This window comes from Microchirus variegatus, assembly GCF_963457635.1.
Source record: "Microchirus variegatus genome assembly, chromosome: 1".
Lineage (NCBI taxonomy): Eukaryota > Metazoa > Chordata > Actinopteri > Pleuronectiformes > Soleidae > Microchirus > Microchirus variegatus.
In genome coordinates, this window is record NC_139802.1 from 706,175 (window position 1) to 940,000 (window position 233,826).

The 233,826-nt window shown below is 39.5% G+C and overlaps 15 protein-coding genes across 18 annotated transcripts; 7 read left to right on the forward strand and 8 right to left on the reverse strand.

Moving 5' to 3' along the window:
- Window positions 1-12,251: 12,251 nt before the first annotated feature.
- tnfrsf1a (tumor necrosis factor receptor superfamily, member 1a) lies at window positions 12,252-21,025 on the forward strand. The gene is made up of 10 exons (XM_083894069.1): window positions 12,252-12,374; window positions 14,727-14,825; window positions 14,920-15,025; window positions 16,052-16,177; window positions 16,302-16,457; window positions 16,564-16,642; window positions 17,589-17,638; window positions 18,582-18,760; window positions 18,844-18,964; window positions 19,104-21,025. The coding sequence occupies exons 2-10, from the start codon at window positions 14,763-14,765 to the stop codon at window positions 19,457-19,459; spliced, it is 1,236 nt and encodes a 411-aa protein (XP_083750195.1). The 5' UTR covers window positions 12,252-12,374; window positions 14,727-14,762; the 3' UTR covers window positions 19,460-21,025.
- A 15,717-nt stretch (window positions 21,026-36,742) lies between these two features.
- On the reverse strand, window positions 36,743-44,579 carry lag3 (lymphocyte activating 3; the record flags this gene model as incomplete). The annotated part of the gene is made up of 8 exons (XM_083894081.1): window positions 36,743-36,838; window positions 37,178-37,299; window positions 37,403-37,660; window positions 37,743-38,060; window positions 38,154-38,399; window positions 38,530-38,750; window positions 38,868-38,982; window positions 44,564-44,579. 8 exons carry the CDS (start codon window positions 44,577-44,579, stop codon window positions 36,743-36,745), a joined length of 1,392 nt encoding a protein of 463 aa, XP_083750207.1.
- A 17-nt stretch (window positions 44,580-44,596) lies between these two features.
- mrpl51 (mitochondrial ribosomal protein L51) lies at window positions 44,597-46,849 on the forward strand. Its single transcript, XM_083892248.1, has 4 exons — window positions 44,597-44,746; window positions 44,933-45,035; window positions 46,021-46,128; window positions 46,458-46,849. The coding sequence occupies exons 2-4, from the start codon at window positions 44,945-44,947 to the stop codon at window positions 46,652-46,654; spliced, it is 396 nt and encodes a 131-aa protein (XP_083748374.1). The 5' UTR covers window positions 44,597-44,746; window positions 44,933-44,944; the 3' UTR covers window positions 46,655-46,849.
- A 2,558-nt stretch (window positions 46,850-49,407) lies between these two features.
- On the forward strand, window positions 49,408-50,866 carry LOC310931018 (vesicle-associated membrane protein 3-like; the record flags this gene model as incomplete). The annotated part of the gene is made up of 4 exons (XM_083894092.1): window positions 49,408-49,412; window positions 49,577-49,724; window positions 50,307-50,465; window positions 50,771-50,866. 4 exons carry the CDS (start codon window positions 49,408-49,410, stop codon window positions 50,864-50,866), a joined length of 408 nt encoding a protein of 135 aa, XP_083750218.1.
- A 3,337-nt stretch (window positions 50,867-54,203) lies between these two features.
- tapbpl (TAP binding protein like) lies at window positions 54,204-62,513 on the reverse strand (the record flags this gene model as incomplete). Its single annotated transcript, XM_083886194.1, has 8 exons — window positions 54,204-54,338; window positions 55,951-56,176; window positions 57,677-57,780; window positions 57,871-58,038; window positions 58,130-58,330; window positions 59,458-59,730; window positions 59,822-60,028; window positions 62,465-62,513. 8 exons carry the CDS (start codon window positions 62,511-62,513, stop codon window positions 54,271-54,273), a joined length of 1,296 nt encoding a protein of 431 aa, XP_083742320.1. The 3' UTR covers window positions 54,204-54,270.
- Window positions 62,514-64,333: 1,820 nt separating this feature from the next.
- LOC310931028 (complement C1r subcomponent-like) lies at window positions 64,334-65,632 on the reverse strand (the record flags this gene model as incomplete). The annotated part of the gene is made up of 4 exons (XM_083894103.1): window positions 64,334-64,703; window positions 64,811-65,022; window positions 65,107-65,315; window positions 65,578-65,632. 4 exons carry the CDS (start codon window positions 65,630-65,632, stop codon window positions 64,334-64,336), a joined length of 846 nt encoding a protein of 281 aa, XP_083750229.1.
- Window positions 65,633-95,280: 29,648 nt separating this feature from the next.
- On the reverse strand, window positions 95,281-102,621 carry LOC310926502 (calcium-dependent serine proteinase-like). The gene is made up of 11 exons (XM_083888646.1): window positions 102,582-102,621; window positions 102,243-102,441; window positions 101,975-102,155; window positions 100,890-101,012; window positions 99,972-100,165; window positions 99,003-99,153; window positions 98,799-98,914; window positions 97,300-97,381; window positions 97,047-97,181; window positions 96,329-96,403; window positions 95,281-96,222 (listed from the first exon to the last, which is right to left on the reverse strand). Exons 1-11 carry the CDS (start codon window positions 102,593-102,595, stop codon window positions 95,414-95,416), a joined length of 2,079 nt encoding a protein of 692 aa, XP_083744772.1. The 5' UTR covers window positions 102,596-102,621; the 3' UTR covers window positions 95,281-95,413.
- An 852-nt stretch (window positions 102,622-103,473) lies between these two features.
- Window positions 103,474-114,236, forward strand: LOC310931038 (tumor necrosis factor receptor superfamily member 5; the record flags this gene model as incomplete). Its single annotated transcript, XM_083894115.1, has 8 exons — window positions 103,474-103,537; window positions 103,715-103,840; window positions 106,244-106,390; window positions 106,498-106,591; window positions 106,827-106,900; window positions 108,606-108,731; window positions 112,750-112,893; window positions 114,067-114,236. The coding sequence occupies 8 exons, from the start codon at window positions 103,474-103,476 to the stop codon at window positions 114,234-114,236; spliced, it is 945 nt and encodes a 314-aa protein (XP_083750241.1).
- Window positions 114,237-116,324: 2,088 nt separating this feature from the next.
- rbp5 (retinol binding protein 1a, cellular) lies at window positions 116,325-121,912 on the reverse strand. The gene is made up of 4 exons (XM_083897590.1): window positions 121,755-121,912; window positions 120,275-120,459; window positions 118,551-118,652; window positions 116,325-116,440 (listed from the first exon to the last, which is right to left on the reverse strand). Exons 1-4 carry the CDS (start codon window positions 121,828-121,830, stop codon window positions 116,387-116,389), a joined length of 417 nt encoding a protein of 138 aa, XP_083753716.1. The 5' UTR covers window positions 121,831-121,912; the 3' UTR covers window positions 116,325-116,386.
- A 4,093-nt stretch (window positions 121,913-126,005) lies between these two features.
- ptpn6 (protein tyrosine phosphatase non-receptor type 6) lies at window positions 126,006-143,662 on the reverse strand. Its single transcript, XM_083901066.1, has 15 exons — window positions 143,525-143,662; window positions 141,334-141,456; window positions 139,776-139,970; window positions 137,412-137,595; window positions 135,856-135,972; window positions 135,628-135,750; window positions 134,538-134,634; window positions 134,365-134,444; window positions 134,092-134,238; window positions 132,464-132,595; window positions 132,100-132,254; window positions 130,353-130,420; window positions 130,120-130,271; window positions 128,362-128,426; window positions 126,006-126,230 (listed from the first exon to the last, which is right to left on the reverse strand). The coding sequence occupies exons 1-15, from the start codon at window positions 143,530-143,532 to the stop codon at window positions 126,137-126,139; spliced, it is 1,740 nt and encodes a 579-aa protein (XP_083757192.1). The 5' UTR covers window positions 143,533-143,662; the 3' UTR covers window positions 126,006-126,136.
- A 5,212-nt stretch (window positions 143,663-148,874) lies between these two features.
- Window positions 148,875-171,792, reverse strand: chd4b (chromodomain helicase DNA binding protein 4b). Of its 3 annotated transcripts, none has more exons than XM_083899316.1 (41): window positions 171,605-171,792; window positions 171,096-171,255; window positions 170,431-170,561; window positions 168,089-168,343; window positions 167,860-167,975; window positions 167,653-167,752; window positions 167,351-167,555; window positions 166,925-167,046; window positions 166,673-166,796; window positions 166,338-166,510; window positions 165,475-165,720; window positions 164,969-165,172; window positions 164,619-164,830; window positions 164,080-164,211; window positions 163,908-164,007; window positions 163,505-163,696; window positions 162,827-163,027; window positions 162,521-162,658; window positions 162,253-162,374; window positions 161,976-162,149; window positions 161,738-161,879; window positions 161,377-161,626; window positions 161,146-161,270; window positions 160,965-161,057; window positions 160,735-160,876; window positions 160,455-160,624; window positions 160,051-160,240; window positions 158,493-158,579; window positions 157,457-157,548; window positions 156,215-156,348; window positions 155,925-156,069; window positions 155,680-155,836; window positions 154,869-154,954; window positions 154,533-154,776; window positions 154,398-154,454; window positions 154,112-154,282; window positions 153,906-154,014; window positions 152,669-152,801; window positions 152,381-152,576; window positions 149,980-150,170; window positions 148,875-149,265 (listed from the first exon to the last, which is right to left on the reverse strand). In XM_083899316.1, the coding sequence occupies exons 2-41, from the start codon at window positions 171,157-171,159 to the stop codon at window positions 149,140-149,142; spliced, it is 6,051 nt and encodes a 2,016-aa protein (XP_083755442.1). In that variant the 5' UTR covers window positions 171,160-171,255; window positions 171,605-171,792; the 3' UTR covers window positions 148,875-149,139. The 3 variants fall into 3 exon arrangements, with proteins under 3 accessions (XP_083755442.1, XP_083755443.1, XP_083755441.1); XM_083899317.1 differs by having other exon boundaries at window positions 160,063-160,240; window positions 170,431-170,564; XM_083899315.1 differs by having other exon boundaries at window positions 170,431-170,564.
- A 10,580-nt stretch (window positions 171,793-182,372) lies between these two features.
- Window positions 182,373-186,744, forward strand: wnt4b (wingless-type MMTV integration site family, member 4b; the record flags this gene model as incomplete). Its single annotated transcript, XM_083900574.1, has 8 exons — window positions 182,373-182,461; window positions 182,809-182,962; window positions 183,089-183,173; window positions 183,267-183,398; window positions 183,961-184,103; window positions 184,921-185,061; window positions 185,158-185,320; window positions 186,575-186,744. 8 exons carry the CDS (start codon window positions 182,373-182,375, stop codon window positions 186,742-186,744), a joined length of 1,077 nt encoding a protein of 358 aa, XP_083756700.1.
- A 2,521-nt stretch (window positions 186,745-189,265) lies between these two features.
- cdc42l (cell division cycle 42, like) lies at window positions 189,266-195,676 on the reverse strand. The gene is made up of 6 exons (XM_083887525.1): window positions 195,637-195,676; window positions 193,418-193,522; window positions 193,233-193,305; window positions 193,010-193,119; window positions 192,206-192,403; window positions 189,266-190,254 (listed from the first exon to the last, which is right to left on the reverse strand). The coding sequence occupies exons 2-6, from the start codon at window positions 193,520-193,522 to the stop codon at window positions 190,165-190,167; spliced, it is 576 nt and encodes a 191-aa protein (XP_083743651.1). The 5' UTR covers window positions 195,637-195,676; the 3' UTR covers window positions 189,266-190,164.
- A 1,243-nt stretch (window positions 195,677-196,919) lies between these two features.
- On the forward strand, window positions 196,920-212,408 carry mlf2 (myeloid leukemia factor 2). 2 transcript variants are annotated; one of them, XM_083893148.1, is made up of 19 exons: window positions 196,920-197,204; window positions 199,214-199,322; window positions 199,412-199,447; window positions 200,208-200,261; window positions 200,378-200,506; window positions 200,779-200,938; window positions 201,065-201,278; window positions 205,662-205,747; window positions 205,927-206,022; window positions 206,145-206,203; window positions 206,297-206,366; window positions 206,481-206,614; window positions 207,318-207,540; window positions 207,632-207,829; window positions 208,533-208,609; window positions 209,939-210,063; window positions 210,922-211,030; window positions 211,894-211,952; window positions 212,122-212,408. In XM_083893148.1, exons 1-19 carry the CDS (start codon window positions 197,161-197,163, stop codon window positions 212,189-212,191), a joined length of 2,052 nt encoding a protein of 683 aa, XP_083749274.1. In that variant the 5' UTR covers window positions 196,920-197,160; the 3' UTR covers window positions 212,192-212,408. The 2 variants fall into 2 exon arrangements, with proteins under 2 accessions (XP_083749274.1, XP_083749275.1); XM_083893149.1 differs by lacking the exons at window positions 196,920-197,204; window positions 199,214-199,322; window positions 199,412-199,447; ... (1 more) ...; window positions 200,378-200,506; window positions 200,779-200,938 and having other exon boundaries at window positions 201,198-201,286.
- Window positions 212,409-218,995: 6,587 nt separating this feature from the next.
- atn1 (atrophin 1) lies at window positions 218,996-229,694 on the forward strand. The gene is made up of 9 exons (XM_083893452.1): window positions 218,996-219,122; window positions 220,245-220,346; window positions 220,743-220,862; window positions 221,033-223,839; window positions 223,975-224,191; window positions 224,330-225,965; window positions 227,102-227,269; window positions 227,426-227,606; window positions 229,110-229,694. Exons 1-9 carry the CDS (start codon window positions 219,096-219,098, stop codon window positions 229,141-229,143), a joined length of 5,292 nt encoding a protein of 1,763 aa, XP_083749578.1. The 5' UTR covers window positions 218,996-219,095; the 3' UTR covers window positions 229,144-229,694.
- The last annotated feature ends 4,132 nt before the right edge of the window (window positions 229,695-233,826 follow it).

Genomic DNA, 233,826 nt, shown 5'->3' on the forward strand with positions numbered 1-233,826 from the left:
TTTTATAAAGCACCAGTAGTATACCTGATACATACTGTACAGTCTATCCTATGTTTCATTTATTTTTTTAATTAAATAGACCATCTCTCAACATTTTAAACTACCTCTCAGCACTGATAACAGGAATCCCACATAACAATTGTCTTTGTCCCTCATTTACTGTGTTGGGATCTGGTCGCCCTAATACCAGCAGAGTCACAGACCAGACATAAAGACATACAGACGTCAGTAAGAACACACATTAAAAACACAACAGATGACAACAGTGCTTCTGTTGGGAAACACTTCACTATAAACAAGCATAACCGCTATCGTCCCTTTGAACGTCTGAGTAATTACCACAACACTGGGGGTTCTCGTTTGACCTGGGTTTTCTCCCCCGTCCCTCTCGAGTCACACACACACAGAGTAACGTACAGAGACGTAGAGAAACAGAGCGGTTTCACGTTTGTTTCCCACAGTCGCTCAGTAGGTTATTGTGATGTTTATCTGCCTTTTACAGAAGTGTTACATGTCCAGAACAGACATTACACACACGTGCATCCAGGAAACTTAGAGCTGTGAGGTTCAGACACAGGCGGATTGGCACAGGATGTAGTTCAGCAGCTAACAAATATTCATTTATATTTGAAAAGTTACATATTACAGCTTTAAAGGTGCATTATGTAATAAATCTAAAGCAACTGGCCATAAAATCCTCCTAATATGTCACAGAGACTCAGGAATAATGTTCATATAACAAACTGAACTCACCAACAACAACAGTACAGACTAAATATTTCAGTCAGTCAGTAGATTCTCAACTGCAGAGCAACCACGGGTTGCCAGTTACGTCAGAAAACGAAACCTAAAAGACCTCTGTATTTTGAATTTGAATGTAGTAACAGTTTTTGGCCACATTCTTACATATGGCACCTTTAACCAATGTTTAGGCAACAATGAGGTAATGATTGCAGTCCCTGGTCTTCATATTTTTCAACCACCAGAGAAGTGATTCTTAATCCTGGTTCTCAGGACCCACTGCCCTGCATGTTTCAGATGTTGCCCTGCTCCACAACACACCTGATTCAAATGGTGAACAAGCTCTGCAGAAGCCTGATAACGACCCGTTCATTTGAATCAGGTGGGTTGGAGCAGGGAAACATGGAAAACATGGAGGACAGTGTGTCCTGAGGACCAGGATTGAGTAAAACACTAAACCAGAGGACGTGTGGAGGTTGCTGTTCCTTTCTATCATGGTGTTTAGTCTAGTTTAGGTCACCAGTGATGTGAAAACCCAGAGGAACGTTGTTGGAACTGTTGTCTCTCTCCACATCTGTACAAGTGGATGATATTGCACACTGACAGTTTTCCTCAAGTCCACGACAATCTTGAATCTACCAGTTTTTTCGCCCTCACATTTAATGAGATGTTGCTGCTGCACAGCCAGTTGCTCAGCCTCGTCTCTGTAATAAGAGTCATTTGTGATCCCACCACTGGCATTTAATCTGCTATATGTATGATGTGGTTGGAGCTGGATCTGTACACCAGCAACGGGCACTTTTAGATGTTTAAAATAAACTTAAATGTTACTTTTCTTTGTATATAATTTTCTTTGTATACTGTTATTGGTTAAGTTTTTTCTACAGCTGCTAAACAGTGATGGTAGTTGTGATAAACTTGGTATATTTTGTTATTACATTTGTGAAAGGTGCCATATGTAAGAATGTGGCCAAAAACAGTTACTACATCCAAAGTCAAAATACCGAGGTCTTTTAGGTTTCGTTTTCTGACGTAACTGGCAACCCGTGGTTGCTCGGCAGCAAAGACTCTACTGACTGCAATGATTGTTAGACGGCGGTAGGTGGCGCCACATGCCAAAACATAATTTCAAAACATAAACATGATTTGCAGTCTGCAAAATATTTTTTTTAATGCAAATATTTTGTCTGTACTGTTGTTGTTGGTGAGTTCAGTTTGTTATATGAACATTATTCCTGAGTCTCTGTGACATATTAGGAGGATTTTATCATTTATTACATAATGCACCTTTAAATATACAATTATGACCAAGCAGAACATTGTGAATGTAATGCTGCAGCTGTCCCTGTGTTCCCCACTCTCTGAAAAGAGTACATTTATATGAAATGGTGGTATCATACCTGTAGTGGATGGCGGGAGTGTGGTGGTGGTTGGAATGGGCAAACACTGTGTGCATTGTTGATCTCTGCATCTGTATCCAGCTTTACACCTGCACACTGCGTTATGTGTGCTGCTACAGCGCGACTTGTATTCCATGTTTGCTGCAGAGACAAAGCAAAAACAAATGACAAGTGTCATTCAAAAATAAAAGCCGAGTCATGAGTCTGAGTCTGAGTGTGCGTCTTCACATGAATTTAGAAAAAGGTGAAATGACTCATGCGTTGGGCAGGGCAGGTCTAGATTTAAGTCACAAGGCGGTTACATCGTCACTTCTGGAACCGCCTCTTTAGTTTATCAGTAAAAACAGCGTTTCATGCTTCATTGCAGGACTACTTTAATGTGTCTCACAGGTTAGCCCAAACAATTCTAATTATTTGCAAATGTGCTAAAATAAGGCAATGGTTTCATGGCACTTTATACCAGAGCCGTTTCTTGCTATATGCGGACTATGCAGCTGCATAGGGCCCCACAGCCACCAGGGGGCCCCCAAACTGCAAGTTCAGACTCATATTTTATTATATTTTTGAGACTTAAAAGTACCTGTCTTTATTTTCATGTATTGGATGCATTCATTATGCATATATTTGCAAAGCATGTAAGTGTTTGTGGGGTAATCAGAAATAGTTAGGAATCTCTACCTCGAGTTTGAAGAAAATAGGGGCCCCCATATCTCGCATAGGGCCCCCAAACAGCTAGAAATGGCCCTGCTTTATACGTATAAATGTGGTTAGATTGTGTACACTTATAGATTTTGGAGATTAGAGGTCACAGTTACGGCCTCTAAAACTAAGTTTTCATCTTCATTATTTTATTTATTTTTTGTCATTTTTTATTCCCAAATTCCTAATTTTCCAGTAATTTTGGAGCATTTTTATATGGTCCCCTCATGATGCTTTTCTTTCATTTTGTCAGACAGTTTAAAATAAAAGAACACTACTCAAATGTGTCATGTTTTGATATATTTTGATGACAAGTACTTTTTATTGGGTGTTTTTATTATCTCTGGTAAAAATCACCCGGCGTTAGTGATGGTGTTTTGAATTTGAGTGATAGTGTTCTAGGGTTAATTCATGTCATTTCATTGTCAGGGTTTGAGAGTGTGGCTTCTTTACCCTCTGTTGTCGACCAACTGAGGAAAAAGTGTTGTTAGATTGTAAGATAAATGTATGAAATGTTGTGTGGGTTAAATCATAAGTTCCACAGCTTTAATTAGAATAAACCCCCTCATGTCATGTGTGTGTGTGTGTGTGTGTGTGTGGGAGTAATAGCTTTTTGACATGTTCCTGCAGATTCAAAATAATTCAGCTTTAAAGAGGTTTAAATTGAGACAATAATGAGTTATTCATGCACGTTCTGCACTTTCTGCATTCTGGGTTGAAATAAATTAGATAAAGTGACAATAGTAAAATATTCATGCACCCAAAAATAGAGACTGAGAGTTTGTGTGTTCTCTCTTTTGTGATTTCCACAATGACATTAAAAAAAATAGAATAACAGGCTGTTTCCTCACTTAAGAATAAGCCTGAGTAATAACAGATGACATTTGAGTCTGAAGATCTTTCCGATGTTTACCACTTTTCTGTGTTTTTTTTCTTTTTTTCCACCAGCCTGATGATGGTCTACTTTTTCAAACACCTCCACCTTCATCATTGGTGGGCTCCACTGCTGCTGCTGCTGCTGCTGCTGCTGCTGCTGCTGCTGCTGCCAGATGTAGAGACTCAGCCTAACTCTGAACTGACACCCTTCCACCCTCTTTCATCTCTCTCTAACTGTGTCCCACCATCAGACATAGAACGGGAAATCCCCGACCTTTGGTTTCATGGGCAAACTTCTCTGAAGTCATAATGTGTACAAACACAGAGATGAGTAACAGCCTGCCTTCAAAAAGGTCTGTTTGCTGTAACTGGTCAAGATTTGTGTCCATGCACATCAAAGAGAAATTTGGCATTTTACCGACAGTTGTCAGTTTGTTTTGAAGATCGGTGACCCTTTCTTTTTTGTCTCTTTATCCACAAGTGAGATGCAAGACAGACTTAAAATACTTGTTCTCTGTGCATTGGATGATAATCTTGTCAAAGAGCCAATTGGCAGCTTTAAGGATTTGAATATTTGTTAATCTCTGTGACCAGTAAACATCACAGCTGTCCCTGTGGTGCATCCAAAACTGTCCAAAAGTAACGCTGTTCACCCAGATCAGGTCTCAAATATACCTTATAATACAAAACAAAAGCAGAATTAGCGGAATTACTCACATTTCTTGCAGCTTTGGCACATTTTGCAGTTCATGTCCACATTGTAGGAATCACTGTACAGACCCTCTGTGCAAGAGTCACACGTAGTGTCACAATCGTCGTCTGGACGCCGAACCATATGTTGACCTGGAACATACAGAGTCATACAGCAGGACTGTGAGATATGTAAAAGGAGGAGCGTGAGGGAAAAACATTATTCGGCCTTTTCTAAAGTTATCAGCTCTCAGAAAATAAATCACCTTTAAGCAGTGTGCGAAATACCCATTAATAATCGGGGGGGTCACCACCCCCAGGTGCCACCCTGCAGTATTGGCTATATTCCCTGTCAGGTGTGGGCTTGTGTGTGGGGCCTTTTCCACAGCGCCATTTGGAAAGCAATGAATTAATACATTAAAAATACACAATTAGAAATAAAATAATTGACATTTCGTGTGGTTAAAAAGGATAAGAAAGCATGCAAATTGTATTATGTATGTAGATCATATATGTAAAACTGAAATTCAAAAACCTTTAGGAAAAAAACATGCTTTCCAATTACACTGTAACATGTTTAGACCCCCCTCAAATGTTGCATTTGAGGCTTTGAATGTTATTCAGGGAGGTCTAACCCCCCAGACCCCCCTGTATTTCGCACAGTGCCTTTAAGTATCCTAACTCTGGGACTCACAGACAGACTGACAGAGGACGCCTGACTGTTAACATACTTGTTTATGTTCGGCATCGTCTCAGTTCTCCTCAGATCTGAGCTGCTTCCAATAAAGCCTTGTTCAACTTAACTCATCTCTGAACTCCAGAAAACTCTGTCCTTGGTCGACTCACCAAATAATCAAATCTCCGCAACAAGGAGAAAATAAAAATAAATAAATCACTGTACCTGGTTTACACTTGTTACAGCAAAACTTGGCTTCCTCCACCGGCCAGGCATATTCTCTCTCACTGCACTGTAGAGAGTGTATAGAAGTAAGACTGCACAGGAGACTAAAAGCAACACAACACAGTAGCTGCATCTAAAGGGAAAAACAAGAAGAAGAAGAAGAAGAAGAAGAAGAAGAAGAAGAGGGAGGAATCCATTCATGAATACAAAGTATTTACAACTCAGAGTTCTGACCTACAGCTATGGCTGAACTTGTCTGTTTTTAGTACTTACAGTGGACGAGAAGCTGAGCCAAGATGTAACCTGAGACCCTCTGAGAAGGAGACTGAGCAGGGGACAGAAGAGAGTCACAGGATTATTCATAAAATGTAAGTGGTGACTCAATATGAAAGTCTAACATTTTTTGTGTCTTTGCTCTTTTGCTCTCTCTCTCTCTCTCTCACCTTGCCTCCGTCTCTACTGCGACCCCCTGCCTCAGTCAGTGCACAAAAATATCACATCCTCCAACTGACACTTCTTTATTAAGTGTTATTTTCCCCATAAACACATTCTCTCTCATTTCATACTAAATCAATCTTTTGGCTCCAAGCCCGTCTAATCTTTTTTTTTTTTCATCTTTTGAGCAGCTGCATAATCAAATAGCAAACACCACTCATTTAACTTCACAACATCGAGGAGCTCTTACAGAAAGCTGTTGAGTTGATGAACATCATTCCAAGAAATAACATTGCACTGACGAGCTGATGTGAATCTCTATGACACAGAGGAGCGAGCAGCGAAAGGCTTTCATCTCACGATACTAAATTCACACACAAAACCTCATTGAAAAGTGACATTAGTCACAGCGTGTGTGGACGGATTAAATTGTAAAATATAACGTGAGAACAAGGAGGCATCTTAGAAGGTACACACAGGATGGTGCAGTGTGTTTGCTTACACTTTTACTGATGTTTACTTGTTTTCTATCAGACTTTATTTCATACAGAGCAATGCAAAGTGCTGCATAGAATTTAAAAAAAGCCGTACAGTTAAGAAAAGCTGTCTAATAAAGCTAATACAATGGTATACTGATAAGGTACAAATACTCTAAAGTATAAGAATACATAAATGAAGTGTTGGACGGCAGATATAAGAAACACTATTTAGTAGAATTAAATTCAATTATAAGGCAGACTGAATGGGAGAATAAATAATATAATTTAAGATAATATAAATGATGAACTGTCCAGGGTGTGAGGCCGTCTATCACTTTATGTTGGCTAAGGGCCAATTCCAATTCCTATCTTAACCCTTAATCTGAACTAACCCTCAAAACCAAGTGTTGAGGGTTATTTTGTCACTTAGAAATGGGACACCCCTTAAATGCAGATACGTCTTCGGACTGTAGGGGGCAGAATAACGCGAAAGCTGCGTCCAGTCTGTCAACTCCAAAAAAGAAGAAGAAGAAGAAGAACACATTTACGTCAGGATTATTTATTCTGATCCGTTTGTCAGTCAAGTTATTAGGTTGTCAGTTAGTTATAAGATGATACTCATACAAATATTCAGCTGACAGTTACCACACACCACGACTTATTGAAAAGTAAACCACACCGGCCGACTATTGACAAAAGATGGTAAAATAAAAATAAATGTTACGCAACAATGACGTCAGTAATCCATAATATGGGCCTAAACTAAGATAATACAATGGTTTTCATCATTTTTATATCTCTATTAACAAAGAAAATACTTCATTTGTATCGTACTCGTTTTGCTGCTTTCGGCGCCATCTTTGTTATGTCAAAACACGCAATGCATTCTGGGTAGCCCTTGCTCCCAAGGGTGGTCTCGGAAAATCTCAATATTGAGGGCGATACAGCCCTTAAACTTGACCCTCAACTTAATTTTTCTGAGAATCAGGACAGAACTTGGACTAGAGGGAGCGCACATTTTTGAGATTGAGGGTTAAGTAAGGAATTGGAATTCACCCTTAGATTGACACAGCACCCCCGCAGCGCTCATGATAAAGTGGTCAAAGTCGAATGGATAATATAAATGATACCAAACTGTTTTGTTCAGACAAGTGATATGTGATGCTGGACATAAAGAGATTATTATTATCATTCATTACATTTCTAGAGTGCTTTTCTAGACACCCAAAGCACTTTACAAATGACCTATTATTAATTAACACATTCTCACTGGTGGTGGTGTAACCACAGTCTGGAGCAGACTGATGGAAGCGTGGCTGCCAATGTGCACCAAACGTCCCCTACGACCACCACCATCATTCATACATTCATTCATGTTTTCTCGAACTGTGGGAGGAAGCCGGAGAACCCGGAGAAATTCCACACACACACACAGGGAGAACATGCAAACTCCTTGCAGAAAGGCTCTTGTTCCAACTGGGTCTTAAAGTTGTTCCAACCAGGGTTTGAACCCAGGAACTCTGGTCTTCTTGCTGCAAAGGCGAGAGTGCTAACACCAACATATCATGTTCATGTTGTGCTGAGAAAAGACTTCTCTTCCAGTTTAAACTTTGAATGGTTTGAGTTAATAAACCATAAACAAATTAGCATCTTTGTGCAGGTCTTCCCCGAAATACAATGACTAATTTCTTTAAATGAGCTCCAGCGTCTCCTCTGCATCGTCTCAGACTGAACATGAGGACTGAGAGGGTGACGTGAGACCACTCAGGCGCCAACAACATGTCAAGCGTGAAAATAAAGCCTTTACAGTAGCCTCTTAAAGGGGCTGCCACTGAGTCGACTCTCTACAAACAGCACCACTGAAAACACAGTACAGCGATGACTGGACAAGAGATGACTGAGCACCAAAAATCATCTGAGCCGAGAAACTCAGATCATGCTTATCTCGAGGTTTCGCTTTCACTGTTGCTTGACCGTAAGGATACGTTAAAGCTAGTGTGATTATGAAGAATTCTTTACCAGGAACATGTTGGTGTTATTACAGTGAAGAACACAGACGACACACAGAAGACGTTTAAAGCAGAACGTGTGCACAGAGCACACAGTTAGAGCTGTGGCAGTTCAGTCCTGAAATACTGTGTGAAACTGTGCACGAGTACTTTTTTTTCTTTGCTCACGGGAAGGATGTGGTTTTTCTGAGGAAGTATTTGTCTTGCTTTGCTGACTGAGCGCCGTCATGTACTGTACCAGAATAATCGTGTGAGGCGACACACACTACTAATCCGTATCCTTTTTGTTAAAAATTTGAATGATCATAAATAATCTTTAAACCAGGGCTCTCAAACTCAAATGACCCGGGGGCCAATGTGCATCTGTTGTGGTCAAGAGGGGGCCGGCCTAGAGAACAAAAAGTGGGGGGAAAAAAGCAACTGTTCACGATACTGCATCATGATATCACATGTATACTTAAAGGTCCATTATGTAATAAATGATAAAATCCTCCTAATATGTCACAGAGACTCAGGAATAATGTTCATATAACAAACTGAACTCACCAACAACAACAGTACAGACAAAATATTTGCATTAAAAAATATATTTTGCAGACTGTAAATCATGTTTATGTTTTGAAATCATGTTTTGGCATGTGGCGCCACCTACCTAATCATTGCAGTCAGTAGAGTCTCAGCTGCTGAGAAACCATGGGTTGCCAGTTACGTCAGAAAACGAAACCTAAAAGACCTCGGTATTTTGAATTTGAATGTAGTGACGGTTTTTGGCCACATTCTTACATATGGCACCTTTGATAATACTATTTATGATGCAAAATTAATGTATTAATATCAAAAACAGACATTTATTTTAAATGACATAAATAATAGTGTGGACAACTGTAATTAAAATTCATTCCAGGAGCCGTTTCGGCCACTGTCATTCGTGGCTCGGGCCCTAACAAGTGTATTTATATATGTAACTGAATGTTGTATATGATACATTTAATAATGTGATAATTATGACCAAATGTCTTATTAATACTGTTATAATAAACATTGCTAGCAAACATATATATTATTCTATCACCTCGTTGGCAGCTGTGCCTCAGCTACACACTGTGTTTAATAGACGGTGATGTCGTGAGTCATGTTTTCATTATAACATGATATTAAGTGGGGGGGGGGGGGGCCGCATGTGGCCCCAGGGCTGTCAGTTTGAGACCCCTGCTTTAAACTGTGTAAACAAATCACACTCCTCTTCCCTACAAAACACTCAAGCCAAGTCATGTGACCCACTGACTCCACTTCATATCAGATATTTTCAGTTCTTACATGTAGTAAAAAAGTGTTTTGTTCTGTCCATATTAATATCTGATATGATGTTGGGTCAGTGGGTCAGAGAAAAATAAAGAACATTAAAGTTTAAACAAAGATAAACTAAAAATACTCATAAATTGTCGGCCACACGATTGGCACAGTGGTTATCGCTCTTGCCTTTGCAGCAAGAAGACCTGGTTTTGAGCCCCGGTTGGAAAAAAAGGGGTTTTCTCCAGGTTCTCCGGCTTCTTCCCACAATCCAAAAACATGCAGATTTTGGGAATTAGGTGAATTCTCTAAATTGACCCTAGGTGTGAAAGTGAGAGTGAGTGGTTGTTTGTCTCTATACGTGGTTCTGCGATGGACTGGCAAACTGTCCAGAGTGTGACCCCACCATAGACCCTCTGGTGGAGGATAAAGCCGTAGATAATTGACGGCAATTTGGGCGAGTGATGCATCAATTTGAGGTTGTAATACAATTTGCCATTGGTTTGGAATCAGTGTATCACATGAGCGTGATTACCTCGGCCAAGGAGGTTATATTTTCACCAGAGTTTGTTTGTTTGTTTGTTTGTTAGCAACATAACTCAGAAATGGAAAAGGAAATGTCTGCAGTGGGACCAGGAACATGTGATTACATTTTGGGGGCGTGATCCGTAGACGCTATCACTGGTTACAACACTCGCTGTCTGACCCAGGGGCATCGGCAGGGTGTATCAAGGTGGAGGTCTGCGCTCTCCGAGTGCTTTTCCAGTTAAAAGTAATGTCATTGTTTTCTCATAGAGGTTTTTTTTATTGATGGTCAATTTAGTAAAAACCATGTGATAAAGAGTGAATTATGTCTGTCAAAATATCCAAGGAAAAAACGAACTTATCAGGACTACTACATCAATTAAGTTAAATTGAATCTCGCAGAACGAAAGAATATGGATGTAAAGTTAGTTATGTAAATGAGGGCAGTGTTTGGATATGGACAAAGTTAGTTTGGCATAAACACTGTGAACAGTGGTCAGGTTAAGGCAGTGATTCCCAAACTTAGTAATGGAGGAGGTTAGGCTTTGGGTACATGCTGTCCAATGGAATGTAAGTCAGTGCGTGAGAGTCCTCACAAGAATAGCAGTGCAAACATGTGTGTTATTATCTTCATAATCTATTTACAGTGAGTCACTCTGCTGACTGGCATTTAATCTCTCACTCTGTGAGTGTGTGTGTGTACAGTGGTGTTTTGTTGCCTTTATGGTTTTGTCAGGACCAGCTGACAAAGCTCTTAGGGCTCAAAGTCTGCTCCTAATTAGGCCAAACCTCATTTTCTGAAGAATTGGCTGAAGTAAGTCACTTCCCTTCACCATAGTCATAAACCTTAACCAGAATCAGAATCCGTTGGCTTTGGTTAGGCTGTCCAAATGAATGGAAGCTAATTAAAGTGTATTATTAGGATGTGGATTAGGTTTATAATACAGTGAGTGTGAGTCAGGCGCGTAGCCACATCAGGGCCAACGTGGGCCAGTGCTAATATGATTGACAGCTGGTCCACCCTATAAGACGTGCAGCATTAACTTGAATTGAATGGTGAGAGATTACGCATCACATGCATATTGTGCCAAAAAAAATGCCATTAATCATCTAATATGTGATGAAATCAAATGTTTAATTTTGGGACAAATACTGCCTAATAATAGGGGGGTGGGGAAAGTCACCTTTAAAGTTATTGTGCGTATTTGCTTAATTCAAGCCTGGATGTAGCCTATTTGTTTGCCATTAATTGTCTGATATGTGATGAAATCGTGTGTTGTTTAAAGCTCACATAGAGTGGTCCTGTTGCACATATATGTTAGTTATGGAGGTCTACTTACATACATTAACTTGTTTTTATGCTCAAAAACCTCTTAGTTGCTGTAAACGAGCCGATAGAAATCTCTCCTTACTGACGCTCTCCTCAGCCGCGATATTTCAGACTGAAATCTCACACCCAGAAGACAGACTGTTGTGATTGGCCAATAACCGGAAGTGACATATTCAGCACACCCGCTCTCAGAAGCACAGCTCCCCCCTCTGGAACGGTGGATGCACTGCTCCTCATTATCAAAACATTGTTTTAACAGTGTTTAAAAATAGCTTCTTCACGACTCCCCGCCTCAGTCCCTTTGACGACCTTTGACCCAGAGTCAGACCCAGAGTCAGAAGACACTGTCGCTCGTGAAACACCTCCACAACGGACGTTATTCTTCTTCTGTGGTTCAATGTACGCAACCGGATGTGCCCGGACTAGTGCCCGGAGCAGGAGGATCTGCTGTTCAGGAGAAATGCTGTTTACGTAACCGGACCGGGTTTTTTCAGAGATCTCACTGAGTCCGAGATTACAATAAAACACAGTGTTCTCAGCAGTGACTGAACTGTTTGTGTTGACTATAATGTGATTTTTTTGCAAAGTAAAAAAAAAAGACTAAAAATAATGGCCCACCTGACTTCGCAAAAGTCCACCCTATTGAAAAACCCTGGCTACGCCACTGGTGTGAGTGAGTCACTGTGTGGATGTCTTCATTCTCAGACTGCTGTGCGTGTGCGCGCGCGCGCGTGTGTGTGTGTGTGCGCGCGCCTTGGTGCCAAAAGCCAACATGTCTCGCTCGCAATTCCTTGAAACGGGCGCGTGAGACACTCGTTTCCAGTTTGTGACGCCTCCTCCTCCTCCTCCTCCTCCTCCTCCTTCTTTCGTCCTCAGTCGAGAGGGTCGACAAACTGTGGAGCTGCGCTTTCAATGAACACATCGATAGGATTTTATAACAAACACTTTTAGCGCTTGATAAGTGGATTTACTGCAGTGACAGAGCGTCTAAAGCCGCAGGTGAGTGACGGTAAACGCGTGACTGTGCGCAGATCAGAGGAGATTCATATCAGGCTGAGTGAGTCTGTGGCGCTGGAGGTGGAATGCGGTGCGTTTCTGCGGAGCTAAACCGAAACCAGTGAGATAAAAACTGACTGTAAAGTCGACTGACTGTACATTATGGTCATTGTGAATGCGTCAAATGTGAATCTCACGAAGCTTGTTAAACTCTCAGAGTTTACAGGGAAGTGAAGCTGCCAAACTAGTGGCCAACAAATATGTGGGAGTTGTTCTGCTTGATTAATGTCTGTGTGAACGCTTTTCCCGTAACATTACCGTGTATTTACACTGGCTTCCTGTTGTCTTTAAACACTTCAGCTCAAGTTTGTTTACAGTGTAAACAACATTGATGTTATTGTCTCATAACATTTTACTGGAAGTAAACAAAAATGTTTTATTATTGTTCTGAACTCTCATAGTTTTGAAAACAGGGGTCTCAAACTGGCGGCCCTGGGGCCACATGCGGCCCCCCCACTAAATATCATGTTATAATGAAAACATGGCCCACGACCTCACTGTCTATTAAACACAGTGTGTAGCTGAGGCACAGCTGTTAGTGAGGTGGTAGAATATAATATATGTTTTTTATAACAGTAATAATAAGACATTTGGTCATAATTATTAAATGTATCATATACAACATTCAGTTACATATATAAATAAACTTGTTAGGGCCCGAGCCACGAATGGCAGTGGCCCCTAAACAGCCCCTGGTACGAATTTTAATTACAGTTGTCCACACTATTATTTATGTCATTTAAAATAAATGCCGGTTTTTGACATTAATACATTAATTTTGCATCATAAAAGGTATTATTAAGTATACGTGTGATATCATGATGCAATATTGTAAAACAGTTGAACTTTTTGTTCTCTATGCTGCCCCCTCTTGACCACAATAGATGCGCATTGGCCCCCTGGTCTAAATTAAGGTTAAATTAAAGGTAAAGGTGTCACGTTTATACGGTTAGATATACATCGTTTGTATGTAGTGCAATGTTTTTCAAGTGAGTCCCTCAGATTATGCCACATATCAGCAGTTGCGTAGTTATTTATTTATTTAAAGTCTTTCCAGCAGGTTTGCTGTGATTTACAATTACTAACCCAAGAGCAGGTTAAACATTTAAGCCAAGAGAAATGATCAAAGATGATATAACATCACCAAAGCACAGCATTTCCCACAATGCATAGCGATTGCGTTACCCGCAAAGTGACGGCACCGCCACTAGATCACAGTGTATCATGGTATATGCATCATGCGACGAGTGAAATAAGTAATAAATACAGAAAGTTATTTAACAATATGTTACAGAGTAGTTACCTTTATTTTACATTATATTTGGTTACATTTAGTTACATTTATCCTGTATGACAGTTACATCTGACCCTTTGAGGGTAACATGATGCTGATGTGGCCCTCAGTGAAAATGAGTTTGACACCCCTGCCCTAGAATAACTCTTTTTTTCAGGAAGTGTGGGAAACACTGTGTCTGGAAAACCCAGCTCCCATTAACTTAGTGGAAAACTAAGCTTAGAACTAATCGTGAAAAAACACACCTCGATATACGACCAAGTTTTTATGATAAGTATAGTTATATTAAAGCTAATATATTCTCTGGTTTCCTCCCTCCTGAATTATATATGAAAACAAAGGCTTTTACTTTGAAAGGGTGTGCAATATCATCCTGAATATTTTTGATTGCAACGTCACTAAACTGTTTCTCCTCCTCCCACTGCCCAGTCCTCATGTGGAGGATAAAGCGGTAAAAGATGGATAATGGATAAAGAATAATTCAGACTAAACTTTTACCTTGTTTTGCTAAATGATCATTATTTTCCCAGACCACCTTAAATGACCCTGCTTTCAGTTGTCGTCTAATAGAAGAACTGTATCAGCTCAGTTTAATGTGAAGTTAGGGTTGAAGATGTTGTTCCATTAAAATGAATAAGTTAAGATTAATCCTGTCACTTTATTCTACCTTGTAGCTAAATAATAATGCATTTTTCCCGTCCACCTGAAATGGTTTATTGTAACTCTGAGGTTTCACAAGATGGTAGAATTAAAGTGAAGACGAGCACACACACACTCCAGCTTTGCAGAGTTTCATTTTAGCTGCTCATATGTTGAAGAAACCACAACCGAAACTCGGGCCCCTTCCCCATTCTCATCACTCACGTTTACCCACAGGCTGCCGAAAATATAATCATAGAATAGAATAGAAATGATGAATAAACACTAATGTAAATATCAATTATTATCAACATTAACTTCCTGTGAATATTACTGAACGTTACCTGTTGTTTGACCTGCAGATGGCCTCGCATGGACTGAGTTAACCCTGCAAGACGATGGAGGGAGCTGGAATAAAGTGGAATAAAAAAGCCCCCGTGGGCACAACACTACTCCTCATGGTGAGACAGTGCTTGTGCTTCACTTAATATTTTTAAGATTTTTCATGTAAACATGCAAGATGCACTATAAACTTTGGTTGATTTATTTTTGCAGTGTCTGTTCGTCGCGTTGGCTTTGTCCCAAACTGAAAAAGTGCACACGTGTCAACCTGGCGACTACAGAACAGAACAGGGGATTTGTTGCGACAAATGTCGTCCAGGTACACAAGCTTAATTCTTCAGTGTGTGTGTGTGTGTGTGTGTGTGTGTGTGTGTGTGTGTGTGTGTGTGTGTGTGTGTGTGTGTGAGGGGCACTTCTTACATTGCTCAATGTTTTATCTTTGCTGTATTTATTTGTCCCTTACTTGACATTACTTGCAGTTTTATCTGTGCTGTATTTGTATTTATTTTAAAATAAACTGCGGGACTGCAGATGTAAATGAGCCTAAAGCCCAATTTATACTCCTGCGTAAAGTGCTCTGCGTAGGTTACGCAGACTCCTCTGCGTCGACGGAGAACCTGTCGTAGAGCCTCTGCGTCATCTGCACAAAATATGTTTTAAGTGTCCGTCACTCCGTCAAGGGACAACGGAGACGGCAAGAGCTGCGATTGGTCCTCAGGACAGGCTGAGCTAAAGCTGCTCTGTGTCGGCTCACAGTGAGCACCGAGCGTCCACAGACGCGGAGCTGATCCCCGCCGACAACGTCGCTGCCAAACTATAAATACGTCATATCTAAACACACACAGCACATGTTTAGACTCTAAATGGCTAATTTCTCGCCTCAAATTATCTTAAAACTGCGTTCCGGGACACAGAAAAGTGAGAAACGGCCACTGTTTACAACAACAACAGTCTTTCTCTCTCGGACGCCATTGCTCACTGTAGCCAGAAGCACAACAACCTTGCGCAGCGACCCCTACTGATCGGGCGGGAAATTGCAGCTCGTATCCGTCACCACGACGCAGAAGTATGAAGGCTCGAGTCGTCTCCGTGGTGACGCAGACGGATAACGCATTACGCAGTCGGAGAAGTATAATGTGGCCTTAAGGCTAACTCTGGTGCAATGCATCAAATGGCGACATTTATGTTTTAATTGCACATGGTCCCTTTCAAATAAAATTCAATCAATCAATCAATCAATCAATCAATCAAGCAGTGGTTTCTCAAAACTGAAAGGACCCACACATGTTGACATTGTCTCACACTATTAGATCAGTTCTTCTGATGTGACATTCATGTTTTCCAGGTAATAAGCTTGTAGAAAAGTGCCGTGCTACAGGTCAGAGAAGTAACTGCACACAATGTCCTAATGAACAGTTCATGGACCAGTTTAACTACTCCCCCAACTGCTGGCAATGCCGACGCTGCAAAGGTAAACGATCGCAATCTTTTTGTCTGACTCAGTTTCACCTTCTCCATTTATCAGTGTTGAAGTTAATGCGGTTTGTTTTGTCCAATCTTCTTCTTTCTTGTCAACCTTTTTTTTTATTTTACAGCATCAAAGCACGAATATGAGGTGTCGCCATGTACTCCAGTCAAAAACACTGAGTGTCAGTGTGAGGATGGCTATTACAAATCCAAAATAGACTCCGGAACGTACGACTGTCGCAGTTGTTCAAAATGTGGATCTGATGAAAAGGAAATACAAAGATGTGAGTGTTCAGACAAGTCCGTGTGCATCATCATCACCGATGTAGAAGCTCGTCTTCTTTTAGTTTGTCAGCTGTGTCGTTTAAATGATTCTTATTTTTTGCATAGGCACTGTGGAGAAAAACACTGTTTGTGAGTGTAAGGAGGATTACTACAGAGTCAAAAACAAGTGTGAACCATGCAAAATGTGAGTAATAACTATACTGAATTCTCTGTGAGCTTTTGGTGCGTACACTGTGTTCACGTTGTGCTGTTTAGTACGGTTTTATTTTTAAGCCATTGTTGGGGAAGTTAGTTTGTTGAATCGAAACTTGCTGTGCACTTCCAAATTTGGTCAATGTTTTTCCATTAGCGTTTCAGAAGAGGGAAGAATAAGGAACTAACACTGGGTTAGTAACATTTGTTTAATATTTGGACCCCTGGGGATGGACTCCCTATTTCACAGAGGGACAAAGATGCCTTTGGTGATCCTATGGTACATGGCTATATCATTAGCTAATTTGCTATACATTGCAGCTTTCTGTGGAATTAAAAAAGGGTTGTGGTGGTAGAAGTTTTTATAATCACATAGAGAAAGAATTAAGTGCTTAAGAAAGGAAAAGTGTTTGTTTCAGTGACTGGTGTAAGACAAATGAAGAAAAGGGACCAAATAAATGAATCCCACAGTCTTCAGTCTACATAGTCGAGATATATTTTGGGTGCACAAAAAAATTTGTGGAATTATTTTCCGGAATTTTACATCAAATTTATTAAATAACTCATACATACAATTCATTCAATTCATTCAATTCATGATCCATTTATCATATACATACATAGAAAATCTATATTTCTTGAAATTTGAAATTACCCATTCAAAATAATGTGTGTTACAGTCTGTTTCCTCCTGTCCAGATATTTTATCATCTTTACAAAGTGGGGAAACACTCGTTTAGTTTTGTCACTCAATATTAGTAATAGTGACAGATTATCACAAGAGTCCCCTGTGCATGAAACTGTGCCGTCAGCATTAACACGCTCGGCCTCATTGGCTCCTGTATGAAACATGTCTCGTCCTTCATAGCAATCACTTCCTCTTAGGGTGAAGCCTCTTCCTCATCAGTGTTGTGAAACATTCTCTCTGTCCTCCACAGTTGCTCCCCTGAGTGCAAACATCGCTGTGCAACGACTGCAAATACAAAAGGTGAGCGCTCGTGTCAGATACACGATTAACGGAATAGCTTTAATCGTGTATCTGTTCTCAAGCTCTTTATGTGTCTGTGCAGAGGTCAAACACTTGCTTCAAGAGATACATCACACTTCAGAGTAGAGGTTGACACAGCTAATATAAATGCTATTATCATCATCCTCATAAGTATTGTCTTTATCAATGTGCTGGGCTTATTATCTTTTTACCAGATAAAATATATCATTGCTTAACTTAAAGGTGCATTATGTAATAAACATAAAATCCTCCTAATATGTCACAGAGACTCAGGAATAATGTTCATATAACAAACTGAACTCACCAACAACAACAGTACAGACAAAATATTTGCATTAAAAAAAAAAATTTGCAGACTGCAAATCATGTTTATGTTTTGAAATCATGTTTTGGCATGTGGCGCCACCTACCGCCGTCTACCAATCATTGCAGTCAGTAGAGTCTCAGCTGCCGAGCAACCACGGGTTGCCAGTTACGTCAGAAAAGGAAACCTAAAAGACCTCGGTATTTTGAATTTGAATGTAGTAACTGTTTTTGGCCACATTCTTACATATGGCACCTTTATTTAGAATAGAATAGATTCTACTCTATTAAATAAACATTTATTGGGCAACAGTTATAACCTTTGTGTCCTATTTTATCGATGTGTTGTACATAAGTGAGAAGCACAAGTGCTTTAGGGCGTGTCCAACTCTGCATTTGCTGGTTACACACCACAAAGTCTCAGTGCAAAGTGAGGCACAGAGGTGTTGTATTTAGTGTTATGTTGCTTAACAATTTTGACCAAAGCTGGTGTAAAATTGAACATGACAAACCCTGGAAAATGTGTTTTTTAAATGTGCCTTTGCTGTTTTATAATAAAAAGAAATAATGTATACTTTTTTTTAACATGTGTCCATCTCCATATGTTTGAATTCTCAAGAAGATCCCGATGATGGAAAAGAGTTTCTGATCAGCATAATTGCTGGAGTTACAGCTTTGGCAGTGGTTTTGTTGGTGGTGGTGTTTTTTATCACCCACGTGGCCACAAAACGGTTTACCAAGAAGAAGCTGTTAAAAGCATCCACCCAAGCATCCGATTTCTCTCCAGACTCTTCTGAGGTACGCTGCTCTGACTGACTGTGTGGTCTTGTTTTCTCTCCCTCTTCCTTCTGCAGTCGTTTTATTCTAATTTTAATTCTTAGCAGGTTCTGATCAGATGTGAGGAACATTTCAAAAACAACAGTGTCCAAGCTGTGCCGGAAAGCCTTGTGAGTGAACAGCAGCAGTCCAACCTGCCTGACTGTGTCCCTCTGGAGATCAAGAGTGAGTATATTTGATACTGTACACAGCAGCACACGCTCCTCTGTGTGCTATCGCAAACACACAGAAGACTCATTGTTCTTACTCCCTTCTTTCCCCCCCCACCTCATCACACTGCCCCTCTTCTCTCCCCCGGCTGCAGTTGCTGACCTGATCTACACAGTGCTGGATCTAGTTCCCGTGCTGCAGGTGAAGCAGCTGGTGCGCATGCTTGGCGTGAAGGACACAGAGATCGAGCAGGCGGAGCTGGATTACCGACCGTGCCGCGAGGCTCACTACCAGATGTTGCGGGTGTGGGCAGAGAGAGGCTCTCGTGCAGGTGGTGGACGGGGTGGAATGCTCTACATGCCGTTGTTGCAGGAGTTGCTGGACAAATTGAAAATGATGCTTCTGATAGGGGCGGTCGAGGAGCTAGAGACAAAGTACGGCATTCACCAATGCACTAACCCGAGCCAAGTGGAACTAAACGCTTATGAAACCAAGTATTGTCCGCTTTAAGAGGCACACTGCATAACACAGGACAGTCTCAAAGCGTAACAAAGACATGGTGCTAAAACCACAGCAGCAGTTTTACAAAGTGAACCAGCATCACAGAGTGCTCTACCTCTCACACCCTTCATCTGCTCACAAGACCAGGTCAAACTACTGAGAGAGGCAGACGTTCAGGGAGGCAGAGCCACAGGAAGCTGGTCTTTGCACAGTTCAATTCTGCTGCACCCTTTGCAAAGAGCTTTCAAGAATGTATGTACATATGTACTTAATATCTGGGGGGGGTGAAGGTAAATGGAATAGTTTTGACATTTTTATGAAATATACTTGTACCTTTCTAGAGCTAGATGAGAAGGTTTGATACCAAAATGTGAGAGTTATTTTAGTTTTTATATTTTATAGCTGCTGTCAGTGAATTACTTAAAGGTGCCATATGTAAGAATGTGGCCAAAAACGGTTACTACATTCAAATTCAAAATGAACATTATTCCTGAGTCTCTGTGACATATTAGGGGGATTTTATGGCCAGTTGCTTTAGATTTATTACATAATGCACCTTTAACATTCCCTCTGGTAAAAAACAAACAAACAAACAAACATTTAATCCCAGTTTAAATGGGTTTTTCACCAGTACAAAAGTGTTCAATCCTAGGTCAAAGTGGTGGAAAAAATACTCCATTTTAAAAATCCTCAGCTATTCTCACTCATTTTAGTCATCAAATGCATTTATGAAGTGACGGTAACAACAGAGCGGACGTTTGCCTAAAGACAACACATCACTGACAGCAGCTTTATATCAGTGACCGTGTGAATATTTCTTTTCTTTCTTTCTTTTTTTAATCTAAATAAATCAAAGCATTTTTAAGACGTTAGTATCATATAATATATCTTTGGAAATAGAGAGGATTATAATCTTTATGATTTGATACTGGTTTGTTCAGTTTATTAAGTACATTCATTGTTGAGTGCAATTTGTACTGTATCATATTTTCCTATGGCTTTATCGGTTTTCTTTTTATTCAGACGCAAACCATTATGTCGTCTAAGCCAGTTAAGCTACTCGCATTTCAATGTTGAAGTCATTGCAGGACGACCTGATGGCTGAATGGTTAGGGAGCAAAGCAGACGGACACAAAGGCACTGACAGTGTCCTCAGTCTACTTCATTTTCTTCGAGAGAAAATAAAATACCAAAGAAAACCATCTTTGCCAAAGTTAACATTACAGGTATGATCACAAACCTTCTTTTCATTTGTGTCTGTAGCAGAAGGAAGTGAAAAATCTACCATTGATTTTTTCAGATCTGTTCATGTTCAGTACTTCCTGGTTCTACTGACAAAAGGGAAGACAAAAAAAAAAAAAAAGGAACCAGACCCCTGCCACATTTTTATAAACTTCACACCCTCATTAGCATTCTTCAAACCATCTATACGAGCATTATTCATTACTGTGGAAAAACAGGACACGCCTTGTCTCTGTCTGTCTTTGCCAAGCTATTTTTTTTTTTTAAGACCTGTCCCAGCCTGCACATTCAGATATGAATCAGTCACTGTGTTGTGGACTGGAGACTTTTTCAAAGCACTTTTATCTTGTATCATACTTTATAAGACAGACATGATTGAGTGAACGACTGTGGACAACTTTAAATAATAATAATAATAATAATAAAAGAAAATCATTTGTATGTGTGTCTCTGAATTGCACTATTAACAGACTGTAAACATGAATGAAATGTAAATGACGATGTGCACTAACAGTTATATTTAAACACTTCTGTACATTCCGATGTGAAGCCTTTGACAATAATCCAATGTAAACTCTTATCTTCTGCAGATTCCGCTGCCATTTCCCTTTAATCCTCTGTTCTGCATTTCTTTTACCATGCAATCAAACACCACACTCTCATGGTCGATTTGCTCTATTGTTTTCTAAAGAGCAGAATCAACTGCAGCTTGGTTGTATAAAAACACAACAAGGCCTGAGTTTTTAAAGTGATTTCCTTCAGAGTGACCAATAATAATCCCAAATTGACCTGTGAAATAACAACATATCAGCCTCAAAGAGATCAGTCATGGCGCCTGCTCCACCATAAGCACTTTCAACTGCGACACATTAACCAGCCCCAAGCACTGATTTGTTGGCTGCAGAATCCAGTTGTTCTCGTCGGGCCAGTTGCAGAGGGAAGGGGTGCAGGTGAAAGCCAGAGAGGGAGGGAACCACGAAGGTAAAGAGAGAGAGAGGAGGAGAAAGCTAACAGAAACCGAAGATGACTCGGTGAAACGCAATGGATTCAACCAAGCTCAGGTAAATCGCACATTATTATCTATAATAAAGTCAATCCGGTGGTGTGAGAATGTACAGGAGCTTCCATCAACTTCCACCTTAAAGCTTTTGTGGACTTTTCTTTGGCATTTGATTTGTTTGTTTTACTGAAGCTAAAAAAACAACTAAAATGCTTTTCCCTTTTTTCCTGAAAAGGCCCAAATCAAATGTAATTGTTTTCCAGACATGTGTCGTGTGTGTTATTGTGGTTTAGAGACAGCAAATGTAAACACACGTATGACACTGTGATGAAAGCACTTGGGTCAGTCTTGTGATGTTTGACATGTAGTATGAACAGATCAGTGCGGTGTTCCTGGCTGCAGTTTGTTTACTTGAGTCAGCTTTTTTAGTCAAACTAGACTAAACCCTGCAAATGTGATCCTGAATGCCTCAGCACTGCTTCAAATCCTGCCTTTTTCTGTCAGGCAGCAACACCGTCGAGTCAGCAGTATGAAAACAGCATTTCTTTACAACGACTGCGGCCGCAGATCGTGACACATCTCACCGAGACACAGTAGCTTCCGAAGAACGGAGATACAATCTTCATTGTAACATAAAACTAGAGTAGTGAAGTGAGGTCTGTGGGACCCAACAACCTCAGATAAGAGCTGGAGTAACGTTGTGGTCTCTGTGTATGTGTGTAACTGGAGATGCAGCCATGTGAAACTATCAGTGTCCTGTTCAATGAGTGGGATGGTCTGAAACATGCAACACTGTCAGTCAGGTCACCTGACTCACTGCTGCTGTTTACTTTACTTACTTATCTATACTTTTGAAAATCATTTGCGTATGTGTTACAAGATATTTCACTTTTTGTGGTATTTCATTATTGGGAATGCCAGTTTTTTTTTTTTTTTTTAAATGATCAATAAGGATTTGTGCTATATTCACTATTTATAAGTTCTTATCCTAACACAGCTGTGTTTACACTGGGTCAAAACAGTTACACAAATCAAAGCATGATAGAAAATTAAGACTACATTTATTTCAAGATCGCGCTTGTGATTAAAATTAAACAGGAAGTCAATGCGTTCTCACCATTGTGGACCTATATTCACTCTGTGAGGCCTGATAAAGGGTCTGGTGTGGTCTTCTACTGCTGTAGTCCATCTGTTTAAAGGTTGTATGCGTTGTGCGTTCAGAGACGGTATTCTGAATACCTTAGTTATTACTAAGTGGTTATTTGAATATTTGTCAGGTCATCGTTGAGCATGTAAACACGAGACGGTTGTGTGACGCTCAGTTTGAACTTCAGCAGATCATCTTAACCATGTCTACGTGCTTAAATGAGATGCTGCCGTGTGAATGGTTGATTAGATTTTTGTCAATGAGTAATTGGTGTAGTTTGATAAGTGGCAGATGTGTGTTTGTACTGTATATACTGTACAGTGAATATATACTGTATTTTGTTACATAATACACTATATATGGTTGGATTCTTTCTAGTTTTGAAATATAGAACCTGCAAAATGCAGGCTTTGTTTTCAGGGTCAGTCTTCATCAGCTTAAATACAGACATTTTTATTAAAGATGTATAAAGCTTTAGCCCTGATAAGGAAATCTTAGTAAACCCCTTAAATCAGGGATGTCAAACTCATTTTCACTGAGGGCCACATCAGCATAATGGTTACCCTCAAAGGGCCAGATGTAACTGTCATATAGAATAAATGTAACCAAATATAAAGTAAAATAAAGGTAACTACTCGCCATGCATTGTGGGAAATGTAGTTTATGGTCAATGCACGGCTTAAAGCAGCATAGACCTATTTTAACACAGATTTTTAAGACCAATTAATCACTCGCGGGCCACTTAAATGACCTGGCGAGCCACATCTGGCCCCCGGGCCTTGAGTTTGACACATGTGATATACATCGTTTGTATGTAGTGCAATGTTTTTCAAGTGAGTCCCTCAGATTATGCCATATATCAGCTGTTGCGTAGTTATTTATTGTGTATTTATTTATTTAAAGTCTTTCCAGCAGGTTTGCTGTGATTTACAATTACTACCCAAGAGCACATAAAATATTTTAAGCCAAGAGAAATGATCAAAGATAATATAATAATCACCAAAACACAGCATTAGCATTACAACACTGCTGCTTTTGATTCCCTAGAACACACACGTGTCAAACTTAACGCCCGGGGGCCAGATGGGCCGTATAAAATGACCTGGTGGGCCACATCTGGTCCCCGGGCCTTAAGTTTGACACGTGTGCCTTAAATAAATAAGAGGGCACACACTCCACGTCCTTCAATTGTGATCAAGCCTCCCTTCATGTTTGTCTTGAAAAGCCTTTTGTGAGGAAAACATCACCTCACACGCCTTATTTTGGCAAAGATTAACCTTGTGTGTGTGTGTGTGTGTGTGTGTGTGTGTGTGTGTGTGTGTGTGTTTCTCCTCAGCTTTTCCTCAAAATCACTGCATGTAAACAGTGGTGGAGGAAATGAGTCACAGACGGAGGACGGGTCAGTGCTGTGGGGGGACAGCGTGGACTGGGAGAGGCAGAGGGACAGTGAAGGCAGAGAGGCGGATGTCGTCGATGTGACGACACCAACTGCAGAGATAAACCTTCACCACAAGGGGTCAGCAGACAAACAGAAGTTCAGTACACTGGGCTATCAGGCAAGTCATTACTAAGTTATTACATATATTGTGGATTATGTTCCACAAAAAGCATTTGATGAGCCTGAGAAGATCTTTTGCTCAAACACGTTTCTTTAAACTGGTATATTATGCTGTGACAGTTCATTACACAAATCCTCTGCCTTTAACACTGTAAACAGGTTTTGTATATATTGTATTATATTTATTTGTTCTGTTGTATAATTCGTTGTTTGTTTGTTCCAGTTTCATTGCTATATTGTATTATTGTTGTTTAAAGGTGCATTATGTAATAAATGATAAAATCCTCCTAATATGTCACAGAGACTCAGGAATAATGTTCATATAACAAACTGAACTCACCAACAACAACAGTACAGACTAAATATTTCGTTTCAAAAAAATATTTTGCAGACTGCAAATCATGTTTATGTTTTGAAATCATGTTTTGGCATGTGGCGCCACCTACCGCCGTCTATCAATCATTGCAGTCAGTAGAGTCTCAGCTGCCGAGCAACCACGGGTTGCCAGTTACGGCAGAAAACAAAACCTAAAAGACCTCGGTATTTTGAATTTGAATGTCGTAACCGTTTTTGTCCACATTCTTACATATGGCACCTTTTACTGTGCTGTAAGGTGGGTTTTTAGAAAGGTGCACATCAATAAATGGGTAGTTATTATTATTTTTGCTAATGAAAACTAAATACCTCAAAGCAAATTTTTTAACTTTGCAAAAGTTTTTACTTAACTATGAAAAATGAAAACAATAAAATGTCATTGTTTTGGCACAAATCAACGTTTTTCCCAGCATATTTCTATGGTTTGTCTCAGATTGTCAAAGTGTTAAGGAAATAACATATACTGAGACATAGATATATATATTTACAGAGGCTTTTGACATGTGATTCACTGAAAATGTACAAATGTCTGACTTTCCAGAGGAGGACCAAACAAAAGGTTGTGACTGACTTTGCAACAGTGAGTAAAGGAACATCTGCAGGAACCAGACCTCGAGCGGCGCTGAGGCAGGTCCTGTTCAGTCAGGGAGTGTCTGACAAGAACCCAGCGTCTGAGGTATTAACTCGTGTCTCATGCTGACATGTTTGGAAACAGATACAGACTTGCTCTCGAACCCTGTCCGCCCACTCCAATAACTGAAAACAACTGCACTGCTTTGGCGGCATATATTTTTTCTTCAGACGTTCAGATGTTATGACCTCAAACGGCTGATTCATCTGTCCTTCTCTCTGTCTTGTTCCGACTCCTCAGGAGCGAGGTCAGCTGGACGTGTTGAAGCGTGAGCTGGAGACCTTCGCTGTGCCAGTCAGCCTGAAGTGGAAATGGAAGGAGGAAAGTCAAGGAACAACACTGGAAAACAACTGGACGGATATAGTGCATTCTCATTCAGTATGGCTCCTTTTCTTATGAACAAAGTGCAAAAGCATAAAAAGAAAGACTGAATTGAAGTAGGAGGTTCCCTTTGTATTTGAAGGCTGATGCAGCGTATTCCTTTGTGTGTTAGAACTCTTGTACTCTTGTTCCAAACCTGTTCTGCTCTGGCACACATACACACACACATCCCTTCACTGAAACTATACTCTGGTTTGAATAATGGTTCTTGAAACCAGAGTGTTTGTTCAAAGAATGTGTTCAACACTGGTCGACAAGTTCAAGCCCATTTGTGAGACAATTCTTCAAGATTGCAAACAGACAATCTGACAAATTGAGACACTTTTTCTGGTTCATAGATTCTGTCAACAGTGAGGAAAAAGAAAGCCAAAATGTCATCATATTACTTTACAAAAGTCCACTGTGTTCGACATAGTGACATTTGACTGGTGCAACTTCCGATGGTAACAAATGCAGAAGTCCTGCAATCGCCCCATAGAATTATATATTCATAGATACCATATTGACTGTGTATAGAAGAGGACCATTAGAGCCATGAAAAAGCCAGAAGTTTCAATGAGAAAAAAAAGTCAGATTTCATTTTTTTTTTTTCATCTTTTTTTTTTTTTACATGTGGCCTTAATCCTATTCCATAGTTGTGTTGGCCCATTCAATTTTCAATTTGTACATTTTATTTTTAAATTAATGTTTCAACTTTTGTAAAAAAAAAAAAAAATTGAATGTTTCAACTTTTGTCATTTTTTAAATTAATGTTTCAACTTTTGTAAAAAAAAAAAAATCAAAAAAAAAATCAAAAATTGAATGTTTCAACTTTTGTAAAAAAAAAAAAAAAAAATTGTTTTTTTTTTTTTTGAATCTTTCAACTTTTGTCAATTTTCCCCCAAAAATGTTATGTTTCAACTTTCGCCAATTTTTTTTTTCAAAAATGTAATGTTTCATCTGAATCAGGTGTTTTTGGAGCAGGGTAACATCTAAAACATGGCAGGACAGTGTTCCCTGAGGACCAGGGTTGGGAAACACTGCACTAACTAATTGAAATGTTTTTTTTACTCCATGACAGAAACTATAAATTAATTATAGAGAATGTATATCATAACATACCTTGGTAAATGTAGACATTTAAAAGCAGTGTCGTGTACAGCCTCAAGTATCACAATAGTGATACTCTTCAGGGGTCAATATGGCATTTACATATATATGTCTATGCTAACTAACAGGAAACTACGGTGGCCTTGACATACCAAATAATATGTTTTTATTTCTTTGAATAGTAAGCTTCTGCTTCAAAGAAACACACACTGGTTAGCGTTTCCAAAGAAAATCCTTTGCCTAAAATACTTGTGAATGAACTAATTCACACACTTATACATGCATACTTATGGGAAGTGTGTTTAAATGTAGTGATTGTCTTCTTACTTTGCTTTTCCCCCACTCTTCCTCTCTGTCCCTTCTCATAATCAGACTATGTCTAAGATGCAGAGACACCAGCAGGAGGCGCTGTGGGAGTTTGTTCACACTGAACTCACCTACATCAACAAGCTAATCATCATCAAAGACGTAATATGCTGCTCATCTCCATCTGCTGCCAGATTCACATTCATATAAAGAGACGTGTAACAGAGCTGTGGTTTTTCCTCTCACAGTTGGTGATCGCGGCTCTCGTCAACCTGCATCTGCATGGATTTCTCCTGGAGGTCAGTGTGCAGAGAGCGCTCAGCCTCCCTCGTCTAACACTGAAAACACATCTACAGACCTATTTTCCACTGTTCTGCATACCACTGACACAGATCACCTGCCACACACACAGAAACATCCGCTCAAGCTGATACAGAACACAACAGACGAGCGCAAATGGAAAATGTAGCACAGCCAACACATTTCCACTGAGACGATGGAAAATAACACAGCAGGGGAGTTTAAACTTTAACACTTTGAGTTCAGTTTTTAATGATGATTATCTTTGTTTTGACTCCCTCTTGTGACAGGTGAGGACTGAGCAGCTTTTCTCCAACGTCTCCTCCATTCTCAGTGCACACCAGCTGCTGTGGCAGGACGTCATCTATCCTATGTTACAGGACGTACGCAGGACAGGCAAACCCTTTGACCCCATGAGGTTAGAGGCCGGTTGTCTGCAGGTAACAGATCACTGTTTAATGCACTAAACACTGAAGTGTGTTTTTCTGCCCGTCAGTAAAGCAAAACAACACATTATCCATACACATTATCTCGGGCTGGACAATCATTCAATAACTATATATATGTTTCTTAAAATTTAAAGGCACCATATGTAAGAATGTGGCCAAAAACGGTTATTACACTCAGATTCAAAATACCAAGGTTTTTTAGGTTGCCAGTTACAGACGTACTGTAACTGGCAGCCCGTGGTTGCTCGGCAGCTGAGACTCTACTGACTGCAATGATTGGTAGACGGTGGTAGGTGGCGCCACATGTCAAAACATTATTTCAAAACATAAACATGATTTGCAGTCTGCAAAATATTTTTTTAATGCGAATATTTTGTCTGTACTGTTGTTGTTGGTGAGTTCAGTTTGTTATATGAACATTATTCCTGAGTCTCTGTGACATATTAGGAGGATTTTATCATTTATTACATAATGCACCTTTAATGACAACGTTCTTGTGACAGTAAAATACATGATTCAGCATGTACATTCAGTAAAATTGTAATGATGTTTTCTCTTTGTGTCTCAGTTCCATGAGCGTTTTCCCTCCTATCGCCACTACTGTTGGGAGGAGGAAAACAATCTTGAATTCACGCGCAGGCAGATGGCGAACAACCCACACTTCCTCACGTATGTTCAGGTACAGTGAGGCAGCGTCAAACACGTTTAACTCACGGTTAAACTTCACAAACTGGCATACGAACCTGAATGGAAGTCAATGCAATGACTAAGTGCTCTGTTATTGGTGGCTCTGTGTGGTTGGTGATGTTTTCATAACACTGTGGGTGACTTGTTTGTCTGTTTCCTAGTCATGAACAGAAACAATAGTATTAGAATGCTTTGTCCGTCATCTGAAAACAAGCTTTGTCAAGCAATACTATCAGACTTGACTGAGGGAGCATTTGTGTGTATGCACTGGCAGCAGCATTAGTGGGCGGGGACAGCATTTTTCTCATCGAACTCCTATACAACCGGGTTTTTGAGCCCTTAAACTTTCCGTGGGTGCTTCTTTGTGTTTTCAGTCATACTCCCTTCAACCTGTCTTGCTTTACTAAGCCATCAGATTTTATGTAAAACAAATCACTTCCTGGCTGTCGCTAAGCAACTCTAGACCTCATCAACTCTGACAATAGTTCAAATGTAACATGACGTGTTTGTTTTTTAAACTTTACATACTGCATTTTTTTAAGCAGACGCCTACTATTTACTGTACTTCGGGTTTGTCAACATGAGTGGGAGGTGATACGTCGTTGTTGAACGCTAAAAGATTTTACCTGGAAATAATTACTCGGAGGGTGTTGAAGGGTCTGAATCGTATGAAACAATAACATCTTACTCACCCCGAGGTTTATATATTTCGAGATTTTGAGATACATCATACATCATACTCTGTTTTCCCACCAATGGACATAAGAATATGTTTTTCAAAGTTACATTTTCCAGCGAATAAGATAAGATAAGATAGTCCTTTATTCGTCCCGCAGTGGGGAAATTTCCAGTGTTACAACAGCAAGACAATAAAGATAAGGATAATAAATAATAAACACGCATTACCAAAAAGAAATAGAATATACAAAGTACAATATATAAAGATGTTAACACTGACTATAAAAATAGGTTTAAAAATAGAATGTAGAATGTACATTACAACCGGTCTGCAGAATATACACAGTATGCACATGGTATTTACAGTGTAAGGAAAGAAGGCTGAGCTATTAAATAAGGATATTAAATAAGGATATGGATATTGCATAATATTGCATTGAATAATAGCATAAGTCTTCACATAATACACTGTATTATTTAGAATTCATGAAGCTGCTTGTTTTTGTCCCAGTGGGTGGAGACTCATCCTCAGTGTGACCGCATGCGTCTCGGGGACATGCAGGCAAAACCTCATCAGAGGGTCACAAAGTATCCACTGCTGCTCAAAGCCGTGCTCAGAAACACCCAAGACCCTCATGTGCAGCGCGTCCTCAGAAGCATGGTGAGGATGTGAGACGCTGACACAGAACCATGACGCCCGTTTGTTTGTCGCTCTACACAGCAACATAGTCACCGCTGGCACTCGGAAAAGCTAACTTTCTACTCCTCAGCTGTCCAGCGTCAACAGTTTCTTGGATAGCATCAATGACTACCTGAGGCTTAAAGATGAGGAGCTCGCTCTGTCCATCTCTGCTCAGAGGGTGGAGGGATATGAGGTGGAGGGAATAAGTGAAGAAATCGATAAGGTAACATTTATATGAGATTAAAAGTGTATCCAATCCACTTTATGTTTATAAAGCACGAGTTTAAACAAACAAACTGTTACCAAAGTGCTGCACAATAGGTAAAACAAAGATAAAAATAAAAACTGAAATGAAATAGAAAGATAAAATCGAAAATGTGACACAACAAAACAAATACAGAACACATAAAAAACACATAAAAACACATAAAAACATAAAACACATCAAATCAATGCTCTACGTAGTGTTAAAAGCCAAAGAAAAGAGGTGGGTTTTAAGAAGAATTTTAAAATGGGACAAAGAAGTGGCCTGTATGATCTTAGAGACAAGATGTTTGTCTGATTTATACCCATGATGCATTTCCTTGACAGCATGTCAGAGAGATCTGCCAGTTTGACCTCACGTGTCCCATCAGAGGAGTGGGTCACAGCGTGGTTCGTAGGCTGCTCCTGGAGGAGAACTTAAAGATTCGTGACAGAAAGGACAACAAGGTAATCAGAGTCCATGGACTCACAGTATATTTGAGTACAGCCTTTCCATAATTTGTTTCCACTCGCTTGTGTCTCCTTGCACTTCCGCTGCAGCTCGAGGTGGTGGCTCTACTTTTCTCTGACGTTCTTCTGATGACTAAAGTCCAGAAGAAGGGAGAGCGACTGAAGGTGGTTCGTCCTCCTCTGGCCCTGGACAAGACGTCTTGCATCGCACTGAAAGATGGCTGTGAGTGAGAGCATTATTTTGTTGTGGACACTGAGGCTTGTGGACTTTCCGTGCGTCGATCTGATGATCATCTTCTCTCCTCTTCTCTCAGGTTCGTTTCTCCTCGTGGAGATAGGTGAGCTCAGGAGTGTTATGAATGTCTACATATTTGCAGCCGGCACCTCGGAGAGCTGCAACACGTGGGTCTCGACCATCCACCAGGCCAAGGTAGAAAACAATATTTCTGACCAAAGAGTGGACTTGCAGCTACATGTTAGTTAGTTAGTTAGTTAGTGAGTTGGTCAGTTGGTCAGTTGGATGGATTGAATTGGGTTCAGTCACTCTTAAAATATCTCCTCAGTATTGGATGGAGCAACGTAACATTTAGATATCTGGATATCTAGATATGCAAGTCCCGATCAGGATGAATCACCCTTAATAACAGTTTAAATTATTCTCATGCTTAAACAGTTCTTATAATATTAATTAATATTCTACTTGTTTCCTAGTCGTGAACAGAAACGATATTATTTGAATGCTTTGTCCGTCATCTGAAAACGGGCTTTGTCAAGCAATACTATCAGACTTGACTGAGGGAGCATTAATTGCGTATGCACTGGCAGCAGCATTAGTGGGCGGGGACAGCATTTTTCTCATAGAACTGCTGAACGACCGGGTTTTTGATCCCTCAAACTTTCCGTGGGTGCTTCTTTGTGTTTTCAGTCATACTTCAACCTACATCTTGCTTTACTAAGCCATCAGATTTTATGTAAAACAAATCACTTCCTGTGTGCAGCGTGGGAATGTCACTTAGCAACTCAAGAACTCTGACAATAGTTGAAATGTAGCATGACGTGTGTTTGTTTTTAAACTTTACATACTGCATTTTTAAGGAGACGCCTACTATTTACTGTACTTTGGGTTTGTCAACATGAGTGGGAGGTGATACGTCATCGTTGGATGGAGCAACTTAACATTTAGATATCTGGAGATCTAGATATGCACGTCCCAATCAGGATGAATCATCCTTACTAATAGTTTAAATTATTCTCATGCTTAACAGGTACAACAGGTCTTTCATAGACGTGTAAAGGGAAAGCTCTTTCTTTATCCCCATCACTTCCATAGCAACAATAAACATTGCTGGAATCTTGAGAACTTGACTCTGAATACTTAGGGCCAATTCCAATTCCGATCTTAACCCTTAATCTTAACTAACCCTCAAAACCAAGTGTTGAGGGTTATTTTGTCACTTAGAAATGGGACACCCCTTAAATGCAGATACGTCTTCAGACTGTAGGGGGCAGAATAACGCCAAAGCTGCGTCCAGTCTGTCAACTCCAAAAAAGAAGAAGAAGAAGAACACATTTACGTCAGGATTATTTATTCTGATCCGTTTGTCAGTCAAGTTATTAGGTTGTCAGTTAGTTATAAGATGATACTCATACAAATATTCAGCTGACAGTTACCACACACCACGACTTATTGAAAAGTAAACCATAGCAAACCATCGCTTGTCCGCACCGGCCGACTATTGACAAAAGATCGCAAAATAAAAATAAATGTAACGCAACAATGACGTCAGTAATCCATAATATGGGCCTAAACTAAGATAATACAATGGTTTTCATAATTTTTATATCTCTATTAACAAAGAAAACACTTCATTTGTAGCGTACTCGTTTTGCTGCTTTCGGCGCCATCTTTGTTATGTGAAAACACGCAAAGCATTCTGGGTAGCCCTTGCTCCCAAGGGTGGTCCTCGGAAAATCTCAATATTGAGGGCGATACAGCCCTTAAACTTGGCCTCAACTTAATTTTTCTGAGAATCGGGACAGCACTTGCACTAGAGGGAGAACATTTTTGAGATTGAGGGTTAAGCAAGGAATTGGAATTCACCCTTAGTCTTGTTATGTGAAACAGTATTACACACAAATAACAAATACATTGTTGATTTATTTATCTTCTTATCTCTATGTTTCATTGTCAGGTATCTCTGACAAACATGAGAAAGATGGAGAGCAACAAACAACTGGAGAACTGGAAAATCCAGCAAGAGACCAAACCTGCGAAAGAAGCCCAGACGGATGATGTGGAGACAAAAGAGCATTTTGAGGATGGACTTTCTGAGGACTTTAATATGCCACTGTCATTAAACGGGACGGCGCCACCTAAAGACGCGGAGGCACAGTACCATACTGCAGAAGATGTGATCACTAACAACAGCGAATTAGCTTTTTGGCAGTCCCAGCACAGTGACGGTAAAAATATGTCAGTACGTAAGATCGTTCATGGTCAACAACAAGCGTTCAAAGAATATGAATGGATAGAAATGGGAGTGAGGGGTTATGGAGGGGGGAACTACGCAATGGAAGAAGAGCCAATGGTTGAGTCTCACATAATACAAGAGCAAAGCATGACCTTTAACCGGAGCGCACAATTTAGCCCTACTCTGGATCTTTTTAATCCTAGCACTGCCGAAGATCCAAGATCAAACACAATTGGGAGACCACACCATTTTTTACTAGTCGGATTACCAGATGTGGACTACCCAACCGATGAAGATAGCACTTTAACGTTTCCTTACCAACCAACAACGCCACAGAAAGAATGGCGAGGTCCTGAGTTTCAAAGAGCACCAGGAGAAGGAGGACTTTTAAGAAAAGGACATTCTCAGTCTGTGAATGAAGACATCAGGAGAAGGTCCACCTACAGTCAGTCTGCAGACATGAAAGCATCTTCCGAGGCTTGGGGGGCTTCAACAGATTTGAAGTCACCTCGGTTACGAAGGAGGAGGCCGGTCAGCGTCCACCAGGGTCTCTTCACCCAGACGTCCAGGCAGCATGCTAAAGGCTGGACTGCTGCAAGCAACTCGTCCTCTAACTCTGACTCTGACTACCGCCTCAAAAACAAGAGAAACTCTCTTCCTTCTGGCCAGAATACAGATTCACACCGCGTCCTCAAGCTTGGATCCCTAAAACCAAACCAAGGCATGTTTTGGCACAAGCATGATAGAGACTCATCGGATCAAGTGACATTTTCTGAGTCTGAGCTGCCTAATCTGAACACACAGAACAAAATGAAGACCCAAAGGAGCGCTTCCATTCCTAATATTATGATTGAGGCGGGGCATGGACTTCGCCTGCACTCCAGCAGCCTTTACACTTTACCCCAAGAGCAAGATATGTCTTTTACTAACCCCTCTCGTCTGGAGGGTCTTCTGCAGAGAGCCAAAGTGAGAGTGAGGGATCGCGATGGATTGAAACCGGGGCGAAATGTGAAAAAGACGAATTCGAGGCCATATCGTCCTCCCTCCCCCTCGTTTTCCAACACACCTTCACCCTCGCCCAGTGAGGGAGACCGTGACACAGAATGGGAGGAGGAGGAGGTGGAGCTGATGAGACACAGGGCGCTCACAGTGAGTCAAGGGTGGAAAGAGCAGCTGGTAGATGGAGATGAGCACGAGAGTAGAAACAGGTTCGTACGACAAAAAAGTACTCTATTCACTATGAGTTATGTTTAAATGACTAACACACACATTACTTATTATTTATTTGGACCTCCATTAGCTGTCACTAAAGTAGCACATAACAAATCAACAAATACAGTTAGGTGAAAAGAAACAGAAAAGAATGAAAAAGAATGGATAGTGATTTGTACTTATGTAAAGGTGCAACAAATACATTTTATGTATGTATGAACTCGAAATATTTAAATTGGACAAAACAGTCTATATCTGACGATTTCCTTTCACTCTTATTATATATATGATGTTATTTAGCTTACAGCTCAGTTTTTTTTAGATTGACCCCACTGTCAACTCTCTCCAGAGCAACTTTTCATAGATTTTACATCATATGACAAACATTGTGCATCTCTTTCTTCAAAGGAAATACTGATGCATACTCTGGAATTGACTGGTTTTCTGTAATTGACCTTTAAGTCGTCCAACTGTCTACTGAAATTGATTCAATCAGACAGAGCGAATGACATGAATATGAGGTTTTATTACTGACGAAGCCCCTTAAATCCCAGGAAGTGATATTCCTTTTTTTTTTGTGCACATAAGATGGATTTTATAATCCAAATCAAGGATTTAGCACATGGGTGCAAAACTAAAGTGACAGTGACAAGACTGTCGGGGGCTCTGAATAAGTGTTACAGATGCAAATGTGGACTGAAGCAGAAAGAAAACGACATATTCAAAAAGGCAGTAGCAGGATAATAGTTAGGAAATGACAGCAGTAATGAACTGAGAGTGTGCATGAGTGAGAGGTGATGAAGTGGAAAGGAACGCTCTGGCTGGTTAAACCATTCAGGCTCCTGCAGAAACAGGCACAAGATGGAGGCCATAAAACAAGGCCATTGATTAAAGTACATGAAAGATAAGGCAATGAAAATCAAACAAGTTAAACTCACATTCTGGTAGTGCTGCACATAAACCCTCGTAAATATGTCACATCGTACCTTTTACATTTGCTAAAATGAATTTGATGTTTTAAAATTTGACATAAGAGACATTACATTTCTTTTATTGAGTGTACCGTGTATCCCATTATGTAAATTGGCTAATAAGAGTATTATTTAGATAGTCCTAATCAATGACATCAAGTACAAGTGAAAGTTCTGGTCTAAAAATGTATGCAAGTTAAAGTTATAAAAAGTAACTTTACTCAGAGTTAAAGTTACTTAGTTACTTTTTTTTAAACAAGGTTTGGGTTCTTTTCGGGTTTCGTGCAAAAAGGACAAAGGGACACAAATCTCACATTAACTGTTTTTATTTAAAGGCAAACCTTTACAAATTAAAAGTGCTGACAAAACAACACTTTTGTCTGCACTTTGTCATAATGTATCAAAATCCATCAAATCAACTTTAACTTTCTCACTCAGGGACCTTAAATAATGCCAGTTCACCTGGCGTGAATTTATTTATTTAAAATTCAGGCCAACATTTTGTGCGTGATTGAAAATGTAGCAAAGTACAAGTACACAAAAAACCTACTCAATTATAGTAACACACGTAAATGTAATTCATTACTTTCCACCTCTGATTATGACATTTTATATTTTCTAATTAGATTCTATAATCTAAACCATAAAGGCACGTGAAATAACTTTTCTTTCTCTTTCTCTCAGTGTTGCCTTTTCAGAAGGTGTAAATGTGGACTGGCCAGGCTGGTGCTTTGATGATGAAGAAGTCATGGACCATTTACAACCGAGAGATGAAGGACTTCTGGAAGACATCACCCGTTCGTTGTCCTTTTTTGACTTTCACCACTTCCCAGAGCACGAAGAGGGCAAGTGTAGTCAGGTGTAGCTCTGACACTGAACTGTGCTGCACACACACAATCTGACATCACGGAATGCAACGCGCCACATTTTTGGCTTATCATGAAAATGGAGTCGATAGTTTTAGTCTGAGAGTTGCAGCTCAGTCCACTCTTCGTTGACACATTCCTTTACAGACGGTGTGATCGTTGTACAAACCTGTAGTTAATGTATAATAATGAGATTTTTTTTTACCTACAGTACATACAGAAATTTGTGTAATGTATTTTTTTATATAATTAATTTATATCAAGAACAATTTGAACCTGATTTTATATAACGTAACAAATAAAAAACAGATGTATTTTTCTGTTAAAATGCACTTTATGTACAAAGCAGTCTGTTTTCACAGTGTATATACAAGCAAAATACAATCTTTGCAATTAAAACAGCTGAAACGGCAGCAATATATACTTAACATACAACATTTCAGCTACATTTTTATTATACAATAACTGTGCAAACAAAAGCTTCCCAACGTGTATGAAGAAGACAGACTTTTTCCTTTGTCTTTAATGTGTTTTTACTGTTTCACTTGGTTTCTTTCTCTCACTTCGCGCTCATTGGCGATGGTGTGAACAATCGTCTCCAGCGCTGGGTATGGAAAGACTCTCTTCCTCTGTAGAGAGTTAAAACAAATATTGAAAAAAAATCACACAATTATGAATATATGAACATATATATATATATATATATACATATATATATATATATATTCTCTGCAAAACAAGATAAATGTTAGTAACCACATGTCACAAGTGCATCAGTGCAGCAAATGAAAAGTTTTAACAGCAGCATTTAGATTTAAGGACATCCTTTTTTATAACTTTTTAATTAAAATGTGGACGTGGATGATTCTCCACAGACATAGTGTTTTTTCCTTATTTCAGGATTTTGCATGGAAAACTGAAATAATTCAGTAAAACCTTGAGTTTTTGAATGAAGCTCAGATATTTACCCTTCGGTGGTTCTTGTACATTTGAGCCAGAATCAGCAGCAGAAAAAGTAAGAGCAAACTGAGTCCGACCAGAGCGGCGGTGTTATGTGAAAATCCTGTGGATTCTTGTCCACTCAAACCACCTGTAGACAGAAACAAGGGAAAAAAAGGTCAGATAAAGACACAATAGGACGTTTTATGCGGAAATCAATCCGGCGTTTTTGTGTCGTCGTGTCTTCCGCTTACTCATCGTTTGAACTTGGTAGGTTATGTTTCCCAGAATGCCTTGTTTGCCCGAGAAGCGACACGTCCACGCGCCCCTGTTCTCCTCTGACGCCAGGCTGATACTCAGCGTCTTCCCCGTCTGAATGGACCCGACTGACCGCGTGCCGTTGACGTCGTGGGTCACGTGAACCCATTCGTATTCGGTGACGTCCTTGTCGTCGGACATTTGGCAGGTCAGAGTCACGAAGCCTTTTCTCTTTGATGGAACGCTGCTGTCAACTGAAACCACACAACAATAACAATGTACTAAACAATCGCAAAGCAATATATCAGATGTAACTTTGAAACCGCGTCAGCTTACTTTTAGCGATGACCAGTTGCATGTCCCGAGTCAGCTTTTGTCCCTGTATGGTCCCAGAGCATCTGTACTTGCCCTCGTCCTTTAAACCAACCTCTTTCAAAGTGGTGGATGTATCCCAAGGAGGCTGAGAGGACGGTGAGGATGGAGAAAGGGAGGGCAGCAGGAGACTGGGAGCCGGTTTAAAAAGAGACCCAGGCAGCAGTTTGTCCCACGCTGGTGAGGATGGAGTCATCCCCGCGGAGAAGACGCATGGCAGTGTGACTGAAGAGCCCACAGCAGCATACACCTTAGTGTTGTCACTGGGTGGTTGGACGATTCCTGAAATGGACACAAAGGAAATATTTTCAGAACATCTGCATAGAAAGATAACGATGCGCAGTGTGACGACGATTTTTCTCCGACAACTCTCACCTCTCACTGACAGGGTTGTTGATGCTCGCCCTTCTTTGCCCTTGAAGCTCACCACACACGTCCAGTTTCCTGACAGCCTCGCAGCCAACGTTTCCGTCACGGTCCAGTCCGAGACGGCCGCGGTCTCTGACAAAAATGGACTGTCGTTCAACATCCACCGCACAGAGGCCCCGTAAGGCCGAGGCGTCACATCACAAGTGACTGAAACGTCCCTGCCCAGTATGGGCTCGGACGGAGAGCTGGACACTGTGACGGAGGATGACATTCATGTCATTGGTATTAAATAAGATTCATGGAATTTGATGTATAATTAAGGTACAATAGTATATTGACCATATTTCTTTTGGGCTAAATATCTCTGCTTAGTGTCTTTTACCTGTGATGATTCTGAGCATGACCAGGGTTTCAGTGACCCATCCTCCGACCTCCACGCTGCAGGAGTAAACTCCTCCATCGTCCTGCCGCACATTGTTAATCAGCAGGCTGTAGTCGCCTCGTACAAACTGGGGGTGAGGGCATTGTACGCGTTGGATCCCATTCTTTGTCCAGCTAGAACCAAAGTGCTGCAGTCCACTCTTTAGCTTTCTCCAAACTGTGCTACGGTAGGAAGTGTAGGAGTACAGCGTCATCAGCATATCAACAAAGTGTTGTTATGAATGTAGAGGGATTTGAAGACAAAACAATAATGACAAGTGAGGGAAAAATGTGTCTTACCCTTTGTTAGCTTTACTCCAAATGATGGTAGAGGGAGTATCGTCTGTAGATTGACACGGGAGCACAGCTGGAGCGCCTGCTTCAGCAAACACCTCTGTGACTTCACACTGAGCTCCTGAGTAAGAGACATTCACTTCAGAGAGTCTGCAAAAACAAATCTACTTTTTTTTTATTATTACTAATTAAGATGGTTTAAAGTAAAATAAAAAAATATTTACCTGTCATTAGAAAAGTAACGTAAACAAAGGTGAAACACACCAACAACATCATTTTGCTTTTCAAATAAATACACAAATTTCCTCGGTAACCTCTTTCACTAAGACGTGTTTTCTCTCCACTTCCTGAAAGTCTTTCTCTTTGCTTATCTATCTTCTCTGTGCTTGATGTGATTTTCTGAGTCGGGCTGATGAGTCTATATATGAGCGCGTGGGTGCTGACGTGGGCAGAGTGATTCCTCTGCTGATCATGTGACAAAGCAGACTTTGATGTGGTCTGACATTGACAGCCTGGAAACTGTAAGACTGAGACAAACAGGGAGACCCACTTCCTCCCACGGATTCTCTCTCCTTCATTATGTTTTCTTACACATAACAATATGCCATTTATTATTTATTCATTTTAATTTTATTGAATTTTATTTATTTAATTATTTGCAAAGTACAAGCTACAGTACACTGTCATGTTCAGTGTACTCTACGTGAATGGCAGCATCATTTAGACTTGAGTGAAAGTTTTTGTACCAACTAAACACAAGTATACTTTTAATTATATCATTTTGTTTTTGTATGGCTGCTACCTTTGCCAGGTCTTCTCTGTAATATAGATGTCTAATCACGATGGAAAGTCCTGGTTAAATAAAGGTAAATTAATGTGCAAAATTGTGAGATTCTGACGCTGCAATAATGTTGCTTGTTTACAAAATAAGGTCTGTGTCATTCAGGGAAGCTCTGGTTGTTGCTGTGAAACTGAGACAAACACAAGTGCAATGATAAAACCACCGTTATTCCATCATCCCGGTAGTGACGGCACTTGTGTTTACAACCGCGCAGTTAACTCATACTTCTCACCATCATCATCACCATTATCATCACCATCACTGTTATGGGAACAAGGTCATTTAGTGTCTTGGTTGGATGGATACACATGAAAGTGAATCATCACCTCCATTCTCGCTTCTTTGTTTTCCTTGTCGTCAGTTCTTGTATCACTGCCACTAAAGTAGAAACAGGCCAACACTGACAGAACAACTCTTATCAAACACATTGTATTACAACAATATCTGCTGTGGTTCATTGAAACACCTTAACACTGACGGGAACAAGTGACTTTTTATGCACGATCATGAACATGTAACCTTGTATGAAATGTCATGTCTGTCTGTCTGTCTATCTATCTATCTATCTATCTATCTATCTATCTATCTATCTATCTATCTATCTATCTATCTATCTATCTATCTATCTATCTATCTATCTATCTATCTATCAATCTATCATTCTATCTATCTATCTATCTATCTATCTATCTATCTATCTATCTATCTATCTATCTATCTATCTATCTATCTATCTATCTATCTATCTATCTATCTATCTATCTACAATGTTAGAAATGTTCCTGTAAAAAAAGTAAAGAACTGGCAGCTGGGTTGCCATTATGTTTCTGTAATATTAACATCTTTTTACTGTTACTGGAATTTACAGTTTTGTACTGTAAATAAAAAATACAGTGTAAACTGATATTTAAAATTACATTCACTGTATTTTACATTTAAATGACTATTTATCTTATTTGTACATTTCAATAATCTATTGAAAAAATATGATTGCACACAGTTAAAGGCACTTTTGTTAAGAAACACATGTTACATGTCATTGACTTTAGGTTGGATGATTTTCTGAATTTCAAAAAATCGTTCAAATTATTCCTTTAGAGGTTTGCAAATATTTTCAACGTATCCTTGTTCAGGGCGATGCCGACTATTATGATGGTAACTTTCAAGTCATTCCGAGATACTTTTTGTTTTTGAGACTAAAGTCAGTTCACTGTCAAAGTGCATCAGGGCAAATGGATCATTTACTGAATTTCAAAAATTCATTAAAATTATTCCTTTATACTGTAGAAATTCTGATCTATCTATCTATCTATCTATCTATCTATCTATCTATCTATCTATCTATCTATCTATCTATCTATCTATCTATCTATCTATCTATCTATCTATCTATCTATCTATCTATCTATCTATCTATCTATCTATCTATCTATCTATCTATCTATCTATCTATCTATCTATCTATCTATCTATCTATGTCTGTCTGTATTTATGTCTTTCTATCTATCTATCTATCTATCTATCTATCTATCTATCTATCTATCTATCTATCTATCTATCTATCTATCTATCTATCTATCTATCTATCTATCTATCTATCTATCTATCTATCTATCTATCTATCTATCTATCTATGTGTCTGTCTGTATGTATGTCTTTCTATCTATCTATCTATCTATCTATCTATCTATCTATCTATCTATCTATCTATCTATCTATCTATCTATCTATCTATCTATCTATCTATCTATCTATCTATCTATCTATCTATCTATCTATCTATCTATCTATGTGTCTGTCTGTATGTATGTCTTTCTATCTATCTATCTATCTATCTATCTATCTATCTATCTATCTATCTATCTATCTATCTATCTATCTATCTATCTATCTATCTATCTATCTATCTATCTATCTATCTATCTATCTATCTATCTATCTATCTATCTATCTATCTGTAGACAGACAGACAGATAGCATCACCTGAGAGTGTGTGGGTGAAAACCTCAGATCTGTTTTTCTTCATCTTCCTTGGTATCAGCCATGTGACTGCTGCTGTGACTGACAGTACAATATGAATCTTTTCATCTCCTCTTCCATCCACTCTTCCCCCTCACGTCAAACACGTTCGGTCTTCACATTTAAATATCTAGTCCTGTAATTGTTTTGGTTTGTGGCTTCGTCTTGGTGTAATGTTGAAAACAAAGCTGACAGAAGAGGGGAGGTGAAGACTCGGGGGGTCAGTGAAGTGGTCTTTCCTACAGCTGATATTTAGTCACTACCACTGTATCTGAATATGATGTGAAGGGACTGTGGGGAAAATGCCCCTCATATGGAAACAATTAAACTCTCAGCTTAAAGGGATGCGATGAATAAGTAAGTAAGTAAAAAGAAGAAAAAAAAGGAGGGGGTGGAAAATAGTCAAATTTCTTCTGTAGAAATTTCATCAAATGACTCGTTTCTTCCTGTGCTAAGATCTCACAGATTTACCTCTGCTCGTGTCAGTGAGCAGAGCAGAGGAAAGACACTTCTCTCATTCAGAACAAGCATTTTCTGAGTTATTATAACCACGGCTGTGGTTGGTTGTCAATAAATGATATGAAGATGGCACGGTAATCTGTTGTGAATGTGTAGGTGATGATAAGCTATGTTCCACTCAGTTTTACTGGCAGAGGAAGCAGAGCGCTGAAACATTTTTAAATTTCTCATGTCAGCATTTTGTCCAGCGCCGCACTGAGACACCAATATACGACACAGGATCTGAGATGCAGAGCTCAAGTGTCATCAGATAAACACTTTGGCAAAAGGGGGTTTATTCTAAAAGAAAAAAGTAGATTTTAACACATTAATGGACTTTGTCCCTGACTACTTTGTATTGGTTGATTTTCATAACCCTGTGCACAAGTCAAAAGTTATGTAAAAATGAGCTGTGCAGCCACGTCCTACACACTTACAGTAAAGACACCGACCTTTCTCTGCACAGACGATGTCAGGTGTTATATGTTTGAATTGTTTAAATTTCCACAAGCCCATCAACGTCTTAGCAAGAACGAAATAAAGACAACGATTTGTGCAGCAGTTGTTTCTTTGAAAATGACAAATATTCCACCCAGTTCTTTTCAACAGTAAGAATGAAAGTAACCGATTGCGTCTCTTCCTCAGTGTGTGTGTGTGTGCGTGTGTTCAAGTTTGTGTGTGTGTGTGTGTGTGTGTGTGTGTGTGTGTGTGTGTGTGTGTGTGTGTGTGTGTGTGTGTGTGTGTGTGTGTGTGTGTGTGTGTGTGTGTGTGTGTGTGTGTGTGTGTGTGTGTGTGTGTGTGTGTGTGTGTGTGTGTGTGTGTGTGTGTGTGTGAGAGACTACAATGACGTTAGAAGTATTCAAACACAAGTACAAATACAACTAGGGCTAAATATAGTAGAAATATTCCCCTATAACATCATCTCATGGACATTACTGTCATTTCCATTAAGTATATGATGATCAGCAATTTCATGCTTTCAGATCAAACTCTTTTTGATCTTTTCTTTTTGCTGACACTGCTTCAGATTGAGCTGCACGACAGTGTGTGTGTACACTGATGCACAGTGAACTGACTGGATCCTTCCTCTGTTTCTATTATATAATATTACAGTAAATAAACACAATAGATAGACTTAAAAGCATGCAGTGATTTGAATGTGTCAGGGTGGTTATTGCAAAGGGGATAAAGGTTTTGTTTTAGATGGTCTCATGGTCCAGTGGGATTTTATAGCATCTGCTATATGGAAGGAGTGATGGAGGAGGTGAGATGGGTCGTCTGCAGTGAACCAATAGCCTGATTAACTGTAAGGGAGAGTTCAGTTTTGTGTTAAATGGTGCTGTGCCAGGATGAAGCGTTGATAAACCAGAGCTGACGTGTGTCTGATGACATTCAATTCCTCAGTTGTCTAAGCAGATTGTAAACATGATGCGTAAAAGACAGGCAGGCGTCAATCTGTGTTCCCAGATATTTAAAAACGGGCACCGGCTCTGGTGGATTGACTGTTTTGAAGAATCTACAGTCCCTCTGGGGTTATACAGTCGAAGTTTGACAAGTCTATAGTTGGTTTTCATCTGAACCTGGTCTAATGTGGTCTAAAAAGCAGGGAAATGTTCTTTTTTTAGTAGGTTAAATGTTTCACAAGTCAGAAAGAGTGTGTTGAAGACTCTAAAGCAGTGCTGTTCATTTACAAATTCAGTTGGGCCACATTTTCAAACTGAGATTTTAGGCTGGCTCAGACATTTTCTGCAGCCAGTAAACCGCAGCTGATGACAAATTTAAAACCACTACACAAATGCATGTAAGGCACACGAAAAAGTGCTACACCTGAACAGAATCTGGGGTACTATCAATAATGTTTTTTCCACTTTGAATTAAAACTATTTTGGTCTGTCCCTTAAATGTGCATGATAGCAAAAAATAAACCACTGTATATGTATGTATATGCACAGTATAGTTATTACAATAGTTCTTTAAAATCTTTAAAATAAAAAAAAACCCATAAATGAGTTTGTGAGCATAATATTAGCAACAGTAACTCTTTGAAATAAGATAAATATTTGTCACATATGATCCATGTATGTCTCAAAGTATTTAACAGAATACAAAAGAGCTCCATCAATGAAACTATGGAAAAAACACAAACTGTGTGTGCGTGTGTGTGTGTGTGTGCGTGTGCGTGCGTGCGTGCGTGCGTGTGTGCGTGTGTGTGTGTGTGTGTGTGTGTGTGTGTGTGTACCAGTGTACCGAGAAACTACCGAGTCAACGCATTTGTAATCTGCTGCTTCAACGCAGCTCGCGCCCTCTGCTGGATGAAACGTTCACGACTTGTTCAATTCTGTACCGGTGACGCTATGCATTGTGGGATACACCACAAGATGGATGCGGCCACTGGTAGCATGTCGCAGCCTCAGTAAATGTAATTTTAAAACGCTCCGTGTTTGTATGAGGTTACACTTATTCACATGCTGGTGGTCTTAACAAAGAGGCAACATTGTCGCGAGGTTGTTGACTGACGTGGAAACAGGTAATTGTTATTATATACTTGTACTCTGACATCACTCTGTGCTAGCTAATGCTAAAGCTAAGGGTCAGTGTGGAGGAGTTAAAGAGTAAAAACCTGGCTATCTAACGCTTCAAACACCATCAGTAACAGTCGTGTTTCATTAGTTATGAGAATACAGTTAACTGTTCTGTTGACGTTTTATCACAGAAAGGGTCGGACATGTCTGCTGTGGGAGGTTTGCTGAGAGCCGGAGCGTCTTTCTGTCGGAATGCTGCGAGCCTGTTGCAGTCAGCGAGGACAGTGTCCACTGGTGAGGCCTGAAACTACACACTCCTTCATTGCATTAGTGTTTTGCTCGTTCAGTTCATGTTTCAGATCAGTGGTGGAAGAAGTCAAAGTTATTGTTCTTGCAATTCATAGTCAAATGTGTTATTTTCCCCGATATACGGCTTCAATCAATGCATCAGAAAGTGTGGGACGTTGCCTCCTGGTGGACCTAGGATATATTGCAGGCTCTAGAATTGTTCCTATATTTATTAAATTCAAAGCACATATCATTGTCTTATTAAATCTGCCTCCTGTGTAGAGCTGCAACTAACCATTATTTTCGTGACCGATTAATCTGTAGATTATTTTCTCGATTAATCGTTTGATTCATAAAATGTCAGAAAATGTTAAATAAACAATGATCAGTGTTTGTCAAAGCTGGAAATTATGATGTTTTCTTGTTTAGTTCACAAACCAAAATGATTCAGTTTTAATGATTTTTTTGTCATGTGGAGCAAAGAAACCAAGAAAATATTCACATTTAAGAAGCTAAAACAATCAGGAATCTTGTTTTAATCATGAAAAAAGCTTCAAACCGATTGTTGGTGATTAATTTATTAATCGTTTCAGCTCTAACCCTGTGCAAACTCTACTTTACTCAGCCTATTTACACCACTGTATTTTAACGTAGGCGGTAATATTTTCTCAGCTTGTGATGGTATACAAAGTTTGAGAAGATATTATGTGTGCTGGGGAAGAAATACCACAGTTAAATGCCAATAAAATATGGTGTCTGAATATACAGTATGTTGTTTAGTTGTTAATACAACATGGATCTTCTTAGCTATGCCCTAAATTGTATTTTTTTTTTTCATGATTTATATGATGATTATTAATTGGGAAACATATTGTTGTTTCAATGTCATCTGTTTAATTCTGTGTTTGCTAATGTCAAAATCTTAGCATTGGTTTTAAATGTTAATTTATTGTTTTCTTAAGTCTGACTTGAAACGTTGTGTTGTTTTCAGGTTCTTGCTGCCTCATCAGGATGCACGCCATCCCTCAGCCTAAGGTTGTGGACAGGTGGACAGAGAAGAGGAGCATGTTTGGAGTTTATGATAACATCGGCATATTAGGTAAGTGTCCTGAACATGATTCACTTCATTAGAGATGGAAAATATCTCCTTATCAAGTTAAACTGACCATACCAGCCTATTATTAAAAACTATTTGGTATGTAGTCTTAGGGACTGAGCTGTGGAAGTGGTTAAATGATATGAAGAACAAAAGACATGATATGAAAGTTTGTGCTAGTTCTGGTTTTGAGTTACTAAAAGACTAAAAACGCTGTGTATACTCTTATCAGAACTGCAGCAACTGTAATTATACAATTAAATATATAGGTCTTTATTCTATTCTCAGCTTCGTCTGTTTGTAAAGTAATACTCTTATTGTTGTGCCTGCAGGAGATTTTAAAGCTCATCCCAAAGACATTATCAAGGCCCCCTGCTGGTTGAAGGGCTTCAGAGGTAATGAACTGCAGCGACTACTTCGGAAGAGGAAGTTGGTGGGAGAAAGAATGATGACTCTGGACAGACACAACATGGAGAAGAGGATTAATTTCCTCTACAGACGCTTCAATCGCACTGGCAAACATCGCTAACACCAGAGACTGTTTGAGTCTTAGCTTAGTAATCGTCTCACTGTATATTGAAGGTGTTTTTTTGTTATTTACTGTTTATTATTCAAACACATATTGGTTGTCTTTGAACCTGTTATGATCTCAAGATAATGAATGTCTTGACAAACAAATGATAGGATATAAAAGCCTGAAAATACTTTATTAAAACAGATTGGAAAATAAGCCTTCTTAGTTGTTGTTTTTTGTTTTGTTTTGAAGTATTTTTTTGTTAATTGTTAATACTAAAAACAAAAGTTTAGGCTAAAGACTATAAACTACAGTATAAAACCAATCAAAGTGTACACAGGTTTTCATGATGTACACAATGAGGGTATTGGCACTAATATGTTGTAACAGGCTCCAGTCGTCTGGGAAGACTTTAAATACGTGTATTTATACCACACTGTGTGCACAGAGACAGTGATGAATTGAAAAACAAAATTTTTAGATCAAATCACTGTCTTAAACAGCTGGAAAAGTGTATGTATGATGTGTAACAAGGGTTGTGAGATATTTACTTAACATGGAAAAAAATAGTATTTTGCAGCTCATATGTATATTACACCTTTGCCAAGAGGTTAATATATATATATGTATATATATGTTTTGACAATGGGGGGGATGTATGTTAGGGCCAATTCAGGAAAGGTTAGGTTTTGTTGGTGATCTGAGATCAGTTTTTTGTTTTCTAAAGCGGCAAAGGGTCTGTGTTACTGTTAAGTTGGGTCAAAATCCAGATCTTGTTTTTCAGTGTCTTATAATGGTTTAACTAACACTGGTCTGTGGAGGCCACATCTGTCCTGGGTGTTTATGTCCGAGACTCGTGCACCTGTTCCCAGTGACCACTGTGTTTCCTGTTACTTCTGTGAAGATGGTGAACATCAAAATGCTAAATGTATATATGTATTCAAGGGCAGCAGCAGAAATTAAACAGAGAGCTGTGATCCAGGAGGAGGAAGAGGAGGAAGAGGAGGAGGAGGAGGAGGAGGAGGAGGGGGCTGGGAGAATCCCAGGCCAGGGGAGGAAACAGTCGAGTCAACACTGTATAGGCATCATGCACTGTACCGCAGTGTCGTCCTGCCGCCCCATCTACTCTGAGAGCTGCAGTACTGCGAAGTGTGAGGAGAGAGAGAGAGAGGGAAGGAGGGGGGAGGAGGAGGAGGAGGGTACCGCACCGTCGATACGAGTCCAAGTGTAGGAAGCAGGAGGAGAGACGCATTATTGCAGTAGCCTACAGTGCCACAACACTTTGCGCGGACGGAACGCGCACAGAGAGAGAGAGAAAGAGGAGGAAGGGGTTAAAGAAATCGGCTGAATTTCATGACTGGACTTTTTTCATTCACTCTCCTCATTTAAAAAAACAAAACAAAAAACAATTTCACGCAGTTTTCCCAGCAGCTTCAGACGCTTCTGACCGAGCAGCCGCGTGTCTGTGAGGACGCATCATCATCATCATCATCATCAGCATCAGCAGGAGCATCGAGCTGCAGGAACCTGAGGTGGATTAGTGACTCTCCTCCTCCTCCTCCTCCTCCTCCTCCTCCTCCAGCTCATCGTCCGCACAGTATTGCGGCACTTTGCCACAGAGGAACCCGCTCTGCTCCACTGCGCCAACAACAACAACCTCCATTTTCCTTTTTTTCTCCATCAAACCCTGGACTTTGGAGTCACAGCCCACAAACCCAGTGTCTTTGCTCGCCTCTGTGATCTTTCTTCTCTCTTTTTTCCCTGTCGTGGTGGTACTTCAGACCCTCCCTCTCTCCATCTCCTCCCTCTCCTCCCTCCCTCCGCTGCCCGTGCGTCACTTCTAACAGCTGCATAGAAGATGTGAGTATTAATGCGGCTTTTCTGCTGCGCTTTTTCCTCCTTTACCTTCCACACAATAACAAACGCAGCGTCTGTAATCTGGAGCTGCACACACACACACACACACACACACGTTTATAAAAGAATGTTTGGTGTTTTCAGTCTGAACTGAACTGGTTTCTCTCTGTGAGCTTGAGTGGTTTTGCTGACGCAAGTGAAATTCACATCGTCACTAAATAATGAATTGTAGAGTTGGCTGTTTTCTGTCTTAAATGTTAAAACTTGAAATCATCTCGTTACACAATATTTCCCTTTTAATGTTTTCTCTTAATTGTGATTTTTACGTTTATTCTCTCTTTTAATTATCTTGTCCCTTTGCCGTTGACTTTTCTGCTGTTTTAAAACACTTTCAGTATTCGTTTATATTTGAAACCTTTTAAATATGGTGTTATAATACATAATATTATGGATTATGGATTATTTTCCCAGCTGCTTGATGATGAGGAACATTAATGTCAGTTGGTCTGATCTGATCTTTGATTCATCATCTGTAAATGTAGATTTATTTCTTGGCCTCCAGGTCTGACTGATTTGTCTGACACTGACCTGCAGCTGAGTCAGTGCTGATCCTGAGCTGCTCAGCTTTGTGTCCCCTGTTCTGTTCATGTTCCTCTTCCCTCTGCTGGTTTAACCCTTTCCTCTTTTACTGCAAATCACTTTCCATCCTCAACTTCTCTCTTTCTCCATCACCGTACAACCCAACACCCTGAAAATCCCTAAACTATCTGTATTCTTTATCTTAAATCAGTCCATCTTGTGTCCTAGATTTGTTCCCCTTCCATTTTAATCTCATTTTAAACCCTAACCATTTACTTTCACCCGTTCTCTTTTATTTCCCCCATTCCTCACTCTACATCTTTCTTCTGCACATGCAGTTTTTCTTCTTTTTTGCTGCATCTAACTGGATCCATGTTCTGCTTCAGATGATATGCATATGGACATAAAAACTTGTCTACCTGCCTTAAACATCTATTCGTCATCAGCTTATTGAACTGTATTGTTATATTTCCTCCTCCTCCTCCACCTGCTTCTTCTCAGGTCTGCCCCAGATGCTGCTGCCGCAGCCGGAGCCCCCGGTGCTCCTGGAGCCCCTGGCGCAGATGGAGCCCCAGCTGGCCCCCCTCCAGGCCCACCCAACACCTCCAGCAACCGCAGGCTACAGCAGACTCAGGCCCAAGTGGAGGAGGTGAGAAACAAAAAAAGCCAGACCGAGTGTAAAATACTGTACGTTACTGCTGGTCTTGTGTTTTTTTTTTTCTGACCAGCCTCTGCTATAAACAGCAAATGGACTCAGACTACTTATTTATTCATGCGTGTAGTTTACAGAACACTATCTTCAGGAAACTCCCTTAAAGGTGCATTATGTAATAAATGATAAAATCCTCCTAATATGTCACAGAGACTCAGGAATAATGTTCATATAACAAACTGAACTCACCAACAACAACAGTACAGACAAAATATTTGCATTAAAAAGTATATTTTGCAGACTGCAAATCATGTTTATGTTTTGAAATCATGTTTTGGCATGTGGCGCCACCTACCGCCGTCTACCAGTCATTGCAGTCAGTAGAGTCTCAGCTGCTGAGCAACCACGGATTTCCAGTTACGTCAGAAAAAGAAACCTCAAAGACCTCTGTATTTTGAATTTGAATGTAGTAACTGTTTTTGGCCACATTCTTACATATGGCACCTTTAACTGTGTTATGGTTCCTGTCATCTCACGTCCACACCACTCCTTTCTCCTCCTCATCACCGTGGGCTATAGGTGGTGGATATCATGCGGGTGAACGTGGACAAGGTTTTGGAAAGGGATCAGAAGCTCTCAGAGCTGGATGACAGAGCGGATGCTCTCCAAGCCGGAGCCTCTCAGTTCGAGAGCTGTGCAGCAAAGCTAAAGAACAAGTACTGGTGGAAGAACTGCAAGGTAGGTACATTAGTGAGGCTCCATTACACACACACACACACTGAAATCAACTCATCATGTATTCACATTATGTCTGTTAGTATCCACTGTTGTGTATATAATGTGAATTTACTGCAACATAGGGTTCAAATTAAGAGTAAACGTGCTGTGGAGGAGTGAGTTCAAACTACAGACTGAGAAATATTTACAGACATTTAAATACAGAAGCAGAGCCAGACTCTTTCTCTGGTGTCCTCTTTTGTTTTGTAGTCACATGATGTTACTGTAAATAGATGTCCCATTATCCTGTCTTTGTCTTCTTTCAGATGATGATCATGATGGGCATCATTGGAGTCATCGTGGTTGGAATAATATTCTGTGAGTACAGTGGATACACTTCTGTCCTCGTGTTGGTTGACTGAGTGTTTATGAATATATAACTTTATTTAAAAGGTGGAAGGAATTGTAATTACATGTTGGACTTTCTTGCATTATGCATTTTATCTTAATGATGAAATTTACATATACTAATGCATATAAATGTCATCTTACTGGTTGAAAATCTCAGCCTTTATCAGCTGGGTCCACCTGTGGCCCTCGTGTGAAGGATAAAGTGGTAGAAAATGGATGGATGAATGGCTGAGAGAGAGATATACGATTATTGTTAATGTTACAGCATCATTATTACACATTGACTTTCCTCCACATTTGCCATTTTACATACAAAAAAGGCTTCTACAGCTATTTATAATATGATGGCATCTAGTGTGCTGCTCATTTTACAGGAAATGAAAAACACATATATTGTTGTTATCTTATGAAAGGCTGCCAGCAGGTATAAGGCAGCATAATATAGTTTAATTTCTTCTCAAACATGGCCACATATGTCTTGCCTTCTGCTCTGATTCTTAAAGGTGCATTATGTAATAAATCATAAAATCCTCCTAATATGTCACAGAGACTCAGGAATAATGTTCATATAACAAACTGAACTCACCAACAACAACAGTACAGACAAAATATTTGCATTTAAAAAATATTTTGCAGACTGTAAATCATGTTTTGGCATGTGGCGCCACCTACCGCCGTCTACCAATCATTGCAGTCAGTAGAGTCTCAGCTGCCGAGCAACCACGGGTTGCCAGTTACGTCAGAAAACGAAACCTAAAAGACCTCGGTATTTTGAATTTGAATGTAGTAACTGTTTTTGGCCACATTCTTACATATGGCACCTTTAATTTAATTTAAGACTTCTTGTGACCAAGTTGACCTATTCTTGAAACCTGTAAACACATTATGAGTTTAGTTTTAAGTGACCTAATCTCAGACTAACGACTTCCTCTCTTCATCCACAGTATACTTCTTCTACTGAACTCAGCCCATCCGTTTAGATGGGCGTGGACTTAAGAACGATACAAGAGGGAAGAGGGAAAAGAAGAATGCAACTCCTCCCCCTTTTATCTGTCCTCTCCTCCCTCTTTTCACAGTCTTCCATATCAAAACCATCTTGCACTTAAACATGACTTCAGTGTTTGTAGGTGTCTCTGCTTTGTTTGTCCTCCGTTTCCACCTCCCTTCTTTTTGCTTTCTTCCACTGGTTTTGACGTGAAGTCACACTCGCTCTCTCCTGCCTCTGCACCTCATGTGTTATTGAAGGTCGCAGCTGGCAGAGAGAAAGGAGAGGAAGAAAAGGAACGAGGGAGAGAGAGAGAGAGAGAGAATCTCTGTGATGGGAAAGTCCAATGAACGGAGCTATGGGGGGGGGGGAATGTTCAACATACAGAGGGTGAACGTGTGCAGCGAGATTGAACCAGTCCTTTCTACACCCGATACACCAAAGCTTGTTCATGTTAACGTTTTTTGAAAGTCCCGCATTTGTAAATTGATACTGACGCGACAAAACTAACGCACACTTGGTCTCACCACTGCTGCCATCAGTTCTGCTTATTAACACAAGGTCATGTTAGATTAAGATTATGCTCAATTTTGTTGTACGCGTAAGTATTTGTGATCCGAAAACACAGTAGCATAGAGCTTTTTCATATAGAAGTTTAGCTGATAATAGGCTTTTATTAGTGACACTTTCAATTACGTTCCCGCCTCACATTTTCTCTTGCGTAGCTTCTTATTTCTCCAGTGTTTAGTATAAGTGAAGTAGATGAAGTTTGTTTTGTTTTTTTTAAAAAAAAAGAAGAATTCAGGGAAAGATGTAGTTAAAGCATAGAGACATTTTTTTTCCTGTCTAAATGAGTGAAACATTTCCGGACCGATGAGAAGTTATTGACAAAGTAGTTCTTTAGCGATGGTCGATTTTGTACTGGGGGGGTTTCAGGAGGTGGTACGGTCAGTAGCAGACAAGCAGCCACTAATGTGACAATCTACTGCACACATGAAGTGACCGCTCCGACCCAGAGGAAGGTTCTCTCAACTCTGACTTCCACCGAGTCAAAGCCATAGACAGATGAGTGTGTCACGTCACATTTCAAACAGGTACAAATGTCTGCTTCGTTCAAGGGAAAAAGTGTTTGATTGTTTGTGGTTTAAGTCGACTTGATCTTAAAAAAAAAAAAAAAAAATGATAGAAAAATCGGAGCCATTTATTCCCTCAAACCCCGATCACATGAAAACAGACTCACCTTCAGTCCAGTCACGGCCTAAATGAGGCGTTTGTTTCTAACTTGCATGGCAAACGGTGTCCATAGTTTGACCTTTTTGTGTGACCTGTGTATCTGCCATCTCTGAATCTAACTGCCGACTGTACATTTGTTTTTTTGTTAGTGGTATTAAGGACCTATGTATGTTTTCAGATCTGATAATTACTGCTTATGCAATGCAATGATGCTGAAGAGTTTGCCAAGACGTAAAAAATTTACTTGCTTTAAGAAAAACAAAACAATATTCAGAGACTGAAATCATCTACTACTATTGTGACCTGTTAAAAAACATGTAGTATTGTAAAAGTACGACCATAGCGCACATCTGTCAGACTATGCTCCTGAATGTGTTTATCAATTCTTTCAGGTTTTAGGGAGTTGTTGGAGAAAAAGAATAGCAATTTATTTTCTCTCTTTTCTGACTGATTTGGAGAGTGGATACGATTGTGAAAATATGAAGAAACTTATGCATTTATGTATAATTGTAGCAGTTTTCCAGAATTATCAGAATCAGTTAATTGCCTCATCAGATATGAAAATGTGAGATTTACAACCTAAAAATGCAGTAAGAAATGCAAAAAAAAATAAATGCATGCTTACCACGTTTGCTGATGCCAATAAAGAAATCATCAACAAAACTCATGATGATTCATCGCTATTTTATATACTTTTTTTTCATTATTGAACCAGTATAGACGTGGTTATTTTCTACATAATGTGTACTGCTGTCAATATACATCAAATTATACTATACATATATCAAATATTAATGTTCAGATACAATAATGAGAAAGAATAGTACCAGTACCAATAAACATGTGTATTATTTTTCCCACAGCAATGTACAAGTTTATCAGAGGCCAAATACAGGTCCAAAAAAAACGATTACATATTTGTTAAAGAAATGCAGTTTCCACAACAAATACTGTACATTAGACAAATGTACACAGCACATTAAACTAGACATTAAAATACAATTATCTACAGAGTATTCTCCCAAAATGCAAGTGTTCATTCAGCAGAAATCTGAACGTTTTATCAGAATGACTTTTATTATTGACTTATTGTAAATACTGAAGAATAACTTAAAGACTCACAAATGACACAAAGGAAGAGTTCAAGTTGAAGTCAGGGTAATCTACCAGAAGAAAAAAAAAAATCCTCTTTTCATATTATTTCATAACCTGGTAGAAGAAAATGACCGTGATGATCAGGAAACCCAGAACCCAGCGATAGGAATCTGCAGAGAGAAAGACGACTGTTAACATTAGGCTCAAGACAGAAATGAGAGTTAAAATAAATGTACTGCAAATCCACTGTGTATTAGAATTTGCTCAAATATTATATTTAGAGATTTCTAAATGTTGACATACACTAAGACTCTCTGCAGCATAACACACTAACCCCTGTTTACATCTGTGTTGTTTAAACTGCAGCTGTTTGGCTTAGATTAGAATGAAGACTGTTTTTTCAGAAACACCCCAGTTTTTGTATGGATATGACTATGAATGAAATGTGTGTATTTTTGCCAGGGCAGCAGCAGTGACCTGTCCACCTGCCTTGGCCCAGCAGCTGGTTTCTGCATGAAAATAACTTGAATAAGGCGAGTAAACACAAATGATCCAAGAACACAACATGACAAATCACTTTCCACCACATAGCATTGGCTGGTATATTTTCTTAGGGCCAATTCCAATTCCTATCTTAACCCTCAAGCTCAACCCTTAATCTTAACTGGCCCTCAAAACCAAGTGTTGAGGGTTATTTTGTCACTTAGAAATGGGACACCTCTTAAATGCAGATACGTCTTCAGACTGTAGGGGGCAGAATAACGCCAAAGCTGCGTCCAGTCTGTCAACTCCAAAGAAGAAGAAGAAGAAGAACACATTTACGTCAGGATTATTTATTCTGATCCGTTTGTCAGTCAAGTTATTAGGTTGTCAGTTAGTTATAAGATGATACTCATACAAATATTCAGCTGACAGTTACCACACACCACGACTTATTGAAAAGTAAACCATAGCAAACCATCGTAAAATATGTTGCGCAATAAATGTTACGCAACAATGACGTCAGTAATCCATAATATGGGCCTAAACTAAGATAATTTTTATATCCCTATTAACAAAGAAAATACTTCATTTGTATCGTACTCGTTTCGCTGCTTTCAGCGCCATCTTTGTTATGTCAAAACACGCAATGCATTCTGGGTAACCCTTGATCCCAAGGGTGGTCTCAATTTTTCTGAGAATCAGGACAGAACTTGAGATTGAGGGTTAAGCAAGGAATTGGAATTCACCCTTTACTTTTAGATGAATGAAGGACACTGTTTTCCTCAAGTTTTCCAGTCCATATTCAAAGATCTCGTTACATTTACATTTAGTGAAGATTGTGTTTTTAAAAAGACAATGCAGAGGTTATACCTCGTTAGAAAAAAAAATAAAATTCTAACTTTGAGTTAAGCCAGAAAATTCTGGAGAAGATGAACAAGCATTTGTTGGAGAGCACTGCATGTTTAGTTTAGAGTAAGGTGTCTGTGCAGACTGTGCAGAGTGGTCAATACTGCAAGCCAAATCCTAGGAAAACCACAGACGCAGCAAAGTGACAAGTTTGCTGAGAATCAGACAGAAGACATTTGGTTTTCCATGATTCACAAAAAAAATGTGTCTGCAAGAAATTGCAGTGCAGTTAAATCATTAAATATTAAATTATGGAGCTGGGTTTTGTTGGTCATAGTTGAATTCCAAGCTCTTTAAGTTTTACTGTCCTTCTTTTTGAATAGTTATTTGTATTATATATAAACCTCACCACAAATAAAGACAACAAACAAACAAACAGCCAAACATAATTACCTGGTTGTGGACTTTGCACCACCACGCTCACAGAGAGTGGAGTGTCCAGGGCTGGGTGAGACACCGTGCAAGTGATTTTGGTGTCCGGGGAGACAGTGGGAGGCACATCGATGTGAGACGACAGGGAGAACGTACCATCAGCGTGCTGTCGATGGCTGGAAAGAGAGCCCTGATTTGGAAAGACGATGTGCTCTGTGTCGGTAGGAGAGAGATAAAACCATTCCATCTGAAAGGCAGAAGGAAACAGACAGTTAAGATCAATCACTGTCTACGGCTTTTATCCTCCACTGTCCCAGCTGGACACGTCTTCAGTCCACGACAGGGCAAACCCAACAGAGACAAACAACCAGTCACTCTCAAGTTCACGCCTGCAGTCAATTTGAAGCGTCCGATGAACCTCTGCATGTTTTTGGACTGTGGGATGTAACCAGAGACCTGGTGAACACACCCACACACACACAGAGGGAGAACATGCAAACTCCACACAGTTAAGACCAGTTCACTATAAATGAGCAGAGGCGCAGCTTGGGAACAGGCAGGGCAGGCAACCGCTTGGGGCCCCGAGCCCATAGGGGGCCCCCAACACTCTGAGCCTGAGGGCTGTTTTTACTGAAATGTGCAGTGAGCAGCCGCCTCCCCGTCCCCCTTAAACAACAATGACATGTCAGTAGTAAACCTCCCTAAAGGGGCCCCACCTCACTTTAACCTGTGTGAAGTTATCGTTCTGCAAGTTGGAAAATGAAGAGGATTATTTACAGTGTAATGCATATCTTTTTTACTTAGTTTATATATGTCTTTTCAGTTATTTACAGTATTTTTATTGTTTTATAATGTGGGTTCTTTACAGTTTAATGTATTTTTTTATATAAGTTTATATAGTTTTTAAAAGCTATTTACAGTATTTTATTGTTCTTTACATTTATATTTTCACATACTTTTTAATGACAAGGTTTTTCCATGTTATTTCATTCATTTTGAAAAAGATTTTTTTGAACACTGGTGATGAAAACTGGTTGAAAAGGCCCCCTGGGAATTTTTGCTTAGGGCCCCTACAGACTCTAGAATCGCCTCTGTAAACGAGTAACTCAATTAAATATCGTGGCCTTGGACAATCTGTAAATGATGACGTGTGCTCAGAGCTCATTTACTGTGTCATTTCTATATGTAATATATTCTGCTGGATCAAAAACCAATAATGACAATAACAAACTGAAGTCCCATGATAAAGCCTCCAGAATCACCATTTGACCATTTGCAACTGAAGTTCAGAAGCGTCACCTGCAGCCTGGCTCCTATTGGACAATACCAGCTGTCAATCAATTTTTGGGGACTGCAACTCACCGGACTCATCTCATCAGACGAGCACAGACACAGACCTGAGACAATCTCTCTGGCTCTAAAACACTGATATAATTGTCTAATTCTCTTTTTCACTTTCCTTTTTTTTAGGGTACTTTGAAGTACAAAGAACTGAAGTACAGTTGTTTGGTAAGAAGATCTGCTCTGTGAGGTTGGTATGAATATATTGAACATTTATGTCAAAATCCTGAAAATCCAAAATGTTTAAGATTTGTAGTGTTAGTTGTCAATACTTTTATAATCCATTCAGGACTTCAAATGAAAACATGACAAACTGAAGTTTACACTGATGTTATGTCTTTCTTTGGTGATGGTGAAAAGTGATAATATACAGTATAAGACCTCATCTAAATACATAGTTACAGACCTGAGCATCCAGGGGATAGTAATTCCTGCAGTGACAGCTCAGCGTCTGAGAGGATTCTGTCTTCAAAACCAGCTTCTCCTCTGAGAGCGAGACACTGGGTGGTTCTGTAAACAATAACAAACAGAGGATTGTTTTTTCAAAAGTCCTGTTGTAGACGCTCTGGGTTTGAGAGATCAGATTGTTGCACCACTTACGATGAACATGGAGTTTAATGACTTGCTGTGCGTGGAAAGGGCCCAAAGTGACGGTGCAGATGTACGTCCCCTCATCGATAACCTTCAGCTTGTTCAGAGTCACAGAGACATTACCCTCACTAACAACCTGTGTGGCATCCATGCTCAAGTCTCTCCTGTCTGAATACACTGAAAACCCACATGTTCAGTGAACGACATGTTTGGTTCATAAAGACGTCGTTGTTCGTTTCTGACCATGCACGGGATCTACAGCACTTACCCACTGTGTTTCCATCTGCATCATCCATCCTTGTCCTCATTTCAAACACCCTGCGGCCCTTTCCTCTGTGCTGCAGTCGCCATTCAATGCTCACTTCCTGCATTAACAGTATTTCGTGCTGCCTGAAGCCACAGTTGAGGAGGACGTCGCCTCTCAGAGGCGCAGATACAGACGTAACGTGGGAAAACACCACGAATATCACTGGAGGACGGGAAACAGAAACAGCAGCAGAGACACTGTGATGAGATGATGATGTTATCGCCAACCCAAAAAAAAGCCCAGGAATTGAAAAGATTCAGTGAAATGATTCATGTATATAATATATTAAAGCTCCAAAGTATAAGAACATAAGCAGACTGCAACAAACTGAGCACTCCCCTCTCTCCCCTGCCTACTATGGTGGCCTTTATGGTATGGTGGCCATACCAGACAGGATGTAAGCACTTTTTTACTCTCTCCACAATCCCTGCTATTTCCTCCTTTTTTATTTTAAGTTTCTGGTTAATGAAGCCAGAACTAATCTCTGTTTTCGTAGTGAGCTTCAAAAAGCATCAGTGTACCAGTGTACCTGCCCTTGCTTAAAGCAGTGTTTCCCAACCCTGGTCCTAGGGAACACTGCCCTGCCATGTTTTAGATGTTGCCCTGTTTTATAATAATTTAATGTTTCAACTTTTGTTAAAGAAAAAAAAAAAAAAAAAAAAATCTAAAAGTTTTAACTTTTGTCATTTAATTAAAAAAAGAAGTTATATTTCAATTTTTAAAAAAAGAAAGAAAAATGTTTCAACTTTTGACCAACAAAATAAAAAAAATGTAATGTTTCAACATTTGTCAAAAACAATGTAATGGTTTAACTTTTGTCAAAAAAAAGAGTAAAAATGTAACGTTTCAACTTTTGATTTTTTTTAAAAAAAATGATGTTTCAACTTTTGACAATTAAAAAAAAAATAAATAATAATGTTTCAACTTTTGTAAAAAAAAATCTAAAATGCTGTTTTAACTTTTGTCATTTAAAAAAAAAGTTAGATTTCAATTTTTTTTCCAAAAAATAAATGTTTCAACTTTTGACAATTTTTTTTTTTTTTTTTTTTAATGTTTCAACTTTTGTTGTTTTGTTGAATGTTGTTCAAAAATGTAATGTTTCATCTGAATCAGGTGTTTTTGGAGCAGGGCAACATCTAAAACATGGCAGGGCAGAGTTCCCTGAGGACCAGGGTTGGGAAACACTGGCTTAATGTACATAAAAGAATAATAAAATAAACTCCATAGAATATACAACATTTCTGCCAGTCAACCTTCCTGAATGTTACAAACTGGATCTTTAAACTCACCCTCAGACAGCAGTGTGCCTGACTGGCTGAGTGGCAGACCCAGCTTGGGTTGCATCAGCGTTGTGTGGTTCTTCTCCATCACCAAGGTCTGCAGAATCAACGAAGTGCTGAACTGAACTCCTTCAACATCCAGTGACACCATGAAGAAGGCTGGAGAGGAACTTCCCTGTGATCCGGAGTGCGGAGTGTAATGGCTTATTTCACACACCACCTCCTGATCATTGCAGTCAGCATGGAGCAACACGTCTATATTGGGGATCTCAACTGACGACACTGCTGCGGAGGAGGAAACGAGAGGTTCAACACAGTTTGTCTTCATATCTCAACCAACTTTACTACGACTGAAGAAGGCGGGGGGGGCGACCTTTGGCCTCGAACAGGATGAGGTCTGGATCGGGGACTGAGGGTGGGACAAACGGAGTGAGTGTTTCCAGCGATTCGTCGAGGTTCACTGCCACATCGCGGAAGACGAGAGTCGCTGGAGACCGTGTGAAGGCAGGGCCCATTCTTCCCATTCCAGTGCCCTCCTCCACCAGGTTGCACGACACCACCACGTCTGCGACTCCAGCAGCTGAGAAACAAGGGGAGGAAAGGTAGAGATTCATTCTAGAGATTTCTTTAAACACACACACACACACACACACTAGTTTAATCTTCATGACAAACTGCCTATTGCAAGGCTATTCAACTTAAGGCCCGGGGGCCAGATCAGGCCCTTCAAGCAATTTGGACCAGCCCACGGCCCATTAACACATAAATAATGAATGTATTATTAAAGAGCCAATAAAACCGTAGCTTCACCTATTTCTGGCACTTTGTGATACTTTGTGACACTTTGCGACACGTTGCGTCCCTTTTTGGCAAATACTAGTACAGCTGTTATTGTTGGCAGTCTATGTATGTACCAGAATATTTTGCACTATGAGTTAACTGTAGCAATTGTACCTGAATATTATTGGTACTGTTACTTATATTCTACAAAACTAGAATATTGTGGCCATTGCACCTTAATGTTGTTTATATTGTTACCTCTAATTTTCTAAGAGCCAATTGTGACTGTTATATCCAAATGTTGTTGTAACTGTGACCTTTTTGCACTATACGCAAATTATATTGTACCTGAATGTTGGTGGTTTTGTTACTTACCTTTTTTTAGCACAATACTAGCATCCATTTCAATAAATAAGTGCTAAATAATTTAACACATTTTGTATCTATTTGTATCCGTTTACTGCACATACACAAAATAGTAGTACAGGGGTTGACCGGCCCTGACCTATTGTATATATGTAACCTGCATTCCATATGTGCTTATTCATTGATTAGTTGTTTGGTTCATAAAATGTAAACTGTGAAAAATGTAGCCTTATGTTTTGCTATCTTTAAAGGTCCAGTGGTGAGATTACAACGAAAGGACGACTCCTCCTTTCGCCCATCAAGTGCATCAGAGAACTACGGTGGCCCTCGCAAACCTGTAAGTATGCTTTTCTTTGTTAGTGTCGTAGGATTTCACTTCAAAACACAAAGCCTCGCTCAAAGAATATACAAAAGGCTTATTCTCAAAATAAATGATTTTATTTTTAACCAATTATAGAAACTTATTGATGGCGATTACATTAAATGTGAATGACGTGTCAATGTAACATACTGCACCTTTAAAGCTGAAAAATCAGGGTAAAGAAACACTCAAAGCCATGGATTATCACAGTCAGACCAAGGCATTTGTGAACTAAGCGCCTGTTTAGGGCCTCGTTCTGAGAGCATTTCATTTAGTTTGTGCATAACAGTGAGTCTTCAGCACATTTACATGTGTGTTCAGACAAAGGTTCTTATCTTGTTTCAGTTTCTTCTTATCTTATTTAATACTGTATTTTGTATTATAGTTCATTTTTGTAGCTCTGTTGCACTTTTGCACATTGCATTATATATATTTTTTTAATCAAAACCAGTGAAGTCATTGTCATGGTAACTAAAACTGCACTGGTTATTGTTTTAGTTATTTTTGATTGGGCTGACACCACATTCACCTCTTAGTGTTGTGCCATTTTGAATACAAAAATAAATCAAGGGTGCATAAGTTAGCAGGAGGTTTGATATTCGCTGGATATTCGTTTCGATAGACATTTTCTCAATCAACAAATAGACATTTTCTCAATCTGATTGCTGTAGTAGTTGACAATGGTAGACAGCTACTTACTACAGGTGAAGTTGTGTTGATATCTGCCATTATTGTGAAACAGTATGAAATTAAATATTTAAAATATTAACCAAAAATCAACAAATAGACATTTTCCCGTTCTGATTGCTGTAGTAGTTGCCAATGGTAGACGGCTACTTACTACAGAGAAAGTGCTGTTGTTAAATATTTAATTTCATACTGTTTCACAATAATTGCAGAAAGGGACGGACACTAGCTTTTGGGCAGCTGTGGCCTAGTGGTTAGGGCTTCAAGCTTGAGAGCGGAGGGTAACCAGTTCGAACCCCGACCTGTCCGCAGCTGAAGTGCCCTTGAGCAAAGCACCTGACCCCCTCACTGCTCCCCGAGCGCCGCTGAATGCAGGCAGCTCACTCCTCTGGGTTAGCATGTACTTCACTGTGTGCTGTGTGTGTTCACTAATAAAGGAACAAAACTTCACCTGTAGTAAATAGCTGTCTACCATTGGTATTGGGAAAATGTCTATTTGTTGATTGAGAAAATGTCTTTCGAAAACGAATATCCAGTGAATATCAAACCTCCTGCTAACTTGTGCACCCTAATAAATCAACACACGACCATTTTAGTTTCCATTTTAGTTTCCATTTTAGAATTCTCCCAGAAGCATCATGCAATCACTTCTTTATTATTGTTTATACTTGCTGGATTATCAAAATAGCTTATGCTTAATTTAGTAATCATTGATTGTAGATTATACTTAGTCTTCAGACAAACATAACATGTTGTATTCTGGCTAAAAGATCAAGTAGTAGAAGGTGTATTATCTGAGACTCTATTTATTAATATTCTTACCACAAACGCAGGTCAGGAAGAATCCAAACAAAATGACTTCAATCATCATCGTGAAGTCTGATTCCGTTGTTTCAGCTCAAAGAACATCAAAAATAAATCAAGTGAACAGAGACGCTTTTGCTTTCGCTTTTGCTTCTGCAGCAACAACAGACTGCGTCAAAAAGTCTTCTTTATCCTGAATAACAGCAGCAGCACAGTCATAGATAAAATAAAGTCAAACAGACAAATTGTGATGTAGAAGAGGACATGTGTCCAACATTGTGTGCGTGTGTGTGTGTGCGCGCGGAGGGGGAACACACGCAGCAACAAAAGTGAAAGTAAGAATCGGGCTCGTCCAATCACAGAGCAGCATGGGCCGCGTCATCAGTCACTATGGAAAAACTGAAAATATTAAAGCAAACCAATCAGGCAGCACTTTACAGTTAAGGTTATGTATGGAGAACCACAGGAGTCACAGAAATAAGAATAAACGTATTGATAACAATAATAATAATACTAATAATAATAATAATAATAATAATAATAATAATAATCAAACCATTAATAAAACAAATATGCTTAAACACCAAAGTAATTATAAACTTTACAGATGAAACTTGAATCCATCCATAAATTCTTAAAGGTGCCATATGTAAGAATGTGGCCAAAAACGGTTGCTACATTCAAATTGAGACTCTACTGACTGCAATGATTGGTAGACGGCGGTACACCTACCGCGCCACATGCCAAAACATGATTTCAAAACATAAACATGATTTGCAGTCTGCAAAATATATTTTTTTAATGCAAATATTTTGTCTGTACTGTTGTTGTTGGTGAGTTCAGTTTGTTATATGAACATTATTCCTGAGTCTCTGTGACATATTAGGAGGATTTTATCATTTATTACATAATGCACCTTTAACATTGAAAAAGACTGTTGGTCAAAATCTTAAAAAGCATGTGACACAGAGTAAATATTGTTTCCTCAAATCTCGAGAGAATTCCACAAATCTTTGCCGTATTTTACTTTTCTTGACGTCAGTTCAACTGTTCTCATGACCTCATTTATCCGATCCTTCTTGAAGAAGATAAATATATTATAAAGAATAGTATAGTATGGAAACCCATTTCTTCCAATTACATAAAAAAATATATAGCCTAGCCTTTGTAGGCGAGATATTTTTATTATTAAAGGTGCATTATGTAATAAATCATAAAATCCTCCTAATATGTCACAGAGACTCAGGAATAATGTTCATATAACAAACTGAACTCACCAACAACAACAGTACAGACAAAATATTTGCATTATAAAAATATTTTGCAGACTGCAAATCATGTTTATGTTTTGAAATCATGTTTTGGCATGTGGCGCCACCTACCACCGTCTACCAATCATTGCAGTCAGTAGAGTCTCAGCTGCCGACAACCACGGGTTGTCAGTTACGTCAGAAAACGAAACCTAAAAGACCTTGTGAATTTTGAATTTGAATGTAGTAACTGTTTGTGGCCACAATCTTACATATGGCACCTAGCTCATAATAATGAGATACTAAGTCATAATTCCGAAATAGTATCTATTTTTTAGGATAGCATCTCATATTATCTCAAAATGATGACTTAACTATGACTTGTGTGTGTATCATTGTTTTCATGTGATATTAATAAACAGGCTTCCATGGTATAGTGTTGTGATGATCTCAGATGTTGAAAATGTTATTTATTGAACAGCCGATAACATTTATTAATACAGGCACGTTGTCTGAATTCAGTGCAGTTTGGCTTTAAAGTGAAGGATTGCACGACAGACAAGAAACTGCATTTGGATTTGTTCCACTTTGTCACATTTTATTTTCATCATTTTCTTGTCAGGTTGTAACTAATTGCTCAGTTGTCCTGCATGGTTTTTTGGACCCAGTCCACATAGTTTGCAACTTTGGTATAAACCCCATATTTTCCATCCTTTCCACACTCAATCCCCCAGCTGACGATGCCTGCAGCCCAGAACTGATTGTTTTCCCTGATGGCGTAGGCACTTCCACTGTCACCTTGGCAAGAGTCCTTCTTACCGTCAGGAAGTCCAGCACAAAACATGTTATCTGTCAGGTGCGGCACGAGAACATTGCCTTGCTGCTTAATCTTAGCAAATGCTTGACTGCACACCTGCTGATCCACCACAGGTATGTGCACATACTTCAGCTTATTTGTTAAAATCTGTTTGCTGCCTTCATCTGTAACACCAAAGCCTGACACCATTCTGAAAAAGACACAACGGACAATTATGAGAGAGCAGATCAAGTAAGAAATAAATAATAATTGACATTGTATTATAACCAAAAAAGTGAGTATAGTATTTTTTTTTACCCCACTGTGCCAGAATGATATGCAGCATCCTGTGCTGGCAAACATAGAGGCATTATGGACGCTCTGAATGTGACCGGTTCTTGCAGTTTGATCAAAGCAATATCATTGTTGAAGTGGAGGCTGTCGGAGTTGTTGTATCCGGGGTGAATGTGGACTGAGGCAGCAGACAATGAGGCCGGCAAGATTTGAACATCGTTACGTCCCATGTAAATCTGGAAATCAACAACAAAGGTGGAAATTAATGTCAATCCAAAGCATGTTGTGTGTGGACATGGGGCGTGTATTGGTGCACTTACATTTACAGAGTCAGTCGGTGGTGGCTCTCCATGTTGTATTAAAACGTGAGCTGCAGTCATGATCCAGCGGTCTGCGATCACCATACCACCTCCTCGTCCATTTACATTCACTAACACTTGCCAGGGGATGGTGTCGGCTGGAGCCAAACTGCCTCCAATGATCCTCTGATAGCTACTTCCTGAGAGGCCTCGAGTTGGCCGACCACAAACTGGATTTAATTCAGAGATGTACACATGTGAAAGGAAGCAGTGTTGTAATGTAACAAAGTACACATACAAAAAAAATCAATGCATCTGTACTATTATTTATTTATATTTCTAACAACTTTCACTCCACTACATTTCCTCTAAATATCTTTAACTCATTACTACCAAATAAACTCAGAAGAAGAGTTGGTATTATGGACATGTAGAGTAGCAGAGTCAGGAATCGAACCCAAAACCTTGTAGTGGAAAGACAAATCACCCTACCACTGAGCCGCCAGTAGCCAGTGATATCATAAAACTTGACTTCAACTTCTACCATAGTCATTTTCTGGTAACATACTTGTATATTTTTATTTTTTTATTTTAGCTACTTTATACAAGACTGAAAGGAAGTTTGACACACAAACAATCTCCTCTTGTATCAATATTAGGTTCTACAGGTTATTATTCAGAATTGAAAAGTGATACCTGGTAGGCAAGTTGGTAGGACATGAATATTATTGTCAGATCTCCACTTCCTGTCTGCATCACAGGTGTAGTTAACTGATGAGCAGTGGGAACAGAACAAATATATTTAAAAAAATAAAATTGACAAGAAGGTACTAAATGAGGACCATCACATCATTTATATTAGACCATAACAACACATTAACTTAATAATAATCTTTATTCATAAAACTGGTAACACTTCACAAAAAAATCCCTTAATTAATGTTAGTTTGTAAATTATTAAGCATTAAATAACTGTTTAATAACATGTTAACAATAATTATTATGTATTACTTACCAATAGTTTAGATGTTAGTTAATGCATTAATCAGCAGTGAATTAATGTTTGCTACTCAACGTTAGTTGTAAAATAAATTAATTAAATGTAAATGATTAATTAAATGAATACAAGTTTAATATTGTAATTAGTTATCATTTTGTATGCATTACTCGGCATTAATTAACATGTTCTTTCATATATTAGTAAGCCATAAATAATGTCTCTAGTAATCACTTGCTAATGGTGTTTATTTCGAATGAAAAAGCATGTAACAGCTAACTAATGCATCTACTACTACTAAAAAAATGTCATACTATAGAATGCCGTCCAACATGTGACAAAAATATCATACTTCAGTATGTCGCCCAAAAATTTGACAAAAAAATCATACTTTAGTATGTCGTCCAAAATTTGACAAAAAAGTCATACTTTAGTATGTCGTCCAAAATTTGACAAAAACGACATACTATACTATGTCGTTCAAAATGTGACCATTTTTTGAAAAATAAAATTGGTCCAAAACTTGACAAAAACGACATACAAACAAACTGTATGTCCAAATTGTCCAAAATCTGACAATTTTTTTGAAAATCATTTTTCTGGTCCAAAACTTGACAAAAACTTCATACTATACTATGTAGTACGTCTTACTATACTATGTCGTCCAAAATGTGACCATTTTTTGAAAAATAAAATTGGTCCAAAATTTGACAAAAACGACATACTATACTATGTCGTCCAAAATCTGACAATTTTTTGAAAAAACATTTTTTGGTCCAAAACTTGACAAAAACGTCATACTATACTATGTAGTACGTCATACTATACTATGTCATCCAAAATGTGACCATTTTTAAAAAAAACAACATTTGGTCCAAAATTTGACAAAAACGACATACTATACTATGTCGTCCAAAATGTGACCATTTTTTGAAAAATAAAATTGGTCCAAAATTTGACAAAAACGACATACTATACTATGTTGTCCAAAATCTGACAATTTTTTTGAAAATCATTTTTCTGGTCCAAAACTTGACAAAAATGTCATACTATACTATGTAGTATGTCTTACTATACTATGTCGTCCAAAATGTGAACATTTTTTTAAAAATAAAATTGGTCCAAAATTTGACAAAAACGACATACTATACTATGTCGTCCAAAATCTGACAATTTTTTGAAAAAAAAATTTGGTCCAAAATTTGACAAAAACGACATACTATACTATGTCGTCCAAAATCTGACAATTTTTTTGAAAATCATTTTTTTGGTCCAAAACTTGACAAAAACGTCATACTATACTATGTCGTCCAAAATGTGACCATTTTTTGAAAAATAAAATTGGTCCAAAATTTGACAAAAACGACATACTATACTATGTTGTCCAAAATCTGACAATTTTTTTGAAAATCATTTTTCTGGTCCAAAACTTGACAAAAATGTCATACTATACTATGTAGTATGTCTTACTATACTATGTCGTCCAAAATGTGACCATTTTTTGAAAAATAAAATTGGTCCAAAATTTGACAAAAACGACATACTATACTATGTCGTCCAAAATCTGACAATTTTTTGAAAAAACGTTTTTTGGTCCAAAATTTGACAAAAACGACATACTATACGATGTTGTCCAAAATCTGACAATTTTTTTGAAAATCATTTTTCTGGTCCAAAACTTGACAAAAATGTCATACTATACTATGTAGTACGTCTTACTATAGTAAGTATACTATGTCGTCCAAAATGTGACCATTTTTTGAAAAAAAAGATTTGGTCCAAAATTTGACAAAAACGACATACTATACTATGTCGTCCAAAATCGGACAATTTTTTTGAAAATCATTTTTTTGGTCCAAAACTTGACAAAAACGTCATACTATACTATGTCGTCCAAAATGTGACCATTTTTTTAAAAATAAAATTGGTCCAAAATTTGACAAAAACGACATACTATACTATGTTGTCCAAAATCTGACAATTTTTTTGAAAATCATTTTTCTGGTCCAAAACTTGACAAAAATGTCATACTATACTATGTAGTATGTCTTACTATACTATGTCGTCCAAAATGTGAACATTTTTTTAAAAATAAAATTGGTCCAAAATTTGACAAAAACGACATACTATACTATGTCGTCCAAAATCTGACAATTTTTTGAAAAAAAACATTTGGTCCAAAATTTGACAAAAACGACATACTATACTATGTCGTCCAAAATCTGACAATTTTTTTGAAAATCATTTTTCTGGTCCAAAACTTGACAAAAATGTCACACTATACTATGTAGTACGTCTTACTATGCTATGTCGTCCAAAATGTGACCATTTAAAAAAAAAAAACATTTGGTCCAAAATTTGACAAAAACGACATACTATACTATGTCGTCCAAAATGTGACCATTTTTTGAAAAATAAAATTGGTCCAAAATTTGACAAAAACGACATACTATACTATGTTGTCCAAAATCTGACAATTTTTTTGAAAATCATTTTTCTGGTCCAAACCTTGACAAAAATGTGATACTATACTATGTAGTATGTCTTACTATACTATGTCGTCCAAAATGTGACCATTTTTTGAAAAATAAAATTGGTCCAAAATTTGACAAAAACGACATACTATACTATGTCGTCCAAAATCTGACAATTTTTTGAAAAAACGTTTTTTGGTCCAAAACTTGACAAAAACGACATACTATACTATGTCGTCCAAAATCTGACAATTTTTTTGAAAATCATTTTTCTGGTCCAAAACTTGACAAAAATGTCATACTATACTATGTAGTACGTCTTACTATACTATGTCGTCCAAAATGTGACCATTTTTTGAAAAATAAAATTGGTCCAAAATTTGACAAAAACGACATACTATACTATGTCGTCCAAAATCTGACAATTTTTTGAAAAAACCTTTTTTGGTCCAAAACTTGACAAAAACGACATACTATACTATGTCGTCCAAAATGTGACCATTTTTTTAAAAATAAAATTTGGTCCAAAATTTGACAAAAACGACAAACTATACTATGTCGTCCAAAATCTGACAATTTTTTGAAAAAACGTTTTTTGGTCCAAAACTTGACAAAAACGTCATACTATACTATGTCGTCCAAAATGTGACCATTTTTTGAAAAATAAAATTGGTCCAAAATTTGACAAAAACGACATACTATACTATGTTGTCCAAAATCTGACAATTTTTTTGAAAATCATTTTTCTGGTCCAAAACTTGACAAAAATGTCATACTATACTATGTAGTATGTCTTACTATACTATGTCGTCCAAAATGTGACCATTTTTTGAAAAATAAAATTGGTCCAAAATTTGACAAAAACGACATACTATACTATGTCGTCCAAAATCTGACAATTTTTTGAAAAAACGTTTTTTGGTCCAAAACTTGACAAAAACGACATACTATACTATGTCGTCCAAAATCTGACAATTTTTTTGAAAATCATTTTTCTGGTCCAAAACTTGACAAAAATGTCATACTATACTATGTAGTATGTCTTACTATACTATGTCGTCCAAAATGTGACCATTTTTTGAAAAATAAAATTGGTCCAAAATTTGACAAAAACGACATACTATACTATGTCGTCCAAAATCTGACAATTTTTTGAAAAAACGTTTTTTGGTCCAAAACTTGACAAAAACGACATACTATACTATGTCGTCCAAAATGTGACCATTTTTTTAAAAATAAAATTGGTCCAAAATTTGACAAAAACGACATACTATACTATGTCGTCCAAAATCTGACAATTTTTTGAAAAAAGAATTTGGTCCAAAATTTGACAAAAACGACATACTATACTATGTCGTCCAAAATCTGACAATTTTTTTGAAAATCATTTTTTTGGTCCAAAACTTGACAAAAACGTCATACTATACTATGTCGTCCAAAATGTGACCATTTTTTGAAAAATAAAATTGGTCCAAAATTTGACAAAAACGACATACTATACTATGTTGTCCAAAATCTGACAATTTTTTTGAAAATCATTTTTCTGGTCCAAAACTTGACAAAAATGTCATACTATACTATGTAGTATGTCTTACTATACTATGTCGTCCAAAATGTGACCATTTTTTGAAAAGTAAAATTGGTTCAAAATTTGACAAAAACGACATACTATACTATGTCGTCCAAAATCTGACAATTTTTTGAAAAAACGTTTTTTGGTCCAAAACTTGACAAAAATGTCATACTATACTATGTAGTACGTCTTACTATAATAAGTATACTATGTCGTCCAAAATGTGACCATTTTTTGAAAAAAAAATTTGGTCCAAAATTTGACAAAAACGACATACTATACCATGTCGTCCAAAATCGGACAATTTTTTTGAAAATCATTTTTTTGGTCCAAAACTTGACAAAAACGTCATACTATACTATGTCGTCCAAAATGTGACCATTTTTTGAAAAATAAAATTGGTCCAAAATTTTACAAAAACGACATGCTATACTATGTTGTCCAAAATCTGACAATTTTTTAGAAAATCATTTTTCTGGTCCAAAACCTGACAAAAATGTCATACTATACTATGTAGTATGTCTTACTATACTATGTCGTCCAAAATGTGACCATTTTTTGAAAAATAAAATTGGTCCAAAATTTGACAAGAACGACAAGTGTCAGTGTCCACTGTGACTTGCAATAACGGCCAAACTAAATGAATGTATCGTTCTTTACAGCCCTGCGCTGCTGGACGACACGCCCTGACTGATGCCCACCTGCGCGAGGAAGCGAACAGACGCGCAGCGGAACAGGAGGAAGACGAAGAGGAACTGTACAATAATGAACTTGTTGTAGAGGCTGGCGCGAGTGATGAGGAGATTACAGGGAGAGATGAAGAGGAGGATGAAACTGATTAGGAGGATTTTTATGGTTTGCACTGTTTGTGCAAATGTTTACAATGCACTACCGGGATGTTTGCTACGTTTTTGTTAATTTAGCCTGAATTACCGGTATTTGTTGTTGGTGTTCTGTATGCATACCATATGTTATGGTAACTGTACTTTTTCAATAAACAAACCTAGTATTTTATAGGTTCAAATCATTCTACTAGTAGTCCGTTTTGCTAAATTAGAATTAGAGGCCTGCCTCTAATTCTGGCCTCCTTCCAATAAAGGCCTGGGCCGCGAGGCGCTCGGGTAAAATAAAGGCCCGGGCCTATATTAGAGGATTTACGGTATACTATGTCGTCCAAAATGTGACCATTTTTTTGAAAAAAAAGATTTGTTCCAAAATTTGACAAAAACGACATACTATACTATGTCGTCCAAAATCTGACAATTTTTTGAAAAACGTTTTTTTGGTCCAAAACATGAGAAAAACGTAGTACTATACGATGTAGTACGTCCTACTATACTATGTCGTCCATAATGTGACCATTTTTGGAAGAAAAAAAATTGGTCCAAAATTTGACAAAAACGACATACTATACTATGTCGTCCAAAATCTGAAAAAAAAATTTAAAACCTTTTTTTGGTCCAAAACATGACAAAAACGTAGTACTATACTATGTAGTACGTCATACTATACTATGTCTTCCAAAATGTGACCATATTTGGAAGAAAAAAAATTGGTCAAAAATTTGACATACTATACTATGTCGTCCAAAATCTGAACATTTTTTTGAAAAACGTTTTTTTGGTCCAAAACATGAGAAAAACGTAGTACTATACTATGTAGTACGTCCTACTATACTATGTCGTCCATAATGTGACCATTTTTGGAAGAAAAAAAATTGGTCCAAAATTTGACAAAAACGACATACTATACTATGTCGTCCAAAATCTGAACATTTAAAAAAAAAAAACGTTTTTTTGGTCCAAAACAGGACAAAAACATAGTACTATACTATGTAGTACGTCCTACTATACTATGTCGTCCATAATGTGACCATTTTTGGAAGAAAAAAAATTGGTCCAAAATTTGACAAAAACGACATACTATACTATGTCGTCCAAAATCTGAACATTTTTTTGAAAAACGTTTTTTTGGTCCAAAACATGAGAAAAACGTAGTACTATACTATGTAGTACGTCCTACTATACTATGTCGTCCATAATGTGACAATTTTTGGAAGAAAAAAATTTGGTCCAAAATTTGCCAAAAACGACATACTATACTATGTAGTACGTCTTACTATACTATGTCGTCCAAAATGTGAAAATTTTTTGAAAAAAAGAATTTGGTCCAAAATTTGACAAAAACGACATACTATACTATGTCGTCCAAAATCTGACAATTTTTTTGAAAATCATTTTCTGGTCCAAAACTTGACAAAAACGTCTCACTATACTATGTAGTACGTCTTACTATACTATGTCGTCCAAAATGTGACCATTTTTTGAAAGAAAAACACTGGTCCAAAATTTGACAAAAACGACATACTATACTATGTCGTCCAAAATCTGACAATTTTTTGAAAAACGTTTTTTTGGTCCAAAACAGGACAAAAACATAGTACTATACTATGTAGTACGTCCTACTATACTATGTCGTCCATAATGTGACCATTTTTGGAAGAAAAAAAATTGGTCCAAAATTTGACAAAAAAACGACATACTATACTATGTCGTCCAAAATCTGAACATTTTTTTGAAAAACGTTTTTTTGGTCCAAAACATGACAAAAACGTCATACTATACTATGTAGTACGTCATACTATACTATGTCTTCCAAAATGTGACCATTTTTTGAAAGAAAAAAACTGGTCCAAAATTTGACAAAAACGACATACTATACTATGTCGTCCAAAATCTGACAATTTTTTGAAAAACGTATTTTTGGTCAAAAACATGAGAAAAACGTAGTACTATACTATGTAGTACGTCCTACTATACTATGTCGTCCATAATGTGACCATTTTTGGAAGAAAAAAAATTGGTCCAAAATTTGACAAATACGACATACTATACTATGTCGTCCAAAATCTGAACATCTTTAAAAAAAAACGTTTTTTTGGTCCAAAACAGGACAAAAACATAGTACTATACTATGTAGTACGTCCTACTATACTATGTCGTCCATAATGTGACCATTTTTGGAAGAAAAAAAAATTGGTCCAAAATTTGACAAAAACGACACACTATACTATGTCGTCCAAAATCTGAACATTTTTTTGAAAAACGTTTTTTGGGTCCAAAACATGACAAAAACGTCATACTATACTATGTAGTACGTCTTACTATACTATGTCGTCCAAAATGTGACCATTTTTTGAAAGAAAAAAACTGGTCCAAAATTTGACAAAAACGACATACTATACTATGTCGTCCAAAATCTGACAATTTTTTGAAAAACGTTTTTTTGGTCCAAAACATGAGAAAAACGTAGTACTATACTATGTAGTACGTCCTACTATACTATGTCGTCCATAATGTGACCATTTTTGGAAGAAAAAAAATTGGTCCAAAATTTGACAAAAACGACATACTATACTATGTCGTCCAAAATCTGAACATTTTTTTGAAAAACGTTTTTTGGGTCCAAAACATGACAAAAACGTCATACTATACTATGTAGTACGTCTTACTATACTATGTCGTCCAAAATGTGACCATTTTTTGAAAGAAAAAAACTGGTCCAAAATTTGACAAAAACGACATACTATACTATGTCGTCCAAAATCTGACAATTTTTTGAAAAACGTTTTTTTGGTCCAAAACATGAGAAAAACGTAGTACTATACTATGTAGTACGTCCTACTATACTATGTCGTCCATAATGTGACCATTTTTGGAAGAAAAAAAATTGGTCCAAAATTTGACAAAAACGACATACTATACTATGTCGTCCAAAATCTGAACATTTTAAAAAAAAAACGTTTTTTTGGTCCAAAACATGACAAAAACATAGTACTATACTATGTAGTACGTCCTACTATACTATGTCGTCCATAATGTGAGCATTTTTGGAAGAAAAAAAATTGGTCCAAAATTTGACAAAAACGACATACTATACTATGTCGTCCAAAATCTGAACATTTTTTTGAAACACCGTTTTTTGGTCCAAAACTTGACAAAAACGTCATACTATACTATGTAGTACGTCTTACTATACTATGTCGTCCAAAATCTGACCATTTTTTGAAAGAAAAAAACTGGTCCAAAATTTGACAAAAACGACATACTATACTATGTCGTCCAAAATCTGACAATTTTTTGAAAAACGTATTTTTGGTCAAAAACATGAGAAAAACGTAGTACTATACTATGTAGTACGTCCTACTATACTATGTCGTCCATAATGTGACCATTTTTGGAAGAAAAAAAATTGGTCCAAAATTTGACAAAAACGACATACTATACTATGTCGTCCAAAATCTGAACATTTTTAAAAAAAAACGTTTTTTTGGTCCAAAACAGGACAAAAACATAGTACTATACTATGTAGTACGTCCTACTATACTATGTCGTCCATAATGTGACCATTTTTGGAAGAAAAAAAAATTGGTCCAAAATTTGACAAAAACGACATACTATACTATGTCGTCCAAAATCTGAACATTTTTTTGAAAAACGTTTTTTTGGTCCAAAACATGACAAAAACGTCATACTATACTATGTAGTACGTCTTACTATACTATGTCGTCCAAAATGTGACCATTTTTTGAAAGAAAAAAACTGGTCCAAAATTTGACAAAAACGACATACTATACTATGTCGTCCAAAATCTGACAATTTTTTGAAAAACGTTTTTTTGGTCCAAAACATGAGAAAAACGTAGTACTATACTATGTAGTACGTCCTACTATACTATGTCGTCCATAATGTGACCATTTTTGGAAGAAAAAAAATTGGTCCAAAATTTGACAAAAACGACATACTATACTATGTCGTCCAAAATCTGAACATTTTAAAAAAAAAAACGTTTTTTTGGTCCAAAACATGACAAAAACATAGTACTATACTATGTAGTACGTCCTACTATACTATGTCGTCCATAATGTGAGCATTTTTGGAAGAAAAAAAATTGGTCCAAAATTTGACAAAAACGACATACTATACTATGTCGTCCAAAATCTGAACATTTTTTTGAAACACCGTTTTTTGGTCCAAAACTTGACAAAAACGTCATACTATACTATGTAGTACGTCTTACTATACTATGTCGTCCAAAATGTGACCATTTTTTGAAAGAAAAAAACTGGTCCAAAATTTGACAAAAACGACATACTATACTATGTCGTCCAAAATCTGACAATTTTTTGAAAAACGTTTTTTTGGTCCAAAACATGAGAAAAACGTAGTACTATACTATGTAGTACGTCCTACTATACTATGTCGTCCATAATGTGACCATTTTTGGAAGAAAAAAAATTGGTCCAAAATTTGACAAAAACGACATACTATACTATGTCGTCCAAAATCTGAACATTTTAAAAAAAAAAACGTTTTTTTGGTCCAAAACAGGACAAAAACATAGTACTATACTATGTAGTACGTCCTACTATACTATGTCGTCCATAATGTGACCATTTTTGGAAGAAAAAAAATTGGTCCAAAATTTGACAAAAACGACATACTATACTATGTCGTCCAAAATCTGAACATTTTTTTGAAAAACGTTTTTTTGGTCCAAAACATGACAAAAACGTAGTACTATACTATGTAGTACGTCCTACTATACTATGTCGTCCATAATGTGACCATTTTTGGAAGAAAAAAATTTGGTCCAAAATTTGACAAAAACGACATACTATACTATGTCGTCCAAAATCTGACAGTTTTTTTGAAAATCATTTTCTGGTCCAAAACTTGACAAAAACGTCATACTATACTATGTAGTACGTCTTACTATACTATGTCGTCCATAATGTGACCATTTTTGGAAGAAAAAAAATTGGTCCAAAATTTGACAAAAACGACATACTATACTATGTCGTCCAAAATCTGAACATTTTTTTGAAAAACGTTTTTTTGGTCCAAAACATGACAAAAACGTCATACTATACTATGTAGTACGTCTTACTATACTATGTCGTCCAAAATGTGACCATTTTTTGAAAGAAAAAAACTGGTCCAAAATTTGACAAAAACGACATACTATACTATGTCGTCCATAATGTGACCATTTTTGGAAGAAAAAAAATTGGTCCAAAATTTGACAAAAACGACATACTATACTATGTCGTCCAAAATCTGAACATTTTAAAAAAAAATCGTTTTTTTGGTCCAAAACAGGACAAAAACATAGTACTATACTATGTAGTACGTCCTACTATACTATGTCGTCCATAATGTGACCATTTTTGGAAGAAAAAAAATTGGTCCAAAATTTGACAAAAACGACATACTATACTATGTCGTCCAAAATCTGAACATTTTTTTGAAAACGTTTTTTTGGTCCAAAACATGACAAAAACGTAGTACTATACTATGTAGTACGTCATACTATACTATGTCTTCCAAAATGTGACCATGTTTGGAAGAAAAAAAATTGGTCAAAAATTTGACAAAAACGACATACTATACTATGTCGTCCAAAATCTGAATTTTTTTTTGAAAAACCGTTTTTTGGTCCAAAACTTGACAAAAACGTCATACTATACTATGTAGTACGTCTTACTATACTATGTCGTCCAAAATCTGACCATTTTTTGAAAAAAAAATTTGGTCCAAAATTTGACAAAAATGACATACTATACTATGTCGTCCAAAATCTGACAATTTTTTTGAAAATCATTTTCTGGTCCAAAACTTGACAAAAACGTCATACTATACTATGTAGTACGTCTTACTATACTATGTTGTCCAAAATGTGAACATTTTTTGAAAATAAAATTTGGTCCAAAATTTGACAAAAACGACATACTATATACTGTCGTCCAAAATCTGACAATTTTTTGAAAAAAAAATTTGGTCCAAAATTTGACAAAAACGACATACTATACTATGTCGTCCAAAATCTGACAATTTTTTTGAAAATCATTTTTCTGGTCCAAAACTTGACAAAAATGTCATACTATACTATGTAGTACGTCTTACTATACTATGTCGTCCAAAATGTGACCATTTTTTTGAAAATCATTTTTCTGGTCCAAAACTTGACAAAAACGTCATACTATACTATGTAGTACGTCTGACCATTTTTTGAAAAAAAAATTTGGTCCAAAATTTTACAAAAACGACATACTATACTATCTCGTCCAAAATCTGACAATTTCTTTGAAAAACCTTTTTTTGGTCCAAAACTTGACAAAAACGTCATACTATACTATGTAGTACGTCTTACTATACTATGTCGTCCAAAATCTGACCATTTTTTGAAAAAAAAATTTGGTCCAAAATTTGACAAAAACGACATACTATACTATGTCGTCCATAATGTGACCATTTTTGGAAGAAAAAAAATTGGTCCAAAATTTGACAAAAACGACATACTATACTATGTCGTCCAAAATCTGAACATTTTTTTGAAAACGTTTTTTTGGTCCAAAACATGACAAAAACGTAGTACTATACTATGTAGTACGTCATACTATACTATGTCTTCCAAAATGTGACCATATTTGGAAGAAAAAAAATTGGTCAAAAATTTGACAAAAACGACATACTATACTATGTCGTCCAAAATCTGAACATTTTTTTGAAAAACGTTTTTTTGGTCCAAAACATGACAAAAACGTCATACTATACTATGTAGTACGTCTTACTATACTATGTCGTCCAAAATGTGACCATTTTTTGAAAGAAAAAAACTGGTCCAAAATTTGACAAAAACGACATACTATACTATGTCGTCCAAAATCTGACAATTTTTTGAAAAACGTTTTTTTGGTCCAAAACATGAGAAAAACGTAGTACTATACTATGTAGTACGTCCTACTATACTATGTCGTCCATAATGTGACCATTTTTGGAAGAAAAAAAATTGGTCCAAAATTTGACAAAAACGACATACTATACTATGTCGTCCAAAATCTGAACATTTTTTTGAAAACGTTTTTTTGGTCCAAAACATGACAAAAACGTAGTACTATACTATGTAGTACGTCATACTATACTATGTCTTCCAAAATGTGACCATATTTGGAAGAAAAAAAATTGGTCAAAAATTTGACAAAAACGACATACTATACTATGTCGTCCAAAATCTGAACATTTTTTTGAAAAACCTTTTTTTGGTCCAAAACATGACAAAAACGTCATACTATACTATGTAGTACGTCTTACTATACTATGTCGTCCAAAATGTGACCATTTTTTGAAAGAAAAAAACTGGTCCAAAATTTGACAAAAACGACATACTATACTATGTCGTCCAAAATCTGACAATTTTTTGAAAAACGTTTTTTTGGTCCAAAACATGAGAAAAACGTAGTACTATACTATGTAGTACGTCCTACTATACTATGTCGTCCATAATGTGACCATTTTTGGAAGAAAAAAAATTGGTCCAAAATTTGACAAAAACGACATACTATACTATGTCGTCCAAAATCTGAACATTTTTTTGAAAAACGTTTTTTTGGTCCAAAACATGACAAAAACGTCATACTATACTATGTAGTACGTCTTACTATACTATGTCGTCCAAAATGTGACCATTTTTTGAAAGAAAAAAACTGGTCCAAAATTTGACAAAAACGACATACTATACTATGTCGTCCATAATGTGACCATTTTTGGAAGAAAAAAAATTGGTCCAAAATTTGACAAAAACGACATACTATACTATGTCGTCCAAAATCTGACCATTTTTTTGAAAAACCTTTTTTTGGTCCAAAACTTGACAAAAATGTCATACTATACTATGTAGTACGTCTTACTATACTATGTCGTCCAAAATGTGACCATTTTTTGAAAAAAAAGATTTGGTCCAAAATTTGACAAAAACGACATACTATACTATGTAGTACGTCTTACTATACTATGTCGTCCAAAATGTGACCATTTTTTTTTAAATCATTTTTCTGGTCCAAAACTTGACAAAAATGTCATACTATACTATGTAGTACGTCTTACTATACTATGTCGTCCAAAATGTGACCATTTTTTGAAGAAAAAATTTGGTCCAAAATTTGACAAAAACGACATACTATACTATGTCGTCCAAAATCTGACAATTTTTTTGAAAAACCGTTTTTTGGTCCAAAACTTGACAAAAACGTCATACTATACTATGTAGTACGTCTTACTATACTATGTCGTCCAAAATGTGACAATTTTTTGAAAAAAAGATTTGGTCCAAAATTTGACAAAAACGACATACTATACTATGTCGTCCAAAATCTGACCATTTTTTTGAAAAACCTTTTTTTGGTCCAAAACTTGACAAAAATGTCATACTATACTATGTAGTACGTCTTACTATACTATGTCGTCCAAAATGTGACCATTTTTTTGAAAAACCTTTTTTTGGTCCAAAACTTGACAAAAATGTCATACTATACTATGTAGTACGTCTTACTATACTATGTCGTCCAAAATGTGACCATTTTTTTTTAAATCATTTTTCTGGTCCAAAACTTGACAAAAATGTCATACTATACTATGTAGTACGTCTTACTATACTATGTCGTCCAAAATGTGACCATTTTTTGAAGAAAAAATTTGGTCCAAAATTTGACAAAAACGACATACTATACTATGTCGTCCAAAATCTGACAATTTTTTTGAAAAACCGTTTTTTGGTCCAAAACTTGACAAAAACGTCATACTATACTATGTAGTACGTCTTACTATACTATGTCGTCCAAAATGTGAAAATTTTTTGAAAAAAAGAATTTGGTCCAAAATTTGACAAAAACGACATACTATACTATGTAGTACGTCATACTATACTATGTCATCCAAAATGTGACAATTTTTTGAAAAAAAAATTTGGTCCAAAATTTGACAAAAACGACATACTATACTATGTCGTCCAAAATCTGACCATTTTTTTGAAAATCTTTTTTCTGGTCCAAAACTTGACAAAAATGTCATACTATACTATGTAGTACGTCTTACTATACTATGTCGTCCAAAATGTGACAATTTTTTGAAAAAAAAATTTGGTCCAAAATTTGACAAAAACGACATACTATACTATGTCGTCCAAAATCTGACCATTTTTTTGAAAAACCTTTTTTTGGTCCAAAACTTGACAAAAACGTCATACTATACTATGTAGTACGTCTTACTATACTATGTCGTCCAAAATGTGACAATTTTTTGAAAAAAAAATTTGGTCCAAAATTTGACAAAAACGACATACTATACTATGTCGTCCAAAATCTGACCATTTTTTTGAAAAACCTTTTTTTGGTCCAAAACTTGACAAAAACGACATACTATACTATGTCGTCCAAAATCTGACAGTTTTTTTGAAAATCATTTTCTGGTCCAAAACTTGACAAAAACGTCATACTATACTATGTAGTACGTCTTACTATACTATGTCGTCCAAAATGTGACCATTTTTTGAAAGAAAAAAACTGGTCCAAAATTTGACAAAAACGACATACTATACTATGTCGTCCAAAATCTGACAATTTTTTTGAAAATCATTTTCTGGTCCAAAACTTGACAAAAACGTCATACTATACTATGTAGTACGTCTTACTATACTATGTCGTCCAAAATGTGACCATTTTTTGAAAAAAATAAATTGGTCCAAAATTTGACAAAAACGACATACTATACTATGTCGTCCAAAATCTGACAATTTTTTTGAAAATCATTTTTCTGGGCCAAAACTTGACAAAAATGTCATACTATACTATGTAGTACGTCTTACTATACTATGTCGTCCAAAATGTGACCATTTTTTGAAAAAAAAATTTGGTCCAAAATTTGACAAAAACGACATACTATACTATGTCGTCCAAAATCTGAACATTTTTTTGAAAAACCGTTTTTTGGTCCAAAACTTGACAAAAACGTCATACTATACTATGTAGTACGTCTTACTATACTATGTCGTCCAAAATGAGACAATTTTTTGAAAAAAAGAATTTGGTCCAAAATTTGACAAAAACGACATACTATACTATGTCGTCCAAAATCTGACAATTTTTTTGAAAAACCGTTTTTTGGTCCAAAACTTGACAAAAACGTCATACTATACTATGTAGTACGTCTTACTATACTATGTCGTCCAAAATGAGACAATTTTTTGAAAAAAAGAATTTGGTCCAAAATTTGACAAAAACGACATACTATACTATGTCGTCCAAAATCTGACAATTTTTTTGAAAAACCTTTTTTTGGTCCAAAACTTGACAAAAATGTCATACTATACTATGTAGTACGTCTTACTATACTATGTCGTCCAAAATGTGACAATTTTTTGAAAAAAAGATTTGGTCCAAAATTTGACAAAAACGACATACTATACTATGTCGTCCAAAATCTGACCATTTTTTTGAAAAACCTTTTTTTGGTCCAAAACTTGACAAAAATGTCATACTATACTATGTAGTACGTCTTACTATACTATGTCGTCCAAAATGTGACCATTTTTTGAAAAAAAAGATTTGGTCCAAAATTTGACAAAAACGACATACTATACTATGTAGTACGTCTTACTATACTATGTCGTCCAAAATGTGACCATTTTTTTTTAAATCATTTTTCTGGTCCAAAACTTGACAAAAATGTCATACTATACTATGTAGTACGTCTTACTATACTATGTCGTCCAAAATGTGACCATTTTTTGAAGAAAAAATTTGGTCCAAAATTTGACAAAAACGACATACTATACTATGTCGTCCAAAATCTGACAATTTTTTTGAAAAACCGTTTTTTGGTCCAAAACTTGACAAAAACGTCATACTATACTATGTAGTACGTCTTACTATACTATGTCGTCCAAAATGTGAAAATTTTTTGAAAAAAAGAATTTGGTCCAAAATTTGACAAAAACGACATACTATATATTATGTCGTCCAAAATCTGACAATTTTTTTGGAAATCATTTTTCTGGTCCAAAACTTGACAAAAATGTCATACTATACTATGTAGTACGTCATACTATACTATGTCGTCCGAAATCTGACCATTTTTTGAAAAAAAAAACTGGTCCAAAATTTGACAAAAACGACATACTATACTATGTCGTCCAAAATCTGACAATTTTTTTGAAAATCATTTTCTGGTCCAAAACTTGACAAAAACGTCATACTATACTATGTAGTACGTCTTACTATACTATGTCGTCCAAAATGTGACCATTTTTTGAAAAAAAAATTGGTCCAAAATTTGACAAAAACGACATACTTTACTATGTCGTCCAAAATCTGACAATTTTTTTGAAAATCATTTTTCTGGGCCAAAACTTGACAAAAATGTCATACTATACTATGTAGTATGTCTTACTATACTATGTCGTTGTTAATAGGTAGTTTGTCGAGGGTCTTAAGGGTAGGCAGAAATGTCTTCAGTGATGATTTTTATTTGTATCATCACCAGATGTTGATCAACCAGCGCACATTGTTTAGAAAAAAATCAATAAAAAAAAAAGAAAAACTCTAGAAAGGAAATACTGAATAAATAAAATAAACAAAAAACTAGGACTATATTCAGTCAAAGTAAATAGAGCACTTGGCGCAGCAAGGCTTTACTAAGGTATAACCACAATACCTTTTTAGTGATATAGGGACTAGCGAATCTGGCATCACTTCCATTCCCTCTGAGAGCCCCCTCCAAATGAAGCTCTGCTGTATTTATCCCCTTAGGAAACCCACCCTTAATTGGTACCTACCACTAGGTTTCAGACAGCCAGGGGTGTTTACATTACATTTTGCAAATGCACACTTAATTCAGTTAAAATGGTACCGGATCACTATAAACTACACATTAGGTCTAATATATAACCTCACTGCGTGTACACATATCATAACATACAGAGTACATGGTTAAACAACACTTATTGATTTAATGCTGACGCAAGTGCGTCATTCGCGAACGCGCCCGTCCATATAGCCCTCCCGTGTCGGGAGCACGCTTTCTAGACGCACACGGAAATACTCGGTGAAAGCGACGGTAAGAAGTTTAAACTTAACACCTAAACAGTTATGATTCTTTAATTAGGACAATACGTTGAGGCTCCGCGGTTTACGCTGCAATTATTATCTTTCTACTAAACTACCAAACTATGTTTTGCCGCGAGTGAGTGAAATGACAATGAATGAATGAAATGCGTGTGAATGCGTGGGAGAATGTTTGGTGTGCTTCAACGTCATGTATGCATCCATCAGTTAACCGCACCCAAACTAAACCTAATGCCTAACACAGTCAACAACGATACATGTTAACGGTGTGAACACATGCACCTTGTGAATGCAAATCCCTTGTTTATCTATTGAGGGATCGTTAGTGCGGCCATTATACGGACGCGTGAGGACGCGCTATAGCCGCGGCGTCACAGTCGTCCAAAATGTGACCATTTTTTGAAAAATAAAATTGGTCCAAAATTTGACAAAAACGACATACTATACTATGTCGTCCAAAATCTGACAATTTTTAAAAAAAAAAATTTTTGGTCCAAAACTTGACAAAAACATCATACTATACTATGTAGTACGTCTTACTATACTATGTTGTCCAAAATGTGAACATTTTTTGAAAATAAAATTTGGTCCAAAATTTGACAAAAAACGACATACTATATACTATGTCGTCCAAAATCTGACCATTTTTTTGAAAATCATTTTTTTTGAAAATCATAGTATGACAAAAATGTCATACTATACTATGTAGTATGTCTTACTATACTATGTCGTCCGAAATCTGACCATTTTTTGAAAAAAAAATTTGGTCCAAAATTTGACAAAAACGACATACTATACTATGTCGTCCAAAATCTGACAATTTTTTTGAAAACTATTTTTTGGTCCAAAACTTGACAAAAACGTCATACTATACTATGTAGTACGTCTTAATATACTATGTCATCCAAAATGTGACAATTTTTTGAAAAAAAGATTTGGTCCAAAATTTGTCTTTGACTACTTTACTATGTCTTCGACCAAAATGTCTTCCTACACTATTTTATCCAAGATCAGACCATTTAAAAAAAAAAATGTGACCAAAACGTCATCCTATACCAGGGGTCGCGTTAACCGAAAAATCTGAGGGCCATCTGTCATTTTGATAGATTGCAATTTACACCCCTGACCACTTGGTGGCGAAGAGCATATTAAAGTAATTGGCTCTCGTAGAAGAAGAAAGGTAGAAAAGAGGAAAAATAATCACAGCAGTTGAGTGTCGGAAGTTTCTTTAAAAAGCCCAATAACGATGTTGATAAAAGAGGTGAAAAAAGAGGGATAGATGCAGATGAAGATGAAGGACAAACTCAGCCCTTGGCCTCGGCGGAGCGAGGAAGCGGCAGCAAGGAGGTGAGGCAAGAGTACAGAGTTCAGTGGGAGCGGGAGTTCTCATGGCTGAGGACGGAGGATGGAAAAATCCGGGTGGTGCTGACAGCGCGTTAAAGAGCTATGGACAGGAGGCTTTTGAGCGTCTGTGACTCGCTCATATTTCACTATTCATTGTTCATGTAGCTACTGGGACCACAGTCAGATGTTTTTGTTACTGCATGGAAAAGTTACATATTCTTCATATTCTGCTTGATGTGTGTATCCACGGTGTGGATTATTTGTTCAGCTTTTTTGGACTGAATATTAATTAAAAATGAATTAAAATTAAATGCAATTGAATATTTATTATCATTTAAAAAATTAGTGACCGGTAAAAAAAGCTTATGACAGGATTTTTATGACCCTGTCAGTCAAAATGACAGACAACAAAAAAGTCTAGCGCAACCTCTGTACTATACTATGTCGTGATGTCATACTATACTGTGTCGTCCAAAGTTTAACATATTTTTTTGACTGTTTTCATTAAATCTTTAACTCAAGAAGTTCAGGTCACTGCAGGATTTGAACTCACAACCTCACGCACATGAGTCTTACTCTTACAGCAGAAGCTATTGTGACAGAGCTGTGGAAATACTCTTTCTTGGTGTTTTTCTTGGTGTGAACTTGACTTCATTGTAAGATCAGAACTTCTAACCTCAGAGATACAAGTCATCTTCTGCCGGACTGAGACACTTGTCTTCATGCTTGCTGTTTGATCCTTCATCACTTTTTTCATGTGAACCTCTGTCGCTGAAGATGGTGCAGTGGACAAGGACGTTGCATTACGGCTCAAGACATCGTGGGTTCAAATCCCGCTGCAGGTATGTGTCTATGAATATGTGTGTGTCTGTCTGTCTGGGTTTCAAAAACAACAAAACAAAACCAAAAACCTTCAAAAACAAACAAAACAACTTCCAAAAACCAAACTAAAACTCTCCGTTGCGTCGCGTGCGGTCCTGTGTTTGCGTCATTTCAATTTCAACAAGGATTTCAACTTCATCGACGACTCTGCGATCCTGGGAGGAAAGAGCTAGCCCTGGAAAGGCTTGAAAAAGCCTCAAAGGAGCTAGCTGGCATTTTTTGTTGATTTATGTCTTAGAAAATATTTTAAAATCAGAACAGTTCAGGTTTTTGATGTGTGATTGTAAGAGATTCTGAAACAAACTCAACACTGTAGTGCAGTGTAAACGTCATACAGTATGTCGTCCAAAATTTGACTAAAAAGTCATACTATACTATGTCGTCCAAAATTCGACTAAAAAGTCATACTATAGTATGTCGTCCAAAATTCGACTAAAAAGTCATACTATAGTATAGCGTCCAAAATTCGACTAAAAAGTCATACTATAGCATGTCGTCCAAAATTCGACTAAAAAGTCATACTATAGTATAGCGTCCAAAATTTGACTAAAAAGTCATACTATAGTATGTCGTCCAAAATTCGACTAAAAAGTCATACTATAGCATGTCGTCCAAAATTCGACTAAAAAGTCATACTATAGTATGTCGTCCAAAATTCGACTAAAAAGTCATACTATAGCATGTCGTCCAAAATTCGACTAAAAAGTCATACTATAGTATGTCGTCCAAAATTCGACTAAAAAGTCATACTATAGCATGTCGTCCAAAATTCGACTAAAAAGTCATACTATAGTATAGCGTCCAAAATTTGACTAAAAAGTCATACTATAGTATGTCGTCCAAAATTCGACTAAAAAGTCATACTATAGCATGTCGTCCAAAATTCGACTAAAAAGTCATACTATAGTATGTCGTCCAAAATTCGACTAAAAAGTCATACTATAGCATGTCGTCCAAAATTCGACTAAAAAGTCATACTATAGTATAGCGTCCAAAATTTGACTAAAAAGTCATACTATAGTATGTCGTCCAAAATTCGACTAAAAAGTCATACTATAGCATGTCGTCCAAAATTCGACTAAAAAGTCATACTATAGTATGTCGTCCAAAATTCGACTAAAAAGTCATACTATAGCATGTCGTCCAAAATTCGACTAAAAAGTCATACTATAGCATGTCGTCCAAAATTCGACTAAAAAGTCATACTATAGTATAGCGTCCAAAATTTGACTAAAAAGTCATACTATAGTATGTCGTCCAAAATTCGACTAAAAAGTCATACTATAGCATGTCGTCCAAAATTCGACTAAAAAGTCATACTATAGTATGTCGTCCAAAATTCGACTAAAAAGTCATACTATAGCATGTCGTCCAAAATTCGACTAAAAAGTCATACTATAGTATGTCGTCCAAAATTCGACTAAAAAGTCATACTATAGCATGTCGTCCAAAATTCGACTAAAAAGTCATACTATAGTATGTCGTCCAAAATTCGACTAAAAAGTCATACTATAGCATGTCGTCCAAATTTTGACTAAAAAGTCATACTATAGTATGTCGTCCAAAATTTGACTAAAAAGTCATACTATAGTATGTCGTCCAAAATTTGAATAAAAAGTCATACTATAGTATGTCGTCCAAAATTCGACTAAAAAGTCATACTATAATAAGTCGTCCAAAATTCGACTAAAAAGTCATACTATAGCATGTCGTCCAAAATTTGACTAAAAAGTCATACTTTACTATGTCGTCCAAGATTTGACTAAAAAGTCATCCTCTAGTATGTCGTCCAAAACTTGACCAAAAAGTCATATTTAAGTATGTCGTCCAGAATTTGACAAAAAAAGTCATACTTTAGTATGTCGTCCAAAAGTCTCAAACAGTCATGGTTTAATATGTCGTCCAAAATGTCAAATAAAAACAAAATGTGTCACACTGGTAATGAGCCCCCATGGCCTAATGGTTAAGGCACTGGCCTCCTAATCCAGGGATTGTGACAAAAGTCATAGTTTAGTAAGTAACCATGTTTCCAAGCCTCTAGTCATGGACTCAAGTCATGTAAATATCTCACCATGTTCACGTCCCAGAGGAGTATAAAACGGTTCATCACAGCTGTACTGAACGACAGATTGGTACTGATTCTCAGAGCCGGACAGAAAATTCACCTCTCCGTTCAGCAAGGATTCTGGTTTTCCGCAATCAATGACTGCAGAAAAATAAAACAAGGACATGTCAAGTACACGTCGTTGTTATGTTGAGACATGTTTTATGTTTTGCCGGCGATTAAAGGTGACATACTGTGACACTCTGGCAGAGGGAGGTGCCAGTGTCCGTTACTTTGGCACATGGTCGAGAAACTCTCAATCTCCTGATCATCCTGAAAGAAGAAGAATGAGGGGAAATGTGGAGAGTATTTTCATTTACAATGACAAATATCAACAGTCATTGGTCATACTAAGGCTCAAAAGTGAATTGCGTAACTTTTAAATGTAAACAAATGTTTGTGTGTTCCTAACTTACTGCTTGTCCAACATCAACCTGTGGTTAAATGATAATTATTTACAAGTGAGAAAAAATAAACTCTAATGGTTTAGTCCTTTAGCGTCTTCTGTCCAGCTCTATGTGTGGAACCAAACTCTCTGGACTATTGTAATTGTCTAAATAAGAAGGTGCTTGACCGCATTCAGGTCGTCCAGAATTCTGCTGCAATTACAGTCATTACAGTTGCTTAATATCAGACTCAACAAGTACAGAAAGAGCACACAAGTTAAAAAATGTAAATATAAAGAAGAGCAACAAATAGAGAAATAAAGATTAAAATTAAATAAATTAGTACAAAGCCCTTGTTTAAAACAAGAATGACAAAAATGTACATTGTGTACAGCAAGGCTATTCAACTTAAGGCCCAGGGGCCAGATCAGGCCCTTCAAGCAATTTGGACCGGCCCACGGCCCATTAACACATAAATAATGAATGTATTATTAAAAAGCCAATAAAACCATAGCTATTTCTGGCACTTTGGAACACTTTGTGAATTTTAGGCAGTCTATGTATGTACCAGAATATTTTGCACTAAGAGCCAACTGTAGCAATTGTACCTGAATATTATTGGTACTGTTACTTATATTTCTGCAAAAATAGCCTTTTGTGGCCATTGCACCTTAATGTTGTTTATATTGTTACCTCTAATTTTTTAAGAGCCTTATCCAAATGTTGTTGGTACTGTAACTGTGACCTTTTAGCACTATACGCAAATTGTATTGTACCTGAATGTTGGTGGTTTTGTTACTTACCGTTTTAGCACAAAACTAGCAGCTATTTCAATAAATAAGTGCTAAATAATTAATAACATTTTGTATCTATTTGTATCCATTTACTGTACATGCAACACAAAATAGTAGTACAGGGGTTGACCGGCCCACTGGCTGGACAGCCTTCTGAAAAGCTGGCCCTCCAGAAATGTTAGTTGAATAGCTCTGATTTACAGGATAGACATTATCAACATGATAATTAATGAATTGACCTCTACAGATGGGAGTTCTAAAGTCTAAAGGCCACAGGCAGGAATGATTTCCTGTGCTGTTCACAGTGTCTCCATATGTGGTCCAGGGTGTACCAAACCCCCACCCACAGACATTAAAAACATGGATGGATGTTTTTAATGTCTGTATTTTATGTATTTTACTTGTGCCTTGTGGAGCACTTTGTGATTCCACATCCATGAAAGGTGTTATATAAATAAACCGCACTTACTTAAATGTACATGGAACATGGAGAGGATTTCAACAGATGAAATGTTTACAAACCATTTATGAACTGAACTTTTAAATACCATTGCTCTGTGTAATAAGAAAAAAACAGAAAAGTCTGATCTGACCGTCATCAGCTTGTATCCTTGATCACAGCGCACGTAGATGTAGTCTCTGTAGAAATATGCAGGCAGGTTGGGTGTGACCCTCCCTTTGTCTATACTGCCAGGAAATGGACACTGCACTCCTGAAAGTGCCACAGAGACGCAACAACACAAGTGATGAATTAACTATCACTATTCAGAACATCTTGGACAATGGCCATGATGTTCTGTCAGTGACACCTGGAAAAAAACCTCCAATGGTTCATTTACACAGCAGCCATTTTGATATGATTCAGCAGGAACAGCACGGGTGTTACTGATCACACCCATGATGGATGTGTGACAGTGAACCTGCAGGCACCATGGAACTGAGGGAGCTAAATGGAACTCAGCCATCTCTCATTTGAGGATTTTACACCTGTGCGTTTGCTACTGTGATCTTTCAAAATGGCTCCAGTGCAAAGTGCTCATTGTAGTGTATTAGGGTGAATTCCAATTCCTCGCTTAACCCTCAATCTTAACCCTCAATCTCAAAAATGTGCAAGTTCTGTCCCGATTCTCAGAAAAATTAAGTTGAGGCCAAGTTTAAGGGCTGTATCGCCCTCAATATTGAGATTTTCTGAGACCACCCTTGGGAGCAAGGGCTACCCAGAATGCATTGCGTGTTTTCACATAACAAAGATGGTCCCGAAAGCAGTGAAACGAGTACGATACAAATGAAGTATTTTCTTTGTTAATAGAGATATAAAAATGATCTTAGTTTAGGTCCATATTATGGATTACTGACGTCATTGTTGCCTAACATTTATTTTTTTTTAAATTTATTTTGTCAATAGTCGGCCGGTGCGGACAAGCGATGGTTTGCTATCGTTTACTTTGGTAAACATGATATTTGTATGAGTATCATCTTATAACTAACTGACAACCTAATAACTTGACTGACAAACGGATCAGAATAAATAATCCTGACGTAAATGTGTTTTTCTTCTTTTTTGGAGTTGACAGACTGGACGCAGCTTTCACGTTATTCTGCCCCCTGCAGTCTGAAGACGTATCTGCATTTAAGGGGTGTCCCATTTCTAAGTGACAAAATAACCCTCAACACTTGGTTTTGAGGGCCAGTTAAGATTAAGGGTTGAGCTTGAGGGTTAAGATAGGAATTGGAATTGGCCCTTAGTGCTCATTGGCTTGTTTCCACTGTGGTTGCTCTGCTTCTCACTGTGTGTGCTGTAGTCCAGGCTCCAGCCTCTGCTCATGCCGTCGTCATCAGTGTGATAGTCCAGCGTCACAGTGTTGGAGTTTGTGACGATCACGCCTGGACTCTTTGTTCCACACAGCTTTATGGAGTCTCTGTCTGGGACAGTCAGCTTTTAAGAAGAGAGATTAGTGCTTTATTTACTGTTTAACATGTCATTGTTTTCATCATCATGTTTATAAAAATATATATATGGCAGTGCTTCCCAAAGTGTGGGTCATGGCCCTCTGGTGGGCCTTTGAAGTAAAGCAGGTTGGATTTACCATTTACTATTTGTTATCACTTTTCTGGCTTTTCAGTTACAAACAATTAAAATATTTTTTCCTCAACTTTAAAGGTGCATTATGTAATAAATCATAAAATCCTCCTAATATGTCACAGAGACTCAGGAATAATGTTCATATAACAAACTGAACTCACCAACAACAACAGTACAGACAAAATATTTGCATTAAAAAATATATTTTGCAGACTGTAAATCATGTTTATGTTTTGAAATCATGTTTTGGCATGTGGCGCCACCTACCGCCGTCTACCAATCATTGCAGTCAGTAGAGTCTCAGCTGCAGAGCAACCACGGGTTGCCAGTTATGTCAGAAAACGAAACCTAAAAGACCTCGGTATTTTTAATTTGAATGTAGTAACTGTTTTTGGCCACATTCTTACATATGGCACCTTTAAACTCACTTATTATTACTATTAAAAAAAATGTTATGTGTTTACTTCAATGTTGTCCCGTATTGTTTTTAGTATTTACAAATCTGATGAGGGAAGTTGTTTCACATTAAACCACTGAACTTTGGGAAGCTCTCATATATCATATATCTGCTTCTTATTACTTGCAGCCAGTGGTAGAAACAGACTAGCCCTTGCTCAGTTTCCACACTCTCGATTTGGAAGTTGTCGGAAAAGTTGAGCGAGACGATGAAGCCAGATTCTACAGAAATGATGTACTGACAGGAAATAGCATGTGGAGGGGAGACAGGGTATCCAGGACTAAACAAGGTTCCTTCTGCTTCATTAAAAACGCCACCGACACAGGATACTGTAAAAGAAGAAGGGAAGGGTTTAATCATCATCATCTAAATGTATTATTATTCATCCTCTCAACTGTGTCCTTCAATCTGCTGACAGTATGATGATACTGTAGGAGACACATGTAGGAAATCTGTAGTACTGAAGAGTTGAATGACCATTAAGCATGTCATCATCTGCACACTTTAGGTCAACAATTTATTTCATTATTTATTATTATTATTATTATTATTATTATTATTATTATTTCATTCATATTCATTTAATTTATCAGGCTAAACATTATATTAGTTTAGCCTGATAAATTAACGTTTGATAGCAGCAAAGCTGTTTTCATCGAAATAAACTCTCAAATATTGAATTAAACAATTCAACGAAAGCCCAAACTGTCACATTTCAATATAAATGTTCTCGTGTATCCCAATGTAAACGTGACCAAACTGGTATAGTTGAAGATTTGAACTGTGACAATAAATAATGTAGATGAAAGAGCATTGATTTCAAGGTTAATTAATACATTGAGTCAGTAGTTTAATACATTATTGTTTTTGAAGGTTTACTATAATTAATATAATGTTTAATATACTATTATTTAAAGGTGCCATATGTAAGAAAAAACGGTTACTACATTCAAATTCGAAATACTGAGGTCTTTTAGGTTTCGTTTTCTGACGTAACTGGCAACCCGTGGTTGCTCGGCAGCTGAGACTCTACTGACTGCAATGATTGGTAGACGGCGGCAGGTGGCGCCACATGCCAAAACATGATTTCAAAACATAAACATGATTTGCAGTCTGCAAAATATATTTTTTAATGCAAATATTTTGTCTGAACTGTTGTTGTTGGTGAGTTCAGTTTGTTATATGAACATTATTCCTGAGTCTCTGTGACATATTAGGAGGATTTGATGGCCAGTTGCTTTAGATTTGCTACATAATGCACCTTTAAATATATAAACTATTATTAAAAGTCAAATGTTTGCGTGAGTACAAATATATTTATGTACGATTATATTGTTGAATTCAAGATTCATGCATCAATCGTTCAAACATGCACGCTTGTCTGTGAATGAGGCCTTACTGCATCACATTTTCGTATATTACTTTTTAGTATGAGCACGCAAACTGTATATGGAGGAAATGTATGTGGATGTAATACACACATGTACAGGTGCGCTGGTCTGAGTGAAGTTTGTAACCATGGTGACAGGCGCAGAGGAATGAGCCCAAAGTGTTCAGGCAGATCTGAGCGCAGAGTGGACCTGAGTTATCTCCAGGTGTGACAGCAGAACACTCGTCTATGTCTGGGGATGAGATCATTATTATTAATATGAGAAAGAAGAACAAATGACTGGAAGGTCGACAGAAGGAGAAATACCTATTTACCTATTGCTTGGTAGTAAGCAGAGAAGCCCACATTGTTCATGCGTTCTGGGTTGTTGTTGTCCGTCTTGAAGATGAGGGTGAGTCTGTTGCCTGGAGCCAGCATGGGCTGGTTGCCGGGATGGTTTCCATCAGCAGAATTCTCAGTGCCACAAAATCTCCCCAGGACTGTTTCACCATAGAGAACCTAAGGGAGAGCAGTGGATTTAAACTCCTCATCAGGATGAAGACAATCTCTTGTGTGTATCTGATCCCAGTCTTGAAGAAACCACTCATTTGAGCTCTGATGTATTTTCACAACTTATTCGTAATGGATACATATTTTTTTTATCATTATTGTTATAAGACAACTATATTAAATCTTATATCATCAGAGCTATATCCTATGTTTTAAAGGCAGTGTGTCATTTAACCCTAGAACACCATTGCTGGGTGGTTTTCACCTAAGCAAATAAATGTATGTGATTTTCATGAAAAGTTTTCATCTTCATTATTTTTCTTTTTTTTCAGAAATGTTTATGTCTAATTTTTATGGAGCCCCTGAAGTGACATGAGAAAAAGAAATGACGAAAAAAATAAGAATAAATTTGAAATCTCGAGTTTCAAAGTCGAGATCATGAGTTTCCCAAAAAAAAAAAAATATATATATTTTTCAACATTTTTTGGAAACTCGATATCTCGACTTTCCAAAAAAACACAAATTTTTTTAGAAATTTTTTTTTCATCAATTTTTGGAAACTCGAGATCTCGACTTTGAAACTCAAGATCTTGAGTTTCTTTTTTTCAAATAAAATTTGATTTTTTTTTTTTTTTTTTAATTTTGATTTTTTTCAGATTTTTTTGGGAAACTCGAGATCTCAACTTTGAAACTCGAGATTTAAATTTTATTTTATTTTTTCATATATATTTTTTTTTTTCTCATGGGGGGGCTCTGTAAATTTTCCAGTAATTTTGGAGCATTTTTATATGGTCCCCTCTTTTTCTTTCATTTCGTTAGACATGACACAGTTTAGAATAAAAGATCACTACTCAAATGTGTCATGTATTGTCATGTTTTGATATATTTTGATGACAAGTACTTTTTATTGGGTGTATTATCTCGGGTAAAAATCACCCAAAATTAGTGATGGTGTTTTAAATTTGAGCGATAGTATTCTAAGGTTAAATCAAGGCACAGGACATCAAAAATGTAATTATGTGTATAATTATTAATAGATAAAGTGAGCAGTTTCTTCACATTTAAGCTTGAGTCAAGTTTGACAGCCTTATCTATCAAACAATACCACATTTTTGTTTTTGAAACATTGCTTGAGACAAAACGTGGCTCTGACTGTGAGTGAGTCGTAGTAGCAGCCCGCAGACGCTTCGACGTCCATGTGTGTGAAGGTCAGTTGGATCTGGTAACCCTCAGGTACGCTGAGGTCCCACCGCTGCTCCAGGTTGGGAGGGTAAGCCTGGGGATACGCAGGAGACTGGAGCTCACCGTACATCAGAGGCTTAGAGGGGGGCAGCAGCAGCCGGCACTCACACACTGACCCTAACAGAAACCTAAACAGGAGTTTGATCTGTTTATCAGTTTGTGGTCATCTGAGCTGCTGGTTCAAAGGTGAAGCAAACAAGAAAGGACAAACACAGTCAACGCAACTGTGGCGGCCACATCACATCACCGAGGCTTTAAATGCGTCAATGCCTTTGTGAGACATTCACTTTTACTAAAAAAACAGCTATATTGATAATAATAATGAGGTAAAGAAATTACACAACACAATAAAATATGTTATTAATCATGAAATAAAAGATGACATACACCAGACATCTTGGAGTCAAGACATGAATTCATAACAAAACGATTTGTTTTTGTGAAAATGTTAAAAATGAACTCACAGGACGACACAGAAAGTCCTCTCCATCTCTGCATCAAACATCTCTCTGTGATCTGATCAGCTGTTAAAGGAGCAAATGTCTCACATTCGGGTGAAACATTCATGTCAAACCAGTTTGTTGTTTCATGTGTGGAGCAACACACTGCGTTGATGCCAGTAATGTGTCTTGTTTGTCTTGGCAAAATCGACTTGACTTTGAATTGTAGACAGAAAAGCAAGATATAATGTGGGTAAGGTTCTTTTCTGACCAGAATTATAATAAAGTGCAATATAAAATATAGATGTAAAGAACGGTCCCGATTTATTGCTCCTTTTCTTTGAAAGTTTTTAGATTAGATTTCTCAAATGTTGCTCATTCATTCACTACCTTGATTCCACCAGCAGAGGGAGTCACTCGTGCGTCCTCAAAGACACATGTATGTCTGTCAATGATTTATCACACCAGTGAATGGAGACCCTGAGAGAAAGATTTTGCATCAATCCCAAAAACAATAAAAAAATAAACATACTCTGCAGATGTTTTTCCAAAAGTCCTTTAATGCAAAAGTGAAGTATGAAATCAGAATGTGTTATTGTCATTTTGTGAATACAGAATCTTTATTTTCATAATCATTGATGGTTTTTAAGTCCAACACTGAAATGTACTCAGGATTTGTAGCAAAGCATTTTTTTTTCCTGCGTCTTTCCCCATTCTACGAGTTTTCCACCGCATCGATCGTCTCCTTAATCCAGTCGACATAATTCTCAACTTTGACATAATAACCCTTGTAATTCTTCAGTTTACACGGGGCTCCCCAGGACACAATGCCAGTAATGTAATAGGGCCCTTCTCCTGCTGACACCCTCGGTGAAACAAACGCACCTCCACTGTCCTGCAGACAGCTGTCCTTCCCCATTGCTCCTGCACAGAACATGTTTGCAGTGAATTGCATGCGGCTGTCAGCTTTATCGTTGTGGGGCGTGTTCTGACACTCGTTCTGGTCCGAATAGACCGAGATGTGAGCGTATCTCAGCAAGGCAGATGTGACAAACATATTGTTCCGGACGTCTGTTCTCCCCCAGCCTGAAATTGTCCCTAGGTCGCCTTCGCCTAACCTTGTGTTTACCCCTGGCAAACATATGGGGACGAGGTTTGGGCCAAACGTCACCCTGGAAGACAATCTGATAAGTGCAATATCATGGTTATAATTGGTGCGAAAACCACTGTCTCTGATGTACTCGGGATGAATTATAATCCTCTCACTGTCCATGACGACTACACCAGACAATATATTTGACGTCAGTCTTCCATCTACCACTCCACCATACAGCCGCAAAGAGGCTCCTGCTAAATTCTCCACTACATGAGCTGCAGTGACAGCCCATCGATCATTAATCAGTGTTGCTGCTCCTCTATTTGGCTCTTTTATCAAAAGTGCCCATGGGATTTCTCCCAACTTGGAAACGACACCTCCCATAATCCTGCCTGCGCTCGGTTGGACTGTTTCAGGCTTCCCACACACTGAAATACACAAACAACATCACTCGTTTAAAAAACGCCAAAGCAAACACATCCAACTTACGATGACTGATATTGAAAAAAAAAAAAAATGCATTTGAAGTCATACCTGGAACGCATGTGGGCATCTTTGATGCTCCAGCAGCTGATATCCATTCACCACTGGCACTGCAAGTGTATGAGTCTGAAAGATTGAAGAAAGTGTAATAGAGGATTTAAAGGTGCCATATGTAAGAATGTGGCCAAAAACAGTTACTACATTCAAATTCAAAATTTGAATTTGAATGAAACCTAAAAATTTGAGGTCTTTTAGGTTTCGTTTTCTGACATAACTGGCAACCCGTGGTTGCTCGGCAGCTGAGACTCTTCTGACTGCAATGATTGGTAGACTGTGGTAGGTGGCGCCACATGCCAAAACATGATTTCAAAACATAAACATGATTTGCAGTCTGCAAAATATTTTTTTAAATGCAAATATTTTGTCTGTACTGTTGTTGTTGGTGAGTTCAGTTTGTTATATGAACATTATTCCTGAGTCTCTGTGACATATTAGGAGGATTTTATGATTTATTACATAATGCACCTTTAAATATACAAAGAAAAGACACAAAAAGGACATAAATCAGTAATTAGACATTGCATAGTGCAAGTTAGAAAATGAGTGGGAATATGTTTTCCCTTAGTAGTTCCCTTTCCCTCTTTCACTCACTCAATACACTACTAATACTTACATACATCATCATCCCTCCTTTAATACAGTATACAATGTGTGCCATATAAACATGAAATAATCAATACACATTTACAGTACATGAAAGTGTTATTACCATCTCCTTCCAGTGTGTAGTACTTAGAGCTGCAGTTAAACTCGATCCTGTCTTGATACTGAGTGTACAAGTTGTCCGACTCCACCAGCTGAAGGATGCCATCATCAGGGATGATAGGAGGACCGCAGTTCACAGCTTCATGTGAGGAGAATATGTGGAATTATGAAAGAAAGAGAATAAAAGAAAATGAGACAAACTCCAAGGATGAATGAGAAATTGTTAGGAAAAACAAATGGGTGAGCATTGTACTCACGATCACACGGGTAATTAGGGGTCCACACGCCTGTACTATGGCATGTTGCCTCATACTGTGTTGGCAGGCTCAAGATGTTTTGCTATTTAGCAAAAAGAAGAACAGAGCTGGTTTAAAGGTGATATATAAAAGAAGTGCATAATATTAAGACATAAAATGACCATGATGTGTCATTAGAGATTGAGGAAAACAAGTTCAAATATATCACTATCACTGATAACAATCAGTAATCAGTGATAACAAGCACAATAACAAAATACATTTTCATTTAAAGGTGCCATATGTAAGAATGTGGTCAAAAACAGTTACTACATTCAAATTCTAAATACCGAGGTCTTTTAGGTTTCGTTTTCTGACGTAGCTGGCAACCCGTGGTTGCTCGGCAGGTGAGACTCTACTGACTGCAATGATTGGTAGACGGCGGTAGGTGGCGCCACATGCCAAAACATGATTTCAAAACATAAACATGATTTGCAGTCTGCAAAAAAAATGTATGCAAATATTTAGTCTGTACTGTTGTTGTTGGTGAGTTCAGTTTGTTATATGAACATTATTCCTGAGTCTCTGTGACATATTAGGAGGATTTTATGGCCAGTTGATTTAGATTTATTACATAATGCACCTTTAAACAAGTGAACTGTGTTTTGGTCTGTTGACACCCAGTTCCAGCCACCCAATACCACAGCTTGCAGCACAGAGTAGCTGCTAAGATGATTAGCAAGTACTGAATAATCCAGGACATAAAAAGCCTTGGTGCTCCTCTCAAAAACATCTTGGCCCAGGGGAGAAGTGTCAGCAGCGCTGACGCTAAATACACCACTACTCCTCTTCTCAGTGTTGACATTTTCTTGCTAAATGTTGGACATAACGCATGTTTTCAGGACTTATTACAATTATTATCTACATTTCGGCATATTTCAGTTTGATTCTTGTGTTGGACAATGCGCTCATTACTCTTCGAGTGAAGACACTCAGTGACGGAGAGTCTCACTATTCTCGGCTCAGCTGGCTTGGAACCTCGCAAGAAAGTACGATGTACCAGGTACTATCACTAATGGAAAAGCCAAGTTGTGCCGTGCCAAATAGAGCCGTGCTGGGACTGTGTAGTGGAAAAGCGCCACATGACAGGCTGGACACTTTTCTCCCAGAAAGGGAAACCACTTCAGCCAAGACTGACTCTCTTGCCCTTTCTCTCAGTGGATATTTAATGTATATAATATGGATGGTTATTTAAATTGCTTCAATGTTGACAAAAATAAAACAGATGTTGAGACAGAATTATGTATGTACTCTATATGTGTGTGCATTGACACAGTCTTTATGTGTTGGTAGTGGAACTGTACTGTATATCTTGGTAGAAGTGTGTTTGTTGGACTATCTCTCCACCATGCCCCTGCAGTGTTTTTGCTCAGGATCACTGTTGTACACACTTCACATATATCTTTAAACATTTTCACTAAATATACAACTAATAAGATTTAGTTTCACTGAACACTCACGGTATTGACAACATAACCAGGATCACACGTCACTGTCACTGTTTGACCAGACTGATGTTGTGCTTTCAGAGGAGCTGCAGTAGAGTGTGAGGTTACCACCGCTTGACAGACCTTGGCTGAAATGAACATGAGAAAGAGAAATAATTTGCACTGAGTTTGATTATAAATAAATACTCCTTTCATACTGTGCGGCAGAGACTTTACGTCTGGTCTTGAAATCTAAAGTGAAGCCGTTGTTGGTGCCGAAGCCGTCAGTGGTGAATGTGATGATCACATGGTGTGAGTGAGTAAGGAGTGGTGATGGAGGAGGTTTGTCACCACAGAACGGTCCCAGAGTCTCAGAGCCTGTCTCAATCTGGAAACAAAACATACATATTCAACTTTGTTTATCTGACCACTGATAGGGGGGAGGGGGGGGGGGGGGGGATCCACCATTTAAAAATGGATGACAAAGAAAACAACATTTCTGATGGATATGAGTAGACATTAGAGAGATTTTGTGTACAGCAACACACTGGACAGAAGCTTTTTGGAGACAAAGAGACGAGCAGTCTGGAAATAATATATGTATGAATATATATATGTATATACTGGGAAATCCTGTCTATAAGAAATGTGCACAGTTTTCTTTTCTTTGGCAAAACAATGGCCCCAACTTTAAAGCCAAAGCTGCTCAGAAAAAGGGTTTAAAACATCAAAGATGTTCTGACATTGCTGCAGAAAGAGTTTCAGTGTCTAGATGTGCAAAAATTTAGAGAATGTACCCAGCACCACTAGCTAGTGTGCTGTGCGCACGCCGCGGTGTGTTACAGTTTAACATAGCAGCGGAGAAAACTTAATGAAAGCCGAATTGCAAGTTCAACCATTTTGTGGCTCCAATTTTCCTTCATGTCTTTTGTACTTTTTAGCCAGTATGGATTTGAAATGGGTCTTAAATTGTATTCATTATGGTCTTAAAAAAGTCTTAAAAAGTCTTAAATTTGACTTGTTGAAACCTGCAGAGACCCTGAAACAGTCAGAAAAGGATGAAAGATATGCCAAAACAATTGCAGTCAAATCCACAGTTTGAACATGTTGATGTGAACTTCCTCTCTGTTTGCTGCTCTGTCAAAGCTTCTGCAGCAACACGCCTTCATGTGGCGTTTACAGTATGTCGTCTGACTCAACACCCACCCTCAGTACGTCTATGCATTGACCGTCAGGGCTTTGCTCCACATCAAACACATCAGAGAAGTGCAGCTCCAGCTGCAGGTGAGCCTCCACAGACAGTTTGTACTGACAGTTGCTGTTCTGTGCGTACGAGCCAGGCCACGACGGACTGGATATCAGGCCTTTTTTCACTCCTGACAGATCCTCGCTACAGCTCACTGTGAGGAGGGACGGAAGGGAACTGTTAACACCATCATCTAAAGCAGAGGTCTCAAACAAAACCACATGCGGCCCCCCACTTATTACCATGTAATAATGAAAACATGGCCCACGACCTCACCGTCTTTTAAACACAGTGTGTAGCTGAGGCACAGCTGCCAACGAGGTGATAGAATATAATATATGTTTGCTATTATCCCATTATTAAATGTATCATATACAACATTAAATTACATATATAAATACACTTGTTAGGGCCCGAGCCACGAATGGCAGCGGCCGAAACGGCTCCTGGTATGAATTGTCCAGTTGTCCACACTATTATTTATGTAATTTAAAATAAATGTCTGTTTTTGATATTAATACATTACTTTTGCATCATAAATAGGGTTATGAAGTATACGTGTGATATCATGATGCAATATTGTGAACAGTTGTTTTTCCCCCCGCTTGTTGTTCTCTAAGCCCATTGGCCTCCAGGTCATTTGAGTTTCAGAGCCCTGATCTAAAGCATGACACATTCACCCGCTTTCTTAATCCCTCTCTTCTTCATCCATCCCACCCTCCACCCCCCTCACTCCTGCACCTTCCTCTATTTATTCCATTCTCACTTCATGTTTCGTTCTCGTTCCATCCTTCTTCACGTCTCTCTTCCTGTTTTCTTTGTTTGTCCGATAACCCTTAACAACATCAGCGATGATAATAACAATAATATCTCTGTACCAGTGCAAGTGTGGTCGTCTGCGCTCAGGTAGTAACCATGGTGACAGGAGCATTGGTATCCTCCGATGAAGTTGTGACAGAACTGGCTGCATTTGTTTTCTGGGTCCTCACATTCGTCAAAGTCTAAACAGAACAGAGCAAATAAATCAGCATAATACAACATTCATGTGTCGTATAACCAACATCCAGTAATTACACGACTGTGTATAGACAGCAAATGTTTTTATTTCATTTATTTTTTATTTGTTTTATGTTTCGGCGTATCACTTTTTTAATGTTAACTGACACAGGTCATATTATTTATTGTAGACATTCACTTTAATCATGTGTAATAAAACAGATATAATTATATAATTGTATGATCATAAAGCATTACATTATTTACTTTGTTGTCTGAGGTAAACAGGAATTAGTTCTTTCAGCAGAATTGAAACTAAAAGTCTGCATTTTAAGGGAGCGTGCTATGGATCATTCATTTGTAAAAACAATGTCACAGTGAAATTCATGTATTCTGGTCATGTAACGTTTTAGGTGGTTTTTGGGAAAACTCTGTTAGAGAACTGTCAAATATTTGTGGCATCTCTGTTAATAAAAATCTATTCGTTTTATTACTTGGAAAACTTCCAGAAAACATTAGGAAGAATGTATGTATATTTGTTTTTAATAATAAGAGTAGCATTAATTCAAAAAAATTACAAGAAATTGGTTAAATGTGAACATTTAAGTAATCCCAAATGGAAGGATCTTGTAAATGAGATATAAACGTAATGGAAAAAATAACTATGAGAATTATAAATCAAGTTTATTTTTGAAAAAAGATGTAATTGTAATAAAAGTAAATATCTCTAATGATTTGTAAAATATGTTTCTCATAGATATTACATATATGTTTGTGTTTGTTGTTATGTTACCTAGTGCATATATTTCTGAAAATGTATCCTCTGATTGAAACCTGTAATTTTTTGAATTATTATTATTATTTTTATTTTTTTCCCTCCGTTGTCTGTCTGAAGAAAAAGATAATAAAAAAAAAAATAATAATAATTATCAGTCTGACGCTCACTGTGTTATATTCTGTGTCTCACCTTGCTCACTGTAAAAGCCTCTGAAGCCAGTGAACCTCCTGCTGTTTGAGAAGTCTGAGTGGAAAGAAAGCGTGAGGCAGCCGCCCGGGGTGGAGCTCAGCAGTGGATTCACTGTGGACTGAAGCTCCTCAAAGTCCATTTTTCCACACAGACTAGCAATTAATTTTCCATTTGAAAAGACCTAGAAAAAGAGATGAAATCTGTTAAATTGCAGAGGTGAACGATGATGATGAGAGAACTTTTTTTTTTAAGCCATTTTAACTCTTACCTTCACTGCATCGTTTTCACAGTGCTGACTGTCCTCCACGTCCAGGTGGATGAGCTTGATGGCGAGGATGTGGCCTTTGCCTGCACACCTGCTCCAGTTCACACTGTCGTGGGGTGAGTATCCCCTGGGATACCCCGGAGACTCCACCCATCCCAGCAGCATGGAGTAAGTCGAGCAGGGGAGCAGAACCAGCACAAGACTGCAGAGACGTTTGCAGGTTGAGACGTTTTGGGGAGTGAAGTCGAGAGAACAGCATCGGTTTGAAAATACATTTACAGTAAAATAGGTACAATGACATCTAATGCCTGTTTTATCTCAAAATGCAATTTCTACACCCACCTTAATCCTAACATAGTGATCCGATCAAATCTCTTCTTAAATAAAGAACCTCAACCCCTCTCCTTCCCTTTTTGTATTAATCTACTTTCTGTGTCTCACTGTTGCCTTCCTGTTCCCCCAATAATTTGCACTCATAAGCATAAATATATCTATTCGTAGATCAGTGTTTTGTAAAGAAGGAGGGACCTGACATGATAGCCCAAAAATAAAAAAAGAGCTACCAACTGATTTTAGCTCAGCAACATTCACGTCCACAGTGGAACGAAGGGTCAGATGAAACAATGGAGAGATGGAGTGAAAGGAAAAGGGTGTGTTGAAGAGAGGAAATGTCTCATTGTGCTGCTTAGCGTTGTGCAGTCAGGGTTCCAAAAAGTCATCAGTCATACACACACACACACACACACACACACACACACACACACACACACACACACACACACACACACACACAGGTTGTCTCACAGTGAGAAGGCAAAGACAGGAAGGAAATGAGGAGAGAGAGAGAGCGAGAGAGAGAGAGATGATGGGGGAAAACAGCAGATGAGGGTCACTGGGGTTTTCCATTGTGTAGGATCAGAAAAAGACATGAGAAGTTAAGACAGAGACGTAAAGAAGGGGAAACACATGCATTCAGAGACAGATCAGACAGCAGAAAGAGAAAGAGTGTGAGAGAGTGTGAGAGAGAGAGAGAGAGAGAGAGAGAGGGGGGGGGCAGATGATCACGAGAGCTGAGAGGATTAACATCAGTGAAACTGAAGCAGAGGAAGATTTCACGATAAGTGACGCTTTTGGAGCTAAGATATCAGAGCAGGTTTAGGTAACGCAGTGTGTGAACGTGTAGATATTTAACTCCCGGGACGTGGAATCAACGAATGGGCTTCACATGGCCAAGATGAACTGCTCAAACGAGGACATGTACTCTAAAGATGGAACATGCTGCAAACGCTGTCCTGCAGGTCAGTGCACATCCTTTTATTTCCTCTTTAGAGGATGAAATATGTTACAGGTTTTTGTGTGTTTTGTGTGTCTGGTCTGTAAAGATCTCCACCTTCCCTGCATATACGTTGTGTATTAGCTTTACCTGATATATAATTCTTCTCTAAATCTATTTATTTTTTTATTTTTTTTATCAGGAAAGTATGTGCGCAGTGACTGTGACGGCTCGAAGCCGACCCAGTGTGAGAATTGTGGACAAGGGTTTTACACAGCCACGGGAAATTATTTGAAACAGTGCAACCTCTGCAGTGTGTGCAGTTCCGGTAAGTCGCACACATTCACACACAAGCTTTTTCTGTCACAAAACAAAAAGGCTGTACCTTCTCCTTCCCGTCTGCGTCCGTTGTTTTATAGTTAAAAACAAAAATGGTGTAAGATGTGAACTTATTATTCCAGTTAAAGCCGCAGAGCATAAAGTTCAATGACTTTCTCCCCGGGGTTTGGTCTTTGTGAACAGAAAAGATAGATGTAACAGTGTTTGTTTGCTGTGTCCTTCATTTGAAAACAACCTCTGTCAAGCAAAACTATCAGCAGGGGCGGGCGGGGGAACAAGAAGCATTTAACCTGTAAAACTCTTCCTGACCTGACTGGGTTTTTTTGGAGCAGAATTCAGAACTGTGTTTTCAGTCATACTCAAACCTGTTTTGAATCACTTTACTCGCGCAACGTGGCTGTTGCCTCCGTCTCTCTTAAATAAAGCAGTTACTTCCTGTGTGCAGCGCAGGAATCGTCGCCCTCTGACACACGATCTAAACACAGAGAGACAGACACAGACATTTAATATTATAAGGTTACACATTTCTAGCCCTTTATTAGTAAATATTAAGCACGTATTAACACCTTATGTTGGAAAAATCTTAATTCCTGTCGTAATAGAGGTAGAATAAGGTTATGTAGAATAAGGTGTTAATATACGTGCTTAATGATTACTAATAAAGGGCTCGTATGCTACTTATATAAGTTAGTAAGCACCTAGTTAAATGGTGAGTAAAGTGTTCCCTAATATAAGTTTTACCCAGTTCTAAAGCAGTGACAGAACCTATATTTTTGAGCTTTTATCAGTGTGTCCTAATATTATTTCTCACAGGACGGAGTGCATTTTACTGCATTGAGTGCATTATTATTCCTTTTCACTTGTTGCAATGTAACAAAATACCAATACTGGTAACGCTTTCTTTTACAGTCCCCTAATTACCTGGTATTTAGCTGGTAAATTCATGGTAACACTAAAGTGTTGCTAGGTAATTACCAAGGGTAATAAGATCAGTAAATACAGTGAAACCGTTGCCAAAATACTGGGTAATGCACGGTAATGTACTCGGTAAGTAAAGTAAAACTGTACTGTAAAAGAAAGCCAAGCTTGTTTCCATGTAATTACACACATTTTTAGGGTTAGGTTTGTTAGATTACCCCTTGGGTAAATAGCTAGTAATTAGGGGACTGTAGGTACCTGCTTATTACCAGTTTATAACCCAATAATACACTTACATTTACCATAGTTTTGCCATAGTTTAGCTGTACATACCTTCTTATTAACAGCAGTAATAACACGCTATAATTAACTATATAGTTACCAGGTAAATGCCCAGTATTTTGGCAACAGTTTCACTGTATTTACTTTCTTATTACCCTTGGTAATTACCTAGTAACACTTTGGTGTTACCATGAATTTACCAGGTAAATACCTGGTAATTAGGGGACTGTAAAAGAAAGCGTTACCCAAATACTTTGTTACTGTACTTGAGTACAAAAACTCACGTATCTGTACTTTACTTTGTTGTTTATATTTCTAGCAACATTTACTTTTACTCCACATCTCGAACTATCTTTGTTACAAATAAAATCAGAAGAAGAAGAAGAGTTATTATGGTCTGTATTTATATAGAGCTTTTCTAGAACGATGAGCTGCTCAAAGACACACATATATACTAGCAGAGCCAGGGATTTAACCCACAACCTTCCACACCTTTGATACTTAAGTTAAGACTTTTACTGAGGTAAAATTATTCAAAAATGATTTCAACTTCTACCAGTTATTTTCTGCTAACAAACTTGTACTTTTACTCAAGTATCTCTTTTAGGTACTTTATGTAAACCATATACAGTGTGTACTGTCCTTAAAGGTGCCATATGTAAGAATGTGGCCAAAAACAGTTACTACGTTCAAATTCAAAACACGAGGTCTTTTAGGTTTGGTTTTCTGACGTAACTGGCAACCCGTGGTTGCTCGGCAGCTGAGACTCTACCGACTGCAATGATTGGTAGATGGCGGTAGGTGGCGCCACATGCCAAAACATGATTTCAAAACAAATTCAAATTTTTTTTATGCAAATATTTTGTCTGTACTGTTGTTGTTGGTGAGTTCAGTTTGTTATATGAACATTATTCCTGAGTCTCTGTGACATATTAGGAGGATTTTATGATTTATTACATAATGCACCTTTAACTCCCCAGTTCAGATGGGACGAATGATGAGAGCCTGTCAGCAACTTCAAGCTGCATATTACTGTAACACCCAGCATTTAAGATGTTTGCTCATCAATCCCTGACATGTCAGTGTAAACATATTATTTGTGAGGAGTGATTAAGTCGAGTGCGCCAAAAACTAAACTAAAATTTGTATCTTGATTCAGAACCTCTTCATTATTTGTCTTTGATTCTTTCAGAAAACAATGAGAGGGTAGCAGAACACTGTACGGCTACGAGAAACACAGTGTGTGAGTGTGAGCCTGGTTTCTACTGCAGTAATGACCAGTGTGACCACTGCCAGCCAGTGACTCAGTGTCCTGCGGGTGAAGGAGTGAAGTTTCGAGGTAGGTTTTTCCTTTACAACCCGCAAAATACAGCAGAAAAATCCAGCCTCGATTCACGTATTCACGAATTCAGAAGAAATCACACCACATCTGGTTTCTTCTTGCAGCCACTCGCACCAACGACACAGTTTGTGCTCCATGTGAAGGGGGGAGCTACAGCAACGTAACAGATTTCCTGTCACCCTGTAAATCACACACCAGGTATGACAACGGCTCCACATTTACTGTTACTCTCACACTGAGGGAGGATGTCAGAGTACGTCATGTACTCATGTACGTCATGTACATCAACTGTGGTTGAGTCAGACATTAGGCACCGACTCACACAACAAAAATGCAGTCGACTAAATCCAACGTCGTGCACATGCGCAGACAGTTTTTTCTGAGGCATTTGGGTTTAACACACACACTACTTTTGTTTTGTATCTCTTTTCAGATGTGATGACATGGGGAAAAAGACGAAAATTGCAGGAACCCATAAAGCCGACAGCGTCTGTGACCATTTACATCGTAGGTCCACTCTTTTGACTTCATACTGTTGAGTCTTCACACACTGTAGGTCTGCTTCTCACTTCTTCAAATCTTTTAGCTGTAAATAGAGAATAAAGTTCAAAGACTTTCCTTGTTGTTAATGTTATTATTCTGCCCGGGTTTGGTCTTTGTGAACAGAAAAGATAGATGTAACAGTGTTTGTTTGCTGTGTCCTTCATTTGAAAACAAGCTCTGTCAAGCAAAACTATCAGACCTGACAGAGCAGCAAACAAACTCAAGTTACTGTATTGAATACTTTTTTTGTGTATTTTGCATTTTTTAAGTACAATTTAAAATCTGGATTTTGTATTTTACTTGAGTACGTATTGACTCAAGTATTGTACTTAGTTACTTTATAAATCCTATCCGTTACTGAGTAAAAAAAAAAAAATCAGCACAATGAAAACCTACAGGGGGAAAATATACACCAGAACCAGACAATGATGATGTGATTATCACCAGCACTGACGCGTGAACAAAGAGGGCGTAATATCCTGTTTTTCAAGAATTTCTGACCCCTTGTCATATTTCTACGACCCTCACACCACGTTATTGGCAGAGAAAGTGGAGGTAAAAAAAAAAAATCTGACTGATCAGTGGTCAGTGGTCTTTGATGGTGACACTACAAGGAAAAGTTAATTTTCATGTCAACACAAAGTAAGAAGCAAAAATAAATGAAGGTAAAGTATCATGGTGCATTAAGTGTGTTCAACTATTAATGTATCCACTCTCAGGCTCTTGAGGATATGATTACAGAAATGACTGTAACACGTTGTCTCTGTTGGGTAAAGACGGCGTTTACTTCAGGTTAATTTTGCATTCATGATCAAGATTTTCAGATTTAGTCTAACTCTTCTACTAAAAAAACATGTTATCAAACATGCAAACAGTTACCCTGGATATAAGATCAGAAACTTTAAACATTAAAGTTTTGTTAGCGTTCAATCCAATGATACTGACTTAATGACTAACACTGATATTACTGGTCGGAAATGAACCTGAGACACTTTTTCTTTTTAAATCTGGAAACAAAACTTAAAGCGATTTCAACCACAGAAAAAGAAAAGGATGACATTTTAACTGAGTTCCAGTAAAGAACACACAATCAAATGTCATCCTTCATTAAGTGATGCAGCTACAACTCATGAACAAACAGTAACAATAATATATATAAAAACAATACAACATAATATATACATATATATATATATGAAACTACTACTAATAATAAATAAATATACTTTACGTATAGTACGGTCACAACGTGGAAAACAGAATGTTATTATTCTGGTATTAATTCTGTAATATGGAGGTGATATTATTGTAATAGGGTAAGTTAGCATTAGTTCAAATACAGTGTCCAGCTTGGTCATAACAATGTAATATTACAGTTATATACCACGTAAATAGCTAAGTAATAAGAATTACATTCACATGAATGAAAATTGATCATAACCATATTATGAAGTTAAATGCATCCTCACACACGTCAAATATTTGATATACACTGTTTTTTCACATCTGTTATTTATGAGAGTTTTAAAGACTCATTCACACCTTTTTTTGTGCTTCTAATCAGCATCTGCTTCTTGAGGTGACAATATTATAAATGAGAGCATTATTTAGTAATCACTCACTTCCTCTCTAAAGTACTGTGTGTGTGTGTGTGTGTGTGTTTCTGAAGAATCTGTGCCCTCAGGTTGTTCGTGGATGTTGCCCGCAGGCTTGTGGTCAGGTCTAGTGTTGACCGCACTCGTCTTGCTCGCTGTCCTCATCTTCTGGAGGGCAAAACGAAAATGGTGCAGAACAGGTGAGTGTGTACAGTGTGTCGTACGTGTGCCTGTGTTTTTAATCACTATATTACACACATTTGTGTTTAAAGCAAAGAGATTAAGCGTCTGCCGACGTGGAGGAAGCATAGTGGCGGAATCTGTGAGAATCTTCATCTCTCATATCTGTCTTTGCCCTCCCACTGTTTCCTTTACGCTTCTTTTACAGACTAGCAGACTTTAAAAAACTATGATTCAAGTTTGCCTGATTTTCATATATTAATTAAAAAGTTATTAACATGAAATATACTTTATTTTATTTTAGGACATAATCAGAATATTTATCACCATTATAACAAACGCAGGTTAAACTAGGAGCCGTGTAACGTGATGTAAGACAGTGATCATGACAAACTGAATGGAGAAACCACATCCTGTGCATATTCAGTCTGACATAATGTGACGCACACTTCACAGGCAGATCACTCATACTGAGAAACCAGGTGTGCGTACACGCCGAGCACAGTCACATAAATGATCGTTTTTGGCTGACGTGCTGTAATTGACTGTATTTCCACTGAACGATGAGCCAACTCTGGAATTTACACAGGAAACGTAATTATTAAAGGTGCCGTATGTAAGAATGTGGCCAAAAACAGTTACTACATTCAAATTCAAAATTCACAAGGTCTTTTAGGTTTCGTTTTCTGACGTAACTGGCAACCCGTGGTTGCTCAGCAGCTGAGACTCTGCTGACTGCAATGATTGGTAGACGGCGGTAGGTGGCGCCACATGCCAAAACATGATTTCAAAACATAAACATGATTTGCAGTCTGCAAAATATTTTTTTTTATGCAAATATTTTGTCTGTACTGTTGTTGTTGGTGAGTTCAGTTTGTTATATGAACATTATTCCTGAGTCTCTGTGACATATTAGGAGGATTTTATCATTTATTACATAATGCACCTTTAAGAAAAGGTGCATGAAGAGAAGTTAGTTTTCCTTTCAGTGTTTCAGATTAAACATCGTCACTTTAGTTAAATGATTATGTTCATTATATTTATTATATATATTTTAGTCAGATAATGTCACACTCACATCACAGCTGTGTGCTGTCGAAATATTTTGGCATAATTTCACTCTCATTTAACAAGAGAAACAATGACTTTAACTGGCAACTAAATAAAAAAGTACTTTAACACTTGGTCATTTGCCGGAATAATACACAACTCCTTATATGGACATCCTGGGTGTGTGTTTATAGGTCACATATTCTGGCTTTATTTCTTTATTTCTTATGTGTTGTTGAGTTAAAGTTATGATTCAACTTACATTGCATTGTTAGTGGTGATATAAAGTAGTCATAATTGTGCAGAAGTCACAAAATAGAACGTTTTTATTTGAGTTTTGTTCATAGAAACGAGTCAAGTGAACTGTGACTTATTTCCAAACTTCACAAATTCAATCCGATTTGAAACACTTTTAGTACTATTTGCTCAGGTGTGTTTATAGAGTTGGTGAAAATTAAACATTTATTTCATAAGATTGTTTTAGGTTGTGCTGGAAAAAAAGGGATATAACACATTATAGTGCACATTGTTATAACCCCTGTATATACTGTATTTTTATGTCACAGGTGTGTAACTGTATGTTAGTATTGAGTGATATAACATTGAGTTATGAAACTCATAATAATGGTTTGTGTGAACCCTTTATGTAAATAGAGTGAAAACAGACTTTCACCTTTTCATTGAAACATATTTGCACATTTGAGATCCTTTTTCTATAAGCAGGAATGAGTCTGTGTAATGTTTCATATATTTAAATTTGAGCATTGTAGGATATAATTTCTTTTTTTTAAATGTGTGTGTCTTCAGCTCTGCATATGTGTCACAGACAGAGGTTTAGTGTGTGTGGGAGTCCATTGTTGTTGTGTTTGCTGTTTGAATCCGTCTGTGTGGGCTCTCAGACGCAGTCTAATCGCTTGTTGCTTCCTGGACATGATGTCAATTGTGACATCGGACAAACCACAGCAAGGCAGCATAATGAGTTCAATACTAGTTCAGGTGTAGTTCAAGTGGAGGTGTGATTTAGTGGTGTGTTATTAAAAGGTCTTTACTTGTGGCCCCTGAGGTTCGGAGGTTTGCAGTCCAGAAAGTCTCTCGTCTTAGTTTCATTCTGATATCGACACAGAAATGAAACGTAGAAAAAAAGGAAGTATATTGAGACACGTCTGCTGTTCTCATGAATGAGTGGCTTTGTGTCTTGTGCTGTGGAGGTGGATCGGCGCGTTTATTGTAAAAGGTTCGATGAGTTTCTCTGCCCTAGAAACTTGACCCCATTGGAATCTGTTGTGACTTGTGTCGAGTCAAATCTGAAAACTGCAAACTGCAAACAGAACTTTGATGTCAGCAGATGAGTCACTGATACGCAAAAGACACACATTCAGAGACACAAGTCGGTCTGAGCAGCGGAACATGTGGATTTTACAGGTTTAGTTTTCTACTTTTAGTCTGAATTTGAAGCCTGTGATGTCACAGAATGGAATCAGAATGGTGTGTTGGTGATGTGGAGCTGTGTGACACCTGCAGACCAACTATAAGTGCACTGATGGCATATGTTGGTCATATGCATCTTGTGTTTAAAGGTCCCATATTATGCAAAATCAACTTTTTAATCATTTAAAGCTCACATAGAGTGGTCCTGTTGCACATATATGTTAGTTATGGAGGTCTACTTACATACATTAACTTGTTTTTATGGTCAAAAACCTCCTAGTTGCTGTAAACGAGCCGATAGAAATCTCTCCTTACTGACGCTCTCCTCAGCTGTGGTGTTTTAGACATAAATCTCACACCCAGAAGACAGACTGTGTTGTGATTGGCCAGCCAGCGTAAAGCCTTCCCAACTGTCTTGTGATTGGCCAATACCCAGAAGTGACATATTCAGCACACCAGCTCTCAGAAGCACAGCTCCCCCCTCTGGAACGGTGGATGCACTGCTCCTCATTATCAAAACATTGTTTTAACAGTGTTTAAAAATAGCTTCTTCACGACTCCCCGCCTCAGTCCCTTTGACGACCTTTGACCCAGAGTCAGACCCAGAGTCAGAAGACACTGTCGCTCGTGAAACACCTCCACAACAGACGTTATTCTTCTTCTTTGGTTCAATGTACGCAACCGGATGTGCCCGGACTAGTGCCCGGAGCAGGAGGATCTGCTGTTCAGGAGAAATGCTGTTTACGTAACCGGACCGGGTTTTTTCAGAGATCTCTCTGAGCCTGAGATTACAATAAAACACAGCGTTCTCAGCAGTGACTGAACTGTTTGTTTAGAACCTTCAGGGCTTCATAAACAAGGTAATGATGCAGATACACACTAAAAAACAGCGTTAATTGGAACTTCCGGTCTAGGTCCGCTTTAAATCCTTATATTTGGGACTCTGGAGGCCCGATGTCACCAGAGTGTGAAAAAAGATGACTCACTCATGTTTTTGTGGTCTTCCTCAGTCTAAGTACAGGAGATGAAACATGCGATGTTGACTTCTGCGCTCACTGGGACGTCACAATGCGCTAAATTCCTAGAATTGTTGTCTCGCGGAGCTCCGATTTGTCCCTAAATAACGCAAGAGTGCTGGCGAGGGCAACGGTATATTCCCGGTAAAACCAGGAGTCCGTGAAAAGTTCCATTCTTGGCTCCACAGTGCAGCACAGAGTTCTACACAAACTTCCAGCCTCAGAGGATTTATCTGTCCAGTGGATACATGTTATGAGGGCAATGTGCCTGCTAGAGCCTCAAAATGATCACTTTTCCGAATACTAACTGCTGTTAGCTCCCAGTAGCAGGGCTGTCTTGTTCAGGGTGATTGAACTGCTGTGGTGCTTCATCCTTATGGTATTTTGACCAAAGCATGTCACAGACATGTTCATTATGACACCAGGGAACTAGGTTAACTTGAAGAAATATGGTATAATCTGGGACCTTTAACTATTTTTCATGACACTGCTATAGAATGACAGGTAGAGATTTTGACCGTTTGCTGTGTTTTCTGTGTTGCAGCCAGGACGAGTGTTCCTGTGCCTCTGATAAAGGTGGTTCCCACAGCAATGGTCACGTCACTGCCTTATCCGTCCACTGAGCTCAACAACTACTGCCAAGAGAGTTGCATCGTGAAGGACTGCAAGTTACCACTTTTCCACCCAGGTGAGAAACACAAATACATCAGATTTTTTGTTTTAATGTTGTTGTTTTTGTATTTCTGGGGGGTTTTATTTGGACTAAAGCTCAAATGACGTGGGGTCCAGTGAGCATATGTCTGGTCATGATGAGGGAGCTGGTCACAGTTTTTGAAAAATAGGGATGGGAGCTTAACCCTTAGTGCACACATGGCACATATCAGTGCCACGGGAATAATACACAACTCCTTATATGGACATCCTGGGGTATGTGTTTACATCTTCAGGCACACATCTACCTGTGTGTTCTTGTCCAGTCAAAGTTAATGATAAATTTTATATTGCATTTTCTTTTTGAAAAATTTCTGTGACGTATTTAAAAATTTCTAAAAATTAAATCCTTTTTTTTTTTTTTTTTATTGAAGTACTTTTTGCTCAGGTGTGTTTTATATAGTTGGTGAAAATAAAAATAATATATTTTTTTCGTCAGATTGTGCTGAAAAAAGGATTAAGGGTTAAAATCACATCACAATATTCCATCATTAACAATAGTCATGATAATTTTCACAGAATCTCAAAACAAAAGTGTTTGTTATGACCTGGAACGACACATATTTCACAAAAATTCAAAACGACAACTTTATTTAACCAAATTTACGATGCAAAATTAAATGGAATCAAAAATGAACTAAATGGCATGTGGACAACTGTCATTAAAACACAAAACAAGCTCATGTATATCACTCTACGTGAAATGTAATACATTTAAAATTGTGATGCCTAATGTATTGTATTTATTTATGAAAATCTACCCTGTAGATTAATAGTGAAGACATCAAAATTATGAAGGGACACATATGGAAATTATGTAGAAAACAAAAATTGTAAAAGAAATGTTGTATATCTTCCAAATCACCTTTTAACTCGATGACAGTGCACTCTTGATATTCTCTCTCACTCTGTGTGTGTGTATATAATCTCTATACACACACACACAACACAGCACTCAGTCTTTCCTTTAATTTAATTTCTATGTCACCATGATAAGTGTCTGTCTCCCACGTCCTTAAAGGCTTTTGCCTCCATTATGATTGTAATACATCAGGACCTCGTGACGTGCAAATGCTGTTCCACACAAGAGTGGAGTCACATTACTGTGAAACATGGTCACACTGACTATTGATTTCATTAACCTCCTCAGACGGTGACACAATCAGCTGCGACGGGGACAGTAATCTTCCTGTAACACCACCCAAGGCCTCGGTTTCATTTCCTCAATCCTATCACAACGGTGAAAGTGGCGGATATCGAAGCAGCAGCTTCCTCAGAACACACTCTGAGCCACAGGAGGACGAGTGGTGTGGGACATAAAAGAAAAGAAAGAGAAAGACAAACTAATGTTGACAGAAGAGCACACTGAGGAAGTGGAGAGGCAGCTTTTTCTACTTTTTTTGAACAGGCCTCTCACTTTCCTGAGAGGTGGTTAAAGGTGGCTAATTGTCGCCACCTGCAGGATTATTATGAGAACTTCATCTGGGATGATGTGACGTTATTGTGTAGCATTTACAAAGAAGCAATGGGCTAAAAGTCCTAGCATCGACCATATGAACAGACCTGAGATGCTAATGTGTAGTTGTATAATAGGAGCTTCACAAGTTTTTTTTATGATATCTATATTTCTATATGTCCAAACTGATATGTTGTTCTGGTGTAAACTGTAAGTCACAAGTTACACATTTCATTTTATTTTTTTAATTTAATACTTTAAAATTTTTCTTTGTTCAAAGGAGACAGATTGTGTCATTTTAATAACTTAACGGTTAGGATTTTTTTTTTATTATCATTTAATGAGATCATATGGGCCTTTTCCACTATGGTCCCGGCTCGCCTCGTCTTGGTTTGCCACAGCACAGCACAGTTTAGGTTGGTTTTCCATTCCATAAACTAGAAAAGCACTCGGAGAGCACAGACCTACGCCAAGGCAGCTCACCCCCCACCCTGTGGACTTTGAAAACCAGTGACAGCGCCTACGAATCATGCCCAAAATGTAAGTTCCGTTGCGGACATTTCCTGAAAGACAGACAGACAAACTAACAAACTCTGGTGAAAACAAATCCTCCTTGGCGGAGGTAAAAAAATACCTACTCAACGTGGGCGGAGTCATCACTGCAAAGTTGCCTCAAACTGCAGGGACTTTGTTTTACATGCGACACACATACTAGTGACTAGTAAAGCAGCTGTTTTCAGTGTAACTGAATCATTAGAATCAGTTCATTAAAACTATTTGTTCATTACTTTCTACACTACTTATGAGTCACTGGACTGATACACAGCGGCAGGGTTTGTGATGCCGCTTGTCAGTCACGATCAGCAGTGCTGTCCCTGAACACACCAGACTCCTCTGTTAAAGGTGCATTATGTAATAAATCATAAAATCCTCCTAATATGTCACAGAGACTCAGGAATAATGTTCATATAACAAACTGAACTCATCAACAACAACAGTACAGACTAAATATTTGCATTAAAAAAAATATTTTGCAGACTGCAAATCATGTTTATGTTTTGAAATCATGTTTTGGCATGTGGCGCCACCTACCACCGTCTACCAATCATTGCAGTCAGTAGAGTCTCAGCTGCCGAGCAACCACGCGTTGCCAGTTACGTCAGAAAACGAAACCTAAAAGACCTCGGTATTTTGAATTTGAATGTAGTAACTGTTTTTGGCCACATTCTTACATATGGCACCTTTAAATACTAAGATTTTAGACTGGTAGTTGTTGGAGATTAACCCACGTTTTTAGCATTGTTTAGTCTTTTTAACTAATGATACAGTTCAGCTTGATTCTTGTGTCAGACCTCTCTTCCCGTGATGCCACTCTGACCAATCAGTGGCTGTTAGTCTGATGATGTCACACATAGTACCTACTACTGCTTGTAACCTCGCAAGTGTTTAAAAAAAAGTAGCTGGTACTATGCTAGTGGAAACACAACTTAACTGTGCCAAGGTGAGGCGAGGTGAGCCGGTGGAAACATTTTTTTTTATTTTTTTTTAACAGAATCTAATTTAACTTATATTGTTCCAGATTCAGGTCAGCTAATGTACATTAAAAATGTTGGGATGCCAAATAACTCATCTTCTTTTTTAAGAAGACACTGTAATGGAATTTCTTGTATTTATATATTTTTTCAAAAAGGTTTACATATGCAGCCACAATAAAACACACACACACACATACACAACTACAAGTGTAACATAACGTGATGTATTAAAGATGAACCAATTGACAGAAGGCAGATTTGTTTATAACTTTGTAATTCAGATAAAAAAGTCAGTGTTGGGAATGTTTACATGAGTCCTTCAGGCTCTCGTCTGCTCTCGGTGTCATCACACAGAAAGGATAAACATGTACATAACGTTATTTTTCACAGTTATGGAAATGATTAAAAAAATATGGTCGGATATAGATACACTTTAAAAACAAGACCTCCACCACTACTACTACCACCATGTTTTGACTTTATTCAGCCTTCTTGAAAACTTGCTTGGCAGTCACTCCTTGAACGCTCATCTCCTGCAGAGAGACAAACACCACAGAGCAGAGACACATTAGCACACAGTGGGTGGGAGGAGGTGTTACAGAGGTGATCGACGATGGCACATCAAAGTAAAGCCACATGAGTGATGCATTTCAAAAGGATCACATTAAAAAAACACACCCTCCCTCCCCCTTCTCACCTTCTCCCCATCATTTGACCTTGTAATCTGTTTTCCCAGCCTTTACCTCTCACTTATCTCGTCTCACCACTCACTCCTCTGTCTTCTGTCGTCTGGCTACTTTCTTAAAAAACCCTTAAATCCACCATTTCAAAGCCGTGAGAGCTCCCCAGCACTTTCTTTTCAGATTCTCTCATAAATTGGACGCAGCATCAACGGTCCATTGTTTTTTTTGTCAAACAGACGCATGAGAAATCCTGTGACAGCTAATCTATAATCCTAAAGCCTTTTAGAGCCAAAAGGAAGCAGCCCGGGCCTCTCCATTGACTTATTGGAGCATTTTATTAAAAGGTGCATTCAGGGGCCTTGTACCTCCTTTGTCTTTGCCCTCGTTTTCCAAGTCTCTTTTTCATTCAGGCAAATCCTTTCTCTTTCAACAAAGACAGTATAGTGCAACAGTAAAGGCCACATTATACTTCTCCGACTGCGTATGCGTTATCCGTCTGCGTCACCACGGAGACGCCTCGAGCATTTATACTTCTGCGTCGTGGTGACGGACACTCGCTGCAATTTCCCGCCCGATCAGTAGGGGTCGCTGCGCAAGGTTGTTGTGCTTCTGGCTACAGTGAGCAATGGCGTCCGAGAGAGAAAGAGAGAGAAAGACTGTTGTTGTTGAAAAAGTGGCCGTTTCTCACTTTTCTGTGTCACGGAACGCAGTTTTTAGATAATTTGAGGCGAGAAATTGGCCATTTAGAGTCTAAACATGTGCTGTGTGTGTTAAGATATGACGTATTTATAGTTCGGCAGCGGCGTTATCGGCGGGGATCAGCTCCGCCTCTGTCAGGACGCCCGGAGCGCACTGAGAGCCGGCACAGAGCAGCTTAGCTCGGCCTGTCCTGAGGACCAATCGCAGCTCTTGCCGTCTCTGTAGTCCCTTGACGGAGTGACGGACACTTAAAAAATATTCCGTGCACCCGGAGACGACGCAGAGGCTCTTCGACAGGTTCTGCGTCGACGCAGAGGACTCTGCGTAGCTACGCAGAGCACTTTACGCAGGAGTATAAATTGGGCTTAAGGCAACAAAGTAACTTCCAAACCATGTCTTGTTCTCACGCATGATCTCCCTCATTTAGCATATCAAATCAAATTCTTTTCATGGGCCAATTCCAATTCCTATCTTAACCCTCAATCTCAACCCTTAATCTTTACTGGTCCTCAAAACCAAGTGTTGAGGGTTATTTTGTCACTTAGAAATGGGACACCCCTTAAATGCAGACACGTCTTCAGACTGTAGGGGGCAGAACAACGCGAAAGCTGCGTCCAGTCTGTCAACTCCAAAAAAGAAGAAGAAGAAGAAGAACACATTTACGTCAGGATTATTTATTCTGATCCGTTTGTCAGTCAAGTTATTAGGTTGTCAGTTAGTTATAAGATGATACTCATACAAATATTCAGCTGACAGTTACCACACACCACGACTTATTGAAAAGTAAACCATAGCAAACCATGGCTATTGACAAAAGATGGTAATATAAAAATAAATGTTACGCAACAATGACGTCAGTAATCCATAATATGGGCCTAAACTAAGATAATACAATGGTTTTCATCATTTTTATATCTCTATTAACAAAGAAAATACTACATTTGTAGCGTACTCGTTTCGCTGCTTTCGGCGCCATCTTTGTTATGTCAAAACACGCAATGCATTCTGGGTAGCCCTTGCTCCCAAGGGTGGTCTTGGAAAATCTCAATATTGAGGGCGGTACAGCCCTTAAACTTGTCCCTCAACTTAATTTTTCTGAGAATCAGGACAGAACTTGCACTAGAGGAAGCATTTTTGAGATTGAGGGTTAAGCAAGGAATTGGAATTCACCCTTAGCATCAAATTCAGCATCTTATCCCTTTCCTTTCCTGTCCTTTCCCCCCCGCTCACTTCCCTATCTTACATCTTGTTCCATCCTTACCAGATACAGTTTGTCTTCCTCCAGCCAGTGAATCCAGCCTCGGCCTTCTTTCTCCCCTCGCTGCACACAAACCAGTTTGTCTCCATCCCAGCTTACTGTGGTCTGCATGAGAACAGAGGAGGGGACGAAAAGGAAAGTAGGCAATAATACGTTAAGGATGCAAGTGTTTGGAAAACAGTGAGGAAAAGCAGAAGGGATGTTGTGAGCAATTAGTATGTAAAGAAGCGCACACATTCAATCACAAAGTGCCTTTGTGTGATGTACAAAAGGACTGACGAGCATCAGCTCCTTCTCCATTTAGCCGCTTCCTTTTTGCTATTTTTTCCCCCCTAAATTTAGACGAACTGCAGGTTCTGATTCGAGCACTTTCTAAATCAATTTGAAGAACCTTTATCTTCTTTAAATGTCTTGCTTTCAGTTTCACACACACACACACACACACACACACACACACACACACACACACACCGCTCACTATAGAAGGCAAAAGGTTGGGATTTAACAGCAGATGGTGGTTACAACACAACATCCCAGCAGGAGGTTGAATTTGCTCACACAGTCTAAATAAAACAACAAAAACAACAACAACAAATTGTGTAACAGGGAAGTGACACCACATATTCACTGTGACATCCAGGCCATAAACTTTCTCCCCCAAAAAATATTTACGAATAATAAGAATAAAAATAACACAGGGTATATGCAGGTATCCTGAAGTTGATTTCAATAGCACAACCATACAAACAGGGCCGGCCCAAGCCTCCATGGGGCCCTAAGCAAAATGTGATTTTGGTGCCCTCTGTTACTGCCAATAATAATGATTATTGATCATTCACACACCTACTATACTAAAGCTATTCTATTATTCTAATCTGTCACGAATACGCTTGTAAAACTAAATGTGAGAACTTGACACCAGATTTTACTTACAGAAAAATCTTTCAATCAATATTTGGCAAAATCAGCAACTCCCCCTACTGGCGACACAGAGAATCATAATACATAAAACCAAACGGTTTATAAATAAAATATTAAGATATTAAGGTCTGATAATGTAAAAATGTGCACAATCTTTGGGGGGGATTCAAAATACACTCCTGTAATACAAAGATTTGACTTTAAATGTAAAAAACACAGCATTAAATAAAATAAACAAACAAATACTTCAACAATAATGCAAATCAACAGAGGCACCTGGAACAAGGTCATAAAAATGGTTTATAAATAAAATATAAAGTTAAATAATCACCTCTGACAACTATGTAAAGACTGTGAAAAAGCTTTGGTAAAAATGAGGAGAAAAATTCTAAATAAACTACAGCAATCCAAACTTTTATTTTTATTTTTTGAGTTAATTGCTCTTCGGGGCCCTCTAGTGGTCACAGGACCCAAAGGCCAGGTTTATTAAAATAAACAACAAAGTTATTTAAGTTTAACAAACGCGGGGAGGAAAATAAATACAATCATGCATACTTATTTGCAGTCAAACTCTATTGACAAAATGTAATAGATAGATACTTTATTGATCCCCAAGGGGAAATTCAAATACTCTATGTAATACCTCATGAAACCATTATTAACACCTTTTAATACCTTTAAGGGCCTTGATTTTCCCAAATTGATTCCCAAACTTTTAAGACCCCGTGGACACGCTGTAATAGAACATATCAAGACACATCAAAATCACTTTTTTTTGCTCATTTTTTGGCTCATGCCACACGAACCTGACATTTGCGTCCATCAACAGGCCCAAGGTCTTCAGTAAACTCTTCACCGATAGTGAACCCCATGTTGAAACACTTAAAAGGCGTGACGGTGTTGATCTGCATGACACCTGTGGCCACGTCGTGGACGATCTCTTTGGTCGGCTTCAAGAGACAAACTATCTTTCTCAGAGCAAAGTTAATGTCTAAAAGGAGAGAGAGAGAGAGAATGTGACACAGGCCTATGTGACTGTGCTGTTGTCATCATTTCATCACAGGGATGGTTTTGTTTATGAATACACTCAGGACATTTCAGGCAAAAACACGTGATCAGGGCTCAGGGGTCTCAAACTCAAATGACCTTGGGGCCACTGAACATTTATCCAGGCCAGAAGGGAACTGGTCACATAAAAAAACCTATTCAGTCGGAGGGTGGGAGCGATAATATGAGCTTAAAATTACATCAGGTAATTCCAGTCATGATTGTCTACATAAAAGTGTCCGTGTTCATATGGAGCAACATATAGTTCACAATAATAATGTGTTTATTTATGATGCATGGACTGCTATGCCAGCACTTTTACAGTATGCAGCAAGCAAAAGAATGTGTGTGCGCGTGTGTGTGTGTGCGTTCTTGTACTTGCGGCATACTGAGGACCAGTGAGGGTTTTTAACCAACAAAGTGAGGTCATTTTTACGGAGTGAGGACATTTTGGCCGGCCCTCACTTTGTTTATCATTAAAATCTCTTCCTTAGGTTGTAAACATGCTATACTCTGTTTTTTAACAGAGGTCCTCAATTTGGTACAAAAACCCGTTTTCCAGCCCTTTTTGCTCTGGGGCTCCACCTGCAGACATGTTATGGTACTGCACCCAGTAGTTCTTTATAGATGTCATTCATGAAGTAGATATTTGTAACTGTGTTGATTTATAAAGTGGAAATGTTGGTCCTCACTTTGTCAGCACTTTGTCAGTACCTGGTCCTCAGTATGTAGCAAGTACAAGAATGTGTGTGTGTGTGTGTGTGTGTGTTTGGGGTCATGCAAAGGACACAGAGGTTTTATTACTCTGGTGTGATGATGCAGATGAAAACGTCTTCACACCTTGAATCAGTGATTTAACATTATATCGAAACAATGGAAGACATGGAATCTAATACTGTGTGTGTGTGTGTGTGTGTGTGTGTGTGTGTGTGTGTGTGTGTGTGTGTGTGTGTGTGTGTGTGTGTGTGTGTGTGTGTGTGTGTGTGTGTGTGCCTTGTTTTAGGGTTAGACTTGGGTTCAGGGTAGAATTAGGCATTTAGTTGTGATTCTTAAAGTTAGAGTAAGTGGCTATAGAATGTATTATGTATGTGTGTGTGTGTGTGTGTGTGTGTGTGTGGGGGGGGGGGGGGGGTGCGTGCGTGTGCGTGTGTGTGATAGCGCTAACACTGTGTTTGTGTCTTATTACAGTGTGTGTTCCAACCCTGCAGCACAATTTGAAAAGAAAAAGATGGTTCTTACCCAAACACGCGAGGTATGAGTCCATGTTACTCTGCTCCAACATATGATATTTTCCGGAGTAATTTGGTTTAGACATGTTTTCTTTGTTCCTTTTCGCTGTTTTTAAAAATGCAGACTTCTTCTTCTTCTTCTTCTTCTTCTTCTTCTTCTTCTTTTTCTTCTTGTTTTTCCTCGAGCCGACTCCCACAGATGAAAGAGTTGCCGCCTCGCTTGATATCACTTTCGTAACTTTAACTTTAACACTTTCTGGACTGACTCACACACTGAAGCGTCTTCGTCTGATGCTGCAGCTAAAGAACAGTCGCTTTATGACATTAAATCCTGTGTGAACCGTAAACTGCTCTCGCTGAGTCTCACTCACACACACATGTAGAGGGAGGTTCTCTCATCTTTATTCACGCTGCTCTATAACAACAGGGAATCTGGAGCAGGGGCGGGGCTTCTGCGGTGGTGGGCGGAGCTTGTGCTATGGTAGGCGGAGCTGTGGCTCTGCATGATGGTTACACTGTTAACTGTCAGCAGCCCTGGAGATCAACACCCTGGCGTGACACATTTTTACTTTTAGTTAGTTTTTACAAATAAACGTACAACAATAATCACCGTTCAAACTAGAAAATAGAAAAAAATAGAAACCATTATTGTAAAATTATGATTTTTTAAATTTCAAAGGGGCATTATGTAATAAATCTAAAGCAACTGGCCATAAAATCCTCCTAATATGTCACAGAGACTCAGGAATAATGTTCATATAACAAACTGAACTCACCAACAACAACAGTACAGACAAAATATTTGAATTAAAGCTCACATAGAGTGGTCCTGTTGCACATATATGTTAGTTATGGAGGTCTACTTACAAACATTAACTTTTTGTGGTAAAAAACCTCTTAGTTGCTGTAAACGAGCCGATAGAAATCCTCTTTTCTGACGCTGTTCCTGAGCTGCAATATTTCAGACTCAACTCTCACCCCCAGAAGACAGAGTCTTGTGATTGGCCAATACTATCCAGCACACCAGCTCTCAGAAGCACAGCTCCCCCCTCTGGAACGGTGGATGCACTGCTCCTCATTATCAAAACATTGTTTTAACAGTGTTTAAAAATAGCTTCTTCACGACTCCCCGCCTCAGTCCCTTTGACGACCTTTGACCCAGAGTCAGACCCAGAGTCTGAAGACACTGTCGCTCGTGAAACACCTCCACAACAGACGTTATTCTTCTTCTGTGGTTCAATGTACGCAACCGGATGTGCCCGGACTAGTGCCCGGAGCAGGAGGATCTGCTGTTCAGGAGAAATGCTGTTTACGTAACCGGACCAGGTTTTTTCAGAGATCTCTCTGAGTCCGAGATTACAATAAAACACAGTGTTCTCAGCAGTGGCTGAACTGTCTGTTTAGAACCTTCAGGGCTTCATAAACAAGGTAATGACGCAGATACACACCAAAAAACAGCGTTAATTGGAAATTCAAACTTTAAAAAAAATATTTTGCAGACTGCAAATCATGTTTATGTTTTGAAATCATGTTTTGGCATGTGGCGCCACCTACCGCCGTCTACCAATCATTGCAGTCAGTAGAGTCTCAGCTGCAGAGAAACCACGGGTTATATCTGAACTACAATGACGGAGAAAACGAAACCTAAAAGACCTTGGTATTTTGAATTTGAGTGTAGTAACTGTTTTTGGCCACATTCTTACATATGTCGCCTGGTTGGTCTCCGGGGCCGTAGCTGGTTGCTACTCGACAACGGAGACGGCAAGAGCTGCGATTGGTCCTCAGGACAGGCCGAGCTAAGCTCCGCTGGGTGCGGAACCGATCACCGCCGATAACATCACTGCCAAACTATAAATACGTCATATCTTAACACACACAGCACATGTTAAGACTCTAAATGGCAAATTTCTCGCCTCAAATGATCTTAAAACTGCGTTCCAACAACAACAGTCTTTCTCTCGGACGCCATTGCTCACTGTCGACAAAAGCACAACAACCTTGCATAGCGACCCCTACTGATTTGTGCGGGAAATTACGCAGTCGGAGAAGTATAATGTGGCCTTTACCTAAAAAAAAAAACAATAAAACAGACAATAAATACTTTTAGTAATAAAATACTGTAAAAAAAAAAAAATAGAAAAACAATAAAAACTATTTAAAAAAAATTGTTTTACGATGAATTTTACAAATGGACAGTGACGGAGCCTCTATGTCATGCACACTGTAAAAAAAAAAACTGTCAGCTGTGGTTACCAGAATACACATCAAACCGTAAACATTTGCAGAGTACATTTTAAATATGTATATTTGACATTGGATTCAGGCTAAACTGAACACGTTTGTTCAGTGAAATGTACGTCCGGCAGTTTATTTAACATTGCACAAGGGCTTATTTGACTGGAAAATAAGGTTTATTACACAGCAAGAGCTTGATTCTAACTGAATTTATATGTTCATTCCACACTAAGAAGTAATTGCAGCAGTTTCAAATTACGGCTGTAACAAACCACTCCATGTGTGAGCAAATGTGATCCTGTTCAGCAAATACAGTCACATAAGTCTGTTCCTTTTTCTAACCCAATTCTAAGATTTAGTGAGTAGATGAGGCTGAACATTACCAGGAAAGCATCAGTGAACCTGGAGAGGTTCAGCACCACATCACCTTCTATAGGACAACAGAGACCTTCACTGGGGTGAAGTGAACTGCTCTTACTGTCACTGACAGTTGTAAGGACGCCCACCGAAGCATCGCCAACATCTGGTTCATCCGCATCGTCCTGAAAGGATGGAAGAGATCACACATGATAATATCCACTGAAACAAACATTTAGTTATTTGCTCATTTCAGAGCCCAAATTGTCAAACCACTAGTACAAAACGTGAATTAGCACTGTAACTTAAAAACTATCAATACCTTTTTACATATTTCCTTCATTTAAAAATGATTTTATATCTATGTTATGTTTGTAAAAGAAATATATCATATGCATTGATGTAGATTGAGTTACTTTATGTATTTTGTGTGGCAACATACAGTATATGTCTATTCAGTATAGATTTGAGGGCTGTTATTTCAGCATTATGGTTTTGTTACAGTTTTATTTTCTCAAAACAATAGAAATACATAATTTCTACATACAAATATGTGTTTCCCAACACACTCTCACATTAAAAACTACAGCTATATTTGATTTAGTTGTTCAAATAAACAACTGCATTGTATTTTCACCCACTTTCTTGATTTTACAATATTTTGGTATAAACACCAGGAGCAGGTCTTCTCTTTGAAGGCCTCCATGTTGGACTGTTACACTTTTAATGGACAAACTAAATATGGTTTGTCAGTGATTTATTGATAATTGAAGGCTACCATGGGTTCTCCTACATCAGGGGTGTCAAACTCAAATGACCAGTGGGACAATTAACGCCGAGTTTGATCGAGAGGGGGGGGGGGGGGTTCTCTAAAGAAGGAAAAAAAACAACTGTTCAATATAAGTGTTTTGTCATGGAATGATGTACATGTCACAATAAAAACAGAATAAGTGTATTAATATCAAAAACAGACGGAAACAAATGTCAAACTAAGTAAATAATAGCATGGACAACAGTAAATAAAACATGAAACAAGCTTATATATAATCTAACGTTGATTTGCATGATTTGTGATAATCACAACCAAATTATTTAAATGATAAAAAACATATTGCTTGTAAATATGTTTAGTATTATATTCGTTCTATACTCTATTTCTCCGGTTTCCTCCTTCCTGACATTAAAGGTGCCATATGTAAGAATGTGGCCAAAAACAGTTACTACATTCAAATTCAAAATTCTGAGGTCTTTTAAGTTTCGTTTTCTGACGTAACTGGCAACCCGTGGTTGCTCGGCAGCTGAGACTTTACTGACTGCAATGATTGGTAGGTGGCAGTAGGTGGCGCCACATGCCAAAACATGATTTCAAAACATAAACATGATTTGCAGTCTGCAAAATATTTTTTTTAATGTAAATATTTTGTCTGTACTGTTGTTGTTGGTGAGTTCAGTTTGTTATATGAACATTATTCCTGAGTCTCTGTGACATATTAGGAGGATTTTATCATTTATTACATAATGCACCTTTATTTTTTTTTCTCCATTTCCTGCTAAAATGTTTATGTTTGTTTAACCCTTTTCAATCCTCGCTAAGTGGCAGATCCATTAAAGAAGGAGGAGACACAATGAGACACACTTTCAGTCTTTATTTCTAACGTTCAGATGAGACTTCATTGAGTTATCTCTGGTTTTAACCCTGCAATGTTTTATTTTATTGCATTAGTTCGTCACTGAGAGACAATTCACATACTTGCATAAATATAATAACATGACACATTTTGGGAACAAAAAATAACTCTACTATTTTTTTCGCAATGAGCCGCTTTTCTTGTCTGACTTTGGCTTCTTGGTGTCCTTTCCCTTTGACAGATTTTCATAAACTTCATCTGTTTTCCTGTAAAAAAACAAACAAAAACAAAACAGAAACAGCCATTCAACACAGTGTTTTATATGAGCCAGATAACAGCGAGTGCACACAGATCAGAGCGTTAATAAACAGTCCTGCTGCATGTGGACAACTGAAGCAGAACAAACACACAGATCTTTCTTTTCAAAGTTGGCAGCTGTTCAGAGCTTCATGTGGGTCAAAGTGCAGTGTTTGCAGCTGAAGTATTCAGCGTGTGAGACATTTTTATCTCTGCTAATTGGATAATTAGAACAATTGCCACTTTATACTTGATTAACTCACAAGCCAAAAGGTCAAACAACATTATTCAGACAATACAACACAGAGGAGAGGGTTGTGTTCAATTGTCTGTGTACACTGTAAAAAAGAAAATCACATCACTTTGTTTCTGGTTGTGATCCATTTAAGCATCACTGTCATCATGAAATGTAAAATCAGTTCTGTGGCTTTGGAGGAGCTTCTCGTGCTTTTAAAGATAACACTGACGACAGAGCTAGGGTTACAGTATGTTGAGACAATAGAATCCCATCTACTTGGAGATGTCCCATACTTACTAGACAATAACATCAGGAAATCTCAGCCTCTGCTGCTTTGATTTGCCTTAAAGCCACACTGTGTATCTGTGAGTTTTGATGACTGAGTTCATATGAAGCCTCTTTTGTGTGCAAAAATTCATTGTTTTGTTTCATGCTCTTCTGTTTGGAGTGTCTGGCTCACCTTCTCGCTTTAAAGCTCACATAGAGTGGTCCTGTTGCACATATATGTTAGTTATGGAGGTCTACTTACATACATTAACTTGTTTTTATGGTCAAAAACCTCCTAGTTGCTGTAAACGAGCCGATAGAAATCTCTCTTTTCTGACGCTGTTTCCCAGTCGCGAGATTTGAGACCCTCTCGTTGTCTGAATAAACACTAGAACCTCATCTGCTGACACGGAGAAAGACGACGAGGACGACATTTGACCGGCTGAGGATACCGTAGCGCTCAGGGAAGGGAGGGGGTGAGCAGAGGAGCAGTTCGTTGTTGTAAATTTCAGCCTCTCCTCTAGATGTCACTATAAACTACTTACTTCACCTTTAATCTCATTATGGCACATAAATAATTTCTTCATGCATGGCCCTAATACTCCGTCTTAGCCCTGAGATAAAACAAATAGAAGTCCAAACGTTTTTGAATGCAGTGAGTTCTTTCAGTGCACTTCTTTTAGATTAGATTAGATTCTTTATTGTCACTGTACACACGGACATGGTGTTTTAAACAAGTCAAACTTTGGCCTGTGTCCAAACTGAAATAAACTTGTGTCATCATCCAGAATCAGTTGGTCAAATTCTCGAACAATTCTCCATTTTTTCACACATTGAGCATCAAAGCTGCTGTGAAGTCAACGGGGTGCTGATGATCCGTTGTCTTTGTTTTTATGTTTGTTTCTTAGTTGAACGCATTCGTTCATTTGTGAGACAAATGTGACACATATATTCATAATCATCTCAGCAGTTCCAATGTTGCGGTTGTTCAGTGACAACATGTTCACAGCACGACCACTGAGTGCTTTGGTTAAAGAAACACTTCAGAAACTAACTCCATCTCAACGAATCACACATTAGACGAGGACAAACAGGAGCTCGGGTCGCCTTCATGTCTCATGTTTCCTCACTGGTAATAAAAACAATGGCTGAAATTTGCCTCCATATCCATAAACACAACAAAACAGACGCATTTTGCTGATGCAAGACTCATTTTGTGGATTATGATGCCCACAGAGTGGGTGTGGTGGTGTCTAACAACCAGGGACTTGATGTTTGCACTACAGCGTCACGACCGTCTGTCTGGCTGTGGATGTGGAAATATTTCAATGGAAAGTGGAAAGTCAGTGAGATTCATGGAAGAACACAAATGTCTGTCCAAAGTTTCCTCATGCAGTTGATGAGCTGGTTTTTCTGTCAGGACTGCTGTTGAAACTTGAACTACAAAAACATTACACTATATATACGTTACTTTCCTTGACTGTAAACTCAAAACTAGGCCAGAAAGTAGGTCAGTGCTGTGAGGTTTTGGAGAGACAGTGTGAATTCATTATATAAGGGCCATCCAAGTCACATACACACACACACACACTCACTTTGAGACCTTCCTGCTCACTAGCGGGTGTTTGAGTTGCAGATTTCCATACTCAGTATCGACTTCCTGGGGAAAAGAGAAACAGAGAAGGTTCAGATATGACTGATACAGAAGAGCTGAAGCACACACATGCGCACACACCCACACCCACACACACCCACACACATTCTTGTACTTGCTGCATACTGAGGACTTGGTTGCTGACAAAGTGAGGGCCAGCATTTCCACTTTATAAATCAACACGATTACAAATATCTACTTCATGAATGACATCTACAAAAACTACTGGGTGCAGTACCATAAAAATGTCTGCAGGTGGAGCCCCAGAGCAAAAAGGGCTGGAAAACCTTTTCGATTTTTTTTTTTTTATTATTTTTGATCCAAATTTTGACAAAAACATCATACTATACTATGTCGTCAAAAAATTTTTTTTTTAATTTGACCCAACATTTTTGGTCTAAAATTTGACCCAAAAGTTTTGGTCTAAAATTTGACCCAAAAGTTTTGGGTCTAAAATTTGACCCAAAATTTTGGGTCTAAAATTTGACCCAAAATTTTGGGTCTAAAATTTGACCCAAAATTTTGGGTCTAAAATTTGACCCAAAATTTTGGGTCTAAAATTTGACAAAAACGTAATAATATATGTCGACCAACATTTGGTCCAAAATTTGAAAAAAAAAATTTCGTCCAAAATTTGACAAAAACGTCATACTATACTATGTCGTTCAAAATTAGAATTTTTTTTTTTTTTTGACAAATTGAGTATAGCATGTTATAGCAACCTGAGGAAGTGATTTCAATGAAAAGAAAGTGAGGACCGGCCAAAATGTCCTCACTCCTACTTCATGAATGACATCTACAAAAACTACTGGGTGCAGTACCATAAAAATGTCTGCAGGTGGAGCCCCAGAGCAAAAAGGGCTGGAAAACCTTTTCGATTTTTTTTTTTTATTATTTTTGATCCAAATTTTGACAAAAACATCATACTATACTATGTCGTCAAAAAATTTTTTTTTTAATTTGACCCAACATTTTTGGTCTAAAATTTGACCCAAAATTTTGGGTCTAAAATTTGACCCAAAATTTTGGGTCTAAAATTTGACCCAAAATTTTGGGTCTAAAATTTGACCCAAAATTTTGGGTCTAAAATTTGACAAAAACGTAATAATATAATATGTCGACCAACATTTGGTCCAAAATTTGAAAAAAAAATTTTCGTCCAAAATTTGACAAAAACGTCATACTATACTATGTCGTTCAAAATTAGAATTTTTTTTTTTTTTTGACAAATTGAGTATAGCATGTTATAGCAACCTGAGGAAGTGATTTCAATGAAAAGAAAGTGAGGACCGGCCAAAATGTCCTCACTCCGTAAAAATGACCTCACTTTGTTGGTTAAAAACACTCACTGGTCCTCAGTATGCTGCAAGTACAAGAACACACACACACACACAGATCACATGACTTGTCTGGTCTATGTGATGGAGTGTTTTTTTAGGCTCAGGGTCAACGTTCATCTTTCACAAGCTGCTCTCTGATAACATTTCCTCCTGCTGGTACTGAACCTCTCAGCTCTTATGTACAAATCAGCATCCACAAGTGCAAAGGCCTATTGACCTACTTTATATATATATATATATATATATATTATTTACTTTTCTTGAAACAAGTCCTTGTTATTTCATTTTAAAACACAAGAACAGATTAAATCCCACAGTGTTGGATGGTGAGACTTCCATGGAGTCTGTGTGTAGCTCACCATGGAGGCGCAGTTTGTGGCTTTGGTTGACTGTATGTACTCAGACACAGCCAGGTAGATGAACTTGTACTGGGCCTCTGTCTGCACCATACCAGAGCGCTGCTCCCTCACCATCTGGATGTATTTTGGGATGTCAATATCACAGTCCATACCTGCACGGAAATGGATGGAGTCAGTATGATGAACTAAACAAAACGTTGGTGATGATAAGATTGTTTTTTCTTTTTTTTTACCCTGAGTGTCAATGGTCTCCTGGATCATGTCAATCACCATAATTGTGCCTGTCCTTCCAATGCCAGCGCTGCACAAATTCACAGACAAAAGTCATTTTTTTAATATAAATTTGCATCCATCAAAACAAGATGCATTTAAAGGTTCAGTGAGTAAAATGTAGGAGAGTTTATTTGCAGAAATGGAATAAACCAATGATGAGTATATTTGTATATATTTGTATATATTTGTGTGCGATCGCATTTGGTAGAATAAGGCTGCCATTTTGTGCCACCAGTGTGTGTATTTCACGCTTTGAAGCAGAAGCAAATTAAAAAGAGCAGCTTTGCCCACGTTAAAGCTCACATACTCATAGAGTGGTCCCGTTGCACATATATGTTAGTTATGGAGGTCTACTTACATACATTAACTTGTTTTTATGGTCAAAATCCTCCTAGTTGCTGTAAACGAGACGATAGAATTCACTCCTTACTAACGCTGTCCTCAGCCGTGGTGTTTCAGACTGAAATCTCACACCCAGAAGACAGAGTGTGTTGTGATTGGCCAATACCCGGAAGTGACATATTCAGCACACCCGCTCTCAGAAGCACAGCTCCCCCCTCTGGAACGGTGGATGCACTGCTCCTCATTATCAAAACATTGTTTTAACAGTGTTTAAAAATAGCTTCTTCACGACTCCCCGCCTCAGTCCCTTTGACGACCTTTGACCCAGAGTCAGACCCAGAGTCAGAAGACACTGTCGCTCGTGAAACACCTCCACAACGGACGTTATTCTTCTTCTGTGGTTCAATGTACGCAACCGGATGTGCCCGGACTAGTGCCCGGAGCAGGAGGATCTGCTGTTCAGGAGAACCACTGTTTACGTAACCGGACAGGGTTTTTTCAGAGATCTCGCTGAGTCCGAGATTACAATAAAACACAACGTTCTCAGCAGTGACTGAACTGTTTGTTTAGAACCTTCAGGGCTTCATAAACAAGGTAATGACGCAGATACACACTAAAAAACAGCGTTAATTAGAACTTCCGGTCTAGGTCCACGTTACTGTAATGAAAAAAACAACAGCAGTAAAAAGGAGAAACATCAGAGAGAGTAGCAGCGGGAAGGAGTTGTGATAGAGTGTTTAAATTCTTTCTGGCATATGAAAGCCACCGTAGTTCCCTGAACACAATCTGCAGCCTAAAAATACTCGACCCAAAGGTCATGTAATCATGCAACCAACAGGTTTTAACACACAAAAAGCCTCAGTGTCCGACAAATCACACGGAAGAATTCCAAAAGGATCATTTGTAAGTTGTCTCAGTTGACTCTTTTGTTCGACTTTTAATCTTTATCCTGAAAATACGATCATTTTAATCTTTAACCTTTAACTTAACCCGAGATTATGAAAGTCTGGAAACCTTGGAGCTGTGACATTTTTTCACAGCATTACACAAATAAGGGCATCCCCCCCTTAGTTAGAGCGCATCGCACAATTAACGTGAGGATTTGGAAAAACGTCTGGTAAACATTGGGTCCAACAAATACATCATCAGCTTCATGGGAAAAGCAATAAATCATCAGATTTGACCAAGAAAAACTGCATAGCTGACGGACAGAGTGTGTGGAGGCAGATAACTCAAACAATGGCCTCTTTGTACAGCTGTCCATTTTAGTGCCCGACAGCAACAGCTTTGACAGAATAAATATCAGGTGCATTCTCCTCCATCGTTACACTGGCTCTATAATCCCTGCTCTTATCTTTTCTGTACCTGCAATGGATGATAATGGGTCCAGCATTAGAAACTTCAGCCTGTTTGACATTGACTTCAGTGAGGAAGCTGAGGACGCCACCTGGCTGCTGAGGGACCCCATGGTCAGGCCAGCTGAGGTACTGGTAGTGCCACACTTGACGAGACTGCTTTGGCTGTCAAAGACACACGAGGTGAAAGAAGAATAATCAATGAAATGTTGTGTTTGACATGAGCTACAGTACACACACACACACACACACACACACACACACACACACACACACACACACACACACACACACACACACACACACACACACACACACACACACACACACACACACACACACACACACACACAAGGTCGGTGTTTGGCTGTTACCATGTTCATGGGAGAGATTTCCAACACTCTGACTTTGAAATCAACAGCTTCTCTCTCCAACACGAAGTTCACCACGTAGTGCCCAAACTCCTTGGTGCCATGAAGGTCTGGCCAGTATGGCACACATTTATTCTGCACAAAAACACACAACGCATTTGTCCAGAGGCGATTCTAGAGTCTGTAGGGGCCCTAAGCAAAAATTCCCAGGGGGCCCTTCCTTCCAACCAGTGTTCATCACCATTATGTTATAAATAATCTGACACCAACGAACAATTTACGAGTTCAAAATATTATGGTTTTTTTTCCAAATGAATGAAATAACATGGAAAAACCTTGTAATTAAAAAGTATGTGAAAATATAAATGTAAAGAACAATAAAATACTGTAAATAGCTTTTAAAAAACTATATAAACTTAGTAAAAAAAATACATTACACTGTAAAGAACCCACATTATAAAACAATATAAATATATAGAACAATAAAATACTGTAAATAACTGAAAAAAACATATATAAACTGAGTAATAAAGATATGCATTACACTGTAAATAATCCTCTTCATTTTCCAACTTGCAGAACGATAACTTCACACAGGTTAAAGTGAGGTGGGGCCCCTTTAGGGAGGTTTACTACTGACATGTCATTGTTGTTTAAGGGGGACGGGGAGGCGGCTGCTCACTGCACATTTCAGTAAAAACAGCCGAGTGTTGGGGGGCCCCCTATCGGCTCGGGGCCCCAAGCTGTTGCCTGCCCTGCCTGTTCACAAGCTGCGCCTCTGCATTTGTCACTTGATCTGAATGCTTCCCTTACAGCACACGAGTGGCTTTTGTTCTTGTTTGTTTGTTTTAGTTATGTCATAGGTTGTTAGGTTGTTTGACTTGACTTCTCTTTTATATGATGTCAATTTGACTGATGAGATTTTTGTCCTCTCATTTGGCCAAGTCCAAACTTCACTTTTTGTAATAACACTAAGTAAATTGTGAATATATTTACATTAGTGTTGTGTGTTGTCAAGAATTTGCAAATCCTGACAAATCTATAATAGATTTTTCTTTTCAAAATAGTTTGTTTGAGGGAAAAACATTATATGCATAAATGAGTGAGAGCAGTGGAAGGAGAAGAAAGAGTCAAATGACCAAAAGTCTAATGCCAACTAGTGGTCAGAGGCTTAAAGGTGCCATATGTAAGAATGTGGCCAAAAACAGTTACTACATTCAAATTCAAAATACCGAGGTCTTTTAGGTTTCATTTTCTGACATAACTGGCAACCCGTGGTTGCTCGGCAGCTGAGACTCTACTGACTGCAATGATTGGTAGACGGCGGTAGGTGGCGCCACATGCCAAAAACATGATTTCAAAACATAAACATGATTTGCAGTCTGCAAAATATTTTTTTTAATGCAAATATTTAGTCTGTACTGTTGTTGTTGGTGAGTTCAGTTTGTTATATGAACATTATTCCTGAGTCTCTGTGACATATTAGGAGGATTTTATGATTTATTACATAATGCACCTTTAAATACAAGACAAAACTAAAGTCAGAAAAATGACTGTCAACAGCGTTTCCACATCAGTACAAGTTAAAGTTGCATCCTCATCATGTAAAAAACGCTTGTGTTGATACTGACCCGCCCCTTCTCCACTTCTCTCGTCGTCATGACGATCACATGCGTGTTCTCCTGCCAAACCATCTGCCAGAAATCATTGACAGTCGTTGCTAAACATCCCTGAGCGGCGATGTACATTTTCTGACCTCCGGACTCCCACAGGTTATTCTGCAAACAACGTCAACCAGCGAATCAACACACAGACACACACACGATTCGAGACTTAAAAGCAACAACATGAATGATAACGCAGCAGATATCAGCCACTGTTCCTCTTGTTGTGCGCATACTAACTTTGACATAGTTGGCGTTGATGTAATCGGAGCCTACGACACTAGGATCGGCGTCCTGCAGGATGACTCTGGTGTCATCGACTTGTAAACAGAGAGAAGAAGAAGAAGAGGTTTGGTCAGAATGTGGATGTTTTCATTCAGAGCGCGACGACAGCGAGAAGAGGAAAAACTCACAGGGAAGAATGTTCTTATATCTGTTTTTGCTCTTGTTTTCAAGTCGTTGTCCTTCCTCTCTGCTCTTTTTCACCTTTGCCTCCAACTTTTGCAGAGCCTAGCAGGAGAGATGACAGTTATTATTATTATTATTATTATTATTATTATTATTATTACAGTTTTATAAAGTCAGAAAAATGACTGTCAAGAGCGTTTCCACATCAGTACAAGTTAAAGTTGCATCCTCAGCATCCTTCACCTCTGCTTATCTGAGATTTCCTGCACATTTTCCTCAAATGTGCAGGAAAAACAAAACAAACTCATCTGTGTCTAAGATCTATGATCTTATGGTGCTGAGGTGAGACAGTTAGTAAATAGATGAATTAGTTGAGGAATAGGAAATAATATGGCGACATATACTTAAATAAATGTCATCATTTTAAGCAAGAAAAAAACATTATTCATATTCATTTTCATTATTTTCGTAATCGTTTAATCTGTCGATTATTTTCTCGATGAATCGATGAATCGTTTGGTCAGAAAATGTAAGAAAATGTTAAATAACGTTGATCAGTGTTGGAAATGATGATGTTCTTGAACGTCTTGTTTTGTTCACAAACCAAAGTGATTCAGTTTTAATTATTTCTTTGTGATGTGGAGCAAAGAAACCAAGAAAATATTCACTTTTAAGAAGCTAAAACAACCAGAAATTTTGTTTTAATCATGAAAAAAACTTCAAACCGATTATCGATCATCAAAATAGTTGGCAATTTATTTAGTAATCGATTAATCGTTTCAGCTCTAGTTGTGACCGTTTTCTTTTTAATCTTGTATATATTTAAGGATGAGCAATCTTTAATAGACAAGTAACTGATTGGTTAAAAAAATGAATGTTTTTCCTGTGTTTCAAGAGAACCTCACAAAAATGTTAACATATTCAAGACTTATTATATTCTACCACCACAAGATGGTAGTCTACCACCTCTGCTTTACAGCTGGACTCAGGTCAGGAAGTAAGTTTTGAGATAAACAAAAGAAATTTCGACAACCAATGTTTAAAAACAGAAACAGCGACGTAACATATAAATGATAAAATGAGGTGAAATCTTACGTCAAACTCCTCCCAGAATCCTGCCTTGCTGTTCTGTCCCTGTCCCTCCTGCTGTGTGGTCTGATTCAACTCTTCCACTCTGCTGTCGATGTCTCCTGCGTTCACTCTGGTGGAGTAATACGGCTGAGAGAGAGAGAGAGAGATGTGATAAATGAACATAAATGAATGTTGAACCTGTTGTTTATTCCTATATTGTTTGACCTGATCTACAGACGTTATCATTCGTACCTGTTTGAGATGCACCCAGTTACCGGAAATCTCCTCAATGCCCTTACGTTTGTAGAACTCCACTAGATCTGTGAGTGTGTCGAACATCTCTGAACCACCCACTGTGTATCTGTCATTCTGGACAACAAAAAAAATTAAATCTTGATGGTTGGTGATTTCTTTAAAATAATATAGTATAATATAATATATAGAGTGTGGATTAGATCTAAAATGTACACAAAATACAAATGCATAATAGAATAAGCAATAATATAATAAAACAGGAATATACAATTATAAGAGACATTATTAAGACTTGAAAGATATTTTAAATATTTAAAGGTGCATTATGTAATAAATGACAAAATCCTCCTAATATGTCACAGAGACTCAGGAATAATGTTCATATAACAAACTGAACTCACCAACAACAACAGTACAGACAAAATATTTGCATTAAAAAAAATATTTTGCAGACTGCAAATCATGTTTATGTTTTGAAATCATGTTTTGGCAACCACGGGTTGCCAGTAACGCTAGAAAACCAAACCTAAAAGAACTCTGTATTTTGAATTTGAATGTAGTAACCGTTTTTTGGCCACATTCTTACACATGGCACCTTTAATTAACGCAGTATTTCCGCTTACTCTGTAACTTTGCCGAGTAATAATCTCACATCAATCATCTGCCATCCCCAAAACAATGGCTCTCATTTAAACGAAGGAGAGAAAGGCGTTTTCTGTGAGATCAACCACGGCTAAAAATAACATGCAAAGGCCCCGATGGTGACAGAAGATCATAATCTATGAAAATGAGGTCGAGTTTGCCTGAGACGTGTTGCTGCGTCTGTCTGTCTGTCACTAGAAGCCAGTTACAGAGAGTGGACAAATATACAGAACTGTGCATTAGAGCTGTTGTTTTCGCAATACTGTTTCTCAATCTATTTACTGGAATGAAGTCAGAATCTACAGAACAGCTTCTGTAGGTTAAAGTGTTTAGTATTTATTGTGACCTAACCTTACACTTAAACAGCAGCACGCACAGGAGTGAAACCATAATTAATGTCATTGGTAAAACCTGAGTTTGTCCAACTGTGTCACGTTGAAAAGAGCTAGTTTTTTCAAAGCTTTACATACATTTTTGCACAGTTGTGTAGTTCTTGGTTTCACACCATTCACACTCAAAAAAAGTGAACTATTTTAAGAATCTGTGAACACATTTTGGAGAACTTCCAAACGGCAAACTAGTCTCCACATAAATAACCTATAACAATTTCAAAATGTGACAAAACCGGCACTCTGTTGTTGCACAACATGGGGAAATGAGACTTTAAAGCTATTTCAAAGTGCACAGCACAGCTTTGGGAATATTTCTGGTTTTTTTTGTTGTTTTTTTTATGTGCCGTGACACTAAACTGAGGTCTGACTGTGAGAGTGTTGGCCCTGCAGTGGACTGCCTTTCACCCTTTGTCAGCAGGGACTGGCACCAGCAACCCTGATGTGGAAGAGGGTCAATAATAACCAAAAAAAACTCTATATTTATACATTAGTTAACTTGCATGTGACACACACACCCACCTGGCACATGATCTTGATGTGAGAGACCCTCTTTCTACCTGCTTTGCCCTTCTCATCGGTCAGAGCAGAGAGGACAAAGTCTCCGGGTTTGGACAGTGACTCTCTGACCAGGAAGGTCCCCGGCTCGTCTCGCTCAGAGAGGAGCGTCTCTGCATTTGGGCCCGACAGGTGACCGTGGTACCACCTGGTTCAGAAAAAAAAAAAAAAAACACAGACACAGATCGTGGACACGTTTCATTTCTGAAAGTCATGAGCTCAAGGTTTGGCTGCTGCGACCTGCAAAAAGAGGCACGACGCAGACACAGTCACTCATCTACTGCTTTTTACATCGTCTGCTGCACATCTGTTGAACTGTGTGAAACCATCGTACAGAAAAAGCACAACAGCGAACCAACATGTTAAAAACAGCACATAGCGATGCTGTTATATTTATGTCCACCACTGTACTCTGTGTGTGTGTGTGTGTGTGTGTGTGTGTGTGTGTGTGTGTCGACATGTCTGCACAGTGCACACGGTGTTGTTTTGTGACTTAATTTAGGCAGAGTTTTCGATTTCTTCTTCTGAACTTCCTGTCTTGCGGTCGGAAAAATTTCTGATGACAGGTTTCTCTGGGCGAGGAGGACAAAGTATTTATAACACCACCACCAACACCACCCCTCCCCACCCCTCCCCACCCCCCCTCGCATTTTAGTAACTACTGGTAATCCCACTATCACCACCATCACCACACCTGCCTGCTCTGCTCTCTCTCTGCTCTTTTTGAACGTAGCACAGGACACTTCTTTGATTTGTTGACTGGTAAAAATCAAGGTTTATGTCCTTTACAAAATTAGAAATAAACGAGTCTCCACTTGACTTAATTACTTACTTACTTACAAGACAAACATATAGTGTCTGCAAAGTGAAGAAGGTGAAGAACAACCTGTATGACAGAATAATAACTGATGGGAGGCTGTAATGACAGTCATGTGATCTTTTTTTAAATTTTGATTCTCTTGTATTTGACCTGTGTGAGTGTAACATCTTCACTCTGTGTTAAATCTGATGTGTTGGGAAAGTGCAACATAAATAAAGTGTGACTGAAAACTGTCCAAACAGTGACCTGCTGAGGTGTGAGAGAGAGAGAGAGAGAGAGAGAGAGAGAGAGAGAGAGAGAGAGAGAGAGAGAGAGATGAGATGAGGAAGACAGAGTGAGCAAGAACATGTTGGTGTGTGTGTATGTGTGTGTGTGTGTGTGTGTGTGTGTGTGTGTGTGTGTGTGTGTGTGTGCGTGCAATAGAGGAAGACAAGTCTGGTCTGTCCATTGGTTTCAAAAAGTGTCAAAACCTTAAGTTTCCAACCGCAACTACAAAAGGGAAGTTAGACAACTGACACAGAGAAGGACGGCAGAGGGGTGGGGAGGACGGGCGAAGCCTCTCGCTTGGGTGAAGTACACAATAGCACAATCACACACTCAGACACACACACACAGGATAGAAAGTGTCCTCTTTAAACTGAGAGACATGAGCCCACTTTACTCTGCCTATAGTAGAGAAAATCGTCCTCCAACAGCAATTTGATGCGATTCTAACGTAGAAAGAGGCATAAACGGTGATAAACATCAGCTCATATGTGTGAAAATGCATTTGACAAATGAGCCAAACTGATGAAGAGGATTTTTTAAACATCAAAGGCAGTTTAGAAGGAAGAACCCAACATGCACAAAAATAAAATTTATAAAGACAGGCCACATTTTACAAAATAAAATCTGTATTCACAGACAAAATGTAAACAATCACTAACTACAATATCATGTGTGTTTATGTCTTTTTTTTTTGTTAACTGTGGGTTACTTTTGTGGTCACATTGTGTGCACATTGTACGCATTAAATGTAAATAAATGAAAGTCTGATTATGATAAATGGGTTATTAGGAAATATTCGAACAAATATTGTGCATTAATGAACATTTCCTAAGGTCATTAAAGCTGCATTTAACCACACGCTGTAGTGTGACACACACACACCATGGAAGCATTAGTGAGAGAGAAACACTACTGTCATTAAATCAAGGCGAGTGAAGGTATGAAGCCTCAACAGCCGTGACGTTCTTAGTGTCTCCACTGTGGGGGTTTGTTTTCACTGACTCACATTTTAAAGATGCTAATGACACCAAAATCATCTAAACCAAGAAGAAGAAGATGATGATGATGAAGAATCTTTTCCCCGAGAGGAAAATATTAAAACCAGGTGAAAAGTTAAAACCTACAAACTGCACTCATTATCTGGAGGAAGTAAACAACACATTGTGCACATCACATATGTTTAATACACTGAGAATGCCAGTGTGTGTGTGAGTGAGTGAGGACAGTGAACATGCACCCACCTCTCAGTGGTCGGGTCAGAGCAGTTGAGCGGGTATTTGAGCTCGATCAAGGTGCCGTCCCTGTCCTGGAGGATGCCGTTCTCTGCCGTGTAGAACTCCACCAACTCCGACAGGGTGGCAAACTTCTCCCCACCATACAGGTCGTAGTAGTCTCCTGTGTTTTGGATGCGGATGTGTGTCACCTGCTCACCCACCCTGAGGTGAAAGAGAGAGGCGTTAGGGCAAAACAACTCACCTGCAAAGAAAAAAACACAGTACTATCAATGGTTCCTTTGGCTGGAGACAAGTTCATTTCAAGGCTTTTTAATACTTATTATTCAGGATCAGAGACAACTTTACAACATAAAACATGACTTTTTCAGGTAGAATACAACAATCAGCCGACATGAAAACCGGCAACTCGCATTAACGCTGTGGCTCATCAGTGGGATATCAGTGTCCTGTCTAAACATGTAACAGTGTAATAATTATTGGAAAGCATGTTTTTTTCCTAAAGATTTTTGTAATTTCACTTTTACATATATGATCTACATGCATAATACACTTTGCATTCTTTCTTATCCTTTTTAACCAGACAAAATTATCAATTATTTTATTTCTAATTGTGTATTTTTAATGTTTTAATTCATTGCTTTCCAAATGGCGCTGTGGAAAAAGGCCCCACACACAAGCCCACATCTGACAGGGAATATAGCCGATACTGCAGGGTGGCACCTGGGGGTGGTGACACGGTATTGTGCAACAAATGGGAGATGAGATTATTAATGGGTATTTCGCACATTGGTTATGAGCACTTCCAAAATAAGTTGACATTAAAAGTTTCATCTGAAAACAAAAGAGGACACAGCTTTTGAAGTAAGTACGTCCCTGTGGAGTCAAAAAGAACTATATCAGTAATTATTATAAGTGTGGACTTGGATGTCTTGTTGTGGGTTATTCTGGACTCTGAGTTGTGCAAAGGAACCAACTCAAAAGTATGAAATACCGCCATGGTCTATTTATTTATTACAGACCTATAATCCCAAATTTATGATGAACTTTTACTTCGACTTAAACTGCAAACAACAACTTATTGGACTCAGGATTTCTGCGTGATGTAAACTCCAAGCTCATGAAAACAGATCAGCTTTCACCAAACAGCCATTCTCCTACGACGACGCGTGAAAGTCACCACTTTAACACACAGATAACTTAGAAATGTCAGCGTTTATCTGTTTGAACCACAGACTGTGATCGGTAAATACGTGACATACTGTCATACGTGAGTGTCACTTCACACACAAACATGAACCACTTTATCACATTTTATATGACTCGATTGTCATATTATTTCCTTTCAATTTATTCTTTAAAAACACGTGAATTCATTTAAGAACAAGCATCAACATTTAGAAATTCAAGGTGACGACATCAGATTATGCAAATAAATTCAAAATCAGTGAGGATAAGAAGACAGCTGTTTTTGCACTTCATATTTTTGAACAATCTGCAGTTTAATCCATGAAAGAATGCGAAATAAGATTAATCGTAATCCGTGGTGTTTTGCAGACATGGTTACCTGACAGACAGAGAGAAATCTCCCACGTTCTTCTTGCTGGGTCGAGCTAAAAAGCTGCCATGGATGCCTCGAGTTTTCAGTATAGTTTCGGCCTCCGAGCCAGTGATGTCTCTGTGAAACCACCTGCGTTCACACACACAGACATATATATATAAGTAAAAATACATAACTGCACCCAAAACACACCAAACACAAGCGTATATTAACATAAATGTAGTGAGATTTATGACATTTATGTTCACATTTACAACATTCAGCTGTTGTATATGTGTGTTTCCCCCCTGGGGGAGGAATAAAGTCATTCAATTCAGAATATTCAATATTCAAGTCTACTGTAGTGTTTCCATACAGCATCACTGTTGAAAAGGCAGATTTCACTCCCGTTCAAGCTTGTTAGAGCCTGAGCTTAACTAGCAGTTGGTTCACATTAAGCATCGATCAATAATTGATTATAAGTACACATTGAAAGAAAAAGGTATTACATTTAATTCAATTAAAAACTTTTTTAAAAGCAAGTTTACGCCAGGTATAATTCTGGACGTCTGGTCATGTGGTTTTGCCCCCATCTCTTTATATATATATATATATTTTTTTTTTTTAAACCAATTTGATGAATTGAAATTATATTCAATATAGAAACAAAATCATTCATTGCCCTCTTGAGTACATCCCCACGTGGTCATTAACCCTCACAATAAAGCTCGTGTAGAGCTGTGTTTTTCCGTGTGCCGTGGTGAAATGATCCAATTTCACCTAATTGGTCTAAAAACATTTTTTGAAAACAAATAATTAATTATCTGCAAATAATATGGATATAAATATTCAAGTCTCTTTGATAAGAATGACTAAATTGTTAATTTAGGCTACAGAGTATCATTTTTTAAACATTTTTGTTTGGTGGTGTGCCTCGTGATTTTTTCAATGAGAAAAAAGTTACCTTAAAAAAGGTTGAAAAACCCTGGTGTAGAGACATAACACACTCTGCTCTAAGCTCTTTAAGTCACTGAAACGACAACACACTGTCTTTAAGAAAGACTACGACACAATAACAGCAATCTTCACCATTAACTGTGACGTGAAGACGCTCCTTCTTGCAACACTGTGAAGCTCAGGTGATTTTCACACAAGCGAAATATTTTCGTCATTTTCATAGAGATCATACAGAATATTATTAACTGAACCAATAGAAGAATATAAACATTTTGCCCCAAGTGGAAACATACAGAAGTTTCAAAGTTACACATTATAGTTGTGGGACTAATGAATGATTATTTGTATCTTATTGTGCAAACCTGCAGCTTTCACATGAAGCTGTAATTAATGAATAAGACGATGGCAGTTTAACTGATATTAAATCATGCATGTTTTTGTTTGTTTTCCTGTGGTGGCAACATTACACAGATACATATAAAGCCTGACAATGACATGGAGTATAATGTTTGAAAGTGGTGTGTTCTGTATGTTTTAGAGCTGCAACTAACCATTATTTTCGTAATCGATTGATCTGTCGATTATTTTCTCTATTAATCGATGAATCGTTTGGTCCAGAAAATGAAAAAAACGTTGATCAGTGTTTGTCAAATCTGGAAATGATGATGTTCTTGAATGTCTTTTTTTATCCACAAACCAAAATGATTCAGTTTTAATGATTTCTTTGTTTATGAGGAGCAAAGAAACCAAGAAAATATTCACATTTAAGAAGCTAAAAACAATCAGAAATCTTGTTTTAATCATGAAAAAAACTTCAAACCGATTATCGATTATCAAAATAATTAATAATCGATTCATCGTTTCAGCTCTAGTATGTTTATTATGTACATAAACGTGTCACTGCTTTTTAATTGTGGGCTATTAGAGAAAGACTGGGAAAAACGATTATAGAAATAAAGAAGCGTCCATTCAAACTGAAGGTAACTGCGTAACAACGTCTTTCAAAGGGAAGTTTCTCAATCCACTGCTGAACTAACAGCATCGTTTGTGACACAACTTCTTGACAGAAACGGCACTCGACACATCGCACACATCACATGACACAAGAACAGAGCGCGACAAGTCCAACGCTGGACAAAGACAGACGAGGAGGAATGGAAACAGAGAAGTTGTCATCAAAAAAAAACAACAACACAACACAACACAACACAAGCAGAGTTAGAGAGTATTACAGTGAGTGTATGACGAAGGCCTGACTCACCGAACCATGTTGTCTCTTCTCTTCTTCTGGCACCAAAGAGAAGGAGAATGATTTGTGAAGTCACTTGTACATAAAGTCAAAGTAATGTTTATCTCTGATCTCGTAAAGACGCAGTCTGTTCCTCGTTACTTCCTCAGTCTACACACAGCAAAACATCATCAAGTGCTTTTACATTCTCAAGAAGAACTTTCCTTTTTTTTCTGTCTGATTCTCAAAACGAACTCCATCTCTCCGTTATCACGACACATCCACTAAACGACCCTTTAACCACCTGAACCTCCCTGCACACACTACTCTCTCTGCCTCTGACCGCTCACTGTCCCCCAGGAGAAAGCAGGTAAACACTTACTCTTCTCAGCTGCCTCTGAAAACAACTGCCACCTCTGAGACGCTGTGAGACTGTTAACGTCTCTGTCTCCTCCTCTCTGTCGTTTGCTCTCTCGCTCTCCCCTTCCTTCCTTTTTACGTCTCTTTTCATGAAATAGTGAAAGCGAGAAGGATCCTGTTTTTTTTTTGTTTTTTTTTAACAAACAGGTCCCCAAAACGCTATCAGACTGTCAGTTATTCCAAGTTGATTAGAGGAATAAAAGTAATCCAAAAAGTGCCGTTTGAGCTTCCTGTGGTTTGTCTCGTAGTCTGCTTGCAAGGCTTTCCCCCTGCACCTGCCCACCTGTCTGTTACTGCTCTACTGACTGTGTGCACTTTACTTCCAGGTGTGTTTGTGTGTCTGTCTGTCTGTGAATGTGCAACACACAAAGGTCAGAGTCACACAGCACTTCCTTATTTGCAATCCAAGTCCTCCCACCTCCATATATAACTGGAGAGTGTGCATATCTGCGCATGCATTATCTACTTTCAGTATTTCTGTGAAGTCCAGTCATTATCAGACAATAATAATATTCTGATATCACCATCACCACATGCTTTTAAAAAGCACAACGCACACTAATCCATATTTACCTAGACAGAAAACACAAGATGATCAAATGTGAAACAAACATCATCCACATTTAAAGGTGCCATATGTAAGAATGTGGCCAAAAACAGTTACTACATTCAAATTCAAAATACCGAGGTCTTTTAGGTTTAATTTTCTGACATAACTGGCAACCCGTGGTTGCTCAGCAGCTGAGACTCTACTGACTGCAATGATTGGTAGACGGCGGTAGGTGGCGCCACATGCCAAAACATGATTTCAAAACATAAACATGATTTGCAGTCTGCAAAATATTTATTTTAATGCAAATATTTTGTCTGTACTGTTGTTGTTGGTGAGTTCAGTTTGTTATATGAACATTATTCCTGAGTCTCTGTGACATATTAGGAGGATTTTATCATTTATTACATAATGCACCTTTAACTTGCAAATTGTGCTGACATTCACAGGGCGTATTTGTACTTCTAATTGTATATATGTATAAATATATATCCATGTGCATTTCATTTCATGCCTAAGACTTCTGCCCAGCACAGTATATATATATATATATATATACTCAGGTTTACTCTGACGAGGAAGATACCATGTTGCCCACACAATGTTTTTCCTTGTACTTCCAAGACTATTTCCATGTAGCTTATTCCTCTTTTGTAAGTAGCTTTGGATAAACGTGTCTGCTAAATGCTTAACTGTAAATGTAAGATTTACTCTTCGTTTGTCATGGTTTGTCATTTCCAGCTGTAACAATTTGAATTTCTCATTTTACAGCCAAAGCAGCAACACAGCAAACCACGCTCTGTTTACTGCACTATCTATCACACTATCACTTTCATTATCACTTGCCTTTTGTATGCTGCTATGTGTAATCTCTGTGTTTTAGTGTCTTCGTCGTGCTGCTCTTAATGAACTTCCTCTAGCTGGACTGATACAGTTGAATTGAATTCAAACACCACTTCTACCAGGAAACATCCCATCAATATTTTCTTGACATAGAAAGGTGTCAAGTCTCTGGAAATTACTGTCATAAAATGGCATTTACATGAAATGACATGTAACTAGTCAGAAGCATTATAGCATGAACAGTTTTGCTCGTGTCACAATATATATTGTGAATTGGATCACAGGTCCCAATATTAAAAGGTTTGGCGAACATTGTTTTACAGCACTACAGAGTTTTATGGCATTTTTCATTATTCATCATGTGGCCACACGGTTGGCGTAGTGGTTGGCCTTTAGGCCCAAAAACAAGCAGATTTGGGGATTAGTTGAATTGGTCACTCTAAATTGACCGTAGGTGTGAATGTGAGAGTGAATGGTTGTTTGGCCCTGTGATGGACTGGCGAACTGTCCAGGGTTTGACCCCGCCTATCGTCCTATGTCAGCTGAGATTGGCACAGTGCCATCCGTGACCCTCTGGTGGAGGATAAAGCAGTAGATAATGGATGGATGGAAGTTCATCATGTGCTGCTTCTATACTCATTATTATGATGGCTGCTTATCACCATCACTTCCTCTGCCCAAGACTGACCTCACAACACAGACCTGGGATCATTCACATTCACCAAAAATGTATGGCAGAAAAAACATAGTTCGTTTGTTGTTAATGTACGGAGCCCCGGAAGTGACATGAGGAAAAAAAAAAATTGAAAAAAAAGTTTTTTTTCATCATTTTTTGGAAACTCGAGATCTCGAGTTTCAAAGTAGAGATCTTGAGTTTCCAAAAAATGATGAAAAAAAAGGTACTTTTTTTTTTCCCAAAAAAATATGAAAGAAAAAAAAATAATTCATCATTTTTCGTAAACTCGAGATTTCGAGTTTCTAAAAAATTATGAAAAAAAATTTTTTTTTTGAATTTTTTGGAAACTCAAGGTCATGAGTTTCAAAGTCGAGATCTTGAGTTTCCAAAAAAAAATTCCCAAAAAGAAGTCGAGATTTAAATGTTTCTTTTTTTCCTTCATTTTTTTTTTCTCATGTCACTTCGACGGCTCCGTATTAATGTCATTGTGAGTTCCTTTAAAAAAAAAAACCATATAAACAAACAAATTTGTTCCTAGCGGCAGAAGATGCCACCTTCCCAAAAACTGCTGTAAAAACATTCCATGTTCATATTATTTTCCACTTTTAAAAGTATTCCTTGAAATGTATTTTATGGAAATGATTGTAGTTTTAGTTTTTCTGTTATTTCTCAATAAAAAAAACAATGGATTTGTGTAAACATATTGGCCTTTAAAGGGTTACAGTTTCAAAAAATATTATGAATATTTGATATGTATATTTCAGGCTGAAGTAGCTTTAAAAGACTGACTTGTTTAAAGTGGAAAGATATAAAATAACAAATATGAATATATAGGCAGGACATGAACAGGAACTCTTAAGGGTTAAATATATTTAATTTCTTGTTTTGTTCCTGTTTTTTTCTTACCATATATGTATATTTTGTCTCACTCTATCAACCTGCACAGGGACCAGATGTAAATTAGCCAGTGGCAATAATCTGGCATATTTACCTGCTCGTGCACATGGACGTGCACTGTCTGTCTGTACTAGTTGAGTAAGGAAGGAAGGAAGGGAAGAAATAAACAACACAGTAACACAGTAAAGACATACAGGTTTTGCTGAAGCACACATTGACACAGGTACAAAAACAGAAGTAACGAGATGTACATCACAGGAAGAAGTTACTTCGCCTCATAAAAATGTAAGACACTCACCGCCGAGCCATGTTTGGGTCCTTCCTCTCTGCAGGGTCAGTAGCAGAATGAATTTGTCTGTACAAGGAAGCGACAGGTCAAGTCCAATTTCTCCTTTGTGCTGATGTCCGTGAGGATACTCGGTGTCTCTCCACCTCCAAACATAATAAAACTCACAGACAGCATCAGTGTACATTCACCACAGGTTAGTAATACATTTTGGAGTAAACGTTAGTTCCTCGTGTTCTGCAGCACAGTTCTAGTCTCTGCTGCTTATCCTCCAGCTCTTTGTCATGATAAGGCATCAGGCTCCATTACCACTGCAGCTGATCCTCCCACCCTGTAATTTACTTTAATTTTCTTAATTACCCGACTATCAATGGGATAAAAATCAGCTTGTTCCTGTCGCCTTCTTCCCCAGCTCCTCCCCTCAGACCTCTTCCACACACAAGGCCTCTTTCTAATGTCACATCGCTCCTGAAAATCAGCATTTGCACTCGGGGAAAATTCAACACCAACTTTCTAGGCGTTTAGGCGAAAATACATCATGTGTCATAAAAATAGTTGGATTTTCTCGATCTGGCATCAGCTCTCAAGCAACATCAACACAGTACTTTAGTTCAACAGCATCTTTCTTTACCATGAAATGTTTAATCTATGAAAACAGCTAGCCTTCACAATCTAAACTCAGCATTTGCTTATACACATTTGCAGTTATGTGCACATACAAAAAGACCTCTCCTGTAGGGGACATTATGATTAAGGTTGTTTTTTTTAATATTTGAGCTATCAGGGTGATCCTAAAAGGTCATGGGGTCACCATCAGTAGGACTTATCCCCACGTGACAATGAACAAATAGACAAAAACACTTGGTTGTTACCTTTGAAAGGCTAAAAATAAAAATACTGTCATTTCACATTCCAACTGTTTCTTTGTTTTGCATTTGCAGGAGCAGCTTGACACTGACTGAACACCCACTTTTCTCCTCTTCTTCTTTCTATTCTAGGGGGAAAGATACATTATGTGTGTGCTACGTCTTTTACCTGGAAACCAGCTCAATACTCGGTCAAGAAATACTATCAGACCTGACTGAGGGAGCGTTACCGTTTATACAGCAGCAGAGACAAAAAGCTTTTATTCTGTCAAACTGCTAAACGACTGAGTTTTTGGAACAGTAGAAAAATGAACTTTCTGTAGACACACCATACTCCAACCTGTCTCGCTTTACTATCACATTGATGAGTTTGTCATGAGATCTAAATACCACGATACAGAGAAACACAGAGACATGTGACGCTAAGAGGTTTTCATCAGCATTGTGTGAATTAATTTGGCAATGATCTGAATATAACAGACATTTGTGTATATTAAATTGTATAAGTCTTGTCTAGACCACAAAGGGGTTAAATGCAGTGTCTGTAGCCCTTGCGGCATTGTGATAAACGCCTGTGTAACATCAGTGTGTACTTCTTTGTGATAATGTTCAGTGTCTTCTTACAGTGAGGGACGGTGTTTTCTGTCTTGAGGGCGGAGCTGACACCGACCTTTGTTTCTTTTTTCCCCCCAGACAATTGTATTTATCGACGGCTACATGGACGTGAAGAAGATTTTCACAATTGACATAAATAAAGGGTGTCGGGAACAAATGATGAACTCACCATGAATATTTTACTATACATTTTAAATGGATAAACCTTAAAAAACGGTTGACTTTTTATTGTAGTCCATAAAAACAGCAATGATAAAAACAACAAGGTGGTAACCATAATAATAATAATTACAATAATATTCAATTATGTAAACAACAGAACAAGACAAGAAATTAAATTAAGATTGCCATCGTCCTTCAAACCCTTTCAATTGAACTAAAGGTTGTGTAGCTATTGCGTGTCCATTCGTTAGGGCAGGTAAATCCCCAGGGAGCAGATCTGTGATGCAGTGAGGAATGTCAAGGTGCTGGTTAGGGTGTTAGGGTGTTAGGGTGTTAGGGTGTTAGGGCACAAAGGGCTGCAGATGAATCAGGTGACCTGACTGGACAGGTGGAGGTTTGGGATGGAGGGTGAGGACCCAGAAGGAGGTAACAGTGAGAGTTTCTCAGTGTGGGGGCACTCTGCAGTAGAGATGCACATCAGTATGCCCTGCTTCTAGATCACCACACACACACACACACACACACACACACACACACACACACACACACACACACACACACACACACTCTCTTTCAGTCTCTCCACACACACACACATAGGTGAGAACGTGAGAGTTGAAAAAAAACATTGAAATATCACAACTTTCTCCAGCTGTAAATGAGCACAATTAAATCCCTCAATGTCATTAATAATCCAAAGGTTACTACAAAGCATCAGTATACTGCAAACATGCTGCTTCCACTCCTGTCAATCCCCGTCAGCTTAATGATACACAAAGTTACATATACAAGTTTGAAACTGCTGTACAGACAGAGCAGGGCCGCTCAGTGGCGCCCCCTCTAGAACTGTCACGACGACAGTCCTCAAATCGGACGAGTTAAATCTGAATCCCAGTTGAGGAGAACGACCTGTTTTCGAGAGGAAATAGAGAGGATTCTTCTGTTCACTCCCCTCCTACGTCTACTAGTTCCAGTCTTTTCAAACCAAAGTCCAGCAGCACAGCTGATGTTCCTCTGAGTCCAGAGAGACGGATGGTAGGTGCAGAGTGAGGACGACTAGCCTGGCAGCTGTACATGATAGTCAAGGGGGAGGAGTCTGCTACATGGAGGTGAGCGCGACTGGCTTTTAGTCAATGAGTGTGAAGTATGCAGTGTGACTGGTCAGCGAGGTACCTGCATTTGCTGTGAGGTCTGTGACTGGTTCTGGGCGGGGATGTCTGGACCTCGGCTGGCCAGTCGGCTGAGGATGTTCCGCTCGGACATTTGCAGCCGAACAGCAACCGGGGGTATCCGGGCAATGGTCGCCGGGAGACGCGTGACATCAGCCTTCATGTCGCTCAACAGTTCCTCGAGCTGTTTGAGAACTGCAATTAGAACATGGAATATGTTTAGCGTTTTACCGTCTCCTAGAATACGAGGGTAAAATGTTTCCATGCTTTTTAAGATCCAGTCATCTGGACCAGAATTTGCTGTTCACAAATGACGAAGGCAACAGGATATTGATGATATTGTCAGGATGAGAAGCAGGCCACATCCATACTACTCTGTTTTCTTTTTAAAGGTGCATCCATTCTACTCTGCATACTCCTGCCACCCACACTACACCAGCAGAGAGAGGGTATAGTCCACTTAATGTCAACATTTGATCCAAACTTGACTGATTGACGACATTAATCAAGGGTTGGGGTTGTTTTTGCTGAAACAGGTTTTTGTGGGGAAATCAAAGTTGACCTTTGACCTTAATCGGGTTGTCTTTGGGGTTAAGGAAAGTTCAACAATCGTCTTATTTCTAAATTGTTAAACCTTTGGCGCGATGTCTCTGTAGATGGATGTGGTATTATTTTAGTATGGTATTATTTTCATCGTCATTATAATCATTACTGTCATTAATGTCATGGACTTGGACTCTGCCTCCACCAGAGTCCAAGTCCAAGTGAGTTTGTTTGTTTGGTTTTTAATGGAGCGCGTGTAAATTGTAAAATTGATTTGTAATTCAGCAAAAATATGTTTCTGTATTATCAGTATTTGGGCGATAGATTTAGCATCATGATCATGATCAACTTCTGCATAAAGCTGCTCTGAGAGTAATGTAAAATTGAGTATTTCTACTGGTGCTTGGATTTTGAGGATGTCAACTTGGGCGCTTTCACACCACTAGTTCGATTATTTGATCCGCACCAGGCAATACAATTGTTATTATGTAACACATGACTCCAGTGTGGTCTGCCTTCACACCAGCAAATGAACCAACATTGGCACGATTGACGTTTCATCAATGTGTTTATATCTTCCTGTAGAAAAGCGCCACTTTTACAGTTTTTGACTCACTATGGAGCAACACGTTCGCACATTGCTACTTGCTCTGATCTTCGTTTATTACATTCTCTGTATTGGCCATTTTTGGCAAAATATCCAATTTGAGACTGAGTCGCGGCTGCGTCTGGAGAACAATCTGCTGATGCACTGGAGTCGGCGAAGACGTATAGCGCGTCATTTCAGGCAGAGGAGACGCGCTATTTTCATGAATGTGACCAAGATTGCTCCAAAGACCTACAAGGTAGACTATGTCCATGGCATTTACTGCAGAATATGGTTTGGACCCGAGTTGGCGTTCTCACCAGAGTCTGACATTTGGTGCGGAATCAAGCGGACCGAGACCACCTCTTTTTATCGGTCTCGGTCCGCTTGATTTGGTGCGGACCCGAGTGCGATTGATGCTTTCACACCAACGAAAACGAAACCAACTAGAGTTTTTGGTTCAAATGGATCGTTTGGTGCGCACCAACTGCTGTTGGTGTGAAAGCGCCCTTGGACTCTGAGATTTACATTTTCACTAATTTTATAGACTACTGAGAAGACTTTCTTAGCTGGAGCCTTAAAATTGTGAACGCAGGGCGTCTCTTAAACACCACAAATAAATTACTGGGTGATAGAGGAGCTATTTTCTCTCACAAGGTTATGACAAGCTGTTTGTGTTCAAATATGAAGGCTGCTCCATATTAAACCACAGTGTTGCACCTGATGTGGTTATATGTGCAGCTATAATTGGAGCACAAAAATGGTCATATTTGTGTTAAAACATAACATCTTTACTGATACTCACTCTCTCAAACTCAAAAATGATAAGACAACAGTTAAGAAAACATATTGTAAGATAACACTGTGGAATATTTAAAGGAACACGCCTGATTTCCTGTCCCTTAATTCAATGCAGTACTGATAATACCTGCTTTTGTTATCCTTTAATTATGTGACATGTAAAGCATTGTTTGTGTTTTGAAAGTTGCTGTGTAAATGCATTATCATATTATAGTTACGACGACTAAACAGTTACTATGTTTCTGTAGTCAAGATAATGGAGGTTGTTAAAATGTGTTTTTCTCATGATTTAAATATCATTTCATCCCATCTCAGTTCCTCCTTATCTAAAACGTGCTGCCTCCTGAAAATACCTTTATTAATATGTGAATTTGTGGAGCCTTTAAATTTTTCATTATTGAGAATCATTCATATAATTTCCAGCCTCATGACACCTTCATTATACCTGCCTCTTGCATATATTCCATATGTTTACCTTTGTGCAGCACTGCATTGGCAGGTTTGTTCCCTGACATGGATTCCTTGCTGAGGTGCTGGTGGGACTCAGCGAGACACTCCACCTCACTGAAGCGAGTGTTCAGGGCCATGGAGGGGTGAGCCGGGTCTTCTGTCATGTTCAGGTAGGCTGCTCTCCGCAGCTGTTCCTCGATCACTAACGCCTGCTCCAGTAGCTTTACAGGAACGACACAGAAATGCCCAGTGAGATATAAATCCAACACATGTACAGCATGTCACAGGGAAACGTGACAACAACTCAGCTCACCTTGAACCTGCGAGCAAGAAACTTGTTCTTGATCTCAAGGAAGTTTCCTCTGCTCATCTCCCCTTTGAAAGGCTCATTGAGGATAGCAAACCTCACGTCGTTCTGTACGTCCTGCCACCGAGCGTAGCCATGACTGAGAGATGCCAGGGTTATGGGTAACAACACAGTCTCACATGGGTCATATTCTCATCCAGGGAGGGAGAGACGCTGGATGCTGTTACAGCACACTCACTTCCAATAAGTATAAGAATATTCATGAACCATTTTTCTTCAATGACTAAACAAAGCTGTGCACAATAAACACTTTTGAGCTGCATGGATCAAGAAAAATGTTTTTACTTATCACTTTGAAGGATATTCTGTAAAAAACTGGAAGACAGGTATCTCATTCTCACAGAAAACAGTATGCAGTGTGGTCTTTGTGTGTTTCATACTGCACTTATGTAATATAAAACTAGAGCTGAAACGATTAACCGATGAATTGATTATTAATCGATTACTAAATTAATTGCCAACTATTTTGATAATCGATTAGTCGGTTTGAAGCTTTTTTCATGATTAAAACAAGTTTTCTGATTGTTTTAGCTTCTTAAATGTGAATATTTTCTTGGTTTCTTTGCTCCTCATAAACAAAGAAATCATTAAAACTGAATCATTTTGGTTTGTGAACAAAACAAGACTTTCGAGAACATCATCATTTCCAGCTTTGACAAACACTGATCAAGGTTTTTTAACATTTTCTGACATTTTCTGGACAAAACAATTCATCGATTAATCGAGAAAATAATAGACAGATTGATCGATTACGAAAAATAATCGCTAGTTGCAGCTCTATATAAAACAGCAACTAATGATCATTATGATTTGGAATTAATTTAACAATGTAGTTTGATCTCAAAATTTTCTGTTCAACAGTGGCACAACAAATGTGTCATTATCACGCATGGGACTTTAACTGGGGCAACATGCACGCCACTACTTTTGTTTAGTTAAAAAACATATGTGGGTCCAGATGATCAGAAGTAGTCTGCATCCATAACTAACACATCATATCACATGACCGTTCAGGTACACAAACACAGAGAAAGCTACATTTTCATAACTCCATTTTCTGGCCTTTGAAACACCAGGTTAGTGTGGATGGCAGCTGCATCAGGAGCAGAATTTATGGGTTTTTGAAAAAAAAAAAAAAAAAAAATGTTGTAGCTTAGATCTTTCTGTCAGTTTGGAAGGATACTGTATGATGCCAGCCAGTAGCCAGTAGTCATGGCGACGGTGCCAAATCTCAAAGGTTTTCTTGGTGACAGTAGCTGCTCGCTCTTCATTCTGCCACAGAGAGTGAAGCTCTGGAGAAGAGGAAAGAGAAGTCAGATGAGTGTACTGAGTGTGTGTGTGTGTGTGTGTGTGTGTGTACGCTACATATGTGTGTGTGTGTGTGTCCACCTGTGAATCCTCCATCAGCTATGTTGAACATGAACCTCTGCTTGGTGGCTTTCTTCTTCTCTTCGCTGACGTTAACCACCGGTGCAGCTGTTCCCCCGTCTTTGGCGTTCTCTCCATTCTGCAGTTTGCCACACTCGTCTGTTTTCACACCATCCTTCTCTTCCCTTTGATCTGTTAGAAAACAGAAGAGCAACACGGTTGAAAAGTCAAGACATGCTCTCGCTATGGAAATAAATGATGGCTATGTGTTTTATATTTAATAATGTTTTTGTTAACTTGTATGTACCTTTCTTCTCTTCTGTGGATGAAGTGGTGTCCATCTTTTCATCTTTACCATTTTCAGCTGAAATGAAAAAAGAAGTTAGAATCAAAGAGAATGTAGATTTGAAAAATGTAAAAGCATTGTTATCATCCATCTCACCTTTAGACTTGTCCTCCTCTGAATCCAGTTTGCCCTCTGGACCGTTGCCCTTAACAGTACTTTTCTCCCCCATGTCCAAAGCCTGATCCTTCTCTTTTTCTTTGCCCGTGTCTTCAGCCTCCTTCTCCTTCCGTTCCTCTCCAGCTCCAGTCTCCTTCTCCTCTTTACCTGCTGCAGCGTCTGACTCTACTTCCTTCTTTTCAGGCAGAGGGGATTTTTCTGACTCATCTGGGATTTCAATTATCTTTGGGATACAAATTTAGGATGATATTAGATAAATGCAATTCTGAATAATATTCATACCAATGATACAAAATGGCTTATAGTAGATTTTACCTCTGGATCCTCTGTCTTCTTCACTCCCTTACCATCCTCTCCCTCCTTCTTTAAGTCATCTTTGTCCTCCAATTTAGACAAATCCTCTGTAAAAAATGTAGAGATTATGTTAATCCTCCCTCTGTTCTGCTTATATCAGAACGATATGGTGGTCTCAGACTCATATTTTTATGGATGTCGCCACAAGAGGGCGTCGGCCTAACCTAAATTGTCAACAGTAACTGCAATAAAAGGTATTTCAGAGGGATACTGCTTGGATTAAGATTTAAACAAAGACATAACATCATCATCATCAGCAACGCAATGCATTTAGACATGCTGAAGTTCAAACTGAGCATTAAGTTGGGTAAAGAAAGCTGATTTAAGTGACTTTGAAAGGCAGCACGGTTGTTGGTGTCAGAAAAAGCTGATCTACTTTCATGTTTATGCACAACCACCTCCAGGGTTTACAGATAATGGTCCAAACAAAAATAAAATAACCAGTGAGCAGTAATTATCTTCACAAAAATGATTGGTTAAAAATAATGGAGAGGCAACAGTAACTCAAATAAAAAAGTAATTACAACCAAGGTATGCAGACGACCATGTGTGAAAGTACAAGACATTGAATCTTGACGCAGGGTTAGCAGAACATCACACCATGTGCCACTCCTGCCACTTTTTAAGTGACCGGTGTACCCAATTAAGTGGCCGCCGACTGCATACGTGCATGTTTGTTAAAGGACACTTCAAAACAAATGTTTCTGCTTTGCAACTTAAATGAAATTGCCTTGGTGTGTAAATGTGTGCATGTGTGCATGTGTGCATGTACCTGGAACAGGAGTGTTGGGCTGTGTGTCTGCAGGTGTCCCAGTAGAGGGAGTCTTGAGGTCTTCACCTGCAGCCAAAGCTGCAGCCCTTTTGTTCTCCTCCAGTTCTGCCATCCAGGGCATTGACCACTGACCATTAACGTGCTCAAACTCCTGCACCTGTTACCAGTAAAAGAGTAATAATAATAATAAGTCACAAACACACCGTGTGAAGCATTCAATGATTTGTGCTTGGTATTCATATTACCTTTTTCCTTATGAGGGACATCACACCAATTCGTGTAAGCACATGTTGCCTTGACAGACCCTCACGTGGGACGCCGTCTGCAAAGGTCTCTGCTCCATCAGCCCCTGGTTCACAAAGGTGGCGCATGAACAGGGACACGTAAGCCCTGAAAACGTGTAAAGGAGAAGGTGAAGGCATGTACCCATATATGAATGTACACATATGACAAAGATGCATGAAGAAAATAAACTGAAAATCAAACAAAATGACAAATATAGTGAACGTATCACACTAAAATATATGCTACTCACTTGAATTCTTTCTCAGATTTCCCTCTGAGATCCCGCACCAGCCACTGGTTGGTGAAAGCGTCCTGAGGAGGCATCCCATAACGCATCACTGCATTCAGGAAAGCCTTCCGCTGCCGTGCATTGAACCCTAACACCTGAAAAGTTTTTAAGAGTACAAGATGTAAGTTGCACTACATTAAAGGAAGCAAGGTTAAACAAGAAAAATGGCAGCCCCACTCTTCTGTTTCTTGATATTTTGTGCTGGATGTTCATTTTGAAGACAATGTTCTGAGGTCTTGGGTAAAATCTTGTCTATAACTGTGATTTAAGGTCCAGTGTGTAAGAATGAATTACATATAACAGTGAGAATTGCAACTAAATCCTCCGCTCAGCCATCCCTTTCCCAAGTGCATCAACTACGGTGGCCCTTGCATACCAGAAAAGATGTTTGCACTCTTTCTCAACAATCCGTCTCTGTATGTGCAGCCATTTCTGAATTTGTGCTGCTGTAGAAACATGGTGATGTAAAATGGCAGTATTCAATTTTGTTTTAAAGCAATTACACGCTTAGACAAACATATTTTGGGGTAGTATATTCATTTCTAACAGTAAACCCTCCCAAATAGTACACACTGGACTAGGAATGGGACTTTTTTGTCGACAAAACGATCGACAATCGACACATGCGCAAAAGAATAAAATAAAATAAAAAGTTGAAGTGTCACAAACACGTACATGTTCACGACCAACGAGGTTAAGGAAGGAGTGCACGAAAAGGTGAGCCTGCTGTCCAGGCTCCGTGCGCTCTCAGATGATGGTGCACACATTGAGGAGGACGAGTCACCGGCCCGTTTTTGTAAATTGGAATAGGTGAGGGCGGGTCGGTGAGGTAACTATGGAGCTTCGGCCGATGTCCGTGGTGCTCAAAGGCTGGTTTGTAGGATGAGTATGTGGCCAGTCAAAAAGCGGCGCGGAGAGAGAGAGCTTTTTTCTTTATTTTGCCCCTCATTATCGCTGCTTTGATGGTCAACATTGGACATTAGAGGCATGTTTTTGAGCCTAAAACAAAGTAGTACACTGTAGAATAGTTTCCACCCCCGCATTGCTACTGTTGCTGCTAAAAAAATAAAATAAAATAAAAAATCATCAAAAAATCGACACGTGGACCTCGACAATCGACTCTCAAAATGTCGTGAAATTCCCATCCCTACACTGGACCATTTAGAGGAAAACAGATGACTGTGGATTTGACAGAAAACTCACCTCAATGTTTCCTCCGACCCTGGCCAACAGCGGAGGCAAAGGTTTGTCCCTGTCGTTCCTGAGCCCTTTACGGTTCGGTCTTCGGGCGTTCGCTGTAACAACATAAAAACTGTTAGCATGTTGGAAATTCAGTGCACATTGAAGGTGACAGTCAATCCAGTGAGAATTGTTGATGTGTGGTCATGTGTGCTCTTAACGTCCGACAGTTTTTCTGTGAAGATGTTCCACTTACGGCTCATCACTCTTCACTGATGCTGCTGAAGCTGTACCTCCTCACAACCTGCCCACACTTTTACATTACAAGCTTCTTCTTCAAACATTTGCAACTGACAGCAGCGTTGTGGCACACTGTACTGCATTTAATAAAACTTCATGAACAGAGCCAGAACTGAATAAACAATGTATAAAATTAGAAAAGAACATTTACAACTTATTACAAGTATAAATAAAATGCCAAATGAAAAGGTATCAACAAATACTAACACGTAAATGAACAAATTTGTTCTGAAACAATAATTAATGACACTTATTATGTATACTTAATGCACATTTCAAACTACCCTCAGTAAGAGTCAATATGAATACACATTAACGTCTTAAAATGTTGGGGAACAGCCGATTCCTTTCTTTTTTTCTTTTTCTTATTGCTTTTTTCTTTCTCTTTTCTTCCTTTTCTTTTCTCTTTATGCCTTTTCTTGCCTCTCTACGCTCTGAGCAGATGATGCAGCAACAAGTGCCGTTTCGTGAGCTGTTGTTGATGTTGTCAATGTGGATATCGTAGCTGTCGTCTGAGTCTGAATACAGACCTGCAGGGATGGTTTGAAGGATGTTAGTTGAAGGAAACAAATGGGGGCTTTAAGTGTTGAGATTCTTTATGAACTATGAATTCATAAACATGAACTTTACCTCCAAGTTGTTAGGATGAGAAGTTAAAGAGCAGCACAATGACCACATCAATGAACACAACATCTATTAACAACAGAGGAGCTTGTTTACCAAAGAAGGACACGCATCGTAAAACAGCAGTTACTGTTACCTTCTGTCCGTTCATCAAAGTCTTCGTCGCCCTCCTCTGAGGCCACAGAGTAGTCAGATTGGTTATCTGACTGATCCTCCTGCCAGTCTGAACAGAGCACAGAGAGACAGAAAAAAATTAAATAAAAATAGAAAAGCAAATCACTGCATTCAAAAAGTAAGTCTAAAGTCCTAACGGAGCTGCTTTTGTTTACGGACAGTTGCTACGTCAACATCACATTTGAGCTTATTATTCACATTTATTCGGCTTATTTCTGAAAATGAAACTGATTTTTGTTTTGAAACACACAGCTGATGATGAGCCAGATTTACTCTCCACTCTACAACAAACAAAAAGGACACTCTTAACGTGTACTTTGACTCCTTTGTCATTTGTGGTTAAAACACAAACCAGAGCTTAAAGCAAAGACTTTTCTTTTAATATTAATACTGACATTTTTATCTTGTATTGTGTGTGTTCATCAGTATGTCCAAATGTCTATCTAATTTTAGGTTAGGACACAAGCAAATAAATGACTAAATCCAATGAGTAACTGAAATACACCTCAATTTCACAGATTCAGCATTACTGCTTCTTTTTAAGAATTTATCAAAAACAATAAAAGAATGTGAACATCACTCTTGTGGCTAGCAGTGTTGCCTCACAGCAAGAAGGTCACTGGCTCAAATCCTGGTACGTTCTTCAGGGATTCCAGATTCCTCCCACGATCCAAAAACATACAGAGGTTAATTGGACACTCTAAATTGATCCTAAGTGTGAATGTGAAAATGAATGGTTGTTCATTTCTGTGTGTTTGCTCAGGGCAAAACTCATGTCGAGGATAAGGCGGTAGACAATGGGTGAGAGAGAACGTCACTCTCTCAATGTCATACATGTACTATATTATATTTGTATATGTTATAAATACCATAGATTGTTGATTCTGTTAAGTGGAAACTAAGAGTCATGTATTACTTTTAAACCATTCTCTTTTAAAAATGAATGGGACGCTCTTTGTTATCATTGTTGATAATCACTTCAGGCTACATTAACAGTTGCACTACACTGTCAGCATCTTTATCTAGTAACTTGTTGTTTGTCACAGAGTATTATCTGTAAATGAGTGGCTGTTACAGATTTGTGTTTTATTCAGCAAATCTTCCCTGGATATGTTGTGATTCTGTCATTTTTAGATGACAGAATCTTTCTATATGCTTTGTCTGAGAAAATCTTCAGAGCTGCAACAATTAATCAATTTGGAATCAACTAATTAGACGGCTAATTTTAAAGTGATTAATCCGTTTGAGTGTTTATATTTCATTTATATATTTTTCTCTGTCTTTGGTTTGTGGACAAAACATTTGGGGACTTGGTTAATTGTGAAATTAACTGGCAGATTATAAGAAATATGTTAAACTGATAATACTTTAACTGCAGCCTTAAACATATTACTATGTTACTATCCTAATTCACAAAACACCATTGCATGCACTTTCATAACACCAACAACAAACGGAGACCAACAGCACAGCACAACATTCATACACATGAAGAAGTAGCATTATATGTTGTTCTGTACCCTGTCTTATACCTCGGTCCTCCTGGGAGCCGTCATTATAGTTCACCGGTTTTCGAGTTCTTTTGCCTTTGCCCAGATTGCGGGCGAGATCCTCTTGCTGCTGCTCATAGTGGTGACGAAGCAACTTCTCCCAGTAATCAGGATCTACACTCTCCTCTTGCTTGATCACCTCCCTTTCCACCTCCTCCTCCTTAAAGAAATTAGACAGTACAGACAGTGCATGTGTACGGTATTCAAATTAAGACATTTTATGCGAGCAAAAAACTAATTAACACTGTCTGTACAGGGCTGAACAATAATGTTAGAGGAAGTTCTTGCTAATTTTCTGAATATTTTACACAATTCCGCTACAGCTTCTACAGAACCTACTCAAATTTCTGATCATTTTGTAGACAAATTCATACCTCATCCTCTTCATCTTTGACCACGTACTGGGCCACTTTAAAGGAGCTGAGGTATTCATTCATGCTTTGAATCTCAGTGTCATCTGTAGCAGACTGGTCCCTGTCGAGCAAGCGATCGATTGCATGGTCATCGTAGTGGATCACACTGCTGTCATCCTCCTTGTTATCTCCTGAAATCAAAACAAGTCAAATAAAAAAAGAGTAGAGTTCAGAATAAGGACAAGAGTCAGATTATATGTGTCCATCACTTTTGTACTGTATGTGTGTTCAATCAACTCACCCTCTCCAAGCTCATCCTTGAACAACTCCTCTGTTCCAAACTTTAAGATATCATCGAGCTCTTGCTTAGACATGGAGCCCGTCTTGGAGCCAAGACCCGGCCGCACCACCAGGTGGGTGAGCATCATCTTCTTCTTAGCCACCTGGTGGAACGAAACAGGTGAAGACAAAGAGATGAGCAGGTTCTCGTGTATTATTGTATAATTTCTTCTGGTGCTAACTGCGACAGACCTGTGTAATCCTCTCCTCCACAGAAGCTTTGGTGACAAAGCGATAGATCATCACCTTCCTGTTCTGGCCAATACGGTGAGCTCTGCTGAACGCCTACAACATAAAATGTAATTCTCACCTTTCATCCAAATAAAGGAACACCCCCACATAAACAAGGTGTTGCACGTTCGGTTCTGCGTACCTGGATGTCATTGTGGGGGTTCCAGTCAGAATCGTAAATGATGACAGTGTCAGCAGATGCGAGATTGATACCCAAACCGCCAGCTCTGGTGGAGAGGAGGAAGGCAAACTGCGGAGCACCAGGAGCTGTTGGGATGAAAATCAGAAAAATAAGCAAAGAGGATGAGATTTACAACATTGAACGTATGATATAGCAGCTGATTTTATGGAATTCAAACAGTCCATGTCTAACCGTTAAAGCGGTCAATGGCCTCCTGCCTCATGCTGCCAGTGACTCCTCCGTCGATTCTCTCATATTTGTAACCTTCATTCTCCAAGAAGTCCTCCAGCAGGTCCAGCATTTTAGTCATCTGAGAGAAGACCAGAACTCTGTGTCCTCCTTCCTTCAGCTTCCTCATCATCTTCAGGAGCAACATCAGTTTTCCTGAGGACTTGGTCAGAGCTGTGCCCTCATACATCCCATTGGGAAGTTTTGGTGCCTCCTGTAATTTGAGCAAAAATTGTTTATGAAAAAGTTTCATAATCCAGTTGCTACAACCAAACAAGGGCATTGTTCTTCTTTAACATGAATGAGTGGAAAACATGGATCATACCATGGCAGCTGCAGGAAACAGGTAGGGGTGATTGCAGCACTTCTTGAGGTCCATCACCACATTGAGCAGAGAGACTTGGTTTCCTCCTCCACGAGTGTTCAGAGCCTCAAAGTTGCGTGTTAAGATGAACTTGTAGTATTTCCTGGATTTATGAAAAAAGGAAAATGAACTCGGACTATCCAACATATTCTCCAAAATGTGATTGTTTGTTTACTACAAATCTCCTGTTATCACCTACTTCTGCATGGGGCTCAGCTCCACCCTGACTATGAGCTCCGTCTTAGAGGGCATGTGTTTGAAAACATCAGCCTTTAGCCTCCTGAGCATGTGTGGTCCCAGCATGTCGTGCAGCTTCTTAATTTGGTCCTCTTTGGCAATGTCCGCAAACTCCTCAAGAAACCCTTCCAGGTTGCTGCAGAGAAAAAGACAAACAGAAATACAAGCTGAGTCATAGAGATCTCCTACACACTGCGTATGAAAGACGAACCACATGTGCTGTAGCTCTAAGCACTGACTTGAATCTCTCGGGGGTCAGGAAGTTCAGCAAGTGGAAGAGCTCCTCCAGGTTATTCTGAAGAGGAGTGCCAGTCAGCAGCAGCTTGTGTTGCAGTGGGTAGTTGTTCAATATTCGGAAGAACTATGAACAGGCAAAAAGAAAGACACCAGAGAAACACAATGAATTAGACGATGACATAAAAATACAATCAAAAAGATACAAAAACATATAGTAGGTGTAGTGAAATGACTGTGTAAAGCAAGCTTTGTTTGTTTGTTTGTTTTTACCTTGGACTGGTTGTTCTTGAGCCTGTGTGCTTCATCCACAACCAGACAGGCCCATTCAATGGAGCCTAATACAGCCTGATCGATTGTGATCAATTCATAGGATGTCAATAGAACATGGAACTTGACCGGTGAGTCTTTCTGTGAAGCACAATAAAACAGGAAATCGTGAGTGAATATTTCTATACTGAAGCAGCATAGATATTCTAACTCTTACAGGGAACCAGTACAAACTCATTACATTATTTTATTACTGTGCATCTCAATTAGTATCATGATTCTTCTCCTTTTATTACTTATTTGTCTTACCTTCATCCTGGTAGCCTTTTTTCCACCTCGAATCGCATTTCCCTCAAAGGAAAACTCATTCTCTCTGATGACAGCTCTGCTGTCTTTGTCACCTATGTACGTCACCACATACATGTCAGGGGCCCACAACTCAAACTCTCTCTCCCAGTTAATGATGGTGGACAGAGGGGCACTGACCAGGAAGGGGCCTTTGGAGTGACCCTGTACCAGTGAGAGATGGGTGGAATTAAATTTATTTGGTAAATGAAAATACAAATAGGTAGATTTAAGGTTAGATCAACCATAAGTGTAAATTAACAACTGTATGTAACAACTTTGTCTTGCCCTGCCTTTAGGGTACAGTTCCTTACTTTGAACTCACCCCCTTTAAATGGACAGAATTACTGTGTCACATGTCTGAAACCCATCAACTAACACTAGTTGGCAGAGGAGGGCAGACTGGACAAAAAAACATGCCAAAAAAGTATTTTATTTCACGGACACATTAAAGTCTAGTCATGAACTAGGTTTACATTCAAATGCTGTGAAGCGAATATTGGGAATTAATTCATTAAGATGAGCAGTAACTGACACAAAATCCATGTCAGCAGAGACGGTAAACATTTATTTGACTCAATTGTTCCAATTACCAAAACAAATGCCAACAATGACATTTGCATAAAGAGCACAATTCCTTACCTCCTTGTACAAAGAGTAGAGAAACACAGCAGTCTGCACAGTCTTGCCTAAACCCATCTCATCAGCCAGGATAGTGTCAGTGGCCTGAGCCCAAGAAAACCTGAGCCAGTTCAAGCCCTCAAGCTGGTAAGGATGCAGAGTTCCTCCAGTGCTGTCCAGGTAGTCAGGCTGTCGGTCAAACTTAATGGTGGGCTGCGAGAAAGAAAGCAGGAGGAATATCAATGCCATGTCTGTCTGTGTTGCAGGTTACTATTTTATTCTGCCGGGTGAGTACACCTGACAGTCAACCTTCTTTTTAAAAATCAATAATCCATTAGTCTTGCAAAGAATATGCAAGGCAGGGTCTGTTTCACAGTGACCAGAAACACTTTTTTTTTTAAATTCAAACTTTCAAAATACATACGTCTACGACTGGATTAGCTGGTGGTCGCTCTGCCTTTTTGACTTTGACTGGTTTCTTCAGCTTCTTGCCAGGTCTGCCCTCGTCACCCACCATCAACTCTCTATAAGAGGAAATAGCAGTTTAGGGGAAAACACACTTATAACACTATGCCACTGACTGAGTCACTCCGTACCTGTGATTCCAGTATGTCTGTTTGTAGGGGTCATATTCCGGAATGTCCATGTCTTCACTTTCCCAGGTTGACTGGTCATAGGCAAGATCTCTCCATTTTACCAGGTAGTGTACATTGCTCTTTTTATCCACACTAACAGACAAAATACAGGATAGAGGATATTACAACAGAACAGAATCACCATGTTCACGATCACAAGTGAGTACAACTGTGCAGTTGAGATATGATAACAGTAACGTTACTAGTGTATTCCGTCTTTAAACAACTATTTTTCAACTTCATATTCTTTCCAAAATGTTTTAACAGGGCCTCTGCAGGTTTCAACAAGTCAAATTTAAGACTTTTTAAGACTTTTTTAAAGACCACAATGAATACAATTTAAGGCCCATTTCAAACCCATACTGGCAAAAAAGTACAAAAGACATGAAGGAGAATTGGAGCCACAAATCTTTGAAATTTGGCTTAGCTGAATGCCTGCTACTTCCTAATCTTCTTATTAAAATGTCATATACTTATTCTAATGAGACTGTTTGCCTTACCTGTGGTTGAGGATGCGGTGGATCATTAACCACTCCATCTTCACTCCATAACGGTAAAAATTTTCCTCCATGTGGACAAACAGAGGATCTTTGTGCTTCCTCTTGGTGCTTTTACCGTCATCACCTTCGCCTCCAAAATCCACAGGCGGTGGTTCATCCATGTCAGTCTTCCTCTGGAAGTTACGAAACATCACCTGGCAGTTCAGCTCCAACTGGGGGAGAGTGACACGGAGGTAAAGAAATATGAGTTAAAAATGTAAGGAGAGGGAACAGAAAAATGTGACACACTTGCACAAAGTCAGCTACACAAAGCTCATTCTCAACTTTGGGTGAACTCCTTGTTTTTGTACCTGTAGCTCCTGCACCCAAGAGCAGTGCCAGTAAGACATATTGCACCATTTGACAAAGAACTCCCTCTCTCTGCGTCCCACCAGTGGTGGAGGATCGGGAGCTTCAGCAGGCAGGTCAACAGGCCGGGGAACAGGTGTGGGTGCTGGTGGCTCCCCCCAGCGCCATGTCATAACCTTCTGAACTTTTCCCTTCATCGGTAGACACTGTTATGTAATGTAGAGCGGGGAGAAAAAATTAAGGATGAGATGCTTATCATTGAAAGCAATTTACCACAGATTAGAAATTCACGTTTTGATAATAACGTGAATAGTGCCATTTACAAGTATGATAGCAAAAGGAAAAAGTGTATGGCTGCGATGGTTTGGTCTATAATACTACAGGATAACTTACATACACAGCTAAAAGAGATGCTCTATATCGCAAGCAAAAGCAAGATGGAATGTGTAATTTGTGTGCACACCCACGTGAGCATGTGCACGCGCAGATGCCAGTGCAAAGCTCTCACCTTGCAGCGGGGGCAGATCCACTCTCCGTTGGGGATTTCGGGGAGAGGAGGGTTGAGGCAGTGAATGTGGTAGGAGGAGGGGCAGGTGTCACAGCAAAGTAGCTCCCCTCCATCCTTGCACACCCGGCAGTACTCAATGTGGTGGTCATCTTCCTCTTCCACCCCTTCATCCCTCCTGTCTTCCTCATCCTCCACTTCTGCCTCAGACAGTTCATCTCTGGCCTCCCACTGGATCCCCTCCTTCTCCTGGCAGGGGAATTACAGACAGGGAAGTGGTGTGTGTGCGTGTGTGTGTGTGTGCGTGCGTGTGTGTGTGCGTGTGTGTGTGCGTGCGAGAGAGGGTGGGGGTGTGTGGACAGGCAGGGAAGGTATGCGGAACGGAGTGAAAGGAAAAAGGGGAGGGGTGTGGGGGGAATTCAAGAGCACAGAGGGTGGAGGGGTCGTGCGATGTGTGCGTGTGCACATGGAGCCATAGCCGAGGGAGGGAGGGAAGGGAGGGAGGGAAGGGAAGGGAGGGAGGGAAGGAGGGAGGGAGGGAAGGGAGTGGGAGAAACAAGATGAGGAAATGGGGGATGGGGGGGGATAAGGCATGAGGTGGGGAGAGAGGATAGATGGGAACATGAGCAGTGTGGGTTTGGGGGGTGGAGGGGGGCAGAAGACAAAGAGAAGCAAAGAATGCAAAAAAAAATTGTCAAAATCCATTTCCTATTAACTCTCATGTCAGTGCAACTTTGCATGAATACACCTTGACACAACGGTATTTTCATTACAGGTGTAATTGTCGCGCGGCTGTCTCATACTCGGGTAATCAGGCCCAGCCTTAGGTAACACATACGACCACGGGGTGAGATTACTGTACTCACACAATGTGGGCAGCTCCATTTGCCCTCGGGTGCTTTCTCCATGTCAGGGTCCAGACAGACCATGTGATAAGCTCTGGGGCAGGTGTCACACAAAATGATCTCGCCTCCCTGTTGGCACACTTCACAGTAATCCTGGTGGTCCGTCTCATAGCCATCGCCATCTTCTGTCTCCACTGAGAGAGGATGTTTACACAACAGTCGCAGACAAATTAGGCATAGGGAATTTGGCACACAAAAGCAGCAATTGACCTCACCCTGGTCTTGATTTGAGCTTATTTGATAAAGCAAAACCTCCAGAGCAGGACTTATTAGTTCAGTATTATTTCTTTGCCAACCTTTTTTCTTTTTCTTTACACCCTTGGGCTTCTTCTTGGGGCGGCTGCTGCGATTCGAGCCATCGGACACAGAGAAACTGCCATCGTCAAAGTCGCTGTCGACATCAGGTTCGTCTTCATCACTCTGATAGAGCGACAGGGAGAGAACCGTGAAAACAAAAGAAATGGTTACATTAAAGTATCAACATTCTGACTGTGGTGATTCAATAAATAAAGGATTAAAAATATAAAGGGACAAAAACTGGATCTCACCGAGGAGCGCTTCCTCTTGCTGTTGAGGCCTCCTAGTTTGATCTTGAGAGGAGCCACTTTTTTAGGCTTGGGTTTTGGTGGAGGCTTCGGTGTAGGTTTCGACTTCTTGCGCGCATTAGGACCTAAGTAAACGCAAGGTTCAAACTCTGTTTCGTCAAGAAAATATACGCTAAGAAATAAGCTTATATAAATATTTAAAGCTGCAGTGCATAATGTTGGAATGGTGAAAATCACTTCCTGTGTGCAGCACAGAAATGTCTCTACACACCAGAACACAAACATTCATGTGGAGTTGATAAGCTTAATCGGCATTATGTCATTTGATCATGGTTTGAATGTCACAGACATTTATATTGACTGTTTATATTCAAAACACTACACTACAGTTAGAATTTGCACATAATTACAATCAACTTGTCACCTGACCTTTGCCCTCTTTAGTCTTGGCCTTGCGGAGTGGAGGTGCTGGAGGTGCAGCAGGTGTCGGAGCCGCAGCAGCAGGAGTTGGAGCAGTTGTTGGTGAAGTGGCGGCGCCTGTCTCTGGGCCTCCATCTGTCCCTGACACCACCATGTTCTCCACAGCTGCAGCCACATTGGCAGCTGCCAGAGCCGCATTGGCAGAGGCACAACCCTAAAGGAGGACACAGCACAGAATCAGTCAAGTACACAAGAGGACAGTGACACTCATTCATTAGTCAGATGTGTGACCATTTCCAGAACTCCAGTACCTTGAGTGGGTTGTTGGTGCTAAACTCTCTCCACTTAGCCATCATCAAAGTCATCATCTTCGAGACAGCGATCTTGGGGTTCTTCGCTGCAATTAAAGGCCTGAAGCACAAAAAGCAAGACTGTTATTATGTTGTTGTTATTATTTATTTCATACATGCATATAAATTTACTCATACTGTATACAGCTTTAAGAATAGTTATCTTACCTAACAAACTGGCTGAAGGCCTTGTAGTTGGTGAGGGAGCTGTAGTCTCCCTGAGTGAAGACATGGTCAATGTCTTTCATGCCCCAGGCCTCCAGCAGCTGAGAGGAGCTTTTAGGCTGAGACAGGAGAAGAGACGTTGAAAAGAACAACCACAGGAGGTCATTTTTGACATGTCAGACCTGAAGGAAGCAGCTATTCACTCTGCAGCCCACAATGAATTAATCTTTACCTGGCAGTCATCATCATCGTCATCATCATCGTCTGGTTCTGGGTCTTTACGTTTGCTCTTTGAACTGGACGATCCTCCTTTCTCTCCTGACACACCTCCTTTTTTCTTGTCTTTGGCAGAGCTCAACCGTTTCTTCTTTTTCCTCCCGGGGGCATAATCGCTTCCTTCACTCTCTGACCGCACACCTCCCTCGTCTACATCCCTCTCTGCTGTTTCTCTTCCAATCAGGTGCTCTGGAGAGCTGACAGGCAATTCCTACAAGACAAAGTAAGATTTTAAAGACAGTGGTGCTTTTTAACGTACCAAATGAACACAATTTTCTCATTAAAAGGAATGTGCCACTATGCTTGACTGGGGGCTGCATGAAAAGTCACAGAGCTCTGCCAGATATTCACATAGATCTGATACAATAAAGTCACTACATCTAATAATAATTACACAAGATTATCTACATCACACATGATTCTCAGCATCAGTAAAGTTTCTGGTCAATTATACTATTCTATAGAAATAATAGTTAATCCGGTAATTATTGCTTTTATCTGCAGAGGATGAGATAATTAAAACAATTCTTAGTTGCACCCTCAATAGCAGTAAATATACTTAACACCCTTTTGTGCCATATTTAGTACATACTTTATACACAGCAATTACCATCAAAGCATCTTTTTCACAGCAGGTCAGCCCCACTGTCTACTGTAAACAAAACTCACAGGTAAAACAGGACTAGCATGTTAGCTCCCCACTTGGCTGCAAAAACATCAGTCAGTCTTGGATGTTAAGCTAAGCCCTGTTGATCTGTGGACCCTTAATTTGAGCCCGATGGCTCAGAGGAGACATTGTTATTGTTTTTCCTGGCCACTGTTACGCAGGAAATGAATCAAAATCAATATTGTTATAGTTAGGTACACCACCACCACTTCATGTAAGGAAGCCAGGTTGATAGTTGCAGAAATACGTACAAAGTCTGACACGTCCACGTGTTTATTGATAGAGTTTGGTTCCTGTACTGATTCCTCCTATCCAAAGGCGATCTCTTGGCCAAATGCAATCTCTATGTGTTTCTTAAAAGTAAAGATGGACAAATGTATGTATGTAGGTTTCAGAAATGTTCTCTTTAACAATAGTTTAAATTACTATATAGGAGTGTTTTTTACATTTTAGTTAATAACACAACCATAATTGCTCAAATCCATGTAACAGAACTTCATATGGGTCAATATGTCTCAATGACACCTTTCTGAAATCTGTTCCTGATTTCAATTTAAGCCCTGCTGTTTTATCTAGTTTAAAACTGAGGACTGTATAATGACTATAATGACAGTGATTCACAGTGCATCTGTGTTAAAGCTCACATAGAGTGGTCCTGTTGCACATATATGTTAGTTATGGAGGTCTACTTACATACATTAACTTGTTTTTATGGTCAAAAACCTCCTAGTTGCTGTAAATGAGCCGATAGAAATCTCTCCTTACTGACGCTCTCCTCAGCCGCAGTGTTTCAGACTGAAATCTCACACCCAGAAGACAGAGTGTGTTGTGATTGGCCAGCCAGCGTAGAGCCTTCCCAACTGTCTTGTGATTGGCCAATACCCGGAAGTGACGTAATTAGCACACCAGCTCTCAGAATCGCAGCTCCCCCCTCTGGAACGGTGGATGCACTGCTCCTCATTATCAAAACATTGTTTTAACAGTGTTTAAAAATAGCTTCTTCACGACTCCCCGCCTCAGTCCCTTTGACGACCTTTGACCCAGAGTCAGACCCAGAGTCAGAAGACACTGTCTCTCGTGAAACACCTCCACAACGGACGTTATTCTTCTTCTGTGGTTCAATGTACGCAACCGGATGTGCCCGGACTAGTGCCCGGAGCAGGAGGATCTGCTGTTCAGGAGAAATGCTGCTGCTGAGAAAGTAGTTCATGCGATGCGAGGTTGGTTTTGTTTCAAATATTATTCTATCAACACAGATATGTACATCGATAGTCTGCCGTTACAATTGATTTACCTCAGGTACACTGTGGAGTCGCTATGAGTGTTTTTAATGCCATGCTAGCAGGTACCATTGACTTGCGCTATCCATAGCACCAGCGAACTCGGCAACTAGAAGAACTGAATGAAATTTCTTGAAAACATCTCCAGACGTCTCCATCACACCGGCTGAGTTGGAAAATAGGTCTTATGTCCAAAATTCCAAACTATCCCTTTAATAATGAAAAGGGTTGTTGGGACAAAAAATGGTCTCATATTGAAATCAATATTGTTTAAAGATAATGTTTTAAAAAGTGAACATATATAACAATTGGCATCCAGTTTATAGTGTAGAGAAAAGACAGCACACTGACCTCTCTGATGGGTCTCTGTCTCTTGCTGCTCCTGCTCTCTCCTCGGCTGCTCTTCTTGGCTTTCTTCTTCTTCTTGGACTTGGGCACTTCCTCCACGTCAGACCGAACAGCATCCTCCGGCTCGTCCTCATCTGCTTTCATTGACAGGCAGTCATTAGACAAGAGAAGCCGGGGACAGGAGCACTGCTGCAGGCCACAGGGAGGAGGAGGGGGAGGAAGGGGAGGAGGAGGAGGAGGAGGGGGGACGCGCACTGGCATGGCTTGGCAGATGTTCATGCACGCCCACACGTACACGCGCGCGCGCGCGCTCGAACGCAAGTGCACATACAGGCTAACACACATATACCGTAAAAAAGGACGAGAGCACGCGTCAAAACTTGCATTTGAAACTTTGACAGTTGTCGCCCGAACCCGAGAAAACACACACACGAGGTTCGGGGCGATAATAAAGGGTTAAACCAAAACATAACTGTAAACACTTGCTCGCCAAGTTCACGAACTAATCTGTCATGGCGAGTGACGGACGACTGGCTAGCTTGGGGGGGGGGGGCTAGCGTTAGCTTGTGCGCGGTGAAGGCGAGCTCAAGTCGCGGGGAGATGGACCTTGTTCTGCGGGGAGAGAGCGAGCGAGAGACGGGGAGGGAGAGAGGAAAAAGGGAGCTTACCGTGAAGTAGTGAGCGCTCGTCCACGGGTCCGAAGTCGTCCCTGTCATCCTCACTGGCCGACATATTCCCAGCGTTTTAATTTAATTTCTTGCTGGTCGAATTAATCCCTCGTAGACCTTGCGACTCGGTCGGCGAGGGAGGAGGGAAAATGACGTGGGACTGTTGGAGAATGGACCGGGGGTGTCCAGGCAGGAAGGGAGGGGGTGGTGGTGGTGGCGGAGAGGGGGGGGGAATAAATAATAATAAATGGTCGTCCAATAATATTTATAATACATGTGTCTGTGAGTGTGAACTCTAACAAGTTAAGAATAATTGGATTATCTGTGCATTGACAGCCTCTGTTGTTGATTTCACAGGTATTTATTTATTTATTTATTTATTTAATCTGAATGAAGCAAAGTGATCCACAGTTATTTCCAAGCCCCGAGAGGCAAAACGTGCGTCGAGTTAAAACATAATGCATAACAGAAAAGTTGACAGCCTACCTTGACACGTTAGTAAAACTTACAGTAGTGTGTAATGGTTTGGTCCCGGGTCGAGGTGAGCTCGCCCTTTTCCTCGGTGCAGGAATGAACACAAGTCAGGCTGTTATTAGTGCGGCAGTTGTTGTCAGTTAGCGCTCGTTCATTTGAACCAATGATAGGCTGAATAAAAAAAGAAGAAGAAGAAGAAGAAAGAGCCGCCAATGTGACCCAAAACACGTTGTTCCGTCCCCCCCCCACACACACACACACACACACACACAACCTCACTGACAGAGCTTAGCTAACATCTTCACAAACACACAAAGGGGGCAGACATCCCATAATAATCCCCCCCCCCTCCCACACTCACACAGGACTCTGCATAGTTACCTCGCAACGGACAGACCATAATACTCAGCCTGCCCCCACCCCCTCCCACGAGCACGCGCGCTCGCGTACACACACACACACCCGCATGCACGCACGCACACCGCCACCACTAGACATGCATGCACCAGGGCTCGCTGCATGCACACTCCTTCTCCTATCCACTAGTAGTCCCAGCCCCCCTTAGCAACCCCGTTGTCATGGTGACACCCCCTCCACCACTCCCCTAAACAGACCATAATACTCTAGCAGTAACAGCATACATCCCATAATATACAGTGCAACTCCTAAAAAAAGACAAGAAAGAAAAAAAAAAACAGTCACATGGTCTCCAGGGGAAGCAGAAGTCCAGTGGTGACAGACCATAATACTCACTCCATCAACGTCCACCTGGCAGTGAGCATGACTACTACTACAAAAAGTCACAGTGTTCACTTTAGTTCCTGTGTGATCAGATTACAGCGGTGTGTGTCTGTGTGTGTGTGTGTGTGTCATAGATGTGTGTCAAATACACTCCTGTAACAACATCCTTGTTACAGCAAGTCCTTCAAATGCAACATAGACCAACAACAGGTGCACAAGAGTGATGGAGAGTGGGCATCACAGGCAGTTACTGTACGTCCACCTCAGTTTAGCTATGAGGGGCCTTGTAGGCCATAGTTCCTTTTTTTTTTACGTCTCACATACACAATTTTATCTCACACACAGAATTTTACCTCACACATTCACAAATTTGTATACAAATTTTATAAACTGTTACTACATTCACATTCAAAATACCGAGGTCTTTTAGGTTTCGTTTACTGACATAACTGGCAACCCGTGGTTGCTCGGCAGCCGAGACTGTACTGACTGCAATGATTGGTAGACGGCGGTAGGTGGCGCCACATGCCAAAACATGATTTCAAAACATAAACATGATTTGCAGTCTGCAAAAAATATATTTTTTATAATGCAAATATTTTGTCTGTACTGTTGTTGTTGGTGAGTTCAGTTTGTTATATGAACATTATTCCTGAGTCTCTGTGACATATTAGGAGGATTTACATAATACACATTACATAATGCACCTTTAAAGGTGACGCCACTTTTGCAGTGAGGGGGCTATCACTATGGAACAGCCTCTGCAGTTTTTTTGTTTTTTTTTTAAATTAAAATAGTTTAAAAAATATGAAATTCTTTGCTCCCAAATTCCTTTTTTTTTTTTGGAGCATTTTATATCATCATGCTTTTCTTTCATTTTGTTAGACATGACACAGTTTAAAATAAAAGAACACTACTCAAATGTGTCATGTATTGTCATGTTTTGATATTTTTTGATGACAAGTACTTTTTATTGGGTGTATTTATTATCTCGGGTAAAATTCACCCAGTGTTAGTGATGGTGTTTTGAATTTGAGCGATAGTGTTCTAGGGTTTAACAAAGAAAACTAATCTAAAAACACATTTTTACAGATGAACCTGCCTCATTTAACAATCACCAAATTCTATTCTTCCTTAATGATACTGAAATGAGGAAATGAATACAGTCCTCAAGAAATGAGGTCTGTATAAGTGTATGTGTATAAGTGTATAAGTGTATAAGTGCCTCCCCCTGCTGATTACAACTGAGAGGGTATGTGCATGTAAATGTGTATATATATGTGTATAAGTCTGTAATTGAAAAGTGTAAAAAGTGAAAAGAGTGTATAATCACTTAAAAATAAAAATGATTTGGTTTTAGTAAACTCTTGTCTTTGCAGCAAGAAGTCCTGGGTTCATGAGCCTGTGTGTGTGTGTGTGTGTGTGTGTGTGTGTGTGTGTGTGTGTGTGTGTGTGTGTGTGTTCTTGTACTTGCGGCTCACTTTGTTGGTTTTTAACAAACAAAGTGAGGTCATTTTTACGGAGTGAGGACATTTTGCTGCTATAACATGCTATACTCGCTATAAAAAAAAATTCACATTTTGGTCGACATAGTATTATGACATTTTTGTCAAATTTTGGACCAAAAATTTGGTGTGAATTTTTTTTTTCAAATTTTGGACCCAATTTCTTTTTCAAATTTTGGACCAAATTTTTTTTTCAAATTTTGGACCAAAATTTTTTTTTCAAAATTTGGGGCCAAATTTTTTTGTCAATTTTTTTTTCAAATTTTGGACGATATAGTATAGTATGACGTTTTTGTCAAATTTTGGACCTAATTTTTTTTGTCAAATTTTTTTTCAAATTTTGGACGATATAGTATGAAGTTTTTGTCAAATTTTGGGCCAAAAATTTTTTGTCAAATATTTTTTAAATTTTTGGACGATATAGTATAGTATGTCGTTTTTGTCAAATTTTGGACCTAAATTTTTTCGTCACATATTTTTTCAAATTTTGGACGATATAGCATAGTATGACGTTTTTGTCAAATTTTGGACCAAAAATTTTGGGTACATTTTTTTTTCAAATTCTGGAAGACATAGTAAATATAGTATGATGTTTTTGTCAAATTTTTGACCAAAAATTTTGGGTAAATTTTTTTTTTCAAATTTTGGACGACATAGTATGGTATGACGTTTTTGTCAAATTTTGGACCAAAAATTGTTGGTCAAATTTTTTTTTAAATTTTGGTCGACATAGTATAAGTATGATGTTTTTGTAAAATTTTGGACCAAAATGTGTGTGTGTGTGTGTGTGTGCGTGTGTGTGTGTGTGTGTGTGTTCTCTGGTTTCCTCCTACAGTCCAGAAACATGCAGATACACTCGTATGTGTGAGTGTGAGAGTGGATGGACCGGTCCAGGGTGTCAGCGCCCCCCCATGACCCTCATGTGGAGCGGTAGATGGATGAATAGATGAATGAATGGTTTTAGTAAACTTAAAATAATCCTATGACATGGACTTTAGTCAAGGGCCTTGGTTATCAGAGGCCTCTATCTTATGGTTACTAACCGTGGTTCTACCTCAGCCTGAACAGACAATGGAGTACAAGATTTTTTAAAGTTTTTAAAGTCATCCTGGTCTTGGCCTGAAAATGTGACATATGAAAGATTTTACTTTTTAGGTTAAATCTGTGATGCAATAAATTACACGCAAATTGAATTTATCAAGACTCAAGGGTCATACTGTAAACCAGGGCTATTCAACTAAAATTTCCGGAGAGCCAGCTTTTCAGAAGTCTGTCCAGACAGTGGGCCGGTCAACCCCTGTACTACTATTTTGTGTTGCATGTACAGTAAACGGATATAAATAGATACAAAATGTTATAAATTATTTAGCACTTATTTATTGAAATAGCTTCTAGTTTTGCGCTAAAAAGTTAATTAACAAAACCACCAACATTCAGGTACAATACAGTTTGAGTATAGTGCTAAAAGGTCACAGTTACAGAACCACCAACATTTGGATAAGGCTCTTACTAAATTAGAGGTAACAATATAAACAACATTAAGGTGCAATGGCCACAAAAGGCTATTTTTGCAAGGACGCAAAGTATCACAAAGTGCCAGAAATAGGCAAAGCTATGGTTTTATTGGCTCTTTAATAATACATTCATTATTTATGGTTTAATGGGCCGCGGGCCGGTCCAAAGTGCTTGAAGGGCCTGATCTGGCCCCCGGGCTTTAAGTTGAATAGCCTTGCTGTAAACTGTTACATCACAGAAATAGTTCTGCTCTGTGTTGTTTTTACTTTTCTGAATTGTTTTTAATAAATAAATAGATAAATAAAAGCTCCTGCCAAACATTGTTTAAGTCCATGCAGTGTTTGTTGTTCTTTTCACTGTTTCAGTTGTGTGTGCCAGAATAATCCTGAAAAGGCCTTGTGTGAATCGGTCTAAACAGATACTTACGGTCATGTGTATTCTCTCTGAGCTGAACTTCCTTATCACACTGAATATTAGATGAGGTGGAGGTGGGGGGGGCTGTAAAGGTTGAGGCCTCCTGTCGCTGCAGAGTAATAACAGCTTCACTGAAACACATCTGCCTCACGTCAGTCATGTGACCGCCGTCCACCATCAGTTCCTCGAAGTGTGACAGCAGGTGTGCATGTGCACGACAGGTGTATCTGCAGGTGCAGGTCACATGTTAGATACTTTCACTATAATGATATTTAAAAACACAAATGACAGTTTTGTTTGAGATGAGCTGCTGCTGCTGCACACAGACACGTTTGTTTATTTAAGATGATGAAAATCCCTTGAAATATTCTCCACACTCATCTCATGATAGAATACACAAATATGTGTTTTTCCACTGGTACTAGACACTTCTCTTTGGTGCTTCAGTATACTGTAGCATCATCTAGTTCATGTTTAAAAAGATTTGAGCTTTAAAGGAGAATTTGAAGGCCACGCGTGATCATCCAGCAAAAAAGATTTACCAAAGCAGCGAGAGAAATACTCATGTACTTCTTTGTTTTACTTATTTCACACTGTCTGACAGTTTCACGCCCAGTGTGTTATATCAATATCAATATCATCTGGCGTTGGATTTTTATTGGCCATTTATGATGTTAATACCAACGGAAATTTTTAATCCTAAGACTCCAAAGATGTCTTTCATTGCATTGCCATTTTATCACTTTGTGCTTCATTAAATATACATACCAAAAAAAACCTAGTGTGACATATTTGGTATGCAAAGAATCCTTGCTGCTAGAATTTGAAAATGAGTTTTCTGGCTGCAAATCATGAGTTTGTTTTTGCTTGATGGAACTACAGGCATGTTGCGGCTTGTTTGAGACCGGCGACCGCGCATTACTTTTCATTTGACTTTAATTTCCCATGATAAGAAACGACGAGAAGGTAATGAAATTCTTCAGTGTTCAACATAAACCTCGACTTTCACGCAGAGAAAACCTTGTTGACTTGTACTCCTCTAGGGCCAGATGATTATGTATAAAACACAAGTTTATACATAAGAAATTTCTCTTTTTTTCATTAAAGCTCACATAGAGTGGTCCTGTTGCACATATATGTTAGTTATGGAGGTCTACTTACATACATTAACTTGTTTTTATGATCAAAAACCTCCTAGTTGCTGTAAACGAGCCGAGAAATCTCTCCTTACTGACGCTCTCCTCAGCCGCAGTGTTTCAGAATGAAATCTCACACCCAGAAGACAGACTGTGTTGTGATTGGCCAGCCAGCGTAGAGCCTTTCCAACTGTCTTGTGATTGGCCAATACCCGGAAGTGACATAATCAGCACACCCGCTCTCAGAAGCACAGCTCCTCCCTCTGGAACGGTGGATGCACTGCTACTCATTATCAAAACATTGTTTTAACAGTGTTTAAAAATAGCTTCTTCACGACTCCCCGCCTCAGTCCCTTTGACGACTTTGACCCAGAGTCAGACCCAGAGTCAGAAGACACTGTCGCTCGTGAAACACCTCCACAACGGACGTTATTCTTCTTCTGTGGTTCAATGTACGCAACTGGATGTGCCCGGACTAGTGCCCGGAGCAGGAGGATCTGCTGTTCAGGAGAAATGATGTTTACGTAACCAGATTGGGTTTTTTCAGAGATCTCGCTGAGTCCGAGATTACAATAAAACACAGTGTTCTCAGCAGTGACTGAACTGTTTGTTTAGAACCTTCAGGGCTTCGTAAACAAGGTAATGACGCAGATACACACTAAAAAAACAGCGTTAATTGGAACTTCCGGTCTAGGTCTGCTTTAATTGAAAGACATTTTGTTCAGAAATAAGGCCAAAGGAGTCAAGCTGCAAGCACAGAGGCCTTCCACACCAGTGGCCACTCTGCAATAGTCCCCACTGTATGGTACATGCAGATGGCATAGCAACAAAGGCCTACAGTATGTCTCCCTGTTGTCTCTTACTATCGCTTCAGTTCCCCTTACACATGCATGTATGCGCGTTCACATGCGCTCACGTGCAGCACAGTCACTCCTCCTCTCCTTCTCCCTGCATCACATTTGTGCACCTTTCTTTTCCATCTCACACGCACACTTTGCACCCCCCCCCCAACACCACCACCATCACTCCGTAATATTCATGGGTCGTCCACTCCCTCTAACACCCCCCACCTCCACCACCGCACGCACACAGCTCGCCTCCCGCTCTGCCGCCCCCCACTTCCCTGCCTGACAACACCACCGCCCGCCATCCCATAATACTCGTGCACACGCCTCGCACACATCCTCGCACAGCAGTGCATTCGGCTCTTTGTTGGCAGCGATGCCATTGCCTGAGCACTGTGAGTGTGCTCGTGCACGGCCGTCGTGTTTCTGCCTGATATGATTATTCCACGCACGCCCAGACCGCTGAGGCAGGTACAGCCCTCAACGTGGGCCAACGCAAAATGAAGGTAGGGAGCAAAGAGGTTGCGGGTCTTATTTTTGTATCTCAAAATAATGACCTTGGCTGGAGACGGAGGTCATGGAGTCCAAAGTTACCCCTGCAGCAACTCTCTCTGAATGAGGCCAATCATCATCCGGCATGGGTGGACAAAGTAAAAACCAGTTTAGTTTGCCCCCCCCCCCCCACCTCCCCACCTCAGTCTCTCAAAGTCTGCCGCCGTCTCCCTCTATAACTAAGGGAATGCAAGTCATCTCTACGTATATGTCACGCTGAAGCTTTAACAAGCAGCCCTTCACACCCTGAAACCTGGCTACAGTCAATCAGCGCCAGGCCGTTTCAGCATGATAAAATGTCCACAAAATGGGGGAAAGATAAAGATAAGAAAAAGAGGGCAAGTTATTTACGAGAGAGGGGTGAAGGGATGAGCACAACAGAGGCGCCGGACATGACAGTGTCCAGCTCGTCACCATGGCGTTGCTGTGGGAGACTGTGGAAGACGTCACTTGGAGAAACAGGGGACACAAAGGAGGAATACGACATGAGGAGGACAAAAAAAAGGAGGGAAGGAGGGAAGGAGGGAAGGAGGCCTACAAGGAACCTGTCTTTACAGATATAGACTGACCAAAGAGAGAGAGAGAGGGTGTGAGGATGACATTAGAGGTGTCAAAGAGTTCAGGTAAATACTGGACTGGGATTTAAGGTCGTAGAAAACACTGCGTCCACGCTGATTACAAAACATTAAAGATAAATGTCCATAAAAATATCATGGATAATTAAATAAAATCATACACAGTATCTCTGCCAAGACGTAAAACGCCCCCATCCCACAAGATTAAAGGGTGAAAAAGAAATCCCTTTATCCACTCCTCTAATTCAAACTGCTCCAAAAGTGAACGGGGTCTTCCCGGGGTCATGTCCTCCCCCTCTGCAAAACGTGATGCAAATCCATTCTGTAGTTTTTGAGTATTTCAGTCAAATTATACAGGCAGAAAAATAAGCTGCAGCGACTGTAGTTTGCAGATAAGACTTCCAAAGTCGGCCCAAACTCTAATTTCCCCATTTTACAAACCGGTCTCAATATTTAACAGATATATACTCAAAGAGCTGCATTTAATCTAAATGGAAAATAATACTATTTCACTTAATTGCTATAAGCAAACTGGTTTGGCAAAGTAAAAATGCGACGGCAAATGTGCTGGACTTAATGTTAATTAAGGTTTCATTGTTTTATTTCTCGACATTATAAGGTTTGACAGGTGTTCAAACTGCATGAATCAGTTTCACCTCTTGACAAATGAACCCTCAAAGTGTGTGTTGTAACTGTTTGGACAATAAGAATCTGGAGATCACGCAAATAAATTTTAAAGTCAGTTTATATCGACATTCATCGTGATAAACGTCAGATAATAGATTTGATTTAAAACTTCTACTTAAAAATAAGGCAATTAAAGCGATTGTGTTATTGAGTATAAACAATACTTGGATATCGATATTGAATCTTTGTTTTTTTGCAATTGAAGAAAATCACAATAATTATGATTAAATTGTTGTTAAATGGTACAATATAGGTGCATTTCACCAACAGCATAACATTAGGATTTAGAGGAGACACTGTAGGAGTGAATAATGCCCAGGAAAACGGAACAGAGTGCAAATGATAAAGATAATCATGCAATATATATGATAATCTGTGTTCCTATACACTACAGCACAAAGTAATAACATATTATAAGGTTTTAGATTCCCAAATATACCACAAACAGTAAGTTAGTAGTTTTTCACAAACATGCTTTGTTATTTTTTTTTGCTTTTTCCTAACCCCGGTGTAAAACACTCATCCGCCGCCTCTCTGCCCTCCTTCCCCTCTTCCCCTATCTCGTGATTTATTTGCCTCAGTTCCAATATTTGTCGCCAGTGTGTTTTCTTCCCCTTGTCTAAATGTCACCCCTTCTTCTAAGACAATATAGGGAGTGGGAGAGTGAGGGAGAACGAGAGGGCAAATGTGGGGGGAGATAGAGGAAAGGGAGGCGAGGGGTGGGGGGGGGGGGGGGGGGGGCACTTGTAAAATGAGCAAAAAGTTTGGGAAAATTAAACATTAGGTAAGACGCTCTCTCACATCCATGAACATATACGTGGAGACTGAAGTGCTGCGTCACAGGATCCTGTAGATCTTTGCTTTCACTACTGATTCAGATGATATCTTCAGTAAAAGAAACCAAAAGGTGTGTGTGTGAGTGTGTGTGTGTGTTTCCCTACATAATAAGATAATACAAACACATGCACACACACACTATCATTTAAAGGTGCCATATGTAAGAATGTGGCCAAAAACAGTTACTACATTCAAATTCAAAATACCGAGGTCTTTTAGGTTTAGTTTTCTGACGTAACTGGCAAAACATGGTTGCTCGGCAGCCGAGACTCTACTGACTGCAAAGCTTGGTAGACGGCGGTAGGTGGCGCCACATGCAAAAACATGATTTCAAAACATAAACATGATTTGCAGTCTGCAAAATATATTTTTTTAATGCAAATATTTTGTTTGTACTGTTGTTGTTGGTGAGTTCAGTTTGTTATATGAACATTATTCCTGAGTCTCTGTGACATATTAGGAGGATTTTATCATTTATTACATAATGCACCTTTAACATTGCGTCCCTCTGTCTCCAGGACAAGCTCAGACTTCAGGTCTGATGTGGAACAAACACAACAGAGTGCAGGTTTAAACAATGAAGACGTTGCGTAGTACAACTTTACTGTGTTCCTGCTCCTCCCTCGGCCTCACGTCTGTCCTCTCTCTCCCACCCTCACTCTCTACCTCCTTTATAACCCATCACTTCCATCTCTCTGCTCTCACTCATTCTTGCAGTTTCAACCCGGGAATGGACTCATTTGTTTTCCTGGGAGCAAGAGCGAGCACCTGCTGACACAGTGTTATTGGGCTTTAAAAAAAACAAACAATACAAACAAACAACAGAACTTATTCGTACTTCTGGATTTTTTGGTTAGATTTGTATTGATCTAGTCAAGTTAAATTGGAGAAGAGGACTTGTTTTTTTTTTTTTTTTACGAATAAAGGATGAGTTTTGCTTGGAGCTCATAGAACATGCGTTTGCTGTCACTGACGGCACAAGAAAAGAAACTGATGAACGACTTTTCTGATTGAACTTTGGAAAAAGTTTGCTCTCGAAAAAGGAAAAGGGAGAGTGAGCGGATACCACAGAGGTGTGAACTGGTAAGAGTCGGTGTTACCTTTGCAAAGATATTTTAACTAAAGAAAAAAGTTTTTTTTATCATAACTGTTGGTTGCATATTAAACTTAAATGACTGTACGTGCTTTCCTGTTAAGGTAAAGCTAATTGCAGCGTCTTTTCTATCACAAATCTTTTGACTGCTTTGGGTTAAGAGTCTTGCTCAGGGACACATCAGCATGGAGACCAGTAGGGGGTCGTCCCTATGTTCCCGGGGTTCTATGTTCCCCAGGTCCGATGTTCCCCATTTTTCCCAAAAAAGGTCCTATGTTCCCCACTTTGTGGAAGCCTGGGTGTGGAGCTCCAGGGTAAAGGGTTAGGGTTAGAGAGAGAGCGTGAGAGAGGGAGTTTCCGGGTTTGTTCACGACCAGCAACAGCGGGGAACATAGGACCCTTTTTCTAAAACAGGGTCCTATGTTCCCCGGTCACATACAAATCGGGAAACATAGGACCCTTTGAGTGAACATGTTGGGGAACATAGAACCCTTTCTCTAAAAAAGGGTCCTATGTTCCCCCGGTCACATACAAAGCGGGGAACATAGGACCCGGGGAACATAGATACGGACTAGTAGAGGTGGGGTTTGAACCACTGACCTAACAGTTAGAAGATAACCACCTCGACCACTAACCCACAGCCACCTGGGTTAGTGTTTTCACACTAAAATACCAAACAAGGAAGTTATTGTATGACATGTTCAGTCTTTGTGTTCGTGTGTCTATTCTGTTGACTTGTCATTTGAACAGATTATGTGGGGATCATCCCCAGACCCTGGAGCACAGATATAAGGCGGCGGCAGCAGCAGCAGCAGCAGCAGCTGAGCAGACCGCTGCACCTGTGGAGACCTGCAAAGACACCAGCCTGACGCACGGAGACGGACAGACAGACAAGACAGTCTGATGCCAACTGTCTCCACTGTCAATCTCACGGCACCACTCCTCCTCCTGTTGCTATGGGCAACCCACCCCACCATGGCAACCAACTGGCTGTAAGTCTACCGTGCGAGGGGGGAATGGCGAGAGGGAGTTTGTTTGTCATGCTGTAACTTTTAAAAGATGGTGACACGTCTCTAAATCTCTTTTCAGTCGCTCGCCTCTTTCTTTGTCTCACTCTTGGTGACCTTTTCTCTTTTCTTTCTCCTTGCCTTCACTGTGCCCTCTGTGTCTTTTTCCACCCAGTCTCGTCCTTGTTTCTGTTTTTTTTTTTTACCCCCCCTCTATTCTCCTCTTCTTTTGCTCCCTCCCTCTGTCTATTTTTTGCATCTTCCCCTTTTTCTTTTTCGCCCTCCAAACCTCCTGTGAGTCATCATGCAACTCACTCACTTTTCTGTCCCAGCTCCCTGGCGAGGCTGCCTCGCTCCAGGCCCGTGTCCGGTGCTGCCCCGTGTGCGCGGCTGAGGGGGCTGACCCCGGGGCAGGTGGGGGTGTGCAGAGCGCGGGGGGAGGTCATGGAGTCCGTGCGCAAGGCGGCCGAGATGGTCGTAGAAGAGGTACGGCCGCGTATAGTCCACGTATCCCCACAGGGTCATGACGGTTGCACTTTCATGATGTTGTTCTCATTCTGTATCAGTGTGTTGGAGCTGTTTGTCTGTTATGCATGTCACTGTCCAACTCAGTGCCAGCACCAGTTCAGGAATCGCCGCTGGAACTGCTCCACCACACCACGTGGCATCAATGTCTTTGGCAGAGTCATGAACCAAGGTACAAACTCAAAAACACCGAGCAACTCTCAGAGGCACTTTCAAATTTGTCTCTTTTTTTTTTTTCACATCCTGTGCTCTTTTTTGAATTCAGGCACTCGTGAGGCGGCCTTCGTGCATGCCTTGTCCTCAGCAGCTGTGGCGGTGGCCGTGACCAGGGCCTGCACCCGTGGGGAGCTGGAAAGGTGTGGCTGTGACAGGAAGGTCAGGGGGGTCAGTCCTGAGGGTGAGCTTTTTGATTCTGCTGCATGAAAATGTAAAAGGTGAATCCACATAGACCAACACAGAGCAAAAAGACTACAGCTCCGGTGGTGTCTGTTGTTCAAACCTGTGCTGTGATAACACTGATTAGATTGTACAATACAGTGTTAGTGCCATCCATTTTCTCCTTTAAAGGTGCATTATGTAATAAATCATAAAATCCTCCTAATATGTCACAGAGACTCAGGAATAATGTTCATATAACAAACTGAACTAATGAAAATATTTGCATTAAAAAAATATATTTTGCAGACTGCAAATCATGTTTATGTTTTGAAATCATGTTTTGGCATGTGGCGCCACCTACCGCCGTCTACCAATCATTGCAGTCAGTAGAGTCTCAGCTGCCGAGCAACCACGGGTTGCCAGTTACGTCAGAAAACGAAACCTAAAAGACCTCAGAATTTTGAATTTGAATGAAGTAACCGTTTACAGCCACATTCTTACATATGGCACCTTTAAAAACATATGAAGTGACGTGGTTCCATTATTCCACACTACACGAGTGTTTCTCTGTCACACCACAGGTTTTCAGTGGTCTGGGTGCAGTGACAACCTGTCCTACGGCGTGGCTTTCTCCCAGACATTTGTGGATGAACCAGAGCGAGCAAAGGGGCTGTCGGCAGGGCGACCGCTTATGAATCTCCATAACAACGAGGCTGGACGAAAGGTCGGCGTGGTAGCACTTTTTTTTTAACATTTAGGAGGGCTTACTGGTCAACATTGAATAAACTAGCCAGAAGTACATTTCAATATGTGTATAATTCCATCCATCCATTATCTACCGCTTTATCCTCCACCAGAGGGTCACGGGGGGTGCTGTGCCTATCTCAACTGACATAGGGCGATAGGCGGGGTCACACCCTGGACAGTTCGCCAGTCCATCACAGGGTCACGTATAGAAACAAACAACCATTTACTCACACTCTCACACCTACGGTCAATTTAGAGTGACCTAATCCCCACATTGCATTTTTTAACTGTGGGAGGAAGCCGGAGAACCAGGAGAAAACCCCCCCACACGGGGAGAACATGCAAACTCCTTGCAGAAAGGCCCTTGTCCCAACCGGGGCTCGAACCCAGGGAACCCGGGTCTTCTTGCTGCAAAAGCAAGAGTGCGAACCACTACATGAGTATACTTGTTTTTTTTTTTTTAAATAAAACTCATTTGGATTTTGTTGCCCAAGAATAAATCTTCTATACTGTGCTGCCATGTTTCTACAGCAGTCCAAAGTAGCCAGAGCTTGTGCTTTGTGTTGGCTTATTATGCAAACAAAGAAGAATAGTAGAATCCTCTCTGGTGTGCGAAGGCCACTGCAGGTGTCTGACTTGCTTGGGAATGGGAGGGGCGAGAAATCTACAGCCTCACCATTAGATGTCACACATTCTTACACACATGATCTTTGAAACTTGAAAACTTTCCATCTCTACAACTAGAGTTAGAGATATTCTGCTCCCATCACATTTAATATCCTGTCCATCCACAGGCCATCCTTCACAACATGCAGGTGGAGTGTAAGTGTCACGGTGTCTCTGGCTCATGCGAGTTGAGGACTTGCTGGAAGGTCATGCCTCCATTCAGGCGCGTCGGCGTCGTGCTCAAGGAACGCTTTGATGGAGCCACAGAGGTATCAGAATACACCCATTGTAGTTTAGAAAGTGAACAGAGAAAGAAGCCATATGTCGATGCAGACACAAGCTGACATCATCTCACACACTCTTAGGTCCGCCTGGCACGTATAGGATCCAGAACAGCCCTGCTGCCCCGTGACCCACAGGTCAAACCCCCCGCTGCCAGAGACCTTGTGTACCTTGCACCCTCTCCAGATTTCTGCCATCTCGATCCTGACAACGGTATCCCTGGGACTGCTGGTAGACGATGTAACGGTAAGATCGAAGGCAAAACTGTTCAAATTAATCTTACCGACATACTGGATCGAGACATTCTGTGTAGTTACCAAATGAATTTGCTATTTTTTTCCTTTGCATTAAACTTAAATCTGTTATGTGTGGCTTTTAAGTATAAACACATTTCCATTACATACATTAAAGGTGCATTATGTAATAAATGATAAAATCCTCCTAATATGTCACAGAGACTCAGGAATAATGTTCATATAACAAACTGAACTCACCAACAACAACAGTACAGACAAAATATTTGCATTAAAAAATATATTTTGCAGACTGCAAATCATGTTTATGTTTTGACATCATGTTTTGGCATGTGGCGCCACCTACCGCCATCTACCAATCATTGCAGTCAGTAGAGTCTCAGCTGCCGAGCAACCACGGGTTGCCAGTTACGTCAGAAAATGAAACCTAAAAGACCTCTGTATTTTGAATTTGAATGTAGTAACTGTATTTGGCCACATTCTTACATATGGCACCTTTAACACAGTAAGTCCATCAGCTCCACACAACACTTTCTGTATTCCTCACTATAGTGATGTTTATACATTAGACATTCCCACGCTGCAAGGGAACTGATTTACTTTATGTCAAGACAGACGGAGGCAACAGCAAATGCTAGTAACACCACAATGTTGCTGAAATGACAAATTTGGAGGATTGGATTATAGGAGGATATAGAAGTCTTGTAGAAAATCAAGGTTCATGAAGGTACCATATATGGTTCGAAAAGAGCATATTAGAATATGCAAGAAAAACATAAATAACGTGAAAAGGACATTATTTTAGAAGTAGATGTTTCAGATGTTTCCCTGCTCTAACACACCTGAGTTTCTGAGATATTACCATAGATGCAGGAGAAGACCCAGCTGCATTACCGTACTTTTTGCCCATGGAACTGCTTCTGAACTCTTTTTGATGTCTGCGGAATTCACTGAATATAGTCTTTTGCCCGGTAAAGGGTTAAGAAGTATGTATATGTTTTGATTCATTTCTTAAAGACAGTAAATCTCTCTTAGAAATCCTTTGTTTTCCTATTTAAAATAATATTATGTACAGAAATGGCAATAGAAAAAAAGTCAGAAATTCTCTATTATGCACAGATTTGCTCTCGTCATGATTTAGATTGTGAATACATTTTTATAAGAGGTTGCCAACATAAGCATTTTGGGCAAACTGACTCAAATCAGTTAAAGAAAGTGAAATTTTGAATTGAAACCCACCCCACAGGAACCTCTCGGCTGGCACCGGACGGCTGCGAGTTGGTGTGTTGTGGGCCGGGATACAGAGCGGGTCGGGCTGAGGTGGTGCAGCGCTGCTCCTGCAAGTTCTCCTGGTGCTGCTCGGTCCGCTGCCAGCAGTGCAAGAACACAGTCACCATTCACACCTGCAGAGTATAAGACGGCCTGAGAAAAGGTGAAACCAACCCGAGCAGGAAGACGCGAGCAAACCTCCAGACAGACACTTCTGAACGCAAGAACAAAACAAAGAAAACACAAATGTGAGATTATCTGCTGGTAGCCTCAGTTTAACTAGTTTGTTTTATTCCACTTTTGAGCAGTGGAACTGTAGAATAGCACATTTAAAGAACATATAAACAAAGAAAGAGGAAAAAGCACCAAAAGTGAGTAAGACACTCAACACTCCAAAGTCAGACAAGTGGTCTGTGGCAGACATGCAACACACACATACACATGAACACACACACACACACACACAGATACTCTTATATCACTGAACCAACAAAGCTTTTAAAGCTGAACGTAACAACAACTAACATGGAAAACGTCAACGTTCTTTTTATTTCTCCTGCAAACTATTTACTTCATATCATAGACTAGCAGGTTGTTTTCTGTATTTATGTACTTTTCTTTGTTCTGGTTTATTTATTTGTATATCTTCACTTCAGCCTCCAGCAGTGACATAACAAACAAGAATAACTTCTACTTACGTTAGCGTCCGTCTCGTGTTTTGTCACCGTCATTTCTTCCGTGTGTTCCTGACACAAACCACTTCTGTGTGGTCTGATCAAGAAAATCTAATAAATACAGTAGTTTCATCCAACGGCTGTTTGGTGAGTTTCTTATCGAACAGATGTTAATGTCAAGATTTTGTCTCACTTAAAAGTCCTGATTTAGCTGCAACATTAAAGGTCACCTGTTCAGTTTCTGGCCACTAGAGGCGCTATGACAGGGGTCTTCAACCATTTTTGTTCCTTCTCCACCCAAATAAAATGGAGCTGCCCATTTGACGACTTTTATACACATATACGTGTAAAGGCATGATAGTTTGTTGCATTTATGACATTTAAGAACTACAATAAGAAAACTTGACGTTTGATTGCTTTATACAACCTTTTATAATGTGGAGAAACAAACGTATTTACTTTGATATAAAACAGAATTATGTAGAGCTAGTCCTTCCATTGTTCGTGGAAAATATATGAAATTAAAGGTAACCCACTTTGAAATAAATAAGGCAATATTTGGATTTTATGTAGTTCCTGGTGGAGAAAACATGCCTGGCTTAAGTATGTGGATCCAAAGATGGACAAGGACTCCCAATGGCTTGATGGAATGAAAACCAACCCAAATACTTGACAAAAATTGTGTTTGGGTTGGTTTTCAAAATAACACCTGACATACACATTGGATGTGATATGGTGTTTAATTTGAAAGGAAACAAAGGAGCCACTGCAGAGGCGCTGAAGAGTCACATGTGGCTCTCGGGTCGCAGGTTAAAGATCAAACAATTGGAGCAACCTCACAGAGGACTCCAAGATGGCTGCCAGGTGGCGTCCACCTGCCATCAGGGGTTTCCCACGTCTCTGTTCCCTGCGTTGGACATTAATGAGCGTCATTTATCTCCACTATGTCTCTCGCAATGAAAACCCTTTAAGGTGTGAGGATCTTGTTCCTCATTTTACTTATTATACCTTATTTGATTTTGATGATTTGATCACTGGAGAGCAGTAATTCCAGCCTTATTTGTATCTGCGTCGCAAACACATGCACTGTGCTCTGCTCAAAGTATATACACTCCTGCCAAAGGCAAACAAAAATAAAAATAAAAGTATAAAAAGCACCAGCAAAATGGCAACAAAGAGGATATGGGTTTTTCCATGCGGAGATCATACACTTAGCTGATTGTATTTTTTTTTCCTCCATCTGATGAAATAAAACCATAAATGAACAACACTAAAGGTCTGCCTCTCCAATCTACATTTAATGACTGCTCTGTATTTTCAATAAAAATAATGTAAAAGGTGAATGTTAAACATGTCAAACAGGTCGTAATACAACTCAAATAAAACTTCTATTGTGATTTGTAATAAGTAATAATTGCCAAATGCTGATTATTTAAAATTGGCATATAACACCCTTACTGTACCATTACCTCTGGTACCCCCAAGGGAAGGGTACTGAAAAATGGAACCTACATACTGTACCGGACCGTTTCATTGTGTTGAAACAAACCTTTTGTGTGTTTCTTAAAGTAGAAGAGATCTGAATCTTGTGTCACCTCGAGACTGATGAGGACAGAAAGGCAGGAACATTGCGTTAATGAGGCACAAAGGTTTCAACAGATTGTAGGAGGGCAGAAAACACCAACAAACACCCACAAAGACTAAAACACGTTTGTGCCTTGGTAACAGAGGTGTGAGATCACCTGGGCATACGTCATCTCAAGGCAGCGTGTTAGTAATTACTCAGAATTTCATTCAGGTGGTAGAAGTTACGCACTAGAGCTTTAAATATTTTGATATTTTTCTTTATACTTTAGGAAAAATTAATTGTAGTCAACATAATGGATGCATGTGTGTTTTGGTGAAAAATACTACTTTATACTTTATAATCTGGTGCGCAGGCAATATTCTCCCACAAAGATACAAAGCAAAAGCTCCTTTACATGTCATTAAACCATTTTTATTAAAAATATCCTGTGATTACAAACACCCAGAAATTTACTATCAAATGTTATCCTCTTAATCTCAATAAAGACTAAGATCTATCAAAAAAAATCAAATAAAAATACAACTTAATGTGTTACATTATCAATTACTCAAAAGTTGGTAGTCTAGCAATAAAAAAAAATCTGGTTAAAATAAAAAGTCAAGTTTCAAAACAAATAAAAATTTTCCCAAAACAAAGTCACAGAATTAACACAGTATGAACATAAGGAGAATAAAATAGAAAGTTATCTGGTGAAGGGGAATTGTTAAGAATTCACTTTGCACTCCCACAAAACATACTGGGGTTTGGAAGAAAGTTATCATTTCAGAGAGCGACCTTTGTACGGAGTGACAATATATTTCTTGTTCTTTCGTTATTCAATCCAAAATGGTGAGAAAAGCAAGCAAACGGAGTACCATTTAACATTAAGTTGCCCCTTTAATGATCTAACAGTTCACTAAAAAACTTAACGTTAAATGTAAGCAAAGTGTTCAAAGGCAACGAAATAAAAGAATCTTTCTTTGAAAAAGAATGGAGCGACGTTGACAGGCAGGGGGGGGCCCGCCCCACCTGATTGTTTGTAGAAAGAACACTGCGTTTAAAAGAAGAAGAAGAAGAAGAAGGAGCTTTTAGGTGACACTTGCTGCATTAACTGCATGTTGAGGTTTTGCTGCCTCGTCTGCTTTCATTTTATCAAAAGGCACAATCAGTGTACACGTGTATTAGAATAAGACTCAATGGCACTGCATCTCCCTTCCTCTTTTGTTTTGTCCTTTAGTTTTTCATAATAGCCATTGATCATTCTGGTGTTCTCATTCACCACACCTTATTTCTTACACCACTATGTCTCCCAGTGTCGTTGTTCATCTATAGCAGAACACACTTTTTCTTGGATTTGGTCTCTGGAGGCTCCAAGGCTGCCAGGATGGCCTCGTCAAACACATTCTTAAGCCCTCGCTGGAAAACAAGAGTGAAGCATAAGTGAATTTGAGCCATTATGGGTTTTGGTTTGTTTTACAAATACACCGTGCAGTCACACACACTAATATTTTGTTTGATGTAACCCTCAGGCTTCAGTTGAATTCACCACCCGTTATAGACAAAAATGTCCCCTTCCAAAAAAACTGCCATAAAAATGTTACAGATTAATATTTTATTTTCTGCATAAATCTCTTAAACAACTGCCGAAAACTACCAAACACTGAAACATTTTGAGGATTTTAACCCTTTAAATGCAGTTTGATTACTTGATGTCACTGTTATTTATGTAAATAACAATCACAAACACGTTAAATGCGTTAAAGATTAGCCAAATATTTATTTTGATGTATCATTAGTACATGTGCAGCATCAGACATAAAATGTACTAACTTTAAGCCATAAAGGACAAAAATGTCCAGAATGATGCCTGAGGGTTAAGCTTGATAGTTTTATACAATGTCAAAGGATTTGTTTAATTCCTCATTTGCATTCATTGCTTGCCTTCATCTTATATTTATGAAGAGAGAGTTGGACTGCTGTGTCAAGTCTTCTCAAGCATGTATCAAACATTCTCAGTGGGGTTAAGGTCTGGACTGTGTGCTGAGCAAACCACGTGTGAAATAATGACTCGTGCTACCTGAACCACAATTCTTTCACAATTTGAACCCTGAAGAATTTTTGGCACTGTCATCTTGCAAAAAGCCAAAAAGACATGGGACCCCATTTAAACCAAACCATGTTTGTGTTACTGTTATTCCCTTTAAAAGAAAGCGGGGTACACCGGTACCTGGTGCATTGCTATTTAAATGGTTACTTCAGGAATCTGAAGAAGTGAATGCTGCTCTGATGAGAAGACGGGTCTGCTTGTGTGCAAGGTAATGATTTAGCAACATCATGAAGAAAATAATTGGTAAATTACTACCAACGCCGATTACAATAACATGACAAATATTGGCCACAGATTAAACCATTGACGCCGGGAGAGCGGCTGCGCGTTTTATTCTCTCATAGACGCCGGTAAAGCGGATACATCGACCGGGATTTATGGTTAAGACATAATTATGTTTGAAGACGACGAGGTCGGCGATAACGACGATAAATACAACCGCGCACCAGGGATGACAGTGGATTTACCTGCAGATGCCACAGCGCTGTAGGCTCTATCACAATCTCATGTGAAGCAGACTGTTACAGTCATTACATGCTGTTCTTGTTCTTCACACTCCATCAGGACTAAATCAAGTTGATATTACTTTATTTTCTTACTGTTTTCTAATTGAAAATAGTTATTCACTTTAATTTTACATTTCTGTATCTAAATAAACTAAACTAAACTAAATTGATCGCAATACTCGTGGGTTTTCAACACCCGGGTGAACACACACATTTCTTCTTCTGCTGTATCATTTGTAGCAGCGATGCAAATTCCTGCATCACTCCTACTACAGCACTATGATGCACAGTTATTTACATTCTGTTAGCAACGTCTAGTCCGTTAGCAAATAATATTTGTGGCAAACTTTACTTTTCGCAACTTGGGACAGTGCTCAATATTTGTTATTTCATCAGTCATATCAACTGAACAATCGAGTGACAGACTGACCAAAGTAAAAGATAGAAAATAGTATCATAACATTGTTATTGGTGTGTGTTTTTTTCTTCTTCCTTCGATTGTCTTGTTTCCAGCAAGTTTGTGATGTCACATTTCATACATGATGAAGGAGGGAAATAATAATAATAAAAAAAAACTATCAAAAAGAAAACCACCAACCACAGGCAATGGGAATGGTGATGTCACTTTTTAAAGTGGGTTCGAAAACCCCATTTATACTGGCTAGTGTGAAAGTTGAGTGTGATGATTTTTTTTTGTTCAAGCAAACTAGTTTTGATTACTCTTAAAAGAAATTTGGTAAAATGAGTCTCATACCTGTGTAAGAGCAGAGCACTCCACGTATTTGACAGCCCTGAGCTCACGAGCCAGTTTCTCTCCGCTCTCAGGATATAGAGGCCGCTGTTTGTTCTTTGCCAGCTTCTCAACCGTGTTGCTGTCTTCCCGCAGATCCACCTGTGTGCCCACCAACAGGAAGGGTGTGCGTGGGCAGTGGTGAGAAATCTCAGGAACCCACTAAAAAAGAAAAAGATAAACAAGTTTCGTTACTGAAAAGAATGTGTTTTTATAGCACAAAGTATAGAGATAAGTACTAAAAATCTAGTGTTAACTTACTGGTCAGATTTGTAATGTTTGCCTACTGGAAAAAGCTTGTGACTCATTACACACTTCTAGAAAACGTATACATTGAGGATAGCACTATCCTCAGCCTTTATCATGCATACAGAACTTTAATCACACAGTCAATCAACTCAAATTAAACAAAATTATAAAAAATAAAGTAATTTTTAAGCAAACATTGACACGTTTTCTCTTGAGGAGTCTTCACTTTGTGTTAAGTGGAATATGTCGTATATCTTGTGGTAGAGCTGAAGAATTTGAGGAAAATGTCTAATTGTGACAATGTTTTGACAAATATAGAGGTCTGTCCAAGTGACCAATGTTCTCTTTTAAATCATTAATAGAAACATTAAAAGACAGTAATTTCAGTATGTTTGCATTTAGACCAGTCTGTTTGCTTTTTTGTTCTGCAGTTTTGACCAAATCAAGATCATGTTTTTTCCCCAATCAGTGTAAAATAACTATTAAAACAAAAGAAGTAAAGAAAGAAAAAGAAAAAACCTTCTCTTTGACGTTTTCAAATGATGAGGGGGAGACGACAGAGAAACACACAAGGAACACATCCGTCTGTGGATAGCTGAGAGGACGCAGCCTGTCATAATCCTCCTGACCTGAGAGCAGCAGTCACAAGACAAGAAAAAGAACGGAGAAGTTTTTTGTCAGTGTCACAGTGACAGAAATGAGACATGAGAAAAAAACACAGTTTCAAGGTTGCTCATGATACCTGCTGTGTCAAAAAGGCCGAGTGTATAGGGCTCTCCCCCGATCATCACTGTCACTGCATAATTGTCAAAAACCTTTGAAAAAGAACATAAGGACAGACATCAGTTAACACCATGAGAGTGTGTGAGTTCATGCGTTAACCACGCACAGTACTTTTTAATGCGACTGAGCAGTGACTCTTCTTACCGTGGGCACATATTCTGAGGGGAACTTGTTGGTCGTGTATGAGATCAGTAAGCAGGTCTTTCCTACTGCACCGTCTCCTACCACTACACATTTTATAGTCTGCATCTGCAAGGAAATAGAGATAAAGGAAACATCACAAGTGCGTCAACTGCTGTAGACCAGACAGTTATCTAGATTCTGAGAGAGGAAGTAACACACGACAACTTTAAATGCATCGTATTGTCACGCATGGCTTGGTGCACAGCAAGTGACTTAATTCCAAATGACTGAAAGAAAAAAATATATTGTATTACATTATATTTAATATATTGCAAAGAGCATATATTTATAATCTAATCATGATTAGCTGATTTTAGCTGCACAGAAATCATAGTTTTGTAAATTATTTGGCACCAGAAAATAAATTGGCAGCCATTTTTAATATCATATAATAATAGCATGTAAAAAAATAACCAATATTTGCTCTTCCCAAATTCTCAGATTGTTTTGTTTTTGAAAGTTGGTGAATACAAATAAGAGATTTAGATTATGTCACCTTGACCTGTGGAAAAGTATAACAGTGAACTATCATTGTATTTTAAAGACCAAACACCCAAAAAATATAATCATTAGTTGTAGCTCTGTGACTACTAAGTAGTTAAATACACAGGGACTTTTTAAGGGAAGTAGGTTTTGCTAAACATACAAACACATTTTCACAACATTGAGCAGCTGAAGTCACTAAATGCTGATATTTAACTTTTGACATACATAACACATTTTGAGCTTTCAAAAAAAACCAGAATGGACTCTCATATGGCTGCTGTGCAGTAAATCACAGTCTTCACCTGTGTGAGTCTGAACATTCTCATTGAAATGAATGTGGACAAAATAAAGACTTAATGTCAAAGGGAAGGTTTTTAGATTATGCAGGTGAATGTCATGCATACCATGTATTGTTCTGTGTAATTATAACACATGAGGAGGAAAAGCACAGGTTTTTTTTGTTGGTTAAATTAAAATTAAAACATTATGGGGACTTTTCGTGTAATTTGAGACTTTACTTCACTAGGAAGTCACATTGAGATTTAAAAAGTTGTACAAATGAGACCCAGTGCAGTCAGTTAGCAGCATAATAATGCAACTGGACAACTATGTAAACAACAAAATGAGAAAAACAAAGTGCAACTGTAGATGAATAAGGTAGCAATAATTAGGCATTAAGCTATCATGGATAATTTACGCAACATAATGCAGTTTGCAGTAACTACTTCCTTAATTACTTGTTATTAATTGTTTGAAGGGGGAGGTTTGGACAGAATCATTCTAGGACCAGTGACTAGCTTATGAAAGGCTCGACTCATCTCTGAGATCATGACTTTTGACTTGTAATACAAATATGTATATGTACGTATGTATTGGGCCTTTTCTTGCTGTGATAAATCAAAATGCATGCTCTGGAGAAGGAACCGTTTTCTATAAATAGATAGTTTACCATATTCTAATACTACCATTTCCATTTGGTGGTGTTTCACAGCAACGTGAAGTTGTCAGTGATTGAGAAACAAGAGGAGTGGAGGATCTTGACATAAGTCGTTCTAGGCTTGTTATTACATGTGCGAGCAAAGGTTTATCGATGACAGTGAATCACTTCCGCATACTGTAGGTTACATACCAAGGATGTTAAAGAAAGAAGAACATGACGGCATATCTGTCCAGTGAGGTTTTGAAACAGGCCCGTACAAACACGTACGACAAATAAGTTAGTAGTTTCCGAGATAAACGCTGGTCTGAAAACAGTTTCAACTCAAACACACACATTCGCAATTAAACGAACAGTCGACACGAGCCGAGCAGCAAACGGCGAAGGGAAGGTTATTAGCACAGATTTGGAGAAGTGTTACGGTGGCTGTCAACAGACAAACCAACGTGTCAGTGATCTTACCAAGTACAATAACTACAAGCAAACATAAAACACAGAACAGAGGAGAGTTCACTGAAACAGCAGCGACACTAACGACAACTTCATTAACACACACACACTCCCATGTTAGCCAACTCCACATCGAGCTCAATGGCTGAACGAGCACCACATTAACACGGACTGACAAACCCGGTAAACAAGCCTTTCCTCCGTTCGTATGAACGTTATATGACCCGACAAACTCTTATGGTGTGTGTCCGATGTTTTAAATGAGCATAAATGATACAATTCAGCCTGTTTTTCTGAGTCTACTCACCGTTTTTCTTCTGGGGGGTTAGGCGTTGGTTACATCCGGGTTTGAGGGTTGAATTACTCTTTGCGCAGCCGCGAACAAGACGAGCGACGGCCCGTGGCCATGGATGTATTATAAGAACTGGATAGAGCACCGCCCCCTCTGCCCGTGGCCACTCTGGGTACTGCAACTGTCCACATGACACCTTGAGACATGGACATAGGCTTTTTAGGGATATATATATTTTTGATTCATGGAGTAAAGGCCTTTAAACATTTCACATATTAAAAAACAAATACATCTTTTCTGGTGAAAAGCTCAGTTGTAATGATCATGAATGCAACAGTGAATTAACACAGCACAGCGGCCATTTTAACTTGTTTTTAGTCTTGTTTTGTCCATGTTGATAATGGATTGGTTTGGTGAAAATAAACATGAAATAAGTCACAGATTAATGAAAATGAAAATTAGTTGCATCCCTGTTTAAACCAATTATTTAACTGCTGTGACCTGACAAAATGGCTGAATTGAGCCAAAGCTGTAATTGAGTATAATATAAGCAAGTAGGCTTGGCCAACATTGAGCTAAGGCTAATAGTGAGCAAATAATAAGCCTAAATTAAGCATAAAATTAAGCACAGCTTCAGGTTTTATGGCAGTTGGTAAACAACGATTTGGTTTTAGTCTAAACACAGGAACAGGTACTTTTATATTGACATTTTCAGGGATCTAATGTATGTTTACTGATATACACTGACTGAAACTAAACACACACGTAGACACATAACAAGTCTTCCAGGCCTGGCGACAAATGTTTTTTTTTTTTTTTTATGGCTAAAACATTGCTATTCTTGTTAGATTTTTTTTTCTAATTGTCGATTACATTAAGTGCACATATTTGACCTTTCTGTACAAACTAAATACTCGAAGGTGCTCCTGCATGGATGTAGGCCATGGATCATGGCCCACGTTCCTACCTGAAGAATGGAAACACCGCCCCCTGCTGGTCAAAACACACTCCTCATTTCTCTGTCCGCTTGACTCTATTTTCAGTAAATGTAACAATGTTAACCAATAAGATTTTTTTTTAGTAATTCTCTTTTTTAAGCAATTTCTCTTCTGATAAATCTGATATTTCATTAGTACAAAGGTATAATGTAATATATAATTTGTTTTTCTCTAACAAGATCATAGCTTCAAGTTTGACGGAAATACTTTATTTTGATAGCTCAAAGCTACCGGAAGTCTTGTACGAGTAGCTCTGATGCTACCTTGACAGCAGTGTTTGCTTCTCTTTGTCAGAAGACTGACTTCCGTTTTCATGTTTTCGCCAGGTTTCTGGAATTTACTATCCACTGACACATAGAGCTGTCACTGTTGGTAACGGCATAGCGAGGTCTTCGTATTATTCCGTGACGGAGCGAGTCAAAACGCCTCGTTTTTAACCTGCCCTCAGTTTTGAGCACATTCATCTGCTTCATCCTTGAAAAACGCGACTGTTTACCTTGCTAGCTGGCTAGCATCAGCCAGCTGAGTTAAATATCTCAGCATGTTTCGCTTCTTGAATGACGTTGATGACGACCCCTACATGATGTAAGTACTGGCGTTACTTAAACTGCATTTAAATACTGTTGTCTGTCGGTGTTTTACTAATCATACATGGCTGGTGTGGAAGATTTTTCTGTTTGTGCGGTGGCGTGAAGCAGGTACCTTTGACTCCAGCCAGCTGTGGTGGGGGCCTACGGTGGTCCACCATATTGGATTGACAATAACATAAAACCGCTGTCAAAGCTCAGCAGTATTTGTTGCTGCTGAGTGCAAACAGAGATCACTTGGTGCAAGAACGTTACAGTTTGCATCATGTTTGTTGTAGCTATGCTAAAGCCTTTTGTTTTGCATCTGTAATCAATGACAGCTTTATGTCATTTTATTCTTTACATAACATTTTTTGGTTTGACTGTCGATCAACTGGAACTTAACAAGATACTGTACACAGGTTTTTAAGCTATAAAGGTTTCAAAGGCCTTCTATGTAAGTCCATGAGTGATCTGTGTTTTTTGGTGTTATGTTAACCTTAAATGAACCAGTATTCACAATTGTTGGAAGACAATAAGAGTTAGCATTGCACATATTTCGATTTAAAGATCAAGATTTACCTTTGTTTTCAGGTCTTGTACTTGGGTAAGCTTCTTGGTATTTTCTTTACTTTCCTAAAGTGTACATGGTCAAGGCTATTATGAAAAATTCTGCCAGGGTCCTCCTACTTTAGAGGACTTGATTAATGTGATATACGGTATATTCATTATGGAAAAACCATATAGATCAGATTCAGGTGACTGTACATCCATTGTATTTTACCCCCGCCCCCTTTTGTTTTCTTTTTGCTCCATACACATGTTGTTGTCTTTTAATTCGTTTTTGTATGTCTCTTGCTTGTTTAAAAACAAAAGTTTGTAACTTATAACCATGTACCACAAAACATGGTTATAAGTAACTATATAGCTATGTTTGTTGTCTTTGTGCATAATGTATTTGTAACTGATCAGATGGTATGCAAAGAATGTAAACATTTAAAGCTCAATCATTTTAAACTGGGAGTTTTCAGCAGCTAAGTTAATGTGCTTAAATTTGAAACATAAAAGAAACAAAATGCAAACTCCCTCTCGAATACATCCTACTCCAGTCTTGTTTGTGCAGGTGGTTCATGCTGACTTTATTAATATCAGACTCATGCAGGAAGTCACACATTAGTATTTGCAGCTGATCATGAGCATGTCACACATGCTGTAAGCAGTTGTCTAATTGACCAATCAGAGCAGATAATGCTTTTAAAGAGGCGGGACAAGACCCAAAACTGAGTATTTCAGATAAAGGGTGAAAAAAACCACTGCAACAATGTATGGTATGAGTTACATGTTGCCTACCAATCAGGGAAAAGTTGTGCTTTGCTTTGAGTTTGAAGCCCTCTCTTGAAGGAGCCAGTGTTGGGTTAGGTTTAGTTTGGGGTTGGTCCAGGTGGTTGGTGAAGGAATACTTGTTACAGTGCTTTGTGAACAGTTAATGCAGTTAATGCCAACTATTGGCCTTCAGCTTTTGATTAAATACTCTCGCAAGGAAAGGAATGTGGCTTTGCAGTCCTTTTGTTCTTTTTTTCTCTAGATATAGGGTACTTGCACTTGTATGGCAAGTGGAAATAAATGTGCAAACCCTTCACACAACTCTCTCCTGCCTTTGTGATTAATGAATTAGAACAGTAGCTACAAGTCAAGCCCATTGGAACCTTACTACAGCTTATTACTACTTACTAAAGACTCTCAGTGGCTTTGGAATTAAGTGTACATTCACCACTGCACTCTAATTAGGTCAGAGAGTGTTTATTATGGGCTTGTGAAAACAAACCAACTCCAAAAGTATTGCATACTTTATTTAAATAACAGCATGGTAATGTGGGCACAGCGAGTTTTCTGAGACTTTGGTGCCTGAAACTGGGTGAAACTTTTGGTAGATGGAAGATGAGAATCCTCTTTTGCAAGTGATGTGTCACATCTGCATGATACATTTGATATATTTTACTTCATAAATAATATTTCCAATTTTTCCAGGGATCCCTTTGCAGCTCACAGGCAGCAGATGAGCCTGTTTGCACCCTTTGGTATGGACCCTTTTGCTCTTGCCCCTCAGATGCAACCACATCGTGTACCTCGTAGACAGGTAACATGTCAGTTTATTGTGTTCATGTTTATGTGTACAGTTCACATTATTTAAATTTGATTTTACACTTTGTTCACATTTTCTGCTAGGCTGGTCCATTGGCCCCATTTGGCATGATGGGAATGGTGAGTATTTCATTTCTTTCTTTCACAAAAGCAAAAAGTCCATTCTTGTTTCCAAAAAATACCTTAAGAATTCCAAGGACCTCTGTGAGGTTTTGGTGGTTAGTTTCATTGAATTTACAAATCTGCATTTGTTTATTGAGACCACTACTTTTGCTTTGTCACTCATAGATAAATAATTGCATTGTTTGTCAATTTGCAGGTTAAAATGTGTGTAAATGTAGTTATTTGGTTAGTTTTTTTCGGTTGTTTTAACTCTATTTTGTAAGTTCATGGCGTTTTGGGGGTGTTCAGTTCAGTTCTGATCATTTTGTTCTTCAAGGGGAAATTCAGTTTGCAGTTTACAAAAAAAACATGCAAGGACATAGAACAACATAGACATACCCAGCACAATCAAACATGACTTCAATATATTCCAATCAAAATGCAGCTTCATAAACCCTTTCACTAAAGTGCAATGAAAAGAAGTCAGTTAAGTTGGTTAATACAGCTTAACTAATTAATACAACAGTAATGTAACTAAGTGTGGTTTTATGAAGTACAGAGACGGTCACACATATGGAGCTTAAAACCATGGACATTTGCTCATGCTGGGAACATGACTGACGGCGGGGACATAGGGAATGACAGATTTTGGCCATTCAGCAGAGAGCTCAGCTAGTGAAACCTATGCCAGCTTTAGTGTATGATATCTTAAGAATCCCTTATCTGTTTGGTCTTAAGATGAGAATTTAACAAATCTCTAATCTATTTTTTTTTTCAGGGTGGCGGATTCATGGATATGTTTGGCATGATGGGAGAAATGATGGAGAATGTGGTGAGTGAACTATGTCGCACAGTTTCAAGTAAACAGAAGTCATTTCCCTCACGGCTGAAATTGCAATTTGAAAGTTGCTCTATCTCACCTTGCTGTTTGTTTTTATATTCCTCTAGGATAGAATGTCCGGTTCACCCAACTGTCAGTCCTTCTCTTCCTCAACGGTGATCTCCTACTCCTCGTCGGATGTAGGGGCTCCTAAAGTTTATCAGCAAACCAGCGCAACAAGAACAGGCCCTGGAGGGGTGAGAATAACTTTTATCATTGCTTTTAGCACAGGGAGTGCTTTTTTGGTGCAATTTAGGCAGACATGATTAGTTTCATTCTCGAACCGGGGCTTTGTTTTTTAAATCCAGGCATGACTGAGACTTTTTGACTTCACGAACACATTAAATGATCAGAATTTGCACACAGTGTAAATATCGTAGTTGTTTTACAAACATTTCAGAGTGAGATCAAGCAGAGTGCAGGGTTAACCCGATTGTTTTTGTAAAACTAAGTTGACTTTTCACCTCAGCTCCGCGAGACACGGCGGTCAATGAGGGACAGTGAGAGCGGCATGGAGCAGCTCGCCATCGGCCACCACATTGGAGAAAGAGCACACATAATGGAGCGTTCACGAAATCGGCGCACAGGAGACCGCGAAGAGCGTCAAGATTTCATTAACCTCGATGAGAGTGAGTCTTTCGGGTGATTGATCCACAGCGAAACAAAGTACAATTAAGTGCAATTACATGAGATACATGTTGTATTTGTCGCTTCTTAAACGCCCCCCCCCCCCCCCCCCCCTCCATTCCTGCTAGCTGATGCTGCATCGTTCGATGAGGAGTGGAGGAGAGAGGCAGGAAGGTATGTTCCGCCACACGCCCGTGCGCTGGAGTATGGACGGGATCGACGGGCTGGAGGTCAGCAGCTGGCTCTTACTGCCCCTCCGAGCTCGACGCCTCCACCAGGTCATCGACATGAGTCACCCAGACACCGTCAGCCCCAGCCCCAAACCCGCCCACGTTATGACTGGTGAGAAGGTAAGAAAAGTGCTGTGGGCCAAGTTGAAGTTGAGCTAGTGTAAATGCAGGCAGATTAATACATACAAAGAAATATCAGCAATACTCCTCTGATTTCATTGTCAGTTTTAAGACTGCAGTGTGTAACGTTTGGTTAAGGCCACATTATACTTCTCCGACTGAGTATGCGTTATCCGTCTGCGTCACCACGGAGACGACTCGAGCCTTCATACTTCTGCGTCGTGGTGATGGATACGCGCTGCAATTTCCCGCCCGATCAGTAGGGGTCGCTGCGCAAGGTTGTTGTACTTCAGGCTACAGTGAGCAATGGCGTCCGAGAAAGAAAGAGAGAGAAAGACTGTTGTTGTTGAAACAGTGGCCGTTTCTCACTTTTCTGTGTGACGGAACGCAGTTTTAAGATAATTTGAGGCGAGAAATTGTCCATTTAGAGTCTAAACATGTGCTGTGTGTATTAAGATATGACGTATTTATAGTTTGGCAGCAGCGTTATCGGCGGGGATCAGCTCCGCCTCTGTGGACGCTCGGTGCTCACTGTGAGCCGGCATAGAGCAGCGTTATCTCGGCCTGTCCTGAGGACCAATCGCAGCTCTTGCCGTCTCTGTTGTCCCTTGACGGAGTGACGGACACTTAAAAAATATCTCGTGCAGTCGGAGACGACGCAGAGACTCTACGACAGGCTCTGCGTAGACGCAGAGTCTCTGCGTAACCTACGCAGAGCACTTTACGCAGGAGTATAAATTGGGCTTTACACTTGCTGCTGTTATTGTACCTGGGTCATTGTGTATAGAAAGAGAATAACATTATTATCATGCTGCGTTCTTCATCCGCTTTCATTCGTTTGCATTCATCTTACTTTACGAGCACAATCGGCATTGTGTGAACTCATTTGACAATGGTTTGGAAGGTTACATACATTCGTTAATGTTACACATTTTAATAACATTAAATGTATAGTTTTAACCCTGAAAACAAGCACATCAAGTTATCAGTATTCTCACACGCGGTTTGAATGTTACATTGTGTGAGATGAGTTTGATTATAAGTATTTGAGCCCTCACTGATTTTGTAAGATCATCCACTAACAAAGGTATGAACTGTCTATAATTGTAATGGTAGGTTTATTTTAACAGGGAGAGACAGAATATCAAAAAGAACATCCAGGAAATCACATGAAAGATTTAAAGACCAGCTTTAAGTCTTATCACCTCATTCCTTGACAGATATGTATATGTAATATAAACTATATAAACTGTTCCATATTGAAACGTCTCAGTATCAAATGAAAATGAAAGTAAAAATTGGAGTTTTTACATAAAAGCAATACAATTAAATCAGCGAGTGACATCCATTTTTACCGCTCTAGTGGTTTGAAAGGAAAGAAAGGGGTATTTATTGTCATTATACAACCGAAATTGCATAAACATAATTACAAGGTCTGATGGAGGGTTGATCAGAGCCACTGTGACTGACCCGATGGTGGGAGGAAACCCACACATGCATGGGAAGAACATGCCAACTACAAACCACACAGAAAGGTCCCAGAAAGGGGAATCGAACCCAGCACCTTCTTGCTGTGAGGCAACACCGCTAAATGATTCATGATCATGTAACAGCTGCCCCATGATGAGAAAACAGAACAGAATCCTCACCTGTGTTTTCCGTCTCGCGTGATCTACTGTTTTCAGGTGACACACTTGACGAGGCGAGCAGACGGAATGATGGAGTTTAAGGAAGATTTCCCTGATGCTGTGAACCATGTTGAAGACAGAAGTTGATGCCTGCCACAACCTCCTGTCGTAAATGTTTGATATGACTGGACTGTCTATATATAAACAACGTATTACACACAACCAAGCCCTCACACACACCTAATAGTTAACATTTACAGTCGAGCTTCTTAACTGTTACATACAAAACACACACACACATAAAACGTGTTTTTGAATTGGGTAAAACTACACTCACTTTATACAGTAAATACACATTCTGACCACGGCACAAAAGTGCTAAAGATTACAGTGCATCTGCTGTACAGTCCATTTTATGTTCGTGAAGACACTAGTGTGTCAGTGAATTGAATTGTATACTGTTAACTAATTAATCTAACTAAATAAAAGTTCATTAAACATTGTTAGATAATTGCAAAATGTGTCGTCGTTGTGGTTGTGTTTGAGTGTGTACAGACTGTATACATGCTATGTTTTATTAAAAATGAATATCACAAAACATACAGAGTTAAAGGTTGAGTGTGTAGTATTTAGGGGGTTATGGATCATTTAAGGTCAACGTCCCTGTGGGTTCATGTGGTTTTCATTACATTCATACAACATTTTAAGAGATAAATCAATCAACAGATATTGAATACAGTATTTTATATTATATTTTAGTTCAATTTTTATCCATCCATCATCTACTGCTTTATTGTCACGGGGGGTGCTGTGCCTGTCTCAGCAGACATAGGGTGATAGGTGGGGTACAGCCTGGACAGTTCGCCAGTCCATTGCAGGACCACATATAGAGACAGACAACCATTCACTCACTCACACTCTCACACCTACAGTCAATTTAGAGTGACCAATTCACCGAATCCCCAAATCTGCATGTTTTTGGACTGTGGGAGGAAGCCGGAGAACCCACGCACACACTGGGAGAACATGCAAACTCTGTGCAGAAAGGCCCTCGTTAGTTAGTTTCTTATCACCTCATCACACACTGTTGTGTTTTCATTTGTTTCATCCATTTATCCAGGTACATTGTAAGCAAGACCTCTTCCAAAGAGTCTGAAACTCTGTCTCTAGAGAGGGCTTTTTGTGCTTTTATACCTGTGGGGCGGTTGTTAGGGTTACGTATGCCGTGGAGCAGAATGTTGCAGGTCTTTTTAGGGCTTTGAAAAGTGGTGCCATTCACCCTGGTGCATGTTGATGTACCATGAAAAGAGATTGTGCAGACTTTGAAGGTTTTCAGAGAACTGCTGCTCACTGAATGTGTTCTCTTTTCCAGACCATTCTCTGTAAATGGCTCGTGAGTGAGTGCACGTTGTTCTAGCAGACAAAGTCATCCATGCATTTACCCCCAACTGTATGTGCACGTATTCTGTCTCTCTTGCCTGTTCCACCATTTTTCTAGGTCATGTGACATCCAGATGGCGCAGCCAATGAATTTTTTTTTCTTTTTTTTACGACAAATCTCTCTCACAGTGGGGCCCACTGCCAGCCTCCCCCCTGTGCTCACTGTGTCTTTACTTACACCCTTGACTATTTTTAAATCCTCCTCCTCCTCCCTGCAGCATGTACTGCTCCTCACACCTGTCTACCTGTCTCCTCGTCTGCTTTGATCCTCATTACTGGAGCTCTGAAGTGTCTCGTCAAAGCAGCTCATGTGTGCGTCTGCCTCTGCTGAGATGTTTCCTCCTCGAGTGTTTTTTGATATCGTCTGCCTGTCGTCCACATCTGAGCTTTACAGATGTTCCTTTTCATTTCAGCAACCCAAACCCTTAGTTTTACAGTCGCACGATGACACTGCCTGGATTATGATGATCTGTTACCGTAGCTACTGTGCTAATGAAAAAAATAAGAGCTGGTATGAAGTCAGCAAAACAATGTTGATTTTTATCAGTTGAAACCTGGAAACACAGTACATGTTGCTCAGCATATTTTTTATTTGTCCTATAGATGTGACTTGCTTTTCTGCTTCACTCCCCTCCCCTCTTTACATCTTCCAATGACTCACACACTCCCCCTCCCCCCGGCGTGTCATGTGTTTTCACCCCCTGCACCTCCCTCCTCACCAACACCACCTCCTCTTCCATCTACCTCTCTCCACCATTATTCTCTTGCTTTCTCCACCAGGCTTCAAACACGCTGCAGGTAACATTTAAAAAGATTGATTCATTTCTCTATCCCCTCCATCACCCCGAGCCTCCTCCTTCCTCCTCCTTCCTCCTCGTCGCCCTCTGCATTTGTCTTCTCTCTGCACCGTCTTGTCTCTTCACTGGTCCATATTCTCTGTCACTGACTGAAACAGGCTTGTGGTCCGGAACAGGTTGTATAGTAGATAAATAAATAGGTATGCGTTATTATATGTATGTTTCCTTCTCTCTGTCTGAGTCTATGTGTGCATGTGAGTGACATCATGTTCCCGCGGAGCATCTTTTCCACAGCTTTCCATCCCTGCGGCTGCGTCACTAGCATCACTGTGTGGAAGAGAAGTCTTCATTTTCATATGAATGTGTTGGTGGGGGGTGGGTGAGGGGGGGGGGGGTTGCTCAAGCTCATGCCTCTCTAATTAAATGAGAATCAGTATATAGTGTGAGCAGTGAACTGTCGTGTAGAACTAATGGTTAAATAATAATGCCCCCATTTATTTTCATTTGCAGGATGTCTATTGTGAGTATTGTTGCCAGGGAGATCCTGGACTCCAGAGGAAACCCCACTGTGGAAGTAGATCTTCATACAGACAAAGGTTATATATTAAAAAAATTGCTCTTTTATCAGTTGTATTTGACAATAAATTCTGGCTCGATCGAGTCCAAACACACGTCTGTCTTTCTCTTTTTCTCCACAACCTTTCACCCCCCCCCCCCCCCCCCCCTCCTGGATACCTGTCCCTCTCCCTCCACCTGTCCATCCTCTGTTTTCCAGGTCTGTTCAGGGCTGCTGTGCCCAGCGGTGCATCCACTGGCATCTATGAGGCTCTGGAGCTCCGAGATGGAGACAAGACTCGCTACAAGGGCAAAGGTGAACACTTGAGACAAAGACGTCTACACTCTCCTCTCTGTCTTTCCTCCATCGTTATTGACTCTGTCTTTTGAAAGACTGACTGACTCCACAACACGTCTCCTTCTGTCCTGCTGTTGCAGGTGTAACTAAAGCCGTCGGTCACATCAATGACTCCCTTGGACCTGCCCTTGTCCAGTCGGTGAGCAGGAATGCACAATCTAGAGGAGAGTGTGTGGGGGGGGGGCGGGAAGATGGTTGAGATGATTTTGAACATGGCTGCTTCTCTTTTCAGGGAGTCAGTGTGATGGAGCAGGAGAAACTGGACAATATCATGATTGAAATGGACGGCACTGACAACAAATGTAAGCCTCGGTCACGCCTCGCTTACAGGAACAGGGTGTGTGTGTGTGTGACGACGTGTGTGTCTGCTCCACTGATTACTGAGTGCATGCGTGACTCATCTCTGTTTCCTTCAGCTAAGTTCGGGGCCAATGCTATTCTGGGAGTATCACTGGCCATATGCAAAGCTGGTGCTGCAGAGAAAGGTGTCCCCCTCTACCGTCACATTGCTGATCTTGCAGGAAATGGAGAGCTTGTCTTACCAGTTCCTGTGAGTCATATACAAAAGTCTTGTGCACAGATACAATCCTTACAAAAAAACGATAGCACTGTCCTACTTTTTCATGTCTGATACGATAGCGATATCAATCAAATACAGCTTTACCTTTTTATCTGAGCTGTTAATAACAATTGTCGTCAACGGCTATTTTGCTGCTGCTGGGTGCATTATGTAATAAATGATAAAATCCTCCTAATATGTCACAGAGACTCAGGAATAATGTTCATATAACAAACTGAACTCACCAACAACAACAGTACAGACAAAATATTTGCATTAAAAAAACATATTTTGCAGACTGCAAATCATGTTTATGTTTTGAAATCATGTTTTGGCATGTGGCGCCACCTACCGCCGTCTACCAATCATTGCAGTCAGTAGAGTCTCCGCTGCCGAGCAACCACGGGTTGCCAGTTACGTCTGAAAACGAAACCTAAAAGACCTCGGTATTTTGAATTTGAATGTAGTAACTGTTTTTGGCCAAATTCTTACATATGGCACCTTTAAGTTTTTTTTATTCTTCTTTTATCTTGAAACAAATCCACACAGCTGACATGATTACTGCCCTCATACATGTTCCGTGGTTCTATTTTTTAGTGAGGCATATTAAGGGTTCCTATTTCCAATCTGTGATTTTTGACCAGTATCAGTCTGATATCTGAAATGTTCATCTCTGTTTGGCCCCAAAATGCAGGCGTTTAATGTGATCAACGGGGGCTCCCATGCTGGTAACAGGCTGGCTATGCAGGAGTTCATGGTGCTTCCTGTCGGGGCCGAGTCCTTCCGTGATGCTTTGCGCGTGGGGGCCGAGCTGTACCAGACTCTGAGAGGTGTCATCAAGGAGAAGTATGGTCAGGATGCTACAAATGTGGGAGATGAGGGAGGGTTTGCACCAAATATACAGGAGAATAGTGAAGGTAAGCACAACCCTCTACTTAAAAACAATGGAGATGTTTACACATGTATATAGTATAAATGTATATATGTACTCCTGTGTCTCTGCTTCAGCCCTAGAGCTGATAAAGACAGCCATAGAGAAAGCAGGCTTCACAGACAAAGTGGTGATCGGGATGGACGTCGCCGCTTCAGAGTTTTTCATCGAGGGCAAATACGACCTGGACTTCAAGTCTCCACCTAACGCTGCCCGTAACATCAGTGGTGAAGAGCTGGCCAACATCTACCAGGGCTTTATTAACAACTATCCAGGTGTGTGTTCGTATGTGTGTTTTTGTTTTCCATATCTTAAAGGTGCATTATGTAATAAATCATAAAATCCTCCTAATATGTCACAGAGACTCAGGAATAATGTTCATATAACAAACTGAACTCACCAACAACAACAGTACAGACAAAATATTTGCATTAAAAAATATATTTTGCAGACTGCAAATCATGTTTATGTTTTGAACTCATGTTTTGGCATGTGGCGCCACCTACCGCCGTCTACCAATCATTGCAGTCAGTAGAGTCTCAGCTGCCGAGCAACCACGGGTTGCCAGTTACGTCAAAAAAACGAAACGTAAAAGACCTTGGTATTTTAAATTTGAACGTAGTAACTGTTTTTGGTCACATTCTTACATATGGCACCTCTAAGTATTTCTCTAACCACTTAGATAGAGGTAGATAAATGGAGAATCTCCACAGTCTGATCTCTGCTCCTGACACATTGCTGTGTTCAGAGGTTTTAATTATACCCTGTCGTGCACAGAAACAGGGACCTACACTTATGTGGCTGTTTACCCTGTCACTGTTGTATTTCCTGTTTAAATGTGCATGTGTGTGACATCACTCACATTAGTGCCATGTCACTGTTGTCCTGGTCATTTTGGCTCGTAGCTGGGTGTCAATTAGGGTTCATGCATTTAAACGTGTGCAGACACATGACTTGACCGCTCTCCCTTTCCTTCAGTTGTGTCTATTGAAGATCCTTTTGACCAGGATGATTGGCCTGCATGGTCACAGTTTACAGCCTCCGTGGGCATCCAGGTAAATTAAATTTCATTTCATTTCATTTCATTCAATTCAATTCAATTCAAAGAACTTTATTTTTCCTCAGAGGGCAATTCAACGGCTCATAGAGCAGTCATAAAAACATGTGAGAAACAGAAAAGAAAAACAGAAAAACGCAAAGAATAGGAGGAGCAACAGAGCAAACCGAGGCAAGAGTATGATCATCTAAGATTCACTCTAATCTGCAAACATATACGATATACGGTCAAAATACAAAAATAATAAATACAGAAACTATATAGTTAGTGGAACTGTTTATAGAGTTCAGACAAGACGTTAAAGGAGTCTGAATTATTGGCAATATGTCCTTATTATGAGTTCAGCTGCTCCTTAAAGACCTTCATTCACTAATATTATCAGTTTTATTCAGCAGAGGTTGAAATGTCCTGATTTGAAGCTACTTTTATACAATAATAAAACTGTTTTCAGTGGACTTGCTAAGCTGCTTAACGTTAGAGCTGAAACAATGAATCCATTATTAATCGATTACTAAATGAATCCTAGACTGTTTTGATAATCCATTAATCCAGAGGTGTCAAACTCATTTTCACTGAGGGCCACATCAGCATCATGGTTACCCTCAAAGGGTCAGATGTAACTGTCATACAGAATAAATGTAACTAAATGTAACCAAATATAATGTAAAATAAAGGTAACTACTCTGTAACATATTGATAAATAACTTTCTGTATTTATTACTTATTCAATTTCACTCGTCGCATGATGCATATACAATGATACACTGCGATCTTGTGGCAGTGTCGTCACTTTGCGGGTAACGCAATCGCCATGCATTGTGGGAAATGTAGTTTATGGTCGGTGCACGCCTTAAAGCAGCATAGACCTATTTTAACACAGATTTTTAAGACCAATTAATCACTCGCGGGCCACATAAAATGACGTGGCGGACCACATCTGGCCCCCGGGCCTTGAGTTTGACACGTGTGGATGAATCGGTTTGAAGCTTCTTTCATTATTAAAACAAGATTTCTGATTGTTTCAGCTTCTTAAATGTGAATATGTTCTTTGTTTCTTTGCTCCACATAACAATGAAATCATTAAAACTGAATCGTTTTGGTTTGTGGACGTTCGAGAACATCGTCGTTTCCAGGTTTGACAAACACTGACGTTGTCTTTAACATTTTCTGTCATTTTATGGACCAAACGATGAATGGATTAATCGAGAAAATAATCGACAGATTACAAAAATAATGGCTCTACTTGGCGTCCACATTCCTGAGCTCCGTGTGTAGAAATGCAAGCGTTTCTCATCTGCTTCTATAACTGTGTTGTGTTCATTTGCAGGTGGTTGGAGACGACCTGACAGTGACTAACCCGCGCAGGATACAACGAGCCGTGGAGGACAAAGCCTGCAACTGTCTGCTGCTGAAAGTCAACCAGATTGGCTCTGTCACAGAGGCCATCAAGGCGTGAGTTGGTTTTGTGTGTTTGATGCAGAAATGTGACCACACATATGTACATACATTACTGTGCAGAAGTCACCATCAGATTGGCTGTTTTAGCAACGCTTTAACAACAATAGAGGATAATTATTTCACTTTACTGGAACACATCCAGAAAATATGTATGCAGTTTTTTAACGTTTAACCCTAGAACACTATCGCTCAAACCGGGTGATTTTTACCCGAGACAATAATTACACCCAATAAAAAGTACTCAAAATATATCAAAACATGACAATACATGACCAATTTGAGTAGTATTCTTTTATTTTAAACTGTGTCATGTCTAACAAAATGAAAGAAAAAAGCTTCATGAGGGGACCAGATAAAAATGCTCCAAAATGACTGGAAAATTAGGAATTTGGGATTAAAAAAAAAAAAAAAAATGAATATGAAAATTTGGTTTTCATGATAAACACATACATTTATTTGCTCGGGTGAATTTTCACCTGGCAACTGTGTTCTAGGGTTAACCCCCCCCCCACCCCCACCCTTACACTTGAACAATAACACAGCTCTGTTCATAGAATCTTAATTAACGTTACTGGTAAATCCCGTGTTTGTCCTACTATTTCATTTAAAGAAATATCTACTGTAAAAAATGTCTATTACGGCAGGTTCATTCAAGACGTGCTTACACATACACATGTTGCATGAGTTAAATATACAGTATATAAGACCGCTAATATATAAGACCAGCTTTAAGTTGCATCACTTCATTCCAAATTCCAATGATCACAGAGTTTGACAGACAGAGCTGATGGTGGTGAACCCTGAAACTTTATTATTATATTTGTCTTCACTGCGTCTGCCTCCGTGTGTCAGGTGTAAACTGGCCCAGGAGAACGGCTGGGGAGTGATGGTGAGCCATCGCTCTGGAGAAACCGAGGACACTTTTATAGCTGACCTGGTGGTTGGTCTCTGCACTGGACAGGTAACACACGCTCACAACTGTTGTGTGTCACAACTTCTTTGTTGTGACACTTTACGTACATGAGAATATAACATTAAACTAGAGCAAACACTCAGGGAGCACAAACCACTTTGTGATCCAGTGATCCACCACCAAAATCACCAACATCTAGTCTGTTCTTCCTCAGGCTCATTTACAAGAGAGACTATGTCTTAATAAATATCACAAACACAAGAAACAGATTACAAACTCTAAATTAAAATACAATAGTGGTTTAAAGATATTTGTTTTGTCATTTTGAGTTCAGGTTATTCCAAGCAGAGGGGACAGTAAAGCTGAATGCTTGTTTCCCCATAATCCCCCAGATATTTAATCAAAATCCATACTTAACTTAACTTAACTTGAGATATGCTGCTCACAATCAGACACACAAACAATGCAGCAACACAAGCAGCTTGTGAGGAAACACTTGTGTTGTAGCTCAAGTGATACAATATAATAATCACAAGTATAAATCAAACTATGTTAAAGAAATGATTATTTAAACAATTTTAACCAAAGATCAGCTAATATCTTGCAAAAGTTTTGATGTTGATCGTCTTGAAGCTCGACTTGAGGAATACTCACTATTATTTACCATTCCTCGTCTTGTCTGTCAAGATTTCAACAAAATTGAAAATATTTGTGTAAACATTACTTAGATTTGAAATAGCACTAAGGACTAAGGAAATAACTATTTCTGTAAGGTCTTCTTTATTCCTGTCCTTGGTTGATCTGATAATACTGAATATCACAAATAATGCAGCTGTCTGTGTGAGCCATATATATATACTGTTTATATATATATATATAATTTGTATTATTATTTTTTTAACCCCTTGCAGATCAAAACTGGAGCTCCCTGTCGATCTGAACGTCTGGCCAAATACAACCAGCTCATGAGGTGGGAGGAATGTGGATGTGAAGATATTGTACAGAAACGCTGTTTTATCACTCACAGCATATTATGCAACTAAGTGCATGTCCCGTCATTCTCTGATGTGCTGTTGTCACATTTAACACATCCATCCATCTGCCTCCTTCACATCTATCTGCCTCCTCTTCCTTCTCAGGATCGAGGAGGAGCTCGGTGACCAGGCTCGCTTTGCCGGACACAACTTCCGCAACCCCAGTGCCCTTTGAGCGCCAGCGCAAGTGAAACCCGGTGTGTTATATATTTCCCCCCCCCCCCCCCGAGAGTAATGTGATAATGACAGTTTGAGCAAAGTCGTGCACTAAGACGCACGTTCAAGACTAATTAATTTTCACTGTAGCATTGTAGTTTGCAATACACTGACGATCACTGACTTTATTGATGAAAGAATCACAGTCTCGTACATGGTTTGTTTGTCTTCACGACTCACTGCAGAAAAGGTCTGATCTTTGTGCCGTCGTTTGCTTTTCCTCGTGTTGTTGTATCTCATGTGACTATCGAGCAGCTTTCTTCAAAATTGTGTCTGTTACTTTGTCCACAGTTGAGCTTAAAACACGTTGATGGATAAATGTGAACTCAAAATCAAAGCTGTCTGAATTTGATTTTTTAAAATTATTATTATTATGCTGCTGTACTGTGAGTATGTGATATTAGCCGGTACAATCATATTCTCCTACTGGATTTAGTGTTTTTCAGTAGGACATATTCTGTGCTTGACTATTCAAACCTTGCAAAATAATTCTAAACGAGTGGATCTTGCAGGAACCGAGGAGGACGACTGCAGATACTGCTTTGAACTTTTTCAAAGCACCACATTAATTCAGAAGGATTTCATCCTGCATGAATTTACTTTTCAAACATGTGGTCATCCAAAGAAAATTAAATTTAATCATGTACGACCACTAAATATATGTATCATGACCTACAATGATGTTTGTGTCTATTAAGTTTTAAATGATTAATACAGTGTATCACATGAGGAGCAGTCTGGTGAATCTAAAATAATGATCAGTATTATGTCATTGTAAATGGGTACAGCTGTTACTACTATTACTATAATTATTTTCCTCATTATTATCAGTATCTTTGTTGTTATTTATATATTATTGCATAGCGTTGTGGTGTGGTGCAAAGAAACAATACAATTGAGGACAATATAGATGAACAAACAACGGCAAATAATGCTAATAATAAATATTCAAAATGTGCCCCACAACAAAAACATGAGGCGACAACAGTGTGTTCCCCACAAAATAGAGGGGTCAATTTTGTTGTTTCAATAAAAAATAAAATAAAACTCATCTTTCGTCGACAAAAGGATTCAATAGAAGTGAATAATATAACAGGGTAAATTAACCCTTTAAGGTATGCACCAAGAAAAAAAAAACAAATGAAAAATTATTTATTTACATTTTTTATTATTTTATTTTATGTACTTATGATAATAACAACAATCAATAGTTGTTTTTTTGTTTTTTTTAAATTAGACCCTACAGTATTTCAGATACAGGCCTCTACCAAACGTCTGTTCATAATAAACCTGCTTTGCATAATTCATAAAGTACAACATTGAGAACAAGTTACATTAATTAGTGACTTAAAGTGTGGTCGACCAAATGGTTGAGTAGCACCTTAAAGGTGCCATATGTAAGAATGTGGCCAAAAACAGTTACTACATTCAAATTCAAAATACCGAGGTCTTTTTGGTTTAATTTTTTGACGTAACTGGCAACCCGCAGTTGCTCGGCAGCTGAGACTCTACTGACTGTATGATGGTAGACAATGATTGATAGACGGCAGTAGGTGGCGCCACATGCCAAAACATGATGTCAAAACATAAACATGATTTGCAGTCTGCAAAATATATTTTTTAATGCAAATATTTTGTCTGTACTGTTGTTGTTGGTGAGTTCAGTTTGTTATATGAACATTATTCCTGAGTCTCTGTGACATATTAGGAGGATTTTATCATTTATTACATAATGCACCTTTAAAGGGTTAAGAAAAACATAACGTAGCACAGGCAGAATTAAATATACATACATAAAATTATGAAATTAGTATAGTGGAAACATTTTAACCAACCATTTTCTAAAATTTTGAATCTCCTGCATGATCACTTCCGCTCGCGAGCCTCGGGCTTCACGCACACACACACCTGTGCCTGACAACGACCCAGCGGCGCGCGAGGCAGCTGCCCTCATCAATCCCCAGCTGCACGCGCTCATCGGTTACACGAGGCGTGCAGCAGAGGGAGCGCGAGCGCGACCACGGAGGAACGGACTCGATGCCCCGGCTCTGCTGCTGCTGCTGCTGCTGGTGACGATGATGATGATGATGGCGGAGGAAGGCAGGGCCTGCGCAGGCGCACTAGGCACAGTCTACGGCCCCGGGGTTGCCATGGTTACCACACAATAGGAGACGGGACAGGGGGCTACGTGAAGGAGAGAGAGGGAGAGAGAGAGAGAGAGGTGGAGGTCTGCAGAGCCGCTTGACTGGACACACAGCGCCGCAAGCTTTGCACAGACAGTCCGCTGCAAAACATGGCTTTATCTGTGACGTCACTGTTATTAAAGCTGCTGGTATAATTATATCTGTGTGTGTGTGTGTGCATGTGTGTGTGTGTGCATGTGTGTGTGTGTGTTTAATTTCACCTCGTGTTTGAAAACAAAGACATTTGTTCATATTCAGGTTTTCATCGAGAGAGAGAGAGAGAGAGAGAGAGAGAGAGAGAGAGAGAGAGAGAGAGAGAGAGAGAGAACAAACATGTGGTTCATGTAAGAGAAAAGAGAGAGAGACTCATTCTTCTTACTGTAAAGGTGACTCTGGAGAGAGAGAGAGAGAGAGAGAGACAGAGAGAGAGAGAGAGAGAGAGGGAGAGAGAGAGAGACCCTCCCTCCCTCCCTCCCTCTCCAGAGTTTGTCCCTCTCCCTGCGCCTCCTCTTCCTCCTTCTCACTGCCTCACTACTCCCTCCTTCCTCCTCCTCCTCCTCTTCCTCCCCCCCCTCTCTCTCTCTCCTTATGCAAATCACGCCCTCTCCTCTTTTCCCTTTCTCTCACCCGACGTGCATCCCTCTCTCTGTGTCTCTCCCTCCTCTGCTGGAAATTAACTGTAGGACCTGGCAGAGAGAGAGAGAGAGAGAGAGAGAGGGTGTTTATGTATGTTTTAAAGTCGTCTTAGAGGAGGAGGAGGAGGAGGAAGAGGAGGAGGAGGAGGGGGAGTATAGTCAGGGTGGGAGAGGAGAGGGGAGGGGGCTGAAAAAAGGAAAAAAAAAAAAAGGGGGGGTGAAAGGGGGTGGGGAAGAGACGAGGGTACGCATCAATTTGTACAGTCTTCAGTTGGCACCCCTGTTTTTTCCCCTGCAACGAGTGGAAAGGCATTTCTTTTCCTTATTGTTATGAGCGGATCCCGCTGCAACATGAGGCAGCAGCAGCAGCAGCAGCAGCAGCAGCAGCAGCAGCAGCAGCAGGCTGTGTTGTTGACAGACGCCCGGGCTGCGAGGTGTGTGTGTCAGCGTGCAGCAGCAGCATAAAGACACACAACAGAGCGAGAGAGAGGGAGTGGGAGCGCGCATCGCCGGATCATATAGGTAAGGAGAAAATGGATGCTGTGCATGTGGAGGCTACTGGCCACGTTTGTGTTTTCTCTCCCCTCCTGGTGTGTGTGTGTGTGTGTGTGTGTGTGTGTGTGTGGTTTTTTTCCTCCTTCTTCTTCCTCCTCCACCCTCTCCACACCTCTTCTCTTTGTGCCTTCATTATCATCACAGTCCTGCGTTATGGCAGCAAGGAGAGAAGGGGAAGGAAGGGAAGGGGAAAAAAAAAAAAAAAAAAAAAAAAAAGCGTCCCGGTGAATGAGTGTGATCGGAGTGAGAGCGCACGACGTGCGGCCACATTCCTGCAACAAGGAGGAGGAGGAGGAGGAGGAGGAGGAGAGAGGGAGGAAGAGCCGGTGCGAAATGCTATGATTCGCCATTCCATGTCATCTTTTCTTTTAAGATGTGCACAGGCATCCATTCCGTATGTGTGTGTGTGTGTGTAGCTGCTGCTGCTGAACACGACCCCCCCCCCCCCTTCCCTTCCCTTCCCTTCCCTCCCCGTCATTGTAGGTGGACTCAGTGTGTTGGACTTGGACGAGGCTGTGGCTGTGGAGCTGCTCTCCACTGCGTGTCCATCAATAACATTTCGCAGGAAGAAAGAAAGAAAGAAAGAAGAAAAGAGTGGTTGCAGGGGTGATGTAAGCAGAGCAACTGCTGCTGCTGCTGCTGCTGCTGCTGCTGCTTTGCATCACATGCAGTGTGATTTGTTGTCAATGCATGTGTGCGTGTGCTCGTGCCCCCCAGTGTGTGCAGAGGGACCTGTGATGTCAATGCAGGTGTGATTGTGTGTTGCGTGAGTTATCTGGACCACAGACTGGGCCTGTGGCTGCTGCCACCACCTGTAACTGAGATTCCTGCTGGGCACTGGTTGTTTTCGCCTCCTGTGCAATAACTTTTAGTCACGTCTATGTTAATGAGCATCGCTGTTCATGCACTGCATTGAAAAAAACAAACAAAAAAACAGGCCTATCTCTGCCTACTTTCATTATAAAGCTCATGAAAATGTGTTTTATTCTGAATGAGTCACTGCAGCATGCACTAATAATTAATACCAGCCATGTGGAGCAGATACAGTATTTACAGAAGCCACACACACACACACACACACACACACACACATATTTGCAGGCTACATACCAGAGTGTGTATATACATCAGCAATGCAACCAAATATTTTTTTCCCCTATTTTTATCCTCACTGAATATACACGAGCCATTGTTTTCGTCATAGTGGAACATAGTGGAGAGTCCACCTATGTTTTCAGGCACACCCAAGTGGATAGATGATCTCCATGTCGTGTGTTTCCCTAAAGGCCGGCTGGATAAATAAGCACAACCAGGTCGTGTGGGTTAACCACAAGTGTCTGTGGCTTTGGGCTGCTGGAGGTGAAGGTGGGAAGGAGGAGGAGGAGGTGGAGGAGGAGGAGGAGGAGGAGGGGGTGTGGCCCCATGATTGGAAGATGTTATCTGAGGTTCTCTGTCTCCTGCAGTCTGATATCCAAAATGCAGTCGAGCAAATCCACACCTTCTCCGCGCCACATGTGTTATGTGTGCGAGTGTCGGAGCTGGCGGTCACACTACAGACCTCCACAGCCGCACACTGCTCAGTTTGAACTGTTGAGCCGTACGAGTTCTGGCTGCTGTGGTGGAAAACAGAAGGAAGAGAGGAGACTGTTTTGATTGCAATGAAATGCAGTTATGCCGACACAGTGCGAAGCATGCTGGGAATTTTAGATCTCGCGTCCTAGGTGGTGTTGTTGGAAACTCAGATGCATCAGATCCATCATGTCACACATACCTGAGCTCCACAGTCTGTGCAGATAATAGGGAATAATGGGCTTATTTTTTCTGATGCTAATGCAAACTGCCTTTACTCATATCAGTTTAATACCTTTTTACCGTTATTTTTGTTTTTACTATATATATTATATTTGTGTACCATATTAACACTTGTGGGCTGGAGGCGGCTATCTTAGGTTAGCAGAACATTATCTGTAATGGTGAACTACATGGCCACACATTTGGTAGTAATGTTTTGCAGCAAGAAGACCTGAGTTCAGGACACAGTCGGATGGTTTTACAGCAAGGCTATTCAACTTAAGGCCCGGGGGCCAGAACCGGCCCTTCAAGCAATTTGGACCGGCCCGCAGCCCATTGACACATAATTAATGAATGTATTATTAAAAAAGCCTTAACAACCGTAGCTTTGCCTATTTCTGGCACTTTGCGACACGTTGCGTCCCTTTTTGGCAAATACTAGTACAGATTTGTAATTGTAGGCAGTCTATGTATGTACCAGAATATTTTGCACTATGAGCCAACTGTAGCAATTGTACCTGAATATTATTGGTACTGTTACTTATATTTCTGCAAAAATAGCCTTTTGTGGCCATTGCACCTTAATGTTGTTTATATTGTTACCTCTAATTTTGTAAGAGCCAATTGTTATACCGAATGTTGGTGGTACTGTAACTGTGACCTTTTTGCACTATATGCAAATTGAATGTTGGTGGTTTTGTTACTTACCTTTTTAGCACAAAACTAGCAGCCATTTCAATAAATAAGTGCTAAATAATTTATAACATTTTGTATCTATTTGTATCCATTTACTGTACATGCAAAACAAAATATTAGTGCAGGGGTTGACCGGCATGCAGATTTGGAGATTAGGCAAATTGGACACTCTAAATTGACTATTGGTGTGAGTGTGAGACTAGATGCTTGTTTGTCTCTATGTGGCCCCTGTGATGAACTGGCGACCCGTCCACGGTGTACCCAGCACCATGTGGATGGAGGATAAAGGGGTAGTAAATGAGTGAGTGGGTTAACTACATAGCAAGAGTTGCTAATGTCACTAAAGTGATATCCGCCATTATTTGGTGCCCTTTGTCCGACGTGCACCGTAGGTAGAACAACCTCGTTGAAGAAGTGGGTTTTGAGCTAAATTAGGTTTGATTGGCTTGTGCCAGTGCTGGAAGATATGTGTGATTTCATTGTCTGACGCCTCACAAACAAAGAATGATATCACCTATCATAATATGTGTGAGTCCTGCCTAAGTCCACATAGGTCACAGGATCACTGCATCCCTCGCTCACATTCTAGTAATAATGGTGGCCTCTCTTTACAGCCTGTGCTTAATGAACCATTTACATGACATATATGTTTTATTGACTGCATCATATTTGATGTTATTATTTAACCGATAGCCGATTCAGTGATTTAGACCAGTATCGGACAGATACTGATTCTGAATATCACATTTGGCTTATCCCAACAGATAGCAAACATCATTGCATTACCGCACACAGTACATCAGCTCAATATTTTTTTTGGAAATCACTGCATGTCTGTCAAAAGGAATTCCATGCAGATAAACCATGAATATCTTCTTTGCTTATGTTTCTTTCTCAGGTTTTGGTCGCTCTCTCAACAAACAATCCAGTCATTAAGCAACAGGAACCGGTTCAGTCCCTGCAATGGCTTGTGTTGTAAAATGGACGTTATAAAGAAGAAAAAATGAAAACAAGGACACACAAAGAATCGGTATGCACAAGGTCTAATTTCTTTTATTCTTTTTTTTTATTCTTGAGGCCACTGATGTCAGGGATTTAGTACCTGCCTAATTTGTTTTTGTGTGTAGTACACGAGGGAGTATGACTACATCATAATTAGTTCAATGTGTCATAACAACAGGGGTGACTAAGGAGTAACTTGTGTACTTGGCTGGTAGATGTACTACTGCTACTACTACTTTAAAAAAAAAAGGCATATTCCATGTTTATGTAGTACTGCAGGGTTGTTTTGTTTTTCCCTTTAAAAGGCATTTTCAATGTTTATGTTGTATTGTGGTTTAAAAAAAGGTATATTGCATGTTTATGTTGTTCTAGGGGTGGGGGGGGGGATTGATACATCACAATATTTTGCGTGTTGATATAATATCGCTTTTAAGACAGCAGGCATCACATTTTATCAACTGTTGCTTCGTTTAATCGTTAAAGGTGCAGTATGTAATAAATCATAAAATCCTCCTAATATGTCACAGAGACTCAGGAATAATGTTCATATAACAAACTGAACTCACCAACAACAACAGTACAGACAAAATATTTGCATTAAAAAAAATATTTTGCAGACTGCAAATCATGTTTATGTTTTGAAATCATGTTTTGGCATGTGGCGCCACCTACCGCTGTCTACCAGTCATTGCATTTAGTAGAGTCTCAGCTGCCGAGCAACCACGGGTTGCCAGTTACGTCAAAAAACGAAACAGACCTCAGTATTTTGAATTTGAATGTAGTAACCGTTGTTGGCCACATTCTTACATATGGCACCTTAAAACTATGTGTTGATTAGCATAAAAAATATTAATCGTTTTTTCAGTCCACTAGACGGTGCCAAGTGCTCACGAGCACTGTTGTGTGAGTGTATCGCAATATATGATTTCGCAAATATAATAGTATATTGTGATAATATCGTATCGTGGTACCTCGACCGATGTGGTACTGTGGTTTTGTCTTCTTACCTTGTTCTTATTTCCACCATCCTGTCTTGTCTTTTTCAATCTTATTTTATTCTTGCCGTTGATTCGTGCAAACCTTCTTTTGTCTTCTATGCCTTCCTTTTCAATCGACACCTCTCTCTTACACATTTTCCTGGGCTTTGCAGATGCCTATGCGCAGTGGGCGACGGCGGGGGGCAAGCGAGGAGAGAAGGGGTAGACGCCCGCACCCCAGCCCCACTCGCCCTGAACGCAATGATCGTCAGACGGTTAGAGCCTCACTCTTTTGTCTCTTATTCTCTCCTGTCGTCTTCAACTTAAGTTTATGTGTGTGCATGCGAGTATGAGGGTCATTACCAATAAAGAACTGTCTCTGTGTATTGAATTTTCTGTGTGCTGTCAGACTATGAGTCATCATGATTGCTACACACCTTTGCAGTGTCAGTATTGTTCGGTATTGTGGTTTATGTCTTACTGCTTTCAAATCTTTGCTGTTTCAAGTTTGACACTGGTGCTTTACATGTGTGTGTTTGCCTATGTGTGTGTGTGTGTGTGTGCATGAATGCATGTGAGTGTGAAAGTGTGGCCTTGTTCTAAAAACAGACATAGACCTATTAGCTATTCAAAAGCATCACCACTGAATCTTAAGTCTTGTGTTGTTTTAGCAAAGAGGTGCTGTTGAGGAATTGGCTGGAAATCGCTTCAGTCGCAGATCACAAGGGCATGATTCATCAGAGAGTGAGGGGGAGGAACTTGTGTCTCCTCCAAAGAGGCAGAAAGTTCAGGTTTGTCTTACATTTCATCAACCTGTTACGTAAAGTCCGGCTGTAAAGCTTTGATTCAGCTATATCACTCAGAAGATATGTATTTTTGCTTCTACACACACACAAAGTAGAACTATGCTCTGAAAAAATGTCCAATTTGACCTCATCCACACATGATCTTTTCTTGTTAGGATTCAGTCTCTACTCCAAACCCTCCAGCGTCAACACACTCGACTGACAACTCGACTCCTTCTACTGTCCCGCCTCCAACCTCGGTTGCCAGCCAGTCCCGTGAGAGTGACAATGAAGACGGCCAATCCCAGGGCAGCAGGAGTTCAGTAGTAGGGAGCCTGGCCAACAGCAGCAGCAGTCTGAGCAGTGGGAGGGACATAGACCAAGACAATCGCTCCTCGTCCCCGAGTCTCTCTGCTTCCCCTCTCGGTAGCCTCGACTCTGATTCCGACGGCCCGGACTCACCAAAGCAAGGAGAGAGAGAACGAGAGAAAGGCAAGGAAGGAGGTGCAGGGAAGGTGGGCGTAGAGGACAGAAGAGCACTACGAGAGGGGAGAGGGGAGGACTCCTGTGGAGATGGAGAAAAGAGAGATCTGGATGCAAGAATTGAAGACTGTCCCTCTCTTAAGTCCCCCTCTACTCCATGTTCTTCCTCTGGTCTCACTCCCTCCCTTCGCGGAGCAGGGGATTCGTCAAATGACAGCAATAGTGGGAGAAAGTCCTATTTCTCTCTGGACTCCAAATTGATGTGTAAAGTTGAATATGGTGGAGCAGCGGGCGTCGATGGCGGTCTTAGCGGCAACCGAATGAATTCCAAAGCCAGCGCACAGTGTGTGACCAAGGCGACTATCTCGGGAGGAGATTTCTCCCATAATAGCCCCAACATTCCACACTCCTTGCCTCCTCCTCTGCCACCTCCACCTGCTCTGAAGCCGTTAGAGCTTGGGGGACAAAACCTGTCTGCTGAGGTTAAGATAGAAAAAGCAGACAAACTCTTGGACAAGGCTCAGTCCACTCCTCCTTCACTGCTACCACAGACCGGCCCTCAGCCACAGTCCCAGCATCAGACCCAGACCTCCACCAACCCTCACCACTATAGCTCCACCGGCTGGCAGGGCGGCACAGCAACTGGTTGCCAGGGGAACTGGGGCTACACCCGTTACCCTAGCAACCACCATCCACACCAACCACACCACCAGCCCCCGGTGCAGCAGCAGCAACTTCCCTCTGTTTACAATCCTCCATCCTCTCGCCACTCCTCCTCCCATCCCTCTTACCTCCCCCATCCTCATCCTCACCCTCACAGGGAGTACCTTCCCAGGTACGCTGGAGGGGGAGGGGACAGAGAGAGGGGGACTGCAGGAGAGAGGGAGAGGGGAGTGAGGGGGGAGTGTGGGGGGAGGGAGATGAACAGGGAGTTCTCTGCTCCCATTGGCAACAACAGCAACAACAGTAGTGGGGGTAGCAGTAATAGTGTGTGTGGTGGAGTGGGTGGGCCCAACAACATCCAAGGAAGGGAGTTTGGGGGTGTGTCAGTGGGTCAGAACCGGGAGTTCCAAAGTTCTGGCAGAGAAGGACCTAACTTAGGTCCTGAAAGAAGAGACTTTGGTCCAGCTTTCAGAGACAGGGAGAGAGAACGTGAAGGAGGAAGAGAGTTTCCTCTTCCAAACCAAAATCAGAATAGAGACTTTGGCCCCAATGGAGCTGGAGGGGGGCATCCCAGAGACAAAGATGGGGGTAGATGGGGTGAGTTTGGGGGTCAGACAAGAGAAGTTATAGGCAGCAGTAACCCAAACAACAGCTCCATCTCCCAAGGAAATCCTCCAAGTTCAACTAGCGGGCTACCTGTCGCGCCCATGCTAAATCGAGACCCACCTGCCTCACCCCAAAACAACCCCAGCCACCCCCCTCATTCCTCTTTGCCTCTACATCCTCACCCACATCCCCAAAACTCATCCAACCGAGATTTCCCCTCTCCCATTGATCAGGCTCAAACCCCTTCTTCTGGAGCAGAGCACTTCCACAGAGAGTACACTCCCACTGGTGGAAAAGAATTTTCCGCTGGAGCACCTGCTTCGGCTGGCACAAACCGAGAGTACCTTAGCTCTCCTGGGGTGACTCCAAACCTAGGGCGAGAGTATTCAGGGCCTGGTGGAACCCAACACCCACATACACCTCACCCCCACTATCAGTCTGGAACTAGGGACAGAGAAAGAGACTCAAACCTCCGAGAGTCTGCTTTGTACCAAAATCGTGGAGGCCCAAACCAACCTCCTGCACTTTCTCCTTCCTCCTCTTCCAGCCATCATGTACACCCTCCAAATGCCCCTTATCCCCCACCACCACCACCTCAGCCTACTCTAGTCCCACCTCAAACCTCTCACGCCCAGCCTCCCCCATCAGCTATGGCACCCAGTGTACGTCCCCAACACTACCAGTCCTCCAACCAGACTCCTCCAACACCTCATTCTCCCTTACCCAGCCCATCCACCAATCAGATGGGAGGCTTCTCGTCTTTTCCTCCTGGCTCCTCCTCTGCGCCCAACATGCCAGTCGTGTCATCCAGCTGTTCACCTGGATGTCGCCCCTCCCCTTTCCATGGCACTTTGAACAGCCACCCTCCATTCAGTGGAACATACCACTCTAACGGCAACGGTGGCAATAACATGGCCAACAGCAATAGCAACATTGGTGCAGCGAGTGGCGGCAGTACCCAATCACAGACACTCTCCCCTCAAAATGCATTGAAAGGACCTCCACCTCTTAGTAACTCCGCCAACAACAACAGTGTCTCGACCCCTGCCTCCAGTTCTTCACTCCCCGGTGGAGATGGACAGTCCGATTCAGTCCTGCCTTCCACAACTGTCATCAAGGAAGAACCAATTGAAGAGAGGGAAGAGAATGAAAGCCCGCCACCGATGTTAAGAAGCCCGTCTCCTGAACCCAAACCTGTCGACATCCCTATCCACGCCAGTCAGTCAGCACGGTAAAGTCAAACAGACATTATCATCACCATAATTGAGATAGGCAGAAGATTACTGTCTGACTGTGATGACCATTATTATGATGGTGATACGACCCATGATGGTTGTAATAATGATGTACTACTTGATGTTTCTAGGTTTCACAAGGTCCTTGACCGTGGAAGTGGGAACTCCTGTGCTCGCAGTGATGTCCTCTTTGTCCCGTTGGATGGCTCCAAGCTGTGGAAGAAGAGGAACGAGATGATCGAAAGGGCTCGGAGGGAGGTGGAACAACGGGCTAGAGACCTCCGAGAAAAGGAGAGGGAAAGAGAAAGGGAACGTGAGCGTGAGAGGGAACTGGACAGACATCTACAGGTGAGCACATTTGAGTGTGATCATTATGTCGCATGTCATATTTCATGGATTTGATGTAAAATAATTGATCTCTTTGCTGGGAGGGGAGTAACAATCTGGGCAGATGTAATTTACTGTCCACTCCCATTGTCTCTGCAGCAACAGAAGGATGTCAACGCCGCTGGAGTTCGCCAGGGTTCCTCGCTCTTCTTTCCCTCCTCGTCCTCTATCATGATAGACCCTTCCTCTTCCTCCCCAGGCAACCCTGTCTCCCATCCTCCTCATCCCCAGCATCATCATCCACATCCACATGCTCACCTTTCTCCAGCGCACCATCTTCACCCCGGCCTCTCTCACTCAATCCCCCACTCTATCCTCCTGCCTTCCATGGGTGGGGCTCCAACTGTGGTTGGAGGTCCACAGGGAGCCCTTGGAATAGGCTTAGGAGGTCCATACCTGGGTCCAGACACCCCAGCACTGAGAACGCTGAGCGAGTACGCCCGCCCTCACGCTATGTCTCCTCTCGGAGCAAGTCGAGCCCAGGCTCACCACCAACAAGTTCATCATGGCCATCCCCATGTCCATCCGTCATTCTTCCTTCCTCAGTTCCAAAATCATGCCTTAGGCCACCCACACCACCTACCCACTGATGCAGCAACAGCTGCAGCCATCTTGGGCTTTTTGTATGGTGGCAGTCTTGAAGGTGGTCCAGGCATTGGTGGCCACCCAGGCATGGGAGGTCCAATTCCTGGAGGGATTGGGGGTGCAGGGTTAGGAGGAGTTGGTTTCCCTCATGCAGTAGCTGCGCATCGAGATCGAATGAAGCCAGGATTTGAATTTAAGAGTGACGAGCGGGTTTACCCGCCAGTGACCATGGCTGATACTGCAGCTCTCGCTCTTGCTCACTCACATTCACATGCCCACGCTCATGCCCACGCTCACGCCCATGCCCATGCGCACGCCCATGCCCATGCGCACGCCCATGCACATGCTAATGCCAATGCCCATGCCCATGTGCATGCCCATGCGCACGCACACTCTCTGCTCCTGGGAGGAGGTTCAGGAGGATCTAATGAGGTGTCACTCTATGGTACTCCCCCTCCCCCAGCTCCCCCTGGCCCTCCACACCTGCAGAACCCATCCCTGGCCCCAGTAACACGACCCCCCAACCCTCCTGCCCCTCAGTCTCTGTCCAATCCACCCCCTCCATCTCTCCTCCCACCCTCACTCCCCTCTCACCCATCATCTGCACCACCCACTGCCCCCACAGCCCCAGCAGCTCCTACCGCTCCTCCTCCAGCTCCTCCTCCGGCTGCTCCACCGACCTCCAATGCCGCCTCACTTCATCATCCAGTCCCTCATTCTTCTTTTCCCAGCTCCCTCTCCTCTCATCTGCCACCAGCGTCTGCTCCGGCCGATCCCCCTGAAGCCTACCCCACTCCCACCCGCTCACCTGCCTCTTATGAGCGAGACCGGAGCGGGGAAAGAGAGCGGGAGCGGGAAAGGGAGCGAGACAGAGCAGCTTTGCCACCCTTTGACAGAGACAGAGAGCGAGAGAGAGACAGAGAAAGAGACCGAGACAGAGAGAGGGAGAGGGAGAGAGAAAGGGCAGGAAGTGGTGGAGGAGGAGGAGCAGGAGGAGGAGGAGGAGGAGGAGGAGGGGGAAGCGGAGGAGGCTCTGGCGGAGGAGGTGGAGGAGAAAATCTGGGACGTCTTCAGATGCTAAATGTGACACCTCATCATCACCAGCATTCACACATCCACTCACATCTTCACCTGCACCAGCAAGACACAGGTACCCACTGCTACTAACAATGCTGTCATTGTCACTGTCAGGTACCTTGAGATCACACAGATGTTGTTACTCTGGGAACATTTTACACTTGATTTGACACTTGGAAGACATTTGTTTACTTAAGATTTAAAGGAGAAGACTGGAGATATGTACACTGCAGACTATAGACACTATCAGGCAATGTTCAGACTGCAGTCTCAAGTCACATCATTTCATGCAGAATGTCCACACTGTTAGTTGTAAGTGATCAAATTTGATTTGCATATCCATACAGGAAATCTGAATCGACTAACCTTTCAAACCATGTGGTCAGATGAGATTTTTTTACTGTCAAGATTTCTGATATTATAAAATGTTAATAGGCAAACAAATCTAAAGATTGAACAAGGCTATTGTATTAAGCTTTTTTTCTGTATGAAAACACATTTACCTGTAGCAACCTTGGGTTCATGGGACTGACAATTCAAATGAAAGCAGTTATAGACTTATACAATATGCACTACCGTTGAAAGGTTTGGGGTCACCTGTACAATTGTAGCAATTTTGTGTTTTCCAGTAAAAGTCACACTTTTATTCATCAACAGAGTTGAATAGAATATATAGTCAATTGCCATTGACAAGATGAGAAATAATGATTTTTATTCAAAATAATAAATTTGCCCTTCAAACTGTGCTTTCGTCAAAGAACCAGCAAAACTGTTTTCAGCTGTGCTAACATCATTGCACAAGGGTTTTCAAGGGTTTTCTAATCATCCAATAGTCTTCTAACGCCATTAGCAAACACAATGTACCATTAGAACACTGGAAATGGACCTCTATACACCTTTGTACATATTCCAACCCTAACCATAACCCTTAAAAACCAGAGGTTTGCAGCTAGAATAGTCGTTTACCACATTAACAATGTATAGAGTGTGTTTCTGATTAATTTAATGTTATATTCATTGAAAAAGTGTCTTTCCTTCAAAAATAAGGACATTTCTAAGTGACCCCAAATTTATGAATGGTAGTGTATAGTCTGGTTTGACTTATGTTAGCTAACTAATAAGCAATCATAAGTTTATTTTTAATACATGCTGGTGCTTTGACTCATATTAAATATTTCCTGTATTTCCTATTACATCATTGGCATCCAGCGGCGGGCGGGGTTCACCCCCTGATGGACCCGTTGACGTCGGGGTCTCCTTTGACACGCCTCCCATACCCAGGAGCCACACTCGGCACCCCCATCCTGGCTCACCCCCTCACTGACAGCGAGGTGCTTCGCCAACAGCTGTTCGGTGAGGAGAAGGCTCCTCGTCCATGTACTCGTTCATTTTTTATCTCTAAAAAGTACAAACTGCAGAAAGTTTATGAAGATACTTGTTTTTTAAAATACGATAATGATGACTGACCACGATTCTCTTTGTGCCCTCTTTTGTCCCTGGATGTGCCCTCATGCTCCCTTTCCTGGGGGACAGGCGCTCCTTTCCGTGACTTGCCCCAGCCGTCCTCCCTCACTGGTCCCATGTCAGCAGCCCACCAGCTCCAGGCCATGCAGCAGGCCCAGAGTGCAGAGCTGCAGATCCAGAGACTGGCCCTGGAACAACAGTGGATCCATCACCACCACCACCACTCCCTCACCCAGGACGAGTATTACAGGTGAGAGGGCTTAGTGTGTCTGTAGTAACTGTTAACATTAACTATTTCTTTGTCTGTAAAATAATAACAAATGTACTTCTTTTTATGTTTGTCAGTCCAAAATCCATACAAATGGAAAAACATAGACATCGGAGAATCTATCATTCTAAATATTTGCAGTTTTATAATTAACCAATCCATTTCAACGGTAATGCACTGGCTCTAAAAACTGAAACCTCAATTCTTACTATAGGCTAACTATGTCCAACTATAGGCTGACTACTTGTTTTCTCAGCACGGTAAGAGTGAGCTTCATCAATGATACAACTGTTTTAAAGTGTAAAGAAAACTGAGATGTATTAAAAGCCTCTTGAACACAATCAAATCTGATCTAACAAACAGCAAACTTATCTTTACATGTGACGTTGTTGAACATCGTTGGTTACGACAACCTTGACTCCACGATCGACACGAGTGAAAACATTCACAGATGACAATTTTGTATGTGCAGGCGGAAGATTCTTCTCATAATTGTATAACTAGCTCGCCATAATAGTTCATGAATAGAGGTTAGAACACTTGCAGCTGTATCAGTGAGTCTTGTTGCTAAGGGGATTTATACTAGGGAATGGGACAGTATATGATATTAACATACACATTGTGGTAAAAAAAAGCAATTGCAATAAGTTGATCATGGTGAATTTCACATGACTGACCTGAAAGTACTGTCAAGCTGACCAACATACAGTCCTAGTGATTAATTTTGAAGTGCCACAAGGGGGAGCCTGCATCTTTCCGGTCATTTCAGGATCTCACAATTTTTAATAATCTCATTTAAAGGTGCATTATGTAATAAATCTAAAGCAACTGGCCATAAAATCCTACAGACAAAATATTTGCATAAAAAAAATATATTTTGCAGACTGCAAATCATGTTAATGTTTTGAAATCATGTTTTGGCGTCATGTGGCGCCACCTACCGCCGTCTACCAATCACTGCAGTCAGTAGAGTCTCAGCTGCCGAGCAACCACGGGTTGCCAGTTAAGTCAGAAAATGAAACCTAAAAGACCTCTGTGTTTTGAATTTGAATGTAGTAACCGTTTTTGGCCACATTCTTACATATGGCACCTTTAAGGTTTTAGACTTCAGATGTTTCTTAGTAACATGTTTTTTGTAACATAACAACTGTGTAACATGGCAATATTTAGTGATATTTTTTGGCAACCATTAGTGCATCCGGAGCCTCTGCACTCATAAGCTTTCAGGAAACATGAAAGCCCATGAATACGAACCAAAGACTGTTAATGTTTGTGCACAACAAGTTAAAGCATATTCTTACAGTTATTTCACGATCTGCGATTATCTTTGTCACAATAATCATGACAAAAATGTTCTTATCGTCCCAAGTCGAGTTGGACCATCTGCATAATAGTCAAATGCTAATAATCATTGAACCCAAACATTAGCTCTGATCTCAAATGACCCTGTGACACTGTTTTCTCCTTTGACCTTTGACCTTTCAGTCACCTGAAGAAAGAGAGTGACAAGACCCTGTGAGGGAGGGGCACAACAAGGAGCAGCATGGAGACAAACTGAGGGAACGCGCGCGTGTGTGTGTGCGCGCGTGTGTGCGTGTGCGTGTGCGCAAAATGAAATGAATAAAGCAAAAGCAAAAGCACTGGACTCAATAAAGGAATAAAGACTGGAGCAAAGGACAGGGAACTCAACGCTCTAGAAAAAGAAGACGATTTGTGAAGGATTAACAAAAGAAGGACGAGCAGAGTGTTGGAAATGTGCACCTTCATGAAGATCCAGCCTCCAGTGCTTCCCTGCATAATGTTCTTGAACTCCAGTTCTGTTTTGTATTGTGCTCCGTACAGTATATTAGATGGGGGGCAGCTATAGTGAAGTACAGTCTGTGTAAAAAATACTTTTGCCAGAAAGAATGTGTACATGAGTCTCTTTTATGTTATTGCATGTAGCTATAGGCGCTTATTCTGAACTGGTGGAACTTTTATGTTCTATTTTTAGTAATTACCGCCTCTTTTGTATTCGAGGTGTGTTCTATATGCATGAGACCAGCAATTTTAGTGTTATGTTTCGTTTATGATGAGTATTGTTATTATTATGATTAATGTTGTCTGTTTGTTGATAATGATATAATTATATATATACAGTACATATTATTTGTATTATTTTTTTACATTTTCATGGTATGGCAGGCAGTTTTTATTTTTAATTCTTTTTTTTCCTTTTTTTTTTTGAATTTTACCTTGTGAAACAAGATGCAAATGAAGGGAAAAAAAAATCTGGAAATAAATTATAATCTTTTTTTCTAGTCTCGTGCATATTCGTGCGTGCACTAACTAACTAACCCCTCACCCCACTCACACACACACACACATATACATTCACTACTTCCCCTGTCTTTGTTTTATATAAGTCACTCATGAACAAAGCATATCAAATTCCCCACCACCCCCCCCCCTGTCTCTCCTTCTGACTCCCCTTCCTTCTCTCCATTGGTCTCTCCCTCCCTCTCATGGTGAGTGTAGCTAATGGGAGACACATGGGATGAGTGTGAGATATGGGAGATGAGTTGCTCCAGTGCACAGCAGCCACCCTGTAAAGTGAACATTCCTTACTGCACTGTAAAAAATGAAAAAAAAAAATATATATATAAAAAGAGAGAAATGAAAAAGAGAGAGCAGAAAAGGAGGAGCTGTGAGAGCGTGATTTACAGACACTGCTGAAGTTTTCCGGGTGATGTGTGTTCTCTCCGTGTCCAGCTGCAGGAATCTCCTTGAGACGGATACGGATCGGTGAAAACGACCCTCGTGTCGAAAGCCAGAGCCGCTGCCGAATCGCAGATTTGGAGACAGTGCAGATCTGGTTAAACACATTCTCTTTCAACCAGACTGTTGTCCTCTATAACGATGCACTTTGGGCTTCAATGTTGCCTCACAAGATTCTCCTTCTCTGTCTGAACATGCACCTGTTTTCTTTCACGCAATAAAAACTCACACTGATGCAAAGTTGATTGATAGCTGTGTCTGTAGGAGGCATCGCAGACGGGATGGGAATATTGGATGTGAGGCTTTTCTACGGTATGTGAAATATAGACCATATAGTCCATGCTTGTGAGCTGCTATGTAGGTTGAGTTGTCATTAAAAGTCACCTTGAGTAAGTATGTCAACATAATGTTAAGTATCATCCAGCAGGACACGTGATTTTCCCCCACTGGTGACATCATATCTGGTGATATTCTTAGCACTTCATCAGTCCTTTCTCAGGGTGGATCAGGACATTGTGAAAGGTGGAGATGAAAGATGAAATAGTTTATTATGTATGCGCTGCATTTCATATAGGCCTGCTGTTAATGTTGCTACGGTCCTGAGCGTGAAGTCACCTTTGTTGTCTGACAGGATAAATATCAGTCATAATGTCTTCATATTTAACCTGCATTCTGGTGTTATATATATGATTGAAGAGCCATGTCAGGTAACAGTTAAAGCATCAGTATGTAAGGTCTGTCGCCTAAACACTGCAGCTTCTCTCTCTCCCCTAACCTCGCTCTCTCACACACACACACACACATGCAGAGTCAACTCAAGGTTCAAGGTTCACAACAATAAATACCGTTCAAAGGTTTGGGTTCACTTAGAAATGTCCTTAGTTTTGAGGGAAAACCAATGAATATAACTAAATTAAATGAATCATAAATACACTCTATACATTGTTATTGTGGTAAACGACTATTCTTGCTGTAAACGTCTGGTTTTTAATGGAATATGTCGGTGCATAGAGGCCCATTTCCAGTGTTCTAATGGTACATTGTGTTGATGATTAGAAAACCCTTGTGCAATGATGTTAGCACAGCTGAAAACAGTTTTGCTGGTTCTTTGACGAAAGCAAAGTTTGAAGGTCAACATTATTGTTTGGAATAAAAATCATTATTTTTGATCTTGTCAATGTCTTGACTATATTTTCTATTCATTTTGCAACTCTTTTGATGAATACAAGTTCAAAAAACCCAACTTTTGAACAGTAGTGTAAACCAATAATACTAGCATAATAATACATAAAAGCTAGTTCATATCCAATCCAATCCACTTTATTTATAAAGCACAAGTTTAAACAAACTGTTTCTAAAGTGCTGCACAACAGGTAAAACAGAGATAAAAATAAAAACAGAAATAAAATAGTGACACAACAAAACAAATACTGTCACATAAAAACACAAAAAACACATAAAAACACATAAAAACATATCATCATGTTAAACCACAAACAAACCACTAATAAAGGTGCATCAACAAATTTCCACCAGTGAACGTGGAAATGTTATCCTCACAGCCCTCTACCATATGTGTTGTATGTACATCTTAACACATGCAAATGCAGACAGTTGTTATGGAGATTTTTGATTACCAGGTGAGACTCTCATGTCATTCCAGACTCCCTCCTGCTGCTGATTCCATTCACCTGACCTGCCCCTCCCCCGATACTCACCTGCTCCTCATCAGCTAATCACCTCTGCAGTCATATATACTGACCCATTCGTGCAGTTCGCTGCCAGCTTGTCTTGTTTGCTGCCTAGAAAACTGGCGTTATGTATTCTGAGCCTGAGCCTGTTTTGATCTGTGTCTTTAGACCTTTCCTTTGTGCCTGCCCCTACCAGATTGACTTCCTCTCCAAAAACACTGATGTACTCAGAGAGTGAGAGTCGCACAGAAAGAGTCGTGTGGTGCTCATTTGATGATGTCTCAACTCATTTGATTGTATGAAGCGGACATTTGTTTATATTTAAAAGCGAATCACTACAGCTTTAAAAGTATTTTTAGAATCTCCTTTTTAACGACATCTCTGCGGTTTATGAGATGATCTGCCTGGTATTTGAGAAAAAGGCCCCAACTCTGACAGCAATGTGACTCAAAAATGGAACAAAGAAAAGTGAGCCAGCATTTTTGGTCCCACATGTGAAACCAATTTGAGTAAACATACAGGGACACGGATAAACACCATTCTTTTTTTAATATGTTTCTTAAAATCGCAGCATCATTACTGAGAGCCGGGAGCCAATGAGGAATTCCTTCACATTAACACTTTGAATCCAATGCAAATGTATTTATTAAGCACTTTTAAGTGATGCACAGTAATATTAAGATCCATCAAAGTGTCTTGTTATCATTATTTGACCTTTACATGTACTTTACATCCAGACAAATTGTTCCAAATATGTTAAAAAATAAAAGTAACAATACTGCAAACTTTGGCAAACTTCCTCTGTGACAGTGATGTGACCAATTTGGTTTAGTCCCTATTGCAAAATATGCTCCTTCTTACGTTTTTATAGTTTTATTAATGTTCTGTTTGGCTCCGACAGTTTTAATAAATTTTTCAGTGTCCTCACGTTGATGCATCTGTTCGCTGGCCAGCTTTCTCTTCCCGATGGAGCTTTACAGTAATACTTCATAAAATTTGCCCAACACTAACTTTTTGCACCTGGCCACCGTCTCTGCATCTGCAGCTCTGCTTCTGCTGCTCTGCTTCTCGTCCATTTTCTTTGTCTTGCTGCCACATGAGCTGCTACACATCTTGCAAGCGTACAGAGTTTATATACAGAATCTCTTTTCAAACGCAATAGTCCCAAAGCAGAATATTGTCACGTTTGAAACCCGGATACGCAACCTAGTCAGTGAAACCTCTGCTATACCACATCCTCCAACAGCTGCTGGAGCATCATTCAAGCCTGCAGTAGCTGCAGCAGCAAAGGACAAACTGCTGAGTGACACAAGTGCAGGTTTTCACCTTATTCGTCTCTGTCTCAGCCAGACAATCAATCTCCTCTGACCTCTTGGCTCAGAAGGTCCCGGAGGATCATCTCGAGACACTGCTGAGCATCTTTAAATGGTTGTAGACAACACACGGGTGACCCAAGCAGAGGTCAGGCTGTGGCTTTTTTTCCTGTTTCAGCGACACACTGAGTGGGATTCAGCAATTTAACTTATCACATTACATTACATTACCTGTTATCGCAAACTTAAATTTTCTATTATTTCATAAACAAAATGGAAACCACAGGATCTCACTTTAATGATTCAGTGTGTCAGAATTAGGGCTGGGCCATACTTATAATGTTTTGTTTCTGCATATCAAACTAATGTCTGCATAAATCTAGTGTTCCACAAATGCTTATCTTTCACTCTGTTCCAATAGTGGCGATTTCTCACTAGGAG

Excerpts from the sequence above, each read along its gene's own strand:
- mrpl51 (XM_083892248.1), top strand. The coding sequence starts at position 44,945 with ATGTCTGCTGTGGGAGGTTTGCTGAGAGCCGGAGCGTCTTTCTGTCGG. Across the intron at positions 45,036-46,020 it reads AGCGAGGACAGTGTCCACTG|GTTCTTGCTGCCTCATCAGG; the intron begins GTGAGGCCTGAA and ends TGTTGTTTTCAG. Across the intron at positions 46,129-46,457 it reads TGATAACATCGGCATATTAG|GAGATTTTAAAGCTCATCCC; the intron begins GTAAGTGTCCTG and ends TTGTGCCTGCAG.
- mlf2 (XM_083893148.1), top strand. The coding sequence starts at position 197,161 with ATGTTTCGCTTCTTGAATGACGTTGATGACGACCCCTACATGAT. Across the intron at positions 199,323-199,411 it reads ATCGTGTACCTCGTAGACAG|GCTGGTCCATTGGCCCCATT; the intron begins GTAACATGTCAG and ends ATTTTCTGCTAG. Across the intron at positions 207,541-207,631 it reads TATACAGGAGAATAGTGAAG|CCCTAGAGCTGATAAAGACA; the intron begins GTAAGCACAACC and ends TCTCTGCTTCAG.
- chd4b (XM_083899315.1), bottom strand. The coding sequence starts at position 171,159 with ATGTCGGCCAGTGAGGATGACAGGGACGACTTCGGACCCGTGGACGAG. Across the intron at positions 170,565-171,095 it reads CGAGCGCTCACTACTTCACG|CAGATGAGGACGAGCCGGAG; the intron begins GTAAGCTCCCTT and ends TGTCAATGAAAG. Across the intron at positions 160,877-160,964 it reads TGGAGGAGAGGATTACACAG|GTGGCTAAGAAGAAGATGAT; the intron begins GTCTGTCGCAGT and ends TCGTTCCACCAG.
- atn1 (XM_083893452.1), top strand. The coding sequence starts at position 219,096 with ATGAAAACAAGGACACACAAAGAATCG. Across the intron at positions 223,840-223,974 it reads CACGCCAGTCAGTCAGCACG|GTTTCACAAGGTCCTTGACC; the intron begins GTAAAGTCAAAC and ends TGATGTTTCTAG. Across the intron at positions 224,192-224,329 it reads AACTGGACAGACATCTACAG|CAACAGAAGGATGTCAACGC; the intron begins GTGAGCACATTT and ends TTGTCTCTGCAG.
- cdc42l (XM_083887525.1), bottom strand. The coding sequence starts at position 193,522 with ATGCAGACTATAAAATGTGTAGTGGTAGGAGACGGTGCAGTAGGAAAG. Across the intron at positions 193,306-193,417 it reads CCTCAGAATATGTGCCCACG|GTTTTTGACAATTATGCAGT; the intron begins GTAAGAAGAGTC and ends TCTTTTTCAAAG. Across the intron at positions 190,255-192,205 it reads AGTGCTCTGCTCTTACACAG|CGAGGGCTTAAGAATGTGTT; the intron begins GTATGAGACTCA and ends CTTGTTTTCCAG.
- ptpn6 (XM_083901066.1), bottom strand. Across the intron at positions 134,445-134,537 it reads ATATAAGAACATTCTTCCCT|TCGATGACACCAGAGTCATC; the intron begins GTGAGTTTTTCC and ends TCTGTTTACAAG. Across the intron at positions 130,421-132,099 it reads CCCATTATCATCCATTGCAG|CGCTGGCATTGGAAGGACAG; the intron begins GTACAGAAAAGA and ends GAATTTGTGCAG.
- LOC310926502 (XM_083888646.1), bottom strand. Across the intron at positions 99,154-99,971 it reads AATGCATAGACGTACTGAGG|ATTGAGACAGGCTCTGAGAC; the intron begins GTGGGTGTTGAG and ends TTTTGTTTCCAG. Across the intron at positions 98,915-99,002 it reads TTTAGATTTCAAGACCAGAC|CCAAGGTCTGTCAAGCGGTG; the intron begins GTAAAGTCTCTG and ends TGTTCATTTCAG.
- tnfrsf1a (XM_083894069.1), top strand. The coding sequence starts at position 14,763 with ATGGAGGGAGCTGGAATAAAGTGGAATAAAAAAGCCCCCGTGGGCACA. Across the intron at positions 16,178-16,301 it reads GCAATGCCGACGCTGCAAAG|CATCAAAGCACGAATATGAG; the intron begins GTAAACGATCGC and ends TTTATTTTACAG. Across the intron at positions 16,458-16,563 it reads TGAAAAGGAAATACAAAGAT|GCACTGTGGAGAAAAACACT; the intron begins GTGAGTGTTCAG and ends TTTTTTGCATAG.
- rbp5 (XM_083897590.1), bottom strand. The coding sequence starts at position 121,830 with ATGTCTAAACCAAATTACTCCGGAAAATATCATATGTTGGAGCAGAGT. Across the intron at positions 118,653-120,274 it reads TTGATGGACGCAAATGTCAG|ACCACAGTAAGCTGGGATGG; the intron begins GTTCGTGTGGCA and ends GTTCTCATGCAG. Across the intron at positions 116,441-118,550 it reads AGGAAGACAAACTGTATCTG|GAGATGAGCGTTCAAGGAGT; the intron begins GTAAGGATGGAA and ends GTCTCTCTGCAG.